We start from the raw sequence: 288,358 nt of genomic DNA, 5'->3' as shown, positions 1-288,358 counted from the left end.
ACTACAATGTGATAATTCAGAAAAACAATTGGAAAGAAATGTTGATAATAATTAGCTACCTTTGGGTAATGGAGTAAAGGGTTATTTTTATATTCTCCTTTTTAAAATATTTTTAAATGTCCAATATTAAACACGTATTATTTTTTAAATAAAATAATTTAAGAAAAGCTATTTTTTTTCAGCTAGAAATATCAGGCGAAAATTGACAAAAAATAAAAGTTCTGGGGAGTCTTTAAAGAGAGGATAGGTGAATAAATCCTATATTTGCCTGCATCAGAGGCCAAAAGAAATGACAAATCTCAGAGGGAAAAAGGACCCTGCACCGGGCTGCCTGGCATATCCTCAGGGAGCATTTAACAAGGCTGAAAATGAGGACCTTGACGTAACCCATCATCCCTCAGAGAACACCAGAGGAAAAAACTTAAAATCAACATCATTAAGAAAGACACCTTTAGCCTCATGTCCCTCAGTGTAGGTGAAACCTGAGAAATGCAGCCAGTTTTCAGATTTCTAGCAGCAGACACACCCATGCTTCTATACAATCCTGCCTTCTACTTGAGATGAAGGCCATCAGAAAGCAGAAACCATTCTCCAGGTGACAGTTCATCTGGGGGCAGTCTCAGCATCAACAGTGATAGCATGACTTCACTGAGTAAGCATCTGAGTAAAGTCAGAATGCTGCCTTGGACCAATCACCCTGCTCCCTGAGATTCCCTAAGACAGATCCTGACATATGAGTCAAAGCAAAAGACTGCAGAGACCTTTTCATTACTGGTGGCTTTCTCCAAAATCCCCAGGTGAAGTTCTCTGATAAACTGAACTTGACCTTGTGGCTGAGGCCTCATAAGCCTAAACATAATCTGGGGGATGTTAACACTCTATAACCAATCAGGTATAATAAAATCGAACACCTAAAAGAACTGCTAAAAACATACAAAAGCAAAGACGACTGGTCAGGTCCCAAGAGAGCTGGACCTCAGTCAGCTCCACGCTTTAAGAATACTATTCAGGAAAAAGAAGAAAGACCTACCACCATCTCTGACCTTTAAGCAAGGGTGCTGTTTCACTAGTAAAGCGCTCCTATCTCTGCGTCAGAATCCGACCCCTTTGACATATTCCGCTCTCTTACAGGGGCTGGGAGAGCAACTTTAGCCCCCACTGGGAGGTGTGACCTCTTGAGGGAAACCAGCCTAAGAGAAACAAAAATGGTCTAAGCCTGTAATAAGAATGTGTCATCATTCTTCATGTGCCTTAGTCCTTGCTGTGATGCTTTTTTACATCTAGCACATGGGTGACCATTTGGGGTTGAGCTAAATGCAAACATAGCTCTGTATAACAGTGATTCAAATGATCTTAACATTTTTAATGCCACTTGGGAAGATATTTCACAAGCTCTGGTAGGAAACTGAAAAGTCTCTCCATTTATGTATTATGCACATGTTTTCCTTCAATCCATTTATGAGGACTGTGAACTTGAATTTGATTTGCGATCAGACTAAATGCTGAACAATCTTCGAACACACATATTTTCTTTTATCATAGTTTATTCCATATTGCTAGATTACCTAATTGTTCAGTATACTGTATAAATCCCATACTAAGAGATTATATTTTGAAAATCTGAAAACATAACACTCTCTGTGTTTGTAGATAAGCTATCCTTTGCTAGGGATAGCTTAGCAGTTAAGACTTTGAACTTGGTAGCCTAGGCTTTGAATCTGTCTCTAAATCGGTAGCTGCCTAGCTCAGGGAAAGTTACTTAAATCTCATTGAGTCTCTGATAGTGCATATGTAGAGTGGGGATAATGATTGTATTCAATAAGGTCACTGGGAGGATTCAATGAGATAACCCATGAAAGGATTAACACTGCTCAACTAGTAGCACTGATAGAAACTTGACATTTATTACAAACATGCTGATTATTGCTTATTATCTGTAAAACCAAGGTGGCATAGTGAGTTAGGTTTTTACTTTTTTTTTGTTTTTCTTACAGGGACAAGAAACCAAACCAAAATACAAAGACCTCCTTTCCGAACTTGATGAGCATACAGAAAATAAGCTTGATTTTGAGGATTTCATGATCTTACTGTTAAGCATCACTGTAACATCAGATTTGCTCCAAAATATATGGAATGCAAAAAATATGAAATAAACAGCTTTAAAAATGCGGTAGGCAAAATAATGGCAAAAGGCAGTGTTAAATGATTAAAGATCTTTTTCCCATTTTATTCTCAGTTAGTTGAATATACTGACTATGCATCAAGGAAAGCCTGGGATGGTTCTGATTGCTAATATTCAGACCCAATATGACTATAAAACTCTACGCATACTCTTCAGGGATGTTTGAATAATATGCTCTCTAGGTGCTTTACAACATAATCGACTTGATACCACTGAATATCACATTGATTTTGCTGAGTCAATAGTGACTTAGAACACTTTCCTTAGAGTCAGTGAGTCCCTCATTCATTTGTTCATTAAGCAATATTTGTTGAGCATCTACCTGATGGAACTGCTGAGGATACAGTAATGAACCAGCCAATCACACATGCCTGCAGAAGTCTAGCAGAAGAGATGGACATGGAACCATGTATTAATAAATTGCATACACAATGTAATTATAGTTGTGATAGGGGCTACAGATACTAAAAGAATTGTTATCACCTAACGTGGGCTCAAAGGTCAAAAAAGCTTTCCTGACATTCTTCGAAAGACAAATTATATGATTAAAAACAACAACAACAACAACAACATATCAGTGGTTGCCAAGGCTGTGGATGGTAAGGACAGTTGTCCACAAATGGCTATGAGAGAATTTTCAAGGGGGGTGGTAATGTTCTGTATCCTGATTGTGATGGTGGTTTCATGACTGGCATGCATTTGTCAAACTCTTAAAACTGTACATTAAAAAAGCTAAATTTTACTGTATGTGCATTACTCTTAAATAAACATGACTTAAACAAAACCAATATCTTTGTAATCTCTGACCATGGTTTAACCAACAACTCCTTGAGAGTATGATCTAAAAATGGTCATGTCTCAAGGACCCACATCCCCTATGGTTAAACCTGTATTCTTGAGTTTAAGTTATATCGATATATAAATTTACACACGTGCACACACACATACAAGTCAATGCCTGAATATTTGAGACTGACTTTCACAAAGACTTTTATTTATTGTAAAATTAGTGTAACTTCCCAAATCTCCTCCCTCATCTCCCCTTTTCTTCCCAGCCCAACACTGTAAGCCTCACACACATAGGTTAAGAAAACTCTTTCGGGAGGGAGACCTTCACTCTAGGTCTGGTTAAGTGTTGTCTTATTCTGTAGTGCCCCAAATCCACCAAGAACTGACTCTTTGGCCCTCCCCACTTTCCAAGCCTCAAACATTCTAAGTCCAAGAGTTTATATACTATATAAGGGAAAGCCCTAACTTTAGCCTCTCTCACAATTTTAACAGGAGTTCATGTGTTCAACAGGGCTCATACTACATGCCAGGCACTATCTTAAGGGCTCTGCAAATATTGACTCATTGAATCCCCATTGTAATCATAGGTAGGTATTATTATTATCATCTTACAGATGGGGAAACTGAAGCACTGAGTGTTGATTTTCCTAAAGTCGTACAATTGGCAGGTTTGAGAGTTCTCTGCCTTCTCTGTAGGTGTTGTTAATTTTGTTTTAATATTAGATTTCATTGTGAGCAATAATGTTATAACTCAACAAAAATAGCTGTGCACATTTCAGGCACTGTGCAAGAGAGAGTGGTACCAGCTGGGTCTTGGAGAACCATTTGGCATTCCTCAAATAGAACTCTGTGGGTTGGTCTCCCTCAAAGTCAAAAGTAGCAGAATATGGCAACCTTAGTGATCGATACAAAGGTCAAATTCACATCTTTTGTAGAAGGAAAAAAGAGTCCCTGGCCAATGGTGTGATGAGGAATCTTGAAGCCATTCTAACCCTTTGGGATCCCAGTAAGAATTTTTTAAAATTTATCCCAGATGGAAAGTCACAGTCCCCTGAGGATATTAATTATAGAATCTATTTTTACCTCATGCAAAGAATGAAAACAGAGCCAATACATGTATATGTTAAAGCATCAGTGGCAGATAAAGCAATGAGCATGATGCTAAGACTCTAGATCACAGAAGCCTCACTCTTTGGTTCTAGCCCCAAGACCATGAACTCTACTCTTAAAACAGGTGCTGTCTTGAAATGTTACTGGTCATTATAGGTGAAATTAAGGATGTGAATCTATCTTTAGATCCTCTGGATGCAAGGAAAAAAAACCCACTCAAATCATACATACACATATATATACACAATGGAGAAGTGGAAGACTTGTGTTTATCGACAAGGTACAGGGACAGAAAATGCAATTAACATTCACAAAATACTGCAAACAATAATAGAAAGCAAAACCAAGGTTTCACTCTTAGTTTCTCTCAAATAAATTGGTTTCTTGTCTCTACTTCTGTCTGCATGCAATCATTATTCTACATTATCTCTCTCTCTCTCTCTCTCTCTCTCTCGCTCATTTCTATCTCTGACTCTAGATCTCTCTCTCACTCTCAACCATTTCTTTTTGTTTCTTGGCACAAAAGCAAACACAATATCTCCATTGCTGACTTTATTTCTCTCGTTAAATGCTCGACAGACACTCAATAGTATCTCAGAGGCACAAATCTAATTTCCAACAAAGAGAATGTGATTGGCTGAATTTGAGTAGGGTCTACTCTGATCTAGTTGTCTGTGGTCAGGACCACAAATTACAAATCCATTCAACAGGAATTGTGGGAACTGACTCTGCAAAGTATATGAACCGGTTCTCAAAGAAAGAAAGGAGGAACTGGGGGAAGAAATGATTGACAAAGGAAATTATAAAATATTTCTAATACAAAACCATAATTTGGAGTAGAAGGGCAATGCTATTTGATTCTCAGATATGAGCTCAGCAAGTGTCTTGATGGAATAATCTCATTTGATTATTCCAGTTTCTTGCATTGTCACTACATAAAAAGAGCTAACCTGAGCCTTCCTGGAAAGTTTTCCTGTGATTAAATATAGTAAAAATATTCCTGTACAAGAGCTGTAAGCACCCTCGCAATTTGGTGAACATGACAGAAACATACCCAGTCCTAGAACCTCTAATTTTCTTTATTTTAGCATCTAAAAATGGGTCCGAGTAAGAGATCCGAATTTGTGCTTTAAATAGTCCTTTGTAATAAAAGGGGAAGGGGCTGGAAGAAAACCAACAGGAGCTCAGCTCGTCAGCTGACCTTCGGCATTGGCAGAACTAATGAGAGGTCACTGGGGCCAGCCCACTGAACCCCTCAAAGGCTGGCCCAGTCCACAGACAAGAGGAGAGAGTGACTCAAGGAACTCAGGCCTGAAAGGTGTATTACTCTCATCTCCTTTCCTCTAATTTCAGTCTAGGACATGTGGATTCAGATTCCTCTTCAATCCTTTGGGGGATATAATTTTAAAATTATCAAATTATGGAGGCAGCATGGAGTAAAGCAAGGTTCAGCATGTTTCCCACTTCAGCACACTTAAGGAACACCATGCATTCCTGTTACAAGCTTTCAATACTTTATCTACATTCTGAATCTAAGAACAACCAACATTGACTTTTTTTTTTCATACTCATTTGGTGACAAAACATAAACTATCACTAACTAGAGGCTATTTGTGGTTTTGATTTCTCCCACTCTATGTGGCCATTCAAATTGTGTAGTTGGGAGGTCTACACCCCTAAAGAAATCACTGACCTAGAGAAAGCAGAGGATCTGTATTCCGTCCAAACTCCCCCAGGGCCAGCTTTGTGGCTCTAAAAAAGTCCTCCACTTTCTCTAAGTGAACCTCATGTTTTTTCAAATATAAATTTGATATCAGAATGGGGCCTGTTTTCTTAGAGTAGTCGCTATGAGACTTCAAGGAACATATGCAGTCTGCCCTCTACCCACAAGTTCCACATCCACAGATACAACCAACCTCGGATGGAAAACAGTGTTTTGAATCCGCGGTTAGGAATCCTTGGATGTGGGGGTTCTGCTGTATGCATTGTTCTACACCATTTTATATAAGGAAATTGAGCATCCACTGTTTTAGTATTTGCAAAGAGTCCTAGAACCAATCCCTTGCAGATACTGAGGGGAAACTATATGCATTTCAGGAATATGAAGTGGGTCTATATACATGTCTTATATCCAGTCTCATTTGTTTAAATCTAGACAAACTATCATCATTATTTTTATGATGTAAGCTTCCACTTACACTCAAGTATTATCAGATAGCCTTTTACTTAATACTCTAAACAACTTTAAGATTGGTATTATTATCTATATTTCACAAAAGAGAATAAAATTTAGAAAGTTTGAATGACTTACTCAGGGTCACATGGAAATAAGTGGCAGATAAAACCCAAAAATCCATCCCACGCCTGTTTTGTGTCATAGTCTAGCATCTTTCTACGATGACATGAGTGGATATAAAACTACCCAAAAAACAGCTTCTCCATTGTTTAAGGCTTATACTTGATTACAATAAATTATTTTCTAAAATAAGGAGGAGGAAAAGAGGAAGCAGCAGCAGCAAGCAGCATTTCACATGTTCAGAACCCAAAGATAATCAAGAGGAAAAACAGTAACAATATAAAATGTTTTCCTTGCCTCTCTATGTTATTTAGGTTGAATTTTTCAGGGAATTCTTCCTTTGGGAAAGGCAATGGAATTTTAAAATCTGTGTAACTATGGTTTTTCTTGAAGGAAATGCAAATGGCAGAAAGGAGGCCAGGGAAGAAGGGAAGGGTGAGTGGCAGAGGTCCTGGGAAAGGGACTGTGGCATACACTGCATGGAGTGGTAGAAATGCTGATGTGAGTGTCAGAACCAGGAGTTTTCTTCATAACTTTGCTTTTGTCCCTCGCCTTGGAGTCTTAGATTCTTCCTTACTCAGTAAAAGGGGCCACTGTGACCAGATATTCTGCAAATCCCTCCCTATTCTGATATTCTTTAGTACAAACCAAAATTTTTTTTAAAGAAAATTATAACTAGGTGCCAGTGAGCATACAGACACATTTTAATCACTTAAAAACCTTTACTTGTCTTTGACCTTCTGTGGCATAAGCCTAATACACAGCTAAACATCCATAAGCAGAAGGTATAGAGAAAAGAGAGAGAGAGAGAGAAGAAAAAAAAGAAAAGCAGATAATTTCTCAGCTTTTTAGATTAAAAACATGTTGATATGCTTTATATATGTTTTGAAAGTGCCACATAAGTCACACAATTCCTATGATCATTTACTGGCCTATAAGTAACATCTTTAAGAGCAAGAGCTTAGCCTGTCTTATATAGTATCCTCAACAGCTAGAACAGCAACTAGAATACAGTAAGTGCTTGACTGATATTGAGTGAATGCATAAGTGAATAAATGAGTCCTTCTCAAATAGAAAATAAAGAAAGAGAAACTTTAAGATATTTGCTTAGATGCAGGTCAATGTGATATTGAAATAAGAAAACACAGTGTGCTCTAATGGTAGATGAGTGAGCTGGGTGAGAGTACAAAGAATGTGCTAGTTTCAAAATTTTGTGAGAAAAGAAATTCAGACTTAATTGAAGATTGCTTTCACTCCAGTTTAGCTCAGAACCAGCAAACAAGCAGTGCAGAGAATATTCTCAAGATTAAAGACACAAATATTAAAGCATCCCCTTTGTTTAGGGCCCGATGAAGCCCACACAGAGTGGACAATCCATTAGGACAGAGGAACCCAGAATGTGGAACCCCTTCCAGCTGTGATTATCTGGGACAGAGCCACATGAGCACTCCTTCTATGTCTTGCTGATTGTTGGACCTCAGCCAGCCTAGCCATTTTCTTCAAGGTGAATTTTTACTTATAAGATAAAGCCATTTCAAAATTCAATGATTCGTTTTTACATTCAAAGTAACTTCATTGGCTCATCTGCTTCTTATTCTAGTTTATTGTCCTTTCTTTACCTTAAAGATATACTTTGACTTCAAACAGATTTGCAGCCCATGGCAGAAAAGGTTAATCCTGGGAATCTTTGGACCTTTCACCACCTGCCCCCACCCTCACCCCATGCCTCCTCCACTCCCACAGAGAGGAGGCGTCAGGCTCAGAATGAGGATTTATTGGTCATAAGGCTGCCACATCTCTAATGGTCTGTAAATGCTTGGAACTGGCTGCTTTCTCAAAATTCCTTTCTTCGAAGGAAAGAAAACTGTAGGTACTGGGGGTGACTGAAGGGCTTAATGAAAATCAATAATGGAATTAAAAGTAGGAAAAAGAGAACCACAAAGAAGTTTCTAAAGTATCTTCGATTTCTCTGACACTTTGGTCTTCAAGAAAAGAGTTTTGATTCCCCCTAAAAAGCTTGTGTGAATAGTGAAGGCATTAAATTGCAAAGTAATGTGGCTCATCACTCATGAGTTGTCCATGCTAGATTTCCCTTTACCCAGCCCCTACTCTGAAATCAGGAATGGAGGAGAGGTAAAGAATGCAAATCACTTCTAATCTTTGCAGTGACCATGTGTGAAGGAACTAGGGCTTCTTGACTCTTGAAACTCTTTTGAAATTAAGTTAAAGGCAGGTGATTGGGCTAAGAGAGGTGGGAAGCTTTTGTTTGTGCCACTCACAAAACCAACTTGATTATGATATTGTTTCTGATCTTCATTTCAACTGTTCTGAGCTAACTTGGGGCTAATGCCAAAGCTCTGGGAGAGCATGTCATCACAGAAATCTCGTCAATTATTCCCGGAGCACCTCAGCCTGAGAAATGAGATGTAATTTAAGGAGTGCTGATGCATGCATTCATTGATATGTCCACACCAGATGTTCACACTCAGCATCTATTCTGATTGGTCTATGTTCATGCCATATAAGTTATAGAGTCACCCTGCAGCAGGTGATGCTGATGCCCAGTGCGTATCTTCTCAGCACATCTGAGTTCACCTGTAACCTCAGCAGACTATTTCCAGTACACTAACAACTTCCTACCTCATGTACACATATCTCTCTCCTCTGGAGCCCCAGGAGCTTGCTTTGTAGCAGGCAGGAGAAACCAAATCGTTAGGAGAGTTAAAACACCCAGGGACAACTCTCAACCAATGGGGAAAGGAAATTAATGACTAAAATTTCTAGCCTCCCCACCCTTACGACTATGAGACCTGTCTATCACAGCTTCTTAGAAGGTCCCCGGCAAGTCTGAGCCCCAGTTACTCACGGCGGTAATCTACCTATATAACTTTATTGCCTTTTCTCCTTTCCTCAATTCGCTTCCCAGTTTCCTCATTTTGCATCCTGGGATTGTCTTCCTTAAACTTGTTTTACCTAAGTCCTTGTTTCAGGATCTTCTTTGGGGAGGAATGCAAACTGAGAAAACTGCTCCCCTGATCCCTAGCACTGAAAAGAGTGTTTTGCACATCATAAGCATTCAAAAAGTGCTTGTGGATGTCTTGGGAAATCTGCCTAAGTGGTAATTCTAGATATTCCTTGAAATCCTTTAGGAGATTACTCCCAATTGGAGGTTATAGAACAGATAAGATGAAATAGTCCCTTTCTTCCAAGAAGAACGGCATATATGTGAAGGCAGGAACATATGTGGAAAATGCAGGGAAAGATCATAGTTCTGTGTGCCTGGGACTCAGGTACATAGAAGACGAAAGGTGGGGAATTCATCAATTCCCCCTCCCATTGACTCATTGTATTCAAGTTATGGCAGTAGAAGAGACTGAGATTTCAGAATAGAATTGAGCTCAACTCCAAGTTAAACAAGCAAAGAATACTTTGTTCGAGACTTATAATAAAAGACAGAGATTGAACTCAACTCTGAAAACAACAGGGACAAGTGAGGGTTTACAGTCAATGGGCAGAGTGAAGGATTGTCTACAAAATTACTAAGAGGAACTTGATTAGATATCAGGGGTGGGAAGATTCTCAATAAACTGTGGCTTAGCAAGATTCTTGATAAAACTGGGCTCAGCAGGCCAAGGGAAAGGTCTACTTGAGAAGAGGGCTCAAAGGAGCTGAACAAAAATTTGACCAAGAAACGGGCCCAAGACCTGTGAGTTACCTCTTCTCCAACCCAAAAGGTGTGTGAAGCATTCAACTTTCCATCCACACAGTCAACAGATATTTATTACAAACTGCTGTGTTCTGAGATACAATGAGGGAGCAAGACAGACATGGTCCTTATTCTTATGTAGCTACATGGTTTGAAGGGAAGGGAGACACAAACTGGAAATTATGCAGTTTGATGAGTGCCATGATAGGCAAGCACTAAAATACCCAACAGAAATACCTAACTCTGGTTTGGGGGTGTTTTGTGGGGGGCAGATGATTTCCCAGATGATATGACATTTTATCTAAGGCCTGACTATTAGATAAAATGACTGCAAACACAGACGAAGCTTCACTCACTCACCCACTGCTCACCTCCTGCTGTGTGGCCCGGTTCTAACAGGCCACACATGATACCAGTCTGTGGCCCGGGGGGTTGAGGACCCCTGGTATAGAAGATGTCTCAGAGTTGTCCCAAACAATAGTCAAAGAAGGTGCAGAATTTTCTCTCTATTACTGACCATCATTTCTTGAAGTCTGCTTTCAAGGGCATTGACGCAGATGCTTCCAGCTTGTCCTGCAAGCCATGATGTGTGCTCCCTGGGCCAGGAGGGAAAGAGAATAAATAAAAAAACAAGAACGTAGAGTGAGGGCCACAAGTGCTGACAATCAGCATAGTCTGCAGGATATATGGGCAAAGCATAGACAGGATCAGCTGCTAAAAGGAAATATGGTTTGTGAGGCTCCAAGAGGGAAGATAAGGTTTGTGCATTTTCCAAATATATTTGACCTTTTAGTATAGAGCATCCTGAAGGACTAGTTATGCCCAAACATCACACTTTCAGATTTCCTTGTCCAGGTCAGTGGTCAGCAAACTTTGTGTATTGAAGGCCAGATAATAAATACTTTTGGCTTTGCAGACCATATGGTCTGTGTCACAACAGCTCAACTCTGTTGCTCTATCATGAAAGCAGCCATAGACAATATGCAAATGAATGGCCATGGCTCTGTTCCAATAAACCTTGCTTTACAGAATCAAGTGGTAGGCCAGATTTGGCCCATGAGCTGTATGTAGTTTGCTGACCCCTGGTCTAGGTCATTCCTAGAACTCCATCTACTCTAAAATTCTAAGACATATTTGGAGTTGCCCTGCACAGCAGAGAAGTCTGATTGACTGATCTTAGCAAGCCTTTGTTCCCGCCTCTCCATGTGGATCCATGGTAAATATGTTTTAGATCAATGTGTCTAGTCTCTCTGGAACCCCTCCCACAGCCTCTCTGCTGGCAAAAAGCAACTGAACCTATATTTAATAATTCTGCTGGAGAAATAAAAATAGTGTTGCCCTGAGGCTGCCTGATGCCAAGAATTTTCCATGTCATCGGAAGAGGAAAATAAATAGCAGCTCGAAATAAACAAGTCTTATCCACACATAATCAGGGGCCTAGAAAGGTGTGAAGACTGAAGAAAGCAGAGGAGGGGGTCAGATGGCAAGATCGCACTCCAGCTTCTTTATTTTTGCACTTGAAGACATTAGGACAACAGTTTCTTCTGATATGTCTATTTAGCTTGCTTTAATTAACCATCTGATGAATGTCAAGCATTCATTACCTCATTCAAAAAGCACATATTAAATGATTACTTTGTGCCAGACACTGTGCTAGATAGAACTAGCTACATAATTCATGGGGCCCAGTGCAAATTAAAAATGCATGACTCCTTGTTCAACAATTATTAAGAATTTCAAAATGGTGACAGCAGAGCATTAGACCAAGCATTGGGACTTTTGAAGCTATGCAATTGCATTGGTCACATACTAATGAAGCCACCTTTGGTGCTTGATGATGCTATATAGATGGTATTACAAAGAGGACTCCGGTCCTCTCCCTAGAGGAGCTTACAATCCAAGAAGGGAGAAAAAAAATGTATATAATAAAAAAAAACCTATCAGTGCTTCACTACATACTTTTCAAGTCCTTTACCACTTTTGTCCATATCAGATCCCACTGAGTGCCCACATTCAATAGCCAGCATCTGTATCCCTTTGTTAGTGTCTGACCACAGGCTGCCAGAGACACCGCCTGAGAGTTCAGAGAACTGGAAGTCCTTCACCAATGACTGACTTGTGTGGGAGGCCATCTAGTTTGCTCCTTGCCCTTGATAGGGTCAGCGCTGAAGTCAGATATGCACTGATCCCACACCTCCCCTGCAGCACTGAATTACACTCTAGCTTGTCTCTTTTCCCTTTGTACTTCCCATTTCCCTACCAGTTCTTTCTGAGAACACTTCTTAATAGGTCACCTTGACACAAATTCTCATTTTAGGATCTGCTTTTGGGCAATCCAACCTAAAGAACATTCATATAAATTATGGAGGAGTAGGTTCAAAATGAGAAGTACCATGGTAGAAATACTAGGAAAGTACAAGACACATTGAGAAATGAGGAAACATGCACCTAGCTGGAGGGCAGTGGTGGCACAGGTGTAAGTAATCTTAGATGAGCTGATGTTCATGTTGGGTTTTGATTAATGGCTATTAATTCCAAAGGTTGAGATGAATGGTAGAAGTAGTAGGAGGTATTGTGCCTATTCTCTCTTTACCCCTTCAGGTCCTCTCTGCACTCTTTTTCTACCTTGCTCTGTGTCTAGGAAGACTGATCTGTACAGACTGCATTAACAGGCAACCTTGCCTTCTAGCTTCTTCCGGTTGGATTCGGCCCTGGAAGAGCATGAGCTGTATGGCCATTTTTATAGAGCTCTATCTCTAGCCCCTTCAGGTCTAGAGGTAGTAATAGATGGCCCTGGGTACTATACCTTCTCATGCTGGTTTCCTTAAAAAGGTTTAAGGAAGCCCACATCTTTGTAAATAGTTTCTCTTTTAATGCTTCTCAGCTACCTAGTTTGAGTGTACCATCTGGATTGCACTGGAACACTGACCAACACAAATATGAAGGGGATAAAAACAATGCAGGTGAGGAGAAGAGCTCAACCAAAGGCACAGAAGCCAAGCTCGAAGCTGTTACACGAACCGTCAGTAGAGAGTGCACAGAGAGCATAGAAGAATTTAAATCACAAAGGTAGATTACAAACAAAATATGAACAGCCTTGAATGGCTAAGCCTAAGGAGTTGGGACTTTGAGCCACAGTATTTCTGAACAGAGCTGTGATGTGATCAGAGATGTACTTGGGGAGAGCTGACTTGACAAAAGAGAAAAGGAAATGGACTGAAGATAAACTGTAAAAGAGCCCAAGGACTTGGAGGCTACTGCTGTGATCTAGTCAGAGCCAGATTAGCATGCAGACCAGCTGGACAAGGTACTATTGGAAATATAAGAAGAGATATTGAAGGCCATCTGTATCAGAACCCCATCTTGAAGCCTTTGTTCAAGCTGTTCCTATTGCCTGGTGCACCCTTCCTCCTTCACGTGGCTCATTCTTTCTTATCTCTAGGTTTAGCTCAAATACTATTTCTCCTAAGAAGCCTTTTCTGGCCCTCCCTTATGGATTGCCTGAGATCCTCTCATTAATGTGCTTATATAATGCCTGGTATCTACCTCTTTAGAACTGAGCATACTGCACTGTAACTATTTACTTAATTTTCCAACTGCCCCTTTGCACCATAAACTCTGTAAGATCAGAGATCATAACCATCTTGCTCACGATTGTATCTCTAGAGCCCAATCTTACTACCTAGCACCTAATGAATATTTAATGGATGAATGGACAAAAGGAAGGGTGGATGGATTGAATCAGGGGCCTCTGAATGTTGCTGTTAGAAAAGTGGCTTGACCTTGACTTTCTAGTATCTATTTCAGTGGAATCTTCATTCATCCTCTTGTGATATTTCTCAGGTTCTTATTTAGTTCTACAGCTGAGTTTCAGAAGTCCCATTTCAGAGAGTAATTAATAGAGTTATACTTCTATTGAGATAGTTGAAATTCTGAACAAACTAAGATAGAGGGAAGTTACCTCAACACAATAAAAGCCATATATGAAAAGCTCACAACTAACATCATACCCAACAGTGGAAAATGAAAGTTTTTCCTCTAAGATCAGGAACAAGGTGAGGATGTTCACTTTCACCACTTATAGTCAATGTGGTACTGGAAGCTCCACCACTTCAACTAAATGAAACTGTAATTAGGTTTTGTGCTCTGTTCTGATGAATTTCAGTGGGAGAGCGACTGAAAGCTCAGAATGGCTGAGAAGCTGCCCTCTTCATTTGTCACTACTGGAAAGATCACTTCTGTGCGCAACCCACAGCGAGAAGGCCCTCTACATCTCATGTCTGCTGTGAGGAGGAGAAAAAAACCTTTTTTATTTAACTTTTAGACCTCATGTCTTCATGTTTGCAGTGTGTTAACTTTCAATCTCCCTGCAAAGTTCCTGCTTGAGGTTTCCAAGATTAAAGGTCTGACGTGAGTCACAAGGACAGTCTATTTCTCCCTATCCTCCAAAGTGCAGTCAGTGGGAAAGGGAAGCTTCACCTCAGAGTGGTTTTTTCCTAATATCTTTTTGACTTTTGTGGAGGATAAAAGATATGTGCTCATTATTTTAAAATTTCAAGCAAAACAGGAAAGCACAAAAAGTACATTAATAAGTACCCCAAAGTTATACAGAAGTAACCGTTATTATCATTTAGAAATTGAGAGTCTAGAGAAACCAAAAAGAACGAGGACTCCTAGGAGAAATGGCTGATTTCAAGGCAGGTCCAGGGAAGGTACAAGATGAAATTGGAACATCTTCTGCCAGAAGGAAAGAAAATGTTCAAAAAAATACTGTGTGCATTTCACGAGGACACAGGAGCTAGCTAGATAGGGCTCTAGTAGCCAAATCTAAGACAATTTAGGCATCAAAATCATTAAGGTTAGTAATGAGTTATAAACAATTGAAAATAAGAATGCATGAGTCCATAATGAAAATAAAAAGTAATCAATGAGGAGAAGGGAGGGCTGTTGCTTACAGTAGGATTCCCAGTACCAAAGATAAATGACAAGGGAGTACCGCAGTTGAGAAATCCTCACAGATTGCTGATAAATTGCAAGGAATAAAAATAGTAAGTATATGGTAGAGAAACAAGACAACATCTTGACGTAGTGATCAAAAGTAATATCACTGATATAGACAGTAGACATCATGTGCCTCCTGATATGATGCTTGGAAAGATGCGACATTACTTCCATAGTATTCCAACTGGAAATACATAACCTGAACCAATCATGAGGAAACACCAAAATGACTCAAAATAATGAATATCCTATTTTAAAGGGGAGTGTGCTATATTCTTCAAAAATTTTAACGTCATAAAAAGCAAAAAGTTCTGGTGGGGGCTTATAAAAATGTTCTAAATTAAAGAAGAAAGAGACAGAATAACTAAATGTAATACCTACCAGATGCTAGACTGGATCTTATAATGGGGGGAACTAATACAAAGGGCATTAATGGATCAATTAACAAAAATAGAATATGGATGATAGGTTAAATAAAATTCGTTAATGTCGAATTTCTTGAAATTTTAACATTACTATGGTTTTTGGAAGAGAATATTCTTTTTAGGAAGTATTTAGGGCTAAAGGGGCATGATTAGACAACTATTTTCAAATGGTTCAGAAAAAAATCATAGAGCAAATAAAGCAATACAGTAAAATGTTAACAGTTGGCAGATCTAGACATAAAGTACATAAGAGTTCTTTGTGCTGTGCCTGAAAATTTTCTATAAGATTAAAATCGTTTCCAAATAAAAAGTTGAAACCAGTTTAAAGAGTCAATGAGATACATAACAAAAGACTTTAAGTGTGTGAGAGAAATGACAGTTCATTGACTGAAACATCACTCTTCTATTCATTCATTCCATGAACATTCACTGAATATATCCCAGTGCCTGGCACGAGTGCTCCAGATGTGAATTAGACAGTCTTGTCTTCAAGGAGCATATTTTAGTAACAAGGAAAGTTATCCAAAAATTGATTAGATCACGAAGAAAAGCATAACACCTTTTGCCTAATCTTGTATTTTCTGTATATTTTCTGTATATTACTTATTCAAATCATTGTTCTTGCCATTTCCTATGGTCAAAAAAAGTCATACTCATTGATTCAGAAACTTGAAGATTTTTACATTCCCATTATATTATGAGGAAAGAAATGGAGGGCCAGTGATTTAATATTTACCCAGCAAGACTGTGTTCACTAGGGCACCTGATGCATCTCTGGCCATCTCACTGGATATTTCCATGAGTTCCCAATACTTCTTCAGAGATACAGGTCAAGGGACCAGAGACTCAGATTTTACCAGCTTTTCTAAGTTCAAGGACCAGCCCTCTCTGTTTGGACTACTCCAGTGGTCTTAGTTGGAGACGATTCTTCACCCCACTCCCACCAAGGGACATTTGGCAATTCCAGGGACATTTTTGGTTATTCCATCTTGGAGAAGGGAGGCAGCTACTGGCATTTAGTGAGCCAGGAATACTGCTAAGCATCCTACAATGCATAGGATAGCCCCCACTACAAAGAATTATCTAGCTCAACATGTCAATAGTGCAGAAACTGTGAAACACTGAACTAGTCCCAAAACTTGAAACAGCTCTGTTAGAGGGGAAGAATGGAAGGGGAAAGGGCAGAAAGAAGGGTACATTAGCCTGGAATAGGTTCAACTGCAAGAGAGGAAAAAAAACCCTAAATGAAGATAGCTTAAACGAAATAGATTCTCTTTCTCTCTCTCCCCCTCTACCCCCTCGAGAAGTACACCATTGAGAAGTTCAGGACTGGCATTACAGCCCTCAGTCATCGGGGAGCCAGACTCTGTCTCATTGATCTGCCATCTGCCCCAGATGTTTTTTCCTCATGGTCCCAGTTGGTCACTTGAGCTTTACCCATCATCTGCTCATTCTTACCATGCTTCTCCTTTGAAAAACACATCTCAGAGGCCATACTCAGGACACTTCCTCATGTCCATTGGACCGAACTTTTACCACATGGCCACAGTGAATTACAAAGGAGGATGGAAAATGCAATCTTTATTCCAGGGAGCCATGAGCCCAAATAAAAATCAGTGGATTCTGTTACTAAAGTACAAGTGATAAATGGATGCTGGGAGACAGCTCACACAGTCTGCCACAGACGCACAACTAGATATGTGCTTTGGGGATTTTTATAATGTTTTTTGTCTTTTTACTCATCTATTTTTCTAATATTCTTCCATTGCACTTGGCATTTGTAACTATTGAAGCAACAAGTGCCATTTTATAAATCTGCAAATTACGTAATAACTAAAGGACAAATCTCTTTAGGGAAAGGTGACAGACAGGGAGGACTCAGTAAGAGTGTGAAAATTGTACAGAAATCTGGGGAAAAACAAGACCCCAAAATTCCTGAAGTGCCCACACAACTCCCCAAATTAGATAGTTAACTAAGGATGCCAATTTAAAACTAAAACTAAAACATAGGGGTGGATATATTCTATATATGTATTTATATATCCATATCTTATATATGTGTATACATATAATATGTGTATATATGTATATATATATTTCCCCAAATTTTCTTTTTCTAGATGTATATTTTCAACTAAATATTTGAGCTAATTATAGTATTCAACAAAATCTATCTCAGTTTGTTTACTCTTTTTTCTTATATATCTTGCCACACTAACATTCAACAAATTTTAGATTGTTCTCACATTACTCTGTTCTCAACAATGGCTCCCTTACTTCTTTAAATACTCTGTTAGGCTATCAACAGATTGGTGAAGTGTCTGTTGTTCAAACTGTGCATTTCTCCAAGGTAATTGTTAACCCTAAGACACTGTGCTTCACAGTTGCTGTAATAGTCACTCTCGAATTTCTTGGAAGTGCCAACTGCTTCATTAATCTCCCACATGTTGTTCCACACTTCCTGATTAAATGCTGCTGTCCAGCTTTACTTTTAGACCTAAACATGCTGAGCATATAGCTGAAGTTACGTGCAGATTTATCATCCTGGATGTGGAACAAATTAAAAATGTTTGTGTGTCAACAACTTCATATTGAATTGCAAACAACACCAGCTTCATTTCGGTGAGTGGGTTGGACTAAGTCTATCCTGGGGCTCTGGAATGGATTCATCCGCCATTTTTACTTAGCAAATATGCCAGCTTTTTTTCTTGGAGACTGGAGACCGGTTATAGGAGTCAGATTGTGCCCCTTCTAAATTTGTAGACTCATACTCTAAAACTCTCATTTATCATTCTATAATAAAGAAAAAAATAAGCCAAGAGGAAGAAAAGCAACATTCTCTTTTCTGAATTTAATTTGAAGCTGGCTTAACTCACTTCAAGCCACATGTAAAAGTAGAAGCAATTCCTCCTTAGATACCAATTAGAATAAGCCTCTCTTATCAAGATGGGGAGGAAGATGAGGGGATCTGGTTATTTAGACAGAACAGGTTATTAAGAGTCAATCTTTGGCAGGGTGAGGAAGTGGGGGCTGCTAATCTCCTGAAATTGTGGACAAAGTTTTTCTTTCCCTACGTACAATAACGATACCTAAGGTTTAATTGAAAGCATATTATATTAACAAGCACAGTGCTAAACCTTCATTTAATCTTTTAATAGCCCTCTGATTTAGAAACTGTATCATTTCCATTTTTACAGATTAAGAAGGAAGCAGAGGCTTAGAGAAGTTGAGTAACGTGCCTAGGTCACAGAGCTGGTAAATGAACTTTGATTCAAAGTGAGCCTGATTCACTTACATTGTGTTAATATATATTTTTTAGAACTTTTAAGTCTTCAGTTCACATGGAATTTATTTTGAAACATAATGTGAAATGAGACATCAATATTTTGTTTTCTACGAATGTAACCAATAAGCCTGTCACAACTTATAATGTTGTTTATTTTTTTAACAGTTTAATGACAAGGGTAAATGTTTACAACGTATGTTGAGTGGGGAAAAGGGAGAAACACTGAGCTATATATACAATGTTAGACACTACGTTAACATGATATATGTATAGCCACTGATATGATACCTATTGAACAGTTACATGGAAATATAACCCTGAAGGGTGTTGAAGAGTCTGAGATCTAGCATTAGACTCGTGTGGATCTAAATCCCACATCTAACTCTTATTCTCTCTGGGCAGCCCCCTGCAAATTATTTAACCTCTCTGCGCCCAGTCTCTCAAAATGTGGATAATAATATTATTTATCTCTTGAGGTGACTGAAAGAATTAAATAAATCGATTCATGCAAAATATTTAGCATCGTGTTCAGCACTTAAAAAACAGTGCTACACATATAAATATGACAAATATAAGTGTAATATGAATTTTTCAAATTGTCTACGCTTACTTATTTTATTTGTTTGGTTTTTTTCTCAAGGGGAAAAAAAGGCTAACTTTTTTTTAAAGTTTTGGTCTTAAGTGTTCCACTAATGCTGAAATACTCTGGAAGCAAAAAGTAAGCCCCTTACAAACTCCCTTCTGAGAAGCCTCTTCTCTGGGAAAACCCCACTCTCTCCCTCACAGAAAACAAGCTTCCTATTTCCATAAATTGATAACACGGGGAGCATGGGAGCAAAGATTCAGTAAAATATAGATTATTTAAATAACAAATTGAAGTATTTGGCATTATGAAAACAAGAAGCAACAAATGCAAATAAGTGTCAGGTAAATCATCTCTTTAAATCCTTGAGGTATTATGAGAATCGAGCATATGTTATATTGCATTATAATTTACAATTGGATCTTAAAGTCTCTTCAGTAACAGGTCTGGTAACAGGGGTGAGAAGCAATCCTCAATTCGTACCTCGTTTCATTGATGGAAATGTCACCAAACCAGACTCCACATGAGACAGACTTTCCTGTATATAAATAAAGGGGCCTGGATTAGAGTCCTAAAGGCCAGAAGAGCCTTTAGGACTCTAATCCAGGTACTTTCTTATACACAGAGAAGTTCTGAAGTACAGAGCTGATTATTCAAAATAATGCAATTCTCTTGCTAAATTTCCTCAGGCTTCAGATAAACCTAAGGAAGCAGAGATTTATCTATGTTTCTTCTGAGATGATTGATGAAAAAAATCAGTTGCAACTAGAAAAACAAGAGAAAGCTTACTATGTTTTCTACAGCCGAAAGTCTGTCACGGCCATGTAATTGTTAATGTTCAGAAATTCAACATGTAGAAGAAAAGGCTAGGAGACTAGTCCTGGCAACCTGTTAAGCATTTCCTTCCAGGACCTTAATCCCACTGGGACTCAGAAGTCTGGGAAAGATGAACGGTAACTGTGTGACTCTGAGCTCATTTCTTGACCTCACTGAACTTCATTTCACCATTTGTCCCGTAAGACTACCTCCCATGCAAGCAGTTCTGTGAGTATCCCAGACAATTCATTTAAAGTGCTTATCTTAGAACCTGACACCTAACGGGTGCACAGTAGGTACTAGCATCATTATAGGTGTTCTGGTTTCAAGAGCCTTGGAAAGTTTTCTGGGTCACCTGCTTCCCTAACTAGTTTGTTGATTTTTTAGTCCCTTTAAGGCGAGAATGGTCTTTCTTACCCCCACTATTATAGATAAGGCTTAATTGCTAATATCTAGGAGGGCTAGCGATTTACTTAAATGTACATTAAGTTGCAAATGATCCGTATCAGATTATAGCACCTTCTGAAGGGCTAGAAGAGAAAAAAGAAAACATTTGCCTCCTGACTCATTAACCATTTATTTAACACCAACTATGCTGCTGGACGGTGGCAGGGAGACAAGCCTATGGACTTCAAAAATGCTCCTCTCTTACCTGGCTTCTGCTTCTCATCCCTCAGGCTTCCTTGGCTTAGATGCACTTCTTGGGTTACATAGGCACGTCAATTCTGCAGTTCTCCAACATTGCAACTTCTACAATAGAATCCTCCAGAGATAGTACAATGATCAGTCTTAGCCCCATACTCAGACGTGTAAGCAATTGCTATATGTTTGTTTCCATTAAACTCCATTTAAATCAGTTTTCACGCCTCACTTCCTTCAGGCTGGGTAGAAATGCCTTCTTAGTCACCACCGAGCATTTACTCTCTGGGGCTCACTTTAGAATCCAGAGAAGCCCTGGTGTCTTCAGTCTGGCCACCCCTTGTATGTCTCACTACCCTGGGAGGTACTGCCTTTTCTCATTCTTCAAATCTGATCTCTTTTTGAATCCAGACAGCTCCTTCTATCTCAGGCCTCTGCAAACTTTTTCCGTAAAGGGCCAGATAGTAAATATTTTAGGCTTTGCAGGTCATGCCATCTCTGTCACAACTACTCAGCTTCATTGCAGAGCTAAAGCAGCCATAAACAATGTATAAATGAATGAGCATGGTTTCATCTCCATGACTCTTTACTTATGGACTTTAAAATTTTACCTTCACCAAATTGTCACATATAACAAAATTTATTTTTAAAAAGTTGTTTTAAAGAAACACGTAGGGTTTGGGACATTAAAAAAAAAAGCAGGTGGTAGATGGCCAGTAGTTGGCCGACCCCTGCTCTAGGTTCTAGTTATACTCAAAGAAATTTACCATAATCTCTTTAGTGAGTGTAGACTTTTAAAAAACAAGTCATTTATTCATTCATGCATTTGTTGAACAAAGCTCTGTAGAATAACCAATCATCCCAGATTGCCTAGAAATGAGGGGTTTCTCAGAATGTGCAATTTCAGTACTACAATTGGGAGAATCCCCAGGCAGCTGGAACAGTTGGTCACCTAACCTGTTAGGTGAAAGGCAATGAAAGATGAGGAGTGAAGAATACAGTTTCTGTCTTTATGAGGCCGGCATGCTCTTCGGAAAGACCAGCGCCATTGCCCATAACTTTTGTTCTCGGTTTGGAATATACCCTCCCACACATACCTCCACCCTATCCCAAGGCAGACTCATGGTGGGGGATCAAGAGAAAATGCTTGGAGAAAAAGCCCAAATTTTCATCTCAACGAGTTGTCCTACTACACGATGAAGTAGATAGTATTAGGAAATAAAATTCACTGTGTATATTTTAAATATATCATTGGCTTTATACATGAATTAGGCTTCATCCCACCCAACAGATAGAAAGAAGCTCCAAAGTATACAAAGCAAGCAATTTTATAGGTAAAAGGGAGCAGGAACTAGGAAGTTGTTCTGGGCAAAAAGCAGTTTTGTTATTGCAAGGTCACTTTCCTCATGGGAGATGGCAGGGATCTATCAGACAGATGACCTAACTAAAGCTGATCAGGCAATTTCTGATCGACTGGTACAAGCTTCCATTTCTGTGAGAGCCAAAGCTGTAATTAAGTTAAGTCTCATTTTGGTGACATGGACCTCAACATAAGTGACTGCATTTGGGGCCTCTTGTCTTGTCTTTAATGATAGTATTAGTTCTAAGGGATAAAGGAAGAGTAGAAAGAGTAAAGAGAGAAAAGTTCCCCGCCACTGGAGGTGAGTGAACAGACATCTAACTGGCTGAGGACAGAACCAGGGCTGGAACAGCTAGGCCTAAGGGCAGAGCAAGGGCTCCCAACTGGCTCAAGCCTCTTCCATATCTAGAGACTCCTATCATACCAGAAAGTTTAAACACACCAAAAACACTATAAAAACTGTGGGTTTTCTTACTTATTCAATCCTATTGTTCCAATTCTGTGTTATATTTAGATGCTCTATTGGACTACATGAGAAAAGTGCAGATTTGATGTCTAGGTAAAACATTTTCCTCTTCTCCTTCAACCCCAACCCCACTTCCGTTTTCCTTCATAATACAATTCTTCAAATAATACAGCCCTACTACAGCCTCTCTGAGCCTTTTAGAGCTTTATTTAGTTAAGAAAGTTTCCCAGTCTGAGATCACATGCTAGAGTGGTGAGTGGTTTACAGACTGGATCTCAGCCACGGTTGGGCCCCTCTGTCAGGTGGTTTTGTGCAGTGTACAACCTGCACCACTATATAAAGCCACCTTGAGACAACTATCTGGCCTTTCAGGAAAGAAATCAGTCTCTCAGTCTGAAGTTTAAGAAATAAGAAATAGACTGAATCTAATTGCATCAGACAGCCTAGGCCCCATTGTACTGTGTGTTCAGGATGATTGGGATCCAAACTACTTGTCTCTGAACCCGGGACAATAGCTTGTTCCTTAAGGAAGAGAATTCTGTCTCCCAGTCAGTGTTTTTAACAACTGGCTGTTTCTTGCCTATTGTGTCTTCCTGTAGTTCTACTTACAGAATGTGTCTGCAAAGGACGGGCTGAAGCACGGGTTGAGAAAGCTTTAGAAAGCCAGCCAAGCAGAAACTTGAAGACAAAAGGTTTTCAAGCAGATATTATTTGCAGCCCTGGGTTAAGCAGCTGCTGAGAGAGAGGGAGGGTAATAAAGAACACACCCTAAATCAAGCTTCAAAGAGGTACTTGTTTGGTTTGACGGAAGGGGGTGGTTGAAGGAGTCTCAGAAGTAATGCTTTTATACATCCACTACTCCCCTCCCCCAGCTGAGAACTGTTAATCAGATATGTGTGGTAAAGTCCCCTAACTGCCTGCCAAGTCTGCCTGACAGCTGGTAGGTTGCCGTGAAGAGACCCTATTGGGGCTCTGTTTACTTATCACCAAGTTCTTTGTCTGAGTAGATTTTAACTGTGGGAGAAGCTAAGAAACCTGCTCTGTGACTCCCAGACTGCTTCCCTGTGCAATGGAATTATTTTGACCCCAGTGGGAAAGACTGGGAGCCTGCAAAGGCACCCAGAGTATGAGGAGGAGGGATAGGAGAGTGAAGAGGGACGGAGCCTTCACATAAAGCATCTGTTTCATTGACAGGGGAATTAACATTTATGGCATGTCTATCATGTGTCTGAAATTCGGCTAGATGCTACACAGATTTTATTTTATTTTATTCTCACAGCTGTCCTATAGGATTGCTATTAGTATGCCCATTTTACAGATGAGCAAAGAGAAGCTAAAGAGCCAAACATCAGAGCAATGGTTAACTAAGTGAAGATATGTTCATAAGATAGATTATTATGTGGCCATTTAAAAATCATATCTAGTAATTTTTCAAAATCATTAGATATTTCATGACATATTGGCAAAACTACATAATACAGACTATTGAAATGATAAAATATATATGAGGAATAAATATCCATAGGAAAAAAGTATGGAGAATAATATCGTGGAAATAACCAAAGACCGCTCAAATGAGAATATGCAAAAACTATTCAGAGCTTGCTGTACAAGTGAGTCAACCAACATCATTTGCATTAAGCAAAGCCAGAACCCATGGGAAAAGCTTCGTAGTGGAAAAGGGAGCAGGCTTCACACATGCCCAGACAGGAGGCTGTTGGCATAGGGAAGCTAGAGATGGACTGACAAGGAATGGGAAATTTTGTGTGATTAGTTAAGAGAACATATTTGGCTTTCTCTGGTTGGTTCTAAGTTGAAAGCAGGGACCAAAAATTAGGGAAACCAGCAGTTATTATTGACCAAGTTCTGACAGTTTGGGGCTAATAGCTGCAGAGCTTATGGTTTGGCTTTCTGTACTGGTTGCTGCAGGTTAAAGATCAAAGTTCTATTTTTTATATATGGTCTAACCATTGTCTGTTTGTGTATCCAACCTCCCAATATACAGAATGATAACAATAGCTATCAGGAGGGTTTAGGACTGTAATTGATTTTTTGTTTATTTTCTTTTTAATTCCTCTCAACTTTTTCTAAATGTTCTACAATAAACAAATATTATTTCTAACGATGGATAAATAGTGTTTTTATAAGGAAAAAGAAAATGAGTTTCAGAAAGGTTAGGTAATCGTGCTGAAGTAACACAGCTAGTAAATAACTGACCTGGAATTGAATTCAGGTCTTTCAAATATTAAGACCTCAACATTATCCTGTCCTATGTCTTCCATAAATTTGCAGAACTTAGATACTGAAAGAAACAAGGATGCAGACTTTTATAGAGGAAATTATATAAAATAACTTTTTTACAGACGTTACTTTGAAAATACATGGTTAAGTCTCATTATTGAATAGTTGATGAAATTTGAAGGCATAATCTATCTTCCAGGAAATTTTAACTCAAACAAAAAGTAATGATAAACACCTGATTTATTTTAGGGGGAACATCTCAGATATCATTAAGGAACTGACAAGCACTATGGACCCAGAAAGAAATACACAAAACAAAATATCTTATTAAGGTGTGACATTGGTTGCAAGCCTAGATACAGGAAGACGTCTGAAGTCAGCAGAGAACTTTTGTGTAATACACAACAAAATTTCTGCTCATAATTAGGTGTGTCCGTTTCCAGTGCATCTCACTTCCGATTAATTTGTGGTTAAGAAAAAACAGTCAGAGCTGCTACAGACAGTCACCTAAATTGCTCATTGCTTAATGCTATATAAACTACAGTGTGGATGGTGTCTCTTAGAATTGTAAAGGATGTCCAGGCTGTCTGTGGAAAAGCAAAAATCACAGATAATACTTGAATTTTACTAAGGCAAATTGCTATCCCTTTTTCCACTAATATTTTCTCACCATTGACACCCAAAGCACTTAACACTCTTTCCTTTTCCCATGGAATAATCAAAAATAGGGAAAAACAAACCATCATATATCACTTGCTTGGATCAGCAACTTCTGAAATTAAGGATCATGAAGAGTTACTTGGAATTCTACTTCTGTTATGGCAGAGTAAGCTCTTAACAGACTGAACTCCCACAGATTCCATCTATAAACTTTGGACAACATACAAAATCAACTGCTGGAAAGCTCTAGAGAGTGAGAAAAATAGGCAGATTTTGGAAGGAAGTCAAAACTTGGAAAATTTCTGCAGAAAGAAATTTCCATTTTTATGGCTTTATCTTATTGCATGCTTTAGGTTAGACAAAAATCCAACAGAAAATTCATTACTTTGGTCTGAAGAACCAGAGGAGAGAACTTAGGAAAACCATAGCTACTGGAAAATAGGGGAGTAAGCTTGGTAACAAGAAATCCAAAGAAGAAACCCCAAATTCTGTATGCAAGCACTATTCAAGTTTCTGGTAAACCAATATATTATGCATCATGGTGTGAACACAAAACAGTTGTCAGGAAAAGCTAAAAGGACTAAAGTTAAATTTGAGTCACCACCACCAACAGGGTAGACAGAATATGTAGTTTGATTATAACCAAGTTAATTGCTTGCTGAAACAACAGCAACCCTATTCAGAAGAATATAATAGAATCCAGAATCCCCACAATACAATATTCACAATGTCTAGCATATAATCCAAAATTACTCAAATATGATAAATCAAAATAATGTGACCATTTTTAAGGAAATAATCAGTGAAGTTCAGCCTTGGGATTATTTAGGTGTTGAAATTATCAGACAGGAATTTTAAAGCAGCTATTATAACTACGCTCAATGATATAAAGGAAAATATGCTCATAATGAATCATAAAATTAAGATATGTCAGGAAAGATACAAATAATAAAAAATGAAAATTCTATGAAAAAAATGTAATAACTGAAAGAAAATCACTGAGAATAGGCTTAATATTTGCATAAAGATGACAGAGAAAATGATTAATGAATTCGAAGATAGATTAATAGAAGTTATTCGACCTGAGTAAAAGAGCAAAATACACAGAGCCTCAGGGGCATATGGAACAATATCGAAAGTTCTAACATGTAATTGGAGTCCCAAATAGAAAGAGGAGAGAGAATGAGCCAGAAAAATGATTTTAAAAAATATTGGCCAAAATGTTCCCGAAAATAGTGAATGACATAAATTTACAATGTCAAGGATCTCATCAAACTCCATATCTAAGACAAATACAAAAAAAAAAACTAAGCAAAGGCAAATCATTGTAAAATTACTATAAAAAAAATAAAGCGAAAGTGAAAATTGTAAAGCAGTAATTAAAAAATGACAATACGTACAGGAAAATAATTTAAATGCCAGAGAAAAACAACACTTACATACAGAAGAATCAAAATGCAAAACCAAGGACTTCCTACCCAGAACTATAAAGGTCAGAAAAAAAGTGAAAAGTCTTTAAAGGGCTGAAAGAAAAAAAAACTGTAAACCCGTAATTCTGGATACAGCAAAGATATCCTTCCAGAATTAAGGCAAAAGAAATATATATTTTCAGATAAAAAGTTATCTAAGAAAATTCATTGCTAACAGACTTTCACTATAAGAAATCCTAAAGGAATTTCTTCAGGCCGAAGAGAAATAATATCAATATAAAACAGCTTCAGGAAAAAATGAAGAACATTGAACATAAATAATGTTTAGGTAAATATAAAAGTAATTTTTTTCTCTTAATTTCTTTAAATTATTAATGACTGTTTAAAGAAAAAAACCAACACCTTGGGGTATTCGTAATGTACGAAGATGTAATAAATATGACAATATAGCTTACAGAGTAATGGAGAGAAGGTAAATGAATTAAAATGTTTTTACTTTTACATGGAATGATGTAATATTAACTCTACATAAACTGAAAAGTTAAGAATGTATGTTTTAATCCCTAGATTAACCATGTTTTAAAAATAATGCAGAGCTATAGCTAAAAAGCTAGTAGATAAAATGTAATTCTAACAAACTTTCATATAATTCAAAATAAGGGAGAAAAGAGAAAACAGAGATGAAAATAAGCAAAAATAGGAAATTAAAATTGAAATTTAGACCAAAACTCAATCATATTAAAAGTATATAAAAAAGTTAATGGCTACTTTTGTTCATCAAAAGATACTATCAACTGAGTTAAAAGGTACCTACAGAGTAGGAGAAAATATTTAAAAATCATATATCTGATAAGAAATTAATATTCAAAATATACACAGAATTTCTAAAATTCAACAACCAAAAATCGAACAACTCAGTCCAAAAATGGGCAAAGGACTTGAATAGACATTTTTCCAAAGAGGATATACAGATGGCTAATAAGCACATGAAAAGATGGTCAATATCACTATTCATTAGGGAAATGCAAATCAAAACCACAATAAGATACTAGTTCATATCCATTAGGATGGCTATTATAAAATAAGTAAATAAATAAGTAAATAAATAAATAAAAATAGAAAATCAGTATTGATGTGGAACACTTGTGCACTGCTGGTGGGAATGTAAAATGGTGCAGCTACTTTGGAAAACAGTATTGCGATTCCTCCAAAAATAAAACATAGAATCGCCATATGATCCAGCAATTCCACTTCTGAATATATACCCAAAATAATTGAAAGCAGGAACACCAATGTTTATAGTGGCAATTTTATACAATAGTGAAAAGCTAGAAGCAACCCAAGTGTCTAGAGACAGCTGAATAAATAAGCAAAATGTGGTAGATACATACAATGGAATATTAGTCAGCTTTAAAAAGGAAGGAAATTTTGACACATGCTACATCACGGATTGATCTTGAAGACATTGCGCTAAGTGGAACAAGTCAATCAGAAAGAAAAAATACTGTATGATTCTACTCATATGAGGTGTCTAGAATAGTCAAATTAATGGAGACAGAAAATAAAATTGTGGTTGCCAGGGCCTTAGGGAAGAAAGAATAGGGATTAGGATTTCAAGATAAAAAAAGATCTGGAGACAGATAACAGTGATGGTTGCACAAAAACGTGAATATACATAATGCCAATGAATTATATAAATGGTTAAAATGGTAAATTTTATGTTACGTATATTTTATAAAATTTAAAATAATATTTTTTTCAAAAAGACACTGAAACAAATAAATAAACAGATGTTAATAGTCTATATAGGCCTTTTTTACTTATCCTTTCTGAAAATTAAACACAGCTGCAGAAGCCCCTTCACTCTAAATGGGGTGATCAATGGCAATCCACGCATAAAACGCAATCACCCAACCTCTTGATAATATATTTATTTGGGTCACTTTGCAAGTTTCCGGTAACATATACCAAAAGGTCTGAATGCCATGGAACTTCCAATATTAATGGGAAGTTTTATTTATTGTGCTTATTTTGCAACAATAAAAATATAGCCTATTTATTACATTGCTACCACATGACAAGTGTGATATGACACACTGTATAGACTTTGCCTAAAAGAAATCCTATGAAGTTGATACCATAAGCTTTGCTTTAAAGGCCAGGAAACTGAGGTAACATGAAGACAGTCACAACCATGATTCAAACCAGGTCTGCCGACTGTCAAAGGCTAGACTAACCCAGTGGTTAAAAACAGGGAGTCAGAAGTCAGGCAGATAGCACTGGAAACTCCAGCTCCAGCCCTTAGCAGCCTGATGACCTCAGGTAAGTTACTTAACCTGAGCTTCATTTTCTTCACCTATAAATGGAAATAGGGACATCTTCCCTTCAGAAGCAAAAAGAAATTTAGACAAAAGAGACATAACAATGAATCATGGTGACACTTGAGCTAGAGTTTCACCTTAGTTTGTGTTCTCCAGGAACAGACCTTACGACAAAAATTTAAGTGTAAGTAGTTGATTTGGGAAGTAGTCCCACAAATGTGGGTAGGGGAGTGGGGAAGTGGGACAGGGAAATGGAAGGCGGCCAGTAAAGGGTGGGTTATCAGGCAGTTATCACTAGAGGTAACTGAAGCTCACTCCTGCTAGGGAAGCGTCAGAGACTGTGTAAAATGTGCCTCGGTTATCTCAGCTGCAGAGTGGGGAAGCTGGAGTGTTCATCCACGGCCCCCTCTCCAGCGTTGACCGAGATCTGCTTCTAATAGCATTACCTCCATGGCGTTGTCGCTTGCTGTGGGCCAAGCAGCTCCCACTGCTAGGAAATTACCCTCAGGCAGAGATTTGCAGACACTCCAAGAAGGTCTTTCTGTGTGTAGAGAGGAGTGCTGAGAAGTTAGAGGTGAGCTACCAACAACATCTGCTACAACTTTGAGGAAAGAAAAGAATTCTGATACATAGAAAGAAGCAAAGAAAAGAGAGGGTTTTTTTAAACTGCATTACTCCTCAGTGTTTTTCCTGCTGAAAGCAAGGGAGTTGGGCTTTCATAACTCTGCACTAGTCAGTCATTGGCTATGAGCAATCTTCCAGCCACTTCCAGCCCTCTGAACATACACTGACCATAAACAGTGCCTAGTACAGAAAAAGTGCTCTGTAAATATTTGTTGAATACATTGATTAATATTATGATTGTTGTCATTAGCTTTTCACTGTTGCCATTGAAACATTAAATAAGATATATAGAATGTAAAGCACTCAGTACTCTCCCTGGTACATCCAGGCCATCTGAGAATGTGCGCACCTTCCTTCACATGTGAATATAAACATGTGCTTTACATGTGTGCCTAAGGCATAATCTTAAGAAAATGGCTTGTTGTAATGCAAATATATGGAGCAGGTGCTGCCACATCAAAACCATCATCAATATTTTTAGTCATTATTCTGCAGCTACACACAGGTGTGACAATGAAAGGAAAGGATACAAAACTGGGCATCGTACACTGCAATTTGCCTTAAAAAGATGGGGATGACAAAAAGGAGGGAGGAAAAGGAGTTCCTGAAAATAAATGTGACCTACTTACACCTGAGAGTCAATTATTGTCTGTCAATTGTCTTAAAAATGGAGTCCGGCCCTAAAATTAGACAAACCTGAGTTCAAAAGATAGCTCCAGCATTTATTATCTCAGTGGCCTAGGGTGAGTGGCTTAATTCCTATAGGTCTCAGTTTTCTCATTCGTAAAATGGGGAGGATACTAACAGTACTCTCGTCCCAGGGTTATTCTAAGGAAGAAATAAATTAGTAAACGAAGAAATGCCTATGCCTCACAAAAAATATGCATTTGTTATTATTGTTGTTGTTTGGCTTTTAGTCTACTCAAGTTCTTCCTTCTGTTCAAATCATTTATGCACTCACTCAATTAATATTTATTCAATGCTAGAGTACACCCAGGAATTACAGTAGAACATTAGATAAGTATTTAATGGACTAACAATTAAGACTGGTAATAATAAAGCATTTGTTGAGCATTTGCTATAGACCAGCTTCTATTCTAAATGCCTTATATATTTTATCTCATTTAATAATTTTACAGCAACTCTATGAGATTGGTCCTTTTGTCATCTTTATTAGACAACCCAAATTAGAGGGACTATACTACTCACGCAAGGTCACACAGCCAAGTAGACCACAGGCAGGCTGGGTCTAGAGTTCCTCAGTTTCAACACAGGGGAATAGGATGTCCCAACCCCAGGGCTTCACCAGAGTGATAGAGTTATCTCCACTATGTGATATGAAGTTGTCAACCAGCCTCTAAGCCTAGAGTTCAGGAACACTCAGCACTTAGCAAATCCAGCAAATTATGAGGGCTTTCAGAGAATGACAGCTTCTTCTCTTACTAGACCAAAGTTGTAACAAGCCTAATTGAATGCTGGAAGCTGCATGATTGCTTATGATTTGCATACGATGAATGGCTTCGCTTGTCTTCATTTGAAAAAGCGTCACTTCCTGCCTGTGACACACAGCCTTGGAAAATACATATTCTTTCCCCAGAAAAACAGCAAAAATTAATTTCCAAAATATTTCCAACAATTCTTCAATTCACATGCTCAGGCAAATGAAATTAAATTCTGCCTTCCTGAAGGTGAGTCTTTTTTTAAGTATGAGCTATAGACTCATGTTTCATTTCAAATCCCTAAACATTGAGGCTATCGATCTTGATAAATGTAAAGATTAATATTTCTTAAAAAGATACATGAAGGGAAATATCCAGGCAATTACAAGTAACGTCCATATTAAAGGAACATAATAAAATATTTAATAAACTGAAGGAACTACCGATATATGAGAATATGAGAACTAGAAAATCAGAATGTGTGTGTGTGTGTGTGTGTGTGTGTGTGTGTGTGTGTGTGTGTGTGCGTGTGGCATATGGGGAGAGAGAGAGAGGAGAGAAAGAGAGAGAAATTACTACTTAGAAAAAACTACTCTATCAACTTATATTTTAATTAGGCCAGAAGACCAGTCTTGTCCTATGCCATGTTTGTACCTCTCTTCCCAGCACTTTCTGTTAAAACCTAAAAATGTCATGAAAAAGAGAGATGGAACACCTGAGTTTGCAATGAGAAACATGGCACTAGGAGCTGGCAACGTGTTATCAAGAAGGAAAAACTGCATTCTAGAATTCTAAAGTATAAGAAATGGTGAGAAAAAATTAGGTTAGACTTGATGTTTATACCCTCTGAGATGCATTACAGAAAATTTAAAATTCTGTTTTATATTGAGAGAAAATCTTTTCCTCTAGAGCTTCTGGTATAAGCCAACCCTGTGTTTTAAAAAAAAATGGTTACTGTATCATAGTGAGGTTTTAAGCATCAATCTATAAAGGAATATCTGGCTCCTGGTGAGTGCTATATATTAGGGATTACTTAAGGATTTTAAGAAGGAAAGCAGCATAAAAAAGATTTTCATTTTAATTAGATCATTTGGGCAGTGTGGCGGATGAAAGATGGATTGGAGAAATTAAACTGAAGACAGGAAGATCTATTGAGAAGTAGTTATAAGAATCCAAGAGGAAGATGATGGTGGCCTGGACTCACTGGGCTGTGCTAGGGACGGAGAGGAGAGAGAAATTCTAATGAATATAGGAGGCAGAACTGACGTGTCATGGCAATAGCTGGCTCTGAGTGTTGAAGCAAATGGAGAAGTCATGGGTAACACGCAGGATGCTTGGGCAAATGAAAGGATTGTAATGCCATTTACTAAGTTGGAGAACACAGAAAATCAGTGGGTTAGTTAGAAAATTGAGGCTTTATACCCCAGGTTTTTCAACAATATTCATGCCACATGATTTCCAAGTGGTTTCAGAGCATAAGTTTAGAGCATGGGCTTTGGAATTTGAGAGTCAGTTTTCAAATGATGACTCTGCCACGTATTATCTCTATGACCCTAGATAACGTTACTAAGCATCTCTGTGCCTCAGTTTTCTCATCTATAAATAGTAAAATTATAGTAATCTACCTCATAGAGTTATAAGATTTAATTAGATCCTTTATATAAGGCACTTTGCATGAAATCTAGCACATTGAAATGTTCTCTCTACATTTTAGTCCTTGGTATCTTTATGTTATTATTGATTACAAAGTCAATATGGATAATGAACACCTGAGTTACTCTTCTTTAAGGGAATTCCTTTGGTCTAAACCCCGTTTTATTATTGGGCCCCAATACTACAGGGCAAAGATAGGTATTTCAGGTGTTGCGATGAGCATACTATTCATGCCTCAAGGCCTTCTCTGTTGCCTCTTGCTGCAACATTCTTCTCTCCCTGCCCATCTTCCATATCACAGTTTAAAGGTTACTTTAAGATTTCAGGAAATCTCACCCTGAAACTCCAAACACTAAGTAAAGAATCTTTGCTATGATAATCTTATAGTCCCCTGGCCACTTTCTTTGTGTCCTCATCTCAAACATAATTGTGTATATATATTCATTTAATGTCCATCTCTTCAAACCACACTCTAAGCACCATGGAAGCTATAACCTTTTTATGATCATATCCCTAGTGCCTCATTTAGGCACACAACTAGAGCTTGGTAAATAATTGTGAAATAAAGAATTGCATGGTAGCATTTAAAGTATTGTTTCCAAACTTATTTTGAATGTTCCTCTCCCCGCCAAATACAAATACCTCCTGACTGTGTTGTCATTTCCTGGCTGTTCTATTAGTGAAGAAATAAGCCCTCAGGTCCACACATCTCTCATTTTTGGACTCTCAGATGTTTCTGCCATACAATCATTCAGATCTTGGATTAAAGTTCTAGCTCTGCCATTTACGAGCCATGTGACCTTAGGCAAGCAACATCACCTCTCTGAGCCTCAATTTCTTCATCTGTAAAATGGGGATAATAATGCTTTCTACTTCGTAGAGTTGTTGTGAAGATTAAGTGAAGACGAGTACATAAAATTCTTTGCACAAGGCCTGGACCAGCTAAGTTTTCAAGATGTGTTAACTATTATTAATATGATTATCTTTGTATTCAATTCCAGATATATTCTCAATGAGAACTCATTACTCATCCTCCTCAAAGATCAACTATATTTGCAGAAAATTATTCCTTTCTTTTTACTCATATTTTTTCCAGCTCTTTTGAACACCAAGTGCTAACAGTTCTCTAAAATTGTATTGCTAAAAAAAATTTTTCCCCCTGAGTCTCACATGATCTGACAGGTCAGGATAAAGCCAAAATGGGAAACAAGGGGTTTTTTCATTGCTATGGAGCAAATTGTGTATTTACTGATGAAATTAGACCACATTCTCCAACTTTGTTACAAAATTTCCATTAATGAAATCTTAAGTTTTTTATCACAGGAGTAAAAAGCTAAGAACATGGGTGAAGATGGCTATCTGACAAATAAAGATGAGATTGGGTCTCTCAGCTCACAAAAATAAACAATTTTTTTATTTCCAGATCATCTGCAATAGATGCTATTGATGTCCTACCCAGATTGTCTTGTACCTCCAGCTTCTGCAGTAACTGGCTATTGAAGCTCACACCTGTGCCTATCTCCAGAGATTTGCCCTTGGCCAATGACCAACCTAGTCTAAAGGCTGGGAGTTATGAGCCTCACTCCCAAGAACAAGCTGTAGTCAGTGACTGACTGATAAGGGAGTGCAAAAACCCTAGTCTCTGGCCTTTAGGCAAGACAACCTCTGAGGTATGATTCACCTTCCAGAGCTCCTCCAGGGGTCAGGTCAACTTCACCTGATAAATATATCTTGCTTATTTCTCTTCCTCATCCTTCCCTCCTTCCCTTACAAGTCTCTGCTGAGGTACCCCCTGAATGAATCATTTGCACAAGAATCCCCATTTAAGCTCTGCTTTTAAGGAACCCAGCCTAAGATATTGGCCCCTGACAAGATAAACTAGCTATGAATGGGGTTAATGGGGCCATTATAAAAGAAACTAATTCTATCACATGAGGAGGATAATGGACCAAAGAATAGAAGAAGGGGACATTTTAAGTGATCAATCAGTATCACTGTATAGTTTGCAAAAATCTTTCACATATATGTCTGAAAGGTGCTGCTGTCTTTCTCTTTTTTGAGATGGACAAACTGGGCCTCAAAGAAATTAGATTCAGTATATTCAGTTGTGTAGTAGGTATTTGGTTTGAGCTGTTACTTGAATTAATTGTTTAAACACCTGGCCAAATACTGTAGATTGACTCACTCAATACCCAACCCAATCATTTTCTCTTCCTATACTCTAGAAAGTAGAAAGTACAGTGCATACTTTCCCAGAATGCTTAGAACCTAGTGACCTCCATTTGACATCTCTCTGAATAACATGAAATGTCATAAAATGAAATGAAAACTTCTGGGAAGCTCTTTCCTCCCAAAATAAAAAGGCAAAATGAAATGCATATTTCAAAATGATATGCATATCTTCTTCTTGTCTGCCTGGAACAAAGATATGAGGCCAGAAGTAGAGTAGGTATTGAGAAATAAAAGGAGAATGAGATGTGGGAAATGATGAAGCAGAATAAGACAAAGAGCCTAGAACAAGACAAAGAGCTCTTTCATCACAGGGAAATAAAGCTGATTAGAGCAGGTTCCTACCTAAGGGACTTCTCCATGCTTTTGTTTTAAAATGTTCTCTTCCAGAAATGGCATTTTGAAGCCTCACTTGCAGTCCAGTTTAAGCACACCTAAATTCTACTTATTATAAAAATTCTGTTCAATTACCACCTAATCTATAGAACAATGCCTGAAATCACTCTAGATACTAGATGGTGGCTATAGGTCAGTGGCAGAGCATTTAGCCATAGCTCCAAAGATGCTTCCAGCCACATTAGGTACCCCATTTGGTTTTAAGACACAGATTGTGTACATGCTATATATATGGGGATTAGAGTGTGGACTCTGGAGTCGGAAGTCCTAGGCTTGAATCCCACACACAAAAAAATATTTTTACTTTCTAAGAACAGAACGTCTTTTTCTTCCCCTCTCCTCTACGTGTATGTGCGGGGAAAGGGGCGGAAACTAGGATCACTGAGAATATTAAGATATTATTTTACTTCACTTTACCTTGTTTATTTCCTTCCTTTTACCCATTCAGCTGAAATGGACCTTACCTATATTCTTATCCTTATATTTTACCCATTGCCTTTTCAGCGTCTTTGTTGGGCAGTAGCTAGAGAGAGCAACCAGCCAGGGTCTGTGAATGCATAGTGTCTCAACGATGCCAAGGACATTATGATAGTGATAAATGAATTTGAACTTGAAAGAAATCTGAGACCCTCCAAGCAGGACAAATGAAAAATAAAACCATATTTTCCAGTGTGATTTATCTAAAGTCATTTATGGTAAGACGTTTCAGGGCAAACAGGCCACATCAGAGGTGCATGTCTCTCAGGGAAATTCAACTGCCAAGGAAAGTAAGATCATTTTTGTACAGCAAGGCTTCTAAATACAAGCCAACTACTTCGTCTGATGCTAAACTAAGAAACATAGAACTCATACAACACTAGAGGGGGAAAATGACTCTGTAGTTTTTTAGACTTTCTGAGAGACTACAGAGTTCACATAAAGTCATGTGTTTTGGCACTATACTGATGATTCAAATGATTTTCAAGGGTAATTTTGACTCTACACAATTTTCATCTTATGTACTGACTTTAAACACTAACTCCCACATAAGATATGACTCTACTCTTAAGTCCTTTAGCACCTGAGGCCTCAGGATCATTCATATTATATGAGTTTCATGAAAGGCTCTCCGATTCTAATAGAAATTGGTCCCACTAAATCCTAGTATTCATGTTTGCTTTTAAACAACTCATATCATGGTTTAGTGTGTAGGAGTTTTTCCCAGTATCATTTCAGCTGCTTTCAGCCTTGTGGGCCCTGGCCCCAAAGAGCTTAGAGTCAGATAGGCTTTGATGCTTAATTATTAAAGCAGCAATTATACAACTGAGAATAGTGAAATTGGAAATGAATCCAGCAGCTAATGCTGGAGTAAGTTCGAGAGGAGTCATGGGGACTGTCAGAACTGAGAGCCACAGACACAACCAAACAATCCATCTAGGGGTTTACATAATCAAATGAGAAGTAACACAATGTACTTTAGAAAATAACAAAATGGATCTTTCTCTTCATTATTTTCATCTTTTTATCAAAAGAGCGAATGTAATTCTAAAACATCTCCTGAAGTTTGGGAGAGAGATGATGACTCTAGAAGGAAGGAATCTTCAGCTTCAGACTAATCTTTCGGTTCAGAAGCAGAAAGAACTTGGCAAATAACTTCAAGTTCCGATTTAAAAGAGAAAAGTGTTTTCTCACAGTGTTTCTCACAGTTGTGAAAAGTGTTCCATATGTGAAAAGGTCCTATAGTCAAATGAATCCAAATTCACAAGTTTCTCTTACTATAGTCCCTTCTTGGAAATTCACAATGTACATTAGCATATTCAAAGCCTGAGAAATCCTGTTGTAAAGTATTTAAAGTGTTAGCATTTCCTAAACATTCTTAATTATAGATACCATTTTCGATGAGACATTAATTAAAATGTGTTCCAAGAAACGCATTTTGAGAAAACCGAACAACTTCACTTAAGCCCTGTGAGGATCAAGGCCATGTCTTCATGTTCACACTGAGCTTGGTACAGAATAAAATAGAGGCTGGTGAACTATGGCCAGCATGCAAAATTTAGTCCATGAGCTTTGAGTGTGTTTTACATTTTAAGTAGTTGAAAAAAATTGAAAGAAGACTACTATTTCATGACACATGAACAGTATAAAAAATTCAAACTTCAGTGTCCATAAATATATTTTTTTGGAATAAAGCCACGCCCATTTGTTTACATATCTTCTATGACCATTTTCAAACTACAATGGCAGAGTTGACTAATTGTGACAAAGATCATAATGGCCCATAAAACCTAAAGTACTTACTTTCTGGTCCTTTACAGGAAGAGTTTGCAGAACTCTAGACAATTGTGCAGATGAATGAATGTCTACTCCCGCCACTCTCCATACCAAACTGCCTCATGTTCTGGGAAGAGAATTAGTTTATAACTGGTTCCAGAATGAGGTCTTCCTTTTTGAAATTGGTCCTAATTATCTTTTTCTTTTCTGGGCTCTGCAGTAGCTGAGCATTGACTTGAGCCAAGGAATTGCTCAGATTCTCGGTACCTCAAATTGTCCTTAATTTGCTATACAAGAGTCTTTCCCAGATAACAGTTGTACTCAGTGGCAATGTCAGGAAAAAAAGAATAAAGGGAACATGGGGAAGAAATTAAAGTTTGGATGGCTTTGGCTAAGATGTCAGGGTTTGCAAAAGCATCACCCACCATATTCTTTGGGAAGGTAAGGGTGAATAGGGGCAGAAGAGGAAAGATGGGAAGGGGCACCTTTAACTTATTTGTCAACATTCTGATGTAAAGCAGTGGCAGTCAGCCCACTGATAAAAGACTGGAACATAGATTCTCATTGCTCCAGCCCAAACTGAAGAAGCAACACAGGGCACTAGAGTCAGAAATAACCTAGTCTGAGTCCTGGCCCTGCCACTTAGATTCCATGTAACGTTAGGCAATAAACAACGCATCTGGAGAATGGACAAAATAGAATCATAGTGAGAATTAAATAAGATAATTTTTATTTTACAACCATTATGAGAATTAAGTCTCCTTTGTTAATTGTTGTTATTACTATTAGTGTGAGATGACAGTGGGATATCCTAGTGGATCTTTCCTAAATCACTGCCCATAGTTAATATCAAAACCTCTGTTCCATCTTTTGCTGTTACGTTAGGAGGTACTCTTCATAAATTCCCCTCTTCTTTCAACTGTTTAATTTAGAAAACCACCCCCCAAACAATGCTGGATTCTCACTGTCTTTATGCTACCCTATATTTAGAATAAATGAGTTTTGTGAAAATCACAAAAAGAAAAAAAGGATTAATTCTCTGAATCCTCACCACAACCTTGAGGGTGAAACTATTATTGTCATCTCTATACAGATGGGAAAACTGAGACCCAGAGAGGTCAAATGGCGGGGCCCGGATTGAACCCAGGAAGTCTGGTTCTAGCCTCTGTGCTCATAACCACCCACAGAGATGGCACATGTTAAATATTTGATAAATCTCAGTTCAGTTTAAAAATGTTTCTTAAAATTAAAACCAAAAACAAATCTCTTTACTGGACTATTTCCCAATATGTATTTGAAGAACAGGTCCTCTGAAATCAGACCACCTTACTAAAAGGATTCGATAAATATTTACATAAAGATCAGCCATGTTACTTAAGCCCCAAACTTCAATATCATCTATAAAATGAAAGATAATAGGGCCTAACTTAAAGTGTCACAGAGAGATTAGTTGAGATGATGCCTACGGAGCACCTACTGGGAATCTGGAATATGGTAACAGCACAATGTTTCATGATAGCTATTTTTTTATAACCTAGAACATCCTTCCCTAACTTCTCTCTTCGTAAAATCCTGTTTATTCTTTAGGACCCACAGAACTCCCTTCCTGAAATACTCTCGGACCGTTTGTTAGAATTTTACCTCCCTTGTATTATGGAGGGAGCTGTGTTGGGGTCTGTCTTCTCCACTCAGGTGAGCTCCTGAAGTCAGGGACGATGACTCCTTGGAAGGAACTTCAGCAGAGCCCACCTGAAAATACCACCGGACAGATGACCAGGTCTCTCTACTTCCCTAAGGAGTCTGCCCATTTCTTCAGCCAGAACAATTTGATTTTTTTTCTTAGTGCACAGATCATGTTATTCCTCAGGATAACATCCTGGATCTTTGACATGTCCCCACTGGGTTTCCCCCATCTGTCCTCACCACCTCCCCTTTCTCTCTGAACTCCAGCCATGCCAGCCCTCCTTCTCTTCCTCAAACTGGTCAACTCATATTTGTAGTTCTTTTAGCCCAGAAGGTTCTTCCTCTCCAGCATCCACCTCACTATTCACCTGGCCCATTCCTTATCATCCCTGAGGGAACCCCTCAGACAAGGTCACACGGCCCTCCTGGTTGTCCTCGGAGCTCCCTACACTTTTTCCTAAGCTCTTGGAACCATTGGAACCATATAACTACATGCTTACATTGCGTTTGTTGCCTGTCTCCTCTTTAGACCAGCGCTGCCCAATAGAACTATATTGTGAGTCATAGATGTCATTTTAAATGTTCTTGCAGCTGTTTAAAAAAAATTAAAACGGACAAAATTAATTTTACTGATGTATTTTATTTAACCCAATATCCAAAATGTTACATTTCAATATATCATTGATGTAAAAAAAATATTAAAGGTATATTTTACATTTTTTTCATGGTAAATCTTCACAATCCAGTGTGTATTTTATACCTACAACACGATTCAATTTGGGCCAGCCACATTTCAAGTGTTCATGTGGCTCATGGCTATTTTAGTGGATGGCTAAATTCTGGACAGTAAACCCCCTGAGGGCATAGAACAAGACAGTCTGTACTGCTGTATCCATAGCACCACACTATAATTGGCTCAAAGTAGAGCCAAATAAGTATTTGGTTTAAAAAAAAAGAAAGAAAGAAAGAAAGAAAAAAATATATTTATATAGAGGAAGAAGTAGATGCCCAGAAATAAGAAGTGATTGGCCCAAGGTCACAGGACTAATTAAAGATGAACTGCTGCTAGCTCCCAGTATAGCCCAGTGCCTCATGGAAACTATAGGCATCTCTCAGGTCAATCTGCCCTTCTAGGTGCAAATGTTCTCCCAAAGATCAGACCAAATCATCTTTATAAAAACTTTACCTTGGAAAACAGGAAAAGTTTGATTTTGTGAGAAAAGTTTTCTTTCTATTATCTCGTAAATCCTATAGACTAATAGGCATTATGTAAGTGGCATCAAGGTGCTATACACTGACTGCAGCAGATGTTATTTTGAAACTCTCTGCACAGCTATTGTATTATAAACTGAGATTTCCTCAGGATTTAGCCTTCAATTTTTCTGGGCAGAGCTACAAAGTGAGTCAGAGTTAGCACTCCCTCCCCAGGCCATAGGGTGGGAGGCAGTGGGTGGAGATCTGTGGGCGTTAGTGAGAAGGCAGGGAACATGGTCAGCATATCTCACATTCCTAGCCTTTATTTACTCTCTCTGAAAATCAGAGTTAAGGTAGTCCTAAGAAAAATTACCCTGTTTCATTGTAAATGAAGGGATAATAATCACAGAGAGAGAGAGAGAGAGACAGAGAGACAGAGAGACAGAGAGACAGAGAGAGAGAGAGAGAGAGGAGATACAAGAAATAGAGGCTCAGCCTGTATTTATAAGTAGAGCAAAGAGAGTTACACTATAATATCACAATACAATCCTATTTTCATTATAAAATTTATATTGTGTGTATATACATATATATATATATATGAGAGATCCATAAGATATTTTTCAAAATATTAATTAGAGTTATTATTAGGTAGTAAAATTACGAATGATTTCTATTTACTTTTACAGCTTTGAATTTTACTCAATAAATATGTATTACTTGTGTAAAAATGGAACAAGTGAACATTTAAAGTAAATAAGTCTATGCACACATATATACATTCACATATGATTCCAAACATTCCAACAATATTTTAGTGCTAAAATTTATTTTTAAAAGTTCCCAGGAAACTCATTCTTTCTTTAGCTTTTAAGTAAATGACTTTGCTTCTTTTGTGCTCAAATTAGCCTCAGGGACAGAAAAACAACTCTCAGTGCTACCAAGGGCATGGGGAATACAGCCTCCCACATTGTATAAACAGAAACCAGCAGCAGTTGCTGGCTGCCTGGGGGTGAGAGGATGGAGGAGTGGGATTCAGAGTCTGGTCCTTAGATCTGGTACCAGCCTTGTCAGGAATTCAGCCTTGTAAATAGGAAACAGGAGTCACTTTCTACTGTTTTGGTGATGATTAATTCAAAGAACCATTGCCCAGCTCCTGAGAGAAGAGCTCAGATTGGGAATCAAGGCCCAGAGAGGGGGAGTGTTTCAAAACACGCTAAGGGTTTCATTTCCCTTACCTGGAGGCTGCCTCTCCAGGCAAAACTCCTAGACCAGGGATTCTCAACCAGGTAGATTTTGCCCCCCAGGAGACATTTGCCAGTGTCTGGAATCATTTTCAGTTGTCACAACTGGAGAGAGGTAGGTAGGTACTACTGACATCTAGTGGATGAGGCCAAGGATGTTGCTAAACATCCTACACTGCACAAGTCAGTCCCCACAGAAAAGAATTAATTATCCAGTCCCAATATCAATGGTGCCAAGGTTGAGAAACTTTCTTACACAATGAAGGAAATTATTTGAATGCTTTGAAAGAAGGCATGCAGTTTTGCTGAAATGAACCAGAATCCTGAAAACTGGCTATATTCTCCTTGGCCTGCAGGAGGATTTGGGCTTTTCTATTTTTAGGAATTATTTAAATGTTCTTAGTATCTTGATTATACGCTTATCACTGGCCTTAAGAAGGACAGGCATAGAAGATGGGCTTAATTCCACATGCCAGTTTTAGTCTATTGATAGTGACTGCCAGGGTGGATTCTCTGGAAGTAGACCTTCAGACAAGGTCTATAGTATGAGATGTTTATTAGAGATCAGTGCCTGTGAAGAGAAGGGAGAAGAAGCACGATTGGGCAGAGCAAGAAGGCGAAAAAGTCTGACAAAGTCTCAGCCAACCTGGCACGGGGTGAGGGGAGGGCAGTTTAGAACCGATATTTCTTATCAGAGTTTTCCAACCGTGCACTGGACTGGTGGGGCCCTTCTGAAGCCCTCTCCCTTAGCCATTCACCAGGCTATTACTAGGTGAAGGCTACCCTTGGAAGGACATGACTTCCGGGCAGGGGTACTCTGCAGCTGAGGCTGACCTGGAAGATGCTGACAGCTGAGTGTCTGCTGACCACACTCCCTGCAGCTGGACAACAAGTCCTTCCTTGAAAGGAGATCTGAGTGGCACATTTCCATATCTACTACAGGGCATATCCACACTCAGCAAAAAGGTATGCTGCAATCCATCGGTCATGTCTGCCATGGTCCGTGTGCAGAGGGTCAATATCTGTGCCAGGTATTTGGCACCCCTGTGTTAGAAACAGACACAATGGTAAGGACTATAATTGAAATATCATTGTAAGACCTGAAAATAAACAGTATCTAGAAGAAAATCAAAAAACATATACGTCGAATGAAGAATAGAACCTGCTTGACATCATGGTAACTATCTATTGAGCTAGACTAAACATGAAAACATCCCTTTGGTTTCTCTCACCCTCCTTTTGTTTATTCCACATTCACTTACTAAGTACCCAAGTGTAGAACTTGATGTTGGAACATGACAAAGAAGAGTGAGACATAGCAGTAGGCGAGTTCAGTCCTGAATTCATAAGACTTGCATTTCTTGCCTCGTATATTTGGCTTTTACCCAATTAATTATGTTTGTGCCGTCAGCCCATGAGCTAGCTTCTTTAGTCTCTACAGTCACAGGTAGGAGATCCCAGTACTACAACAGCAGAGCCATTGGGATTGCACCTAAACTTCTCCACTGAGCTTCCACTAGTTTTAGCCTTGGAAGTCAAGTAAGAAGAGGATTTACTGTCATAGTTATGCTATTTCTTAAACTAGACCAAAACAACCCAATTGTGTCTGGGAAAGAAGGAAGGAATGTTTAGGTAGGGAAGAGTTTGAGGATCCAGCATATTGTGTGAGGAGTTGGAAATCTCATAGATCTAATAACAATAATAGTACTAGTGGAGAGTAATAGTACTACTATTAGTAATAATAATAGTTACTATAATAATAAATGTAATCGATGACTCTTCTCAAATGTTTATTAATATGCATTATATATTTTATTAATCACTTTATATAAATTGAATAGAGACTTCCATATTGGCTTTTAAAATTAAAGGATGAGAGAACTCAATTGGTAGTCTTTGTCCTTAAGCCTTACTTCAATTATGTAGGTTGGCATCTGTTAAGATACTACATAATGTTAAATAAAGAACTGTTTAAATCTAATGTTATCGTTCATGGCAATAAACACAAATTAAATTTGGTTTTGATCCAATGAAGTCTAGACTGGCCCTATAGCCATGTATACTATTAAGTCATGTTTGCAATACATCAAGAACACAATAAAACTGCCAAATTTTCTTATTTAAAGTTATCCTCAGAGAGTTTAGATGATGAGCTAACAAAATGAGATACCGTTAATTACATTCCTAGGTAATTTTGATCCAAAAGGGAGCATTTTGCTTTTTCCAACTGAGAGTAAATTATTACAGATAAAGAAGTATAATTTTGGAGCTGGATAAAATATAAGGTAACAGTACTGAATAGAATCTATTCTGCAGATGTTTTGGTCCACGGCAGCTTCCTTATCGGCTAGTGAAAATATGCTTGCTTTATCCAATGGGACTTCTTAAGGAGGAAAAACTCATGTTTTTGAATTGTTTAGCTCAAAGTTCACATTGTCAACTAGATCTCCTCTTTGCTTCAATAAAATAATCCTATAATTATTGTTCTTCCACAAAGAAAAGACTTGCCTGGTAGGTAGTGAGCTCCCAGAATGAAGATATTTAAGCAGACCCAAGATCAGCACTGGAAATGTTGTAAGGAAAATTATTTTCAATTAGTCTACAGATAAGGACTTAACTAGGAATACTTCAAAGGTAACTTATTTGATTAATGTTTCTTGGACCCCTCTCTTAGACCAGGCACTACGGAATGGAACTTTAGGTAAGTTATAGCTCCCATCTTCAAGCAAAATATAGTCCAATAATCCTTTTAACTCTGATTTTCTACAAATTAGTCTTAATAAAATTTATATCAGATCTCTCTTTTCCATCTTTTAAATTTTTTCTTGGGTCTCAATTTTTTAAGTGACACATTTGTGTGTGTTTTTAAATGTAGAGAGAAGTATAAGAAGATAGCATTCCATCTTCTTTCTGGTATCAGCTGTGGCTGTGTAACAAACCAGAAGCTTCAAACAACATTTATTGTTGGAGTTCACATGTCTGAGGGTTAGCTGAAGGTTAGCTGATCTAGGCCGGCCTCAGCTGAGCAGTTCTTCTCGTCTAAGCTAGACTCATACATCCGTAGGTTTGCTGGGGGCAGCTCTGTGTGGTACATAGATCAGGTATGGAGAAAGTGATTAAAAGTCTGCCAAGATTTTCTCCCCTCTGAACCAGAAGAAAAATGTAGAATCAGCATAGGAGAGCCCTATTGCGTGGATCTGAAAGGGAAGACCTCACTCTTGGAGATCAAGCTCATTGAACCCCTGCCAGAGAGAGTAAGATGTTAGCCAACAAAGAGATGTCTTGTCTCCTGATCCCAAAGACCTATCAAAGCACAGAAAATGTTTGAAGTAAGGCTTCTCTGTCCCTAGAACTGAGGGGGCAAGCAAAGCCCTGTAGTCATTAGACATCGTATGGCCTGCCTCTGCTGTACCATCAGCCCACACAGAAGAGACAGCAGTGCGTTTAACACTACCTCAGAAAGATTCATAGCAACTCAATTTCAGCCACAAAGCTGACAGAAAAAAATAACAAGAAGCCCAAGGGGCCCAAAAGCCTAGGGAAACCATGGTACCCTGAGGAAGAAAATATAAAATATTCAGAACAGACTTTTACTGAAATGGACAACTTGAACAAAAGTAAATAATAAGATGACTTAGATTCATGTGTAATGTGCATGTGTGCACACATTCTGTACACACACACACATACCCCTTCTTGGAACTAAAATATGATCTTAAAACTTAAAAAATCAAATGAACTGAAATTGAGGGTGGCACTGGTGAGACCCAAGTTAGTGATCCAGAAGATCAAGGGAAAGAAATTTCTAACAAGAGAGCAATAACTCAATGGGTTAGAAATCATGAGAGAAAAAGTTAAGAGATTTAGCTACTAAATCTTAGAGACCTAATCTGAGAATGATCAATTTCAAAGGGGAAAAAAAAAGATACAGATGGAAGAGCAACAATGATTATATAAATCAAGGAAGAAAATATTTCAAGCAATAGAAAGATCTCAACCTAGTTTCAAATTTATTTGAAAAGAAGAACCAAACCTCTTATAAAACTGCAGAATAAAGTATTTTTTAAAAATAAATGTCTTAAATTCTCATCACCACCTAATACCTACTTACATTATTAAAAAATAAAAATAACGTATTACAAGTTTGGAAAATTCAATGGTTCATAAACAGTAAAAGGAAAGTGAAAATTTGCCTTTATCCTCTGCATTTCCTTCCCCCAAACATTCTGTAAAAGGTAATAGCTAATAATTCCCTGTGATTCGTCACTGCCCCCTAAGTTTATGCATATGCCAACCTATATATCTATATAAATGCTTATTTTTTATTAAGTTTTATATTAATAAAAATTCTTCCACATCAATGTATGCCTAATTCTGTTTAATAGCCACATTATGCATTTTATAATGTTGGCATGATATGCTTTTCTAACAGATCCTTTATTAAATGAACACTTCGATTGTTTTCTACTTGTTTTTCGTACAAGAAATGCTACCATGAGCAGCCATCTTTTTGAAAATCTTATAGATCTTTTTAAACCTGTCTACAGGGAAATCCCAAGCAGTGAAATTGCCAGGTCAAAGGCACTGCATTTTTATTGAATTAAGGCCTTAAAACATTTCTGGCACATGGTGGGCACTCAAATATTTTTTAAACAAATAAAATGGTCATATTATTCACCAAAAAGATTGCATTGCTTTACACCCATATTAAAGATCTTTAAAATCATTATAGTTTGTAGATGATAACCCCAAAAAAGACATGTCTGTGTCCTAATTCCTAGAACCTATGAACATGATTTTATTGAGGGAAAAAGTCTTAGCAGGTATGATTAAGTTAAGGCCCTTGAGATGCAGAAGTCATTCTGGATTATCCAGGCTGCCCCTGTATCCAATGACAAGTGTTTTTATGAAAGTGAGGCAGAGGGAAGTGTGACAGACACAGAGAGGAGAAAATGATGGGAAGACAGAGGCAGAGATTAGAGGGAGGCAGCCAAAAGGCCAGGAGTGCCAGAGCAGCCACCAGAAACTGCAAGAGGCCGGGAATGGATTTGCCCCTAGAGGCTTCGAGGGAGTGTGGTCCTGCCAATTATTTGATTTTAGAATTCCAGCTTCCAGAACTGCAAGGGAATAAATTGCTTTTGTTTAAGCCACCAAGTTAGTGCTAGCTTGTTATGGCAGCCTCAGGAAATAAGTACGATCATTAAATTAGAGCTTGCTGGTAAAATAGAAAAAGATGCCTAGAGTTCAGAAGCAAATTGATTATGAACCAATAGAGAGGTCAAATTCCAGAGTCCTGGCCCTGAGAACAGCCTTCTTCAACTTCCTCCCAAATAGCTCCCCTTTTAATGCCAGTGCTTACATTCTCTCTTGGCCATATCTGAAACTGAGACCCAAAACAACTAGACAAAAGAAACCTAACCCAACTTACCAATTTTTCTTGGTTTTGGCACAGGCAGACGCAATAGTAATTGATCCAATTCAGACTTTGAGAAGGAAGTTTTATAAATGCTTTTTTGTTTTTTTGTTTTTTTCTTAAAAGCTCAGGTGGTGGCAGATGCTATGAGACTCACATACCCACATCCATCAAATCGTAATTGATCCAGTGAGAGTCTTGTTGGAGAGGACAGAGCTTTTTCCCAATCTTTAGTCTCTTCCCTGGTGAAGAATTATCATGCCATCTGGAACAAGGCAGTATATGCATTTCACAGAAGTTGTGAGGCTAATTACCACCAATTCCAACATAGATTGGCTTAAAACCATGGAATGGCCCTCTCTGTATTCAAAGCCACTGCTCTCTCACAGGTCAATTTTGACTTAATGAAACTAATCCTGTTGTACACTTAAATAATGCTTATAGTTTAAAAAGCACTGCCAACTGTGGAATTTCACTAATTTCATATTATTTCTCACAACAAAATTATGAGATAAAAATGGGGCAGCAATGATTGTATACATGTTATACATTTTCTAGAAGAAGACAACTGAACTTCAGAGAGGCTACACGACTTGTTCAAAGTCCAGACTTCATATCCACCAATGTCCTCCATAATGCCTCCCGAGGATCGACCCATCTCAACCAGACATAAATAAATAATGAGCCCGTTTATCTTCAGGCTCTCTCTCTTATTGAGGGGCCAGGGTAAAGTGTACACATGCAAAGGAGGATAAATATCAAGACACTTCTGATCATCCAAGCCCCCATTATCCTCCGACTCAAATTCATTGCTCATGGTGTGTTTTACTTTGAATATGATTCATTAAAAAAAATTATTCCAAGTCGAACTCTATTTTGGGTTAAATAGATTTAGCCTCTACCATCAACAACTCTCTGGTCTCCTGCTATTGTGTGTCTTCTGATACCCAAGGAAGGAGATCAACAGAGTGTTCTTGTGTATTTAAAATTTTACTTGTCTAAGTATATAGCTCTTAAAACACTGGATTCCAACATTTCTTTGGCCAGTCATCAATAATAATAGGTAAAGTTTCAGGTAGTCGTTTTATGACTACTGGAAACCGAAAAATTATTCTCTAAAGATAATTCCCATTTCTGTTCTGCGAGTCAAAGGAGTCATAAGCAATTCGAATTAAAGTTAAGAGATCTAAATTTATATGTTCAAATTCGTTTATTCACCAAATATGTGTGGAGTCCCCACTATGTGCCAAGCATGTGCTGGGGCTACAAGAGTGAGAAAAAGTCTCCAGTTGTAACAAGCACACCTTTCACTGGGCAAAGTCAGACAGTGAACGTATATCAATTTAGTTTTTGGTTTTCAGCAAAGCATATTTAGAGACTCAAGGTCGACCACTCCTGCTGCCCTCACCCAGACATCCTGAACTGGAAGATTACAGAAAACTAGAAACAAAGCAGCTGGCCTCCTATCGACAATTTAATTTTAGATAGCCAAACAAAAATTTACATGCCACTGACATACAAAAAAAGCAATCATTCAGAGACACAAGAATTCTTGCATGGGAGTATTTAAGGATGTGGACTCTGTAGAAGATTGAACCTTTGGGAGGGAGTACATGTTTGCCAAGGATTCCTCCTGGTGCCTGGGGGGCTTCTTCCATTTTCTTGCACCTGTTCTGCTGTTATATTCATACACATTCCCAGAGACTACGGGAAGAACATAAAACACAGATAAAGTAAATTATAGTGAACTCATAAAGCATTTTATTCATCCCACAAAGTGTTTTTTGAGCATTTGCCATATAGCTAGCATAGTGACGATGTGCTTGTCCTCTCAAGCTTTGCTCTGTTACCAAAGGAAAAACTAGAGCAACTTAAAGCATGATTTCACATGCATTAAAAATTGCCCCTTTAGCACTAGAGAACTCTTTCATGGTAAAGGAATGTTTTTTTATATTGGCCACAGTAATGATCATATGAATCTATATAGGGGATTAAATGTCATAGAACTATTAAAATAAATGTGCATGTGAAAACTGGTCAAATCTGAGTAAAGTCTGTAGTCCAGTTAACTGTATTTACCACTGTCAATTTCCTTGTTTTGGTGCTGTAGTTATAAAAGATGTTGCCTTTGGGGGAAGCTAGGCGATAGGTATAAAGTACCTCTATATATATTTTTTGCAATTTTGTGTGAATCTGCAATTATTTTTAAATCAAAAGTTTTTAAAAAGTACATGTCAGACTATTATTTTAATTGTCCCTCAAGTGATATGTCTAACATGGTGTCTGAGGTTTAATCCACAAACCCTTTATGGAAACAGTAATGAAATATAATAATATACAAGAGAAAAGAAACAGAGTAAATAGGTAAGGCCTGATACAGTAGGAAGTCAACCAGTTGTTTCTTAGGTGTCCAGGATGTAACTAATAAATAATAATAATAATAATAACAATAATTCATAATAATAGCTAACTTCTACAACATTTATTATGTGCTAGACTGTTTTCATATATTAATTTATTTAATCTACTCAACATCCTTGTGACATACATACAAATTATGAGCCATATTTTAGAGATGAGGGAACTGGGGCACAGAGACAGTAAGTAACTTGACAATGCCATGCCATTTTGTAAGTGCAAAGCTAGATTTGAACCCAAGGAGTCAAGCTACAGCGCTCTAAAAACTAACCACCTAGGGTAGAAAGCCAAGTCTTCTTTTACTTTGATTAGACTTAATGAGTAAAATGATGCCTATGCATCACATTCTGGGTTCCACAGATTAATTGATAAATGATGGTATGTCTCAATACATATAGCAAAACTTATTTTTATTTTAAAATATTTATCTTCTCTAAGTGTCATGTAACACTTCAATGTTCTGAGTCAGCTCCCAAAAATCTATTAATTGAAATGTTCTTCTTCTGCCAGGGCCTCTGTGCTAAGATAGACAGTGCACTTCCTTGACAAACACCTCCCTCCACCAAAAAAAATCTATACCATTGCTCAATAGTGCATGTTGGAACTTGAAAGCTAATTGCTGAGTCACACATTAAACATTCAGTTTCAAAATAAGCCAAATTCATCAGTCTAAACACACAGTAACTATGTTCTCAGTATTGAGAAGACCAAAGGTGATAAGTAACACTCAAATGCTGAATGGGCAAAAAGGGACCACAATAGTTTATCCTTATTAGATCACATACTCTTGTGTAGTGTTTCGTAGAATGGAGCAATGTAGAGCCCAGTGTCTGTTAATGTACTGGTTCTTACCAGGCCTTTGGCAGGAAAGGTCATGACTGGCCTTAGGGTGATGGCTCCTGTATCAGACTGACTAGCTTTTAACCCTGACTCTTTCCTCTCACTAAACTATGATTCTGGGGAGGTTATCTTTTCCCTCTGTGCCTCGGTTTTCTCATTTGTAACACTTAGGATAATAAAATCACTACCTCAGAAATAGTTATGAGAATAAAGAATTAATGTAAAAGCATTTCCACCATACTAAGAATTTAACAAAAATTTGCTATGATTTGATATTAGAAATGTCCTAATAACATCCTATAATAAATCCACAACAGCATAGTTAAATATAAAGTCCTTCATTGTGTAAGGAATAACGTTAAAATGAAAAAAGATGATATTGCAGCTCTAATAGCCAAAATGTGGAAGCAATCCATGTGTCCATGGCTGAATGAATGGATCAATAGAACATGGTAAATGCATACAATGGAATATTATTCAACCTTTAAAAGGAAGGAAATTCTGACACGTGCTGGTATATGCATAAACCTTGAAGATATTATGCTTAGTGAAATAAAGCAGTCACAAAAAGATGAATATTACATGGTTCCACTTATAGGAACTACCTAGAGTAGTCTAATTCATAGTAACAGAAAGTAGAATAGTGGTTTCCAGGGACACAGGGGAGGAGTGAATAAGGAATTAGTGTTTAATGAGTACGGACTTTCAGTTGGGGAAGATAAAAAAGTTCTGGAGATAAATGGAGGTGATGGTGGCACAGCAATAAGAAGATACTTGGTACCACAGAACGGCAAAACTAAAAATAGTTAAAATAATAAATTTTATGGTTATTTGACACGATACAAATTAAATAGATTAATAATTATAAAGTGCTCAGAATAAGTCTGGTATATTGTAAATACTAAACAGCTTACAAAATGGGGGAATGATCTGCTATACAATTTGAAGTTTTATAAAAGATAAATCTGTAGACCAGGAATTGCAAATCCATGACCCATATGGCCTATAGATATTGTGGTTGATTAAAGATGGCCACAAATTCTTTGATCTTCATCCTTTGAGAGGTGGAATATATGCTTCTCTCTTTAAATCTGAATGAACTGACTGGATTAACCAATAGAATGTGGTAGATGTGAAGCTGTGACAGTTTCTAGGCCCATGCCTCAAAAAAGTGGTAACTTTGCATTCCCATCTCTTGGAACTCCCTTTGGGATATCTAAACTGCTATGTAAGGTGTTCAACTGACTCTGCTGGAAAGACTACATGAAGACGTCCTGAAATTACATGAACAAGAAGTAGGACCCAGCTAAGCCCAACCTCGCAACTATACCCACCATGTTGTCAGGCATGTAATTATGCCACTTTGGACTTACCAGACCAAATTACTGAAAACCACTGAAGACCCTTTCAATACCATAAAGCAAATGAATTGCCCAGATGACACCTGGACAAATTCTTGAGCCACAAAATTGTGAGATATAATAAAATAGTTGTTCTAAGTCTTAAGATAGTTTACACAAAAAATATGTAACTAGGAGAGAAAATGTTTTGTTTGGCATGCACAATGGAGTTTATTTTAATTGAATTACTTACCTACATTTAAAAATGGGTAGATTTCATGTAACAATTTGGATTTCCAGCTTATTTTTGAGCATCAGAATTCTGGCAACTCCAGGCCTGTTTCCAATGTGGCCATTATTTGTTAGAGCCCAGTAATAGCCATATCCCCCAAGCATCGATTGCCACTGGTGATTGAACTTACTGTCTCACATGGCCCCTTTCAATCATGTATTTTCCCTGCCTGGCCCTTGAATTATTTGCTTTACGACAGTCTCATTAAGCATCACATAATGAATAAGTAATTTATTTACACAGTTTAGCATCCAAATAGGCAAAATGGACTTAACTCAAAAGATACTTAAGCACCATACCTGGATCAAGAGCTTCTCCATCAAACGTGGTCTCATACACAATTGTTTCCTTTTAAAAAGCACAAAATATTAGCAATAAAGTTAGCTTGATAAAATTAGTTTTGACATGTGTCATACCCTAAGCAGGTAACTTCTTATAAATTACCTCATCTTTTTGTGTAGATGGCTAGCAGCCTGGACTCAAAATTTTCCTACTGTTGTCTCCTTCCAGCACTATCTCCCACATCAGCCTGCTCGCCATGCCCTCCCTCAACTCAGCACTTTTTTATTGATGCAAAATCTCTTATCTTGGGTAAGAGGTGTTATTGGCTGGATTGTGTTCCTTCAAGCGTCATATGTTTAAGCTCTAATCCCCAGTGCCTCAGAATGTGACTATATTTAAAGATAGATCCTTTAAATAGGTTATTATGAGAAAATGAAGTCATATGGGTGGGCCTTAATCTAATATCACTGGTGTCATTATAAGAAAAAGAGATTAGGACATAGACAAAATAGATGAGGGATGACCATTGAGGACACAGGGATACGGCAGCCATCTGCAAGCCAAGAAAAATAACCTTGGAAGACACCAAACCTGCAAACATCTTCATCTGCGACTTCTAAACTCTAGAACTGGGAGAAAATAAATTTCTGTTATTTAAGCCACCCAGTCTGTGGTATTTTGTTTTGGCAGCCCAGGCAAATTAATACAAGAAATTGGCTGGCATTAGTTTTATAAATGAAGAGGCAGGAGAAGGGAGCACTAAAAGAGAACCAGCTCATGAAACAATGTCATGGTCAGCCAGGACTCAGATAGAAGTGTCTTTCGTAAATGGGACAGCAGGTGGAGAGAAAAAAAAGAAGATGAAGACGAAAAAGGCCCTTTCTTGTTCTGCGCCATATTTGTTTTTCCTGGAACCAGCTTTACCACTGTACAGTTGTTTATGTGGATCATTTAATGAGTGAGCTTCAGCCAATATCAGGATTTCAATACTTCAGTGTAGATTTTACCATCTGCTAAGAAACTTCAGGATTGAAAAATTTATTCGGCTCTATCACATATATAATCTATTTTCAAATCTAAGTCTTATTTTTAAGTAATGGTAAATAATGCTGAATTTCCATTTGTCTAGAGTCATTTTTGTTGAATGCACATACAATATTTTAAGGCAAATTTTGACCTAAACCAGATTATTAGACTGGATCTGAAACCCAGTTTCGTAATACACAGAAATTCAACAGAAGCAGATAAATTTTATTTCCTCTCTATGATGCCTGAGTAGATTTACCATATGTTCATATGGAAGAACTTTTCATTCAACAATAATTACAGAGAAAATGTAATCCTCTTTCTTCCAATGTAGAGGGATCACAAAAACGTACTTACTGTTAATACTTCTAGTTTTTTATTTCTGTTTCCAATGATGGTCTTTTCCTGTTGATTTCTTTCTCTTATTCAAAACATAAATAAATAAAAGGCAAGTGTCTGATGAATGGCTTTTAAAATCACACAATTCAGGATAATCGATAATTAGCAATCTGAATCTTACCTGCAATGTACTTTATTCCCCTGTATGAAAAAAAAATAGACAAAATATCAGCTTCATTATGCTAACACATGGCCAAAAAAAAAAAAGTCCAATTTTTTTGCAGCACATCTCTCACTCCTCATTTAAAAAAAAAAAAAATGCCTTATGGGGAATAACAAACTGATCTCATTAACCATCACCACCCCCCTCACTGAATTATAAATTATCTTTGCTTAGTTAATAAAAATTCACAATCAACTATTTTTGAGGCCATATTCTGTTCCACGAAGAACTATTTTTGGATGGCAATTAAAGCAGCTACATTTTCTATCCATTTCTTTGGCCTCTCTGCCCAGCTTCACATAGATTCAAAATAAGAATGGAGAGGGTACCTGGATTATCACCTGTCTCTAAGCTAGACCACGGTGGTGTCAAACACCCACCCATGAACTGATTGCATCGAAATAATATGGGGAGTTATTTGCCTTGTCTGCTCACAAACTGACTTGTTTAAAATCTGTTCTCACAGAAAATCTGTTTCAGATGTTCTCAAGGAGAACCCAAAGATATGTTGGTGCTATTTTTTTTAAGAAAGCTCTCCAACAGCTTCTGAGATAGAGCAAGTTTGGAGCCATCGAGTTTTATATCACAGGTGCTTTCCTCTGTGCCCCTCAAAAGCAAACTTAGGCAGAAGCCCTCAGTATAAGATCAGCAAACCCTAACAGATTTCAACTCTTTACATCAGAAGCTTAGAAAGAAAATCACATACTTGAGTTTGGGCTTGGTGACCTCCTCAGCCATTTTCCAATAGCATCCTATAGTGTTTCCATATCTCCAAAGCAGAAAACATATCCAGGAAACCAATGCAGCAAAGAAAACAGCCATCAGAGAGAGGATAAAAGGAATGTACCAGTCACTGGATGTGTACGTGTTGATAGCCGTATATACAATGGTCATGTAATGGCCTGCTGAAATGTGAAAGGGTTAAAGAATAATTAAAACCTGAAACTGGACAAAGGAAGTCCATAACTTAGGCCTAGTTTCTGGAACCCCTAACCACACTCTGTTAATCATGAAACTTGTAACAATGAGCTCATACGCTAACTGCCAATTTTAGCCTGTGTAACCCTGCTTGCTTGCGTGGCATGAAAAATAATCAATTGTATATAAGCTGAAAATTACTATTTGGCCATCGCCCATGGGAACATAGGCGGTCACCCATAGGAACATAACATTCTGACACAAGCTTTCTGCTTCTGTACTTCCCGCTTGCACACCTGACCAGTGGGTTGACAGGTAGTGAATAGGAGAAAGATGGACCTTTGTGTTTAAGACAGAATGAGGAATGGGATTTGGGGCTTAAAAACCTTGTATCTTGGCATTTCGAGGCTGCTCCTTTGCAAGGACAGCCGCCGGCTAATAAACTGTCTCCTGGTTAAGAGCACTCAAGTTGGGTCTGGTTATTCTGGACACAACAGTCAGACCTTTCTTTGCTGGGAAATATTATTTCAAAGCAAACGGAGTATTAGTTTATGTTTTCAGAGAGCATCTGTTTACACATAGTCGCCTCAGTATAGAGCCGTTGTCCTATGCAGACTGTGGGGTATTGACTTAGATACATGGATTTTTAAAATACCACAAGTGATACTGACAAACATCCAAGCCTACAGAAGGCACCAATTTAAGGATCTGAAGACATGAATTGTATGCAATGACTGCTCTGTGAACTCGAACAAAACTATTTTTCCTCTTAGACTTCAGTTTTCTCATCCGTAAAATCAAGGGGTTGAACTAGATGGTATCTGAGGTTCCTTTAGGCTTATATGCCTCTATTATCTACTCCACACAGAATAAACTCTTTTGTGCAGCTTGAGAGAAGAGTGTGTTCTTGAAAATCAAAAATTTCAGTAGATAGATTCATAATCCATGTTGTAAAGAAAATAACTCTTTCGAAGGAAAAAAGACAATAAAATTCACTAACCATACAATCTGCTGAACAGACTTTACACTTGAGTGACTCAGAAACCATTCTGGAGTCCTTCAGAGGCTTTGTCTATGTATTTTTGAAATAACAAAATACTAAAGAGTCTGCTAAACTTCACAGATTAGATCAAAAATTAAATGTAATGATGAATATAAGCCAAGTAGTACAGTGCCTGGCACATGGTAGGTGCTTATTACTATAAATAGCATGGCTACTAGAGAATAATATTTAAAAGTGCCCATTTGTAGAAATTTTTAATTGACAGATTTCATTGACTAGTGAGCCTTAGTGGTGGGCAGCACTTTCAGACCATTCAGACATAATTAGTTGTTTGGGGGTACTCTATGCTCCACCCATGATTATCACAAAATTTCTTTCACCCACAGTTTGTACTCACAGTTTATACTCATGATGCACACTCTAAAAGGTGGCCTGGTGGGTGGATGGGGTAGTGATTAAATGGAAAAGCATAGGGGTGAAAGTGATCCCTTAATTAGTCTTTTAGCATTTCTGATAAAACTTGAATTTACAGTAGAATATTTCCCACACAGAGACCCAAATTAAATTCTGTAACTCTTTATTTCAAAACTGGTGGTTGGAGGAGAAGGCATATTGGCCCTTGTCACATAAATATCTATCATAGCAGTGCCTATCCTGAGCTTGGTGGCTTTGCCGTATTTCAGGTTGTCATTGATTATGTGCCCTATGAGATGGTACTGCTGCTGCAGTTCAGCTCCAGATTCAAAGTTAAAAGGATTCTTCACAATTAATTTGGGAGTATTTGAACCTCGAGCTGGGTCAAATCCAAAATGATGGTTCTCATTTCCTTTAAAAGAGATAATTTAAAAATTATAATTATTTTAAAATACATTAAAAGCTTTTCTCAAGTTACCATACATTGCTTTTGAAACACAGTAAGTATAATTAAAATTACTATTTTTCTCTGAATTCCTATATCTATACAAGGCTTATAATAAATTTGAAATCAATTAAGTTATAAATTCAGTTAGTTAGAAAAAAATGTTTTCAAGGTTAAGGTCATAAATCTGATCTCCATATAAGGTTCCATCATAGCCTCCCTTCTTCCCTTCCCTACCTTTCCCTTCCCTTTCCTTCCTTTCCCTAGTCTTTATAATTAATTGCAAGCATCAGATTATTATCGAATTTTTCTACCTTAATCATTTTCCCCTTCCTTTATTTCCCACTCAGAGACATTTTATTTCCACCTTCAGCTTAGTCTACATCAATATCAGATGGGCCAGTCAGACCACAAATATCTATTGAGCCCCTACTAAGTTTCAAGTCAAGTCTCAATGGCCCTGGAGACGCTGTTGTAAACAACACGCACATAGTCCCCAACTTTGTGATGAGGTTAATAATAGGATCTACCTCAGGGCTATTATGAAGATTAAATGAGGTCATACATATAAAGGGCCTAGAATAGTGCTTGGCTAATAGTACTCAATAAATATTAAATAATATTATTAGTATTATTCTAGAATAATAAACTCTCTTGGTTTTTCTCCTACTTCTATGACAACTCTTCCTTATTTTCTTTCCTTGTTCATTGGACCTTTAAATCTTGAAAGGTTCTCAGGGTTCCATCATAGCCTCCCTTCTTTCCTTCCCTTCCTTTCTCTTCCCTTCCCTTCTCTTCCCTTCCTTTCCCTACCTTTCCCTTCCCTTTCCTTCCTTTCCCTAGTCTTTATAATTAATTGTCAGTGTATTTATTGATATTCATGTTCCCATTTTTTCAGATTCATGACAACAGGTCTAACCTCCAAACTTTTATCCTAGAGAATCTGTATTACCATCACATAGAAAGTTGGCTGCTGTTTTCAGCCAGCACCAAGGACAGCAAACTTAGTTTCTTGTAACTTAACCTTCAGTGTTTCTGATGTAGGTCCAAAATCTCTTCATTGTCAAGTATCACTGAAATCACTGATAGTCCCACCACAAGAGAAATTAGATTAAATGTGTGGAAGTGAAAATGGCTCCCTGAGGAAACTTAATGCCACAGATATAAAATAGCTTAATCTTTATAAATATAGCTATTTCTAAGGTTATATCATTAGATATAACTAATGTCAATTTAACACATGCTCATAATTAAAAGAAATAATAAAATTATCCACCAGAAACTATTTCAAAGCACATTTCAAAATCTTGTGAATCTCTGTCGTGGCAGTTTAATTCAAAGCCATTGACATTTGTCCCAGCAACAACATTGTCAAAAACGACTGCCTTATATAGAGAGAGAGTGCAAACTGGTGCTTCATCATTCTCATCTTCAATGTCAACTGTGACCTGTCAGCAATGAGGGAGAAAAAACATTATACTCATGTCAGGTGACTATATATAAAATCAGAAATAATTATCTGGGTAGAGATAGATAATGTACAATTATTAAATTAAATGTCTAGAATTTTGAGTTCGAATAAATGTTCCTGCAGTTTTAGGTTCTGGCTGTCAATCATCTAGTCAATTGGCTTATTATTCCCGGGTCAACTGTGACATTCCATGTGGCCATTAGGGAGAGCTTCAAGTTTATTAGAAGAACCTGTGGAAAGCTCACTAATTACATAAATAAGAAAAGGAAAACTAAAGAATGATTCTTCTAAAACTTATAATCCCTTGAACCTTTTAAATATCGATATTTAATGGCAAATATATCCTGAGTTTGTTTCCTCTTTCATAACTTAGGCAAATATATCCTGACTTTGCATCATTCTTTCAAACACAATATATATTTTTGGTAACAATATGATTACTTCAAAGTACGCGCTGACCTTAATCAGGAGCTGTTATCAACCTTTTCTTAATTAAAATACCACAAACTGAGAAACAGTGATCTACATGGAAAAAATATCAAAATATCAAGGATTTTAAATGTCAGTGATCGAATGCCAGTCAGCTTAGAAAGGTTATCTGCCCACCTCTTAGATGAGTAATAACATTCTCAACAGTATTTGCAGAAGAATCCCTGGTGTGCTCATATTTGCAAGTATTATTTTTTTTATAAATTGTTTCTGTAATGTTTTAACAAGGTAGCTAAATTCCTGAGGAATGACTCATTCTTTAATGCTACTTCTACTGGTTGAATATAGCTATCCATTCTATTTAATATGTGAGGTGTTTTCATATGATTTTAGAGCTATTGCTGTGAATAATGGAAATAGCACAGGACTAGGAATCAGAAATCTTTATTAAAACTTTGGGCCTTCCACTTGTCAGATCCTTTATTTGGTACAAGTGACTTAATCTTGCTTTCTCTGTCTATAAAAAGGAGATCTCAATCTCTCCCTTCTTAGAACTGTTGTGGGGATAAATTCATTCATTAGAATAATATTTATTTAAGTTACTATGTGGTGGGCACTGACTTAGACACAGACGATAATCTGGTAAACCAAAGTTACTGCTCTATTGCAATTTGTATTCTAAAGGAGGAGGCAAAGCAATAAACAAAATTTACAAATATATTTAGCAACATCATATGGAAATTGGTGCTCTGAAGATTAAAGAGCATTTAGAGAAAGCCTTTATTTTTTGACTCACTCTCATATATCTTTCCTCCTCCCCTGTATTTGATATATGCTCTCAAGCAAGTATGTATCCTCACAGGTTATGTAGTGTTTGGTCTTAATAGTCTATCATATGCCTCTACCATATTTTACTTTTTCATTCTCCTAATGATGAATACATGGATTGCTTCAAAATTCAACTACATACACACAATGGAAAAGATGTCTGTGAGCAGGTTTCCTTTGTGCAGAAATGTGATTAAGGTGAGAATGTGAGTCATATGACTATCTGGAGGACAAGCATTACAGCCTTGGGCAAAGGCTCTGAGGCACAAACATCCCTGGTTTGTTGAAGAAACGGCAAGAAGTTCATGTGGCTAGATTGAAGTAAGAAGAAGAGAGCTAGAAGTTGAAGAAAAAGAGGTAGCCAGGGTCCAGATCATATAGGGCACTGCAGACCTTAAAAATGACATTGGAGCTTATGCTAAGTATGATAGAAAGCCATTGGAAAGCTTTGAGGAAGAAGGTGACTTGACTTTTTAAATGTTCACTCTGGCTACTGTGTGAAGAGTAGATTGTAAAGGGCACAAGTGGAAGTGGAGATTCTAGTTAGGAGGCTGCTTCACTAGACCAGGTAAGGGATGATGGTGGCACAATCAGGGTGTTAGCTGTGGATGGGTAAGAAGTGGAAGGATTCAGGATAGATTTTGAAAGTAGAGCCAATGTTGTTTACATTTCCTGATGGATTAGAGAGATAATTTAGAGTATAAATAGTGATTAAGTACCCAGAGTTAATCCTTTTATTTCATTCTAGCTGAGTAAACTTGGATAAGTGACTTAATTTCTAAGTCTTAGAAATGAAATTCTCTTACCTGTAAAAAGGAATTTTAGTAACTACCTCATTGAATAAGATTAAAGAGTAATGGGATATATAGTACTTGGCCTTTATTGGGTTCTCAATAAAGTGTGGACAGTGATGATGGTGGTGGTGACAATGATTTCTAAATTTTGGAGTCTAAAGACATATCTCTCTTTTTTTAATTTGATGGGTCATATTTAGCTCTATCATCAATTTACTTGCTATACACTCTTTAACTTTTTCTGTTAAAAATTTTAAGCTCCCTAAAGGCATATATGGTGTCCTACAGTTCTTCATAACCCTGGATGTTGTGCACAGAGTAAACACTCAACAAATGTTAAAACAAAGAGAGAATTTTTATAACTATGTAAGACAACAGATGTCATCTAGATTTATTATGGTGATTATTTTGTCATTTATGTTGTGGCACAATCAATTCTAAGACCCACGGAACCAATTGAGATGAATTATGAGCCTTTATTAGCCGGCCGGCGACTGACTCTCTACCACGCAGGGTTCCAGAAGCTCGGCCTCGAGCTCCCAAAAGAGGCAGCTTATAAAGCCTAGACACACCCTAGTTAACATCAAACAAGCAAGCAGATTACAGAAGCAGAAGTTTCTTTGCCCAGAACCACACCCTTAACAATTTATACAAATATCAAATTAGGATCTTGTACAAATGAAATTAATATGTCAATTCTACTTTAATGTTTTAAATTTTTTAAATAAAAAAAGAAAGAGGGAATAAAAAATTTCTGCTTTGTTTTTAGCCAAAATATAAATTTTTTATAAAAATAATCACTTGAAGTTGTTTTTCTTTTTCATCTGCTCTCCCCTCTTCTCATTTGTAATAAGTGAATGATAATTGCAAGTAGTATCATCCTATGCTATTTCAGGGGGTTCATAAATGTCTACAGGAAAAACTACCACAGGTACATAGGTGTAAAGATCACTCTGAGACAACCAAGCCACATAATCCTGTTCACATGATTGTAGTTCAGTCCCTGAGAAAGTAATTCTAACTGTTGATGTGAATGGGCCTGACATTTTTCTTACAATGACATACTCAGGAAACCTAATCACCACATAAGCAGTGAGCCAGAGGGCTCTGTACAATAAGAGGAAATGCTCAGTGAATCATCAGGCCAGATAGGAACCTGAAAATTCTTCAATTCTATTTCTGTCTCTTCTCCAATGACGAAACCTTATAGTCATTAATAACACATACCAGATCATCAACACATCAGTATTCACTCTTGATATCTTTTAAGAGTCCTTTGATGTTACTAAAATAATTTAAAGGTCTATACTTTCCCCCACTGTGATGCCAAAAGAATGTACCTTGGTTAACTACCTTCATTGTAAGCATCACTTCTCAATGAGAGGCAGCTTGGGTTTGAGTCCAGTTCTATAAACCCTGAGTAACTTCAGGTAAGCTTCCTACACTCTGTGCCTAAGCTTCCTGATCTCTAGAGTGGAAATGATGATAATATCGCCTACCATGAAGACTTAATATGAAGATTAATTACATCAGCATAAAATATGCCAAGAGCAGGAGCTAAGTGCTAGATGTAGATGATAAGTGCTAGATGTAGATTTGCGATTACAATTTTTTTAATCTCAGGAGAATTGCTCTTGTTATTATTTGACCATTATTGTTGTTGTTTGACCATTTCAATTGCAATAAATTAGAACTTATGTCATCTATATTATATCAAAACCTGAGACTGTCTACTTACCATGGTCACTGCTATGCGTGGATGAAATCTGTCACAGTCCACACCTTTCACGGTGAGGTTATACTGCTTCACAGTCTCATAGTCTGGCTGTGTGGTGAGTTCAATCATTCCAGAGAGAGGATGAATCCAGAATCTATGTATAACTTGAATGTCTCCACTGGTTATTTTGTATGTCACACAATTTGGTAGTAGTCTTCATCAATAGCAGTCACTCTTCCAACTTTGTAAAAAGCTGCCAATAACATTTATTAAGATTTATTCTTGCCATGCAGATACACTGCATTAAAAAAAAAAGAAGAAAGCTTAACATATCTTTGGCTCCTAAACGAAATCATAGTTTCTTGAAGGGTTAACCTGAATCCTGTTGGACAATGAAACGTGTTTGAAAAGCCCAACTCTAAATGATGGAAGATGGATTTACAGACAGTCTTCTTCTACTTTAGACCACATGGCATTAGTCAAAAGATGTGTGTTAACAATAACTTTATCATAATAAAATTAGCTTACATGTATTGCATGCCTATTTTCTAGGAGGCATTATGCTAAGATTAGCATCAGATAATAGTTCACAGTACAGACTCTGGAACCAGAATGCCTAGGTTCCAAATCTCAGCTCTGCCACTTACTAACTGTAACTCATCGGAAAATTTCTTAACCTCTCTGAGTCTCATATTCTTTATCTGAAAATGAAGAATAATAACAGTAGCTATCATATGGAGTTATTGTGGGGATTGAGTTAAAATATATAAGGAATTTAGAATAGTGCCTGTTATATAGTAAATGTTATATAAGAATTAGCTATTCATACACGTTATCTCATTGGATCTTCTCAACAGCCATATGATATATGTATTATTACTGTCCTCATTTTAGAGATAAGGAAAATATAGTCCAGTGGTCTTAAATAACTTGCCCAAGGTCATTAAGCTAGTCATGGTAGAGTCAGAATTCAAATCTGTGTCTGCTAAATCCACATTTTTTTAAATCACTTCTCTATGATTTCAGTGTACAGTTCCCCCAAATAATCTTTTAGAGGAAAAATGGATGTGGTAGGTTGATTGCATTAATAGGCCCAAATTCTTTACCCTTTCTACGATCATGCTCTTTGCCTTCCTACATGATTTGTTTTGGCCAATGGGATATTAACAAAACTGCAAGCAAAGGCCTGAAAAGCCCTTGTGTGATTAGGCTCGCCTTACTCCTGCACCTTCTTCTATGCCCTGAGAACATGCTCAGATTAGCCTGTTAGAGTATAAGAGATGAACCAAATCATTCAATCACCCCAGCTGAAGCCAAGCCAGATCAGCAAAAAGCCAACCAGTTCCCACAATTTTAAGCAATCTCAGCCAAAACTGGAGAGACAATCCAGCCAATTCTGACTCATGGGCTAAATAAATGTTTATTGTTTATTATGCTAATTCTTTGTGGGTTTTATTATATAGCATACTTATAATAATAGATAACTGATACAACAGGCTTACCTTTTAATCGTTCTGTGCCTGGATTATAAACTCCATGGCAGATAGCATACCTCCTCCATTTAGTAAAATACCACTACACAATGATTAATCTCCCAATGTGTACATAGAACAGTTTGCTGCTAGTCATGAATGAAAAGTTACAATAAAGAAACCATTTCATGGTGACATTAACTTCAACCTTATAGGATTTCTTTCTCAATTTGCATCTTTCATTTACCAAGGTTTATCAGTCTCTGCTAATGATGTATTAAGCAGGCAATGAACACATTCATAATACTAAGAAGAGAAAAAACACATTTGTGGGAAAAAATAATATTTCATTGTGGCAAATCCAGAGCATTAAGAGTCCAACCTATTGCTTGTGTAAAAGCATCATTATTAAGAGAAAGCTGTCACACTATTGCATGACCATATAAAATAGCTTAGGGTAAAATTGCCATCTCTATCATACAATCTTGGACAAAGATGGTGTCACTTTTTACATTTAACATCTGGTTAAGTATAATGGGAAGTTTATTCTTCCATAGATCTAAAATTAACCTTCCAATAAAACTAAAAGCTAACCTGAGCATCTTTAGCTAAAGTTTAAAGTAGAGTAATTATGAAACTTGGCAACTCTGCCGGATGTCCTTCTTAAAATATAATGGAAGTGAAATGTTTTCCTTTGTGATTTTCAACCCAGTGTGATTTAATTTTCATGTTTTCTTCTAAATCAATCCTGATAAGAGATTTTTTTTGCCTATGCCTACCTCTTTCTAGAAGTTTTTGTCAATACAAGGTTTGATTACTCAACACATACCACTAGAAACTTTTTTTAATTTTAAAGATTATAGATTCCCATAATGAAAACTACAAGACTCTATTAAAAGAAATCTAAGCAGATACAAAGAAATGGAAAGATATTCCATGTTCTTGGATTGGAAGAATCAACATAGTTAAAATGACNGACTAGTGGTTACCAGAGGATAGGGGGTGGTGGAGGAGCGGGGAGGTAGATGGGGTAAAGGGGATCAAATATATGGTATCTGAAGGAAACTGGACTTTGGGTAGTAAACACACAATAGAACACATAGATGTTAAATTATAATGTACACCTGAAAATTATATAATTGTATTAACCAATGTTACCTCAATAAACTTAATTTAAAAAAAAGATTATAGATTCCCATAATCTGTTTAGGATAAAAAACCTCATGTAGTCCTCAATGCACACAGAAACTCTCTGTGCTAATCAACACAGTGTGAAAAGACTTCCACATTAATAGATTTTCTAATGTCCTCGAGGTTTATAGGCTAAATGTTTGATATTCTGAGGCAAGTTCTTTTTTTCAGAGCCTTTTGAACTTTCCAATTTTCTCTATTAAAGCAAATTGCCACTGAATTGTGAAGAATATTGTCTCCTCTGATGGATTTATCTTCAAAACATCAACTCTCCTTTAATTTCATTCAGCTTATATCTTCTGGTAGGGAAGATTAAGGGATGGTTAAAAAAAATGATGAGGAAAAAGTTGTGGCACACTGTAGGCACTCAGTAAATGTTAGTGGTTATTATTATTATCATTATTATTATTATTATTATTATTATTATTAGCAATACCATCATGACTCTTGTTAGTATGTATCACATAGTTTACATACAAACAATTATCAGTTAATTCTCATCTCAACTCTATGACATAGCTATTGTAATCTCTGTTCTACAGAACTCAAAAGCACATAGAGGTTATATGACCTGCCTAACGTCATTTGATTAACAGTGGCAGAGTCAGAAGTTGAATCCACCTTTATTCGACTCCAATACTCATGATTTTATTTCTGCTACATTATGTTGCTCCATTATGAAAACCTAGAAGTCTTCTCTCTGGCATAGCATTTGGAGAATAACACACGTATAAATGACCCCACTATCTCTTTGTATGAATTCTCAGAAGTTGTTTCAGACTTCTGGTGACTTAGTCATCAAAATCCATCCAAGAAAAGCAGCCAGGAATACTGAACTGAGAACTGGACTAGGTTTTTGGAAGTCTGCATTTAGTCTGCACCATTTGAAAATCTGCATTTAGTCTGCACCTTTTCTGCCATTCACTAGCTGTGTGACCCAATTCTCTCTCCAGCCCCAATTTTCTCATAGTAAAATAAAGGTTGAATCTTTCCAATCTTCCAAATCGACAGTGCTGTAATTGAAAATTCTAAATCCTCTTAAACCATCAAGAACATATTAAATGATGCTTAAGAAAACATGAAAATGTTCAATACGCTTAGAGAGTTCTACCTTCAAAGCATAAAATTACATTTCAAGACAACTTCAGATAGTTGGAAAAGACACTGACGTGAAACACTTGACTCCCATAAAATGCTATTTTTTAAAAAATGCCAGTCTCTATAGAGGGAATTACTTCATACATTATATAAATGTTTAACCACTATGCTATACACCTGAAAGTAGTAGAATATTGAATGTTGACTATAATTGAAAAATAAAGATAAAAAAAATTTTAAATAAATAAAAAATTTTAAATGCCAATCTCAAAAGTCAAAACTATAGAGGTGGTGAAAAGATTTGAAGCTTCTAGGGGTTGGGGAAGAGGAAAGGATGAATAGCCAAAGGTAGATTTTTCGGATAGTGAAACTATTTTGCATGACACCATAATGGTAGATAAATGTCATTACATATTTATCAAAACCCATAAAATGTACAATACCAAGAGTGAACCTTAAGTTCAACTATGAATTTTGAGTGATAATGATTTGTCATTGTAGGTTCACCAACTGCAATAAATGTATTACTCTGGTGGGGGATGCTGATAATGGAGAAGGCTATATATATATATTTATATATATGAGGGCATAGGGTATCTGGGAAATCTCTGTACCTTTCTCTCAATTTTGCTGTAAACCTAAAACTGCTCTAAAAATAAAGTATGTTAAAAAAAAATTCCAGTTTCTACTTTTAAATTTGGAATTGTTAATATATGGAATCCCTCTGATAATCTGATGAAGGCAATGGGTCTTTTCCCTCAGAGCCCCTTAAAGTCGATGTTCAAACCTTCTGCTCCATATTTACAATTTATAAGCTGGGAGATAATTAGAAAATTGTGAACTATTTAACTTCTGCATAAAGACTCATCATAAAGCTCCTTTAACTCTAGAACTCCCTAGAGTAGAACACCACCACAGAACTGGGAGAATACAAAGGGAGGAAAGAAGTTTTGGCAATGAGGCTATATTAACAAAAGATTTCTCAGAAATCAATATTGAGGACTTCTGAAATAATAACAAAAGTCCACTGAGGGGGAAGAGCAGCATTTTGTTTATAATAATGCAATTTATATGCAATTTTTCTGGAATTGTCTGGTCATATATTGTAAGATTCAACTGTGTTATGGTCCAGAATTAGAACCACAGGTGTGCATTTATTTTAGAGAAAATTTAAGAACTTGTCCAAAACTGCGTGGTGAGGCAAACAAAGAACTGAAATCTAAATACATGGATTTTTTTCTTCCTAGACTCTCCTCAGAACAATTGTCTAATTAATGTAGTTGTCTGCCAAGAAATAAGCTGGTTTAAAATAGTGGATTCCACCTGATGGTGTGCTGGCAAATGATTAACAACCAACTAACTGAAAAAAAAAAAAGAATGCGTGTGTGTGCAAGTGTGTGTGAATAAATACATAAATTCATTATAAATTTTACTGATATGAAATATGTATGGCATAAAATTTATAAATAATAATAAAATATATAATACTCTTTATTGAGAATTCCCATATAGACCATTGATTCTCCAAGAACGCTTTAATTGCTTTTTGCCTAACTCTTACCCATAGCCATACTATGATTGCAATTGACAATGAAGGTGATTCCAACATGAATGATAGCTAATGTTTTTCTTTAAGTTAAAGAGTAAGATGAAAATGAAACAATGTAAGGGCTTCACTAGTTCATTAATGATGAGAATGATTTCTTTGCTGAATTGGATAATAGTTTTTGGTTGCTAGAAGAACATTTCCTCAGTTTTGTGATAGTAATAAAAAAAATAATCAAGTAATCAAGCCTCGATATGCACCTTTTGCATATTTCCATGGTGTAAATACTCCCACCATTGCCAATTTGAGCTATCAACATAACAACACTAAGGTGGGAAGAGAGGTGAAGGAGCAAACCATTATATATACAGAATTTCACCATGCAGATCCAATAGATATGAATAACCTTAAGGGAATACATAATAGTAAAATGTAGTAACATAATTAAGAAATGCTGAGTTTTGAGTACTTATTAATTTTGTTTTTAAAATAATTTATGTAACTAAGTTTATATTATTTTATTTTTAATGTCAGTTATTAATAATCAGGTTATCAAATTCCTGAAAATTTAACAGTTGGCTCTTGTAAGTCAGTACAATTTAACTCCAGCACATAATTGGTTTTATTCATCCCTTAAAATATTCAAGCCAAGCCTAGAAGACCCACTCTCAAGAGATGCTGAGAAAGAGTTGTGTTCCTCTCTTGGATGACAGAAGATACAAGTATTACTTCTACTGTCCCTTTCAAATCTAATGTTCTTTGGTTTATGCTAGCAAATATGACCTAATTCATATCCAATTCATGGCTCAGATAGGACCCTGACCAAAATCTTGTCTCTGGACCTGAAATCTGACCTCAGATGTTCATGGGTTTTAAATTGCATGGGCGATGACCACATATTCTTTATCTTCTTTATACTTGGACCTAATTCTGAAGCAAGAAGGAAGAGAAACAGAATAAAATTATTATCTTATGTATTTGTCCATTACAAAAATCTGAGATATGACATCCAATTTCAAGGGAGCCTTTGGGGAACCATCAAGATGACACACTGAGGGCATTGCCGACGTCAATAAACTTCTGAAGGTCTGGATTCCCTCGTCTGCTTGTGTTGTGTGAGCTTACATGCTCTTTTCCATTGGCCCCGCATTTGAGATCTGGTAGATGTTTTTTTGTGCATACTTCAACACCATAGAAGTGGGAGATCACTTACCTTCTGATGTTTCTGGAATGGAGAATGAATTGTGTGTAGCTTTAAATACAGGCTGAAATCATTGGCTGGAGCGATCTCTACAATGATCGTCACAGTTACTGTAAAACTGAACAGCAAATAAACACTTTGTTGTGGTGGGGGTTTTATTCTACAAACAAATAAGCTAAATGTGGCCTCAGGAACAGGCTCAGTGGAGGATTTTGAAACTATGATGAGATTCTCTCTGGTTCCAAAAGATCCCTGTTCCCAGACTCTTTATTTTCAAGGAACACAAATGAATTATGGTGCAAGTCAAAGCACCAGATATAGTCAAAGATATGTAAAGTCTGTATGCCATATTTTATTTTATACAATAGTGATATATGTGTGTATATATCATATATAGGATATATAAATGTATAGTTATATATTTTATAAAAGAGAGTTTATTATATTGTTCATGAGTACAATCTCTTCTATTAGAGAGTTTCTTGGGGTGTCACTCTCAAACCAGCATATGTCATTCTACATTCCGCTTCTATTGCATATCCTAAAAGGTAGAATGGAAAGAGACTTAGGAAATGCATGTTCAGTGATTGGCTTTGATATATGCTCTATGGCCTTGAACTAGCTTAACTTCTCAGAGGCCCAGTTTCTTCATCAATAAAAAGGAATACAGTAGTTTCGATCTCCTACTTCACAGTGTGCATATGGGAACAAAATGAGATCGTGCCCAAGAAGGTTATCTCACACTATAAAAGGTAAGTAAAAGTAGTTATATTTTACTCATGTCAGACAGATATTTGTATATAGCGTGTCATAGAAAAGGAATTCTATATTTCAGACCAAAAAGCTTAAACTAGCATATCAGAAATTGTCAAAAAGAAGAAATTTGATGGTCAAACATAAAAGCAAACAAATTACAAGATGAGAACTTTTTATAATAAAAATAAAATAATTAACATTTACTATGCAAGGCATAGTTGCTGAGTGGGTATTGGACTTAGTTGTTTCTGCCAGCATCTCTCAAAATGTCTCCTCCGAAATGTTTAACATGTCAAATGCAAAATGTTAAGTTAAAAAAGATTAAAAGGTTTCTTTATGGGAAGACTTCTTAGGGGTTCTGATATGCCATTATGAAATTTGAATCTCCAAGTATGCATCGCTCTCCAAAGTTATTTGACCATGGAATACTTTTGTGGATTATCTTGAACAAACCATGTTCTGAAGAGCACTTGTATATTTAATCTCCTGAAAACCTATGTCACATGTGTCAAACGAGAAAATTTAACCTGAGATCTATAGAACTTTTACATCAGAGAATCTGTAGCATTCTTTATATGTTGCTATACATTAACTATTATGTGCATTTTTCTAGGAATGAGGTCTATAGCTTTCATCAGCATCTCAAATGTATCCATGATCCCCAAGAAAGGTTAGAAAGTGCTGTTTCACAGAGACAGGTGATTTATGTAAAAACCTCTATGTTTCTTTCAATAAATCCCATTTATGTGCTACAGGAGCAAGTGCCATTTACAGCTTTGTTATACTATGATTTTTAATGCATCCATAAAGACTCAAAATTGTGCTAATTATTTGGCCTATAAAAATAGATTGAACCGCGTGTGGAGTGTTACAAGCAACATTTATGAGTAGTTGTTGTGAATATGTTAGTGTGTGAGGACCAAAGAGGATATAAATTTATTACTGTGAGATTTTTATTTTTTCTCTCCATATTGGAGAAAGGCTCAAATCTGGTGAGAGGAGTAGATTCTTTATTTGATTAATTAGGCCAACAGGATAAGTGGCTACAAGAAAAAGCATTCTTCCTAAAAGGTCAGTTGAGCCATGTAATAAGCTTTTGCATGAAACAATAAAACCCAACCAATGGGGAGCAGAGAAACACAACAGGAACACTTCTGGGCATACTGTGATGCTTGTCATGATGTGTCCCTGTCCTCTGCACATCACTTCTCCACGTAATTAGATAACTTAAGTCTAAAAATCACATTTGCAAACTTAGCCCCATTAAAACTCATATCTGTGAGTCAAGAGGAATTTAAAGAGTTTTAGATCTGTTGCTTAAAGTTTGTCATTAAGTTCCCTTTGGTTGCAAACTTCTAGACACATACCATCATTCTTCCCTCCTATATCCGTGACAAAGTACTCTTTTGCCTCTACTTCCAGATACAACCTCAGAACCCTTCTCAACTCAATGATCCCGGCAAATACCACCAATGGATCAGAGTTGGCATAAGAGATGAAACCAAAACACCACTCTTATTCTAGGCTCTCCCTTACCAAGGATTGACACTCTAGTGCTAAGCCTGTGTTCACCACCCAAAAAGCCCCATCTTCTTGAATGTCTTTCATGCCAATTACCTGCTAAATCACTTAGTACCATACTTTCCAGATACAATAGACACCTGGCATTAATAATGGGTATATCCAGAAATTTTTGTGAATCTTTATTTTCACAAATACCTCTATAGTAACAAATTCAAATTAACAGTATAGTAATATATAATTGACCATGTAAATGACCCCTTGGGGCGCTCACTGTGAGTTCTCATTTGCTCAACAATAAGCAGAGAGAAGCAAGTATTAGGTGTTTGGCTAAACTTACTCACTAAGCCAGGCACTCTAGCTCCACAGCTCAGAATCACATAGGTGTCTCAGGGTGTTTTACAATTAGCAAAAACATGACAGTTAAATTCACAAATGCCAAAGGACTATGACCATGCAATCTGAGTAGATTTAATAGGAGTGTGCGAAAGGCCCATTCTAGCACAGGCTGACCCAAAATGGTATCATAGTTATGAGAAGACCAAATGGCAGAGAGGGATGACCACCCTTTGCACTTTGATGAAGGGAATGAATTGTGGAACTTGGCAAGTATCCCATGGTTTGCATTAATAATGGCTCTTTCTAAATTATGTAAAATAATTATAATAAAATACTTAAAAGAGCATCCAGTTACCCATGTGTATATACTACGTTATCCGATAAAAGGCTCTTTCCAAATAAGAGGTGTTGGGCATCACTTAATGTTATGGACCGAATAATTGTGTTCTTCCAAAATTCGTATGCTTAAACCTATTTCCCCAATATGATGGTATGCAGAGATGGGGTCTTTGGGAGGTAATTAGGTTATAAGGGTGGAACCCTCGTGAATGGGATTAGAGTCCTTATGAAAGAAATCCCAGAAAGCTCACTCACTCCTTCTGCCATGTGAAGTTATAGTGAGAAAATAGACATCTATGACCTAGGAAGTGTAATCTCACCAGACACCAGATCTGCTGGCACTTTGATTTTGGACTTGCTAGTCTCCAGAACTGCGAGAAATAAATTTCTGTTGTTTATAAGCCACTCAGTCTAGGGTATTCTGTCATAGCATCCTGAATGAATCAAGATACTAGACATAAAGTCATTTAAATGTTAAGCATAAGAGTTGGGCTCTACACATCCCCTGTCATTTCTGGCTCCAAGGATCTCTAGCCAGAGCTGTGTCTAAGAACTAAGTATTGCTGAAGGTGCTGCTAACAGGTGAAAAAGACTTCCCAGATCTAATGATAACTTCCAACATGAATCTATTTTAGTCTCCTTATCCTCCTTGCCTAACTTAACAAAAGTGTTCCAAAAATAATGAATTTTTATATTTTAAAATCTAAAGTGGGGGTTGGGGCAATGGCAAGCTTCTCTCTGCGTGACATCCCTACATTAGGAGCTGAATGCTCAGTAGATGGGATTGATATCTGCAACAACTAAATGTAATATGGAAATATCTATGATTACTATTGATGACAAAGTCATAAGGACTTTAATACCACTGTGTTTTGTTCTCTATACTCATAATTTTAGGAAATGCTAAATTTTAGTTAGAGGTCATTGAAAATAAAAAATGTTATTTTTTCCAGTCTGCAGAGTAAAAACAAAAAACAAAGTGAAGAGCTAAAGAAAAGGCACTTACTGCTCCCTGAAAAGTTTATCAAGCTTACCTATGGGAGGGACGTAGGTCATCATCGTTTCATAAATATATCCAGCTGCAACCATCTCTGGGTTTTCATAATCCAATTTGTTGGCAACCTTTTAGAAAAAAATTATTTCAAGAAAAGAACTGATTTTTTAAGTACATATTTTAAGTAATAAATTATTCTTGAAAAGGCAAGTGTATGGCTATTTCCGTTTCACAAAGATGGCTTCAGAATATGCCTGAGACTGGTCAAAGACTGGCAAACAGAAGTAAGCATTTTGGTGGAACAAAGGGACACCTTTGATCTTCCAGAGCAGCTTATTTATGGACAAAGTATCCTGGCATAATAGAAAAAAAGCATGGGTCATATCCTGTCTTCATTGCATGTTAACTGTGTGATCCTAGGCAAAATATTTAAAAAGAGAAAATACTTTGAAAGTACTTTGTAATTGATAAAGCACTATAATATATGTATATTACTCCTACTATGACAAGTTACCATTTTAAAAATATTTATTGAGTACTAATTACATGCCAGATATAGTTGGAGGCATTAGGGATATAGCGATAAATAATATGATCCTGTAACAGAGACTTGAAGACAAGCCTAATAAATAGTGTTGGCATGAATCTCGGTTGGCATTAACTGAATAGGTCAATATGACACGAAGTATTTAAATTGTTTTTAAATTGTTTCCGATTCATTCATTCATCCATTCATTCATTCATTTATTCATTCAAGTATATTGAGTAGCCATTCTGCAATGAATGCTAATGACCAAATTTAAACAGACTGTTATATATAACAGAGTCTAATAAATGTTTCAATAGTGGAAGTATAACTTATAATGTGAGCTCATAGTCAGGAGAACTAAACCTGTTATGGTGGTAAAAGAAAGCTTGTAGGAATAAGTGACATTTAAGACCTAAAGGATAATTGTGAAAATGTAGAAGTTAATTAGAAGTGGGTAATGGGTGTAGAGAGTTATTCATAAATAGAGCAAGCATATGTGAGGGCCCAAATGTTATTTAGCATTGTGTTTACAAACCTCTTATCTTTATCCAAAATCCATTTTTTAAAATGACAGTTTGGCATTGCATTTCGAAATGGATATCAACTCAGAAAACCTCTTGGCCCAGTGCCGAAGCTTCACAAACTTACAACATATGCAAAAGCTCAGCTTGTAGTTTGTGGAGTTTGTCAAGAATATTTAGGGTTAAGACCAAAGCAAAAGAGAGGCCATCAAAGGCTTTCTCAGTCATATCTTCTGGCTAAGGGAGAGTTTTGGTAATGTTTGGGTTAGGAGCAATTATGCCAATCTAACAGGGATTGGCACTTTGAAATAAAGACCTGTGGAAATTAAAAGTTGGAAGAAAGGATCTCTTCCAAGGCAGAATCCCATCGTGGGAAGGAGGGGCGGGGAGCTTATTGTGTTTATCCTCTGCCAATGGGAAGTCTAGAATGCCAAGAGAATGAGCCATCATAACACATGTAGTCACACAAATTTATCTCTGAGGAAATCAGCATGCTTTCTAGCCTCCGATTTAATTCCCCAGCTAAGTAGGAAGTAAGTTATTTTGTGCTCATTACAAGAAGAAAAATATGGCTGGCAGCAAAGTAATGAAGGACTTGCCCAAACGCCTTCCAGCAGGACGCAGAGGAGGCTAAATTCTCTCTGGCATATCCTCCTGATGAGTGTACAAGCACCCAACTGCGGCCATGAAATGACTCCATCTTCTTAGGAAAAATCCTGGGAGATACAGCAGCTGGTGCTCACTAGGATGAAATTTTCAGCATTTGGCACTTGCTCAAAGAGTTGTCCAGAACCAATTGGCCCTGAGCTTGGAGCATAATGTATCATATCAGGAGGCTCATCGAGGTCATGACACGAGAGTTTTTCAATTACTGTATTATTTGCAGTCACCTCTTTGCCTGTGTACCTGTTTCAGTTTAGATGGATAGTCTTTAAAAATGTAATATTTTCCCCTTAAACACCCACTAGTTTGAATAATGCATATGTGTGACTGCCCTATTTATCCCGGGACGAACAGTCTAGCCTTGGAGCATCATCTGGGAAGCCAAAAGGTGCTATGAGTTTGGTAAGACCTTCCTCATTGTCTGGGAGTATTTCTTTTCTGCACCCAGCTGGGTACTTATTTAGAAGTCTGTCAAGGGCATCACTTCAGTAGAGATGCCTGAGTGAGAATCAGATAAGTGGGATTGTTCCGATCTAGAGCATCTGTATGGCGTGGTCAAGAGAGAAAATTCTTACATTCTATAATCAAAGTGGACTTACTTCCATCTCCATATATTCACTCATTTCTTCACTGGGATCTCTCTTCCCCAAATGCTCACTTGTAAGCCTTCAACCTCTAAATTCTTCTCATTCTTCGAAGAGTAGCATAGATCTCACTCCTTTAGGAAGCTCCCCTGAATACTCTCGTCCCATATGTTCTTCCTCTTAACAATTAAAGCGCAATGCACAAAATTTAAAACCATCTTGTATTTTTTGCTATTTTTTAGAAGTGTTTATCTTATCACTCTGGCAAGATACAATCTCCTTATAGCAAGTGAACATAGCAAGTACTCCTTCTGTCACCTCCAGGGGCTACAGCACTGGGTGCAGCATGTGGTAGGTATTTAGTTAATTAACTAAGATCTTCTTAGGGGAGGAAGAAGGAAAAAGAGAAAGAAAGAAAAACATTTACTAAGTGTAATGCCAAACCCTACAACGAACAAAGTCCAAGCCTTGTATTTGATCCTTATAACAATGCTTTGAGGTAGGTGCAGTCTCCATTTGAACAGCAGAGTAGTGGCCCAAACAAGACCACATGGATAGTAATTATCAGGAGCTAGATAATCAGATACAAAGCTTAGGAAACACAGAGGCAACTATCCTATGTGTAGTTGAGAGACTAGGAGCAGGGGATATATAGAGGTGACAGAGATGTAGTTTTGGAGACTGAACTTCAAATAATAAAAATAGCTATGCTGACAGGAAAGCAGCCACATAATCTCTCTCCAAACTCCAAAATCCAAAAGCTCTGAAACTCAGAATTTTCTCATAACTTATTTGGCACCGAAATATGACCTGACCCTAAATTTTTGATGTTCACACATTACCTGAACCGTCATATTTTTCTTTGTCCCACTTGGTGCAAGTATTCATATATTTTACTACAAAGATATTCATAGATTTGGGACATTTGCATAATATACGGTATATATACCACATTACCTTTCTAAAATTCAACAAAATCTTTACTGAAACATATTTAGTGCCAAGGGTTTCAGAAAAAGGATTATGGAACCATGAAAAATGGCATCTATGAAACTGCTCAGCACATGCTCATCACTGTGCTCAGGATGTTTCATAAATTATCCCGTTTATTCTTCACAACCACCGTAAAGAGTAAGTACTATTGTTATCCCATTTTACAAAGAAAGACACTGAAGGTCAAAGAGCTTAAGTAAGTTACCTAAGATCACTAATTAAGTGATAGAACCAGGGTTCCAAGGCAGGTCTATGACTCCAAAACACGTTTTTAACAACTTCCTCTCATGTCCAGTTAATTCAGCTTTCAAAGATCATTTCTGAGGACCAACATATGAGACTGGACAAAAGTCATGTGATAATTAACCGTATGTTTAGTTGAGCCAATGATTATAGCAATACCTTTGCTTTCCACTCACTCTGAATTCTTAGCCCTGCACACTCATCTCAGCTCACCTAATCAGATACTGATCACAGAAAGGCGAGTTGTCATTAATGCTATGGATATAGACAGTCACTGGGACTGCTGCACACCACTGGTCATGGTCACAAGCCTTAATGGAGAAGGAATGAACACGTGCAAACCCAGCTCTCTCCACATTAAGGCGGGCAGCAGTAATCAGGGTCCCATGCTCTGTAACAAAACAGCACATCTTGCTGCAAACTGGCCTAAGCTGTCATTATCAAAATTAATTTATTACATAGCTATAAAAGAGATAAATGTGAATTATGCCTCATTCATTAGAATTAAGAATGATTTAAAATGTAGGCACTATGTGTTATTGTTTATCACCAAAATATCCTCATTAATCATATTACATTAGCTAGTACAAAAACAAAATTATTTTTGGCTTAGGGGACCAAGGGAGGCTTTCTAGAAGAAGAAGCCCTTAATTTAGGATCTATAAGATAAGGAAATGGTGGTGAGTGGGAGGAAATCATTCCCAGCAGAGAAAACATCATAAATGAAAACGCAGTAATGAGATCATGACTCACTGCCCTCCCTTCCACCCAATCCATCATTCATTCATTCAACAAACATTTATGGCATGACAGCTATGCGCCAAGAACTGTGCCAAATATTGTAGATACCACAATGAAGTCTCTGCCTTTATGGAATTTACAGTCTGGGGTGGGAGACAAACCACTAAACAAGTGTAAAAGATTGTTCTCAATAGACATGTTATTAAGGAAATGAAAACTATAATATGACAAAAAATAATGTCTAATGATCGGATCTTGAAAAATGCAAGGACCAAAATACCAAGGCAAGAAGCCTAGTGTTTTGGCTGCAGTGTAATAGACAAGGGGAGATAAGAAACATAAAGAGGTTGGAGAGAGAGACAAGGGCTAGAGAAGACAGGGTCTTGGGGATGAGGTGAGATGTCTGAATTACATTCTAAGAGCAAAGGAAAATTACAGGAGGATTTTTATATGGAGGAAGAAGAGTATAATTCAATTTGACATTTAAAAAACATTCATCCTACATGCTCCACCGAGACTACCGGAAGGGGAAGGTGTGAAAGCAGAAGCCCAGTTAAGAGGGGATGGTGGTTGTCTCAACTGGGGCTCCCCGAGAAGCAGAACTGAAAATAAAGATTTGAATGCAATAGTTTATTTGAGAGGTGATACAAGGCAACGAGGCATGGGGGGAGTGAGACAAAGGAAGTTTGCCTATAAAAATACATTATCCAGCAAGTTACCATCATGGGCAACTCGAGCTTAATAGCACTGGGGAACTCTGGAAGCCAGTGTAAAACACACACTCAAAGTTGTTCCATACCAGGAGCAGGGAGCTGGAGTACTTGTATGCCAATTCTCTTCAGAATTTGGTCGAGAGCTATCGGGGTAGGTAGTATTTTCCCAACACTTTGAACCTGCTGTTTGTGGGGAAGAAGCCGGACAGATATCAGACCTCAAATAAGATACTGGCAGTTGGCAGTCAAAAAACTGAAATGTTAAGGCCCGAGGAGATATGGGTGTGACACTGACAGCATCTACTACAATGGCTTAAACTTAGAAATGTGCTGAGGATGACATCCTTTCTTCTCTTCTCAGCCCCAGAATAAGCCTCATATGCCACATAATCTCACCGACCTATGCCTCAGCTACAGCTGATTGGCTAAAAAGTGAATAACTGACTCTAGAAAATTCAGTCATATTCTCTCTCACAAAAATTTGGATCTGAAGCAGAGAAGAACTACTTAAATCTGAGAAGATGAGCTGGAAGTTCATGTAGAGTAGAGAGCTAAGTAGAGAGCTGCTACTCATTTTGTAGCAGCCATGTGATAGCTCATCAGTGGACAAAGAACTGGTCTTGCAGAGATTTATTCCACAGATATTTATCAAGCATCTACTATGTCCTTCTTGTAGGAGTTCTGCAAATGAAGACAATCTGATATGTACCCTCAAAAAACTTACAGAGGAGACACAATTTAAACAAATGATAATAATATTATATGATATATAATTTGCTGAGAACAATTCCCAACCTACCTTTGTCAACTGCAAAGTAAACATTCCACGGATCTGGTTCAAAGATTAAATTTCCCAAATTATCTTCATCAGTTGCTTGGCATACTCCAATCATTCTCCCAATTGGAATTTCTTCATCCAGTGTGATGTTGACCTTATTGTGCAGAGTTGAGTTTATAGAAGTAACACTCAAGACAGCATTTTCAATATTGAGTAAACTTGTTTTAAAAGAAAAGACTATTGGAGTGGCACTTGCTTGGTGTGTATTCTTTTCTACCTTTTATGATGGCGGAGGGGTAGGGAGTTAGCAGTAGCAATGATGAAAGTGGAAACTGACAATGATGTTAACAGCTAATCCATTTATTTAGCTCTTGCCTGTTGCTCAGACGCTAAGAACTTTTCACATCTTTTCCCATTTATTCTTCAGAGATGCCCCAGGAAGTAGGTACCATTTTCCCCCACTTTATAGATACAGAAACTGAGATTTTAAGAAAGTAAGTAACTTTCAGAAGTAAATATTAAAGTGACTGAGAGACGATATGACCCCATGCCTATGACTCCAGAGACTGTGTGCTTAACCAGTTTGCTCTTATTCCTCTGTAGTAAGAACCAGTTTCTTAACATTGCTTACCACAATATGGTTTTATGAGAGGAGGAAAGGAGGGAAGGAGGGAAGGAAGGAAGAAAAAGGGAAGGAAAAAGGGAAAACCATTCCATTCTAGTGAAAAATTTTATTAATAAATTTCAGAGACTACATTTTCATATCTAATTTTCAAGATCAAGTTAAAAGAATGTTTTGTTTTCTTACCTGCAGGTAAGGACAGGGTCCTTATTGTTAACGTTGATGAGGAAAATTTTTATATTCCCAACAGCGAACAGTCCTCCAGGACCAAACACTTTAATAACTAGTGAGAAACTGAAAGCGCCATCACAGGAAAGATAGTGAAGATTTTATAGTAACTAACAGGCTTTCACAAAAATAAAATCTATGAGGCTTACCTGACCAATTAATTCATTTAGTTAAAATTGTCAGTCAAATAAGTTATTTTAACAGTTGGAAATTGCTGACACTTTGTTAGAAACCAAATTAGTCAAATCTGTTGAAAGGACAGGCAGAAACTTAGAAAAGTCTGTTAATTTCCATCAATAATAAAAAAGTGAAGGGAACTCCTTAGCTTGATAGAGCAAACAAATCTATGGCTATGGGCTCTTATCCTTACACACTGACTTTTCAATATTGAAAACAAATGGACAGATGTAAAGGAGAAAGGGGTAAGAACACTTCAAAACAACGTAATGACTATGGGAACAAATTAAGATGGTTAGATGACAAAAGGTTTTTATTTTGGCAGAGATGTGTATGGGTTTGAGGAATGAGAATGCTTCAAATGGAGAGATTGACTGTAGCCTAATGAAAGATGAACGTTTGTGTCCATAAACTGTGATCCAAATAACCGTCTCGATTTGCCCAGGACTTTCTTGTTTTAGCACTGAAAGTCCCACCTGTGGCATCTCAGGAAACCTCTCCATCCCAGGCAAACCAGGACAGTTGGTCCCCTTTCAGTAAAAGAAAATTCTGTTCTAACTTGAAATGTACTGATAATTGAGACCAAATTACTGTTTTCCTCCTATCTATGCTAAAAATTAAACCAGTTCCCAATTTTCCTCCTATTTCATATTTTTTTCTAGAAGAAGAAAACATAACTCGACAAAAATCATAAGCCAATTTAAAAAATAATTCTGGAAAGTCTCCACTACAGTGGAAGAAATAAAGTGTGGGCGGGATCCAGAAGCTTTAAAGACCTCAAATTATATTTGGTCTAGCAGAATACTATAGAGTTGACTGCAAGGGAATAGGGAAGAAATGAACCTCTCTAACTCTTTCATCAGCATTTCATGGCCCCTATATCACCTATGAAAGGAGGGAATTGATAATAATCAATGAGACATTCTTCAAAATGTCATTCATTCTTACTTAAAGTTCTGCTCAGTGACCCTAGAAACTCTAGAATTAAGAAGAAACTTAAGGAATGGTGTGCTCTCTGGAGCACTTTAGTGAGAATCTATTCCAAAACTTTAGTCAAATAATTATTTATTCAAGTTCTATGAACAGAGCTTTAATTTTTCAGTGTCAGCTCCTCTGATTTCAAAGATACAGAGAACAGGGAAAGCTTTAGTTTTCACTTATCAAGAAAAAAGTTAATTTCTTAAACACTCATTAATGACTTTTACTCCCATTTATTAAGAAATCTTAAGAATTATAAATATCTTGGAATGAGTATAATTATTTTCCCATGAGGTATACCAGGCCAAAATAAAAGGAAACTGTGATAGACATTATCCATTATTCCCAGAGCTATTAATGAGACCAGATAAACATGAGGCAGAGAAATTCGAGAGTAAGGAAAAATAGATAAAAAGTTTGGGCAAATTTTCTATCCTCAAAAATATATAAAGATAATACAAATTTAGGATTGCTCTTCTCCAGCTGACTTTATGAAGTCAGCAGGAGAAAGAACATCCCATTTTTGAACTCTCAATCTGTTTAACCGAAGATGCTAACACTTAGAATATATATATCATCCTCAATTTTCATAATCGGGAAGAATCTCCTTATGGGATTCAGAAGCAAGCTGATTGGAATGGTTTAACAGTCCATTTGCTCTTCCTGTAAAGCTCTTCGATGCAGAACATATGATTGAAAAGGATGGTAATAATAACCATAATAAAAATAGAAATAATAACTACGAACCAATGGCTACCCATTTGGAAGATATAGAGGAAATAAAGAGGAAATGTCAGTCCACTAAATTTTCAAAGTTGCTGGGTTACATTGTGAATGAATTCTATGTCCCAACTATCCAGGGAGAAGCCCTACCAACTTCCACCCTAGGTTGCAAACACCACCACTGAAATCATCCTGATGTTTTGCTCTGGGAAAGATGATGATGCAGAGAAGGGCCAAAATAGCCAGATCTAGTACCTAACGCAGCAATTGTGCAGTCATAGTTTGGGTAATGATTTCACATCTAAGGCAATGCCAACAGTGTCTTAATTTGAGAGCACATTAAGGCTAGATGTGGGGAAACATTCTTGAAGAGAGAAATATGAACCAAAAGGCAGACATTTCGAGTGAATGAAGAGCCAGTAGCAGTATTTACCTTCTAGCTTCACTCTCTAAATCAAAAACTGCTGCTGTAGAAATTGTTCCGATGCTGTCGATTGTGAAGTCAGAGCCCTCCGGGGAGAGGAAGTACTGCTTATTGGACAGTAAAAAGAAGACAAAATATTACACAGACACCAACAGGTTCCCTGGCCAAATTATGCGCTCCAAGAACCAGGCCTGAAATCTCTTTGTACTCTGGGCCACCCGCCTGCTGCCCACCCCCACACATGATAGGTGCTCATTAAATGTTTACCAATAAAGATGATGATGAAATTATACTCCATTCTGTTGACTTCAGGCCAGACAACCTGCTCTTAAATATTACAAATAAATTTTCCTAATCTCTTACATTCAGTATGTTACCTGAACATTTTTTAGTTACAACACTCCACCCAAAGCTAAAATTAAATTAAATTAAAAGCAGTTACATTTAGAGAAACAAGGTGACTGTATGAGAAATCAGAGATTATTTCGTTTGGTATTGCTGAAGATATACTTTTTTTTTTTTGATGGGGGGATGGGGAGCTATAAAAGGGAAAAACTAAAACACTGGGACATCTATTCATCTCATTTTATGTGCAATAGGTACTGGCAATATTTTATCAAGTATTTCTTAGTGTCTCATTAACTTTCATTCATACTGTCTTCCATTTATTCTGTTAAATGCTTCAAATATATTGTCTTTTAATTGTCACAACTCTGTCATAGGTACTGATGTCATCCCTATTTCACAGATAGAAACACTGAGGCTTAGAAAATTTAATTGGTTTGTCAGCAGTCTGAGAACTGAGCTTTTAGTAACTTTACATAATGCCTCTCTGCTCATCATGTTACAAACCTAAGACAAATTCTTGCCAAAGAGGGAAGATGAGGTCAAGGTTTCCAGACTAGGTGAGAGTCAAATGATTAGAAAAAGCTGAGGCAAAATTCATTAGAGAATTAATATGAGGAGTTAATAACACTGAGTTCTACTAACTTAATAATTGTGTAGACCCAGAGATAATTTAATAGAGAAGATTAAACCCAGAAGGATTGCAAAGCAACCTAAAAATTATTTGGAGAAATTAGTGACCTTTTAATTTACCGATTTTCTGATGAATCATCGTGTCCTGATTAATTTAAATTTGTACCATCCATTTCTATACATAAATAAGATGGAATTGATTTCTGTTTCTTTCGCAGAACAACGTTGTAGAACATTAGCACTCAGAAACTGCAGGAAAATCCATCATGTATTTACTTTTAGGGCAAACAGGAATAATGATGCCCGTTTCATGGCTCACAAGTACTAGTCTGGTAATATGTAAGTGTATATAATTTTTTTAAAAGATACATTTATGTTTGTAGCCACTCAAAAATTTGCAGTTCCCAATTCCACTTCAGTATTACACAGTTGTCAACAATTGTTTGGGAGAAAAAAACATATATTGAGAAGCTATATTTTTATGTTTAATTTTTCATAAAATGAGATAATCCTTTTTTAAAAAATGATGGCACTGATATGAAGAACTGCTGCCATTGTTCCAGGGAAGGTTGGAGCTGGCGGTTGCTAGGCAGCCAGGGCCATCTTTGGGAAAGCCACATAAATGAATGATCCTCTGAATAGGAAGGCAGTCTGAGGGACAAGAAATTAACTCTCTAGGGGTCAGGCAACTTAAATTCATTTCCCCCCTCCTCTCCCATTTTATCTGCATTAACACCATCAACTAGTAAAGAAATATCTCAGCCATAAGAATAAGAATGGCAGCCCAACTCCCAGGTTCCAGGGTATGACAACAGCTTATAGGGAAAAATCTTGGCGAGAGGAGACTTCCATCCTTCTGGATGGACTTATCTTCAAAATCAAGTTTATTCCCTTCTCTGAAAGGCTTGTTCATCACTATTTGTTCTCTGAGAAGTTTGGGAATTGGAAATGTCAGAGCTCGTCAAACTGCAAGCCAAACACAGTTGAGTTAGGGCCTCAGTGCTTCAAGAGCAGCTAGCTACACAGGAACCGCGGCTGGGTTCTCTGTGTTCTTAGCATCAGTGATAATAAAAACAACTGTGATATCTACCAGTTATTCTGACCTGGATTCTGCATCCAGCGTTTTTCCTGAATTAACTCATTTAACCTTTAAAATGATGCTAAGAGATTGTACTTTCCTCAGCCCCATCTTAGAGGTAGATAAGCTAAGGCTTACAGATGTTAAGAAAATAGTCCAAGAACACATAACCCAGGTCTTTCTGACTCCAGAGCCATTGTGATATTCCACTTGTCTCATGGGAGACTGTCTTCTTGGGAGAAAGGCAGTATATATTTTTATTCTTAAAAAAGTTATATTTAAATTCATTTTTAAATGTTTTGTGTGGGGATTAAAGAATCTAGGTGGCTGAAGACATAGCAACAGAACAACTCAGTGTTACTGTTTTCAGAGGAAAAGAAGGAAGGGAAGAAGGGAAAGAAAAGGAAGGGAAAGAGAGGAACAGGGCCTTGGGCGATAGGAGAAGGAAGGGAAGGGGGAAGGGAAGGGAGGCTATGATGGAGCCCTGAGAACCTTTCAAGATTTAAAGGTCCAATAGAGGATGAACAAGGAAAGAAAATAAAGAAGAGTTGTCATAGGAGCAAAACCAAGAGAGTTTATTATCCTAGAATAATACTAATAAATTATTTAATATTAATTGAGTACTATTAGCCAAGCACTATTCTAGGCCCTTTATGTGTATGACCTCATTTAATCTTCATAATAGCCCTGAGGTAGATCCTATTATTAACCCCATCACAAATAAAAACAAAAAATAAACAAACAAAAAAACCCCCGAGGCACAGAGAGGTTAAGAGAGTTGGCCAAGGTCACAAAGCCAGAAAGCAGTAAAGCCTAAATTTTAACCTAGACTATCTATCTGACTTTAGAATCTAAGATCTTATGCTGATATATTTGTCTGATTTGTTAGTTTGATCCAAGGTAATATTTTCTTGAAGAAAATTAGTACACAAATATGATCTGGCCTAAATTTTTTTCTGTATAACAAAATATTTTCTGATTTTTCTACAGCACAAATACTGGCTAATTATTGATCACCTACAAAACCTTTTTATAAAAGAGATATATTTTCAAAAAAATATTTTTAAACTATAAACACAGATATGATTCTAGACTAAACATTGATTATGCTAGCGTAACCTTGCATTTTAAGGCTATGAAGAAAGTAATAGAACTTCTCCCTGAGTATTTTCTTCAACGGAAGCATGATGGGATTTATGTTTGCCCTTGAAAGCCTTGGAGTTTCACAAGAGAACCCTGTTACTTTCCTCCAGAGTATCAGGGCACTCTCTTACATTCATTTTATAAACAAAAAGAAGAATTTGCTACCTGTACAAATTACACTGGACTCTTCCTAGAACAAAGCCTTATTAACCGTATCTAATACACTGTCCCAATGGTTAGCTAAAATTAGAGACCTTTAGGCAAACATTCATCCTGCTGTCCTTACTGGCTGAATCTAGACTCAGTTTCAGAATCCTTCTCAACACTTTTGAGAGCCTCTAATCATCTATCACAGGGGTATGCAGGTTGAAACTTAATTGCCATTCCTGGCTGAGCCAGATACTCTCAGTGGACTTACCCAGGTGTTTATTATACACCCAGTAGCAGTTATGGCATCTACAAAGCTAATTTCATAAACCTTTGTGCAATGTTTTTCAGCATGTGGCTCATAGACCACCTACACATTAAAAAACTTTCACCCATGAGTTAATTGTTGAAGCTGTATAACTTTGGAATTCATTATATTGTTCTCTCTACTTTTATATGTGTGAAATTTTTATATTGTTAGATATACAAACATAATGGATTCAGAAAACCTGAGGTAGGGAGGCCTGAGAATGTGAATTTATAACGATAGCCTGACCAAAGTGGTTTTTGGATATTCTAAAGCTTTTGTTTTTGTTTTTGTTTTTTTTAAAAGTGATTCTCAGCAGATTCACCTGACAAGCTTTAAACATGCTAATGTCCAAACCACACCCGAGACTAACTAAATAAGAATCTCTGGGGGTGTAACCCGAGCATTTGTGTTTTTTTAAATTATATAGATGCTCCTGCAGCCCAGTGGCCTTAGGTTTTGGTATCTGTCTTAAGGGTTCTCTAGAAACAAATCTGGAAGAGCATATTCATGTGTAAGTGATTTATTAATTAAGTTCTCCAGGAAAACTGGGGTCAAAGTTGGGAAATCAAGACTGAGAATGGGAAGAAGCCAAGCCGGAGTGCTACCTCAAAGTCCACATAGGCAGTTTCAGCCTGATCCCAGCAGGGAGCTGTGGAGTGGACCTTATGCCTCAGAGTTGTCCCCACCCAAGGAAAAGGAGATGGGGCTTTCCCTACTCCTGCAACCCTCATTCAGTGGTTAAGGGCTACCCCAGAGAGATGTAAATTGCCAGGTACTTCCTGCCCTTTGAAGTGCAAGAAGGAAGCAAAAGCACAATGAAGTTAGCTGGAGAGGGAGCACCACATAAAAATGGTACCTTTGATCTGGGAAGGGTATGGATATCACCCACTATAGTCTCTAATATGGCCTTTGTTACAGCAGGGAAAGAAAAAAAAAAAAACAATTGTATGGCTGAATTATGCTAGAAAGCAGAGTTAGTTATCCCATTAAGAAAACAGTCACCATGTATGCGAGTAACATTTAATTCTGTCCCATATTTTTCCATAACTGATAGCAAGTTGGCTTCATTTCAACTCTGAATTGATTGGTAAGGACTACATGATTCTTTACAGTGAGATAAACTGTGCTCAGGTTGGAAAAGTGCCACATTTGATTAGTGAGGCCTGCCACAAGCAAATGAGAAGGCACTCACAATACTGTCAGAGAACTTTTATGTATAAGAGACCATTAGGATGCCTGGGGAGATTTTTCAAAATACTGACACCTGGTTTCCCCCTCCTGAAATTCTGATTTAATTAGTCTGAGGAGGACCCTAGCAGCTGTATTTTGTTAAAAGCATCCAGGTGATCTATTATTGAAACAAAGAAGAACCACAGTAATATTCAATATGAATTGCCATGTTATTTGCTAATTTCCCAGAAAATGTTTTCAGGCATGTTTTAAAATAATAAAACAAAACTTCCAGAAAACAAATATTGTATTTATAATTTCTTTCTTAATCTCATAACAATATCTTTTCAAACATGAATAACAGAGTATTTTTGTTTTGTCTTGTCTCGTTGGACTTTCAAAACAGTGTCCTTCGAAAGGGTTAGTCATTGCCAAATCTTCATTTGCCTTGTGTAAATACACTTAAATTATTGATTTCTTTTCACATATTCTTTAAATAATTATACTTTGATGTGCATATATTTGTAAGATAACAGCCTTTACCTATGAAAAACATTGCTGGAATGCAATTTGTAAGTCAAGAAAATAACAATTCATCGTGTAATGGTTCAGCATTATTGCTTGTTACAAGGTGATTTAGCACTAGCATGACTACTGGCTAAAAAGAATGTTACAAACTTGCATGCCATCTTGTGGAAGATGATGCAAGTTGTTCAATTATGAAGTAAATACTCCCCAAAAAATATTTATTAAAAATGTGACTGGTTTTTTCTAAACATCTGCCTTTCATGTGGAGAACTAAAGATTATTTTCTAGGTAATTAAAATTTTTCTTAAAATCAGTTTTTCTCCAATTACATACTATTTCAAAGAAAACTGTTCTTTAGCTTGAATAACTGGCGTAATTGCCTCAATTCTCAAATTCATTTGGCAAGTATATGCCTAAACTAAATTCTATTTCTCCACATATGAGAATTTTCAAGAATGCAATAATGTACGATTCAAATTTTCCTTTCTTTTTCTTGGTGTCACGACAAGGTGAAATTTTAAGATGATGTTAGGGTTGAAGACCAAGTGATTGAGGGCAACTCAGAAATAAGTCTTTTGGATAAAGACTCAGAAGAGATTGATGGATCATGTGGTAGTTCTATTTTTAATTTTTTAAAGAGTCTTCATACCATTTTCCATGACAGCTACACCATTGTGCATTCTCGTCAACATCGTACAAGAATTCCAAATTCTCCACATTCTTGTCAGCACTTGCTGTCTTTCACTTTTGGGGTTGTTCGTTTGTTTGTTTGTTTGTTTTTATAATAGCCATCCTGACAAGTGTGAGGCGATATCTGTTGTAGTTTTAATTTGTATTTCCCTGATAGTAGTTATTTTGAGCATTTTTTTTCATATACCGTTTGGCCATTGACATGTCTTCTTTGGAGAAATGTCTATTCAAGTCTTTAGCCCACTTTTTAATTGGTTTATTAGTTATTTTGCTACCAAGTTTCTCATATATTTTGGAAAGTAACCTCTTATTAGATATATGGTTTACAAATATTTTCTACCACTCTTTTTCACTCTGTTGATTGTTTCCTTTGCTGTGCAGAAGATACTTAGTTTGATGTAATCTTATTTGCCTATTTTTGCTTTTGTGTCATACCTATACTTTTGGTGTCATATCCATGAAATCAAAGACCAGTGTCATGCAGCTTCTCCCCTATGTTTTATTCTAGGAGTTTTACAGGTTTAGGTCTTATATTTAGGTTTTTAATCCATTATTAATTGATTTTTATGTATGGTATAAGGGTCCAATTTCATTCTTTTGTGTATCCAGTTTTCTAGCATCATTCGTTTAACAAATTATTCCTTCCCCATTATGTATTCTTGGTACCCTTGTTGAAGATATGTTCTGTTGGTCTATATGTCTGTCTTTATGCCAGTACCATATTGTTTTGATTTTCTTTGTAATGACTTTTGAAATCAGGAAGTGTAATGCTTCCAGCTTTGTTTCTCTTTCTAAAGGTTGTTTTGCTATTCATGATCTTTTTTGGTTCCATATAAATTTTAGAATTATTTTTTCTATTTCTGTAAAAAAATACATTGGGATTTTGATAGGGATAGCATTGAATCTGTGGAATTAAAATCAGGATCTTGAAAAGATATTAGCCCTCCCAAACTGCAGCATTATTCACAATAGCCAAGATGGTAGAAACAACCTAAATATCCATTGACAGATGAATAGATAAAGAAAATGTGTTATATACATACAATGAAATATTAGCTTTAAAAAGAAGGAAATCCTGCAGTATGCAACAAAGTGGATGAACCTTGCGAACATTATACTAAGTAAGCTAGTTACAGAAGTACAAATACTGCATGATTCCACTTACACAGGTATCTGTAATAGTCAAACTCATAGATGCAGAGAGCAGAATGGTGGTTGCCAGGGACAGGCAGGAGACGGAAATGGAGAGTTGCTATTCAAAGGATTTTAAGCTTCAGTAATGCAAAATGAGTAAGTTCTGGAGATCTGCTGTACAACCTTGAGCCTATAGCTAATGATATTATATTGCACACTTTAAAAATCTGTTAAGAGAATGGATTTCATATTAAGTGTTCTTGCCACAATAAAATTTAAATTTAAAAAATGAAATAAATTTTTCAAGTTATCCTGTAAGCATTTCCTGACAGTCTTCTATGAATCAAGAAGAATAAGACCACTGTCTATTTATGTGAAGGAAAGACACATACACAGATAATGCAATTTTATAAGAGCACTGATATGTCTACACTGCCACAAACCAATTAAGTAGAAGTAAATAGTTCCCTTGCTATGTTAGCTGACTTTGAGCAGCCCAAAAAAGTTTTTCTACTAGGTACAAAAGGTTTTCCTTTTAATAAATGTGGGCAAAGATTTCTGTAGGTAGGCACTGTCAAAGTGATGTTAATTTCTGATTAACTTTTCAAATATGAACAGTAGGACATTTTTGTTTGTTTTGTCTTGTTGGATGTTCAATACAGTTGTTGACTTTGAACAGCAAATTTATGCTTTTCTCCTCTTTCCCCAAATCTCCAGCACTCCCCAGGCCTCTTCCCTCTCCTCATTCACTGTTGTTTGCCCTGTTTTCTATTCCTCTGAGAAAAGTAGAGGCAGTCAAAAGAAAACATCCACTGGTCACTCTATTTAAAATTATTGACTACCATTTTAAAAATTACAAACTACTTCCTTATAGAACTCTTTATTCTCTTCCCTGCTTCATTTTGATCCATAATACTTGGCAGCATCTGATATATTGAAAAACATAGTCTATTTCCTTCCACTACAATATAAGCTCCATGAAGACAGCAAATTTTGTTTTCTTCACTACTGAAGACCCACTTCTTAGCACACTGCTTGGCAGTAGGACAGTAGTCCCCGCTTAGGTGTGGTTATGTTTTCTGTGGTTTCAGTTACCCGTGGTCAACCGTGGTCAAAAATATTAAATGGAAAATTCCAGAAATAAACAATTCAGAAGTTTTAAGTTGCATGCCATTCTAAGTAGCATGAAGAAATCTCGCACTATCTCTTGTGAATTATCCCTTTGTCCAGCATCTCCATGCCGTAGACTTCCCCTGCTCATCAGTCATATAACAGACATCTTGGATATCAGATGTATTTCACTGTTTGTGTTTAAGTAACCCTTATTTTATTTAATAACGACCCTAAAACGCAAGATAGTGATATTGGCAATTCAGATATGCCAAAGAGAAGTCTTAAAGTGCTTCTTTTATGTGAAAAGGTGAGGACAGTACAATAAGATATTTTGAGAGAGACAAAGATGAAATTCACATAATTTTTATAGCAGTTTATTGTAATAATTCTATTTTATTATTATTGTTGTTCATCACTTACTGTACCTTATTTATGAATTAAACTTTATCATAGAAACGTATGTATAGGGAAAAACATAGTATATATAGGATTCAGTACTATCGTGGTTTCAGGAATCCACTGGGTCTTGGAATGTATACCCAGCTGATAAGTGGTGACTACTGTAAATGCTCAGTAAATAATTGTTGGATGGGCAAGAGAATGAACCTGCAACTATTATTCCTACTAAACTTTTTGCATATGTTCCCTTACACCCTGTATTCTTTCCCGTTTCTATAGACAAATTGTGCTTCTAACATCATGCTCTCCACCCATGCACTGGATGCCATCCCCCATTGCCTACTCGAGGCCATCTCTCCAGCAATTGTTGCCACCATCTCCTGCATTATCAATTTTCTCCTCTCTACTGGAGAAAATTACCACCAACATAAAATATGCTCTAATATTTCTCCTCATAGAAAAATGAAAAATTCCTTTGATTCTACATCTTCCTCAAGATACTATCTAGTTTCTCTGCTCTGCTTTTTGAGAAAACTCCATGGAAATTGTCTCTGCTTACTGTTCCTATCTTTCTCACATCCAATTCTCTTGAAACTTCTTCAATAAGACTTTCATTCTCGCTTCTCCGCAGAACTACTCCTCTTACCAAGGTCACCAAAGATTTCTATTAAATCACTCATTGAACATCTGCTATGTGCCAGACACTTATCTGAGTTCTAGCGATTAACATATTGCCACCTTCAGTGATCAGTAATCTCAGTTCTCATTACCTCAACAACTCAGCAGCACTCAATTAATCCCTTCTTGAAATGTATCTTCCTGTGCTTCTGGGATACACTCTAATCTCCTGATTTTCCTTTTTCCTTACTGGTCCTACTCATTTTTTCAGTCCTCTTCCTCTTTCTAACTTCCAAAGTTCCTTGAACTTGTCCTCTCTTTTTTATATCCACATTTACTCCTTAGGTAATTTTATTTCATGCCGAGCTATAAATACTAAGTATCAATTGCTAACTCCGAATCGATGTTCCATCCTCATGTCTTTGCTGAGCTCCAAAAATTTTAAGCAAGCTGCCTACTCTTCCTGGATGTCTAACTGGCTTCTCAATCTCAACTTTGTCTAAAACAAAGCACTTGATTTTCCTCCTCAACCTCACTTCTCTTTAAGAGTTGCTCCAGCCAAAAACCTAGAAGCCATCTTGATTCCTCTCTTTCCTTTATACCCTACTTTCAATTTGTCTACAAGTCTGTCAACATTACATTTAAAATATACACAGATTGCTTTGTTTGAGAGTGAAGAGTACTATATAGTTTAAAATATATAAATAAAATAGGAGTGATTGATGGATAAATACAAGGGTGGATAGCCATGTGGTAATAAAGACATGGTAAAATATTATCTACAGAACCTAGTCATGGGCATATGAGTGTTTACTCTTTCAATTTTTCAGCTCTATCAATTTTTCTATGTATTTGAAATTTTTCATAATAAAATGTTGGAGAAAAAAATTATAAATTCCAATGACTTCTCACCACTCCAACTGCCACCATCCTAGACCAAGCCATTATCATCTCTCACTTAAACTATTGCAATCACCTATAAATTGTCTTTCTGCTTCCAGTCTTATCTCCTTGCAGTTAGTTTTTCACACAAAAGCCAGCATGATCCTTTAAAAATGTAAATAATATCATCACTCTTCTACCCAAAAATTTCCAAGGAAATCTCACATTAATCAAAATAAAAGTCAGTCTTTACCAAAGTTTAAAAAGACCTTTATAATCAGATTGCTGGCTATACTTCCACCCTCATCTTTCTAACTCTTCCTCTCACTCTTTGCTTTTTAGTCACATCGGATTCTTTGTAGTTTCTTAAATATGTTCAGCCTGTTTCTGCCTCAGAGCTTTTGTACTTACTGTAGTCTTTGTCTGCAATATTTTTTCTCAAGATATATGCATAGTTCGTCCTTCACTTCATCCTGGTCTTTGATTAAATGTCATCTCTTCAGAGAGAAACTTCTTATTTTATCCAAAATAATACATACCTTCGCCCCTTCTCCTCATCACTCTTTTTCCCTTTGCTCCACTTTATTATTTTTTTCCACACTACTTTCTCTCTGCCATTATATTATTTATTTATATTTTTGGTTGTCAGTTTTCTTCACTAGACTATATACTCCATGAGTTCACATGCCGTATTTAATGTTTATTCAGTGTTTTATTCTCAGCACCTAAATCAGTATGCACTCAAGAGCTATTAATGCAATAAATAAATTGAAGTTTCGAAACAGTTCTAACTGCTTTGCAGTTAACATATTTTTTAAATATTTGAAAGTTTTATTAAATTCCAAAACATTTAAGCTATTTTCTTGAAAAATATTTTATTTTACTTCTCATTGATTTAAGTTTATTTTATTTATTAAGCACTTCATAGTCACCACATTACTGTTGTGAATAAGACAGACCCAATCCATGCTTTTATGGGACTTAGTCTCATAAGAAAGCATTTTTTAAATGATGACAAAGTGCTATTAGCATTATAAAAAGGCAAGAAGAAATATTTCTTTGCCAAACAATAACCCACACTAAAAGCTAATTTTTTTGACCCATTTCTATTTATATAAATGTTTTCAGGTGAATGTAGTTTTAACATTGGTCAACATAGACAAAATGAGAAAGGATCTTAAAATTTTCAAATTATAAACAGGCTATATATACAACAAATAAAGTTAAGGAAGATTTGGCAAGTTTTGATAGGCTGATTCAATACAGACAGCCTCGCTACAATGAGCAGCATTTGGTTTTGGACTGTAGAGCATCTATTCAGTTACTTATAATAGCAGCTCTTTGCTGAGTCAACCTCCTCCACTCTCAGTCCCTGTGCTTTTGCAGTCTAAATCTCTCCCACCTAAAATTTCTGGTAGGGCATGTGACCTCAGCCTAAGCCAGTCAGTGCATTATATTCTACCTCGTCACAGGAATCGGTTAAGGGTTAACAAATGAACCATTTAGAGCCATAGAGATGCCCTGAACTCAGGAAAGGAGCTTCAGATGAGTCTGAAACTGTTAGGCTACAGGGATTTGAATTCCTGCCTTCTAGTTTGTTGCCAAATGCAAAGCAGAAAAAACTGAAGTTCATGGGTCCTATAATTAACCTGTTCGCATCATGTCCTACTTACATCATGTGAACTCAGTATTCAGCTATGCTGGAAGCCCAGCCTTTTAAATTATTGTAGCCAAAACTCTAATTTGGGTCAAGTTTTCTCTTAGTTGCAATCACAAGAATCCTAATATACTTTCTGAGTGATTAGGCTCAAAAAAGGAAGGAACAGATTCCCATTTATTAATTCTTTCTACAAAATATGTACAGAAATTATAATACTTCCAAATAGTCATATACATTTAACCTTTTTGACGTGTTTTCCCCACACAAACACATAGGAAACTTGAGAATATTGAAAATGTAGATTCTATCGAAGGAAAACATGGGGCTTTTCCCTAAAATGATTATACTTAAAAATAATCCATTAAAACCAGAAATGACACCCCAAATTATAAAGCAAAATTCACATATTTTAACTTAATGTTCATCTTTTCTCTTGTTTAATGTTTATTTTACAGCTGAATTGTAAAACAGAAGTATATAATTAAAATTTTCAGATCCATAATTATAAGCTCTACTGCAGCATAATTGTTGAGTCATTTGATGATTCCACCACTAATTAAGCCTCTTAGAATTTCCAAATATCACTTTACTATTAAATCTGATCATTGTCAGCCTTCAAACAATATACTTCACTGAATTAAAAATATTGTTTATTTCCATATATAATCTGTGGCCTACTTTGAGTCATTACACTTATTTTATCAAAGAAGATGAAACCATATCAAAAACAGTGAAACCATAGAAATAGATTTCTGTGTATAATTAAATGGTATACCTTTTTATCTTTCAAGATCTACCATAAAACTTTTAAAAATTATTCTTTATTAGAATTTTTAAAAATCTTTCCAAGAAGTTATTAAAATGCTAATTTAGCTGATTATTTCCTTAACCTGTGATATAATTCTTAAAAGAAAATAAAAGTTTTTTAATGAAATGACAATATATATCTAAGAACTATATGCTAAGATTTGTCATTAACTTTAGAGTAACTTGAATAAGATATTTTACCTCGAAATGGAAATATTAAACCTTATTTCATTAAAATATGCTCATTCCATTCCAATTTTATCCTTCCTACCCTCAACCCTACTCTCATCCCTCTCCACTTCCCACTACGCTATTTGTCTTCAAAGTCTGGGCTTATTTTCTCAGGGTGCTAATTAACTGTTTTGCTAGACACAATAACATACTACTCCGAAAGATAACTTTTAAGGAATATATTTATTTCACCATTAAGAAAGGAAAAGACAATACATGTTGAGCAAGATAACTCTCTGCTACTTCTTGCCTGTAACAGTCAGAGTCATCTACACTGCCTCAAGAAGTAGGATTCTTGAATTGAGATAGTTTATTTGGGTTCCCAAATTGAATTGAGATAGTTTATTTGGACTCCCAAAACTGACTTCCAGTGTACTAAACAATAGAGAAAACCACATGCTACTCCCTCACCACCACTGAACAAGTAAGGTTAAGAAGGTCACCCTGGCGGCAGTGAGTGGGGTTTTTATTATGGATAGAGTGTGACATAGAGCATTGGGCTAGAGCTGAGACCCAGCGAAGCATCAGGAAGACCTCTGTGAGGAAAAGTAGGGTCAGTCTCAGTCGTCCAGGGATCTCATTACTACAGTGTGGGAAAGGAGGTGGATCTTTAAGTAGCCATTTTTTAATCATCTCATTGCTGATTTGCTCTTTTTGGACATTACCTAGTTGCCAACTCTCCATGTTTGTTTGAAATTAATATAGCTACAACAACTTTTCTCGGGTTGGTGTTAACAGGCTATATCTTTCTTTATCCCTTTGCTTTGAACTTGTTTGAGTTTTTATATTTAAGGTAGGTTTTTTGCAGGCAAGATATAGTTTGGACTTTTTTTTAAAAACAGTCTGAGAATCTTTGTTTTTGAATTGGTCCATTTAGACTACTTAATGTCTATCGTGTTTGTAACTGTTTTCTATCCATTGTATTTGTTAGTTTTTTTCCTTCTTTGTTTTAATTGATCAATTTATATGATTGCATTTTATCTCCTCTCTTAGCATATTAATTTTATTTATTTTTATGTTTTTTAGTTATTGCTTTAGAGTTTCCAATATACATTTTAACTAATCTAAATATAGTTTCAAATAACACTACATCACTTTATAGATAGTATAGGTATCTTATAACAGAGTATTTCTGACTTCTCCCTTCTGTCACGTATGATATTGCTATTATTCATTTCACTTATCAATATGCTATACTCTTCTAACACATTGTTACTATAAAGTTATCTTTTAGATGAATTAAAAATAAAAAATATTATTTTACCTTCATTTGTTTCTTCTCTCATGCTCTTCTTTTCTTTATGTAGATTCAAGTTTCTGGCCTATATGATTTTCCTTCTTGCTGATGAACTACCTTTAACATTTCTTGCAGGTCCAGTACATTAGTAATAAATTTTTCAATTTTTGCTTGTCTGAGAAATTCTTTCTTTCTATTTTGCTTTTGAAAGATAATTTCAATGGACATAGACTTTGGTTGATTTTTTTTTTCTTTCAACACTTTTAATATTTCATTCCACCCTCTTCTTGCTTGCATGGCTTCTATTGAGAAGTCTGCTCTATTTCTTATTCTTGCTCCTCTCTAGGCAGGTATTTTTTTTCCTATGACATCTGTCAAGATTTTCTGTTTGTCTTCGGTTTTCTGAACCTTGAATATAATTTGCCTAGAATGCTCTCTCCCTCTCTCTCGCGCGCGCGCGCGTTCTCTCTCTCTTTCTCTCTCTCTCTCTCTCTCTCTCTCTCTCTCTCTCTCTCTCTCTCTCTCTCTTTCTCTGTGTGTGTGTGTGTGTGTGTGTGTATTGTGTGTTAGGTGAGATAAAGCTCAGGAAAATTCTTTTCCCCTGAAGAGTAGGCCTTTGTTATGGAGAAGGCTCTGGGTTTATTTCACATTCTGTTCTCCTCTCTCTTCCAGAGACATAAGGTAATCTTTCTTGGCCCTCCACTGTGAGAATCTAATGAAATTCTTGGTGGTAAAACCTATGAAAGTGTAGGGACCCCTAAAACTATGGCACCCATAAGTTTCTCACTCTCATACTAGTTTATACTCAGCCTCCAGCAAGTCATCGAAATTAACATGAAAGTCTTTATACCGGTTTATGGCTCTAGCAATTTCTGCTGCCCATAAGCAGAACTTCCTGTGACTCTAGATTCAACTGTTTCTCCGGATTTTGGAGTGTTGGTTTGCCTTGATGTGTCCAAGAAAAGTAATTGACTTTCAGTTCGTTCATGATGAGAGGTCTCACTTTTTCTTTATCTCAGAATACTTCCTGGACTGCAGTGTCAGAGAACTTAAAACATGTGCAGTAGCAATGGCAATGCATCATGAAAAGCCTTAGGCCTAGAACTTAGGTGGATCTAGATATGGATGAAATCCACTCTCCTTACGTGAATTATTCTGTGCCAGGTCTTCACCTGGAATTTCATCTTCATCATTATAACAATCCCAGAGATATGCCACATTAGATCGATTTTCCACTGGGATCTAGTATAATCTTTCTACTCTATGGGATGCTATTTCATCATTATATAAAATATTAACAGGTGTTACTTTTTATTTAAAAAGTACTATGGAAAAATAAATAAAACAAATACGATTAAATAAATATCTGTCTATTAGAGAACTCCTCAGGGCATTTAATATGCTATATATTTTGAATTTAGAGACGATATGGTAGACATCATTTCCCAAAATCACATCAAAATTTAATCACAGGATCTTTTATTTTTCTCATAGAGCACCTGGTAGAGTTTATGTTTTCTGAAAGCACTTGGGGAATCATTGGTATGGTAGGAAACATATAAGCTTTAGAGCAAAACGAACATGCATTTGAATCAAAACTCCAGTACTTATTCTTTAGGCAAATTGCTTTATCTCTATTAGCCTAATGTTCCCTGTCTACGAATTAAAGACATAATAGTCTAGTTTCTTGATTTGTTTGTTAATATCATAGTAGAAAATAGCACCTACTCCAGGAATTAAGTGGAGATTCAATTATAAATGGGGATTTATGATAAACACTTAACAGTTATTAATCTCATTATTATTTTCATCATACATCAAGCTCCAAAACAGTGGTCAGCTCTTCCCTAGATTAGAACAAGTTTTCTCTGAATCAATAAGAAGACTCAAACAAATGAAAGTTGTTGCCTAGTCATGAGTACTTGAATAAACACATCTGGTCTGATCTACTGTGTCAGAAGGATGTGCGTAGGAGTGCATCTGAATGTAAGTTTCCACAGCCTCTGTCAACACTGAAATGTCATTCCATGTTTGGTGAAATTCGCAAAAAACCATTGCATTAGTCTTCTAGATATGGGCCAGGAACCAGTTCTCTTCTGAGAAAAGTATAGAGCCAGGGCCAGAAGCATTTAATCTGTATGAACAAGAATTTGGTAGTCCTTTATTTAAAATGAGTTACTTGCATTAATTGGCCAGTAAGTCATTGTAATTGCATGTTAGAGGCATAACTAAACCCTATTAGACTGTGATGTGCTTTCCACCCCAAAATGTCAACATGGTGAGTGAGCAGCCATGGACACCAAGGAAGCAACTGCAATATTATACTTAATTCTCTTATGGCTAAAATTGCTCAATGCTGGATTCAATACTATAATCTTGAACATGTTGATTTGGAGAATATGCGTGATTAGGTGACTTAATTGTATGTTGTGAAGGAAGCTGTGACCTTTCCAGTCCCATCTTGGATGTGGTATTGTTCTATCGGTGAGAAGATGAGACAAAGCAGGGGAGGGGGGTGCGGAGGGGTGGAGTGGAAGGAAGCTTGAGAACAGCAGTGTTTTTTCGTATGTAATTACTTGAGTGTATTCAATGCTTTTAAAAACCATGTAGACAATGTCTCAAATATTAGTAGCCATCTATTTGTTTAAAAAAAACTTTGTAAAATTCAAGTTGCCTTGAATAAGGACCCAGTAGAATTACCAGTAAATTGTAAATGTTAAGAGTATAGCATTGATATGTAGAATTCTCTAATTTTTAGCCAATTTGAGAAAGTGATACAACATTAAAAATTAAAAACATGATATTCTTGTTTATCATTATTTCATTAGCTAAAAATGTTATAGCTTAATAATGCCATACCATTCCATATGACAAAAATTAAGACAGATACAAATTTTGTCATTTGTAAGATATTTTACAGTTTAAAAACTACTTTCAAATTTATTATAATATGAGAAAAAGCAATAGGAGAGAAGACAAAGCAGATGTCCTCTTTCCACTTTTACAGTTGAACAAAGGCAGAAATATTAAATGACTTACAGCAGTAAATTTAGGATTTAAATCCAAGCTTCTTGGCATCAACTTTATAGTTTCTCCTTTAACTGGAAGATACCTATTCTGAAAACAGGGGCATTCCTGGGGTATTAAAAAGCCTGAGGATGAGACCTAGAATTTTGGGATACAAATTAACTCTACCAGAAAGCTATATTGTTTCTCGACAGTGTGTGTATAGCCAAGAACCCAAGAACAAGATGAATTGGCTTGGCATCTTCTGTCAAGTTACCTAAGGATTTGCTAGGCCTGCCTGCACAGAGTAGATAATACACTAGAAGGGAAGCAATTACCCAGACAACCCAGCCCTCAACCATTTTCACCTGAAATGTCCTGATATTTGAGGCAAAAAAAAAATATATGTTTAGAACATGAATTGTGGTATAATGGACTTGATTATCTCTGTGGCTTTACATGTGAATGAAGCCATGCATAAAACTACCAGACACTGAAATCCTCTGCCCCAAACCATAAATTACCTCCAAAACAGCATCTTCTGGATCCTTGGCCACTGCCCTGTAAATGACTATGCCCAGGGCAGTGTCTTCTAGGATATAAATCTCTGTAACTGCCAGAAAACATGAAATAGATATTATAAGCTCCCAAACCCCTCAGCCACTCCTGGATTTTAGATAAAACTTAAGGCAGTGTGCTTGCTCAGCACAGATGTTTTTATAGGGTGATTCCCATTAATCATAGCAATCATAGCCATAATAATAATAATAGACAAAATTTATCAAGTGTCTTATCATATGTCAGGTATAGAGGAAAGAGATTTATAAATTTAAACAATTAACAATATTGAACATTTTTCAATTGCTAAACACTTGACATCATTGGTAACATTATTATCTCCATTTTACTGAGGTTTAGAAAGATTGAGTAACTGACTCAAGGTCACACAAGTAATACATTAATATTGTCTGATGCTTTTCTTAGTGTCTGTCTTTTCCTCAAGTTTACCCTCTTTCTATCCATTTTTAAAACAGTGGGGACCACAAACGTACAAATCTTCTGGTCAAACCACTCTTCCAGGATCAGGAACACTGGGGCAGTGGGGAAACCCTCAGTGCCTGAGGGGAAGACCCATCCTGGAGAAGCTGTTGTACTGTTTTGCCAAGGGGACAAGATTTGTGGATAGCAAAGGAGTCCACAGGCCTATTTGGACTAGAGCCAAGAGGCTGGACTGGCCATCCCATAAGGAAATGTTCATGGAGTATTAAGCAACTTGGTAACAGGCTCACTGTTTTAAAAGTCAAAGGCACATAATTTGACCTTGTCTCTGCTCTTGAGGAATTTATCATTTGCTTAGAGAAGGGAATGGAAGAAGACTAACATTTTTCAGCACCTACTGCATGCCCAGCACTATGGTTGGCACATTAACACATTACCTCAGGTGAGCTTCATCAAGAAGAGATTAATATCTCAGTTTATGGTGATTGCCAATTGGAAGGGGGGTTGGAGGGCTGGATGAAAAAAGGTGAAAGGGATTAAGTAGCACAAATTGCTAGTTACAAAATAGTCACAGGGATGTGAAGTATAGCATAGGAAATATAGTCAGTAATATTGTAATAATTATGTATAGTGCCAGGTGGGTACTAGACTAATTGGGGGGAAGGGGGTGACCTCATAAATTATATGAATATCTAACCATTGCGCTGTACACCTGAAACTAATACAAAATAATATCGAATGTCAACTCTATTTGAAAAAGAAAAAAAATCTCAGTTTAACCAATGAGGAGACTGAGGCTCAGATAGGATGAGTAACTCTTTCTAGTTAGTGGCCACTCCAACATCTAAACCTCGAATGTTTATGCTTTTAATAGAGCACATAACTCATCCACATGCAGATATTAACTATATCTGAAATGTCCTGATGTTTGAGGCAAAAAATATTTAACTATATAGAAAGAGACAGAAATGAGAAAAACGTAGGCAAGAGTTAAATATTCATATGTGGTAAAAATCAAAGAGAGCAAGAAAGCATGCAAAAGAGATATGATCTTTGCCCTCACAAAGCTTCTAAGTTGATATCATAAATATATTGTTAATTAAATAATTACACAAATAAAAAAATAGTTTCAGTACACAATAATCAAACAGATAAATAAATTTTTTAATAGTGAGCAAGTTACTTCACCTGTCTGTTAACTTATCTATACAATATGAGTACAAACAGCATCTCCCTCCAGAGCTATGAGCATTTCGTAAACAAATCTATCTGACGCTCTTAGGACAGTGCCTGCTATGTACATAGTTAGTGCTCAGTAGTGCCAGGCCTCAATCATTACTGCTGTTATCATTATTCTCCTTATCACTCAGATAGCCATGACACAATGAGAGCACATAGGGTATAGAACACAGAGTCGACACATTTGTATCCACTGGATCCTTCTTTTCCCAAAAGAAGAGCTATGTACCTTGGTCTCTCTGAGCAAGGGATTCTCTGAAGGTGGGCGGTTCATTGACATCTGCAATCTGGATTAAAATGGTCTTTGATGCTGTTGCCCTTTGGTTGTCCTTGGCATAGATTGTCAAGGAGTGGAGAGTCACCATCTTGAAGTCCAGCTTGGGTACTCCAGTGGTGAATAACTAAATTAAACAAAGAAGTTCAGAAAAACGGATGAATGACTAGCTTCATAAGGATGTAGACAGAATATTTTAGGTCTATAATCCCCAAGATGAATCAGAATTTTTTTAAAAGAGAGATAAAAATCTTGTATTTAAAATGAAGAGGCAAGATGACCTGATTTATTAAAAACTTCTATGAACAGAGAATTCACACGTTATATTCCTTTCACCCTTCCTTTCTTTGCATGTTATTCTTCCTAATAAAGTTCATTGAGTTTCTTTCCCAACTCTAATTCATCAGGGATTATCCTAAGTACTTAACAAACATGTCATTCCATCCTTTTTATTGCAAATGGGGACTATTATTAGATGCATTTTACAGGTGCAGAAATTGAGGCTGAAGAGGTTAAGTAGGTCAGCCAAGTTTTTGCAGAGAAATACAACAGCTCTGATTCCATCCGACTTCATGCTCATGCCCTTAATCATAAGCCTAAACTATCTGGCACATATCAATAACGCAAAGAGAACATAAGAGTCCCTCTTGTCCCTTTCCCAGTAAGTCACCTCACCTCTCCTGTTCTAGGCTTCTTTTGTGATTTCACACTGGTTTTTGAACTGCTCCCTTCAGGGATCATATGAGGTTGAACATCAAGAGAACTGGGTTCAATGCCAACTCTATTATGAAATTTCTCTGAGACTTTGGCCATGACCCTTCAAATCTCTAACTTGGATATTTTTGCCCTCACATGAAAGCCTTGAATGTTCTGTCACTAATTTCTTTTCCATGTCTGGCATGAGGCAGATAGGTTAGAAAATGCTTGTTTTCAAAGCTTTCTCATTGGTAAACTAACAGAAAACAAAGATTTTACTGAGTAGCAAAATCCACTGGAAGGAGTTTTCCACTTGAGTTTGGATGTTCTGTGTCAAACCACGAAACCTTTGTCTATAATGATAATGGCAATACTAATAGCTTACACGTATTGAGCACTATGTATCAACTGTGAGTATTTAATAGGAATTACATCATTTAACTCTGAAAAAAAAACCAGTACGATTGATATTATTAGTATGCCCATTTTAAAAATTAAGTAACAGAGGCTTAGAAAGATGAACAGAGGCAAAACATGAAGCCAGGCTTTCACACAAAAGTCCATGCTTTTAACCACATTACTGATGCACCTGCCTTCCCAGTAATAGAATCACTGACTCTCAGAAGTAAGGGTCATCATGCCACACTGTCAACCTATACTAACAAGAACTAACATTTTTAAGGCACTTTCGATGTGTCAGGCATTGCTCTCAGTTCTTTACCTCATTTAAACATTTAAAAAGAAAAAAAACTGTGAGAGAGATACTATTATTACTCCCATTTCACAGGTGAGGCACCTGAAGTTTAGATTATATAATACCTCTAGGAAAGTCACGCTGCAAGAAGAGACAGAACCTGGACTTATCCCCTGACAGTTTGCCCCAGGGCCCTCCCACTGACAAACACTATGTCTGGCAGTAACACCTAAATCTATCTTCCCACTGCCATAAAAAGTCAGTAATACATTCATACTTGACAGCTCTCCTCTACTGAGCCTTAACATAGAATGGACGCTTTATCTCTTTGATTCATAAAGCAAATGCTATTATCATCCTCATGCTACCGATGAAGAAATAGGCTCAGAAGTTGGAAGCCCAAGTAATACAGCTAGTAAGTGACAAAGCTGAGAACCACAGCCAAGTCTTTCTAACTTTAAAATCTTTTTTTTCATCAAACCGTGAAGCTTCTGATAAGTTAATTTAATACTATAGCCTGATTGATTTGCAGATATATGGGATTTTCAAACTGTAGTTAGGCACATTCTGTTCTCAAGGACTTTCTCACCTAATTATCACAGGGCCAGGCTCAGGCTGGCCCTAACAGGCTGTAGTTCCCTTTGCCCTGGGAGCCCCACGGGCAGGCAGCAACTGTGTCATTTTTGCTCCCTAGCACCTTATACAATATCAAGCTTTTCAAAAAATACTTACCAAATTTTAAAAATGCAAATGCTTATTCTTTATACTTTACAATGATAAAAGACAGGAAGATGGTTGAAGTCTGCCTCTGGTTGATCACTCCCATCGAGGAACAAAAAGTACATGCACAAAGGGTAACACGAGTTCCTTTTCCGTCCTGCCTGTGCAACCCATTTATGTTGCTCATTGACAGGTAGCAATTTAAAGATTATATAACCAGAGTATATCTAGACTCATTTCCATGAGATTTCGATTCATCTATATAATCAGTTCACTTTGAACTCTGCTATTGTTTCTCCAGAACACTAGCTTTGTTTGGCTTTTTTATTTTTTATTTTTTTGACTGCCTGCCCAGTCACCTCTCATAAGCTCAGTCTTTTGCAAACTGAACAAACCAAATCCTGCAAGGAGGTAAGTTCAACAAAGGATAATGATATGCTAAACCTCAAATAGAACAGTATATGCCCTTTTATATTGTAATGTCATAGAGACAGATATCAACATATTTAGTCTTGCCTTTATCTGCGGATTTATTTCCATGGCATGAAATTATTTCATAATTGAACTGTTTCTAAAGCTATCTACAACCGGTCAATGATACAGTTATGATTATGTACCTATCTTTCTTATAGTTTATATTATGTGTAGTTTGACTACAACAGTAAAGAATATTGAAGTATAAATATACTTATTATAGTAACATCCACTATGTGTTAATTGCTTATTATAGGCCAAGCACTAAGATGGCACGTTGAATATATTATCTCATAGGATGTTCTTACCAAACCCTGAGGCAGGTAGTAATATTATTATTAATCTCTTTGTATAGAAAAGAAAACCAAAGTGTAGAAAAGTCAACTAATTTACCCAAGGTCACATTGCTACTAAGTAGAGGAGCTGTGGTTCAAACCTAAGTTTGTCAGACCCCAGAACTTGTGCTTAGAACAGCTATGATATACTACCTCATTAAAAAAAAAAAAACCTAAACTAAAAAATAAATAAGCCAATAAGCATAACTATTAAACACTCTTTGCAGTCATTTTGCTGTTTAGACTTATGTTAAAAATCTAATAAATAGATGCATGAGATAGCATTTTGCACCTAACTGAAGTTAGAAGCAAATTTAAAATCTGACAATATCATAGTTTGGCAAGAATATTCAATAGCCTCCTAACAGAAATGTTTTTCCCCACTATAGTCTGTTTTCCTCATAGCACCTGAAGTGGTCCCTTTAAAGTATAAGCAAATATCTCCTTTCTGCAAAACTCCCCAAAATTTCTTAGATATGGGAGGTAAACTGACTATCCCCAATTCTTTAGCCTTTCCTATAATCATGTCATTTGCCATATGACTTTGCAGTTTCTTCACAATAAGCAGTATGTATATGTCCACCCCAGGCATGGACCTGTGACTGGCTAACCCACAAATACATGTGCAAGAAACAAATGCTTATTGTTGTGTGTCGCTGAGTTTTGAGGTGGTTTATTATACAGTATTGTTGCAGCTATAAGTAAATAATGCCTCAATGTACTCAGAATACATCTAAAATCCTAGCCATTCCTCATAACGTTTTATAAAGCCTGCTTCTGTGCTCATGTACCCCTTGCTCACTCCCCTCAGCCACAGCAACCTCTTGCTGTTTTTCAAATCATCTTAATGTGCTTTGTAAGGTATTTTATATCACTTGATCTTCCCAATAACCTGATGAAATTATTAGGGAACATGATACCATTATCCCATTTTGCTTATGGGAAAACTGTAAACCCATACCCTGCAAAAGGAGCTACAACTATTTAGTGATAACTTTGGAGGTAGCAATCTGTCCACTAATCTTTGTATTATGTCATAGGATTTTATTTATTTTCCTATGAGGATATTTTAATAGTATGAGAACAACTATAATCTAAAAGATGGATTTTAAAAATTAAGGTGGAATGCTCTATGTCTCCATGTACAAATAGATCCAACCATTTAACTAATTGTGCACAGCTTTTGGGTCATCAGTTTGATCATCAGTGTCTCCCTTAACACTGTCTGACAATGTATTTCCTCTCATCCTTACAACACTAAGCATTATCAAACTTTATTAACTTTGCCAATCTGTTAGGCAAAATGCTCTTTATTAAACTCAAAACTGTTTATATTCCTTCTTTATTTATTTAAAACTTTCAGTGGTTTTTCAATTTCTAAAGAAGGTCTAATCCACTTAGCAAAGCATTCATTCACTCACTGAACTTTTATTGAGCGCCTACTGTAATAGGCACTGGGTACACAAAGATCAATAAGACCAGGCACTTGACCTCAAGAAATTCACATTCTAGCTGTGAGACAAATATCTGCACAGTGAATGGTAATACAATGTAATAAGAGATGTGACAGAGCGTATGATATCTGTCTCTGCCTCTCTCTTTCTCTCTCTCTCTCTCTCTAACTTGTTTAGAAATATATAACCAATGCTTAGTGTCCATTCCTTGTTTCATCTATACTCACCTCTATAGGCAGAAAGCTACTTCCTGAGAGCACATTCACCTCTGCCTAGGTGGCAGCTTGGCCTGCACACAGAGTAAGCCAGAGTGCCAGAGCGTTCATATCACAGGAAGCAGCCCTCAACTGATGACCAAAAGAGACCTGGTGGTTAAACACCTCAACCTCTTCACCCACCTTTCAGTGTGGGGAACTCAAGAATTTGGGGTGTGTGTCTACATTGGTACCTGAGGCCCTGGTGGAATTAGCTCCAGTTGCCCTCAGTGCTCACATGCCTGGTAATACACTCTTTATTGGCTGCCATCCCTTCATTGTCTCATTTTCTCATACCCCTACAGGTGTTTCTTGGGATCAGCTCCCAAATAAATTGCTTGTACTTGAACCCCTTCTCTTGGATTCTACTTCTAGGAGACTATAAACTAAGATGATACAATATAACCATTTTTTTTCAAAGTACAACAAAACATAAAGAATATATATAAAGAAGCAGCGGCTATTCACAGCAATGAGAATCAGGCAGCTATCTTTGGTTAACACCGAAGTTTCGAAAGGACTCTGGCCCTGCTCACTTCTCTGGTCTCATCTCTACATTCTCCCCTCTTCCTACTCTCTGTTTCAATTATCCTAACCTTTTTTCCACATTCCTAGTCTGTCTCTGGACAATTATATAAATTGTTTCTAAAATACTTTTTGGATACCAAAATTCTATCCGTCTTTCAGCTTCCTCTTAGATATCACTTGCCCCGACATACCCAGGCTGTGTTAGATACTCCATCTCAGTGTTTCCATGTCACCCCATCATGACATTTTACATCGTATTATATAATTGCCTTTCATTTGTGTGACTCCCCAGGGAACCACAAACTCTAACTGCAAGTAATGTGTTATTTTGAACACTAAATATCAGCATCTATTACATATTTATTGAATAAATAACAAATAACATAAATAACCACTTATAGACACTTTCACATGAAATTTTTATTAAATCCTCTCAACAGCTCTGCAGCAAGGAGTATTATTATTAACACTTCCATGTTGCGCATAAGAAAAATAAGGTACGGAAAGGCCAAATGAACTTAAATTATACAGCTAATCAATGGCAGAGCCAGGATTTGAACCTTGGACTTGCCAAATCCAAATTGCATATTCTTAAATGATAGAGATGAGTTCATGATTCAGAGTGAAGTCCTTTGGGGTAAAAATTGAGAAAAGCAAAAGTCCTCAGAATTTCAAATTTTGAGAAGGTTCTTACTAAACTATTAGCAATAGCTCTGGGGAGGAAAGAAAGGGACCACATCAGGAATGGACTTTTGAATCAAGCAGACCTTGACTTAAATCTTAGCTCTGCCTCTTACTGGCCACATGACCATTTAAGCAAGCAATTCCTCTTCTCTGAAGCTAGAAGTCAGCTGTTGCTTGATGAGAAGCCTCTTTGGCTGAACTATGTTGGGGAGCAGATCACTGTATTTAAGAGATGCGAGATTTAGATTATTGGCCATTATCTTAATAAAGATTTGCCATTCACTCTCATGTAGGATTTCTTTTTACTTCAATTTATTCTAAGTTTTAGTAGACACAATTCATAAAATGGAGGTAAAAATAGTTTCCTAAATGACATTATTCCATGCAACTTCTGTCTAACCTTGCAGTGTAAGGAAATTATTCAATGCCTTAAATCACAGTGCATTCGGAGACAAAAGTCATTATACCCCTACTAGGTTGGCCTACTTTGATTCTTTTTTTTTTTCCCCCTTCTTTCCCTCTCTTTTATTTGTTCTCTGTTCCCCCCTTGAATTTCATCTGGGCCTTTATGGTGAAGATTTCAGCTAGGGTGGACTAAATCTAGACTCTCAAAACTTCTTTGGAAAAAAGCAAAGATTAAAACAGTGCTCTGAATTCAGGTCCTGTTCCTCTCTATTCTCAAGTGAAAACTTTGTTCCGAAGTTAGTTGGTAAAGCCATTACTGAGTGCTAAGGTAGGCCTGGTATTTTTATACAATCATTTTTTTTGCAATGAACAAAACATAATATGACAATGGCCATTCACTGTAAGAATGTGTGTGTATATATGTGTATGTATCTGTGTGTGTGTATGCTTTTATACAATGATAAGTAAGGGCTTCGTGCCTGTTTGTTCTCTGCCACCCCAGACTCCCAGCTTAATAGGAAGTGTGATGTATCCAGGAAGAGGAATGAAGCAGATACCGTCAGTACCCTACCCATACCCCTTCAGATTTTACTATTTCAGTGCACATAGACCCAACTTCCGTTTGCCAACACCTATACCTTTTTGCTGGATGACATCCCCTAGCACTGAAATGCTAGAGAATTAATGCCATTTTCTTTTTTCTTCCCCTCAGTCAAAGGATCTTTCTTGACACTGAGTTATTTCAAAGAATCTCTTTCTAAAGATGGTTGCTAACCTCTCTCTAGTTATAAATATTTTCATCATCCTCTTTTCTGAATCAACAAATGTGTGCTCTAGGACGTAATACAACCTTTCTGTTTAGGAAATGATCTGAAAATTTCTGAACCACGTAATTTGTAAACGAAAAATTTTAATTTCTGTTTATCGATTCCTCTCTGGAACAGCATTTCGAAGTCTTAGGATTTTTTCTCCATAGTTGAAATTTGCATTCTATTAGGGATATAGGTATATGTTGGGGTAGGGAGTTGTGGTCATTTAGCAAAGTATGATGCATGGGGGTTGTATAAAATAATGGCTCCACTCCAAAAATGTCCACTTTCTAATCTCCAGAACCTCTAAATATGTTACATTATATGGCAAAAAGAACCTTGCAAGTGTAATTAAGTTAGGGATCTTGAGATAGGGAGATTATCCTGAATTATCTGGATGAATCCAGTGTAATTGCAGAGGTCTTTAAAAGTAGAAGAGGGAAGCAGAAGAAGACAGTCAGAAGGAAAAATAAAGAATGATCAGAAAGATACAAATATTTTGGCTTTTAACATGAAAGAAGTGACTAGCCAAGGAATGTAGGTGGCCGAAGGTCATAAACCAAGTTTGTAGGCATTCGTTACAGCAACAAAAGAAAACTAACACAAAGATTATTTAGATTATGTAAGAAAATATCAATAAGTATCTTTTATATGACTGAGCTACCCATGTGCTAAAATTGAAATCAGGTACCATCACTGTTTTTCAAAATCCTTTAGTAGCTTTCCATCTCACACAGAGTAAAAGCCAATTTCATATGCTGTCCTCCAGGCCCCACATGATAAAGTCCTACTTTATCTACCTGGCCTCATATCCTACCACTCTTATCCTTACTTTCTCTGCTCCAGCCACACAAGCCCTTCTGTTTTTAAACCACATCAAGACTTCCCTGCCTTAAGGTCCTTACCCTTACCATTCTCCCTGTCCAAAATCCATCTTCCTTAGATATCCACATATCTCATTTATTCACTTCCTTTAGGACTGACGTAATATCACTGTTTCAGAGAATTCTTTCCAGACTATCATTGTATAAATTAGCAACATCTCTCACTCTGCAGGTAAAAATTATGAAACATCATATTCTACTTGTTTATTTTTATTATTTACTTATATGTTTACTTTCTGCCTCCTCCCTCCCATTTCTAACACAAGCTTAATAAAATTGGGGACTTTCATCTATTAGGTCCCTGCTGTATTCCCAGGACTAAGAATGGTGTCTGGCCATAGTAGGCATTTAATAGATATTTGTCAAATGAATAAGTGAATAAATAAATGAATGAAATTATTCTTTTTTGCTAACTGAAGTAGATCAATTACATACTGACTTATTCATCAAGACCTTATAATTTTGCGACACTGTATGCATTTTAAAACTTGCAACTACATGTCATTTTTTGGTTCAGATTTTTTATTTAGTTCTATAGATTGAGCCATGTTAAGAGTGGCTTCTGCATTTGATGAGTGCCTCATTGCCATTGCATTAAAGAATGAGTTAATTTTAGGTTATCTTTGGTATGTTTTTATGAGCTGAGAAATTTGGGAATACTTAGTTTTCCACTAAAGATGTATTCTGAAAAAGAGCTTAATATCCGAACATGTAATAATCTCTAGGAAAGAACAATAAATTTCAGAGCATATCAACCTATCCACCAATCTGTTATTTAAATAAGTAGAGTTGACATTTTATAATGTATTTCCTGTCAGGATAGTTCCATAATAAACTCTTCTTTCTGAAATTAAATCAACAAGTCAAAATAGAAAGGATCCAATTATGGTAGGCACATAGTATAATGAAGATTGGGACTCAAGGACAAGAGAAGATTCGAAACATCTAGTTGAACTCCTTTAATGGAGATAGTAAAATAATGCCCAATAACTGTGTACAGGATACCAAGGAGTAATGAGGACTGTGGTGAAACTGAAAGCTTGTTCTTATCTAATGGGGACAGCTCTTTTGAGAATGTGGGCTGAGTAGTCAGATCTTCTTATTTTTTGTGAGGATCCTAAAATAGAAATGTTTTTGTGCAATATTCAAAATATCTTGTACACTGAATACATCTGAGAGTCTCTAGTTTGTGACTCCGGGTTTAAGATAAAAATCTGCACCCAAATGCACAAAAAAGAAAAATAGAACAAATTAAAATGAAATAAAATCTTTCTTAGATTTCTTTATGTTTTTACTTTACTAAATGTCCCACGCACTGAGTCGATGTGATCAATTCACCTGTTATTTCAATTTCAAGGAAACAAATACATATACGAAATTGGAGCAGTGGATTCAAGTAGAGTATTCCATACCTTAAGAAAAATTGTGTCTGCACCATTTCTGGGACTGTAGAATGGCCTTATCCAATATGTAATTTGAAACTTTCTACTAACCAAATTTTTTAAAGTTTTTTAAAAAGATACAATTAATTTTAGTATTATACTTTATTTAACCCAACATATTCAAAATATTATCACTCCAACATGTAATCAACATTTTTAAATGTTAATAAGATAGATTATGTTGTTTTATTCATATGAAATCTTCAAAATCCAGTATATATTTTACACTTAAAATAGATCCCAATACAGACTAGCCACATTCAAGTGGTTAATGATCATAAGTGGTTACCATATTGGGCAGCACAGCTATAGAAGCTCAGTACTGTTTTTGCAAATATTATTATTTTGGGAAATCTCAAATTTAATTATGCCTAAATTAGAAAGCTTTTTCTGTTTTAAGATACTCATTCATCATTTATTCTTAGGATATTGAACATACTTTACAACTTTACATGACTTTTTGTTGACAATTATTACTGTTTGGCTTTCATCCAACTCCAAAAGTGACTAATTCTAAAGCAAATGGCTAAATTCATCAATCGAGTTGTTTTATGAAGCCAATCAATGCAACGGTAAGGAAAAAAATCACTTAAACCAATATTTTGGTATTATGCATTCAAAATTTTGGTAATTCTTTTTTTTAATTCTTGGGTTTGATTTTTTTATTTTAATGTAATACATGCTCATCTTTTAAAAATCAAACAATATAAAATACATAAAGTAAAATGTTTTAATATCCTACTTATTCCTCCCCACCTCTGCTGCTTTACTAACATTCCACTTCCAATCTCCCAAAATAACCAGTGTTAAATATTTGGCATCTTCTCTTCCAGAACTTTCTATGCCTGTTTGCATGTGAATATAGATAGATTGTTTTTTTAAGGACTCTTCTTGTGTTCATAGTTTTAGGACATCCTGTCTCTATTCCACAGTACACCATGGATTACCTTTTTCCTGCACATCAGAACATACAGCTCTGCCTCCTTATAAGAGCTCTAATGTCCATAGTATGTCTGTAGGACCATTCATTTAATCCTGTGTTGATACACATGTAAATTGCCTCCAATTTTTGCTATTACAAATAGATCTACATCTACGCTTATGTCATTATGTGAGTATTTCCATAGACTAGCTTCCCAAAGGTGGAACACTGGCTCTGAGACTGTGAAAATTTCAAATGCTGGTAGATATTGACAAACTCCCCTTCAAAGAATTTGCACCAGATAACACTCAGATTAAGTGCATCTGAAAGGACACTTTGATTGAAATGTAGATTTTCCAATGTAGCATAGCCCAGTGCACTTGAAAACTTCTAAGACCAACAGTGATAACTTACTAAAGAAAGTGAAAGCAAATCAAGTAGTTATTCCAAGGCTACATGATATGAGTCCAAAGTTAAAGATAACAACCTGGGGCAGCAATCAACACAAAAAGCAAATGAAAAAAAAAGCATCATTTACTTGGAAGCCTCTTGCCTCTTCAGAGACACTCGCTCCAGTCCTTGAGTTTTGCTGACTTCTAGGGAGTGGCACCCTCATGTTCAGACATCTTCTTCACAGAAATATCCTGTTTCTAGGTGCCCTGTATTTACTTCCTCATGACACAATATTTGCTAAGTGATTTGTAAAGTGACACCTTCTTCTCTCAAAGGACAAAAGCTCCGGGAAGGAGATTTGCTTGAGCAAGGAGAAAAGTCTCCAATTCATATTCCTCTACATACAAAGGCCTCTCAAATCCTGATAAATCTGGGGTGGCCAGAATTTGTGAGGAATCATCAGGAAATGGTCAGCTCGCTAGACTCATTCGTTTTCAAAAGGATTCCATCTTTAAATGATTCCAGGTCACTAAGGCACATCGTAATGCCCTGTTCTGTGTGTTTGTCGCTTCAAAACTTGGAATAAGACCCAGAATCCCTGCTTCTCCATTTTGCAGAGAGGGCTTACAAGTTGCTAGGTAAGGTTAGGATGCAACCAGATAGAGATAAGATGCAAAATCAATTTAATAATTGGTCAAAAGCCAATAGCATGCAAATTAACACATTTAAGTTAAAATTTCTGGGGGAAATCAGCTTTAGGACCACTGATGGGAAAGATTTCACTTGCCAAACGCTGAATGCTAAGTATATATAAAAAGATCTCTGGGGGCAGCAAACTGGTGATTCACAGGCTAAATATGATCTGCAGACCACAATCTTAAGTGCATAAGGCTTCTTAAAAATATGAAGTTCAATAAAATTTGATTGGTCCAGCACCCTACAGTTTACCACTATTCCCACCCCTTCCTAATATACCCCACAGCTTCTCACATTTACCTGCCTGGCTCTTGCAGGCATTTATGTATGCAATCTCTGACTTAGAAGTTTCAATCAATTGCTATCTCAAAAGGAGTCAACTGTTGTTATGGTTACCTAAATAGGATGATGCCATCTCAGAAGTGTTCAGTAGAAGGATAACGCTGAGAACAAGGGAGATTGTGTTTTGACCAGAGTTTGCCCTGTTCTGGCTTTTTGGCTTTTCAGACAGACATTTACAAATGTCCAGGGAATGATCGTATGAGTGTGACTCCAACACATCCCATGAAGAATGGTTAAAAAGAAAAAGAGACCGATGGGGGACTCTTGAATTGGTGCCTTTCTCTCTAGGTCCCTTACCTCCTACTTAGTTAAAGCTCTACAAAGTCACACTTGAAAGACTGCAACAACCTAACTTCTCAGTCTAGTATCTCCCTCACCCTATTCACCACGCTCATACCCAGTTCATTTCAGTATTATACCTTCTAAATATTTCCTGAATCTGTATGCTTCTATCTCACTCTGCTCCTAACCACCATCATTTAGAGCCTGACCAATGGCCCACTTAATGAGTTTTCAACAACCTATATTTTTTCCTCTCCATTGCATTTGCCAAGCTGCACACAGCAATCATTTTAAAACACAAGCATAATGTTGCTTTTCCCTTGTCACCTATGTTCCCATGATATTTCTGCCCTCAAACATGGCCCTAGTTCCCACCCACCTCAGAAAATTTGCTCTGGTAGTTTTCCATCTTTAAAATACTTCTTCTCCTAGATCTTAACCATGGTTTGCCAACTTTTCGACATGAAATGTCTCAACTCAATTGTCATTTCTTGGTCACTCTGACAGAAGCACTCACTTCCACTCGCTTTATACTATGTTTTCCTGGTTTTCTCATAGCATTCTTTATCAGTACCTGAAACACTTTATTTATTTGTTACCATGTTTGGCGTCTGTCTCCTCCACTACAGTATAATTCCTGGGCAGGGATTCTAGTTGTTTTGTTCAAGGTTGAATCCCCGTTGCACAGAACAAATACGTATTGACTAGCTCTGTAAAAATCCTTATCAAATTCACAGAGACAGAAATGCAGGTTGGTGGGTTCCAGAGGCTGGGGGTGGGTTGCAGCTGGGGTGGAGAAAAATGAGGAGTTATTGTTTAAGGAGTACAGAGGTTTAGTTATGCAACATGAAAGAAATTCAGAAGATGAATGATGATAGTGGCACAACTGTGAGAATATACTTAATGACACTGACCTATATATTTACAATGGTTAAGATGGTAAATTTTATATTATATAGATATATTATCACAATTAAAAAATTTTAATGATTTTCAAAGACCCTAATAACTTTCTATTGCTCTGAAGATTGAGACCAAGATTAATTTGTTCTGTAGGATCCAGCATGTCTGCCCAGCCTATCTGTCAATCCAGCTCATCGCATTCCTCCAGCTCTTTGCTACAGCCACCCTGCCTCTGTAATACACTTAATGAGTTTTCAACAACCTATATCTAAGGTATCAGACTCCTTCTACCACAGGACTTTGATAGCTGCTAATTCATATTCCTGGGATGGACAGATCTTCACAAGACTGACTCTTTTTCCTTGTTCAGATCTCAAGCCCAGTGACTCACCAGGCAGAACTGTCTGCCCTGACCCCTCATCTAAAGTTGTCCTTCACTTTCCTATCATCTTTTCTTTCATTTTCGTCACAGCAGTTACAATAGCCAAATTTAAATTGTTTTCTTATTCATTATCAATCTCTCCCACAGCATTTTAAGTTATCTTAGTTCAGAGATACTGTGTGTGTTGTTTCTTACAGTATCCCAAATGTCCAGAGTAACACGAGCATCCACTAGGGATTCAAATAGTTGACAGGTAACTGAATGAATAAGGAATCTCTGGAAGGTAGCAGTTACTATTTCTGTTTCACAAATGTGAAAATGGAGTCTACAGCCTTGCTACCCTGAAGAAGCCTGATCCCGTCTGATCTTGGAAGCTAAGCAGGGTCAGTACTTGGTTAGTACTTGGATGAGAGATCACCTAGGAAGACCAGGTACTGTAGGTGTAAAAAATAAAAAAATAATGGATTGTAAGCTGACAAAGTCCTTGCAATCTGTGAGGTCAACCAAGGGTTACCTTGCCTTAAAAGAAAAGAAAATGGAGGTTTTATTACCTGCCCAGGGACCCATAGCTTGTAAGGGAAGTTTTATTACCTGCCCAGGGACCCATAGCTTGTAAGGGGCAGAGCTAAAAATTTGAAATAGATTTGGCTCAAGCCAATGTCTGTTGGTGCCCTCGCTCTTCTTTCTGTCCTTCTCCTATGTGCCACTCTCATGAGCTCCATCATCTGCTTCGGGACTCCTTGAAGAACCTGTGCATGCTGGTCACAGAAGTTGAAGCAGCATGTGTTTCATCCTGTTACACACACACATACACTGAGGCATACACATACACAAATAAAAAACAGCTCTTTTCTTAATATAGAATTAACCTCATTCATTCAGATATTTGACAAAATACAACAGAATTAAGACAGCTATTCCAAATATCAAATGAAAACAAGTGGGCTGTGGTTAAAGAAAATGTTCACTCATTTATTAATTCATTCGAACATCTATTATTTATTGTGCTCTGGGGATTCCAACAGATGATTTAAAACAGACCAGGTAGAAAGACACATTCATTTGGCTAAAGTACATTGGGTATGCTGTATTTCAGTGCTCCCCAAAGGACCACCAGCACCCACTCTGCTATGGCTTGGGCACTATTAATATCCCTATTTTATAGATGAGAAAACAAGCACAGATAGGTTAAATGAATTGATGAAGGCCACAAAGCTGAGCTGGAACAAGAATACGGGTGTAATTCCCAAACCCACTCTCTTAACCTCTCAATGTTGTATATTTCATTCTTGACCATTTTAAAACTCTTTCCCCCCAGTACTGAAACGTACAAAACCCTTGCTACTCAAAGTGTGGTCTGTGGACCAGCATTATTAGCAACACCTGGGAGCTGGTTTAGAAATGCAAATTCTTGGATTTCACCCCAGACCTACTGTATTGAAGTCTCCATTTTAATGAGACCCCCAGGTAATTCTTGTGCATATGAAAGTTTAAGAAGCAGTCTCCAGATTAATGAGAAGTACAAACACTTAAAGGAGAGTAATTACTGTATCTCCCAACAATTTTCTAGTTTTCCTTAGCATCCAGTTATTTCACCCTGAAAAACTCAAAGCACCAGAGAGTGATGGGAATAAATCCTAGTGTCTGCTGCCACCTTGTGGTGGGAAGTTTCAATCTAACCAGAATTTGCTCTTTTCCATGAAATAAATGGGGAAATGTTAGAAGGGAGGACTGATCAAGTACTCAACTACTACACTGTTTTCAGCCCTATACTTTGAGACACCACTACAAAATTGCAAGATATGATAAAACAGCCCTTGAGCTAAATAACAACTGTTTTTTTTCATGTGTGTATCCAGGACAGAGAGTATCATCAGCTCTAGTTGAAAGATCTAACAAAAGCTAGAATCACTGGTATTGCTATAGGTTCTTTCCTCTTTGGAATTCAGCATGCATATCTGAATGTGATAATCAATTGGTATGTGAATATTTTATTACCAACCCAAATGGCGGTGGTTAGATAATCAAGTCACCTTTTCTACATTTGCCTTGCCCAGGAATCTACAACACATATTCCACAAAGTGAAAGGGAATTTCCCACCACTCTGCCAAATGCATCATGGGTGACCTGTGTGAAGTGGTAAACAGGGTCAGTGCCACAAATAATGCCTCTAACACCTGGAAGGGAATAAAAAAGAGATTCCAAAAATTTCCTACATACTCTATCCCAAAGGGCCCAGAAGTTAAAAGTGCCTCAGTCACTGGATAATTGTGTTTCAAAGTTTGCGAGCTCAAGAACTAAAGAAATCCAAATAGCTACTACAGGTGAAGGTGACAGCAATGGATCATCCTCAACTATATCTACCAGAGGCCTCTAAGGTTGCTTATGGAAGAGTTGGCCAGTACCGAAGGTTTCAGCAACGCAGAAGGAAAAATAGCTCGTTCAAAAGGAAAGGGATTGAAAGGTAGGTAATTGCGACATATTTTCTTGTCCATTGAGTGGGATTCTTTGGATTTTGGATTAAACAATATTCACTGTGATATTAGAAAATGTAGCATCTCTTTTTAAACATCGCATTTAGAAATGAAGGCTACATATGGGTTAGAGGGAGAGGGCACCGCATTTATATATTGGATCGAGAAGCCTAGTGCTATAACAGAAGCCTCATTTCATGATCAGAAAAATCTTAAATATAGTAAAGAAAACCTTTCCCTTCCACCTGAATTTGAGTTTTAATGTGGCATACAACACCAAAATAAAAAGCTGATACTAATTTCAGTATCTCAGAATTTTAAACATTGCACATCCCATGCAGATACTATATTGGAAATTCAGTAGTACATCCTTCCAGATGAGTCCATGATCGATGCTTTTGTTCCTTTTCCCAGTAATTTTGGCTGCCGAAATAGGTATTGATTGTATTTCACCTATTTGCATACTCTTTAATGTAACTTTAAAACTGTATTATATCTGATATTTCTTGCTAGTGGGAAAACCATAAACACAGGTATGAAATATTTCGAACATAATACATTGTAATTTGTAAAGTCAGTGAGATGATTTATTTTCTAATTTCTTTTGACTTCTTTCTTACCAGGTTCATTAGCAATAGCTTAGTCACATAGAACTGAGATATTTTCATGAGGCCTGAAGCACCAAAGACCAAACTTTTGAACTTTAATGGACAAGATAAAAATTTGCAGATATTTCCACTTTCAATAAGAAATAGAGGTTAAAAGGTAAAGCAATATAACCAAATAAATTCACTACCAACCAAGAAATTTAAAAACTCAAGAAGAGTTCTTTCCATAACAGAAATTGCTGCGTTTCTGTTCCTAGGCCCTGAAGTAAAATTACCTGTTAATTGTTGCAGATTGGAGATGGGGTGTGGGAATGAGAATAGGAAACATTCTAGATTCAGAGACTGCTTAGAGCTGGCTTTTTACCTGAAGGATTGCCTTTGGGGTTCTCGAACCTCCTAAATTATATGTGTGCGTGGATGTGCGTGTGTGTATTTATGGTAGTAGAAACTGATGGCTTTATTAAAAGATTCTCAGAAATGTCTATGGGATATTAATTCTAGCCCATAAATGACCTTTGTGCAAATTAGAAAATGAAATTCTGGATACTTTACTGGCATTTTATTATGGTAACTATGTACAACTAAAATGGCTAATTATGAATAGTACCGTAGAAGTTGTGTGTGTTCAACCAGCAGAACTCTATGTCTTGGGTCCCAAAGGGGAGGCTGCTAGCCCAAAAGGTCTCCCTTCTTTTGACTTCTGGCTTGTGCTCCCTCCTTGCATCTTCCATTTTTCCCACACAGATCTAATCCACATGGTAATAAAAGCTATCATTTATTGAATGTTTTATTAGGTTCCAAGCTCATAAGTTATTTTTTCTTTGTACATTTTTGAGAATGGAATACTTATTAGCAAATATGAAAACTGAAGTTTATAGATGTTAAATAACGTGCCCAAGATTACATAGCTAGGAAGTGTGGTGCTGGGTTGAACCAAGACCATTTAATTCCAGTGCCTGGAATCTTACTGAACTATTCCCCATGCGTAATTATAGAGAAGATGAATAATTTATGCCCAGTTTAGAACAATGAGTTTCCTGGAGGATAGTATAGGTGCTAATGGTGGTACTTGAGATATTTTACATAGTATATGCAGAACTTTTTTTAATGGTTATGAATTTATTTACATCTATTTTAGAAATACATATTACATGTATAATACATGTAATATAAAACCTGGAATTTCATCCAAAGAAATGAAGATTTATGTTTACACAAAAACCTATACACAAATGTTTATAGCAGATTTATAATAGCCCCAAATCTCTTCCAATGAGTGAATGGTTAGACAAAATGTGGTACATCTACATCATGGAATATTACTCAGAAATAAAAGAGAACAAACTATTGACACACACAACATCGTGGATGAATCTCTAGGGAATTATGCTGAGTGAAAAAAGTAAATCCCCAAATGTTATACATTGTATGATTCCATTTATATAACATTCTTGAAAGGACATGTTATACAGATGGAGGACAGCTTGGACAGGCATTAAGGAAAATGTGAGGTAAGTAGGAAGTAGGTGTGGCTATAAATCACAAAGGTTCATTGTTGTGATGAACATGTTCTGTATCTTGACAGTATTAATGTCAATATCCTGGTTGTGATAACATATTATGGTTTTGCAGGAGGTTACATCAGGGAAAACCAGATAAAGAGTACACAGAGAATCTCTCTGTATTATTTCTTACAACTGTATATGAAACTACAATTATCTTGAAATAAAAAGTTTAATTTTTTAAAACCCCTGGATTTTATGGATATTATTGCTTTGGATGAGACTAACAAAAAAATTAATTTAGGAAGAATATTAGGTAAACAATGTTATTATGGAATGAGTGATGTTTACTCTAGCACAGAGAATAACAACACAGACTTGGAGATCAGACTGTCTGGGCGTAAGTTATTTAATCTTTCCAAGTTTTAATTTCCTCATTTTTAAAATAGAGAAGACAGTATGAAAGTTAAATTATATAATACACATTAAAAGCAGAATATTTAGCACATGCAAAGCTATTAAAAATTTTATCTATTTTTATTACTAAAATATATCCAAATAATGAAGATGGTATATGACTATTTGGAATTTTGGAACTAGGAGCTTAGAATTATTCTCTCTAAAAGAGTGTTCTATGCATATGCAGCATTTATGGGACCTTGGAGACTATATTCTTTCTTGACTACGCTAGTAGACTCATTTCTCATTGTGATAGCCTTAGAACCATCAAATGCAGCAAGAAGTATCTCAAACTACCTTTGAAACAAAATGACCAATTTGCCAATATGAGGTAATATATTCTAATAGTCACAAACTGGGATTAAAATCTGCATTCTATGTTTGGTCAACTAATTTAACCTCTCTATGTCTCAATTTACTCATTAATAATATGAAGATAATATAATCTGCCTGCTATAAGAATTAAATGAGATAATGACCAGAATGCACTTAGTACAGTTTGGGACAAAACACCAAGTAGTTACTTTGGCTTTATTTTTCTGTGATTTGATTCTCTGTCTTTAATTTCATTTTTTGGAATTGTATAATTTGTTCACTTTTGCCTTTTGGATTTTAATTATTTCAATTATTATTAACTTTTCAGTTTCTTTAACACAAATTATTTTTATTTTGTTTAGATGGCATAGAGCTGTGTCTACCAACTTAGTAAAACAAAATGTATTGGTCCCCAAAGAGGAATCCTCCAGTGATAGTGACTTGGAATTTTGTGAAAGCCAGCAAAATCAGAAAAAAAATGTGATGAAGAAAGTGAAGACTGTTTTGGGGATGATGTTGCCATACAAGTACAGAAGCAAACCAGCAAGTGTCAGTGGAGAGGGCTTCCCTAACCATAAGGAAACCTGCCTTTCAGACACACAGAGACTTCTTCCTAGAGTCGTCAAGAAGTTTCCATCACGCAAGCTGTTTACCAAACCAAGAATGGGAACGCTCTTGCAGCATGGTAATCAAAGGCAATGTATTGTTAAGCAGCAGGGCCAATAGGACTAATGAAATTAGAATGGATTTTCTTTCTACCCAAAGTATGGCATCTCCTGGGAGCTTGTCTGAAATGTAGATTCTCAGGCCCCACCCGGGTCTACTGAGCCAGAATCTGTATTTTAGGAAGATCCTTAAGGAAACCAGTATGTACATACATTTTGAAAAGTTCTGAATGAGATTGCTGGTAAGGTAACTCCTAGTCCAACTGATCAGTGGTTTAATCAATTTAAAGCTCTTTTTATTTAAATATATGCATACATAGGCATATAATTGTATATATATATATATATATATATTAGAAAATCAAATTAAAGTGGGATTTTTTTGTTTCATTTTGTTTCTGGAGAAAGTAGTGATGTAGCCTTTCAAATGGTTACTTCCAACTGTACAGGGTGTGGTAAGAATTCTATGAATAAAATTTATGATTAGTAAGTCATAAAGGACGTTCTATTTTATTATATCTACTTCCCATGTATTTTGTGGAAGAAACAACATTTGAAACTGTTAACTTTAAGTCTTTTTTGCAATGTAGTTATACTGTTCTGGGGGGTCCTATGAGTGATGACTAATAATGCCACTAATATTTGCATTCTCTTCTGCAGCTTTCTAAAATTAATAGACCTTATTTTTTAGAGCAGTTTTAGGTTTACTGGGAAAATTAAGCAGGAAATACAGACTTAGTTTCCATACACCCCCTCTCCTTACCCCAGCCTCACAACTGATGAGCCAATATTGATACATTATTGTTAACTAACGTCCACAGTTTACATCAGGGTTCGCTTTTTGCCCTGCAGTATGGATTTGAAAAATCCATCATGTCTTGTCATGTACTCACCATTACAATATCATACAGAATAGCTTCACTGTCTTAAGTGGCCTCTGTAGCTTTTGAACATTCTTTACAGTACAGCATTGGCATGTAGAGATTCCTTATGTATATGTAGAGAATCTACACATAAACTCACATTTCACACAGTGGTAAGGCTGCAAATCTGGTGGGTATTTTTTTCCAGAAAAACAAAAACAAAAACAAAAAACTGATGGCTTCCAACTGAGTGAATGCCCTTTCAAACAAACTCCCTCTTCTTGAAAAAGCAGTCACTAATTCAAGATCCAAGCATCTAGCATTCCTGGTATGGATTGACCTGCCTATTTCTATACTGATGGGGCTGGAGTTGGAGAGTCCAACAGGAAAAAGAGGACCAAATTCCTTACCCTCATCTCTGTACATTGGTTTATTTTCTTCTTAGTTGAAATAACAAATCTCTAGATTAAGATTTCTCCAGAAAACATGCCCATGCTTCAGGCTGCAACTCAAGTATTATGACTCTGTCTCAGCTATGGCCCACAGTTGCTCTTCCTTGCTGACCCTCATAACGCTTTTCAGCAAATATTTGCTAAATACTTATTATATGTCAGCCACACTATTAGCGATAGAGTAGCAGATAGAACAGGCATGGTCCCTGCTCCCACAGAGTTCCAGTATAGAGAGACATTCCAACATTATACAGTTGATTACATCTGATGCAAAGTAGAAGTACAGGGAGCTATTAGGGATACACATCATACATGCTAACTTTAGCGGAGGGGTCTCCAGAAAGGCCTTCCTGAGGAAGGGACGACTCAGTTGAGATCTGAAGAATAGCTAGAGTCAAATAAGAAAAGAATAGGGGAAGGACAGTTTCCCAGGAAAAGGGTATAGCATATTCAAGTCTCAGTATCAAGAGAGCACCAGGCATAATTAAGAAATGAAAGTAGTCTAGCCAGGATTGAGGTAGCAAGGGTGTTGAAAGCCGTGTTAAGAATTTTTAACTTTTCCTAAGGGTGATGAGAACCATCGAATACTTGCAAGCTGGGAACTTATATAAATTCTGATTTGCATTTTTAAAAGGTATCTCAGGCTGCAGAGTGGGGACTGGATTGGAGGAGGGCAGGAGGAGATGCATGAGGAACAATAAACGGGTTCTTTCATTCAGGCAAAGGATGATATTAGCTTGAGCTGCTCATGATAGTAGAAATGAGGAGGTAAAGGGAGAAGTATTCCTAGGTAGAAGTTACAAGATTTGGGGAAGAGCTGGACAGTAGAGGGTCGGGGAGAAGGAAGAATACCTAGGTTGAGTACCTGCTTTGAACGTGAATACCCCATTCACTGAGATTAGGAGCCATCCCTCCCAGAGAAGTCCTTATCAACAGACTTCAAGCAAGACAAGATGTTTTTCGGTGCTGCTCACCATTTGAAAACACTGAAACACAGCAAACTGCAAACACTTTTTTCTCAATGCCCTTGTTGATCCCTTTGACTACATCAATGAAAAATCTCATTTCCTGCCTTTTCTCAAAAAAATAAAAATAAAAAGCAGAGTAACCTCAAGTTTAGTGCTTTCTGAAGGCAATAATATGGTTTTGTTCTTACCATGTTATTTTAATGTCTATTTATGATACTGGTTTTTGACTTATGATAGCATTTTAAAGTTTTCTTTATAAGTATGTTTATTGTGTTAGGAATTGAATGATATAAAGAAAAATATTAAAGAGTCCAGAATTCACATGGCTCCTGGAATATGGGAAAAACTATTAAGTTTGTATATGAATTCCTGAGCCATGAGCCACATTGCTGAAGAGTAGATTTAAACTTTGCTTCAACCAATGGCAAATATTCAAGGGATCATCTTACACATTAGAGGGTTACTTTTTATTTATTTATTTTTTTAATTACACAGTAGTTAAAGAGAAAAGCAACAGAGGGCAAAATTGAAGTCTCAAAGACAAGGAGGTAACCATCTTGCCAATACTGGTTGGTGACCCCCAAGATCACAACCCCAAGAAGAGGCAAATGTGTGCAAGAGAAAGTATAATATACAGAAAAGTAAATCTTTTTTTTTTTCCAATCCCAAGGAGAAAAGCTACTGAGGCAGAATAGGATGCTGTCTTTTCAGAACAATTTCTATTACGAAGGATATGTTTATAACTGTGATCATTACAGGTTCCTTCCTTCCCTTCCCCCCCCCCGCCGTACCGCCCTCACTTTAAGCGTCTATACAACTTGATGTTGTAGAAGCAGAAACAGAGGAGATAACCCAAGGAAATACACTCCTTGGGAGAACCACCAAGCGTTTATCTGTGACATCCCTTCCTTTAGGACTGCAAAAGGTAAAATGCTAAAACATACTCACCTCTAATGACTTATATATATATAGTCAATGTTTAGGGATGTTGTAAAAGCCATGTTCTCTCCGACCGCAAGTACCCCACAAGAAAGCCTTTAAAATATGCTGCTGCTTGTGTCTCTTCTCCAAGAATTTAGGGCACAGAAAGCAGGCTTACCAGGTCTGATTCCTCCAGTCTGAACTCAAACTGTTCAGTTTCCAATATAATCTGAGCTACAATGGAGGCCTGAACTATCATTATTTTAAATATAACAAGCATTTACTTAAAGCCAATTATGTTCCAGGCCCTGTTCTAAGTGCTTTAAAAATATTAACTTATCATACACCTGAAACTAATATAATTTCGAATGTCGTGTAACTGAAAAAAATGTTCAATTATAATTATTAAAAACATCAGTTTATCAGATAATCCTTATAACTGCCCTATAAGGTAGGTAGCGATGCTGTTCTTATTCTAGAGATGGCACTGAGAAGTTAACTAATTTGCTCAAAAGTGGCAGAGCCAGGCTTCAAACCCAGGAAGACCTGGCTCTAGAGTCTGTACTCTTAATTACTATGCTAAGTACTAATTGTACCATCGAATATGGTAGCCAACAGCTACAAGGGACTATTTAATTAAAATTAAATAAAATTAAAAGTTCAGTTTTTTTCATTGCACTAGCTACCACATGTGGCTAGTGATTGTTGTACTGGACAGCACAGAAAAAGAATATTTCCTTTTTCACAGAAAGTTCTATTAAACAGCAATGCCTAAAGCATCACTGTCAGAGTACAGTTTTAAATTTTAAATTTTGCTCCTGTGTTAGATTCTTGTTTATTGTATTCCTATTATCTTCTGGGCAATTCCTAGGTCTGGGGCTATGAAGGTGATCCAATGGACATGGTCCTGTTTCGTGGAATTTATAGTTTAATAGAGGTAACAGAAATTAAACCATGGCACTGCAGAATAGTGGGGGAAGGATAACCTTTTGAATAAGTAGCACTAGGACAAGTGGACATCCATATGGGGAAAAGATAAAATATGATTCCTATCTCACACCATATATAAAACTTAACTCCTGTTGGGTTATAGATCTATATTGGAAAAGTAAACTTAAGGACAATAAGAATATCTTCATGACTTCACCATAAAGAAAGACTTCCTAGAACACAGACAGTATTGACCATACAGGAAAAGATGGATACATTAAAATTAAGAATTTCTGTTTGTCAAAAACATTAAATCAAATGTTGTCAACCGGCTATAGAAGGATTTTGTTTATGTCTCAGAATGTTCTCGAAAATATGTTTGAATTACATTCCCACATTTAAAAATTAGAATTATTTCAAATAAAAATCTGTATCTTCGGCTTTCTTTTAAAAAATAGGAAGATTTGGAAATGCTAAGCCCCCAATTCCTCATGGCAACAGCAAGACCTACAAAGAGGCTGCCTTTGTAGGTCTTGCTGTTGCCATGAGGCTTTGAAACTTTGCTTGAGGCACGTTCTCTCCAGTTCACACCAACACCTGCTGGTTCTGTGTTACAAAATCTGCCTGGCTCCTCTAGGCATTTAATTTTATATTAGTGGTATTCAACAAACTGAAAAATAACTTAGTAATTACCAAGTATGGTAGGTGCTTAGTAGGAAAAATTACTGAGTTTTATGAGAGAGAAAAGAGAGAAGTCCAACTATAAATGAATTAGAGACGGTTCTGCAAGTGACGTTTGAGCCTGGGCAAGCTGGCAGGGCAGAGTGGTGGTTCAACAGACTCATTTGTCAACTCTCTCCTCAGGCAAAGGGTAGGACCCAGATGGTGTCTCATATCCTACTTTAAGTAGGTCTTGCAATAGTCTTAATGCTACTTAAGAAGGGGAAGAAAGAATGAATGAACCTAGTAACAAAAAGGACACATTGGCCAGGAGCTATGACCTAGGAATGATTTCCAAAAGCAATGCTTTTAGGACAGATACCTGTAACAGCACACTGAGGATGAGAGGAAAAGTATCAGGCATGTGGCAAAAAGAACCCAGAGCTTTCTTTTTATTTTTAGAGACATGTCTGCCATGAAAACAAGGAAACACACGCACACACAAAAAAAGACCATATTAACAACTGGATCCAGTGATAATGAGTTTTCTGGGGCACTGGTCCACAACAGCCCCACACTCACTGTGCTCAGCAGTTGCAGAGACAATTTCTTCTCCTTCCCCTTACGAATGACCTGCTTTTTTTCTGTCACTGTATATTCTTTCAGAGCCAGACAATCTCATTTCTCTGCACCCTATAGATCTCTTGAAAGAGAGCTCTGGGCACAAAGGAGATACATAGGGCGTGGAGAATAATATGAATACGGTCACCAATGCAACATTGTTACGTGGCAAATGTTCAGTTTATAAGAGACTACCCCAAGGGTGAGAATTCTTATTTAAGCAATGTCACAGAATTAATGTGGGTACTTCTGAATCTGGTGTGTTTTTTGCATTTTTATGATAGGTTCCGTATTCCTCAAAAAAGAGACCACGCTTCCTAGCACTTAAAAAAAAGAAACATGGCATGGAAAATATCCTCTAAAAATCAGATTTGACAGTAGGAAAACTTCAAATGCAGGTAGTGGACAAAGGCTTTTAACTTTTGTATTTCAGAAGCAGCAGGCCAGGTTTAACTGAATGCAGTCCTGCAAGACAGCACAGCTGTGGGATGAAATTAATGATTCCCATTAGGAAATAAGGTTAGTGGGGGGCATTTTGAGAGTAGCTAAAGGATTGCTAAGGGCCTGAGGATGATGTTGTATGCCTAATAAATATTAAGTGAATTCAATTAAAATGAAGGCATACACAGAGGCTTCTTTTAAGAAATGAGATCATCTTTAACACTGGGTGGTAAATATGTTTTCAAGCTCTGTTGCTATGCCTTGAATTAGAATAATACTTTGGGACTTGCAAAATGTCCACCAATTCCTGAACTCATCTCTCAGGAAAGACAACCATCCCTTTGGTTCTGACAAGGCTTTCCAAAACATGGCTTCATTTCTTTGTATCCATCTGTCATAGGTAGATGACCTCATGGAAACAGTGACTGATAAGTCCATGAAGTTACTGGCCCAAAGACATGCTGAGCTTCAATAGTGTGAGTTTCTAGGGGAGGAAATTCTTCAGTCTTCTAAGCAGTTCCAGAGGATTTCCAAGAGAACCATGAGAAAGTATAAATTGAGAATGTATGTTTGCCATGTACCTGCTGCTGCTTCTGATTTTGTTCCTGACTGCATAAAAGTTATCTTCATAAGGATTCTTATCTTTTGCTACATAATATCCTGACTAAATCTCTCTAGTGAATTAACTAATGGGGGAGAGGGGACATTTTTTAGAATATTTTGCCCAGTATTCCTTTAAAAAATGCTTTTCAACAGTTGATTTTTGATTCTGAGTCAATATAAGCAAAATTTTACATCATAATTCTTACTAATAATGAAACATTTATTAAGGCATAGCAATTCTGCAAAGAAATTTCTCCCATGATTTGCCAGATGATATTAGAGGAAGCATTTAAAATATTATGACATTTTTAATATGACTACTACTGGGCTAATTTTAAACTCATTTTTAAAGATAAGAATTCTTACTAAAAGTATAAAAATGTAACATTACTAAGGTATGATTGATGCAAAGTGTCATGTTTTTGAACTGAAATAAATAAATAAGGATGGAATCTAACAAGCATTTAAAATGTTATTCAATACTTAAACAATTACAAATGATTCAGCCTTAGCTTAATTTTTAAAAAGATCATGAAATCCTTTATATCGTCACGGAAAATTCATCGCAAACTACTCTTCACTTTATCAATACATTTCTTTTTCCATTGAAAATGATTCTTAAAGAACAAAGCAGTAGAGAGAAAATATATGAACTTAACATTTAACAACCACATTGCTCAAGTATTAAGGAGAGAGATCTATAAAGTAATATATATGGACTTACTTTGCATCTTGTTATTACCTCTTACACTAGTGATTCTTAGTATCATGGAACCTGGCTCGCATAACAAGCATACACCACAAACATTTTGCACATAATTTTATAAGTTCACAACTCTCCTGAAGCCTCTACTTTCAAAAGTGGTAACAATTTCCAGAAATTGGCTCATTTTCTCGTGTACATCCTAGAAATAGCATCGACTCATAATCTTCGACTTATTTTGTAAGCAAATCAATGTGAACAGTTTAAATCTACCTGGAATTCTTATGAGCACAAACATATCTGATTTGAAACCATTTTATTAAACAATTTTGGATGTTGCTTCCTATCTTTTAAGTTTAAGAATAAGAAAGTTATTTCAATAAAAACAAATCTATACTGAAGTCATTTTCCTTTGTGCAAAGAAAATGAATGAATTGTACATTAATATTTAAAAGCAAGGTAGTTCACTGTCAAAACTTTAAATATCTCAAAAGCACAACAAATTCTCAACACACTAAGACCATGTTGCTACTTCAACAATCTTGGGAATGGAGAGCGATTGTCTATGGCTTAGGATCTGCTTCCATGCTTGTTTCCTGAGCTTCTTCTACCTCTGAGAGCTTTTCATCATCTATAATTGATAAAGAAACAAATTTACTTAAATTATATGTTTAACAAATACACAAAAACATTTTTATCCTTTATTAGCTAGTATATTTTTAAAAAGATGGCAAAATGACAATCTATGACTATAATTTGGCCCACACAAGTTTTTGGTTTTAAAAGTTCCATTTTGGTTGTTGTGCAGTAGTTGAATCAAAATGTAAAATCTATGTGATAGATTTTTATTAAAAAAAAATCTAGGTCCTAGGCTTTTCTTGAAAACGATCAGATCAGATCACACAGAAATTTCCGATTGGCTGTAGTCAATATGAAGAGCAAGTCTCCAGTTCCCCCAAAGCACCCATCATTCACTGAATATGCACATGTTCTTATGCACTAATTGGTTTACTCACTTATCATTGCTTGTCTGAGTCCTAAATTGTCACTTTATAGCAATAAACTATAATAAAAGAAAAATTCCAAATCTATCATCCTTGAGTTTCTCTTAATATAAACTATTGGATATGTGTTTAAATCATGTATTAGTATAAATTCAGACTTTTCTGCATATGTTCAGAATGCTGAACAATATGAGTACCTTCTAATGTCATCCAGCTGTACTGCTGTCCTGAACCTGAAGGAGTACTTTCTCTTTACAATGTATATTTTAGAAGGCATGCCCCTGAATTATTTAAAAATCTTCATAAATGTTGGTTATGAAACTATTTTCACTTACTTTCCAGTGTTTGTTGAAGTTCATGGATGGTACTAAGAAGAACGTGAAACTGTTTTCGTCTCAATTCCAGCTATGTTAACAAGAAAAAAATTAATATGTGTCGATCTGTAAACACATACATATCATGAAGACTAATACATATATGCAAATACCTTATCTTCGACACTTTCTTTAATATGTGAAAGATGCTCTAATTCTTTTCCCAAAGCCTCTAGTTCCCTGAAAAAATAAATAAAACAGTCTTATATTTTGCTATTTGGGGGAACAGAATTCACAATTAATACCCAACTTTTTCATTACTAAGTAGTATTTTAAAAATAAAAAAAGGATAAGGAGTGATAACACTCTATTATGATGAGACTTTTAAAGCTAAGGATGATTTCTTCTTAACCTCTAAATATATGCTTATCTTCAAAATTTTTAGCTAATTTTTAAAGTATAGAAAAACATAGATAATAGAATATCAAACTCCAAGAAATGAAAAGTTTTAAAATTTCATCATACTTATTTCAAGTTTATATATATGTAAAATGTAAAAGAAATAAAATATTGCAGATTATCTTGAAATACATTTTGAACCTTACCTCCAATCCTCTATCCTAGGTCTTTTTCTTTACCTCCCACTCAGCTAGTCACTATATAGTTCCAATCCTTTTTTAATGTATATATTTGTATCTCTAAATAATATACAGTGTTAGTATATAAGGTTTTAGGAGGCTCTAACTTTTATAAATGGTTATTATTCTTCATGTATTTTAGAAATTTAGGAATAATTTAACATTCATTATGTCTTGTTTTTCTTTTCTCTGATTATGTTTTTGAGATTTGTGTTTAAAAAGTGTATACTTTATCCTTTTTAACTGCTACTTAGTATTCTACTATATGAGTAGACCAAATTCTATTCATTTTCACATTGATTTATATTATATGCACTTATTTTAGAACTATAGGCAGTAAGGTGTGAGGAACAGAAAATCTAATTGACAGTATTAGAATATGTAATATAGATGATCTGATCTCTCCTTTGGGAACATATTATGTATTCTTGTAAAAATGAAATGCATAGACCAGTATGTAACATTTATGTATAAAGATTAGTTACTTTCAAGTAAAGCTCTAAACTTACTTTAATGTCTCATGCCTGTCTGGATGATGCTGGATCACTTTTGCCAAAGCATCATATTCTGAAACATATAAAAATATTTACCAAATTAAGGTGTTTTGAACCTGGATATCAAAACAGAATGTATCATATCACAAATTTCTCCTAATCACTTTCCTAGTACATAAATAAATAAAAACATTGAAGGATGGAAAGAGTATTATCAGTTTCACTTGATTTAACTATAATGATACATGACTTCAAAAATGTTCCAAACAAGGACTTTAGCTCTCCCACTGTTTTCCATTTACCTATTCATGGGCTGACTATAAGAGACCAGCATAAGCATAAGTGATCTTAAGTCATTATTGATCATCAAGTGGACTGATTCTGAAGAGGATAAATAAAAGATCAAATAAAAGATCAGCAAGGTAAATATATCATACTATTAATTTCAGATCTTAGACAATAGCAAATTACATTTCTCACTCATTCTAAAGGTAAAATTTCAGAAACTTAGAAATGATTTAAAATTCAGGAACCTTGTTTCTGCTCCACTGAGACCTCCAAGATAAGTCATGTATCTCCTGTTAACCTCTTATGAAATGATAAATGGCAGCATTCATTTAAAAGCTTCCTTAGTCAACAAAACCACTACGAAACATTTAAAATGATTTTAGAATTAATATTGATAATTAAATAAGTTAGTATATCTTATAAATTGGCCACTGAAACTTGACTACATGTATTCTAGACTGAATTAAAAATACAACTTTTAAAAATAAGGAATTAAAAGCGATCTTAATTAGTTCATTAAAAAGTAAAATTCATTGTTTTGAAAATCAACATATTAACTCAATAAAAGTGTGAGTTTTAATAAATTTTTTTATTACAAAATAATACATGTTCAGTATAAAAAGAAAGCAAAAAGTCATAAAAACTCACAATCCCAAAATAACCATTAACATTTTTTATTTTCTTCTAGTTTTTTCATCTATGTCACAATTATGATTATACATTATATTTTTATCTTTCTTTCCATTTACATCATAGGAGAAGCAATGCCTCTGCCATTAAAAATCATTTTGAAATAGTTTTTGTGGACTGCAATAAGGACATACCCTAATTTAAAAACAAAAGAGATCAAAACAAAACTAAACTTTAACCTTCTTCTTATTATTTAGGAAGCTTTATAAATGTTTGTTTGCTTTGTACCTAATAAAAAGCCAATGGGCTTAAATTCTTTTCTTTTTCTTTGTTCTGAAAGTAGCTCCATTAAACAAACAAATACCAACAAACAAAACCCTAAATCTAGTGTACTTGTATAAACTGCTTTTGCTGATTAATCATAACATTATTTTGGCAAAGGAGATTGAAGACAGTAAAAAACCAAATACTTAAGAAATACTTGGATAATCAAAACAACCCAGTGGTGGGGGGGACTTTTTTCAGCATAGTCTTCCTTCTTCGCTATTTTAAAAAATAATAGTTTTAAAGAATTTAGTTTGGCTTCTAATTCTTTTTTGTATTTCAGGTTGATTCTAGCCGGAGATTTTACCTCACATTAAAAACTGCATGAAAATATTAGTCAGTAATAAAGTATTTGCACACTAAATCCCACAAAACCCTTACCTTGGCGATTTTTTCGTATTCGTTTTGCTTGAAGAATTTGCTTTTTGCACTCAGCAATTTTTTCATGTGCTCCAGCAATGCTACATTCTATATAAAAAGGTTCTTTTTAAGACAGTTATAACAACATGAAATAATCTTCATTCATTTTCAACTTTAAAATGTGTTTTTAAATTAAGTTCCATTGCTAATAGATGCTGGCATTTTAAAAAATAGTTGTAAATTAAAGTACTGTATCATATTAGAACACATTTTTATAACTAACATTTACTGTATTCTTTCTATTAATGTTAATATTGTTATTATTTTACACTAACCAAAGAAAAATATTAGCAGGTATTGTTTCCTTTAGACCATAAAAATTAAAATTAGAGATAGAGAAACATTAATTACTTTAAGTTTCTTTACCTATGTCTTTGTAAATTTTCTCATAATTTTCCATTTCTCTGAGATTCATATCATATACCAACAAGGTTTTGCCCATTGAAAATTCACACTGAGACAGTGTGCTCAGCATACGTTGGTACTGGCTGTATCTAATGAAAAAGAGAAACAGAATAAAGATTTTTATGGCTTGCCAAAGCTGAACTATTTATAGTACAGGCAAAGATGTGCTAATTAAATTATACCAAGTTCTTGGAGAATCTTTTGCTTTATTTAAAATAGTTTATGATATCTATCCATTATGTTTTTTTCCCAAATGTACTATACTTGAATTTATAATTTGCTTCAGTTACAAATGCAATGATGAGACTGTTGTTCTTATCAATATAAGCTTAATTCAAACAGCTATTTGTTTGAATTTTGTTTAAATACTTTTTTAAATGTTTTGATCAAGATGTCTTTTTATCTTTACAATTCTGTTCCACAATTTTTTCATTCTACACAATTATTTATCCATGTGAAAAGCTAATTCAGATGAGAAAATTTTTTCTAAGTTTGAAAATTATTAAATATATATAAAACTTTGCAGCAACTTATTTTAAAAAGAACATTTCACTTAGATATTTTGTCTTTCTAAACACTTATTTGCTAAAACTGACCAAATTAATGAGCCTGAATTTAATCTTCATTTCTTCTTACCACTATGCCTTCTTCACGTTTTAATAAACATAAAGCAGGCCTCTCAAGAGAAGTCAAGGACAGAAAAATCTATTCCTGATTAACCAAGAGTTGACTTCATTGGACATTTAAGGTGAGTGAAAATCTGCAATATTAACATGACTATGTGTATGATCTAAAAATCACATCAGGACATTGGTATAGGAACAATAAAATGAACAATAAAATGAACTACCCCTCTTCCTGGGATCCAGAGTTGCACCATTTAATGAAACTTTTCACTAGCAGATTAATTCTCCGATCATCTCCAGCACCATCTCCATCAATTAGGAGACGTTTCCTTATGACTTCGTCTGGAGAAAAGAAGAAAAGCAGAACAATGTAAATTAAAAAAACTGGCTCTTGTTAACTTTCAGGAACAAATATCCAATATCACTACTTATCAAAAAAAAAAAAACTGAAATGAAAACATACTTGATGCCACTGAACTGTACACTTAAAAATTGTTAAAATGGTCAATTTTTGTTATGTATATTTTACTACTATATATAACATATATAATTAACATATATATAAAGCAATTGAGTGTCTATTTGTGTCAAGCACTATTCTAGGGGTTGGGGTTATAATAGTGAAAAGCTCTACCCTAACAGAGCTGGGATTCTACTGCTGGGTTGTTGAGTAGAAATAATTTTCAGGTACCACCAAGAAAATAAACCAATACTTCTTGGAGAATTTTTTCTGAAAAAACCTGTTCAGACAGAAGGAAGACTGAAGTGTTAGTATCTCTTAGTGTGTGACAAACTGGAAAAAGGAATAGAGAAAAAAGATTTAAAAGATGTAATGGCAGACTTGAAAAAGAGAATGAGTGGGTCAGAGAAAAAGGAATGTATTTGTTTTTTAAAAATTTGTAATTTAGCTATTATATCTGCGATATTCTTTCCCCATGAGGACTTTTTCTTTTTTTTTTTTAAACAAGTCTGTCTGTCTTTTGCTCCAAGGAAAAGAAAATGAATAGAAAAGCTGTGTGGATGATTATTATAAGTGGGACACCAAACTGCTGGCCTGCAGCCCTGAGCTGGTGATCTTCCTGGATCATAATAAGACAAAAGCAATTTGAAACCACAATAAAATATCATTTTCATCTATCAGATTGGCAAAGGTCAAAAGACCTGATAATAAAAGTGATGAGAAACTGCAGTTACATACACTGGTGGAATGTAAACTGGTACACTATTTGTTGGACAACAGGGCAATAACGAATAATATTTAAAATGCACATACCCCATAATTCCAATTCTAGGAATTCATACTATAGATACATGTGCACTCATGCACAAAAATACATGTAAAGGGATGTTCTTAACAGTGTTGTTTGTAGTAGAAAGACTGTAAACCTAAACATTCACCAGGAAAAGACTGATTAAATTACAAAACATATATTATGCAGCCAAAATAGTGCAGGTGTATATGCTGATGCCACAAAATCCCCTTAGATATGTTAAGTAAAATGAAAACAAAACAGGTGCAGAGAAGCACAGTTTGCTGCCATCTGTGTAGAAAAGGGAAGACTTTGTTTATGCGTATGTGTGTACATATCACGTGTTGTTCGTGTAGTCAAAGAATGCCTTGGAAGCATACAAGGGAAACTGGTAATAGTGGTTATTTCCAGGGAGAGGGATGACAGAAGATAAGAAGAGATTTAATTTTCTAAATGGTTTTATAGAATTGTATTTGTTTGGTTTTTACCATGTGCATGCATTTTTTTTTTTATAATAAATTTTAAAGTGTAAATAATTCCTGGAGATCTTGCATGATGAATCAACAGCAAAATCTTTAAACAATAGTTCCTGTGTGTAGGCAGAAGTATTTCTGAGCGCAGGTGCAGCGGAGATAAACTTTGGAAAGCAGATGGCTCCAGTTTTAAAACTTATTCTGTGACAACATCAGATAAACATTTTAGAACTGAGTTTTGTTCTCAGAGTCCGGCTGCTCAAACTACAGATTCATCAGGTGTTTCAATTTACACTTTAAAATACAAACTAATGCTTTTAGTTATTTGAGGAGACTGAGACAAAACAGTCCCAGCGGAGGTTAAAATGCAGAAAATGAATTTTTTAAAATTACAAACATGTTTTAACTCGTTAAAGTAATCATCCAATGGGTGAGAAGTCTGGTGTTCAATTGACACTGTTCAATTCTTTTGCTGGTCTTCTTATTTCTGCTCTTTCAAGCCCCAAAGAAATCCCTTCTTCCTCCCAGGTACCTGGGCACCTTACTTTATTGAGGACCAGGGATTTCCAATATAAGTGCATTCAGGGACTAGGGAATAAGGAATAGAAAATTTGGGGGAGTGAATACCGTAAGGAGGAAGCTATTAGCAGAACTGGTTTAGAAATCAAGTTTTTTTTCTAAAGTTTGCTAACTAAACAAAAAATGTTTCAAACAGATTTTTTAATCATTCCAGCTATATACCTAATATCTGTGCACTTTTATATGTGTATGTAATATCCCAATTACCAAAGTTTTTGGAAAATGTTTAAAACACTGTACAGGCAAATAAAATTGAGAAAGGGTTCGTGAGGGCCAGTCCTATGTTGCTCATTCTGTTCCCCGCAGCCTCTCACACTGTCTTTACATTTCTGATGCTCCATATATATTTTAAAATTGGATTTGTGGTGCCCGCCTGGGACCATCTGCCCTCCAAAGAGAGTTTGTCTCAATAAAACACTAACAAGAACTAGCAGGCAACTATATTATTTTCAGGTCCACAACAGAGATTCCTCTTCTTGAATAAAGACATGAATATTTGGTCAATGAGCAGATGTATCCATAGGTACCAGAGTAGGTTCTGAGGCTATTTATATAAAGACCTGAGCTCTTTCACTCTAGTTGGAGTAATAACACACATATGAATACACACACACACACACACACACACACACACACATCATCATCACACACACACAAAGGTGGCTGTGGTTGTTAAATAAGTGACACAAATACACAGTAATGGGATTAGGAGGAGAGCTTCCTTTGGCTTGGGGGGATTAAGGGAAGTGGAATAGAGCTGCTCTTTTCAGACTTAAAAATCATCAGTCAAAAAAGCTAAAAGGTAACTATCAAAATTTCAAATAATATATACCCTTTGAACCAAAAATCTTAGATATACTTGTACATATGCAATAAGACTTGTCCATCAACAGGAGACTAGTTAAGTAAGTTTTGGTACAGAAACATGATGAAATACTGTGAAGCTATAAAAAAGCAATCGGGAGGAAACAAATGTCTATGTACTGATATAGAGAGATCACTTACTATAACTCATTAAAAAAGCAAGGTGAAGAACAATATGTTTGGCATGTTTCCTTATAAAAAATGAGGGGGAATAAGAACATATATGCATTCAAAACAACATGGTACTGGCATAAAAACAGATACATAGATCAATAGAACAGAAGAGCGCATAAATAAATTTATGCCATCTGACAAAAGAGGTAAAAATATACAATGGGGTAAATATGGTCTCTTCAACAAATGGTGATGGGAAAACTGGATGGATACATGCAAAAAAAATGAAACTGGATCACCTTCTTACACCATGTACAAGAATAAACTCAAAATGGATTAAAGACTTAAATGTAAGACCCAAACCATAAAACTTCTAGAAGAAAACATAGGCAGTAAACTCTCTGACATTGCTATTAACTTTTTTTTCCTGATATATCTCCTTGGGCAAGGGAAACAAAGGAAAAAATAAACAAATGGGACTGTATCAAACTAAAAAGTTTTTGCACAGCAAAGGAAATCATCAACAAAATGAAAAGAAAACCTACTGAATGGGAAAAGGTATTCGCCTATGATATGTCTGATAAGGGATTAATAGCCAACACTTATAAAAGAACTCGTACAACTCAACAACAAAAAAACAAACAATCTAATTAAAAAATGGGCTGAAGACCTGAGCAAGTATTTCCCCAAAGAGGAAATACAAACAGCCAATAGACATATGAAAAGATGCTCAAGATCATTAATCATTAGAGAAATGAAAATTAAAACCACAATGACTACGGCAGTGCTACTCTGAACGTGCCCAATCTCGTCTGATCTAAGAAGCTAAGCAGGGTTGGGGCCTGGTTAGTACTTGGATGGGAGACCACCTAGGAATACCGAGTGCTGTAGGCGTAAAAATAAAATAATAAATAAATAAAATAAAATAAAACCACAATGAGATCTCGCCTCGTACCTATGAGAATGGCTATTATCAGTAAATCAAAAAACAACAAGTACTGGCAAGGATGTAGAGAAAAGGCAACCCTTGCACACTGCCAGTGGGATTGCAAAATGGTACAGCAACTATGGAAAACAGTTTGGAGGTTCTTCAAAAAATTAAAAATAGAACTACCTTTTGATCCAGCAATTGCACTTCTGGGTATTTATCTAAAGAAAACCGAAACAATAATTCATAAAGATCTCTGCACCCCTATCTATGTTCATAGCAATGCTATACACAATAGCCAAGATATGGAACCTAAATATCCATCAACCTAATATCCATCAACAGACAATTGGATAAAGAAGTTCTGGTCCATATATAAAATGGAATATTACTCAGCTATTAAAAAAATGAAACCCTACCATTTGCAATGACACTTCTAGACGTTATTACACTGAGTGAAATGAGTCAGACAGAGAAAGATAAATACCATATGGTTTCACTTATATGTGGAATCTAAGGCATAAAAGGAACAAACTAAATGAAAACAGACTTACAGATACAGAGGATTTCACTTATATGTGGAATCTAAGGCATAAAAGGAACAAACTAAATGAAAATAGACTCACAGATACAGTTGCGACTGCCAGAGGGGAAGGGGATTGGAGGACCTGGGAGAAAAAGGTGAAGGGATAAAGGACAAATAGTAGTTACAAAATAGTCACGGGACATAGAGTACAGCATAGAGAATATAGTCAATAGTGTTGTAATGGCTATGTGTAGAACTAGATGGGTGATAGAGTAATTGGGGGGATCACTTCATAAACTACATAAATGTCTAACCAATGTACTATATACCTGAAACTAATATAAAATTTTTTAAAAAGGGAAAAAATAATATATATGTACATGTGCTTATATTCACAATGATACCTTGGAATGATGATATGCCAAGAAACAATGATATACAAGAAACTACTCAGAGAGGGGTAGTATAAGGGAGATAGTTAGGGAACAGGCTGGAAGATGGGGAAATAGTCTTTTATATTATTTGACTTTTCAACCATATGAGTAATCAAAATCTGTTAGCTGTTGTTTGAAAAAGAAAGCTATGATGTGGGGATGGTATTATAGGTATTTGCATATGCCCCAACACAACAAATTATACAAATTAAATATCATACATGCAGGTCTTTGTACATCAATTATGGCTCAATAAAAAAAAAAGAAAGCAAGCTAATGCCCTTTTCCTGTCCCCCACTGCAGGCAAGGAGAAAGCTATGAGCTATAGCAGGGTGGGGAATGAAAGGCTGGATCTAGGACATAAAAACACTAGAACACTAGGGAGACTGGATGAGTGAAGACAAATATCGGGACCCAAGTACGTAAAGGCACTTTGTGGTCAGTTTGTGGGAGTTCACACTAGTAAATGCCATATTAGTAGATTTGGACCTTGCTAGTAAGCAACTAGGAATTTCTAAAGATTTACAGGCCATATTTTCTGCAGGATTAAGCTGAGGGCAGTATACGAAATGGACTGCAACTGTAAAAAAAGGCCAGAGGGAGGAGGCTAGTTAGGAGGCTACCAAAGCATATGCAGTTAAGAACTAAAATGGCATGAATTAAAGTCGCGAAGATTAGAATCACAGGTCTTAGAAGGTAAGTTAGGTTTGAGTGGAGACTTGGTTAGGAAAAGGCAGGGGCCAAAGTGAACATTGGGAGGCATGAGTAGGAGTGTGGTGTGACCAGTTCTGGTAGCACAGGGGATTCCCTGCCAAGGCACTCAAGGCCTTTTACTGGCTTCGGCCTTATCCCTCTTTCTTCTAAGAGCATTTCTTCACAGCTTCTGGGCCCAAGGTCAAAAACCGAAGCCAATGTCCAGATTTGTCCACACACAGTTTACTTTCTGTATTTATATGTATGTGACCAATATTTAACTTCATCTGTAAAACAGGAACAAAACTTTACACTTTGTAGAACTGCTGTGGAAGTTATCCTTATCTTTACATTAAATTTAATCCACAACTTGTATCATCCTAAAAATGTTAAAAGGTAAATACTGAAGTCTAGATATAACTTCAATATATAGACATATAGATATATATTACATATTTACGCATACGAAATTTGCCCAGCTATAATTTCTCACAAATTTGCTTCTGTCTCAAGCTTCATATTGCAAGGTCACAATATTTCTAACTTAAACTTCATAGACAATTGCTGCCTAAAAAATTCTCTGGGGATGAGAATTGCTGAAATACCATATATAAAGTACAGAGCACAGCTCCAACAGCAAAAATAAAACAAAGGGGTAAGTTACCAGTTTGAAAAAAACCCTTTTTTTTTTTTTAAAATTTAAAGATAGCCTGCTGCTGATGGTTCCTAACACATATGACATGAGCACTATTATTTTTAATGACACCTCATCAATTAGCTCTAGATTGAACACACCTAAAACATGTTTTGTTTACTATGTACATTGACTTCATAAATTATTATCATGCTTGAAGCTCTTTATAAATAATTTGAATGCTAATATTAATAATTCTGGCAGGCGTTGGTCCACCCTGTAAAAACAGTAAAGATGGTTTAGAAATGATTTTATTGATGTTATCAACATGATTCCTTAGCTGTCATAATTACTTTCTTGACTAACTATGAGGATTAATGCCATCTGGAAAGAGCTTTTAAACCAAAATACTTAACATTTGCCCTAAGAATGGTTTTCCACTTGACTTTAGGCTTATAGAAAGATGTCCTACTGTATTCAGTTATAAGTTGTAGCAATAATTATACCTACAAAATGTCTGCCATTCAAAATCACTTTAAAATCAGTTACGATACCTGCAAACTAATAAGCAAATATTTACTAGCAAAATTGGGAGGCATTTTAGATTCCCTTCTTGTCTTATCCGCCAACCTATACCTAGAAGAAATACAAAATTAAGATACTAAATAAGCCTCAAAAAGTCCTTTCAAGGGGTTTTTAATACCCCATTTTCTATAAACAGAGGGGCAAGAAGAAATAACTCCTTTACAATCACTAGACCAACTCTCCATTTTCAAGCCTCTAGTCATATGACACAGCTATTTTAACTGTGTTCTCATTTTAGCATTGAAAAGACAATGTCTCATTAACCCAGATTAACATTCCTTTCAAAACCCATAATTGTTATTCCCCACAACTATTTTAATTTAGCTATTAAAACCTCGATTACAAAACAACTTTTCAGAACATCTAGGAGCAATATTCAAAAAAGAAAAGAGGAAAACAATCTGGAAGATAATGGTAGGCCAACTTCCAAAACACTTCTTTAGGGACTGGTCAGGGCCTGACAACCAGTGGCAAGATTATCTCCTCTAAAGTCCCAGCTACCGTCAAAAGTCACTCTCCACACTAGAAGCCCTAATAGCACTGCAACCTCACCTGCTCCTAAGAATCCTGGGATCTACCAATGAGGATTAGCATTTCCTTTCCAAAGGCAGTTTAGAAAGGAATTCTGCAGGCATGCAAAGCCACCACTGGCTTTTTCCTGGTGTTCCTAAACCCTCTGGATCAAAACTGAAAACCACAGGAAGGGATAAGAGTTTGAGACAGGATTACAGGAAAAATAGCTGGCACTAGGGCAATGTAGTAATATGTACCAAAATTAAAAACACATATGCCCTTTGACCTTTCTTCTAGAAATTATTCCCACAAGTGTGCAGACATCTATACAAATATCTCCATTGTAACACTATTTGTAAAAGCAAAAAACTGAAAATAGCTAACTGTTTAATAGGAGGTTGGTTTAAAAAAATAATAGAATACAACATTGATATAAAGAATGAGGTAGGAAGAGCTCCAAGCTATATTATTAATTATAGAACTATAATATAGAAATGTGTAAAGATTTGTGTAAAATTAAATATGTATATGCTCACTTATTAACAGATACATAATGCTTTCAATATGCTAAGTACAATTCTAAGCGCTTTTCACATATAAACACATTTAAACTGCACGATAGCCCTATAAAGTAGATATTTTTACCTCTATATTACCAATGAAGGTAAAAAAAAAATATTTTTACTTGTCTAAAATGAAATGTCACAGGAAGTAAGGAATAGAGCTGGGGCTCAAACTCAGGAGTCTGGCACCAGAGAAGGTGCTTTTTACCTTTTATGGACATTTAAAAATCATTCTGGAAGGGCACACAAAAAACATTTAATGTGATTATCTTTGGGGAGCGGGATTAGTAACCGGAGGTGATCACACGAGAAGGTGTTCACTTGTCACTCTGTGCATTTCTTCTTGAATGTTCTGACATATATTACTTAAAAAAATATCAACAGTGGTTATCTGGGTAGTGAACTGGGTAGTCATTCTGAGCTATTTTTCTTCATTTCTTTCCTGTATTAAAAATTCTAACCACTACTCTTTAATAAATCTATGATGTGTTAACAAGAAAACTGGCTTGACCTGAGCTATTAAAGAGAGAGTAAAGCCATGTGAAAACAATGTGTAGATTCCTGTTAGATTTATCATCAGGTCACCACTGCTCAAGTGTTTTTAAGTTAAATTAATGTATATTCCATCGTGTGATTCCTTATGGTAAAATAACACCTAGCCTCTCCTTTCAAGAAGCTTAAAATCATTAAAACAATTTATAAGGCCAAAACTATTAAAAAGACACAAAAAAGGTAGGTGGAAAGAACAATAAATACGATAATTTGATTCCTTCATGTAAATATTGACCTCTTGTGACACACTTTGGACCAGTCTAAATAAATTGCTAATGCCAAAGTAAATTACTTAAACCAAAATTAAATTTAAAAAGAAAAGCAAACATTGTTTTGAGGTCCTTTGTTTTTCTCTAGATTTATTTAAATATTTAGAGTACGGTGCTAGGTGCTAATAAAGTCAAGTTTGAAACTCCAATCTTGTTTTGAGAAACCATTCATTTTGGCTACAGAAACATTACATAATAGTTGAAACGCAGCAGTAACCCCTGTGCTGGGGCCACAGACGAGGGAACAAAGTGGTAAATTCATTGGCACAAGTGAAAAACAAAAAACAAAAACCCCTGTGCCCACAGTGTCTAATTAACACTGTATCAGCAATTGAAATAGCAGTAACAGCAGCACCAGACACTTATACAGTATTTTATACTCCTATTTGATGACTATACATCTTGCTTGTTTCCTTTCACTCTGAAAAGTATCCTGGGTTGGACAATAAAATAAATGGTCACTCAAATTCAAAGTGCTTTATATATAGTATCACACTTCATCCTTGAAACAACCCTATAGAGTGTATATTATTATCTTCCTTTACAGATGAGTGGTGTTACCTCTGCAGTCATAGGAGAATATACACAATTACATTACTAGAAAGTCATAGTATAGTTCCATTATTTTGTTACATTGTTCACAGGCATATTTAAAACCGTTGTTTAAAGTTTCTAATTAAACAACATTTCTAATTAAACAACAACAACAACAACTAAACACTGTCAAAACCAACAAGCTCTATTAAATGAAATGTACGGCCACCCGCTTGTCACCATCCCTTTCTCATCTCCCATCTGTTGCTCTGGCATATCAATATATCTACCTAATGTTCTCTGTACTGCAGAAAGGACTTCTGAAATGATTTCTACCAGGGTACTAACACCGTTTAACACCTTTTAAATTAATACATACAAAATACAAACTGTGAACATAGTTTAAATTTATGTGACATTTAAACTGCTTTTCAGCTAGCCAAAATGCTGGGGTGGCAACAAGGAAGGAGAGAGAATGGCTTTGCCAATAATTGGCTAAGTAACAGTAAGTCATTTACTTCTCAAGGCCTACATTTTCTATCTATAAAATGATTGTGTTGGTAATAATATCTATAGTTGTTCAGTATCAGTAGATAACTTCTACCTGTGGCAGGGCAGTTCCTCAAACTAACCAATGTCTTTGTGCCAGGTGCAGGAAATAGCAAGCTTCTCTATCAAAAGCTCCCAGTTCAATCAGATATGCAGACCCCCATATAAGGTATACATGAGGGCACAAAACTTAACCATTCACCTCAGAGTCAGATTTGTAAGATATCGGCCCTCGTCTATGCTCCAGAGACAGGTACTGATACTCCTCCAAGAACTTTTCAGGATGACTGAAATATCAAAGCCACCCACTTCTCACAATCTTCTCCACTGCCAATCACTTTAATCCAAGCCCACCTTATTTCTCACTTGGAATACTTCTTGTTGACCTCTCTGCTTGCATTCTTGCCTTCCTAGCATCCTTTCTCTACAAAGCAACCCAGAAAGTTTTAAAAGATATACCAAATCACTAACTCTTCTGCTTAAACTCTTCCAGTCATTTTCAAGTACTCACAGAAGACAATTCAAAGTCCTTTCCACGGCCTGTGAAGGCCTTCCTGAGTTCCTGTTTATTTTTCTGACCTCCTTTTGTATCACATTCCTCCTGGCCCACCTGGATCCAGCCTCATTGGCCCTTATCCTCCCTAAAGAGTGAAGAACTTATTTCCACCTTAGGCCTTTGCACTAGTTGTTGCCTCTATCTGGAGTATTTTCCTAGGATCTTCACATAGCTGACCCTTGCAGGTGTCATTTTAAATGTCTGTTTTCAGAGCAGTCATGCCTGATCACCCTATTTTAAAACCTAGTTGTCAGCAGCCCTTCCCTATTACTCTCTCATATTCTATCTAGTTCATTCTCAGAACTCAATTAACTTCAGAAATTATGTCCTTTCTCAGAACTTATCTTATTTACTGATTGATCGTACACAATTGCTTCTCTCTCCCAAGTAGAAGTCAGGCCTTCCTCTGTAGTTTTCTGCTGTAACCAGCATCTGGCATTGTGCCTAGAAGGTATGCAACAGATGTTTGTTGACCTATCACATGTATTACTCACTTTTGCTTGAGTTTTACCGAAAGCTCAGTTGAGGAAAACCACATTTATAGAGAATTACCTGACAAAGTTGTAGTTCGTCCTTTCCTCTATGGTCTAGGTATTCTTAAAGCAAACGAGCAAAAAAATCTTGCTCTAAATTTAAGGCAGACCACCACAGCCATTCACTTAAACCACACAGTCTATTGGTTGGCTTTAGAATGCTTTCTAAATTGATTTAGCTTTTTTTTGACCTCGTCAGTGATGTGCTAAGAAACAGCCCAATGATCCTCAGTGCTGAAAAGAAGTTAAGGCTATGACACTGGCTTTTCTGTATAAGGACCCCCCAAATAAGCTTTTTTCCCCCAATGTTTAAATCAGGAAAAAAAAAACAAAAAACTGTTTATCCTGGCTATCTAATGCTGCCTTCTCTCATAATCACTAGCTCACAGAATGGACCAGCTCCTGCCTCTTGGTATGGACTGCTAGAACAAGAGCCACTTGCAGCTTTCTTAATAAATGCGCCAGACTTTACCCCTGGAAGTCTAAGGATCACCCGCCCTTCCAACTTTTGTTTTTTCTTAGTCTCAGTGTTCTTTTTGCTGTTACCTCATTCATTTATTTTGTTTACTCATTATGGTGAGATGCCTTAAAATATTTTCTAGAATAAGCCAGGTAAGTAAATTAAGTATTAAGGGCTATAGCAGCAATTTGCATAAAATAAATGATTAATAGATAAAAGGTCAACTGGTTCTAGGAAAGAGAAAAGGGGAGTAGATGAGGTAGGTCTCAAAGAATAAATAGGCTTTAACCAGGCAGAGAAGAGCAATCTGTGCAGATTCGAGAGAGGAAGAAGGAATGGGGTAAAGACAGTCTATGATGTTGAGAAAACTGGACACACACATACAAAACAAAAAAAAAAAAAAAAAAAATCAAACTAGGCAACATTCTAATACCATATAAAAGAATAAACTCAAAATAGATTAAAGACTTCAATGTAAGAAGAAAACATAGGCAGTAAACTCTGTGACATTGCTCTTAGTGATATTTTTCTCAAATATCTCCTCGGAAGAGGAAAACAAAAGAAAAAATAAATGGGACTACACCAAACTAAAGTTTTTGCACAGCAAAGAAAACTATCAACAAAACAAATAGACAACCTATATTTAAAATTATCCAGTGTGTATTTACCACCAGATTGTAACCTCAGATGGGCAAAAGATCTCTCCTGTTAGTTCAGGATTGTAATTCTAAAGCCTAGCCCAGGTAGGATAAATACCTACTGAATAAATGAAACTTGGATGAAGCAAAGTTAAAATTTCCCATAAGTTCCTGGACCTTTAAGAGCCCCCACTTCACTATTCTTTAACGTATCCACGAATTTGGGCCTATTACTCTTCTTCCCCTTAATGCGGAAATCCTGTCTACCCCCAACTTTTCAGAAGTGGCCTCTGCACAGGCATCTATGGTTACTCGTCACTCCCTCTTCAACTAGACTCGGCACGCCTAGATCTCCCCTTCCCAGATGTCAAAGGACTTCCTTCCTCCCTAACTGGATACCTTTTTAAGTTCTCCCTCCAGTTGCCCATCATTCCTGTCCACTTTCCCAAGAAATCACCCTATGTTATTTCTGCTCTCAGTCTACAGACCACCCTCTGGACCACGCCTCACATAGGTCCACCTTCCTAAAACCGCCCCCGTGCCCCCGCCCCAATTCCAGCTGACAAAGCACCTTCCTCAAGCCATACAGACACTCAAATGTTTTATGTCCTGATCTGCCCTAAGTGACCCCATCCCTATTCTGACTCATTAGCTCATAAATCTCCCATGCACACTCCCTGACAGTCCTTCAGGCACCCGGTCCACAATTACTTTTAAATATTGTCCTGAGTTCCCTCTCCTCAGCCCCAATTCAGGGCTAGTTCCGGGCCTCACTGTGATCCACTCTGCTGTGTGGGGCCCTTCCCAATCTGTCCAGAGGACTCCTCCAGGTGTCACCCTCTGTACGCTGACACCGACACCTCTAGTGCACTTGTCCCGGAATGTCTGTCCTCCTTCCTGGATTGGTCCGAAACCCTCGCCCCATCCCTGCAGTTCCCACTCCCTTCCAGCCCTCCACAGGCCCTCCAGCTCCCCAGATCCAGGGCCTCCATCACTTTCTCCCCTTCGCGGCCCCTCAGAGCCCACCACCCCCATCGAGTGCTCCCTCTCACCACATCCTCCGACAGCCCGGACCCCTTCCGGGTACCACCCGCCAGCACAGCGCTTCCAGCCTTCCCAGGCCCCCACGTGTGCTCTCAGCCCCCCCGACGATCCTCCCAGCACAGCCTCCCCAGGCCTGGCGCGGCCTCCGGGGAGTAAGAGGGGATCCAAGGGGGACGAAAGGCTCCAGAGAGAGGCCGAAGGGCTCGTGGGAAGCGGCCGGGAAACCCCGGGGCTCCGAGGGGGATCTGATCAGGGAAGCCCAAGGGCTCCCGGAAGCGACCGTGGAGTCTGGGGGTCTTGGAGGAGGCCGGGGGGGGTTCCGAGGAGCGGGCCGGGGTGGCGGCGATCGGCCTCACCGTCAGTCACGGCTCCCATGGCGTGCGCGGCGGCGGCGGCGGCGCAAGCTGAGGCGGCGGTTGGCGGCGGCGGAGGTCAAACTCCCACAATGCAGCCGGGTAAACAGCCATGGAGGAGGAGGCGGCGGCGCCCGCGGCCGCCCGCTCCGACGCCTGAGCAGCGCCGCGCCGCGCCGCGCCGCCGCCGCCGCCGCCGCCGCCGCGGGACCCGCGCTCCCCGCACTCCCCCGGGACGGCCGCGGCCGGCGCGTGTGGGAGCCAGGCCAGGCGGGCGGCGGCGGCCCCGGCTGCTGCCCCGGCCCCCGTCGCCCCCCTATCGCCCCCGCCCGGCCCACGCCCAGAGGCCGCCCCGGAGGCCGCGGCCAGCCAGGTGAGCTCGCTTGGGCGCCGCCAGTGCGGCGGGGGCTGCTGGCCGTCTGGGGTCTGGGCCCCGGGCCCCCGCGCCTTCCCGGAGAAGGGGACCGCGGCTCACGCTCCCCCGTCCCGACTGCTGCTACTGAGGGTGGGCTCGCCCCCCTGGGGGTGGGGAGAGCGGCAGAGGGCGCTTGGACTCTGCCGAGCCCGAGGACGTGGGACTAGGGGCACCCATGGGACGTAGCGCGAGGGTCCCCACGAAGTTAGCACCCACGCGCGCCCGGGAGGGTCTCCAACTCGGGTACTTGCGCCGGGCGCGGCCGGCAATCAAAAAAGGCCCCAGGTTCCAGGTCGCTTGGTGCTGGCCTCGGCGGCCGTCCCTTCCCTCATTGGTACTGGCGAGTGCTGGGAAATGGAGAAAGAAACTTGGCGACCTCTGAAAAGAGTTCGCGGAGCGACGAAGTGCGCTGTGCCCGATATCCTAACAGGGCTACGGAATCCCGTCGTTGATAGGGGAGGGGTGTTTTATTTATTTTTCTGATTTTCAAAAATTGTCTATGTGACTATCTTTATCTTAAGGGGAAGTTGCAAGCGAAGGGGGAGGAGGATGCTAAATGAGAAACGTCTACGTGTAGAATTAGACATTTCCGGAGCACATTACAGATTATATTGGCGTCTCTTCCCAAAAGTCACTTTGATTCAACTTGGATCAGTTTCTCACTAATGGCAACCTTTAGGTGGTGAAAAGTGAGAAGCAAGCACCAGTACAGCTGATTTGATCTCCAGTGGGATAAATTCAGTTAGCCACAAGCAACGTGTCTGAGTTTTGAACCCAGGTTTGATATTTTATTGAGCATAGAGTTATTTTCCAATGTTTCTGTCCCCCAAATATCCTGCCTTTTCATATTCAGGAGGAAGCAATTATGTAGGATGGATCTAATTGTTTCAGTTTCCTTACTGAAGTTGGGTTCATTTTCCCTGTTTCATTTCTTTCAAAGAGGAAGAGTTGTAAATGCAAATGTATGACAGTGAGTATGTTTCATTTAACCTCTAGCTAGAAACCAGTGTATGTAAAATTTTATTCATATATATGAGGTCAAAACTTCAATAATGCTCTTCAACAGTGCTCTGAAGATTTAGCACCTTTGACTTGACACAAAGGCAAAAAAAAAAAATTACTTTGAGTGAAGATTCTGAGGTATAATTTTCCCTCCCCCAGGGTGTGAAACCCCCCTGGCTTGAAATAATACTGGCCTAAACATTGGCTACCTATCTGCATCAGTCCCTACCCATTTTCTTGGTTTTAGAAAGAAAGAAGATACTCTAACCAAAATAAGAATTACTTTTAAGTACTACTACAAATCGTAAACTGAAAGTATCAGTTGATTATCTGTGTATCCCAAGTGGCATTTTGGTGGAAATCATTATTGTTAAAAGGTAATTGTCAAGTGGTGAAATGATGTTCTTAAGTTACTTGTTACTTGGGTCTTATCATCGTGATACTGATTTTGAAACAGTATCTAGTGATTTAAAATAATCTTTAATGATGTTTATAGAAAAGTTTCACTCCCTTGTAACTGTTAAATTTTCATGAGATAGTCTATCTGTTATTCATAGCTGGAGTCCTGCCTGATTTTATAAGTTCATTTTTAACTTAGAACTTTGTTGGACAGTGCTAGAAATGTTCTAAAGTAATAAGACCAAGAGAGATTGGAAGGACTTTAAAGTTCGGGATGTAGCTGAAAATAAACTTTTCTGAAAGTTCTTAACTCAAGTAGTGGGGAACACATCAAAATTTGAGCCTTTATGAACTTTTAAAGATCTGCTTTGTCAGCCACATAATTTAACTCACAGTTGCATTGACACAGATCTATGTGTTGAACATTTAAGAATTATTTTAATGGACTTCCATTTGTATCATATATAGTGAAAGAACATCTTTTAGTAAATTTTAGAAGTGGTCTCTTTTTCATGTAATCAATTATATATGTAAACATGTTCATGAATGCTAAAGTAGGAAGGACTCCAGCTCTGACAGGCCATACTAATGTTTCTTTCTTTTTTAGGGAAATCTCTGTGGGCAGAAAGAAGTAGCAGATTTTAAGCCATAACAAACTGATTGGGACTTTGAACTTATATGACCTTATGTTTGTGATTTACTCAAATCATTAGATTCGTGGTTTCTTTGAGACTATCGAAGTCTAGTTAAGGAAGTTTGTTTATTTAATTTTAGCTTTCTGAAGCTATAACAGATGATGAGAGAACTAGCTATATGGTCTTTACCTTGGTCTTGTAAAATGATATAGGCATTTCTGTAGTGTCCTTTTAGAGAAAGGGTCATCTTGGGGTCTGTGGACCTCTAAGGGTCCATGAATGGGCTTCAGGAAATTCCTAAACCTGTATAGTTGTGACCAAAACTTTTTGTGTATGTGTATTTTTCTGGGGAGAGACCCTATAGTTTTGTTAGAGATAGTTAGAGATATATGTTTTTATTAAGTGAAATGGGAGTTAGAATAATTCTTAAGTGAAAAAAGTAGGAAAAATAGATCGTTGTGTTTATACTTGCTTTTTAAAGTTTTCCTTTGCCTAGTCATGTGGTCTTAGAGGTGCAAAAGCACTTCCATTTTGTTCCCACAGCAAAGTGTCACCTGTTAGGTGATAAACCATACACCCACATAAAGGGCTTGATATGCTATCCTGAGTGCCTTGTGGCCATTTTTAAATTATGTCTAAAAACTTAGAACAGATAGATTAATGGTCAATAAGCAGAGACTTGAGTCTGACAATTAGGCCCTTGGAGCAAATGGTTCATTCTGGTCATTATTACTCTCTAGAAAATTTACAATTTGACTGCGAGGTAATCATCCTAAGAAATGTCTTTGTGCCTTGGGTAGACGTAAGGCTGATGGGAAAAACACAGTTTCTGAGTTAAAAGGGGCTGAAGTTCAAATCTGGGTTCTTTCATTTACTGTAGCTGCCTAAGTTGCCTGACCCTCAGGTTCCTCAGGTGGATAAAGCTTACCTAGTAGAGATGTTGAAAGACTGGCATGAAGTTTCCTGTATAGAACTCTGAGCCCTTTATTTTTCCCACAGGAAGGAGTTAGAAGGTAGATGTGGGTAACTACTGATAAACATCTGAGTGAACATGTATGAACATGGTATATGATACCAATGTATATATTTTCAAATAAATATATTGAAAATATTAACAAATTGAAACTTTTTTTTGAAATCAGGTTTTTAAAATTAAATTTTAGTGGTCTTTTTATTGTAGACATTTGAGGGAAAGTTGAAGAAAATCGGTGGTACAGTTGGCAAAGCTGAGGACATGGATGCTGGGTAGAAAGAAACAGTAGCCACCCACCAGCATCATAGCTCTCTCTTTGGGTAAGATTCCATTTAACATTTGTTCTTCACTTATAATTTGAATGAAAAATTTAAATGAAAAACTGCACATGTACTTTCTAGTCTACCACCTCTAAACATGTTTGCTCACTCCTTTCTTTATGGGACCCTCACAGGTACCCCCAGGGATTTCATCAGTGGAAATTACACCTATAACTTTTGCAGTCTAATTTTGACATCTTTAAAAGGTCTCCACAAGTAGAGTGGTACCTGCATCAGTTTTTCTCAACAGAGAAAAGAGTATGTAAGAACTGAATTGTATTTTCCTTTCTTTAAACATTGAAAGAAGAGAGGGCATTATGAGTAAAAATAAAGAGATATAGGAATAAATTACTCATAAAGTTCATGGCCATAAAAATAATCTTGCTTCCACTTTTTTTCTGTGGTCTTTCTCTTTTCCTCTCATCTATTTATGGTGAGCATTCATGCCGCCTTCTTTCAGGTGAGGTAGTGGTTATGAGCACAAGCTTAGACTCTTGGGTATAGACAACCTGGGTTTGACTTCAATCCTTGAGCTTTCTGGTTGTGTTCGGCTTGAGTCAGTCAGCCTCTCTGAGCCTGGAAGAGAAGACCATTAAATGAGATAAAAGCAAAAGGCTTTACTCAGACCTAGGCTCCTAGTGAAGACTCAAAGGTGGTAACCATTTTGAGGATGGTTTCATTCTCATCTTTAGAAGGAGATAGCTAATACATTCTTTCCAAGAGAAACCTTTTACTTATACTCATTCTGGGACCATCCTACTTTCAACTCAGAAAAGTCTTTCATAGCTTTTCATCTGTAGGACCTATTAGACCTGTCCAGTGGTCTTAACAATTGAATTGCATTATCCATTAGGCTGGCAGATTATATCTAAATTCTGAATATATCAAGAGCCAAACCAACAAGAATGCACAGGTTTGGAGCTGTGATCCATTCAAAATGACATGATCTTAAGGCCTAGGACAGAGGTTAACAAACTTTCTATAAAGGGCAAGATAGTAAATATTCTCAGCTTTCCCAGCCACCCAGGTTACTGTCACATTTAACTCTGCCAGCGTATCTCAAAAGCAGCTATAAACATAAGGGAATGGGCACGGCCATGTTCCAGTAAAACTTTATGGACACTAATGTTTGAATTTTGTGTAATTTTTAATGTGTCAAGAAATATGTTTTAATTTTTTTTCAACCATTTAAAAATGTAAAAGCCATTCTAGGCTCATGGCATGTACAGGCAGCAGCTGAATTTGACCCATAGGCCATAGTTTGCTGACCTTTTGCACGGAAGAATGTTAAACCCATAAGGCCTATAGGTTTGTGGCATCACCAACTAACACCTTCCCCGCCTTCCACCACACACACTGCCATTTGCCACCTTAAGTGTTTCATGTATAATCTAATGCCTCACCTCCCCCATTAGGATGGAACTCCAGTAGGTTAGTTGTTATTAGTTACAGTATGTGGCCTTCCCTTCTTTGCATTTTGCTATATCACTAGTAAATTTTGTTTATTGATAAAAATGTTCTCAACTTGTCCAGTTTTCTGTAGAGCTTGATGATCAAACCCTGTCTTGTGTTATGGCTTGTGGAGAATCAGTGCCTTTGGTGCTGTCTTATGCTTCAAGTTCTTTTTATTCTCCCCTTGCTCTGGAGGGCAAGTAATTGATACTAGGCCCTCAGGTTGCTAACTAGACACTCTTACCTTAAGGAAATCTGTATCCGGCCTACTCCACCCCCTTTCTGTGTGTTGTTTGGTTAAATAAAACACACAAAGATTCCTCTTGTGCACTAACCCCTGGAGATTAGCTCCAGGATTAGTGTGTACAGAGCATGTAGATGTATATGTCTAAGTGTAATTTCATCCAGCTATCACTAAAACTCTGAGGGCTGCTGCTTTTAGTTTCACCTTTTCTCTCTCTTGACCCTTCTCTCTTGGCCATTGTATGGGATGCAGATTTGGTGACCTGGAAATTGCTATAACTGGTTGGTATATATTTTTTGCCTCCCTTGCTACCTTTTTAACATTCTCTATTAATTTGCTTGTTTTGCAGAAAGTACTTTTTGTATTTTAACTTTTCAAAACAACACATTATGGTGAAAATAAAACCACTAGAAGTTATTGGGTATTTTAGAATTTCCCCCTCCAAATGTAAAACTGATGTAATATTAGAAGAATGAATCAATATTTTAGATATTTTGGGATAAAGTACAGTTTTTAACTTTTTTGCCATTTTATCTAGCTATTAGAAATGTAAAATATGTTATTACTCTTAACATTTAAAGGTTTCCTTTTTTAAAAAAGTAAATTTGGTACATATTTTCTGGATGACACTTTGGGAAATACAAATCCAGAGTCATAAAATGGCAAGCCAACATCTAGGAATTTATCTTAAAGAAACACTTGGTCAAGTGTGCATAGATATGTGTACCAAACTGCTCACTGCCCCATTTTTTTATAATAGAAAAACAGAAAGTAACTTAAATGTCTGTTAATAAAAGATTAAGTTAATTAGGGCCTATCCACACAGTGAAATACTGTACAGTCTTTATAAAGGATGATGCAGGTCGATATTTATTGATATAGAATGATATTTATAAAAAACAGGATAGCATGTAAATATGTATAATGTATGATTTTTAAGGCAGACAAAAGCCCTGTATACAGAAACCTAAAAAAAGTATCTGGGAAGATATACTACACCAAGTAATAGGAACTTTTTATTTCTAGGTAATAAGATTGTGGGCGATCTTTTTTAAAAATGTTTTTCTCAAAATTTTTTTTTTCATTTAGCATGTGCTGCTTTTATAATCAGGAAAAATAATAAAGCTATTAAGAGTAAACATAGTGATTGAAAACATCCCCTATCTGTGGCTAATTGAGCCCTCATTCCTTGAGATGACTAATTCCCTTCACTGATGTGTTATATTGAATGAGTGAAATGTGCTTTCTCATATCTTTAAAAATTTCTATATTACTAATAATCAGATATTTTCCAGACTCTTCCAACAGGCAAGAAAATATTCCATACAGGACTAAGTAACAGTTTTCAAAAGAAACTCAGTGAAAACACACATATGCAGACATTTACATTGATAAAGATGGTATGTTGTATCTCATTTCTTACCGTGAAGGATTTCCCTCCCCCCCCGTGAAAATTCTGTAAAATCATAATAAATTCATATGTATGGAGGCACTATAGGGTAGTGTTTAAAAACACAAGCTCTACCACTTACTGTATGTGTAACTTTATCCAGTAAGGGCCTCGTTTCCTCATCTATAAAATGTGTGTACCACCTCGCTAAGTTTTTGTAAAGATTAAATGGGTGCAAGTGCTTAGCAGTAACAGATACTAAACAGTAACGAAGGAGGGAGAAATGAGAGGGGTAAGGGTATATAATAATAACAATAATGATAGTGATAATATCCGTGATGATCATTATAATATTAGCTGCTAATATTTTCCCTCTTCTAGTCATAGGTCTGCATAAGGGTGGAGCCTTGTTTGCCACATTCACCAACCTGAACCCTCTAACCAGTCCAGGTACCTTGACCAAGAGAGGTGTGTGGTCTATTTTCACTCAGTCATGCTCCCTTTACCCCTTGGTATCTCTATGTACACTATTTTAAAAAAAGTTTTCAGGGGCTAACAACTCACTGGCATAGAGGTGGTGCTCCACAAATATTTGTTGACTGGATGGTAACCTAGGCAGGCATTTCCTCTTGACAGTTGTGTGGTAAATTTACAAAAGAGGCTTTGGGTCATCTTTAAAGTATATGGAAGAAAATGTGAAACACAAAAACTGTTAAAGGGAGAGAATCTGTTTGATTCCTAGTTTTTGAATGAATCATAGCAATTTTGTTTCATTTTTCTTCTCTTAGCCAGTTACCTTCAATTTCAGCTCAGCTGTGTTTGCACCTGCATTCTTGTGGTGTAACTATGATAATTTTAGAAAAAATTCACTTTATTTTCACATAAGTTGTTTTGGCTTTAGTGTATTTCTACTGCCTGCCTGAAACTCCCCAGTTCTGACCGAGACAGAGCTCTGTGTTGTAATGGTTGGAAACATTGACCTGGTCATGAAGAATGAGAAGTATATGCACATCTGGCAATGACGTTATTTGGCGACATTGGAGCTTTGAGATTGTTCATAGAATATTTTAGGAGATGCATGAAATGAAAAAATGAAGAAATATTGCAATTCATGAAGCATATGTCTGTCCGTTATCAATTGTTGAGAAGCAACAACCCACTCCAAAACTTTGTGGCTTAAAGCAGTGACCATTTGTTCACAATTGAGGCAGGGCAGTTCTTTACCTGGTCTTGCCTGGCCTGAGGTCACTAATATGGCTGTTGTCACTTGAAAGCTCCAGTTGGAGCTAGTTGGTCTAGGGACTTTTACCTGGGACAGCTCATCTGAGCCCTATTTAATCACATCTTCCAGCAGCTAGACCAGCAGACTTTTTCACATGGAGGCACCTTATTCCATGAGAGTGAGAGCAGCAAGATGTCTTGAGGCTTGGGCTTAGAAGTCACACAGTGTCACTCTGTCACACTCTGTGGGCCAGGGCAAGCCACTGGACCAGTCCAGATTCAAGGGATTGTAAATAGACACCACCTTTTGCTGGCAGATGTTGTCATGTGTATCTCACAGGTCTTGCCTATAGGGATTGGGTGGGGTGAGGTTGCGGGGTGGTGCATGGTCGAGGCCATCTTTGCAAACAGTACGCCCCTTGCTTCTTTATATTAACCAAACTCTCTTTATTTGCCATGACTGATAAACTCTCCTGTGAGGGGTAGTGCTGAGTGCTTCTCTGTGTTATCTTTTAGGATAACAGTTATATGAAGTAGGAACTATTATCTTTCCCATTTTAGGAATGTGATGAGTGAGCCTTAGGAATGTTAAATAACTTGCTCTAGATCTTTTACTTAGTTAGGGATAGATTCTAAAACTTAGGGAAAGTTTATTCCTATACCAGTGCTTCTTAATCCCACTGCTAAAGAAACCTGCATGGGGGAGAGAGAGTGAGAAGTAGGAAGAAGCATATCTTTTTAAAAATTTTCAAAAGAAAAATCCAATATCTTAATATTTGACATGAATTTTTTGTTCCATTCTATGGTACATCCCTTCATTTTACTATCAAATGAACAAATTGCTTGCCAGTCAAATTAAATTTTAGCTCCCAAATCTTTGAGAAAATGGATTCTTCTAGACTCAAAATAATAGCTAATCAACTAAACGTCTTTGGTTGTGAGCAGTAGAAACTAAGTCTGGCTACTTGAAGCTAAAAAGGACGTTACTGGGAAAATGTGGTGTGGCTCCCAGAATTGACAATAGAGCTGAATAACCAAGCCTTGGAATGGATCAGATCAAGAACAGCTTCAGGGATCCAGGCAGCAGGCCTCAATGGATAGTCTTTTTAGGGTGCTGGACTTACTAACCTCTGCAACCAACTGCTTTTGTCCCCACTTTCTACTGAGAAAGTATCTCTCAGACCCAGGTTGGCTCCTAGCAGGTACCTTGGTTCCTACCTCACCCAGAAAGTATCTGCTAGGGGAGTTGCTCATCAAGGAGAGAGGATGTAGGGCTGGTAAAACCAACAGGTGTCCACTATCCGAACACTTGGGGGCCGCTACGTGCGAGTTGATTTATGCATTACCTGGTTGCAACATCCTGATGATCCCTAGTTCACCCTTCTCCCTCCCAACCCCACATGCCTCCAAGGGTTCTTACATCCCAGTTTGAGAAGAGCTCTTGTGATTCTATACCATCTATTTCCGTTTCAGCTGATCAGTGCTTACCATTGTAAGTACAATATAATTCATTTTTACATGGTAATCTTTTCTAATACATATACATTTGCCCAATTTTTAAAGAAAAACATACGGTCTATAATTTAACCCTGTTAAGAACATTTTTACCCAGTGCCTAGTGATCCCCTAGGATACAGTGAGATAAATATAGTTATTGGCCTCTGCTCTAAACTGCTCCAGACTGCCCTGTATTTGTTTTTCTTTCTTCTCCTGGTGTCTGGCTGCTTTCATTGCAGCTTTGCTGATACTTTAAATTAAACATTTTAGACCTTACAGTTCATAGGCTAAAGGACCAACCAACATTTATATAGCCTTTATAGTATAAGTTAAACCATGTTTCAAATAGTACTATGTTGGGCAAATCCAATGTGGTTTTATTCAGAGCATTTTCACATATATACTCCTGTTTTATACTCTAATCTTTTGAAGTCAGAGAAAAGCAGTTTTTGCCCTATTTTTCAGTTGAACATATGATTTAGAAAAGGCAAACAATTTCCCCTGCAACATAGGACTTTTCACAGGGGAACCCAAGTGTTCTAACTACCCATGCCTTTGCTGAGGGTGTTTCTAGAACAGTGGTTTATCAACTACAGAAGCCCCTTTTCTGTTTTCTAGAGGTTCCAGGCTGAATTGGAGATGGGTGAACCCACGTTTGGCTTTTGTGAGTGTGGGGATGTTGGTGCGTAAGGGAGGTATCTAGTAGTCACCTTGGTCATTATCAGCTGCTCTTGTTATTCTTGCTTTGGAGGCCCAGCATCTTCTCATTTCCCCACAGATACCCAGTTGAAGAGCAGACTTACCCTACCTCTTCTTGCAGTGATTAGCTGGTTTTGAAGTATTTCTTGGAGCCTTTCAGCCTGGCCTTTTTTACTTCCTCGTGGTGTAATTACCACCTTGCTATGTAGTCACTTGTCCTCCCAGCCCCTGGACTCTTCTTTTAAATGGTCTGCTCTGTTTTCTGCTGTTTAGGCCTACCACTACAAGAGATTTTGAAAGGCACACTTGACATTTTTGTTTAATTAGGGTCTTCAGGCACTTTTCTGTTAACAATAGAGCTGTATGTTAGGCTCTTTTCCCACACTTTTAAAGTTTCATTGTAGTCTGAACTATCAACATACTCATAGTGGTAATATAGTAGTTCTCATTTGGCCACACCTTTTTGTAAACAGAAACATCCCAAGCTTTTCTCTAGCTTTTAGGACCCTGTCCTAGCATTTAACACTAGTTTTTAAATTGTCTTTTTCACTTTGGTCCACTGATTTCTGTAGATTCTAACCATATTCTATTAACACTAGTCAAAAAACTCTTTTGTCTCTTACACTTCTGGTTTGTCTCACGGTCTCATTTTTACAGACATTTGAATGTTTAGAATCCTCGAACTTAATCCTGAAACGAATGCTAGGAAAATTTTACATTGCAAAATGTGTGCTTTTTGTTTCTTTATTTTTTTATTATTGGCGTCTTTAAATTTTAATGTACTGAACACAAAAGAATTTTGTGGTCTGGTACATAGCTCCTCTTAGAAGCTCTAAGAGGAAATATTTAAGACCCATTCTCTATTCCTGCCACTCCCCGACCTGTTTATTATCATTCTGATAGTTATAACTATAAATCACTGAGAAATCAAAGTTAGAAAACAGACCATTTACCATTACATTAGGACAGTTTAAAAGGAATCACTTGTTCAGATTTACTAGCTTCTTGAAGCTAATAAAGATGTTTATGATTTCCAGGATTCTCTGTTAATATATTTCAACACTGCAGGACAGTGAATAACACATGTTCAGCTATTATAAATTATGAGAAAGGTAGCTCCTAGAAAATATAGTATTACAGTTTTCTGTTTAAAAGTATAAGTAGTGCTAAACTGAAAATCAGTTGTCTTAGTAAACAGCAGTCACGAATTGGTAGTAGGCAGGTAGGTTTCTTAGTATATCTGTTGTTTTAGGTAACAGCCAGCAACAATTATCTTTCTTTTCCATAGATCTGGTGTCAAGTATTAATCAGCTGTAGATTGGAAAGTTTTTATTGGCTAGCATTTGTAGTGGAAGAAACACCAGTCTGTTTTTTTATCTGTAGTCTCTTAGCCATATAACTGCATATGATATCATCTGTATGGTGTTCTTACAAAGAGAAACAGTTCTGTTCCTTTTTATGTGTATTAGGAGTACTTCAAAGTATGAAAATAGTGAATTTTGGCCTTAAAGAGTCTAGATAGTCTCAGTTAAGGCCCTGATGTGTACCAGAAAAAAATTTAATCATTTAATCCAATTCAACATTTTTGTTTTTCACATTTTGAAAGGTTTCTTAATTTTTTTAAATGTTCATAAAATTATTAGACTAGTGAAAATCTTAAAATACACAAAAGCTAAGAAATGTAATGTGAATTTTGAGTTTCAAGCATTACATAAATTTGGTTCTTAAGGAAAATAAATTCCTGAATACTTACAGGGAATTTTTGTTTAATAATTTTTTCCCTGATTGCAAAAATCATAGATATTTGGAAAATTTCACAAATATACAGAAAGAAATAAAAGTTATTCATATTTCTACTACCCAGAGATACTACTTTTAACATTTGATGTATATCCACCCTGGTGCTTATAACAGTTCCCCAATAAAATATCCTGTGAAACAAATGCTTAGAATTAAGGGTAAAGAGTAGAAATAGATATATAGTGCGAACCAAATTTTGTTAATCCCACTATCTCTCTCAGGTGTTGCCTTCAGGTTGAAGAAAGAGGCTTCTCCAGCAGGATTGAAGAAGAAAGCTACCTTTCCCTTTAGCCAGCCATGGCTGAAGTGTAATAGAACATCTTTTCTGTAGACTGCTGCCTGTCTGCCTGTGTCTCTATCTTAGCAACTCTTTCTGTCAGCTCTGAAAGCCTGCTGGTTACAGACAGAGACATTTGGAGTTCTTATTGAAATAGCTTGTTTACATAAGCCACATCAGTTCTTACCAACTCCCTGGAAGAATTCTTTAAATCAGCTCTTATTCAGAAGAATGCCCCAATATTCAGAAACATAGTAACGTTCAGGTTACTTGTATCAAGTGAAAGAAAGGTGGAGTGTTTAGAGATTCCCAGGTGATTTCCAATTAACATCTAACCTCAAATCCAGTTGCCTTGGTGAAAGAAAAATCCGAAGAAGGAGCTCAGAGCAGATTATGATATAAGCATATGCCTGTCCTCTCCTGTGGAAAAGAAAAGTGCTAATCTGTTAAAGAGACAGGCAAGGCAGAGCGAAGCAGAATTTTCTCATTCTGCTCATCTTTTACCTTAGTACAGAAGAAAGATTTATTCTGGGATGAAAGAGAGAGAAGGAAAGCTCATGGGCAGGTGGCTAGTAATACAAGATGGTGTGCCTTGGCCAGTTGTGAGCAGATCCTTAGGTCTGAAAAACTAGCAAAGTGGTGACACACAAGGCAACTTCCTCAGGCCGTGATACAACTTATTGGTATTCAGGGTAAAAATACAATGCTGACTTTGAGCCTTCAGCAAGAGGAAACCCAGGGAGAAATAGGAGGAAGTGGCATCTCTTTGTAAATGTTTTATTCTTGACATGTAACTGACTCCTGCCTAGAGAATTTTTAAGTGTTGATTCTGCCAGCTGTCTTTCAGGAGCACCTCCCATGTTCTCTTGCACTGACCAGTTTAAAAGGTGTCATTTCTGCCTGAGAACTGTAAGAGCTTACATGCAGTGCTTGGTGTGAAGGAATTGCTTTGGAAGATGAATAACCATTGTAGTAACTGCTCATAAGCAAAGGAGAGAGATTGCTGATTTTATAAGTCTATGGTTTGAATTCTTAGATCTGGCAGGAAACAGAGCAGATGGTTTAGGAGTCTTTAATGAAGGGATTATTTTCAGAGGAATAGGCAGAGTTAAGGGTGAAATGGGGTTCCTGTCACCCAGAAACTAATAGCAATAGGAAGGTGTTATCACTGCTAGGTCCAAAGGAGCGAAGAGAAGAAATAGCATTCATTCCTGGAATCTAGGGAGAGAGCTGGAGTTACAAAGGAGGAGTCAAAAGACAGGAGCTACAGTCCTGAAGGAATTCAGCCACTGCCAGAAAATGTAGCCCAGAACAGGGAGAGAATAAGGAAGCACTACTCCCTTCCTCTACTTTCTTTCCTCCCTTTTAGATCTCCTTCCACTGCCTTCCACTGGCCAAACCCACCTGTCTACATGAATTCAGTGATGCTACCCACAGAGGTGAGCCTTTTGGGGCACAGAGCAGTGTGAAAAATTGGTCTGGGGATGGAAAGGGGGATCAAACAGAAAATTACTAGCATACTCCAGTAGCATATTCATATCATTTTATCTCATTCTCAACTCCTGAAATCCCAAAATAAAAAAGTATGTGAACTATTGATATGACTCAATTCCATCTTTTAATATAAGTAGTCTAAACAGTTACCTTACTCTTAGTAATTAAATATTCAATGAGAGAATCTGAACAATTCTCAGAAGTATTGGAAAATCACTGAAAGATCTTTGGGGGCATTTTGTTCATGGTTAAAATTAAACTAAGATTTAAAAAAAAATGGCATGTGAGCTACATAAGTGATTTATCATAAAATATAAAAATTTTACTTTTAATCACACATTGGTGAAATGAGTTTTTGTTAAAGTTAAGCTGCAAAAGAAAAGCGATGCTTTTTTAAAAAGTCTTTACGTATTATAGATCTTCAGATCTATTTAACTAAGGCGAGATGAATTGGCAAAAAGATTCTTACTCAGCCAATCTAAGAAGAGATTTTTAGTTATTAAAAGAGGGTCTGTTTCAATCCATAGCTTTATTGAGCTTTTGGCTTTGAGAGATGGAAAAATAAGTAAGATGCTTGCTCAACTTTTCAGAAACCTATGTCCGGTGAAAAGAGGTCCACACCCAACTATAATAATCAGCAGTAGGTACTTTAATAGAAGCATCAGCTGTGCGATTAAAAAGAAATGGTTTAGTCTGTCTTTACCAGAGATTCTTTCATATAGCCCACATATTTATCAAAAGTCTATACTTGCCATGTCCAGCTTTGGTAGAGTGACTTTGGTAGAGTGAGCCTTTTTTACTGTTTCAGCAAGGGCAGCCAATCTTCACGGGTGGATGACGTCTAAAACCTTTACCACATCTTCAGCGGTCCTCTGATCAGGCCCCAACTACATCTCCAGCCTCTTCTGGCTTTTTAGTTCCTCAGACTTGGCATGCTTCTCCAAAGTCTTTCTCTTGAGATTCCCTTTGACTGCTGACACCCTCATCTCCAAACACCTCTTTTGCCTCCTGGTCCTAGTTTAAATGCCACCCCTTCACTGAAGCCTTCCCCGACCTTCCTGACAAAATCCAGAGATCTTGTTACTTGCTTTAAAAGCCATTTGGATTTGGGCACCCTGCTCTTGTCCAGGCACCTTTCAATTTGTCTGTGTAGAGGTTTGGTGTCTATCTTCCCTACCAGAATATAAGCCTCATGAGAGCAGAGTACTTGACTGCCTTTTTCTCAGCTATGTCCTCAGCACCAAGCATGGTGCTTAATAATGGTACTCAGTAAAGAACTGTAGAAGGAAGGAAAAGTACTGGTTTCAAGCCCGACCTCTACCATTCACTCATTGGTTCTGTGACCTTTGGTATCTGGCCACTTGGAGTCTCAGTTTTTTATCTGTATAATGGAGATGATAGTAATAATGGCACTTAGTAAGTTTCAGGCATTGTGCTTTATTTGTGTCATTTCTTCATCCTCATGGAAGTGAAATGACTTGTTTGCTTTACACAGTTTGTAAATAGAAAATAGGATTTAAATCCTGTTCTATTTAATTTCAAAAAACAGTTGTTCTTCTCCAGGTCTTTATGTGATTTTTGTGAGGGTATAACCTTCAGAGGAGAAGGTCCTTCATACAGGATATGAACAACATTCATGCCCATGCTGAGAATGTTGACATTAAAGCAGGCTGGAGATCTCTTAAACCAATTTTAGGGAATCAGAGTGTGGGATTAACTCCACTTAGATGAAAAGTTAAGTGATTTCTAACCTAAATAATGAAAAAGTTAGCTAGGTCTAGAAGCAGTCTCTAGTGCAAATGTCCTGAAGTATGAACTGGGACCAGAGATTAAAGAGCCTTGCAGTTGAGGCCAGGGAGTCGCTACTTTCTATAAAATGCTGTAGTGAGACCTTGATGGATTTTATTATTGAAAATACTGTGAAAGCAGGAAGTCCCAGTTTGGAGTCCCTTTTGGGGACAGAAGTGTCCAAAGCCGTTCTCCCAGTTTGCGTGTCTTAAGGAAAGGAAGCATTTTAGCTGATTGTTTTATTCCACTGTAGTACCCAGCGCAACAGTGCTTAGGAATCAGGATGTTTACATTCAGTTGTTTGGTATAATTCTGTTGTTGTTTGTTCCTGTTTTTCTGTAATGGTAGATTGCCTATCCCAAATGGGTGGCAACCTTGCAGTTACTTTACCTCTTTGGCCTGTTTCTCATTTGGAAATTAGGGATAATTAAAATATCTATCTCAAGGCATGTTGTGCAACATCCACACAGTGCCAGGCACAAAATAAGCTTTCCAGCAATGTTAGCTGTATCGTTGTTAATATGTCCTATCCATTCTGGCCTGTGTGTCTTGAATGAATGTGCATTTTTATTTATCAAAGACAGGTTGACTGGGACATAGGAAATGACATATTTTTAATTATGATTTTAGGGTTTGCAAAAATAATAAAATTAGAGATGAAAAAAAAAGGCAATGAAACACCTTAGTGGGGGCAGTCGTGGTGTTTCCTAGATGTGTTTATGATGAAATTTAAAATGTAAACATGAGCTAATACTTATAGAACTACCGTGTGTGCTAGGACCAAATTCTCCATGCATTCTTCTTGAGAAGTAAGTTTGAGTATATCTGTTTTACAGATAAGGAAGTTGTGATCTGTTCTTTCTAATATGTTATTAGACAACTATAAAGGTAGACATTAAGCTATGTGCTTCTCCAAACCATTTTGTGTCCTCAGCATTTTAAAGGCTTGACTTATATTCCATCAACTTTAGCATCTCTGCCAAGAGGGAAAAATAGAAACAGCACTCTTAATTTTTTTCTAATTTATTAGATTAATTGGAAGCACCAGGCATAGTGTGCTGTCTTGTACATAGTAGAGGCTCAGGAAATGTTGGTTGAACGTAAGTATTAATCAGATTGAATGAAAAAAAAAAAGAAGACAGAAGAGCAGTATTAGGTGCTGGCCTTGGCCTACTTTCTATTAAAAAAAAAGTCTGAGGTTACTAAAGATTTTAAGCATATCCTGTGTGTGTTGCAGGGCATTAACTCCAACTTGTGTGATTCTGTTACCTGCAGAAATCTGTTTGCTTCCCACTAGGTACCCCTACTCCCAAGAAGCTCCTGGCTCTGTCCTTATGTTGGGCTAATTAGTTGAGTCTCAATGAGGAAAAATTGTGTAACATTGAGCTATACAAACCATAACTAGGAAGGTGTAGCTGCTACTATAAGTCATCACTTGTATTTCAAAGCCAGATCTAACTGATATTTTTTTCTTTAGTTCATGTAATTAAGAGCTGACATAAAAGAAATAACATTTAATGGTAATTGGGGAGAGACAGTAAGAAACGTTACTGTATAGAACAGCAAGCATACTGCATTTAATTTTAGATTTCTTCTCCTCTACCCTATTGACAGAAAAAAAATTTAATTTTTATTTTTTCTGGAGGAACTTCATTATGATAATTTATTGGCCAGTCAGATGATAGTTTGATTACTGAGCATTCTGTTCATGATTTATCATGCCATAGAATAAAGATACTTATAGAAATAATTGTGAAGTAAATATAAATAAAATATACAAGATACATATAACATGTAATAAAAATGCTAATATAAATATGAACATATATAATATGTATTGTAAATATAATAAAATAATAATGAAAAATATTCATGAGTCAATACTGATATAAATAAATGATTGAATAAGTAAGCCAATGAGAGAGAATACATAAACCTTCCATGTAGAAGAATTCCAAATAATTTATGTCGATAATTCCCTGAAAGGAGATGAAACATAACTGCTCATCCCTTAAATGTGGACTGTGCATAATGACTTCCTTTCAAAGAGTGCAGTATGGAAAGGGCAAAAAATAATAACTTTACAGTGGAGAATCCTTACAGTACCTCAGCCAGATGATCAAGTTAACATAAACAGTGATAGAATGTGCCCTTGATATGATGTAATGAGAATGGCTCTTTACCTCTGTGGTCTTCCTCCCCAAATCTCATAACCCGATTATAATCGTGAGAAAAACACTGGACAAAAAATTGGCGACTTTCTGTAAAATACCTAACTAGTACTCCTCAGAACTGTTGTCAAGGTCATTGAAAAAGGACAGTCTTAGAAACTGTCACAGTCTAGAGGAGGAATAAGGAGACATGACAACTAAATGTAATGCGATGTCCTGGATGGGATCCTGAAACAGAAAAAGGACATCAGGCAAAAACTAAGGGAATTTGAATGAAGTATGGATTTCAGTTAATAGTAATGTGTCATTACTGGTTCATTAGTTATGACAAATATTGCATACTAATGTAAGAAGTTAATGATAGGGAAAACCAAGTGTAGGGTATATAGGAACTCTGTATAATCTTCTCTGTAAATGTAAAACCATTCTAAAATTAAAAGTTTATTTAAAAAAAGACTACGGCAAAGACAAGTCTATAGTTTAAGTTTAATTTTCATCTTGTTGGGGGGCCTGAAGTAAATAAAGCAGCCTCGGTGTTCTGAACTGATTATAGTATAAAAGTGGGGCAACTCTTCCTTGCTGTTGTCTTGTAAAGCCATGACAGTTTCTTTGCAGAATCAGAGAATGCAATATTTCTAAATGTTCTCCTATGGAATTTTCTGCTGGCATGACTTTTTCCCCTCTTTGCTTCTACCCAGTAGCAGTCCCTTGAGTGGCATTTGCTGTCCTAGTTAATCAGAGGGTAGGATAAATGAAAAACTCTCCTCTTCCCCCTCCTATGAAGTTTCAATGGGCAGTGGAAATGTAGGTCAAATTGCATCACTGCAGAAAGGAGCGAACAGGAAGGTATTTATGAAGTGCTGCCAACCTCTCTTTAGATTCCGAGTCATTATGAACCAGTGTTGAGCCAGGGCGTGAGATACAGGGAATCAGGGAGTCATGTTTTTGATGTAGTCTCAGAATGTTTATGTATTAATCGGTGATAAAAATCTCTGTGTAAAGCCCTAGTGAAAATAACTTACACTGGCTTTGTTTAATTTGAATCCTCTAGCTTTTGGAATTCTTTTTGTCTCCTATTTATTGTTGACATAGTGCAGCAGTTTATAGTAATTTAGCCAGAGAGATATTTGAATAGTAGAAACTAATGCCATGTGTACATTAAAAACAAACAAACAAAAAACTCCTTTTTGGTAATCATATAAGTCTAATCATGTATTTTGTAAATTATATGTAATCATATGCTCGATGGGATCTTGATTAGCATATAGAAATCACAAAATGTTTATTTTTAAATTATGTTTAAAATACGCTGTGCCATGGTTCTCAATCTTTAAATGGCAAAATCTTACAGATTTTAGGATATAAGAAGTCTCTGAATTCATGTTTTTATTTTTACATATTGTATGCTACCTGCCCTTTATGAGACATCTAGATATCGGCTGCTAAAGTGGTCCATGTTGCTGACATTGTCATGAACAGAAAGCATCCTGACAGCAAAACCTACTGTGATCTACTCCATTTCCACTCTCTGCTTGCCTCTGGCAAGATAATTGGTAGTTAATCTGTATACAAAATGGGAAGTCATGTTAAATATATTTGCAAAGGTTTGGGTACTATTTAATCTTACAGATTGAATCCATTCTGTGAAATGTTTATAATCCAATATACATTTAGCTATTTTTAATTTTTATTTTGAAATAATTTTAGATTCACAGGAAGTTGCTGGTTACTCTTCAAGTTTTTCCCATTGGTTACATCTTACTTAACTATAATACATTATCAAAACCGGGAAGTTGACATTGGCATAAAGTATGTAGTTCTGTGTCATTTTATATCATGTGTAGATTTGTGTAACCACTACCATAGTCAAGATACAGAATTATTTCATCACTACAAAAATCTCCCCAGTGCTACCTCTTTATAGGCACAGTCATTCCTGTTATCCTCACAGTCCCTACCTTCTGGCAACTGCTAATCTGTTCTCCAATTCTATAATTTTGAAATTTTGGGGATGTTCTATAAATGTGATTTCTTAAGGTTGGCTCTTTTCACTCAGCATTTTAAAAAGAACGATATTTTTAAAAGAATATTTATGTTAAACATTGTAAAAGAACTTATTTTTAAAAGAAATTGTTGTCCAGAGTTTGATTCACTAATTTTCAAACCTGAATTTTTCTACCTCAGCTGTTCTATATATTTGAATAGTGGCTAAAGTCGTATGTGCCATTATGATATCTGATTATAGCATTAACCTTATTGCCTACTGTTAAGGACGATACCATGAAGTTAAAGGGAAAATTACTCTGGGAAAAACCCATCCCATCAACAAAGTAGGTATTATAATTGATTATTGAGACTGAGTAAGATATCTAAGTATATACTCTAAGTATACCCAGTAAAGTAACTGACCCATATTCATGTTCCTTTTCATCTCAAAAGAACTCGTCAAAGAAGAGAGACTTTTTGGAACATGATATTTAAATGAACAGTAGTTGAAATATTTACATTAATTAGTTAATGTAAAGATCATGGCACAGAATTGCTCTGCGTGGTTAGTGTGAAATGTCCCCATATGAAAGCCAGTATCTGCAATCGTGTTAATTGGATTTTTTTTTTTTTTTAATGTCTTGAGTAGGAAATGGAGCCCTGTGGGTAGATGAGGCCTGAGAACAAATAGCCTCAGTAGGAACAATTCTTCCTTAGATGCCAGTGAATTGTTTTCTAACAAAGTATAAAAAAACATTCTAGGAGCAGTAGGAGGGCATGTTATTGTTTGGCTACAAATAATGGCTCTAGAGAATCCCATGTGGCCAGACCTAGGGGAAGTGAAGGTGAGTCCCAAGGCACCACTCTGCAGCTCACTATCAGAGGATGTGAGCAGTGGCTTCTCTGCTTGCCCAGAATTCGTGTTCCTGAAGGTTGTGTCAGGTCAGATTTTTATGAATGGGATAATCTTATAACTGTGTAACTGGCAATCGATCTTCATTTGGCTCTGGCTTCTAACATTTTAGATGGCTTTCCTCCCAGATTGGAAAATATTCTTTGTAATTAAAATCAACCTCTACTCACAGGCTTAACATTTTTTTCCAATCATCTTTGTTTTCATCAAACAGCATAAGATTATACTTGAAGTAGCTATTGGGATGGAGAAGAAGGGAAATGATCATTTATCAATCACCGAATGTATGTCAGACACTGTACTAAGTGTTTATGTATATTCACACATGTAATTGCAGTATTGAAAAAATGCACTAATGATACTCGTTAAGTCATAAATCAGAGATAAACAGCATACTAAGTAACTCTTCATAGCAAATCAGCCAATTTTCTTGGCTAGGTTTATTTAACAGGTCTGTTGCCCAAAACACAAAAATGTGTGTGTGTGTGTATGTGTGTGTGTATGTGTGTGTCTATGTAATTTATATATGTAGATAATTTAAATAATACATATCTGTTAATTAATTTGTATATTCATGAAGCAGTGTGTAGTGTGGAATATAGAGATGTAAAACCTGCCCTTCTTAGCAGCTTTCTATCTAGATGAGGAAAACAAGTTATAAGTACAAGGAAAATCAACTAACTACAGAAGTGAAAATTGCTTAACCTGTCGACACAACATGTGTAATAAGGCAATCCATAACTAATTACCAACTAAATCTTTCATATTGTAAATGCTGTAAATGTTCAAAAGAGGAAAAGATTTTTCATCTCTGACCCTTGATTTTGTCACCTGTAAAATGCAGATAATAGCTACCTTGGTGAGATATGAGTAAAATATGTATCTAAAAGACTTAGTATAATGCCTATTAATTAGTACATCTTCAATAAATTATAGCTGTGCTGTTGATAAAGAAAATTCTGATGATAATGAGGACAACGATAGTACTGTATTGCAGTAGGCAGATTGCTATCACTACCCAATACCTCAGTAGCTTAACACAATCCATGTTTCTTACTCAAGTCACGGATCAGTATGGGTTGGCAAGGAGGCTCTTGCTTCACCCAATCATTCAGGGGTGAAATTTTGTGGCTCTACCCACCTGTATGTAGGTGCTTGAAGCCCTCCATTTGACCAGCAGAGAGACTGAGGATGAACACAAGGAGATTTGTATGGGCCAAGCCTAGAAGTAACACCCAACCTTTCTGTTCATATTTTAGGACTCAGTCATATAATTATACCTTACTGTTGTGAATACTAGAAATTTTAGTCTAATTGTGTGTTCTTGAAGATGACAATATGGCTCTAGGTGAGCATGGGCAATCTATCATAAATAATATTTAGGAAGGCTTAATCGAAGGGATTTTTATTGGATCTTTTGACGAAGAGGAACGTGTAATAGGTTGCTCAGCCTGCCTTTAAGTGGCATTATTTAAAGAGGAAGACAGAATTTAAAGAGAAAAACCTGCAAGCATTATTAATCAAATTACACATTTATCCTACTAGCCACTGCCTTTACTATTAGCCATTTGGTAGTGACCTTGGGCAAGCCATTTAATTACTGTAGGCCTTATTTAAATAAGACAGTGCATGTAAAGTACTTAACACATGATCTGGCCCAAAGTAAACACTCAGTAAAAGTTTTTATTAGTAGTAGTAGTATTTATAAGTATGGCCCCAGAGTTAAATGCTTACTAGTTCATTTATTTGACATCTTTCCTAAAGGACCTTTTTATGAATTTTAGAGTTCTATAACCTCAGACCAGTAATAGGAGATTAGTATTCCTCTCTCTGATCCCCCAGACTCCCCTCCCCTCAGTCAACTACATAGACCTGATTCCCCTAATAAGAGGACAACCAGACTACTGGACTTTAGTTTACCTCTCATCCCTCCTACCTTTCCTCAGTATTGCGTTCTATAGGTTAGTTAGGCCGGGAAGAGCAAGGGTAGAAGCCAGAATAGCTACTTATTGCTCAGGCCCAATTGCAACTCTTAGTGAGGCGGGAACATCCCACCCCAGGCACCCAACCTGAGTGGATGGGTGACTGTCAGAGCCTATGGTCCATTTAATCCAAATCTCTTAGGCAGGCATTTATTAACACTTATTAATGTCGGGCCCTGGATACAAGGATGACATTGTCGTGCATACATTGCCTATAAGAAGCCCTTTTAGGGAGGTAGGTGTGTTCACATGAGGAGGTTTCACGTGAGCTAGGTTTTCAAGGCTGGATGCAAGTTACTCAGAAGGTAGGAAAAAGATCAAGGTGGTGGAAACAGCAGGTGCGAAGGAATTGCTGTGGTGGGTGGCAAAAGAAGGAATGATTTTAAGCTCAGCTCTACTATTGACTGCCTCACTTCTACCCCTTATTGGCTTCATCTCACAAGTCTCAGTTTTCTCTCTGTTAAAGTAGTGAAAGTTCCTATATCATAGATCTGGGAGGGTTAAGTGAGATGACACGTGTTAATACTGGGTTTACTATTTGTTAATACCAGGCACATGATAAGTGCTTAGTAAATATTAGCTGCTACTACCACTATTATTGTTATGTGCTATTGTAAATCAACCTACACATCTACTGAATTGACCAAGGATTTTGCTCAGAGACAAACTGGAGAACTAGAATTTTATTATATTTTTGGTTCTCTCTTAGACTAACGGCGAAATAGTGTACTGTAGTCACAATTGTTGGGAAAATGGCTTGCTGACCTCTCAGCTAAACGGAGAGGGAGCCCAGTTAAACTCAGTGAAGCCTGGGAGAGAGGGGGCTTGACATGAGAGACCTGAAACTGCCAAGAGAACGCAGGATGGCTGTGTTGAACACTTTGGAGAGAGGAGAGGAGTGAATGTGTGTGGATATGTAGAAACTGTCAGAAAATGGAGGTTCCTTTAACAGTGTTAAGACACTATTTACATGAGGAGTTCACGAAGGGTTGAAAGAGCCGGAAGACTGACTGCAGAGACTAAAATGTATCCTTGAAACCTAGGCCAGAGGTGTTGGAGTCCTTCTAGTAAATGATTTTATCTCCCTCTTTACCAGATAGGTTTGCAAACTCTTTTTTGATGTTCAGTGGAGTGACCCTCAAAGCATTCCCTGTAGCTTAGGTGCAAAAACTCCAGCTGACTTTTGAAGAGGGGACGTGGGGGGATACCCAGTAGCACGATTGAAAAGACAGGTATGGAGTGTAGAGGTTCATTCTGAAATTTGCTTTGCCAAGGAGAAAACCTGTGAGGATAAAAGCAAGGTGAAACTTGGATAGGAGGGTAGTGAGTGAACTAGGGACCATGTTAATTCATATCTCTGTAGAATATGCGTACAGCTGACATGTAACCTGCTTTAAAATTTTTTGGTTTGTGGTTTTTCATTTGGGAGAAGAATCTTAGGAAAACAACGTAGACTTAGGGTCACAAGCTTGGCTGCCTACAGGAGACAGGCGTGGAAGAAAAATAAGTGGTGAAGATAGGTGGGTATTTTAGAAAGTGCATGCCCAGTGACAAGAGGCAGCCTAGGACACAAGGCTGTAAGAGAGCTGGCCTTAGTAGCCAGATTTTTGTACATTCCAAGAAAAAATGGGAATATGGAATTTTATGCAAATCTTTCTACCTTTTAAATATTAGCCCCAAATTCCTTACCTCTCCCTCCCCGCCCGTAAGATCATCGAACAGACAGACAAAAAAAGTTAACTATTTTAGGCCTCTGAACTTTCTGTTTGCTGTAAGGGTCAAAGAGTGGAAAGAAAAATGCATAACCTGGGAGTTAGGCAGCTCAGCTAAATACACTGCCAATTGTAGTGCCAGGCCCAGTACCTGGCTTGGAGCACATGCTTAACACATTTTTATTGAATAAATAAACCAGCTCAAGTAAAACCTTTCTTGGTTTTCAGTCTTTTCATGTATAGAATGGAGAGATAGGTGTTAGTCTTTCCTCAGCTCTAACTTACCAGATAGAATCAAGTCAAAACTTGTGTTGTCCTCCTTGTAGGGCCCACCTCTCTGGACCTCTCTTTTCTTTTTCATGCCTCTGTAAGCACACAAGGTGCCAGTCTCACATTAAAGCATCATGGTTTGCCTAGAATTTAAGAAGGCTTAAGAAATGAACAAGACTGACTCCGTTTAGCCTATTTTTTTTCTTTTCCTTATCATGGTAGGTAGGTTTTTGCTTAATTTTAACAGACTTATATAACGAGTGTCCCAGATTATGCCTTAAATTTCAACAAGGCTCTCAGAGTCTTAAAAGGACGTACAGATGTTATTCCTTGAAAATAAGTCATTTTCTCTATAAAAGTTGATATAATAATACCCATGTAACAGTATGGGCTTTTCTTTGTTTAAAGCTAATGAGAAGATTTTTCAGAACCCTTGGGCAGTTCTCAGGATCTCCTTTTATAACAAATTCTAGTGATATCTGCCCTTCTATTGTTTTTTAATACAAAAGTTTTAATTGTCTTGAGCAAGATCAGTTTTTGTTGCAGTTATCAGAAATTAATTCAAAAAGACTTAAGCTCAGAAGAAGGAAGCCATTTTCTCTACAGGTCCAGGGAATTCTTGATACCTTAGGGAAGAGAGTGCTTTGGGCTTCTGGGGGACTATACTTGGGTCAGGAAAGACCTAGAAACCCTGGGCAGAAACTGTTTCCCTTTCTTTCCTCTGGGGCTAGGTGGCCTCTTGGGTCCAATTCACTCTCAGCAGCATTTATTCTTTTCTCTCTTTGCTGACTGGCTTTTTCCTATAGACTGAGAGTACCTACCACAGGAGTAGCTTGCAGCCTAGACCAGAGTAGACCCTTTTCATTCAGATTTTTATTTCCAAGGAGAACAAATTGAATCTCAGTTTGGGTCATGTGTTCAGCTTTGGGAGGAGTTTGGTGTCGCACAGTACAAATAGGACTTGACATGGGCTCGAGAATTACATAGCGCTGAGGAAAAAAGGGTCACCATGGTCTAGGCAACAACTCTGAAAGAAAGACTTCTTGTACAATCTTGTCCCTCTCCTCCCCAAGAAAAAAGAGAGCAAATAAATTAAATATATTCTGTTCAGGACTTTGGAGAACACTCAAGTTATGTCTTTTCTTTCTTCTTGTTTCCTTCTCTCCCATCGCTGACTGTCATTTTAAAAAAATCTTTTAAAAAAATTATCCTTGTTGAATGCTTGTTATAGTAGGTGGTGAATGAATAAAAGCTATCAAGTTTTATGTTTCTATTCTTAGAAAATGTTCCCCAATCTACCTTTTAAACTATTTCTCTTTGCAAAACAAAATTAAGCAACTTAATTTCCAGTTTGGTGTACTGAAATGGAATTAAATAGCATCAAAGGCCTCCAGTCTAGTTCCAATTTCAAACTATTTATTTTCCTGGTAATCTTGAGCAAATTATGACCTCAGTCTGTTTCCTCACTAGTAGAATGGAGGTCATAATAACAGCTCTTTTAAGCAGTGTCATTGTGAAAATGAAATGAGAGAATATATACAAACACATGGTAGGTTTTTTTGTCCTTATGAAAGATTTGTAACTGTTCTAAGAAGTTAACTATTTTTAAATGCTTATTTTTAGTAACTGCACTACCATTTTCTTCTAAGAATAGGATTTCCCTTAACGCATTTTTAAGGTATGTGGGCTGGAAAATGGTGAATGCTTTTAATGACAAATACTACCTTGGGTACAATTTCATAGCATCCAAAATCTAACAACTTCCTTAGATACTTTGGAGATATAGCTGGAGCATCCTGATGGAAAATTGAAAAATAGCTTGACCTAGTGAAATAAGATCAAGCAGAGTTTAATCTGATGCCGGTTTTGTTCCACCTCCACTTCACGTGTATACTGAAGGAATCACCGTCAGCAAGGTGAATGGTTATCTCTAACATAACATCTTTATTGGCCTTCTCTATCCTGGTAATTTGTAGCTTCCTTTGAGTGATTTTGCAAAGCTGTTAAATATTAAGGTTGCAAAGAAATTAGTTTTGGCTCAGGACAGACATGTTAAGCAAGATAGTGACTTTTATTGGAAATAAGACAGAAAAGGAACACTAAAAGGGAAATCAGAAAAAATTTAAAAGATAAGAATTAGAAATCTAGGGAAGAGAAACATCTGGCTTATAAAGATTGTAGGAATGATTACTGAATGATTATGTTATTGAATAACATTTTGTGGATGAATAAAACAAGCTATCTAGAAAAGGGAGAGAGGAAGGATATGATCTAGGAATAACTTAAAGGCCAATAAAGATAACTACGAATAAATGTGCAAAATATGGCATAGAATTTCAGCTACTGACTTTCTGAGATGCTTTATTAGTATCTCAAACCATAGAAAAATTTGACTTACCATCTTCAAGTACATGAAAATAAATAAAAATTGATCAAAGCAATATTCCTGTCACCTGACCTTGGTGTATAGCCAGTGAAGATTATAGGAAGAGAAGTGTATTACTAGTGAATTTTTCATATGAAATCAGCTGCCTTGTGCTTTATACTTTAACAACATCTGCTCCAAAGCTGTGTCATTGCCCATATTTGCTGTTCTTTCTCTACTGCTACAGGTCACACTTGAAAACCAGTTAAATTTCTAACTCTGGTTTGTTAATCTCCAGTCCCTTGACTCCTTAACTCAAGTAGCCACATTCTACTTGAAAAATATATGTACACGTGTGCACAGAAATATGTAGATAATGGAACACAATTGCCTTGTGCTTTTTAGGAAGATAGTTTAATTGATTTTTTGTTTCCTGTTTATAGTATTATGAATTGCTTTTATAAACTGCTGGATGATAAAGGACAGGGTGAACTCTCCAAATAATAATCTTATTCAGTGTGTATTTATGTGTTTTTAAATCTGTGGTGCTAATAGGTTTCATAGGAACTGGCTTTCTGAATAGCCATTTAAAAAATTAAGTGAAAACTCATTAGTGGCATTATAGACAATGACTTTAAGCCCCAGGAGCCTGACTCTGTATAAATATTGAATAGTCATTTGTTCTTAGTTTATTGTAAATATAGCCGATTAAGTTCATTGTAAAAAAACAACAACAACAACAAAAAAAACATAAAAACACAAAAAACAACTGAATTGCATTTATTGTAAAGTTGGTAATGTCTCAGATTTTAACAGTTTGACATTTCAAAGTACATATAATTTTGAAACATGTTAACTAATGAGAGTGTAGATTTCCTATTAGCTTTACCCATTGTTTCATCCCTTTGCCCCTTTTCTGTCTTTGTAGATCTGAACAGAATTAAAAAGAAAGAGCTTCCACAGTCACGGCAGATGAAGATCCTCTGGTAAATCGATCAGGATTTTTGGCCTGCCCTCCAAAGTAAAGGTAACTGGCTGTTCCAACAGTTGAATAAATATGATGCTTCCGATTATAATAGAGTAAGTTATACCAAAGGGTGATAGTTTTTAAATTTAAGATATCTGAGTAAGGTTCCAGATTTTAAGCATAACCCTGAATGTGATCTTACTAATATGAAATGACAGTGAATTTAAGAGTTCAGTATTATTAGGTTTTATAAAAACAAAAACTGCTAAATACCCCTCGTGCAATTCATTACAATTACAGGAAGACTTTGGATATAGGACCCCTTCTCTCTCCCCAAAAAATTTGTATTAATTTTTTCTGAGGAAGTTGTCCAAAGATATGTCCTTGTGTTTCTCTCTAGCTCCACTTTCCTCGGCTCCTGTTTTCTTCTCTCCACAAGCAATGTAAACCGGGCTACTCAGGGCTGGGAAGATCCTAAGCAAATTGTAAAACAGGCAAGAATTCTGCAGGCACACTTTCTGTGCCCAGTGCCTTTGCTCAGCCACCAGATGGCTCTGTGCTCATGAGCAGTCCCAGATCATTATAAAACTAGCAGCCACCATTAATGGAGTTCCTCACTACATGTTTGCCATTGTGCGTTTACTATTTGGGGAGGAGGGATGGTAAGTTTCATATAATGTGAGAAAGAGGAAAAAGTCCTGAAGGAATTTTTATTAAAAAGATTCATCCTCCCATCTACTCCTAAAAGCAATGAGGGGGCTTATAAGTTAACACGCGGTTTAAGGTGAGTCATTGAAGGATAAAACTAAACAGAATCCAAACAAGAAAGACCAAAGGAGTTTCAGCCGCTGAAATTAATCAGTTTATGTATTTAGGCAACAAATGTAATGCCTCATTCAGGTTTTAGGCAACTGTAGCAAAGATGGAAGCATTTTGGAAAGATAATATTTTGGCCCTTACCAAAAAGAAACAGGAGCTCCAGAAAGGATATGGCAGTTCTTTTTAGGTGTTTAGAAGAACACAGAACTGTGAAGCTCTAAAGTCTTCACCCTCAAAATAGGCCCTTAAAATTTTGGCCTAAAGCCGATAGGGCAGCAATGTAGAGGTATCCTTCAGTGATCATCAAAGTCATCATGAAGGATGGCATTCATTGTGGAATGTCTTCTCTGTGCCAGAGAAGAGAAAAGCAGGGCTTTTCTAGATGGTGGTCAGCAATTGCCAGTGGTGAGAATTGAGGGGGAAGGTATGGAAGAAACATTAACAGAAATGCCAAAAGAGCAATTCAGTCTAAAACTGTTTATTGAGTTTCTACTCTGTGCAAAGAGATTGTCCTTGAGGAGGAAAAGAGAAGAATAATAGGTAATTTCCACAGACTACAATTAAGACATCCTCTGATGAAAAGGTTAGTGTGATACCAGGAAGTCAATGACAAGGAGCAGGGGAAAAAGAAGTGTCACAAACTCAAGTCTGTAGGGATCAGACAGGTAGAGGAATGAAATGGGCCTGGTAGAACTGAGAGGAACTGTCAAATTCATCTAAAGGGCAGCCCCTCTTCAGCGCCAGCTGATTGTAAACCCAGTATCCATTCAATAAATATTTATTGTGTGCCTACCAACATACTGTGCTCTTCTGGGCATTGGGCATTAAATCAAAGGGACAAAAGTCCCTGCCATTGTGGCACTTACCTTTGAATGGAAAGAGACAGATAATAGACAGCAAATACAATAAGTAAATAGATTATTTGTTATACTAGATGATGATAAATGGTTAGAAGTAGAAGGTCGGGATAAGGAAAATTGGGAGTGCTGATGAGGGCTTACAATTTTAAATAAGGGTGGTCAGGGTAGGATTTTTTGAGGTGAGATCTGAGCATTGAGGGTGAAGGAGTGAACCATTGAGCTATCTGGGGATCCAGTGAACATCCACTACAGAATTCTAAAGCAGAAGACTGCCTGAGTTGTCTAAGCAGTAGAAAGAAGGCCAGAGCTAAGTGAGCAGGCAGGAGTGTGATAGGAAAAAGTCACATGGGTACAAGGCCAGCGTATGCTACCTCATAGGCTTTTACTCTGGGAGAAATGAGAGGCCACTGGAATGTTCTGAGTAGAGTAGTGACTTTATCTGACTTCTGTTTTAATGAAACCACTGTGGACAGTGTATTGAGAAAGGCTGTAGGGGCAAGGTAAAGCAGTGAGACCAGTTAAACTGTGGTTACTGCAATAACCCAGGCAAGAGACCTTCCAGACTTTTAAGGGAACTGGAATCTTGACTTTAATGATTTTTCTTGAGTATTTCAATGTTAGCAACTAATTTAAGAAAAGAAAACTGTTTGAGTCAATTCAAATAGTCTATGGGATTCTGTCGTATGCTGACAATTTGCTCTCGAGTATAGAAGTAGTGAAGAATTTAGAGAAAGATGAGTACTTTGGACCAGGCTAAGCTGGGGAAGGTAAGAATTGATTTGAAACTCACATGAAAGCTTGACTTTGATTAGCACATGAAACTGAAGGAAGGGAAAGATAATGGCATACAGCTATTTACAATAGCCAAATGTCCATCAACGGATGAATGGATTAAAAAACTGTGGTATATCTTTCTACACAATGGAATATTATTCAGCCATAAAGATGAATAAATTGCAAATACATGCTCCAACATGGATGAGCCTTGAAAACATTATGCTAACTGGAAGAAGCCAGCCATGAAAAGCCACATATTATATGGTTTCAGTTATGAGAAATATCCAAAATAAGCAAATCTATTGAGACAGAAAACAGATGTGGCTTCTAGGGGCTGGGGAAGGGATGAGAGAGGGGGGATGCTTAATGGGTACTGGGTTTCCTTTTGGGGTGATGAATATGCTCTTGAACCAAGTAGTGATAATGGTTGTACCACATTGTGAATATACTAAATGTCACTAAGTTATACACTTTAAAATTGTTAAAATGATAAATTTTGAGTGGATTTTATCTCTCTTTTTTTTAATTACATGTGGAAAAACATTTGAGGGATGTGTTTTATGTCTTTAGCCAGAGTGGAGTTTTTGTAAGTGTGAGTGATAGGTGATAAAGCTATAAAAAGGATATTTGGCCAGATAGTGAAAGGTGTTGCCTGCCAGGCCAAGGAGTTTAGAATTTTTCTGTTGGCAGCAGTAAAATACAGCAGTGTATACATACTCCATAAGGAAGAAGAAAACTGAAGAGGGGTTTGTGCTTTAGGAATCACAGTCCCTGGGTTTCAAAGGAAAGCAAATGGTTCCTAGTTTTATCAGTCGGTGATGTTGCTACTCAGCTGGTAGAATTTTGTGACAATCTCACACAAGTATCAAACAAAATTATTTAGAGTTTCTTCTTTAAAAAAAATTCTTATTATAGTTCCTGGTTATAAAAGTTTATCATTTAAAAAAAATTAGGAAACCGTGTGAGCTGATGAATGTGTCAACTGATCTTATTGTAGTGATCATATTTTTATATATATATAAAATTATCACATCGTGTACTTTAAATTTACATAATGTTATATGTCAATTATATTTCAATAAAGCTAGAAAAGTTCATTATGTAAATATGTATGTTAATAAAAAGCCCCTTAATTACATTCTTTCATTCTTTCTCCTCCCCATAAGTTTAAAGTTATCTAGATTGTTTTCTATCCATAGACTTAACATTATCATCATTATTGCTTTTTCACAAAAATAGGCATGTACTATGCATACTATTTTACGTGTTGCTTTTTAAATTCTTATATCTTGACTGTCTTTCCACTTCTTTCTTTTGGACTTCTACATTTTATGCTATACTTTAATTTGTAAAAAAAGAAAAAAGAAAAGAAAAAGAAAAGAAAATGCCATTTATCTCGATTATAAAGAGGATGAGATATCATAAGATATAAAAGTAGCTAACATTTAATGAGCACTTATTATGTGCCAAGTGCTTTTCTAAGCATATTAATTCATTGACTCCTCATAACAACCTGATGAGGTTGATACTATTACGTCTCCTTTTACAGAGAAGCTCAGGCAGAGATGAAACATGTCTAGAGTTAGGCAGTGGCAGAGATGGGCTCCAGAACCAGCTTCAGTTCCAACTGATGGTTGTCATGAGAGACCATTTGGTCATTGAGATTTTTCAAGAGAAGTCAATCTGGAATTTTGTGTAAGATTTTCGAAGTTTTAATGTTGGCTTTTTACAAGATCACTTTATTGAAATATAATTCAAATACCATACATTCGCCCATTTAATAGTTCTTAGTATATTCATATTGCTCAACCATCACCTCTATCTGGGTCCAAAACATTTTCATCGCCCCCAAAGGAGACTTTGTTTCCATTAAGCAGTCATTCTCCATCCTCTCCTCTCTCTTGATCCTGAAAACCATTCATCTGCTTTCTGTCTCTGGATTTGCCTATTTTGGATATTTCACCTAAATGAAATAATACAGTATGTGGCCTTTTGTGCCTCTCCTTTTACTTGGCTTAGTTTTAGGTTCTACCATATTGTAGCATATATTAGTACTTCATTCTTTTTAATGACTGAATATGTTCCATTGTATAGATATACCACATTTTATTTATCCATTCATCAGTTGATAGACGCTAAGGTTGTTCCCACTTTGTGGCTATTTTGAATAATGCTATTATGAACATTGGTGTACAAGTATCTCTTTGAGTCTCTGCTTTCAATTCTTTTGAGTATACAGCTAGTAGAATTTTTGGATAATATTCTAATTCTGTGTTTAACTCTGAGGGACTGCCAAACTGTTTTCCACTGGGGCTACACTGTTTTACATTCCTGCCAGCAATGTACAAGAATTCTAATTCCTCCACATGTTTACCAGCACTTGTCATTTTCTGTTTTTGTTGATTTGTTTTTATTAATAGCCATCCTAGTGGGTATGTAGTTGTATCTTATTGTGATTTTGATTTGTATTTTTCTAATGATAAATACTGTTGAGAATTTTTTCATTTGCTTGTTGGTCATCTGTATTTTCTTGTTTGAAGAATTATCTATTGACATCTTTTGCTCATTTTGAAAATTATATTGTCTTTTTTTTTTGATGGGGGGGATGGGGTGGTAAGAGTTCTTTATACATTCCAGATCCAAGTCCCTTATCAGATATATGATTTGCATAAATTTTCTCCATCCTCTGGGTTGTCTTTCCACTTTCTTGAAGGTGTTTTTTGAAGCACAAAAGTTTAATCATTTTATGAAGTCCAGTTTATCTATTTGGCTCTTTTTAAAGAAATACCTGGTAAGTTGAATTCCAACCTACCAACCACCCATTTGTGATTGCTACACTGCTGCTACTGCCCCCAGAAATCATTTGGGAAAAAACCCTCTTTTGTGAAAATACCTGTTTTCTGAAGTGGAGATGGGGCAAGAAGCTCTGGAAAGTAGCAGAGGTAGATTTCTCATCAGTAGCAATTTTGTTTCAGTTCACCTTTTCTGCTCCTGAAGTTCCTTCACTTAAAGCACTTTAGTGGGGAGAGGAATGTGGTAGAAAGTGAAGATGATCAAGGTCTCTGGGTCCTGGAGATTTTATGTTGATCAAAAGAGAGATTAAAATAGATGTGATAGTTTAAAATAAAGGATCAGAAACTGCTCGCACTACAGATGGTGCCATTTAAAATCAAAATGGCCATGGGAGTATATTCATTGTGTGTTTTAATTTAGAGGTAGAAGGAGAATGCAAGCCTTTGTGGGAGGGTCTGTCCTTTGAGAAGCAGTATAAACCCAGATGGGCTACTGGATCAGGGTGTACATAAATAATGTGGAAAAGTCAGGGGGGTCTCATTTGCTGGATCTATAACTTTTCTTAGAGTTGGAACTTTGCTGAGGAAAGGGGGAAGAAAAATCAGTGTTCCTTTCCTCTTGAACTAGCACTCAAGCATTGTTAGTCGTAGAGTTCAGCCCTCAGGCAGTTTGCTGCTCAGCTTGGGGACCTCGCGCCCCACACATCTTACGGTTTGTGGGAAGGTGAGTTACAAGTTCCAAGTGACACCCTTATGTTGGGACTGCAAACCGTTGATCCCTGGGAGAGTAAGCATATATCGCGGTGCCACCTTGATTTAAGAGCATGTGCTCTTAATCTCATTCATGAAGTCCTATGATTTAGTGGTGGTGATGAGTTCCCATATGCTTAGTGCAAGGAAAGATTTTCTTAAGGAAATGGAATGGGAAGAAGGACTTGATTGAATGACAGAGTTTCAGCCAAGGGAAGGAAAGTATTATAGATGGCGTGACCCATGTGAACAAAGGCTTGGGAGTTGGGATCTGGAATAGGAAGTTTTAAAGCTATGAGTTGGTCATTTTGGCTGGACTGTAGAGTGCCTGCTAGAGGAGACACTGTAGATGTTGTAGAGCTGGGGCTGGGGCTAACTGTAGAAGGTCTTGAGTGGTAGGAGAAAAGTGTTTATTGAATTCAGTGGTCAGTGGGGAGCCCCTCAAGTGTTAGAGCAAGGACTGACATAACTAAAGCTATGCTTCATTCTGCTAGACTGATTCTGACAGTGTAGCACGGATAGATTAGAATTGGGGCTTACTATGTGACAGCATGGTGCTAATAATAGCTAACACTTATAGGGTGCTTTTGCACTATTAACTTCCTTAATGTTCCTCATAAAGTAGATGCTTCTCTTTTACTTTTATATAGACGAGGAAACAAGCACAGAGGCTCTAGAACCTATGCTTTTAACCGCTGGGCCCATGAGATGGTGATATTTACAGTCACTTCAGTGAAAGCTGTATCAGTACAAAGGTGACATAGGGAATTATTTTTAACTGCATGTTTAATTTTGCATTTTATTGCATCTGAGGCAGTGCACTAGAACTCTATACAGTCAGCCTCTTTTTATAGCTAAATGTTGGTCCAACTTTCCATTCTTTCTCTATAACTTAATCCTTTCTATTTTTTTAAAACTACTTTACCTGAAGGCTTTAAATGAAGATTTTAAATCATGTTTGTCAATAGTTTAAAATTATAGGTTAGTATTAAATTCCTAGAAACATTTGGGTATTATTCAGGTTAAAAATTATCATTTATTAACTTTTATGAGCGTATTTTTAAATTTTCTCTTTCAAAAAGTTTGCTGTTACTAGCAAATGTTTCCTTGGGAGAATTTGTATGCAGTTAACACACATATGATTAAGAAAACAAACTAAAAATTCAAAGTTTTGAACTTCTTGGCAAATGGTATAGTTTGTAGAATAAATACATGTACAAGTTGTCTTTTTAAAAGATAATTACCCTTTAAAAGTCTCCACTTTAGCAATTATTTATATTTCTAATTTTGCAAGTGATTTTCAGCAATTCCAGCGACTGAGCTGATAAATTCAATTTCCTCCTTCCACTGTTCTCCCCCTACAGGAATACTGACTGTAAGTTACCATATTTCACTAGAGGGAGCATAGTTTATGGAGGGGCCTTGCCTGTCATACCGCATATGCAGAAGAGAGCGTGGCTCCCTTTGGAGAAAGAGAGAGGTGTGGTCAGAGGAGAAAGAGGGGATATGAACACAGGCTCAGCCAATTTTAGGAGGACATAAAGAAACCAAAGCCAACACATTCCTAATTCAGTGGATCTGAGTTTTTTGTTACTCAAAGGAAATAACATTTGGGGTTGATAATGGATAATCTGTTACCAACCCTGTAATTTGCACGGATAAACATACTGTAGTTGCTGGTTTTCAAGTTTATTAAAGTGTTGTATTGGGACTAGTGGTTTTTTCTAAATAAAAAGGCTAGCTGTGTGGCATCTTGCATCTTAGAAATTTTTTGGAAAGTTTCAGCCATTTTACATTAAACCAGATTTAAAGACTGGAGTAATCAATTTTTTTTTTTTCCACTTAGTGATGCCTTTGGTATTTGAACAAAGCATTTTACAAGTGAATCTGTTGTGCAAAGAATCATTCTCTTAAAGAGAGACCTTGTTACCCTTGGCACCTGCTGGGAACATCCCTAAATTTGGATGGTGAAGTAAGGCCATATTTTAAATACATCCCTGTAAGGGATGAAATGCTCACAACTTGGCAGCATTTCTCTTCTGACGGCCTAGGTCTTAAGCCACAAACAATCTAATTGGTAGTGACAGCTTTTTCCATAAGAGTATTTTGATAAATTAAATGTTTTCCTCTTCTCCTTACTCTTCTCATGTCCTTGGCGAAATCACTTGTTGTGCTCACCCTGGTGCCTAGCAGAATGTCTGGTATGTGGTAGGCAATCAGGAACTTTGATAAATTGAGCCCTCATTACTCAGACCTTATAAAACATCACTTATCTGTGTAGACAGATCCTGAAGATCCTCGAGCTACAAGACATCATCAGAAGTACACTGACAGAACTGATTGATAGCATACAAGGCACATTTTATGCTATATTAAACTAATTATATTAAATGAATGTAAGTTGTATTTGGTCATTTCCTTTTTATATTTTGAGTGTAGAGGAGGGGTATTTAGGTAAGAAGTCAGCAGGTTCTTTGTACTCTTGTTTTTGAACAGTGCTCTTTTATATAAGGAGCACTTTTTAAATATTGCCCAAATGTGAGTATCAGAACACAGTACTTTCCTAACTAGCAGTTTTGACTTTTGTTGATGACTCACTTGAACTATTGGGAAATCCAGACCAACTAATGGATATCGGAAACTGCTTGATCAAGAAGGGGTTGTGAGTTATGGATGAAGAGAGTGTGGTAAAATGTATTGAGCTGTAGCAGAAGAGATGTCAGGAATTGCTTATCATTTTCTTGGTCCTCACATCTTTTTCAGTTTAGTAATAACTTTTTCAGATAATTGATCTGAATTGCTCAGTTTGATATACGACACTTATTTATAGTGTTTATTTTATGTTAAACTTTGTACTGAGTGCTTTCCACGGATCTTTTCATATAATCCTCAGAAGAAACCTGGCTTTATCTCCATTTTACACATTAAGAAACTATGGTGCAGATAAATTAGGTAACTTGCTCAGGTTACACATCTTGCAAGTAGAAGAGCCAGTATATGAACACAGACTGGCTTGAGCCCTCCCTCATTTTCCTTATCTGTAAATTTTAAGCAGTACAACTTCTATCTTACACAGTTGTGAATATTAATTGAGATACTTAATAATTGAGAAAGTACCTGTAGCAAGTCTTGGCACCTAATATGTGCTCGATAATTGCTAACTGCTATTAGTAATAATTTCTCTTAATAACTATCATAATGCTAAGAGAATACTTAGTATTTTTCATTTTAAGCTTTGTTGTGTTTTCTTTATTAAACCATTAAAAAGCTATAAAGAATAAAAAAGGTAGCAAGCAGGGTTAAGGACAAAAGTTGAAGCTTAAACATTGCCATAATGCTGCCCATTGACTAGAAGTCATTTTAGTGAATCTTAAACTATTTTCACAGGGGGATCAAGTATTGAAAAGGTATTTTCAAAGTGGGGAATCAAGCAATATCTTGAGGAAGTGGGACTGTACTTCATATTTGACATTCTTTCCCTTATTTTCCTTCTCACCTTGTACTCTCAGGGTGAAAAGGAAAATAAGGGCTGTACTCAATAAATAAGTTTCCTTTTATATTTATATAGCTGGGTGGCACTAAGCTTTTCTTTTTAATGGCAGCTCCGAATGCCATTTAAATTCTAATTTTTATTTATCTTAAATGTAGAATTACAAAATTCAAAGTAATTCATAAACTGTGTACTTAATCTAGGAAAACAGAGAAGGTGGATGTTTTTATGTAATTCTACAGTTTTTCAGTGATTTGGGATGAATGAAAAATTAAAAGTCTGCATTGGGGACATCCAAGATTGAGGTACTATGTCAGGAGTTAGGAACCCTGTTGTTACCCAGGGAATTATATGTTTTACCCATGCATTTTTCTCATCGATGCTCTACTACTCTTTATTATTTTGTTTTTACTACTTCTTAGATAAGGACAGGAAGCATCCATAGTTTCACTTTTTGAAACATGTTTGCATGCAATACAGAAAAAATTTATACACTTATTTCTAAATCTTTTTAAAATAAAAAAAAACCTCATTTTTTTGGGAAGCTTTTAAATTTTGAACCTGGTGCTGTAGGCATGAATAAATAAAATCAATAAACAAATAAAAAATAAAATAAAAAATAAAATAAAATAAATTTTGAACTTAAAACAAACCTTTTTAACAAGAGCCTTGTATTGAGTTCAGGTTGCAATAACATTCCCATATTAGTTTTTACTTATTTCAACGTTTTTATGTTTCTGCAAATTGGACTTTGTTTCTTTAGCAGAGAAGTTGGACAACTCTGTCACACCAGATGTCCTAGATTAAAAAAAAATAAATAAATAAACTTGCTTCCTCCCCACCTAGATAAAACACTTGTAAGCAAGCAACCAAGACACACGTGCCACAGGAGTGCTGATATTACTATGTGAAACATGATCATCAAAATCTTTCGTTTCAGATTTTCGCATGCTCTAGTTCATTAAGTAGCCTTTTATTTTGCTATCTTTATCTATCCCTTAAGCAAAATTTTGGGTGCAGTGTGTGTGGGGGGGGGTTGCTAAGTTTTGTGGGTTAGTGCTTAATATAGTGAACTCGATCTGACAGACAACAGTATTTTCTAAACACATTTTTCTTGGAATGCTGTACATTACCCTAAGCCCTGGATTCCCCGCCCTCCCCAATCTTTGCCATAAAGACTGAGAGACTAATAACTCGAATTAAAAATGAATCAGATTTTTAAATGGCAAGATTTTTTTTTCGGGGTGAATAAATTACTTTCAGGAGCAGTGGAAGGGGAAATAGAAAAATTTGGGATAGCGGCTTTACAACCTGTAAACGGATTCGCCTCGGTCTCTCCTCCACTCCATCTTACACTGATTCATGGTCTCCTCTTTGCTGGACAAGAAGTTCAAGAACCCCAGGCTCACGCTGTGACCTGCCAGTGGTGGGCATCAGGTGAACACTGGACCGGGCCTCGGGCAGACACCTGGGACGGCACCTGGGTCGCATTTCTTTGCCTGCCGGTGGTTTCCTATACGCCAGGCGTCCGCTCGGCGGCAACTTCCCATTCATGTTTTTGACAGCTGCGCGGCCGTCCGCGAGTGGAGAGCTCAGTGCTCCCTGCACTAGCGCCTGAGCCTCCAACCGCCCCGGTCTGGACCCCAGAAATGGAGGGTCCGACCGCGACCACACTAGTAGTGGTGCCCTGGGGCCGGCAGTCTGGCTTCTCCATAGGTGGCTGCGTTTCCGACTTCGCCCTGGCTCCACTCCGGGGGCTTGACGTGCAAACTTCGCCGGAGCGAGCTAAGAGGGAGGGACCGGCGAGGGGGAGGAGGCAGCGGGAGGCGCCTCAGCTTAAGGGAGCCGGCCGGGCGCCGCCGCTCGGACGGGCGCGCGGACGGAAGGAAGGAGCGGGGCCGCTGGGCCTGGCCCGGGGATGCGAGCGGCCTCAGGGTGGGCAGCCCAAGGGCTGGGGGTGCGTTTCGGCCCTCTCCGCCATGGGTAGCCATAGCAGGGCGGGAGCAGCTCCGGGCGCCGGCCTCCGGGCAGGTTCTCCAAGGCAGAGGCAGGCAGGCGACCCTGAGCTGCGGTGGCGGGCCGCTAGCGCCTCATCCCCTCCCCCGAGGGGCCGCCGGAGTCGAAAGCGAAAGCGAGCCCGCGCCGCGGACTTTGCGCCCAGGGAGGGGGGTGGCCGGGGAGGAGGCGGGCTACGGAGGCTGGGTGGCCGGGGGGCGCTGTCAGCGCGCCCCACCCGGCCCGCGGGCCGCGCACGCTGCCGGAACTCCCCGGCGCCTCCTTAAAAGCGTCCCCCGCGCGACTCTTTTCCCCCTTTTTTGTTATATTGTAGGATCGGAAAGAATGTCGGAGCGGGCCGCGGATGACGTCAGGGGGGAGCCGCGCCGAGCGGCGGCGGCAGCGGGCGGAGCAGCGGCCGCGGCCGCCCGGCAGCAGCAGCCGCCCCAGCCTCCGCAGCCCCAGCGGCAGCAGCCGCCGCTGCCGCCGCCGCCGCCGCCGCCGCCGCCGCCGCAGCGGCGCCTACGGCCGGAGGAAGGCGGCCCCGGCGCCGCCTCCACCTCGGCCGCCGCCTCAATGGCGACCGTCGGGGAGCGCAGGCCCCTGCCCAGTCCCGAAGCGATGCTGGGACAGTCGTGGAATCTGTGGGTCGAGGCTTCCAAACTTCCTGGGAAGGACGGTGAGTGTCCACGCCTTTCTCTCCCCGACGCCCCCGGCTTCCCAATCCTTCACCCATCTCCTCCCTCCCCCCACCTGCCCTCTCCTGTGACCAGCCCCCTCGGGGGTCAGAGATGCTATCGCTCGGTTGGGGAACGCAGAGGTGCCCGCACCTACTCCATGCGTGCGTGAGCGTGCGTCACACTCCCGGCCACTGACCTGCCTCTCCCCTCCTCCTGTGTGTGTGTATCTCCTAGGGACGGAGTTGGACGAAAGTTTCAAGGAGTTTGGGAAAAACCGTGAAGTCATGGGGCTCTGTCGTGAAGGTGAGTCTAGCTCCCTGAAGGAGTTTGTGCAAGCTCCGGGAAAGTTTCCTTGCCGGCTTCACCAGGGCGGGGTACTTTTGCCCACTCTACCCACTCCTCTCCGTGAGAGGATGCTGCCTGAGGAGAAAGAAACAGGAGGACAGAGAGAGCTTTTGGCAAATCTGGTTTCCGGGGACTTCCTGTGATGGAGAGCGTCCTGGAATCATTCAGTGGAGGCCTGGCCTGGTGCAGCATGAGCAGCATGGCTCAGTGATAAGCACTGGGCACCTGCACTGAGTTCAGGTTTGACCCCCTTTTGGAGAAACACCAGTGGAGGAAGGAATTCTCGACTTCAGAAAGCGTTTACACAAATGCTGTAGGGCCTGGGAAAGGAAACCTTGCCATCTGAAATTTTCCGCTGGTAATCAAAATTAATTTTGAACTTTAAAGATGATACTTTACCTGTGCAGCCTTATTTTTATGGAATTTAACTTACAAAAGTTCAACAGGATCATCACAACTGAAAAGCAGTTGGTCAGATTTTTTTGGGAGTTGCCAAGATGGGGGGAAGGGGAAGGCCAGAATTTTATATGGTGAAACAAGCCTTTAGTGCCCTAAAAGTGAAATCAGAGTCTAATTATTAGTCAGTTTTTAATAAAACTGGTAGAAGTTTTTTTAGGGAAATACCTGTAGTTACAGATGTGGCTCCAGACGAAAGTCAGGTCAGCTATCTAGAAACTGTCAGACTTTTCCTTGAGATTTTCTTTTTCCTTAGTCAGCTTTGCCATCTATCTAATGCTTGTGCCAGTCTCGGACACACTGGTCAAAAGGGACTTCTGGAGGCCAGTCAACTTTAGATTCAGTTCAAGTTATTTTTTTCAGCAGAACTACGGACAAGGTATTGAGTAAAGTTTGGAATCCAAAATATTGAGTTTATATTCCCTTGTGCAATTTTATTTCTCACGTGTAGCCATTTATTTTGGCACAGTTATTGTCCGAGGCCAAAGAATAAGTAGAATTTTGGCAAGTAAAACATATTAAAACCCAGAGTTGGCTCATTGTTACTGTCTTCACATGTATTTCTTGTTTTTAGTGCCTGTCTTTTCACATTCACTGTTTTGGTTTTTTTGAATTGGCCACTTGTTGGCCTCTTGGCACTAGGAGAAAGAGTGATTCCATTGGCAGCTCTCTGAGAGCTTCCAATTGGAACAGATTATAGAGCAAATTAGTTGATTTTGAAAAAGAGAATTGCTGTTTGAGAGCAAAGGAAAGAGAGGGAAAACACAGGACTTGCTGGCGATGTTGCAATAGGAAAAGTCAGTTGTTAGTCCGGTTTTATTGTTGAATTGGCAGCCTGCCTGGGCTTAAAAAATTAAAATCACTAGGTGGCAACTCTCATAGGAAGCAGTTGGAGTAGAGCTTTAGAGGACCTGACCTGCTCTTGTTCTTAGTTTTCATTCTCTGGGTGTGGATACATTTCCCACAAAGGGTTTCTAAATCTGTGTGAAAACAGTGTGCTAATTATTGGTAATTTCCCTATAGAGGATGAGTAAGTATATTAGTGTTTCACTGGGCAACTTGGTCTGGACTGAGACCCAATTAATTTAGTGGCCTGGACCCGTTTTTGCTGTATTTGTTGTTTTCTGCTGGGACACATCCATTAGCAGGTTTTACCATGAAGCTCTAAGACCTCCTAACTACCTTCTTGATGCACAAAGGGGTCATGGATTTGGTTGTGTGCTTCAGAGTTATCAAATAATTAGTGATTGTTAGGGGTACCATTTTTTTAAGCTGCGCTAACCATTCAGAGGATGCTGAAGTGTGTCCCAGTCATCTGAAAGTCTGCCTGCCTGTTTCAAGTATAGACTGAAGTTTTTAATTCGGTTCTTGGTTCATGTGTGAATTTGTGGATTTTCTGGGACAGTTTAAAAATCCAGTCTTGAGAATATTCACTCAAGCAGTGGGCCTTTATTTTTGTAACAAACAGCTTATATCAGGCTGCTTAAAAAATGAAAATACTTTTTAAAATTATCAAAAATTGTTAGACAATTATTCTTCGCCTTTGGTTACAATTGTCTCTTACTAAGAAAAGATGTTTTGAAATTTCTAAATTTTTCTTGTCAATGAGATTAAATTGACAAGATAAGTAGATAAGTTGATCATATGAGTAAAGTACTACAAGTCAAAAATTCTCCATCTTGGAATATATCTAGGAATATGGACTAGACTTCTTGAATACTCTTCTAGCTCATGATTGAGGACCTAGGGGTTAGAAACCTGGGTGTGAGAGAAGGTTGCTTGACCTTGAATTAATTCACCTATCAGAATCTCTTTGTAAAGGAAATGGTAATACCTATTTCCCAAGGTGGTTGTAGGGGTTGAAATTAAATTAGATAACATATTGAAAATGACTCTATGTATTAATAGCTTTCAGCCCTTTCAACTGATAATCTGAGACCTGATGTCCTAATTTGATATTTATCTAGGTCAAGAGTTTATAACCTGGGACTTGAATGGGCTTCAGGGGGGTCATAATTCCCTTAAAATTATATGCAAACTGATATGTGTGTCCCCTGAAATTGTATGCAAAATGGTATGTATGTGCAGAGCAGGTGTCCATAGCTTCTTTTGGATTCTCAAGGATGCTTCACATATCTCTACTCCCCAAATTCAAAACTGCTGAAATCTCTGTCATCTTTTCTCTCTTTTTCCTCTTGTAGCTTATTTGTCTAATTTCCTCATGGCAAGACTGCCCAAGGGTTAATGCTATGGGAATGGTTGGACTTCCTAATTTATATGGAAGTGAGATTATTTGTGGTTTAGCTGATATATCATTCCTTCTTCCTATTAGCATAGATAGGCAGATGTTAAGGTTAAAATTTCAGGTGTTTTTCGGAGGTCAGTCTATTTTTCATCTGCTTTTATTGCCTTGTTTGCTTTGTTCTATAATTTGTAATATTGATTGCACAGTTGATTTTAGTAGAAAAACATTGACAATATAGTTTGACTTCTTTCAAATGATTAACCTCAGAAGACAAATTACTCTTTTTCCAGGTGATTTGTGAAATTTTAGAGTTCACAAAATTATGTTTAGATGAAATTAATATGAATAACTGATTAAGATTTCTGTATTAGTACCTGAACATATTAAGAGGCTTTACAAAGGAAAACATTAAATACTTTAATTTCATAGCAAATTTTAAAAAATATATGGTGTTCCTGTGGGAGTTAAAAGTATAATTGGAAAATGACATTTTCTTTGGGATGCCATCCCTACCTTCTCTTAAGCCTGTTGTACAATATCAAAGTACCCTGTCCTTTTCCTTTCTCTAAACACTGTATTACCATGTGAAAGCATGTATTATGTGATGGCCTTTCATTAGAGTGTAAACTCCCAGAGGACAGGTGCATGGCTGATTGAGAGATATTTAGTTCGTTCACAGTTTGTGCTCAGTAAATATTTGCCAAAAAAATGAATGAATTGGGCTCTCAGTGAAATTGAACTGAGTCACTCAAAGATGAGGGTGTCAAGTGACCAATTTTCCACTGTGTTGTGACTCTTAAAAAAAAAAACAAAAAACAAAACACCTATTTTGTGTATTCTTAGGGAGGTGAGCTTTATGGCCCCAGGGGAGTCCAGCAGCTGTCTTTCAGCACTACCTATTGCGCTGTCCAGAGTTTAGCACTCCATTTACACCTTCCAGAAAGAGTGCAGACAGGACAGCACCTCTCTTATCTCTGATATTTAGGCAAGGGAGTAGGATGGCAACCCAGTAAGATATCCACACTCGATGACAAGTGATTTTTCTGTCATAGCAGGGACATAATCGAGCCTAGGGCAAGATGAAAAAGAGGCTAGTTGACACCTACCAGCAGCTAGATTTAAAAAAAAAAAAAAAAAAAAAGACAGACTAGGGTAGTGGGTAGCCTCATTCAAGACAGAGTCAACATAACAATACTACCTTTTTCTTTCCTAAGGAAGAAAGTAGTTTATAGTTAACTGAAAACTATTAAGTAGATGTTTGTGTTAAGTGCTGTTAAAGTTAGCTACATTATAGGCATAAAACCCTCTCCCTGAAGTAAAGAGCATTTTTATTTTTCTCTAGGGTTTCTCTGGTGTTCCCCACCGCGCCCTAGCTTTTCTTATGGCCAGTTTGAAATACACAAAAGTAGAGAAAATATTTTAATGAGCCAGCCCCCTTGTATTCATCATACAGTTTAAACAGCTGGGTCATGGCACAATTGTATCATCTCTGCCCCACTCTCCACACTGAATTAGCTTGAGGCGTGTCCCAGACATCATATCATTTCTTTTTTTCTTTTTTTATGTTTCCATAGACTTCAGCTCATCTCTTGCAAAATGGAGTATTAAAGTGCTCTGGTGCCTTCTTTCGAGGCAAGCCACGCTGCCATTTTTGATCTTCACCATGAGTGTATGTAAGGGTTCTGCAGGTGGCAGTGCTTGCAGTCTGCCTACATCTCAAGTGGTGATCAAAACTAAGCCTCAGACAGGAATAGTGAAATCCAAGTTCACTGCATCAGAATCACATTAACCCGTTTCACATTTGGCCCGAGAATACACACTGGAGGCGCTTGTGGCTGCAGCGTTTACCCTGAGATAACTCATGGATTACAGCCCAAACCCAAGTTTGCCACAAAATATCTCACTTTTATCATTTTCGCACCACTCTACATCAATAGTCTTTGGAAACAAATGACGTTATTCTATTTATAGCATTGTTTTAGTAGTATTTCCATTTACAAAATATAGTAAATCTCGATCACTAATGTCAAATCCTGGAAAACGTGGCATTCTTATGCATGGCGTTAACATGGTTCTGAAACAGTTGTTAGCTGAAGATTCATGATGAATCTGATTTATGTATACATTTCTGTTACATTAGGATTAGAAACAAGTATTTCTGTTTAGAAATAACTCCAAGAACATTTTTTATATTTTCACTTTGAAAACTAGTTAGATTTGCATCAGCCTCAAAGAGCGTGTTCATATAAAATTAATGCCGAGCTGCATTTTTTTTCTAAACAGGAAATGGGTTAATACACATTTAAGGAGGACTGAGGTGATTTGGTTGTAGGTGGCCCACACTTGAGCTTCCCTGAATGAGTGTAGGGCTGCAGTGATGGGGCAGCATCATTCCTGACAATTCCTGTGTATAATTCTCGACTTGTAAAGTCTGCGTTAACCCAGGAGTGAAAGAGCCCCTACAGACCTGAAGAGACACTCACTTTTACAGCAGGGAGTCTTTCTCCTGATTGTGGCATTTTAGCTATTTTAATGCAAAGTAAAGCCTGTGGGTCAAATCCTGCCTGCAGACTAGCTGAGAATGGTTTTTACATTATTAAATGGTTAAAATAAAAAGTCAAAAAAGACGATTACTTCATAACATATGAAAGATATAGGAAATTCAGATGTCAGTGTTCATAATTAACTTTTTAGTGGAACGTAGCCACTGTCATTCATTTACTTACTGTCTGTGGCTGCTATCTCCATACGGTGGATAGCAGAGTTGAGTAGGTGCAGCAGAGACCATATAGCCCCAAGTCCAAAACTTACTCTCTGGCTCTTTATAAAAAAAAAAAGTTTGCTATCTCTGTTGTAATGGATCCCTCGGTTAATAAAAGGAAAATCATTCTACAGATTATGATTCTAGTACTTCTTGAACTTTCTGTTTTGATAGGGTGAATCTTCACAGTAGTAAAATTCACTATTCTTAAAGCGAAAGTTTATTCAATATTGAAGAAATATGTTGAGCTAGAAAGAAATACATAGAGAGAGAAATGTTTTTGTGTAAGAAGGTACCTATCTTTGTTTGCTTTTGTCATTCACTACCACTTTTCTAGGGCATATACCTGTTTCAGGGCAATTCAAATACAGAGCATCAACAGAGCTGTTACTGTCCCAACTTGCAAGAGCCCTGGACTGTGAGGATGTTGCTTAGCTTCTGCTAAGCTCCTGGATGGTATGTAAATATTCCAGTGAAAGAATCTATAACTTTTATAGGATATTCAGAAGGTTACCTAAAATTCTACAGAATTTCTGCCCTTTAGCTGGCTTAGAGAAGTCGAAACCCTGTCGGAGGTCTTGAGAATTATGAAATGGATTCACCAGGAAACAAATCTGCATTTTGATTGATGAGGAGGGCATATAATGTCCTTAGATCCCATATCTTTACAATTTTGTTCTTGCTAAAAAGTATGATGCCTGGCACAATCCATGCTGAATTAATTGCTCAACCCTTAAGGCTTTGCAGTTACTGGAAACCATGCAAGTTACCTATAATAGAATAGGGTTTTGAAGCTGTATTCCATTTAGTTTTGATTGGTTCTGGTAAACTCTAATCTCAGGAGAGAGGCATAAAGAATTTATGCAACATTATTGAGTATGGCCCACATCTTATGTGGTCTTATTTCTTCCTTAGAAGGACATTCTGCTTTCTCATGTCCACATCTTACAATGTTCCTGAATGTACGTGGACATCTCAAGTTTGGTGAGAAATTTTACTCTTTGCCAGCACAAGTTTTACCTTATGTAATTTTCACAGCAATTCTTTGATTTAGGTATTACCATTATCTCCATTTTACCTAGGGGGAAACTGAGACTCAAAGAAGTAAGGTACTTCACTAAGATCACAAAGCATGGAAGAAGCCCTGTAACCCAAATCTGCCTAATCCACAGCCCACATATTTAACCCTCTGCTGTGCCAAGCCTATTTTAGAATATGCGTCTGCTTCTCATGAGCTGGAGCAGGTTGCTATGACCTTTGTTTTCTTTATCCTTGGCTGGAAATACTGATCTTTAACAAAAAATTTTTTAAATAAAAATATCAGAGCCTTTTCCTTGCTGTGTCCTACAGCAGTCTATATGTTGTATTTAGCAGTTACAAATAGAAAATCTGTTGAGGGGGAGGGGAAGCATGCAGTTTGCATTAGAAATAATTGGCTTTTTAAAAAAGATTAAATGAAAGCTAAGGTTATAGCAGATAGCAAACAATCATCTGGGATTTGTGCCATTAAAAAAAAAATCTTTTAAAAAAGGAGAAGTGAAATTTCGCTATTTAAATAGCATTTCAGCACAAGATTGCTTTTAATCACATTGATATTCAAAGTTTATGGCAGTGTGTCTAATAAATGTGCCCCTCTGATTATTAAAATATTTTTTTGATTGAAGTTCTAAGGAGAAAAAGAAGCTTATTAGTAGACTTAACAGTTGGAGTTACTGTACTTTTGAGAGAAAGGCAGAAGATTACATTTATATTCATCTTGTACAACAGGGATTATTATAAATGAGCAAGAGAAGGAGAAGAATGGTTTTTGCATTTCAGGCACTCATGACATAAAACTAAATTAAGTGTTCTTGTTCCTCATGTAATAAAGACCATGCTAACATCAAATGTTTTTCCTCTTATATATAAGCTTATGGCAAGAGAAAAGTAATAGTTCATTATTAACTAGATTCACAATCTTAAAACAGAAAATATTCCCCTCCCGGGCTATTCAGATGTTTTCCACAATCCTGAACTTTAGTAGGGGGGTGGGGGGGAGGGGAGGGACATGAATCAGAAAAAGAAGAAAAATACTTGTAGTCAGTGATCCTTAGGTTTTTATACTTTAAGCCAGAAACTTTCTGCAGTAAACTGGAGACCAAACATAGGGTTGCTAGCATTTTATAATATACAAAATTTGACACATATATAATTCCTACCACCATAAAAGTATGAAGACCATTGTTTTGGCATAAAGGACAGTCCTTTAAATTTGAAGAAAGTTTAGGTTTAGGAAGGACATTGCATTGCCTCGTTTAATCAGCTTTCCAAAGCATCTTCCATGTAACCCTGCTTCTTTGTGCTGTTAGTAGATGTTATACAGAAAAGGTGTTCCATGTGGTAAGGCTACAAAGGACAACTTAATGAGGAAGGCAGTACTGGGAACTCCAGTTCTGGAGTTAAACAAACTTAAGTTCATATCTCATCTCCAGTGGATAAATAACTTGAGAAAAATTCCATAGCTTTGCTATGCCTCAGTTAACTTACCTGTAAAATGGGAATAATGGTGGTACCACATAGTGGTTGGGAGGATTAAATGGTATAATGCAGGCTCAGCACTTTGTACAGTGAGTGTCTAGCAGAGTAACTGTTCAAGAAATGTTAGTTGCTAATTTTTTAAAAATTTTTATCAGAGAATACAGTGTCATGAGCATGCCTCTAATCAAGTGTCAGCCAGGATTCTCAGGGAAACAGCAGGAAGTGAAATGCCAGTTTCATGTAGCAGACAATATGTAGATAGAGAGAGGAAACCTCAGCGTGCTCAAGATAATAGAACCCTAGTTTCAAGCTTTCTTGGACTTAGTAAAAATGAGAAGTGGGTGTTGACATTTCTTATTTCCTCCTTTAGTCTTCACTTTTGACTTGCAGGGAGAAGCCCAATGTGGGTATTTACCTTCCCCTGCTTGTAACAGTTATTTGCGCTTTCTCCTGCTCTGGCAGCCTGTAGTTTGTTTCTTTAGATAGCTTCTTGTAATGTTTTACAAACTTTTTTTCTGAGCAAGAAAGGTAAATTATAGCCAACAGAATAAAGTTATTCTCACTAAGTTGGGAATTGGATCAGAGATAACTGAGGCTACTACTTATATGATTTTATGTATGTGTGGTGGTAGTTACAGGGGGTTTTCTGCCTGGTGAGAGAATTTAGAAAATTGCCTTTCAATTCTAGGAAATTTACATTTTAACTTGAAGCAGTTCTCAATTTAAGTTACTTTGTTCTCTTTGGAAACTATATAGACAGATATGTTTAATAAGAAAAAACATTAATATTATTATTATTAAAGTTAATACATATTCATTGTAAAGATTTTATTAATAATGGAAGTATGGAATATGAAAGCCATCATTCTCTATAATCCCACTCTGTACCAATTTTAAATCTTCAATTACAGGACTTGGACTTGGGGCATTCCATACTTAATCAAGGACACCCATGTAACACTTTGAGCATTTATTGACAGGCAGGACTCAAACCTGCCAGCTTCATCACTTCCGGACAAGATTCATACTCTGTCTGTCATTGGGCAGGACTCAGGATAATTTGTCTAGTGTGGTTCCTGCCATGAGAATCTTTTGGCTGTTTTGCATTAATTCATTTAGCTTTTATCCCACAAAACTTTGGCAGGCACACTCTCTGTGCCTCTTGCTGGGCTAGAGTCCAAGAGTACAACTGCAAACAAGGTAAAAAGGTAAAACACTGACCCCCAAGTCAGGCATTTCATTAGCAAATACTTATGGAGTTACTCGCTAAATGCCAGGTTCTCTGATGGGCATTGGGGATAGAGTGACACAAGTCAGAAAGAGCCCCTGCCCTTTAGTGAAGCGAGAGATGGTAAATACACAAACATTTTTCAAGGACTTTGAGTGCTGTTAAGTCAATAAAATAGGCTAATGAGTTAAGAGTTGGGGGAGGGTTCTAACAAACATGATCAGGAAGGCTTTTCTGAGAATTTAACATTTAAGCTGAGATATGAATGATGAGAGAAAAGTGACCACTGGATCATCTGGAAGGAGGGGAAAGTGGTCACTTTCCTGAGGCCATGTTCAGGAATTTGGCTTTATCCTAACTAATGGGAGCCAACTGGTAGGGAGGGGTAGCTTCAGCTGGGGAATGGTCTGATCTGTGGTGAATGGATTGGGGAGAGGGTATAAGGACCCAAAGACTAGGTGAGAGGTAATGGTGACTTAGATCCTGTTGATGGCAGTGGCAATGCAGAGAGGTTGTCCTGTTAAGAGAGTTTTGGAGGTAGAGGTGACATGATTTAGTAAAGAATTGGATGTAGATGAGAGAGAGAAGTAAAGATTGGGATCTGAGACTTAAGGGCCCAGTGGTACCATTTAATAAGCTGAGGAATGGCAGAGAATGTAGAGACTCGGGGTCAGGAGCTCTGTTTTGGGACACACTGTGTTTGATATTGGGCATTCATGTGCAGCTGTGGAGTCGGTAGTTGAGTGTACAGTCTGGAGTTTGGTGAAACAGCCTGGGCTGGAGACACCAGGTGAATTTTCTTCATCAACGTACAGAGAGCATGGAAAGCTGTGGAATGGGGTGAGTTCCTCTAAGGTGCAAGTGTCAGTAAAGAACAGAAAGCCAGGGGCTTAGCCCTCATTGAGGGAGTGGAGCGGTGTGGGGGAATCTGCAGAAGGGGTGAGGAATCTCCAGTGACACAGGGAAACCAGGTGAGTGTGGTGGTGCAGAATTTGAGAGAAAAAAAACACTTTAAGTGAGGAGTGATTGCCTGTGTCAGATGCTGCTGTGAAATAGAGTAAAGCCAGGCCAGGGAATTGCTCTCTGGCTTTAGCAGTGTAGAGGTCATAAATGACCTTAATCAGGAGAGTTGGAGAGACAGACGCCTGATTAGAAGAGGCTGTAAGAACTGGAGCTGAGGAAATAGAGTAGGGCAAGTGTAGGTAAATCTTCAAAGGGTTTAGCTTTGAAAGAGAATGGAGAAATGAGGCAGTAGCAGGATGGGGGCATGGATAAAAGGAATGAAGGGAAGGTTTATTTTATTTTGTTATGTTTATTTCATTTATTTTATATAGGGCATGTTTGTTTGCCACTGGAAATGATCTAGGAGTGAGGTATAATTGAGCACATGTGAGAAAATGGATAATCACAAGGATATCTTGATTTGGGGAAGGGGATAGGACTCAGAGCCCAAGTGAATGTGTCAGTTTTGGATAGAGTCAGAGACTTCCTTCTGTTGTAATGAGAGGAAAAGCATACGGGTCAGTTGCAGGTAGAGTTGGGATATTGTGGGAAGATAAGGTACGTAGTTCTTTCCCATCATTTTCCCCTTTGCCTACTGACAGTGAGAGAAGTTAGGAGGTCATTTCTTGAGAGAGGGTAGGAGGAAGAATTTTGTCTTTTTCTCCAAACAGATAGAGAGGGATAGCCAAGTAAACAGGCTGTCGTGTATCTTTTGGAGGTCTTCCAGTACAATTAGAAGAAAATTCAAATTTCCCAGTAAGGCCTGCTAGACCTCGAATGGTGATAGTGTGAGCCCAGAAAATCAGGAATCTCAACAACTTGAAGTAGAGTGCTCTCAGAGTACAGGGTGGGGACAGCTACTCACGGGAGGTGATGGGGAAAATTGGAGCTTTTGTTAGGCCTTGATGGATGAGTCAGCCGGTGTGATATGGGAGCAACTTCTGAGGTGGGGACATATCTGGGGATGTGGAGGTGAGGGAACCCTAGAACTTGGCTGTAACCTTGTGGGGCGGGGGTGAGTAGTGGAAGGGCAGGAGATGAAGCTCGATGCAGCAGAAGGCAAGTCATTCCGAAAAGAAGTTTGTGCTTTGTCCAGAGGGTGGGCTTTGGATGATCACCATGGTAGTAGTGTGGAAATTAAATTGGTGGTGGACAGAGTTGAAGTTGCAGGCCAGTGGGGCATGTAGCCTGCCTCCTTGATGTGAAATCCTCAGGTGTCTAGGTAATAACTGAGGAAGTGAGGATTGTTTCTTTCTGATAAAACTTGTTAATGGTGTTTGTTTGCATTCATTTATTTTGCATTCATTCTGCTTGTTTGCATTCATTTACTCTGTACAAATTGTTCTAATTTTAAGGAAAACGGCAAACATTCTAGAACTGCCTTCATAGAGCTTCTATTTCAGTCGGGGAAACAGGCAACAATTTTAAAAGAAAAGTGAAATATATGTTAGGTGGTGAGTGTTCTGGAGAAAAATAAAGGGTAGAAGAATATAATTTAAAATAGGGTGAGAAAGTTTTCTGAACCAAGACTTGTAGGATATGAAGGCATGAGCCATATGGATATCCTGAAGGAGCTTAAGGCAGAAGGGATAGCAAACCCACAGGCTCTGGTGAGAGAGGATCCAGGATTGTCTGAAGAACATCAAGGGGGCCAGGGTGGCTGGAGAAGTGTGAGTAGGGAGAAGGTAGTAGAAGTCAGACGCTGAGGGACTAAGGGTTTGGAAGTGAGCTGAGGAGGCAGATCAAATACGGCCTTATAGCCCATTGAAAATCCAGATCACTTTACTGCGTCTCACAGGCTCTACTCATTCTGGTCTCTGCCCAGTTCTTCATCCTTGTCACCATCCATTTTCCCCTTTGCCTACTGTGCCTCAAGCATGCTGGCCTCCTTCCAGTTCCTCTGGCACAATGGGCTCTTTCCCACTTCTAAACCTTTGCATACGCTGTTCTCTCTACCTGGACTCGAAGTATCACCTTCTTAAAGGAGTCCTCCATATCACCATATTTTGCTCTGTAGCCCTTATCAAAAGTTATTCATTAATATCTTGTGTCAATATAAAGCAAGCCATCACTCTTGCTAAAATGTGTCATTACTGTTAGATTTTTGGTTTAAATGCCAGATAGAAGGAATCATGAAAAGTTTTTATATATGTCTTGATTAAATTTGCAAAACTAACCTGGAGGAGAAAAACAGTATAGATTACTCACTAATGATATTCTTTGGCTTTTTTGAGGGGGAGGGTTGGTAGTGTTCACTGCAATGTCATTTCATTCCCTGTTGTATGTAAATTTTATAGGGCATGTTTCCCGTGTTCAAGCACCCACTTTTTGGATGAGTAACAATATGCTGTTAAAAGAGAAATGGTTTTGGTTTTGGAATAACAGATATGTACGAATAAATGACAGTGTGCCTCATGACCTCTGTTACATCATCGGGGTTTTCTTTCCCAAGATAAACTCTGCTTTCTTTCAGTCTCTGAATAGGAAATTTATTTTCTCTCTTCCCTTCATTCCTGTTTTAGGCCTTTTTCTGTCTACTCTGATGAACTACTATACTGGAAACAGGCTCAGAGTTTACGGTAGATTTTGTGTGCTATACTTTCTTTTCCTCTTATCTTACTTAGCTCCATATCTGATGAGCTTTTCATTGTAAACTGGCAGCTGCAGTGACTATTTCTTTCAAAGATCTTGTGTTTGGTAGATGATTTCTTAAAAGTTGGCTGTTGCTAAAAATAATCTGTGTTGTGTGAGTTTATAATCTATCTATGAATTATAGATTTCTCATTTAAGAGGTAGTTGTGCAAGGATAACAAATAAAACAGTTTTTTTAATCATTTAAAAACCAAACCATCCAGATAGAGTAATAAAGTTGGCAAGCACAAATATTCATCAAGTGCCAGGTAAGTAGAAATTTCACAAATATCTTCTTTTTTCCTCACTAGTAATTCTAAAATAAAAACATTGCTCCTTAAATACAGGATTTTGATAGATGGCATTTAAGAATTATGAAAACATGTCAAATCCGGATAGCTATGTGGTTTATATACCCATTTTGTTAATAATGGAAAAATGCTTTTAAAAAGTATTTGAGAACTTGAAAAATTAAGCATCTTCGCCAATACCTGGTAGTAAGTAATAGTAATAATAGTAGCTCTCATTATTTGAGCACTCCCTACATGTCAGGCACTGTACTAAGAGCTTTACATGGATTGCCTCACTTAATCCTTAATATAGTATTGCGAAGCAGATACTTAGGTTATCCCCATTTTAAAGACGAGAAAACTGAGTCTCAGGAAAGTTAACTTGCCCCAAATCACACAGCTTATAAGTGGCAAAGCTGGAATTTTTGTCTGGCAGACCCAAAGCCAGATAGTTCCATGATTTATCGAGTAAAGTGGCTAATTTCTGCTTGTTCAGCTATCATTTATGAGGGAATGCTTGGAATAGGCTTTAATTTATTGGTAAACAGGTAGAGTATCAACGTACATTCCAGAGAGCAGTTTAAAATTAAGGAAGTTGCTTGTTTGGTGTTTTAGGGAATAGCAGCAGCAGTGAAGTTCTGGTAAGGAGAGTGGGAGTATTATCTGAGAACTTTGGACTTAAAACCTTGGATGGAGGGATGTGCACACATGTGTGAGACTATGCAAAGATTCATTTAAAATCCATAGTGTATGTAATTTGTAGAATATGGGGTGGAGAAATGGTTAACTCTAAAAATGCAAATCCTAATAGTTTGTTAGCTGAAACAGATAGAGATAACTTAGAAAGGGCATGTATGCTTTAGGACAGTATCTTCAGCTGATACAGTCTTTTATAATAATGCACAGAGATACTTGTAATCCAAAGATTATCCAGGAGTCATTCTTTTTAAAAATCGAAGTCACTGTATTTTACTATCTCATTCAACAAACCATGTTCTGGTTGATATTTAGTAACTAAGTTGCTTGATATGACCTCTCATTCTTTTTTCCCCATCTTTGCTTGTCTTGGTGCTTCCCAAAAGGGAAATACGTTACAACAACAATAGAACTTTCTATCAGATATTTTTCTTTGCTTTGATTGTATTGCATTGCTGTGGTCTTGCCCACGTGTGACAGGACTGGCATAAGGCAAGTGGGAGTTTGCTTGAAGGCCAGGCCTGCCTGTTCTTCCTAGCTGCACAAACCCCTCCCAGCATCCTGTCTTTGCTCTGCACACAGTGAATTCACACTGCCTGTTGTTGGTGAATTGACTGATAAGTAATGGAAAGATGATTGAGAGGCTCCCCATCCATCCACAGGGACTGGGAATTACCTCAATAACTGTTCACAGGAATTTAGGGTTTTAAAATGGTTATGACTAAATTGGACATAATTGGTTTAAAAAAACAACAACAGGGAAAATAGGTCTTTATATATATTGTAATGGTTTTCAAATAGTGCTGAATACTTTGAGAGGTCAGACTTTAATGCTTGATTTCTGTAAAATTTAGCATCCCTTATTCAGAGACAGCTTTTCCTTCCATTTTAAAAGATAACACGTTTTTATTTTTATTTCCAAATCTCCAGTAAATTTTAAGTGCTGTCAGTTTTATAAAAAGGTAATTAGGGAATGAGTAGGAAATATGTCTTACAAGTGGTTGGTTTGGCATCATCGCTCAAGTTCCTATTTGCCTGATGAAAATATCTTGTAATAAGATCTCTTTGTGTGTAGCCCCTCCACAGCTTTCCCTGGAAAGCCTTGGCCATAATTATTGTCTATATCTGGGCACTGTCAAATGAAGAGAGGAGCCAGAGTGGAAGACAGCCACCTGATCTTTTTCACATCCCACAATTTACAATTTGGGGTAGGTTCTAACATACCCCTATTGCCTAAGGGTTTTTATACCAAGTTTTAAGACACTTGGCGGATGGCTGTTTCTGTGGAGACGAAAGAGCTTGCTCGTGTGTTGATTTTGTTAAATATAGTTATTGGGGGGTTAGGGAGCTGGGTGGAAAAGGTAAAGGAATGAAGTACAAATTAGTAGTTACAAAACAGTCAGGAATGTAGAGTACAGCATAGGGAATATAGTAAATATTGTAATGGCTATATGTAGTGCTAGATGGGTACTAGAGTAATCAGGAGGATCACTCCATAAATGACATAAATGTCTAACCATTGTACTATATACCTGAAATTAATATGAAATACACATATACATATATACATATACATACATATATATAATATATATGTATATATACTGAGTACCATATGGGGCATGAGAAAGTATGAGCAGTGCTGTTTCAGAGAACTGCTAAGGAATTAAATGCAACACAGAGGTCTAGAAGAGGTACCTTAAAGCTGGAATCAGTGGCATATATGGTAGTGGAAGGTCTAACTTCTTGTTTCCACTGATCTTCTTACTATTACTTATAAGTACTCTCTTGAAAATGTGGAAAGGGAAACATAAAGCAGTTATTACTGAAAATTGTAACAGCTTTGATAAAGATTTTGTGAGCAATAACTGTGGGATACCCATGTGTGGTATCTATGCTAATAGGGCAGCGGTCCCCAGCCTTTTTGGCACCGGAGACTAGAGCTTCTATGAAAATTGAATACCTGATGATCTGAGTTGGAGCTAAGGCCGTGATGCTAGTGCTGAGGAGTGGCTGCAAATACAGATGAAAGTTTTGCTCGCTTGCCTGCTCCTCACCTCCTGCTGTGCAGCCTGGTTCCTAACAAGTCACAGACCGGTACTGGTCCTTGGCCAGGGGTTTGGGGACCCCTGTTATTGGGTGTCTGTCCTTGACTAGGGTTCAAGGAAGGAAGAGCCCCTGAAGACCAGAGAGGGCGCTCATGGACTTTCTCTTGCTGCAGAAAGCAAGCCAAGTCCCTGGTCTGTGAGGCTATGAAGGGGGGCTGACCCAGTGTTCCCTATTCCTCAAGGCCTTTTTGCAGTCTCTTCAGAAAGAAGGTACATCATTGCCATTTTGTTTTGTTTTGTTTTTGGCTTTCTTTTCAATGCTCTTGCCTGTATTTCTTCTGGTTTACGTGATCTCCTTTGTATACCCATACCCTCTTTAAATTGCCCCCCTACCCCTCTAACTCTTAACTTCAGGAAAAGAGTTCACATTAAATTCTGCTCTCTCTATCTTTTTTTAAAATTTTATTACTAGTTTCAAGTATACAGTACATTGATTAGACATATATATAGTTTATGAAATGATCCCCCCGATTGCTTTCTCTCTACACTTAGCCGTTACATTACTGTTAACTGCCCAAGCCGTGTTCCCCATCCCTGTGACCATCTATCAACTACTAATTTGTACTTCTTTAACCCTTCACCCCATTCTCATAGCCCCGCAAACCCTCTCCCCTCTGGCCATCACCAGATTGTCCTCTATGTTCGTGAGTTTGTTTTTGATTAGTTTCTTCCTTTCGTTCCTTAAATTTTGCATATAAGTGAAATCATGTGGTATTTATCTTTCTCTGACTTATTTCACTCAGCATAACAGCCTCTAGGTCCATCTGTGTTGTTGCAAATGGTAGGATTTCATTTTTTTAATGGCTGAGTAATATTCCATTGTATATATGAACCATAATTTCTTTGTCCAGTCATCTGTTGATGGGCATTTAGGTTGCTTCCATATCTTGGCTAATTGTAAATAGTGCTGCCATGAACATAGGGGTGCATAGATCTTTATGAATTATTGTTTTGGTTTTCTTTGGATAAATACCCAAAAGTGCAACTGCTGGGTCAAAAGGTATAATCTTGCTCTCTTTTAATGTCCCCCACCTCATGTCACAACACGGATAATAGATGTAAATTGTGACTGTGATAAACCTACGTCAAAAGAAAGAAGAGCCTCAAGTGCAGAAGTGGGAGTAGATACATGAAGAGCTAAAGCACGGGTTTTGAAATCAGGGATTCTCAAACTAGGTTTATTTGAGTCGTAAGAGGTCCTTGAACCCTTTCATGAATACATACAAAATCGTATCTTATTTGCATAGTACAGTTTTCTAGGGGGAGAGAATATACTTTTCAACAGATATTCAAAGGCCTTTATGACCCAGTAGTGTTCAGCACCACCAGTGAAAATACCCAGTCTTTTTTTAGATAGTAGCAAGTCTCTGTTGTTATTTTATTTGTAATTAAAGCAGGTTTTTTCTTTTGTTCAAGTTCTCATATTCAAGATTTTTTTTTAAATTTTCTACTTGGTTTCTAAAGTTTCTGTTTTGCTTAATACTTTCACAGCAATATTATTTTTTATAATTTTCATTAGTAACATGTAGTATTCTGGCTGCATTAAAGGTTAAGAGTCATAAGTGGGCCAGCCTGAGAAAACAACCATTTTTTGTCATAGTGATACCTTGTGAACTTGCATCCTTTCAGATAGACGAAAAGTTCAATACTATCTGAAGTTTTGTAACTGGACCTGTTTATAAATTAAGGACAGATAAAGGACAGAGTTAGGACATGAGGTAGCAGCTGGGGTGATCTTTCTGAAACTCACATCTAATAGTATTAATTGCTTAAATGACTTGCCCATGTTTAACTGACTTCACTGATTCCCATTGCCATTAGGGTAAAGCTTAAACTACTTAATGTGGCTGATGGACAAGGTTCTATTTGCCCGAGGCACCAGAGCTCCTTAGCTCCTCCCTTCAAGTTATATGCTGTCCCTATGCAGGCAGGGACAATAGCCCTTTTCTCCAGACAACCTCCCCTGCTCTCTCTTTTCTCCCTAAATGCCCTTCCCCAACAGAGAGAAAATTAACCCTTGTCTCTTAAGTGCCAACTTCAACATTAGTTCTTTCAGGCAGCATTCCTGGGCCTCTGGTCAGGCTTTATTTCTGCATCATGCTTTTTCTGTTAAGCCTAGGAGGCTTTCACATGTCATTGCATGTAGCTCAACCTAAGTTTTTGTAAACTACTGCATAGTATTTTTATATTATGAATATTATGATGGTTGTTTAAACTCGACCTCTGTGGATGAATATTTAGGCTGTTGGCACTTTGCTGCTTTTAACTGTGCTACAGTTAACATACTTTTATAAGTTTCTTACCACTAGTGAAATTTTGTCTGCTGTTTATTTTGTAAATAAACAGACAAATGGAGGTTATATTTAATTAGATAATACCAAAGTTCCCTCCAGAAAGTCTTTTCAAATGTTAGAGGTCCATCTAGGTGACAGAAAAGTATTGCAATGGCTTGGGGCACAGTTCCTTTCTCTGTCTCTTCTTAATGTACTGGCAGGATCCAGCTTTTTTCCCTGTCTTCCTACTCCCTAAGTTTTGGGCTGTTTGAAATTGCATTCTTCTGTCCTGTAGAAACTTAGAGCCCTGTGATTTGAAAATGCAGTCTGACTTTCAAAGTGTTGTTGTTAAAAGAAGAATTAATTATATGCTTCTTTGTTACATTAATGTTCTTCATCTGAGAATCACAGAGTACCTAGAATATTCGCTCTTTAATCTACACAAAATCTGGGGTAAAATTTTTTGCCACCCTATTGTTGACTTTCCTTGTCTACTCTGCAAGCGCTGGCCTCCAGTCTCAAACAAAGGCAAAAGCTGTTTTCTACTTCCCTGGAAAAAGTCCACAATGAGTGAACTGTACATCTCATAACAGGATTTGGAGTTGAATAATGAACAGAATATCGACTATAGTCTCAGTTACCTTTCTTTTACAGAAAGAGAGGAAATTAATTTCCCTGTGACTGGTAAACTCCCTTGACCTCCCTCTTTATAAAATTATATTATTTATTAAGTCTTGAAATAAACTTGTGCAAAGTAGTTTTTATGTTAAATCACCTTTCTGGAGAGGGGGTAATGGCTCTTACTGAAGGAATAATAAACTTGATGCCTCATAAGTACCTACTGGAAGGAGTGGCTGAAGTTTAGTTACTTTTGGGAAGAGAATTCTCAGAGAAAAAATTCCCTGGTTCTTGGGGGGCTGTTTTTATTTTTGTTTATATTTATGAAAACCGTTCTTTGAACAATGGATAGAGAAATTAGAAATCAGTCATCCTATTTATACACCTCTTTCCAGAGGTCAAGATGGGATGCGGGAGCACTGCGAAAGAGATGGTCTATGTGAGAGGCAGAAAGGGAATGCTTTTGGATGGGAACTGAGGTAAGAGGGGGTGAAACGAAGAGTATTATGTCCTGGTGACTCAGTTTTTAAGTACTTCCTCTCTGGGTTCCTGTAATCACACCAAGAGGTTTTTTTGCAGGGTGTTAATTCTTGTGGCAGAGCAGCATTGCATTTCCTGGGTTATGATCCCTGCTTCTTCACTTCCCTGCTGACCTTGGGCATTTATTTAATACCTCCTAGCCTCAGTTTCCTCACTAGTTGGAGGGCATATGTTAGAGTAGTGTTTCTCCCATAGAGCCATTTTGAGAGTGCTTTAATTAATGCAGGGTTTCTCAAGCTCAATGTTACCAACATTTGGGACCAGATAATTTCTTTTTGTGGGGAAATGTCCTGTACATTGTAGGATATTTAGCAGCATCTCTGGCCTTTATCATTGGATGCCAGTAGCACCACCCCCTCCAGTTGTTATAATCAAAAATGTCTCCAAACATTGTCAGTGTCCCCTGGAGTTCGGTGCATAATTGCCCCCTGTTGAGAACCACCCCTTTAATGTATGTGAAGCCCTACACTCTGTGCTTGGCATATAGAAAGATTCTTCAGTATCTGCACAGGGAAGGTGCTTCATAAATGTTTGAATGAATGAATGAATGTTGCTATTTTGCTATTGAAAGAGTGCTAGCTCCTTCCTTAGAAATCATATTATGGAGGAGATCCCTTATTGAGATTCTTTATGGCACGACAGTAACTATTTTGGGTGGCTACCAGGAGGAGTACTCCCTCTCCATCAGAGTTTACTGATGTGCAGCAGCACCTATAAAGTGCCAGAGTAGTTATTACTGTCCAACTTTAATTCCAAGATGCTTTTTTTTCTCGTTTCAATATTTTTGAAATCAGAATGGATTATAAAGTTGAAGGGTACGTTATTTTATTCTCCAAATGCTGATATTGACACACACTTGATGGCAGCTTTGAAATTAAAGAATATGGTATTTCTGTGAATGTTTGGACTTTGCAAATGGAGCGGAAGCTGTTTTTGGGCAAAGACTGTCTTACCATGTTGTTTTTTCCCAGTACTCAGCACAGTACTTCAAAACATACTGTCTCAAACATTCGAACAACCTGCACTTTCCAGTGTTCTGTTATGATATCCTTAAACTGCCTTTTGTATGGTACATCCCTTTAATACAGCTTGGGATGAAAAACATTGCAGTCTTTCACATGATGTCAGTAACGACAGTGTATTTTTAGTAGTCCCTGTTTTGCTCTTTCCATAGTGTGTTTGAGTGGATTTGACTGTTTTACTGCATTTTGTTCACTATAAAGATGAGTGTACAGTACAAACTAGTTTTCTGATACTGGTGACAAAGAAATATATGTCTCAGACTTTTACAGGAGGGCTGTATCATAAGTGCTTGTAACTTATGCAAATTATACTGTATGATGGCACAAAAGAGAAAAATAGTATAGCTAATTTCACCAATTATTCAATGTATATTATTGCCCTGAAATTTGCTTGAAATGGGACGTATGAATCATCTAAGATTAAGTTCCATGAGGACAGGATATTGCTCACTGCCATTTCTTCAGCATCTTAAAAGATTGTTTTGAACATAGTATACACACAAATAATTATGAGATATTGATTCCTTTCCCTTTATTTGGTCTCAGTTCCCTCAAGTATCTCAGTTGTAAGCATCTCATTATCCTGTGATTCTGGTGTTTAATTAAATGGATTTTTTTTTATACAGTAAGGCCCCTAAACAAGCCAACTATTTTATCTGTTAGAAACAGCCATCTGTTATAACATCAGTGACACATCTGGTTGTGTAGGACTTACTGGTTGGGCTCCATGTGGTGTCTGAGAAATTTTCAAGAATGATTTCAGCTGACTTTAAAAACTAACCAACTGAATTCTCTCTTAAACTGGAATTCTGTCAAAATCTAGACAGATGAAAATCATTGGGCATGCAGAAAGCTATGGCGTCAATTGTATTTTAGGTGGGCTTAAGCTGATCACAAGACTATTGTGTTTGCCTTTGAAGTACTAGAAATATATCCCTGGAGACTGAGTGTCAAAGGTCTAATTAGAAATTTTGTGATTTGTGGTATTGATAACAGGACCCTAGTAATCTTTTTGACTTTCTCACATGTGGTTTTGTGTAGGAAAGTAAGGGACTGCCTGTTAGGTAGGTTCTAGGTAAATATTTGTTGATTGATTCATCTCAGATCTAACATAATAGAAGATATGAAAGTCTATCTTGATTTTTCTTCATCTGTGATTCTACTCAGTCTGTACTCCGTGCCTTTGACTGGTTGGTCACTTTTCCAGTCTGCTTTCCATCCTGATGGAATATTCATGCTATAATAAAGAATAGAAACATCATCACCTTCTGATGACCTTAATCTGATTTTCAAGTGTCCTCCAACTGAAACCCATTTAAAGAAAGGCAACAGGCCCCACGATAAGAAATCTTTAAAAGGAGAGTGGAAATGTTCCCGCTTTAGCCTAGTGTAATTATTTTTGCTGTTCAGTTGCATAGGCAGGCTGCCAGAAGATACGGGGTACAAATTAATTAACCAACTGTTTGCAGAGATATGGCCATGTCATTACTGATAAGCACAGATGTAAATAAGGCAGTGTGTCAGCTGTTTTCTGTAACAAGAGAGGACAGAAATCTGTTAACTAAAATAAAATAGACCAAAGGCTTAGTTGGGGGAAAAGTATAGTTTGTTAGTTTCCATTTATTAGCACATCAAATTCTTTTCTCTATTAAGTGATTTCTGATATGTTGAATGGGGAGAGAAAGTATGGTTTATCATGTTAGTCTTTTAAAAATATAGTTGAATGCTGTGTACCTCAATTGAGCATATTTAGATCCCACTCCCGCTCACTAAAATCATTTCCAATATAAATTTTTATACACCATAATTTATTAGGCCAAAGGTGAATTTTAAGTAGTAGTATGTATAGTATGTATAAAGTAATGTATGTGAATAGTTTTGTCCAGACAAGAGTCTTAAACAATTTTTATAACCTAAGAAGCTGTTTCAATTTTGCAAGGATCTTTGAATCTTTGTATTTTTGGTTTACTCTTCCCCAGAGATGACACTGTGAGGACTTAGTAAATACTTTTTAAAGAAAGGAATGAAGCTCTGTGACCAGTGACAGGTCATTGCATGCTGGTTAGGGACTAGTATCTGGAGTCAACTAGATTTAACCTTTAACCCCAGCCCTACCTTTTACCAGCTGTGTGATCTTGGGCCAGTTACTTAATCTTTCCACGCCTATTTCCTCATTTGTAAACTTGGGCTAATAATAGTACCTATACTACAGAGTTGTTGTAAGGATTACATAACATAAAGCAGATAAAGTACTTAGTACATTGGCCCAGTAAGTTCTCAATAAATGTTTGACATTGTGGCTGTTGTTGTTGTATTGTATTTTAGACATTTGCCTGACCTTTTACTTTAGAAGCACTCAAAAAAACTAAACAAACAAACAACTGGGGAGAAATGAATGTTTAACTTGAGGCATCACTCTCAACTGTGGCTGTGGAGGGTGTTGTCTGCCAACCACATCTGTTTGCATATGGTTGTGGTGAGTGAGCTTTGAGTACCTTGTTCAAGTATGTCCACCTGTTTCCCCCGGAAGGACAGGAGTGAAACTGCAGTGTCTGAAGTAAAACTGAGATAAGAGAATGCATAAAACTTTCTTGTGAAAGTATTACCCGTTAGGTCTTCTAGTTATTGAAACAGAAATGAGCAAACGAGCTAACAGTTGAAACAAACTTGAAATGCTCTACTATTTCCTCGTGGTAATAAACTGTACCTAAGATGTTTAAACAGAAAAGGCCTTTGTAACATTAAGAGAGATTAGGAGTAGAATTAATTAACCAGCAGTCAGCACTCCTCTTTTCCCCCACTTAGTATTTCCTTACAAATCTATTATCCCTCCCCAAACACAACCAGAAAAAGCAACTGTACAAGTGAATTTTGTGCATGAAGCAAGGCCTAACAGTAATGATTACAGAACTAAAAAGTACAATATTCAGAGAAGTCAGTGTCAAGACCAGAAAAATTAAAAAAAAAAACCCATTCCCAGCTGTTTCCAAGGTCTAACCAAGTGCTGTCAACTAGGAGGCACTCAAGTATTTATGGAATGGGTGGAGGCATGAACAAATCTGACTGATTTGAGTTGTTTTCTCAGGCATCAATGAGAACATTAAGTTGACATGTGTATGAGTGCAACAGAATCTTTTTAGGCACAGAGAAGATTTATCTTTATTTTTATTGTAACTTCTCTTTAAATAAAGCTGCCTTTAGAGAAAGCTTTAATTCACTTGAGTGTAAGCACTAAGTAGTTTCAGACATTTATTCATGGTTCTTGTCATTCTTAGAACCATATTTTTAATTCCTGGCTGACTTTGAATTATTGACACTTAGTACATATGCCTTGCCTATTTTTTGTTGTTTTGTTTTGTTTTCCATATGGAGGAAATAATGTTTTAGAACTTCATTTATAAAGCATTTCTCGAAAATTAGAGGAGAGTCTTCAAGATGATAGCTTCCTTGGTATCTTCTTGGAAATCTCAGAGGCACCTAGATTTCAAATGTCCCAGTGTACGTTCCTTATTCTCAGACTTGGCATTCTTCCAGGATTTCTTTTCAGAGATTGGTACCACCTATCTATCCTGTTCTGCAGGACAGAGAACTTAGCATCATTCTCTGTACCACCCTTGTATCCAGGCCTTTACCAAGTTATGTCAACATTTCCTTCTAAATAGCTGAATTTTTTCTCTGCCACCCTCAAGTCCAGCCTACCCTGTATCTCTCACCTGTACTATTACAAACACCAACTGGCCTTCTCACTTCTTCTTTTGAGCCACAAATCTTTCTTCTTCATACTGCAGTCTGAGTAATGTTGAAAATAACGACGACGACAACAACAATAATAATAATAATAAAAGTCTGATGATATTATTCTCCATTATAATACTTCAGTAAACATTTCCAAATGGCAGAGTAAGGACCTCCAAAAATCTTCTCTATAAAAGCAATGAGAACACTGGCAAGAGTTTCAAAATTAACATTTTCAGAATCCTGAAGATTAAAGGCTTGAAGGATCTGTTGAACATTTATACAAGAAAAATTACTGAATCTCCATAAATACAATAAACTCTGTGGTGTTTTAAGTCTTCCTTTTTTCAACCCCCACATCCCCCATCCCCAGCTCCGCAGTAACTTTTCACAGCTTACAACTTGTGGTAGCTGTGAAAAACAGCAGCCTAGAAGCTACCAGAGGGGACAGAATAGGTTTGGAGGTCCCACAAAGCCCTACCTCCAGAAAATTGTCACTTTGAACTGTATGGTAGCTCCCTAAAAATCTCCATTCTCAGGACTTCTCTATTTGCGCTGGCTCAAAGCTCACTCTGTGCTTCATCTCTAGGATGTTTATAAAAAAAAAAATTAGCAACAATTATTGAACATCAAAAATGTCTGAGGTAGTGATACCAGTTGAGGCTAACAGGAGGATAACCAAAAAAACTAAATAGGAAACACTGGGGGCTTGTGTCAACTGGGGGCTTGTGTCAACTAGGGGCTTGAAGGAATTCCAACATTCCTGGGAATCTAAAAAATCACATGCATATGTAGGGCTGTACACATGTCCAGGAATAACCTGAAAAAAGCCCTATTTCTCACCTTTGGTTGACCTTGAGGCTCTGTGCAAACAGAAAGTGAAGGCTAAAGCAGAGTTGTGAACTGCTTGCTAGTGCATTGACGGCATGCCCCAACATAAACACAGAGCCCCTCAGGAAAGGCTAGGAAACTTACTGGTTCAAGATATTTAAGGAAGTCCCTGTATAGTAATTAGCTAACCAAGCAGAGACCTGACTTAACCCAACGAAGAATACAGAGTTTACACAAGTACCGAGTAAATAACTAAACAAAAAGGACAAAAGACTTAATATGTATAGAAAAAAGGCAAAATCACAGACATAAATCCTAGCGTATAAGTAATTAACATTAAATGTAAATAGACTAAACACTAATCAGCAAGCAGAAATTAGCAGAATGGGTTAAATAAGATTATGATCCAACAATATGGTATCAACAAGAGACATACTTCAGATACAAAGTCAGAAACGTTAAAAGTTAATAGGAAAGATATACCATACAATAATTAAAAGAAAGCTAAAGTGGCTATACAGTTATAAAGGTACACACACCTAAGCTAACAACAAAACTTTAAAATACATGATGCAAAAAACTAACAGTGAAAGGAGAAATAGCCAATTCAACAATAATAGTAGGAGACTTCAATCTCTCACTGTCAAGAATAGATACAACATCGGGCAGAAGATTAAGAAGAATATAGAAGATTTGGAAATCATAAACCAACTAGACCTAACCAGCAACAGCAGAATACACATTCTTCTCAAGTGTACGTGAAATACTCTCTAGGATCATATGTTAGGCCGTAATAAAATAAGCCTCAATAAATATGAAAGAATGGAAATTACACAAGTACAAAGTACTTTCTCTAAGCATAATGGAGCAAAATTAGAAATTAACAGAAGGAAATTCTGGAAATTCACAAAAATGTGGAAACTAAACAACACACTCCTAATTAAGCAGTGGGTCAAAGAAGAAATCACAAGAGAAATTAGAATACTTTAAAATTAATGAAAATGAAACACAACATACCAAACTTATGCACTAAAGCAATATCTAAGGGAAAACTTACTGCTGTAAATAGCTATATTAAAAAGTAAGAATGATCTCAAATAACCTTCTACCTTAAGAAGCTAAAAAAAGTAAACACAAAGCAAGCAGAAGGAAAATAAACATTAACATGGAAATAGATGAACTAGAAAATAGAAAAACTTTAGAGAAAATCAGTGGAACCAAAAGTTGATACTTTGATAAGAACAGAGTACTTTGATAAAATTGACAAACCTTTAGCTAATTTTACCATAGTATTCATATTACTAAAATCAAATTAAATAGGTGACATTGTGAACCAATCTTACAGAAATACGGTTATAAGGGAATACTGTGAATAATTGTATGCCAACACATAATGTGTAACCTAGGTGAAATGGGCAAATTCTTAGACACTGCCAAACTAGCAAAACTGACTCAAGAATTAGAAAAATCTAAATAGACCTAATACAAGAATTTGAATTAGTAACTTTGTAACTTCCCACAAAGAGAAGCCCAGGTCCATATGGCTTCCCTGGTGAATTTTACTAAATGTATTAAGAATTAGCACTCAGGCTACACAAACTTTTCTAAAAAATAGGAAAGAAGAGCACACTTCTCAACTTATTCTATGAGGCTATTAACCTGATAGAAAAACCAGGGACATCACAATAATTGAAAACTACTGACCAATATACTCAGTCTATTTTATACAGTATACATTGATTCTGTAATGTACAGTATACTAACTATACATTTGAACAAGATACATTGAGCAAATACACTCAATATAAATTTGTTAGATGGGTTTGGAAAAGCCTGGATTACTATGATATGAATAATTTCTCAAATATTGGTAACATTATTCACGTTTCAGTCCACATTGTATGATGTATTATTTTAAGCACTTCTCAAACATAGAAAACATCTGAGAATCTTTATTAAAGAGAATCTGGTCGACGGCCATGCCACCCTGAACATGCCCAATCTCTTCTGACCTTGGAAGCTAAACAGGGTCAGGCCTGGTTAGTACTTGGATGGTAGACTACCTTGGAATACCAGGTGCTGTAGGCGTTTAAAAAAAAAAAAAAAGAAAGAAACGTAAAGAGATTCTGAAATGGTAGATGTGGTTCAGGGCTTGAAATTCAGTAATTCTAACCAGGTTCTTGGCGATAGAGAGGTTATTGATGCATGACCATGCTTCAAGCAGCAAGGCTTTGTTTTGAGGACGAACATAGAGTTGTGTACACCTTCCTTTTCACTGTGACCATTAAGATAGGAGACCTAAAGAGTACTTTTTTCTCTGGCTTGAGGAATCTGAGCCAAACTCAAGACACTTACTACACTTTCATTATCTGTTAAAAGTCCTGAACCTTGTGGGACGTTTTTAGTAAGACATTTAGAGATTTTACAAATATGAGAGAGCCTATTATGTATACTGCCATGTTGGTCACCTTCGTAGCCCAACCTGCCTTCCCTAACTTAGGTTCCCTAGGATTATGATATTTGCCTCCTCTGTTCTATCTCAGGTGCTGTATCTCAGTTTTACTATAAGCAGTGACAACAGTAGCACTTGCGACTTTACCTTTGGAGAGTCAATGTAAGGTTGGTCACTTGTAGTTAGTGATTAATAGATACTAGATAGGACTGTTTTCTTCTATTTAACTCTTTGGTCCTCTGGTGTTTGGTTGGTTGCTTTTTTACTTGAAACATCTCATTTTTCTAATCCAGTTTTTATTGACTAGTTTATACATGTCCCCAAACCACATACGTTTTAACAGGTTGTTGATTGACCTTTTTTTTTGTGACTGGTTGGTTTCATCATTTGATATCTTATAGTCAAAGGAATGTCCAGTTCCTTTGATTTATTGGAGCACAGGATATGAATTTGGTTGAAGTGTGTGTGGAGGGTGGAAACGAAATTCTATTTTATCCTTTCCCAGTCGAGATGTTAAAGCTCATTTAACAGCAGTTAAAAACTTTTTTATGTCATTGATATTACTTTTGATTACCCACAATTAAAATACATGTGAGACTGACTATAGTAAAAGCCCAAATTATATGCATCCAGCCTTCTAGGTCCATTAGATTACTTAGAAGTATTTCAGACACCAATAGGGCTGAGTGTCCTAGTATCTAAGTGAGTAGCAATGAGAGCAGACAGTCCAGCCTAAGAAATCTTCTTTTAGGTAGGACGCATTGGTTGACTGATTAAACAAGGCAGAGGAATAGAGATTTCTTAGAAGAAGCAGCGGGGCACTGAGTAGTGGAGAATCTCATGTAGTGAGGTGGTGAATAAGCATGTACTTTAAAGGGAGTAGCTTACCTTCAAATCTTAGCTTCCACACATTTGGGCTCTGTAACATAAAGGAGGTAATCTCTCCTTGTGTCCCACTTTATTTACAAAGTGGGGGAAATGGCCCTGAGAGACAGGTAGTATGTGAAGATCAAATAAGTTAATACCTAGCACTTTACTTGAAACATAGGAAGTATTCAGTAATTGCAAACTTTTATTATTTTTGTTATATGTATTAATGCTTCTCAGAATTGTCATTGTGATTTTTTGTTCACCATTACATACCCCGTACCTAGAATAGCATCTAGGTGGAGTAGGCATTCAATATATGAATGAGTGATATATGTAAAGTGCTGCCATGCTACCTGACACACAGTAAGTATTTAATACATAGTGTTATAGGAGGTGGTGGCTGTAGACCAGCAGAGATTAGAAGCAGTGGCCAGTGTAACCTACTGACAGTAAAAATAGAAATAATTATAATCATAGTAGGTAAGACAGACCTAGCACAGGTTGTGTGCCAGACATAGTTCTAAGAGCTTTATGTTAGTAACTCACTTCATTCTCATCAGTATCTATTAAGGTAGCTGCTGTTGTCCCCATTTTACAAATGAGGATATTGGCAGAGGAACTTGCCCAAGGACACATTCCTAGTGAGTAATGGCATTGGGATTTGAACTTGGGAAGTCTGATCCAGAGGCCTTTCTCCCATTCTTTTGTTGAGGGCCTACTGTGTGCCCAGCACTACGCTATTATGCAGACATGGCCCCTGCCCTCATGGAGTTTATATCTTAATGAGGGAGCTAGCAAAAACAAATAATAAATTAACTAATAAGTGAGAGAATTGTCTGAAACGATAGGGGCCTACTTTAAATTGGGTTATCAGGGAAGGTCTTTCGGATGGAAAGTAGACTGAGACCTGGAGCCAGCTAGGCAAAGCATTCTGTACAGAAGGGACAGAATTAGCAAAGGCCCAGAGATGAGAAAGTGACTGGCATGTCAGCATAATTGTAAAGGAGATTGGAATTCTAGAGTGGAAAGTATGAGGAAAAAGCTGTGTCTTGAGGTTGCAGAGGTCAGGCAGAGCCTTCTAATCATTCAATTTCATTCTGACTACATTGGAGAACCAGTGAAGGGTTTAATCACATCAGATGACATTTATGATTTAAAAACTTTACTGGTTACTGGAGGAAAGGAGTGTAGAATAGGCAGAGGGGAGCACAGCCACTGTTTAGATCAAAGACCAGAGTGGACGGTGATGGGGAAAATGATTTAAAAAAAAAAAAAACAACTCATATTTCTATTGTTCTAAGCATTTCACTTTTATTAGTCCTCCTAACAACCTCTGAGGGAGGTGCTATTACTTTACCCATTTATAGATGAGGAAACTGAGGTAAAGGCTAATAATTTGCAGGGCAGAGATTTGAACACAGTCTGGCTCCAGAGGCTGTGTGTTTAGGCTCTGTGCCCTAGCAAACTAAATTCTTCCATCTATGTCTTTCACCATCCACGTGTCCACATTCACTTCAGTGAGGAAGGAATAAAATGTAGACCCATCTTTGACTTCCTCCCTCTGCCTCAAAACCCATCCACAGTCTCCTGAGCTCTTTGCAAGGTCCTCCAGAACATGTCTTCAGTCTCGTTTCCCCCATCTTCATCACACAGGCACTTCTGTCTCATTCTGATTTTTGCATCAGCCCTTGGGGATCACCCTCCGCCCACTGCTTACCTAAGTGGATCCACATTCATGCCAGAGTGACCTATTGTATCATGTGGATTCCTTGCTTAAAATCTATGGCCATGCCACCCTGAACATGCTAGATTTCATCTGATCTTGGAAGCGAAGCAGGGTCAGGCCTGGTTAGTATTTGGATGGGAGACTGCCTAGGAATACCAGGTGCTATAGGCATTAAAAATAAATAAATAAATAAAAATAATTAATTAGTTAATTAATTAAATCTTGGGTTCTCTCTTGGGCTTGCCAGGTAGAGCTGAAATTCTGAAGCATGGGCCCTGGCCCTCTGCAGGGGGAGCACTAGGGACACTCTGCTCCGCTGTTCCCCAGCCTTCCATTGCTTACAGAGGGGAGTGTGTGGTCAGCAATAGGAGCAGGGGACTACTTGAGAGTTAAGCTCACATTGTAAAATAGTTGCTATTTGGTGTACAGCAGGTCCTCGAATAACATCAACATGGTTTCCTTTCCTTCAGTGGGTCATTTTGATATAATACTGATGAATACTCTAGGAACTTAGCTCTTGTTTATATCAATTAGCCTGTGGTAAAGCAGTTTCATTATACATCATTTTGCCACAGTTCCAGAAAACTATCAACAACGTTAAGTGAGGATTTATCAGTCTTCTACAAGTTTAATTAGTGAGAACTGAGGCCCTTGTAGTAGACATATTAATGAATGTATACTTGTGTTTTTGTTAACATTTATTGTTTACTATATATTCAGTGCCGAGTGCTCTTCACGGATCAGTTCATTCTCACAATAACACGATGAAACATAGATCCTGTTAACTGTATTTTATAGATGAGGAGACTGAAGTTCAAAGAGGTTAAGTAATTCACTCACATTCACATAGGTGGTAAGAAGAGCAGGGGAAGAATAGGCACTTGAATTCAAGTAATCTGACTCCAGATTTACTTAGTTTCTGCACTGCACACACTAGAAAAAAAGAATTTGCCAAGGTGCATATTTGAGAATCAGACCCACAAAATTTTACCAGAAACTTCCTTCTAGAATGGAATCATGTGTTCAAAGGAAACATTCTCATCCTTGAATTTTGTCTCACTATGGCATACCCAATTGTAATGAATGACTATGTCATTAAATGACATAAAGGCACAATTATAACCTTTACTGATAATGGTACCACAGGGACTTATTTGAATACTTCAGTTATTCTCCATCAAATAACATTTAACACAAATTCATTTGCTTCTTCCTGTCAGTCAAGTTAGGCATTGTTAGGCACTGTCACTAGAGCAGAAAACAGGGCAGATGTGGAACTTAGTCTAGTGGAAGGAGATCAAGGTTCACACAGCTAGATGGATACTTACAAAGGGGGATGGTGCTGTGTGGCAAGGCTAAGTTAGTGCTCTGACAGTGAGTAACAGAGCCCTGCCTAGCCAAGTCTCTAAGGAAGTGTCATTGAGCCTGAGACTGGATGAACTAAAAGCAGGTAAAGATCTGGAGGAAGTGAGTTCCAGGCAGAGGGAACAGCAAGCACCAGGGTGCTATGACAGGAAAGAGCATGGTGTGCTCCAGGACAATATGAAGGACAGAGGGCCCAAGCGCAAAGGTAGTTTTGGGCTGTTCAAGGCCTGCGGGCCAGGTCAAGAATTTTTATCCTAAGAGCACCTGGAAGTTATGAAAGAGTTCTAGGCATCAGTCGTTAATTCACAAACACACAGTGATAATTCACTTCATAGCAGCTGTGCTAGGTAAAACAAAGAATCTGCCGTCAAGACTACAGAGGTGTTCGCTTATGAATTACTATTCCTAAATCATGAATCACTGAGTGAAGGAATGTAATGGAGGTATGAATGGTATGAGTAGGAGTAAAACAGAGGGGGCAATGGAACTGGTTCTTGTTGAATGGTGGGAATTGCAGAAAGAAGAAGGAAGAGCTTTCTGTGCTACAGGAGCTATTCTGGCCAAAGGTAGGATTGTAGGATAACAAGGCAGGCTCTGAGAAGGCCACGATAGTCTTCAAACTAGAGTAGGTTGACTCAGACTGGAGAGATGGGAAGAGTCAGAGTACTGGGGGCTTTGCTTACAGAGAGATAGGTCAGTGGTCCAAGCCCCACTTTGGAGCAAGCAGAGGTCTTCAAGAAGAGGAATGGCATTTTTGCTTTGTAGGTTGGTGGCTTTGGTAGCAGAATGGAGGAAGCTGAAGAGGGAAGAAACTGGCTCTGTGAGATCTGTCCTGGATATGGAGTGTATGTGGAGGCCACCGGGCCCTTACCTCAGGACATTGGTACTGGGAATAGCATGGAAGAGACAGTGTTTTGGGAGAAATGTTGGGAATTACCTGGGCCTGTGAGCAGATCTAGGTTCAGATCTTGACTCTGCCACCAACGAACCTCATTATCTGCGTGCCTTAGTTTCCTGAGCAATACAATGAAAGTATATGACTCCTATCTCACAGGCTGTCGGGGGAAATTGAGCACTTATTAGAGCCTTCTAAGGAATTGCATGAATTAATTCTCTTAGTCTTTCCACTTGGTGAAGTGCCCATTGAATTAAGTACTGTGATCTTCACCATTTGACACATGAAGAGGTTATAGAACTTGCCCAAGATCACATTGTATTCATACTAATAGGAAGTGGCCCACATTGTTAGCCACTCTGCTTAAAATACCTGTGACAGATAGTAACTAATAAGGGAGAGGGGGCAGCCTTTTGAAGAGATGACAGCTGAGCAGAGAGATCTGATGTGTGAGAATGTACCAGGCATCTTGTGAAGAGCAAGGGCAGAGTCTAGCTGAGAAAGAGCTTTCGAGGTCTAAGAAGAGAATGGTGGTCAATGTGCCTATAGCAGCAGAGTGAGCCAAGGAGAGAAGAGAAGGGAGGAAGAAGACAGAGTGAGAAGGAGGTAGGTAGATATCTGGCAGGGCCCTGAGGACTGAGGTAAGGGCTGGGATTTTATTTTAAAGAAGTGGGAAGCCACTAGAGAAATTTTAATGGTAGTGACATTTGTTGGAGGACTTCAAAGAACCACTCTGGCAGCTTTGTGGAAGGGATTGTAAACTACGTGGGAGACTTCTTCCTTAGCCCATTGGAGGGTGCTGCTGACAGGCTGTACAGCGATAGCCTAGGTATGCCACCAGCAGAGGGAAAGAGGAATCATAGATGACATCTGGGTTTGTAGCTTGAGCAATTGGGGAGATGAATAATGTCATTTACCCAAAGTGGGGAGGGTTTTGGGGGTGGGGACAGGGCATGGTAGAAAGTGAAGTTCTCTTGGACATGCTTGTTTCATTTGAGATGCATAGAAGATGTCAGGATAGCAATGTTTAGTAGGCTGGTTACATGAGTCTGGACAGAGTTCGGGAGCCATCTGGAATGGAGATAGAATTGTGGGAGTCATTGACATATAGAAGTTTGGGAGCATGGGAGAAGGGAGAAAACCCGGGATACTGCAAAGGTGAAATGCTTTACTACTACACTCGAGTTTTGTTGATCGGTGCAGTCCTTGTTGATTGGTGCTGTTGGAATAGCAGCACCAAAGTAACTGTGATTAGATTTGCTCCTGTTCAGAGTCGGATTTCGGGGAGGGGGCATTCATTCTGCATTTGATTGTGGAGGTTCTACACACATATGCTCACATGTCCATGTGCTTAAATCCAGTCCTTCCTACTGTGCTGGCCAAGGGTCTCAAAAGTACATGATAGCCTAGAAGTGGGTGCTGGGCCACTCTCTAATTGGAAGATTAGGGCGATCAAATCTTGAGAAAGATTTAGGATTTACACACAATAAAATCTGTTCTTTCAAGTTAGTTCAGAGTCCATGGGTCAAATGCAGTTTTAAAACTTTTTATTATTTTCAAGTACATAATGGTTTAAATTGTATATTTAAAGTGTATTTTGTAAACTTTTTTTTTTTAACCCAGTAGGAACTCTTTTATCAACTCTATTTCGTTATTGTTGTAAACTTAAACTTTTCCTTCTTTGCATTTGGGCTAGTTCCATATGTTAATTTGTAGATGGGCTGATTGTAAATTTATGCTTTAAAAATACTCAGAAACATACATACTGTCCCTCACAAAAATTGTTTCATTTTCTCTGTTGCCACAACATTCCACACTCTGTTCCTGTTGCTAAGGCCTCTGGAATGTCCTAGTGCAGAAAAAAGATATAGAACTCTTTTTTTTTTTCCTGTAGAAGACATTTTATTTAAATTATTTTCTGTCCTCTAAGTTACTTCCAAATATGGATATCTAAAAGAATTTAGAAAGCTAAAATTAAAGTTGCTTTAGATTTTCATAACAGGAACTCAACTTCATAGGGTAGCATGGACAAGATATAAGTATACTATTTTTTTTCCACATGGATTCTATGTGTGCGCATATGTGCACACATGCAGGCTTTTTAGGGAGATGAGATGTGCTAATCAGAAATTAGGAACTACGCTCACAGATAGTGCAAACCTGAGTTTGAATCCTGGTTGTGCTTTATTGCTGGGTGATATTAGACAAGTTTACGTGTCCAACAGTAAAATAGGGGTTATCTATATGATAGGGTAAAACATAAAAAGTGCTCAGCACAGGGCCTGGCACATAGTAATCTCTCAGTAAATGCCACTGTTGTACCATTATGGTTATCATCATTGCAAAATGATCTTAAGTTTTTGAGGCAATTGAACTTTTTACGAAAGTATAGATTCCTGGTCCCTTATAGAATGATCCCTACCCTCTTAGCTTTATCATTGTTTCTGAGTGTAACAAAAGTATCAAAGGAATCAGAGCAACAAAGAACAACTTTCTATATAATCATCATTGTGGCCAATTGAATTCCTATTACTTGAAAGTATTGGTACAGTTTTTTATTTTTTAAAATTACCTTATTTATAAAGGGGTGGGGGTGGCTAGTCCCCAGAGGTATCTGGTATTTGGCAAAGTTGATATATTTTAAACAGTATTCTTTGACATTGAGTGCTGTGAGAAACCACACAAACCAGCACATCACAGAGGCCTATATCTAAACTGAGACCACATGATTTAATTCTGTTTTTACTACTATTTAATTAATAAAACTAATTGAGCCGATGTCATTAATAAAACTATTGATTCGATATTTATAGACATTTCAGACTTTTCAGCTGTAAATTATGAATATTATGCCATTTCTGTCATTTAGATTTTCCTTATTTGTCCTGTATAGGAGATGTTTAACATAAGGGTATATGGCACTTTAGGTAAACTACTTTGAATTTTTATTTTTAAAAATAATATGTCACAAAACTATAGCCATGGAAGATGGCTTATTACATGTTGATCATTGCATAGCTATAACCTTTCCCCTTCTCCCACATGTACTATTTTTAACTCAATGTGGGCATGCTTTCAAGGAAAATAGCACATTGTTTGGCTATTATTTTTCACTAAATTATTAAGCTTAGTCACAGAAGTCAGTAGTCTACTAGAAGCTGCTTATGTTACCTAATCAGTTTATGCAGTCAAAAAGTGTTCAGCCCTGACATTCCAAATTATTAGAATTGGAATCTGGAAGGAATTTCTAGAAATCGTGTTCCTTTAGGAACCAAAACCAAGCCATTGCAATGAATCAGAATCTAATCCCAGCTATTGATTTAGACAAAGTACTTTACCTCTTTGTGAATCAGTTTCCTTCTCTTTAGAGTGGGGTTAGAATGGTATCTACCTAGGCAGTTGTGAAGATAGAATGAGATAATAACATATAAACTGCTCAGCACTGCTACTGCATCCCAGAATCATGTTGGTACCTGGTATGTTTCAAATTTATAGCTAGCCATCTGTGCAATTCAGGGTAATAGAAACTGTTTAAGGAAATCTGAGCTGTAGCCATGTGTAGATATTAGATCAGCAATTGTAGAGATTATCATCACTTTTGCATCCCCTTAGAGCATTTTCTTTTTCCTTTAAAACCACCAAGATCACCGAAGCTGGAGAAAGTGTGAAATTAAATTTTACACCAAAGAAAGCAGATTCTACTCAGCTTTTTAGATCTTCTTTCTCTCTTTAAATTTAGTGTTTATTCTACTAAAGTATTTGCCTAATTGAAATGTGCTAATTATCCATTCATTGCAGATATTCTAAATAGTACATATAGTGAAAAATATTTGCTTAAAATAATGAATTTTGAAATACTTAAGATATTTAGATTCTGAATCTGAACTATTAACTCTGTTCCTTAGATTGTTGTTAATAATTAATTGTTCATGGTTATGACTTTTTAGTTAACCATATATTTATTATTAGTATCGTTACTTTCAGTTTTTATGTATTTGCAGATAATTTAGTTTCACATTTGTGTCTTGTTTAAACTTCTTACTGTAAAAAAAAATCCGTCTTGTATCTTGCCCTATTATAGTAACTGAACTGAGGTTAATGTATGAAATGCTGTGTTTGTGCTGAAGCTCCATCTGTCCAGTGGCATCAGTATGTAAGCAAAAGGACTAGAGGTTGTTGTGACCTGAAAAAGAGTATAAAAATAGTATTCTTTGTATTACATGCTGTTGAAACAAGCAGTTTTACTCTGCAGTGAAACCTTGCTTCTTTTCTTAAATGTTCCATAGAACTCAGAGACCAGATGGCTGAAATAGAATGCATAGTTAAACAAATAAAACCATTAGATGGTACAGTTTGGGGAATTGCTAAGCATTTTATGGATTTGCAGATTCTTCCTCATAACCCTTGGTAGAGTTCATCTAAAGTTGCTTTATGTGTGAATGTATTCATTGTTTACATTTCAATATATTTGTCAGTTTTATCTCATACTGGTGATTTTTGGTGTATTTTATTTTAACCCTTTGTAACAGCGTTTCTGTAAGCCTGATTTGATTTCTCTTAATAGTCATGATGTGTCATATAAGTTACTTTTAAACTGGAGTAATATTTGTCCTGGTGTACTTTATCGTAAAGCAGCTCCTGTAGAAAGTATCGCCATCCCAAATGGCTCTGTGTTAATCAGAACCAGATCGAGTGAGTGTTGCTCTCTTTCTTTGTTGCAGATATGCCAATATTTGGTCTCTGTCCAGCCCACGATGATTTCTACTTGGTGGTGTGTAACGACTGTAATCAGGTTGTCAAACCGCAGGCATTTCAATCACATTATGGTAAGTGCTTAATCATTTAAAAATCATTATTAGAGAGTAATAGGTAAAACAGGATTAAACTGAAGGCCAGCAACTGAAGCCCTGTCAGGAAGTAAGCTTTCTAATTCATTGAATGAGTTAATGCCTATCAGATGTTAGGTATTTTCTGAATTTTATTGAAAATTATCTGCATTTTCTTATTTTTATTTAAATTAGACAGGGAAAATGTATTTTATAGAATCTATTTTGAAATATTACATCAGTATAGTAAAAGATTTGTTTCCTTCTCTATCCTATGGTTGTGAATTTAGTGGCTATAAATATACATACAGTATGGAGATGTGGTTTTTCTTAAGAGAAATGTGATTTTGAAACTTCCAAGTTTAGTAGTTCTAAATCTATCTTGATTTCATGTTTTAAATTGTGAATGTTTTGAAGCTATGACATCTTTCCCATCAAAATTGCACATGTACTTAGGGTGAGGCATTGTGACTTCAGGGGTTTCATGAACCCCCTCCACCTCCCTGCAAGTCATCCCTGGGCTTCAGGCTCTAAGTCTGTTATCTGGGTGTTTAGTTGTGAAAGGATCCAAATATGGTTCTTTTTGCATTGTCATAATGCCATCTAAAATACATTAAAATAAAATTCTGATCATAAAACTTAGTTTTATACTCAGTTTGGTTCAATAACAACTCAGAAGTATTTGCATACCTACCTTATAGTATGATTCCTACCTCCATGGAGTTTAAAGTCTAGCTAGAAAGATAGGCAAAACTAACTAGAAACATTTTTTAAATAACTGCAGGTTGTTTCTTCGTTTTTCTCACTACTACAAATGCAAGCTTGAGAGAGAGAATAACAGTGGTGTCCTTCTGTAGATAGTCTTTCAGCAAAGCCTCTGAGGAGGTGCCCCTGGTGACCTGAGTCCTAAGTGATGAGAAGGGAGCCACCCATGCAACGATCTGAAATAAGAGCATTCAATATAGAGGGAAGAGCCAGTGCACAAACCTGGAGAAGGTTAGTGTGACTGGAGGGTAATTGTGAAAGAGACTAGAGAAGTCTGGCTTCTAGGCAGGGACCCTGATCATGCGTTGCCTTCTAGGCCAGAGTAAGAAGAAACTTGGGAGTATTGGAAGGTTTATATAAAAGAGTAACACAGGCCCACCTCACTGGTTGATTTGCCAAGAAGATATTGTGGGAGAAGACTAGAAGCAGGGAGAATAGTTCAGAGGCAGGAGATGATAATTGACTAAAACTAAGGTGGGGCAGTAGAGCTGGGAAGGCAGAATAGCTTGAAGATACATTTTAAAGCTAGAACCTACAGGGCTAGTTGTCAGGACAGCAGTTGTTTTGAGAGTAATGCCATCGTAACATCCCACAATTTTTCCCCAAGGAATAAATCTTTCATGTAATCATAAGAAGGTTCTTTGAGTTTCTGCTCGTAGGCAGGGCTCCAAGATAGGCACCAAAAGTGAGTACAAAAATGAATAAGATATTTTCTCCTTGCTTAAGACTCTCAAAGGCTAGTATTGACAAAGGTAGTCAGTCAGTTGCCAAGTATTTTGGAGTTAGGATTTTGAAGCCAGACTAGACTTGATTTAAATTTAAACTAGCAAGAAGGATAGATTAGTTCTTTGCCTCAAGCAAGTTTTACAACCTGGGCTTCCTTTGTTACCTTGTAAGGATGATAATAGCAAGTTGCAGGTTATCACTGAGGATGAAATGAAACAAGATGGGTAAAGCTCCCCATTCAGTGTGTGACACATGATAGTAGGTATGAGAGAGAAATAAAGGTATAGCTGTACATATAGGAAGGTATGTGTCTTAAGTCATAAAACAGTCCAGAGTCTTAAGAATAAGGAGGAGCACAGATTGCTTCTTGTTGAATAACTCAAAGAAGGCTTCTTAGAGAAAATAGCCTTCACGTTAGGCTATTCTGAAGAGAAGAACGGATTCTTTTCTCATGGGTGATTTTTTCCTCTCAATTTTTATATACATAATACATGTTCATTGTGGAAATGCAGAAAATACTTTTCAAAATCATTTATAATTCCCTAAAATGGGAAGTATTTCAATGCAGATAGACGGCTGCCACATACATCTACACAATTCGTGCACTGAACAGCCGTATTTGGTGGCCCCTGGTTGGCAACTGGGATGACATAAGCAAGTGTAGAGGCAGGAAATCCCAGGCAATCTGGAATGTACTGCGTGAGTCTCCATTGGCCAGAGCTGATGTACCCATGTGTGGAAGAGCTGTGTGCACAGGCAGGCTGGGACTAGCTCAGAGCCTCAGTGCCCATCAGACTCCTTTGGCCTTGATGTATCAGTGGGAACTTGTTGCAGATTTTTTAGCACCAGAGTGATGTGACTTAGTAATCTTCCAGGATTGATGAGCAGGGTTGGAATGGGAATGAGAGAGGAAAGAGGGGAGTGTGAAAACTCTGCAGTTTGGGTCAAGGCCCACTTAAAGGTGTTAACTTCCAGAAATTCCCTAGGCAGAAAGTTCCCTCTTCTAGAAGCACTTAACATAGTTGTTGCAGCACATTTTATGGAGATGATTTTCTTTATCTTCCTCTGTCTTTCTCTTAGGATGTCAGTGTATAGCGGGGAAGTGAGGAGTGTCTTAAAATCTTAATTCTACCCTTTTTCTCTACCAGTACCTAGTACACACAGTGTCCTCTAATAAAATACTTGACTGATAGAGTAATTGTGGTAACTTCAAAAGTGTAAATTAGATCATGTGAATTTGAGAGTCGGGCACTCCAATGCCTTCTGTGGCTTATCAAGCGATGTGACTGATAAAGCCACTGGTTGGGGTGCTTTGGTTCCTCTAGTGACAACGGAAATATTAAAGTTGTAAGAGAGAAATCTTCTGCAGGAAGGTGATGGTCAAGTGCAGTATTTATCTGGGAAATATGGAAGGAGTTCTGTCTTTGAGGCAGCAGCCAAGGAGAAGGCTGATGGAATAAACAGGAGCTTTAGAGATGGATAGATGTGCGGGGCTGGGGCAACTGCATGAAGTGGAGGGAGGCACCATGCGATGGCCCTGGAGTGGTTTGGAAGTGACACACTATTCAGCTAGAGGGAAGGAAACGTGGGCACGGTCCGCAGGATCAAGAATAGTTCCTGCTGCTGCCAGTGTCTCTTCTGTCTTGGGGGATGGGTTGTCACAGGAAAAGGTCTTTATGAAACCTGTTCTTTTTTTGTTGTAATTTCAGAAGGCCTATTCTTGTTTGTTTTTCAGCATTTACACTACAAAAGGGTTTTCAAAATCTTTCCTACTGGCCATAGCAAACTGTTTATTACCATATTAGGAAGAACCCATACCTGTCAAGGGAAGGAGTCTTCTTATCTTTTGATGAAATTGGTGAAAATTTGTGGGCAGTCTGTTACTTTTATGAACAAATGAGCGGTTGCTACAAAATTCAATAGTCCAGCAGTCCCCAACCTTTTTGGCACCAGACACCGGTGCTTCTATGAGAATCTAATGCCTGATGATCTGAGGTGGAGCTAAGGCAGTGATGCTAGCGCTGGGCAGCCAATACACATGAAGCTTTGCTTGCTCACCTGCCGCTCACCTCCTGCTTGGCCCAGTTCCTAACAGGCCAAGGACTTGTAGTGGTATGCAGCCCAGGGGTTGGGGGCCCCTGCAAGTCAGTTCTTTTAAAACCACTGCTGCCAGGACAGGAAAGGAAGCTACAATGGCGACAAGGCTTGTAAATCAGTTAATATTGGTGATAATATTATTCTGAATTGGTGAGCAGCTTATTATCCAGAGTAGTAAGAGACTTTTACTAGTCAATCTGCCTTTTGGGGAACTCTCAATTAACCAGTATTTCCATTTGAGCAATGATGGCGTGAGATAGTAGTGTCATTTTGGCATTTTCAGTTTCACGTTGTCTGATTGCTTTCATAGTTTAGATTGCCTTCTTTCTTGAAAACTGCATAATAATAGTGTGCTTTCTTGATGTTGTTTTAGTGTTTTGAAATAGACCAGCATGTCTCATATTTATCTTTCCTTATTCAGTATTTTTAAGAACAAGATGTTACGTACTGCTAATTTCAGATTTAAAAATGTAATCTGCATTAGTGGATCCCAAACCTGCTGTGCATCTGAATCAAAGGGGAGCTTTTTAAGTGGGCTGCTTCCTAAGGCCCTTCCTAATTTACCAACTGGCTGAGAATTTCCCAGGATAGGACTCAGGAGTCTGCATTCTAAACTGCCGCCAAGGCTGATTGTAACCCACAGGCTAGCCAGGATGCATTGCATTCACAGCAGATCCTCCACTATTGGATCTGCCGCTTTGTATTCCCGGAGCCTGGCATAGTGACTGATGCAGTTGGCACTCAGAACTTTGTTGAGTCTAGCAAGGATGTCACAAAAGGAGGCCCCTATTTTTTTTAACTGATTTTTAAGTGTTTGTATTATGTGCTGGAAATGTCATGTTAGTTGTCTCTAAAACTTTCAGTATAAAGGAAGCCTAAGATAGTGAAGTTTCTGAGGTCAAGAAGCACCTTTCTTTTGAGTTTATCAAGTTGGGAATCTTAGTTGATCAGTTAGTAATAAATGTGTTGGTCCTAAACTGGCTGCTAAATAGCCTCAAATGTGTAATCCTATTTACATACATTTACTACAGATCTGAGTAGGTAGAACTAGCTGATGACTACTCGGGTGCCTCTGTGGTTCTATAGTGAAAGGGTTTACCAGGTGATTCTAATAAACTACTTACTTGCACTGCTCAGTGTTCTGCTGCTTCTCTTTGAGTTTGCTTATGAAGAATGCCTTAATCTCTCTCAACCAATTTTTATCAGTCGGGTTCCGTCTTTGTGATTTGCTTACTTATTTAGTTCCACGTAATATATATATATATTTTTAAAATCAAACCACTTCTATTTAAATAAATCTTCTACAAAGAAAACCTTACTAGAATCGGTAACAAGAAAATTGATGTTGTTTGACATGGATAGTAAATGTAAAAATAAATACAGTGAGAAGATGATTAAATTCTTTGATGCTTTTTTGCCAGTGCCAGCCCTGAGCCCTAAGGTAGCACATTTTAGGCAAGTGTTATCCACATGGTAGTGTGATGTTATGAGAAGAAAGAGATTTGGAAAGAGTAAGTTTTTACTTGCAATTTAGTCTTTCTTATTCATGTTAAGGAGTAATAGCTATTCCACGTTTTGGGAAATTCCAGCTCAAGCTATTGGATTTGGTTTCCTCTAATGTTTAGGGAGCTATCTACTGAGGCCAACCCCTAGGAAATGCCACACCTAAGAAGCAGAATTCTTGAATCTCATGTCCACATGCAAAGGGATCACAGATTAACACCCCTTGCCATTTACCAGTTGATTTTATGTATGGCGCCCCTACCAGTTGCTGTCAGTGGCCTGCTGTGTGGCTCAGAATAAAACATCTGCCCTTCTCAGACCTCTGTTCACAGAGGGAGATGTCCTAAATGTGGCTTTTTCCAACTTTGTGTGCAAAGTTTGTGTGTTAAAGATGCTTTTACAGAAACACTGCTTCAATCTTCTAGCTTTCTCCACTTGCAGATATGAATCCTATAAAATTAGCAGCCATACACATTGCTTGGACTTAATGTTTCTTGAAGTGCACTGAGATGGCTTGGATTCTTTCAGATGCCAGCATAAATTATATTTTTCTAAAATGTCATTTTCATCAGAGGATGAGCAAATAATAAATTACTCATACTTTTTTAAACTAATTAATTGATTTCAAAGAACATTCGTGTAAGCAAAATGAGTCTTACTCTGTGAGATCCAGTGGGCAGGTTCTGGCAAAAATGCCGATTCCCATTGTTGACATTTCACTTAGTTGTGACCAGTTATTGCCATCCTGTAACTAAGTTAATCTGCATCACAAAGCAGAGGTTTGCTGTTTAATAAAGAACATTCTCCCCTTTTTGACATCTGATTGACTTAGACATGGAATAACACTTCAGGCATATTGAATAGGTTATTTTATTTGGCTATTAAGTAACTTTTGGGATAAAGGAAAATGTTTTGTGTTTTTTTCCTCTCCAGTGTGTTAGCTAAATTTAGCCACTAAATTTTTATAACCTAAGTCTTTTCTACTTTGAAATTTTCAATGATAGTTAATCTGTTCAGGATTGGCATTCATTTAAAAATTCATATACTAATGATAATTTTTAATAGCACTTAATTTTTCACAAAGCATTTTTGCATGTATTATCTTATTTACTGTTCTTAGAGACCCACTGAATGGATGGTTTTATTCCCAGTTTACAGATCAAACTCTAAAATTAAATTTCATTCACACATAAAACGTACCAGGCCAGGTTTACTGGCTACTCATATCTGCTTCTCTTGTGTATAATAAGGATGCGTAGAGTTAAAAGAAAATCTAGAGAAGATGTAATGAATTCTACCTGTCGCAAAACTATCATTAGTGGTAGATGTTCAAGCTCAGGTAGAATTTTAAGGTTGTTTAGAGTAGCTAGGTCGGCATTGTAAACACATTACCTCAGAGAGAACATTTAGTAATTTGTAGATGTTAATAGTAGGTAGATATTTGATTTAGCACAGCCCTTGGATTTCTCTTCAGACTGTTCTCCTACTCTGTTTAACCCTAAATCATAGTAGCTAGCCAAAGCCAATCTCCTCCTCTCTTTGTTCCAGACTCATAACATTTTGTAGCTTCTTTAAGAGAATTGGTTGGCATATTTATTTCTGTAAAACTTGTGCAGAGCCAAAAATACTCACTCTTTTGCTTTGGAGACACATGCTAGGCCTTTCTCCAGCAGTCAGGGGCAGAGCCAGAGAAGGAAGCTAACCAGAGCAGGCACATCAAAATGTGAATGATGTCAAGGCGCACATTCCCCATTGACCATTTGATCTAAGCTTCTTGTCACTGAATAGCATGATGTAATTTAAATGTAGTGAATTCAGTTTGTCTTTGCCATAAGCCAAATAGTGCTAATACAATGTTATCTTTTTCTATAGTTATATAATAAGCAGGTATCTTTAAAGGGGTGCTATTTATGCCATTTGTAGGAGCAACATTTTAATTTCTATTTATAAAATAGATTGATTTTTCCTCATACTGAAATTGTAATTAAGTGAAAACTCTAACCGCTCACCACACAACAGCTAGTAAGTCGAGTGACAAGGAACTGGGGCAAGGAAAGTGACTTTATTCATAAAGACAGCAAGCTGAGAAGATGGCGTACTGGCGTCCTAAATAACCATCTTGAGAAAGTACAGAATTCAGGCTTCTTTTATGTCTGGGGAAGGAGAAACAGGAGGGGTTTCAGGTCAGAAGGTGATTGATGACAGCAGACATCTGGACAGCAGCAAGGGTCCAGAGGGAATGGTGAAGTTTCTTTGTTTTGGGTCAACAAACTCTGGTTGTTGTGGTCCCAGTCATGAGGTTCCTATAAATCTTGATATACTATCATTGTTTTTGTATATATCTTCCTTATTCCCTTGGGGAGGTAATTTCAAGCAAGGAAGTTGTTTTAGTAACTCCTAGGCTACAGGTTAGATTCCTTTAGTGAGTAGCATATCTATGTGCGGGACTAAGCAGAAGTTGCTAACCAACATGTTATAGGAAAAAAGATGGATTCCAAGCAAGATGGAATCAGAAAGACTGGTTATTTTATTATGTTACAAAATCTGTGCCTTTTTAAATGCCTGTGTCTTTAGGGTTGCTTTAAAAAAATAAACTGGCAATGATATTATCCATGTATTAAACAAGTATTTATTGAGTCCCTGCTGTCTACTCTAGGCATTGCTCTCCACTGTAGCAATGTCTTTGATTTCATGCAGCTTATAGTCTGTGTACAGAGGGTAGAGGGAGAAGGACAAATCAAGTAAAATAAGATTGTTTCAGATAGTGATAAATGCTAGGAATAATGTGAGAAAGAATGACTGGGGCAAGACATTTTAGGTAAGGCTAGTCATAGAAAGCCGCTCTGAGAAATTGATATTTGAGCTCAGTGATGAAAAAGTGCCAGCCATTTGAAGATTTGGAGGACCAGTGTTCCACACAGAGAAAATAGAAAGTGCAAAGATCCTGAGGTGGAAATGGGTTTGGCAGAAAGGCCATTGAGGAGGGAGAAAAGTGGTGTGCGAGGAGGAGTGGAGTGCAGGTTAAGGTTGGAGAAAGAGGGACTTGGGCCAGAGGATTCTGGGTCCTGCAAGCCATGAAAGGAATCCAGATTGGATGGTTCCGGCCAGGTGAAGTCACTGGAGGATTTTGAGCAAGGAAGTTTTTTTGTTTGGTTTTTGTTTTTGTTTTTGTTTTGCAGTGGGAATAGTAATTTAGTCGTACAAGACAGAAAACAAAAGAGGATGTGTGTACTTTTCTGGGACTTCTCATGCTTTCAACTGGGTAAAAAAATTTATTGATTAATAAACAAAAACATGTATTTTGATCTTTTTCATTATTAACATAATAGTATACATTGTAAAAGAAAAAAATAACCAACAAGAGGATAAATCTGCAATCAGAATGAATAAAGCTTCTCTATCTTACTTTTCAGGAATGCAGGTTGGCATAGACCCTTGGAAGGTTTCTAGACCCTGGGCAAAACAGTATTTGGCTGCATACTTGTTCCCTCACACAGGAAAAATTAGATTTGTTATAAATCTATTTTTTAAACTTAATAATCTACCTTATTTTTTCATGTTAATGCATATTACTCTACTTCTTTTTAAAGACTGCCTATTTGTCCACTTTATTAATGTATTTAAATTAATTTAACCAATCCCCTATTGATGGGCATTTAGATTTTCAGTGTTACATTTTTCTATGTAGTGCTTTAAAGACCGTTCTTCTTCGAGAATCTCTGTCAGTATTTCAGCCTATTGATTCTCCACATGGAGGCTGGTCATAGCTGGCCTCCAGGTTATTACTACTATGATTTCATGAACTGCTTTAACTTCTGATTTGTGCCACCATAATGAGGCAGGGAAAATGTGAGTTTCTAGCACCATCAGTCAATAAATGGTTAATATTCACCATACAGAAATATTCTGCTACATACAGAAATTATTAGGATGGCTCTGCTTCAGATTTTAAAGGGGACATTTTAGGCTATGAATCCATATTTTAATTATATTTGCTAAAAGATGTTTTTCCTGACAATCATTTCACAAGACTAATTTATATGTTGAATGGTTAAGATACACACACCTACTGTTTCGACCCTGTTAAGCTGTGATCTTACATATGACCAGAAGAGGGAGTTTTTATTGCTTCCTTATGCTATAGCACCTATTACCTGGCTGGTATAATTCCTCCCATGCATGTTGTAGTCCAGGCCCATGAAACAAATTAGTTTGGGGCAAGAGGATAGTGGCTAAATTTAGCTATTTCCTTCCTGTTGCCACAATGTGTATAAAAATCCCAGTCTTAGGTTTACTTCTACATCTTGTTTTTGAGTTCTCAAATTTAACTTCAGAGACATTGTATACCTTTTCCTCTTGTATATTTGAAAGTTGAAAAGAGAGAAATAAGGAAGGTAATTATCTCACTGTAAAAGAAGTTAAAATACAAACAGTATACCCCTAATCACACATGATAGAGTTCATGATTTGTATTTTCCTAGGGTCAAAAATAAATTTTAAATGAAATTTGTTTCATTGCTTCTTATGTTTGATATTTTTAAAAGATTGTTAGACTTCTTAATACTAGATTTGTAGTGAGCTTTTGAAAGTTAAGATGTTTTGCCTGAGTGGCTAAAGCTTTTCTTACTGTGCTCAGTTGTGCTTCTTGAATCTCAGTCTGCTTGGCCAAACAAATGAAGTGGGTGTAATAACCAGGATAACTTGTTCGATATAATACCAGAATTTCATATGTTTAATTTTTTTTAAATTCCCTTCACAGTACATTTTTTATCACAAAAATCTGTTAAAATAGTTTTTCTATGGGTTTTTATTGATACATAAATATATGAAATATACACACAGCATATATTTTTATATAGATGCATAAATGTAATAATCTCAAACATGCGATTTTCACTTAAGCCTACTTTTTTTTTATTTCATCGGCCTTTTCTGACTTCTCACATTCTTCAACTTAATAGTCCTTTTTACTCTATAAGCCATCTATCTATTCCAGGGGTTCCCAACCTCTGGGCCACAGGCCTCATACTTGTTCGTGGCCTGTTAGAAACCGGGCCACACAGGAGGCAGTGAGCGCCAAGTGAGCAAGTGAAGCTTCAGCTGTATTTTCAGCCACTCCCCAGCACTAGCATCACTGCCTCAGCTCCACCTCAGATCATCAGGCATTAGATTCTCATAGGAGCACCAGTACCTGGTGCCAAAAATGTTGAGGACCGCCGATATATGCAACCTAGTACATTCTTAGTATGTAACTTAGTATATATACATCCTTCCATATATTTTTTTTATGCTCATAACTGTACGGGTACATATAATCCTGTGTTTATATGTAGGGCTCATAAGCAGGGGCTTTTAGTCATAGTTTTACAAAAAATGGATCATATTATGTATACTTCTGCTGCTTTTCCACTCAACTATATCACATGGAAATCCATTCACATCCCAGGATAACACTAATCCCCTCTTTTAAATGATTGCTTACTGTTCTAAGGTATAGCTATACAGTAGCTTCCTCAGCCAGGCCATCTGTCTGAGGACCTTAACTTTGTTTCGTGCTTTTGGCCTCTTTGAACAAAGCAGCAGGAACCACCCTGCTACATATGTCTGTCCTTAACTATTGGTGGTTTTGTTTTGTATGCAATAGAGTCTCAAGAAAGGATTCTTGGATCAGAAAGGGAATTTATTTGCATTGTTAATAGTTGCTCCTAGACTGTTTCCCAAAAAGGCTGTAATCCTTTATATCTCTACTACCATGTATAAGAGTATCTCCACCAGAAATAGGTGTTTTATTTATTTTTCTAAACTTTTTTTTTCTAAAGCCTCATATTATTTTACACAGAACATACACACACATATGATTAATTTTAATCTGACTTTGAAGTAAATTTCTCTAACAGGTGCAAATTTTTTTTTACTACCAGAGTGGCATGTACCTTCTGAGTTTACATAATATTAATGCTATGAGGCAAAGGGATCTTTCAAAATGAGTGATGATTTTTTAAAAATATTTGAACAATTACAGGCAATTTTTCCAGCATCTATAGGAAATTTCTGTTTATTCTTTATGGTCTTTACCTTAAGGGAAGAAATCTAGTTATTTTAGGCTGAATTGTTCTCTGAAACATGCGTAGTCTCCTAAAAGAGAACAATTTTTGTTGAGCTTAATTGCAGGGCCAGTAAATAACTATCGTCAGTTTTATTTCTGATCTCAATATCTTTCTTGCCTTTGGAGTGATTGCTCACCTTTAACAGTGTTCATTTTGCGTATCAAATGATGACTAGGCTGAGGTCAGACTGGTTTACACAAAGCCCATGTAAATCAGGCCATGTGGTTTTACTTTGCCTACCTTCAGACAATTGGAACAGCTGAAAAGGGACACTCACACATGAAGTGCGGCTGAGCCCTGAAGGAGCCATCCGCAGAAAGATCAGATGATGGCAGCCAGAGGAAAGCTGCTGCGTGGTATTAGCCCCCAAGGTGAATTATCCTCATTTAAACTTTATCTCCCACCTCTCCTAATCCAGTGTGAGTACCTAATGAGCACTGGATAATAACAGCAACATTTCTTGGTGAAGCTAATCTGATTCTGGATAGCAGGCTTCCAGGCCCACAGCTGAATGAATTGCTTGGTATTTCTAAGTTTGAAAATACTTTCTCTCCCTTTCAAGTGCTCCTTGGCATCAGGTAAGGAATGTTAAAGCTCCTGTAAGTGCCAATTAAGGCCAATTATAACTCGCTCGGCCTGCTGAGACAGTGAAGTGGAGTTAGTGGAGACTTGTTGTGCTTCTGTAAACTAGAGAACTGGCTACTGACAGGAACACAGTATTTCCCAACTGCCAACAGCTTGTTTGTTGCCCTGCAGTATGCCAAATGCCACCTCTGCTGGCTTCTTAGGGATTTGGTTTAGGAAATCCCATGATTTGTTGCGGACTTCACTAATTTCTATAATCGAAACCGCTGTCTTTCTCTTACTCTTCCTTTATTTAAATAATATTCACCGTTCAATTTCTCCTTGTTTCTAATCATAATAGCTAATATTTATTGAGCATTTAAGATGTGCTGGGCACTGATTACATGTGTTACCTCCTTTACTCCTTACCACAGCCCTGTAGAATATGGCGGAACTAGTGCTTCTCAGGGGAGGACACAGAACCTGAGAGACAGAAGTCTCTTGCCCAAGGCTGCACAGCTGAAAGTGCTGAGACTGCAGGCTGGCTGCCCCTGAACCCAAGCCCTCTCTGCCCCTCCTAGTTGCGGTTGGTTTGCTTGTTTGCTGCGAGCGGGCTAATTCACAGAAGAATTTGTGTCAGTTCAGGACTCCCTTTGTGCAACCAGAGTAAAATTGATGAGTGCACACCATCCACACCAAGCCAATACCTATAATTTTTGGTCTGTAGGCATGGTTGTTATTCTATTAAAATGGTATTTTAGTCTGTGGTCTTTTTTTAGTCTGTAGTCTGTTTATTTTTTCATAAGAAAAAAGAAGACCATGTCCCAGACCTAGATACTTAAATATGAGCCATCATTGGGGGATTTAATATCAGTATAAACTTTATTTGGATAGGATATTGGGAAATGGTTTGAAGAAAATAACACTTTCCAAGCCGAATAGAACTGTATTTGCTTAAACATTTTATCCAGGTCATTGAGAGGCGTATGCATGTGTTTAAAAGTTTAATTTGAGCTTTATGCCCAGTTTCTGTGTATTTGTGTCAATTGTACACAATTACATTTTCCTGGCTTATACTATCATTCTTTTTGATGTAGATGTTAAAAATAAATTTAAGTTGTTTCTCTCTTGTTTATATATGAAACTAAATGTAGACATATGTTTGTAGCATTTAAGAACATTTGCTGAAATTCACCCTGGTTTTGTCAAGGTCACAGAAAGACTTCATTCTCAGAACTGTCATAGATTGGCTGGTTCTAGTAATGATTGTTTTCTTGCACTGTCATCATCTACAAAAGGGAATATTAGAAAAGCAAGCATTTGTGCTAGGAGACTGGCAAGGAGGCTGGTGTCCACTCTGATAGGTGCAATGGTGTGGATCTGAGTCTTAGTCTGAGAAAGATCCTCTTATCTCAGTTCTGTTCTACAATTGATGACATCAAGGAGACTCTTCAGCTGCCCTTGGGGAGGGCAGGTGGGTACAGGTAACAATGCTAAGTAAGACCTACAATCAAGTAGTACTGCAATGGGTCTTTTTCCTATTAGCTTAAGAAAACCTTCAGTGAATTAACCTAAAATTCTTATTTTTGCTAATTAACTTTTGAAAGATTTGCTCATTCTGTCCTAAGACCCACTGATGGCTCTTTCCTCATGTTCTTCTGTTGTCTTTTAAGGACCACCATAGTTTTATTTGTTTGTGATTAAGAAATCTGGTGGGAGTTGAAAGAGTAAGTTTCAGAAAATTCTCTGGACCTTAATATTGTTACCATGGTTAGGATCCGAATGGTTACTATGAAAATAAAGCAACATGGCTACTATTCTTTTATTTTAGAATAAATTTAGAATTTGTATCTGGTCTAATAGAAGCCATTTCCTATGTATCACAACTCATTCTCACCCCTTCCAGGCCAAATCTTTCCGCACATGTAATTCATGACTTTTTGCCAGATGTTCTGCATGGGGAGATGGGATTCTGTAGAGGAATTTCCCCTCTTCCTTTTGACATTTAAAAGTGTTCAAGCTAAACTATCAAGCATCTGAGACTATTTATGCAGCCTTTAATATCATAAAACTCAGATCAGTTGGCTGTTTTTTACCATGTCTCTTTGACAGTAAGATTTGATGATTGACAAGAGGGGTAGTAGTGATGTAGGGAGTATAATAGGGCTAAGATAGGGAAACAGCTAAACCAGGAAGCCACTGTTTACAAAGAACCACTTAGAGCTAAGTTTTTGGATTATGACTATAAAAATTACCATACTTTTGTCAGTCATCCATTGATTGAACTCTGGACAATCAGATGTATATTCTTCTGAAATTAAGCATACTTTTACAACTATACACAGAAAAGGGGTTAAGATTTTTGTTACTAGATTTGGGGAGAAAAGTGCGCTTGGGTATAACAGACTTTTATTTTTTTAAAGTAGAGATCATGAGGAAATAAAATGTAGAGAAAGCCTTACTGCTATTTATATAAATGTATAACTTGAGGTCTATCGAAGCTTAAAATGTAGATTGTATAATGAAATTAATCATGTAAATTTTCTAATATACCTGGTAGTAGTAGTGTCAGTTTAAAAGTATTTAGAAAAATCATGGTATGAATAATTCACATTTTAGCAGGTTAAATTTATAAATTTCATCTTCTTCAGTTTTGGCAAGTTGCCTTTCAAATACAAGGATTAATTTACACCAGCCAGGACGCCTTATATGACCATATTAGATGAAATTAGACTCCACCCCTTGTTTTCTGTTGATCTGCCAGGACCTTTGTAATTCAAGTGCTTTTTACAGTAGTAGCAAATGTTACATAAGACCAAACATGGAGCATATTTGGAGTTGGTGGGCAGACCCAACTCATGATATAAGCCTGCAGTAGCAAGTGTGCAATGAAGCACATCCAAATTATGTGAATGGAAGGTAACAAGAAGCCTCTCCAGAACAGCCCTTCCTCCGCACAAGGGCTGAAAGCTCCACTGGGTAAGTTTTCCGAGACAGTTTTCAGAGGCTGGGCTTGGCTAGGGGCCCAGTTCTGGATGAGCTTACAGAAGGTGGGTTAGGTCTTTGCTAACATTACATAGAACTAAGCAGAGTGGGAAGAGTTCGTTCAGGCCTGTTTCTTCCTGTCATTTGTCCTGTCCTACCAGCAGGCCCAGAGCGGTATGCTGCTGAAGTGGTGGAGAGAGTAAGCTCTGCAGAGCTAGTGGATCAGAGTGGGTAATCGCAACAAGAGGGATTAGCTACTGCAAGCCGTCCACAGGAGCCATTCTGAAATGTCATTTGAGTAATCTGGCCAGAGTTCAAATGCAGACAGGAGTTGAGTTTGCTATTAACTCCAACGAAATGCTGAGGTTTGCACCAAACAGTTCCCGTATCTCAAAACAGGGAGAACATTGGTTACGTCGCTCTCTAAAAATGGAGGAACGCTGTAACATGCTTTAACTGTTTGCTTTTTATCTCACTTGTGGTAAGTGAGGTTTCATGACGGGCAGTTCATAGTGTTTCCTGTAAGAATGTGTTTGAAAGCTGTTTTGTCAGATACTTCAAATGCACAGCAAAGTTTCAAACAGAACACTGTGTCAAGAGGAAAAACAACTTCAAAAAACAAACAATAATCCTGGGAAATCATTCAGTAACTTCTTAAATTATTGAGTGTGTAAAAATGTAATTAATGACTGACTACCAGAAAAGACGGTTTTTGTTTTGTTTTGTTTTGTTTCCAGTTATTAAGGTAACCAGTACAGTTAAGCTGATTCTTCTGGGGTGGGTTAGGAGACTGTTCTCGAAGTTACCTTAACTATCTCATGCCTCCGTCTGCAAGCAGGAAGTGAAGTGACAGTTGAGTTCTTTACTTTTCACTGGATTCGAATTTCATGCCTTCTGCAATTACGAGCTTGACCGGATGGTTTTAATTGAGGTTGAAATGTAGCTACCGATTTGAACGACTTTAAATACAAACAGATCTTAAACCTTTAATCAAATTGTTGTTAATTCCCTAAAATTGATTTTTCTAAAAACTCTTACCTCTTGTGAGGCAGTTTTAGTTTTGCAGTTTCTGGTTTCATTTTTGAATATTGCTTTTGGTGTTTATTAGTTGACAGTCTCAGCCTATAGGTGGAGCAGATACTGTTTTTCTCTTTAGAAAAAGTAAACACGTGCTGCAAACTCATTGAAAACAGTGGCATTGTGCAGTGGTAATGAATCACCCATTCCTTATTAATAGAGTGCCTAAGGAAGAAGGAGGCTTTCTGGACTGTTCTGATTTTGAGGTTTTTATCATTCCCATGTTCACGGTCTTCTCTCCACCCTCACCCAGAATAAAGTAAAATAAAAAGGATGGAAAACTAGTGGGACATAGCAATAAGGATGTGACTTACAGTGCAGTACTTTGAAGCAGATGGTGCTGTCATTCCATTGCACTTTGGACATGCTGCTCCTTTTCGGCCTGGGAAGACATTTGCACTCTGTGAGAATTCCTGTACAGAAGTTTCCATTAAACTTAAGAAACGAACAAAAAAGAAAGAAAACTCCTCTAATTCGAGTTTTACCAAATTCTTTTAATTCTGTCTTCCCCTATCCTTGTGTGTGTGTGTAAAAATTGGATTAGAGTGGTAAAGACATATTGCTTTTCTTAATTCTCTTTTTGCATTTAGATGATAACCTTGTATCTTTCATATGAGAAAAACTGTGGCCTAGGCCCAAAATACGACTACTGAGATGCTTGCTTAAAAACTGATATTTGTTGATAGTTGAATTGTGCACGGTCTGACAAACTAGAAGGCTAAACTTACAATGATAAATCACAATTTATAGGTTGCATCTTTCCTAACAGATGATTAAATCAAAAAGTAGCTGGAAATTTGTGGATTTTTGGTTTGGGTTCTTTTTTGGTTTAGGTTCTTACATGTTGATTCCTGAGGAATACAGACATTTCAAGTCAATAATGGGTGGGAGGAAGACAGAGGAGCAAATTTTGGGGACACGCTGTGCATCACTCAGGCAGCAAGATCATGTTTGTTTCAGGTAGGATGATTTCTTGCTGTACTCTATGAGTATCATTTGGATAACACTGTGCTTCCTGAAGACAGCAGAAAGAAGTCCTTATGACTGTTAGCAAAGTAAAAGTGTCAGCCAGTGTGTCTTGCATTTCATGATATCCTGTAGTCAGAAATGGTGACAGTGAGATCACAAAAGTAGCATAGTTCTGTGGATCACAGAACTGCATATTGGTGGTTGTGTTTTGCTCAAGGCAGCTGCAGCCTTTTTCCCCAAAGGTACTTTCACTAAAAACATCTGTGGGTGTCTGAGATTCTCATGATAACCCTCAGTTAAGAGTCCACACCTGCCCAAGGTTCCAGGATCATAGGATGGAGCCCCCTTAGGGAAATGAACTGGTTACTCAAACCATTCAGTTTCTCTACAACTCTTACGACCATGATTATGAAGAAATGATGTTATACTCACAACTGAGGTGATTAACTGTTACACCATTGGGTAGCCCCTCTTTTTCTCTGTCATTTCATCTTAAACTATTTGGATTTTTTTAGTAATTTTAAATGTTTGCAAAGAGCTACAAGTTAAGATGGCAGGGAAGGAGTACCCCCAGATAGTCCATAAGTTTTTCATATGTCTCACAAATATGAAAAGTCCAGAAAGAACAGTCCCATGGGAAGAATTCCTGTAAGGAGGATTATTCGAGGTTGCCATATTTCTGCTCCTTTCTTAGCAACATTATTTACAATCCATTCACGCCTGTCCCTTCCCCCACTAGAGTCTCTCTCCCTTGTAATCTGCCCTTTGTGATCTGTTCTCTTTCATGCAGCCAGTGTGAATGGGGATACTGCAGTGTGCGCCCTGCCCAGAGATGTGGAAATGCCAAGAGACCTGGAATACTTTAGTGGGGCTTTTATTTCCGTCATAAAGCACTGAGTTGAAGAGCTTGATAATTTGATTATAGACCTTTGGTGAAAAGTTGTTTCAAGTGGCCCAAGTGCTGTAAATGATTCTCTTTTCCGCACTTTCCCCTTATGTTTTAATTTAAAAGCACCTCTGCATTAGAGGGAGGAGAAATGCATTTGGCAGAAGTCACAGTTGGAGACTAATTTGTTAGGGCAGCCAGTGTTGAAATCATCCTTTTCAGTTAAATCTCTCTAGTGGAAATGATGCCTAGTGCTTTGTGGTAAAGACTTTTTCTTCTTCACTGTTTTCCAGTGTTTATAACCCATCTAAGCGTGTTCTGAGGCTGCCCCCAGCTCCAATTTTCGCTAATTTTCCTGAGGTCCGTGTGTCAGAGAACAGCTCTGGATTCCTTAATAAGATTTTAATGTTCCAGGGACAGTCCCACCAATTTGCTTCCTTTTTAGCATTAGACTACTAATCAGGTGTCTGGGGACCCTAAAGAAATTGGATCAAAGGAAAAGCAGATTTAAGATTTAAAAAGTATGTGACAGCAAGGAGTAGAGTAGAATTGTGTTTGCTGGTCAGATACACGAAAGTGCTTTTAGAAAAGAATAAGAAAATTTACAGGGCAAAGTTGACAGTAAAAGTAGTGAGAAGACATCATTAAATATTTTATATCCATGTATAATCCATGGTTTGATTAAATGGTATACCAAGTATTTTTTTAACAATTACTTGGAAAAAAATAGGTAACTGTGATGTCAAACCCAATATCTGGTTTCACAGATATTGCTTATGTAATGCTAAATTAGTTATGCCTAGTCAGCTGCTGAAAAATGTATTAAGTAAATAATAGTCTAGATAAGGTGTAGATATGAAAGATCTGGAATGTGATCTCAGTTTTGAATCTCAAAAGTTTAGGGAAAACATTGATGTAGAGCAAAGTAGATGTGTAAAGAAGTTCTGAGATTTAAATATATATGTAATATATACATATGTAATATATATTACGTATAGATGCAGTCTTAATTCATAGCCTGCCTCAGGTCCCATCTGAGATGTTTCTTAGGGGGTGGAGGGAGGTCATAATCCTTATGAAAGACAAATGATGCCCATTGACACCTCATGAGTTGTGTTTGGTGTCCTAAAAGTGAAGTGTGACAGTTTGGGTTAACTGGGGCTGTGTAAAAGCAATTTTCAACTTGGATATCAAAATAAACAATTATGTGAGGGGGCTGCTTAATGATCACCCAAAATTTCTAAACTGAGGTTTTTCGGTGTTTGTAATTACTACTTGCTGTACCTGGCCAAAGGAGCCATACATGTTTACTTGTGTTTTACATTTTATAGCCATGTGTAAGCTTAATTATTTAAAATCCTTGCCTTAAATGGGAGCAGTTGTAGAGTATTAGTGGACTGGGGCTGTCAGAGATCCCATGAAATCATACATTTCTTGAAGCATGGATTGATATTTCTCATAAGGCTTTTCTGTACAGAGTATGTACTCTGTTTAACCTTACCTGATCAAATCCATCTAAAAGTGTGAATTTCATTTAGAGAAACATTTGTGAGCTTTAGGAATCTTTGCATTGATAAGCTGCCTAAAATTTCCACCGCTGAACCCATAAACTTAAACTTCACATTTGTCCATTTCACCTGCAGTTCTTCCTGAGTGACTCGGTTCTGTCAGGAAAATGAGCCAACCTTTTATTTATGAAATTATTTTAGCTTAAATGAGCATCCTTTTTGGTTGGTATGAATTTATTTATTTTAAAATGAATTCTAGAAGTTGCTCCTCTGAGCTTTTATCTAAGAAGAGCTTAGTGTATTACTGGACTGACATAAACTAAATAAACTAAATTTGTACCACACTGAAGAAGATAAAGTGGATTTGGTTTGTTTTTAAGTGATTTCTACGTGCTTTGATAATCAGCAGGCCTTTCTCACATAAGTCTATAACTGGCATCAGCTGAACTAACAGGGCATCTGTCTTACTCCCTGTTGAGTTCCCAGTACCTGGTCCATAGTTGGCCCTGGGATGCAGGCTTTACAACTCTATCATTTAATTCCCAACAGCACTGCAAGGTAGGCTTGACAGGTTAAAAGGCTCTTAGGGTAGATGGAATTAGGTCATTTGCCCATGATCACCCAATTAGTAAGTGGCAGAGCAAGAATTTGAACTCAAATGTCTCTGACTCCAAAGTTCTTTTGCCCTTTCAGGTGATCTCTGAAACAGTATTTTTATTTTACTATGGGTTCTATTCAAGCTGGTTAATTACTCAGTCCACCCACATCAAGACTATGTACACAGTCCTAAGCCTCTTCTGGGAAGGCAACCAGGACCAGAGAATGCCTGGAAGTGTGCATAACTGTGCTGGTCCCTGGGGGCCATCCTAATCCTATAGAACAAGTATTTGCTGCTCCTACTGATGGTTCTTTATAGAATATATTCATCTCGGAACTTTGTAAGGTGATTCTTAGCCAAATCAGACAGCCCTACTGGTTCTTTGTACCAAAATTCACTCGTCAAACAATCTTTAACGTTTAAAGAAACCCTGAGCGGCAATAATGCTGCTGCTGCTGCTGCTGCTGCTACTACACTGACCAAAAGCCATAGCTAATCTTTACGATAGCAACTTCCAAAATGAAAAGATGAAATCCACAACAACCTAGGTTTTCCTTAAACAGAGTCCAGATCCCAACTCCAAATTTACCAAAATTCCATCTTGACCCCATTGCATGTTAAACCTATGAAGCCTTTTTGCACTAATAGTTAACCTGCTTTTGTTAAGCAGTTGGGAAGATGGACTTCATATTGATATATGCCCCGACCCTCACCTTCACCTATTCTGCCTGCCTTTGGACCATGTATAATGACTTGCTATTATGCCACCTAAGGGCAGGTGGCTTGTACTGTGGTTTATCCTGGGTGCTGGGGTCAGCCTGCCTGGGATTGCATCACAACCCTGCCTCTTAACTAATTGGCTGACATTGGGTAACCAACCCCAACCTGAGTCCCTTAAAGCTTTGGCTTCCTCATCTGGCAAATGGGGATCATAACAGTATTTGCTTTGTAGAAAGATGGTCAGAACTAAATAAGATAATCCCTGTAAATGCGTGATGTGATAGCTGACACATGGTTTTTGCCCAGTAAAGAATAGCAGCTATTGTTGTTGAAGGTGAGACTTTTAATCAGTCAGGTTTGGATTATAAAAGATTAGTAATAGGTTTAATAAAAAAAGAAGAGAGCCTTGAGTAAAAATAGTTTTGTAGGGTTCTCTTAATAGCTGTTAACCACTTTTGCCTGCTCTCGCATGATGCCCATTGAGAATGGGACAAATTAATACTGTGCTCATTAATTATAATATGGCTTCCTTTATTTTGCCATGTGCAAAACTGAGGCCAGAACACTAAATAAAATTTCTTTTAAAATGTGTATTTGATACTAAGTAAACCATGTTTATTACAGAAAATTTTGTAAATATGCAAAAATTTTTTAAAAATAGACCTATAATTTCAGGGATAACCATTTTTAAAAGTTCGACATATATCCTTCTAGCTCTTTTTCAAGCATGAATGATTTGAAGTTAGTTTGTTTTTACTGCTTTTTTTAGGTTTGTGCTCATAACTTTGACACTTGTGCATTTGCTTTGAGCTCCTTTTTGGTTCGTACCTGGTTGTCCATACATACATACATACATTTAATCTCATCATGATTCCAAAATTACAAGCTCGGCATTCTTGGTTGTTTTTCACTCTGGAAAACTTTAAGAAAGCTGTCCTCTCCCCTACCTTCTCCGGTAACCTCTCTTTACTTTGAACATGGTGTCACATGTTCAAGCTACAAGGAGAAAGAAAGCCCAGTGCATCTATATTGCATGCGCCCACCTGCCCTCTCTTCCTCCGCCCCCCACCCCATCTCTATATCTGTGCATCTGCGTGGTTCCACCACCACCACACACACCCACACACATACACCCATGTCTGTCTTTCCATCTCTCCTCTCTCTTTCCCTGTATCTGTATTTATCTGCTGGTCTGCCTGACTGTCTCTCTGTCTTGCTGCAGCATTCAGACTGCCCTCCTGATTCAGGGACAGAGCGTGTTTTCTCTGGGCTGATGCCAGACCCTGGAGAGAGGAGTGTTTTGAAAATTCAACTTGGACTCCTCACCAAACCACATTGCAGTTATGCTTAGCATCTGGCCTCCAGTTTGTCCACTTAATATAAGGTCCCTAACCCTAAGCATAACTTGCCCATTTGACTTTTGATCTAAAAACTTACACTTTTTAAGCTGGAAGCTCAGTTTAGAATCTTATGAAAAGTAAAGGCCCACAGTGAAAAGATGAAGAGAATCCAACTCAGCTATAATTAAATATGGTTTCTTCTCTCTGCTTTCTTGTGAAGGGAAAGCCAGATGCCGCCCTTTCCAGAGAATAAGTTACCAGACCCTGATGTGAAGGAACAGCTTAATTCTGCAGCATAACAAGGATTTGAGCTGGCACTTTTCAGCCAGAATCTCAGAAACACACACACACACACACACGCACACACACACAGAGCCTATTTCAAGTTTTAGTGAATGAAAGAAGTTCACATGATAGATTGCCATTCTCACTTTTTAAATAGCTTTTATTGTTGAAGTAGAAAATAACAATTTTTTTTTGGAAATGTTATTAGTATGTTAGCTGACTTAATATTAGGAGGCTTTGAAACTTGATTTCGTAGTACAAAATCCTATTTGAAGAGTTAATAGACAAGAAAAGAAGCATTAACTAAAAAAATGAGGAGAACGGACTATGATGGAAATAGAAAATTGAAGGGACAAGCTTGAAGTTACAGTCTGTTCTGCTATAAGTAACACATTCCTAAAAAATTACTGCATTATGCAAAATTGCATAATAAAACCACATGAGACTCATTCAGAAATTGGGTTATGGGCACAACATTCAAACTTCATCAGTGACAAACAGAAAAGATAGAAACCTAACAAAAGTGGTAGCGTAGTTTTACATATATTAAATGGTTAAAAAATAAATACTAGAATAAATATGACAGTTTACCTTATAAAGGACCTGACATTTGCTTCTGGAAGTGTCAGGAGAATTGCAGCTTGTGAGCTATTGTGTAGGGGTGGAAGGAAGAAGGTTCTCTGAAATCAGTGGAAAGTTGTAGCACCAGATGTGAATGGGTGCGGCTCCTAACATCCATAGTGAACTCTGAAGTGAATGATGGATATTAGGAGGGAAGCATATTTTGTGTATTTCCACATGGTTCAGTTCAGCCAGGTGTAGTTTTCTGCATTCACCTAGTGCTTCTTGCAGATGAAACCTTGCAAAAGTAAATGCAAAATTTTTTTCATGATGCCCAAACTGTTTTTCAGTTTATCAGTAGCTTTGGAATAAGTTTACAGTCTCAAAATAAGCAGAACCGTATTTAATTAGATTGAGAATTTTATTCACATCATTAGGTTTCAAGAGAAAATATACCACATTTACTCTGAGACACTTGCTCAAAAATTTTGATACCCGGAGAATAGTAAACTGAATGTGCTTCTTAAAAGTCAGAGTTCCTGTTGAGGTTTTTTTCCCCTCTTCATATCACAGACATGGTGTTATTCCTTTAATACACTGCCCCTAGGGATACACAAGATGATTTTTGTGGATGAACATAATAGATAAATATGTTAATTTTAATATTTATTTTACTGTATATCAGAAAATGTATATAGCAAGCTTAACTATTGTTTCATAGATACTATTGTTTTGGGAAAATACATCTCAAGTGAGGTACCCTGCTTCACACTGGGTCATCTGAAAATGAGCTGGGGAGTAGTTTCAGGTTGCCCCTGGCAGAGGGGCACTACTGGTGATTAAGTGGTGATCAACCAGGAGTTCTGACTATCCTGAAATCCTGTAGAATTGTCCTGTCCAAAATACCAATGATGCCCCCTTGAGATGTTGGTTAATATTAGACTGAGCAGGAGTAGGGAATTAATAGAGTTGATCATTTTAAATGGTGAGTACAAAATAGTATTTTATGTAGCTTTGGTAAGAACAATGAAAATAGTTTGAAGTTGATGGAAATTTGCAAAACACTAGTTGAAGACTAGTTGAAGCAGCAGTGAGCTTTAACAAACTTTGATATACAGTGCCATGTGTCAAGCAGTGTTTTCAGTGCTAGACAAATGTTAGCCAAGGTTAATGGGTTTTGAGGCATTAGCCTAGTCTAAGGCAGGCTTTCTATCTTGGCTGTACAGCAGAATTACACGGGGGAGCTCGTGAGAGTCTAGATACCCAGGCTACACCATAGACCAGTTAAATCACTTTCTCTAAGGGTGGGACTCAGGCATTGGTATTTTGTAAGCTCATTAGGCTAGGCCAATGTGCAGCCAAGGTTGAGAACCACTGATCTGGGGCCATTTGAAAATCATTCCTCTTCACAAGAAAAGGTGTATCAATGGTGCAACTGTAAATTGAAGTCCTTCTCTGTGCCATACCTTACAGGGGGAATAGGACTAAGATACGGCTTAGGGAAGTTCTACCACCCAAGGCAGCCAGCAGACCTGGACATAGATTTTTATAGTCCTGGCAGACAAGTGCTAATGCTTTGAAGTATAGTCAGAGTATTTGTGAACACAGATGAGAGAGAAACTTTATTTAAAAAAAAAGTGCCAAATTTGAAAAATTATTAAACTTAAATTATTTTTGTTTCCTCTTATAACTTCATATCAGAAAAAGGTGAGAAAATTCAAGAAGCACTTATAAATCACCATCAACTTAGCCTTCCTAACCTGGTTGTGGCCTTTGTGTGGTCAAGTTGGAAAATTTGAATTTTGTCTGTAGATAACATAATAGTTTTGTCCTGGTTTAGAGCAGGTTCTTAAGTACCTCAGAAAGCATCTTTGAACTTAATGTCCTTCCTTGAATAAGTCATCGCAGCCTCAGAGAGAGGCTCAAGACAAGTATAAAAACACCTTTGGAAATAAACTATTTAGGTCATGCTTGTAGTCATTGGTTCTACTATGATTAATTTTTTAAATACTCATAGAGCTTCTATATTGTGATAAGTAAATGTTGGATCACATACATTTAAAACTTAGAGTTAAGCAGATGTGTCATATTAAATTACAAGTTTAATTGAAGACATCATAAGGTAGCTTAAGTAGATAAAGTTACTAATTAATTTGTTTCCAATGATAACATTCTTCAGCAGCTCTCAATTTGTTTAATATGGATTGCCTTACTCTGAGAAAACCCCATTCTCCATTGTATAGACTTATTTTCATTTATACAAGTGTAGTTTGTACTTAACCATGAATTACTTCCTGGTTTAAACACCAGGCATAGCTATTTGTGGTATTTTTTGTCTTGCACTTTTGGCATCTTAGTGGTATGAGCCGGAGCTATGCCATCTGTAGTTGAGTGAGATTATTTTTTCAAGGGCGGGGGAGGGGGAGTTGAAATGATTCGCTAGAAAATTTCAGAACAGATTCTTAAGGAATGATAAGATAACCCTAGAAACATTCTTATTTGATGTCATTTGCTAGTGAGTAGTACAGAAAAAAAATGAAGGTACAACTTGTTTCTTAACATTTTGCTAATTTGAAAATTGGAAAGGTACAATGCTAGAAAGGAAGAATGAATTCCATGCAGTGTCAATTAGCAGAATTCTGCAGATGAACGAATAATTTTCTTTTCTCTAACTGCAAGTTGGAGCCAGTGAGGTTCACACGCAAAACCCAGTATTCTCAGGTTTTGAACAGCTTTTTTCCTAATGGTTATCTGTGAATGATAAACTTCTTTATGCTGAGATGTTTCCTATGCAGAAGGACAAGTTCCGAGAATCCTAAATAAGTCTGTGGGCCCTAGATAAGCCATTTCTGAAAGCTGCAGAGTTTAATATATTTTCACTTAGTGAGGCATATTTGAACCTAAATGTGTCAATTTCAGGGAGACTCTTCCAGGGTTCCATTGGAGACTTGCCTGAAACAATGTCTTTTTTTCCTTTTTCTTTGTTTTCCTTTTCAGAAAGAAGACATAGCTCATCTAGCAAGCCTTCTTTGGCCGTTCCTCCTACTTCAGTATTTTCCTTCTTCCCTTCTCTGTCCAAAAGCAAAGGAGGCAGTGGAAGTGGAAGCAGCCGTTCTTCCAGTGGAGGTGTTCTAAGTGCATCCTCATTAAGTTCCAAGTTGTTGAAATCGCCCAAAGAGAAACTGCAGCTCAGGGGGAACACCAGGCCAATGCATCCCATTCAACAAACTAGAGTCCCCCATGGTAGAATGTGAGTATGGCCAAGAGGGTTATTAATGCTTTACTTGATGCAGGTGCACCTGTGTACACTGGATGCATCTGAGAGTATCTGAGAATCATGTGAAAGAGAGCCCACTTTAGGGGAAATTCAAATACGTGTTGTTTCTTTTTGTTTCCCCATTATATCTTTGGGCAACTTTACAGAATAGTAATGACATTAATTATAAGGTTAATAATACTTATTTATTGCTGCTATATTGTGTGCCACCTATTGAAACTTAATTCTACCCATGTATGTCATTTAAGTATCACAGCAACCCTATGAAATAGGTATTGTTGTTATCCCATTTTCTAGGTAAGGAGAAGGAGTGTGATAAGGTTGAGGAGCTTTAGCTGGGGAGCCCTCAAGTCCAACAGGCCTGGGTTCAAATCCCAACTCTGTCACTTCCTAGCTGTGGGGACTTGGACATGGCCCTCATTTTATTTATTTATTTATTTAATTTTTGGCCTCTAAGAATAACAGCCATTGTGTATTGTGCAGAGCTATTGAGAGTAGTACAATTAATATATCAGAGTCAAGCACCAGGCATGATATCTGGCCCGCAGGAGAGAGTAAATAAATGGATGCTGGTGCTGCTGCTGTTGGTAATAATAGGCATAAAAAGGTGAAGAGATTCCCAGATGCTGTTCTAGGATTTTCTGGGGCCTGCAAAACACATAGGGAAGCAGCACTTCCTCTTCCCAGCCCTGGGTTCACATCACGAGTGTGGTGATGAGGGAGGGCTGGAAGAAGTTTACACCCTCCAGGCAAGGGTTTGGCAAGCTTCTACAGTGGATCCTTAGGCTGGCAGGCTCCTGTGGTCACATGAGGGAGCAGCCGTGCATTCCCATAGAAACATATCTCGCCTCATCGTGGCATCCCTCAGCCTTAGTGACCAGTGGCTTTTCCCTGGCCTGCCTCCCTTTTGGAGGCTATGCCACACATCTCAGGCCCAAGGTCTGATAACCCGGTTAATCGCAGGGCCGCGTCCAGCACCTGCTGCTGCTCAAAGACCTTGCCAACTGGGAGTGGCCATGGCATCTTGCAGTGTCTCTGCTGCTTTCAGGCTGTTCCAGGTACAGCTGTTTGGAGCTGTTTATCCTGGTTGCTAAGTCTCCAGCCTCTGCTCGTCTGTCAGAAGCGCAAGTACAGCAAGCTTGGCTTTTGTTCCAGGAGCTGTCTTAAAGCCAAAGAAAATGTCAGTGCAGCATGTAAGTCACTTTGCCAGTTCAACAGCTGTTAGAGCATTGAGTCCACTAAACAAAGTTTAGAAAACCTCATCAGTTCAAATCTTCTGTATTTGGAGCTGGCCTTTAGAAGGGGACCGGGACAAGTGTTAGCTTCATACCAATATTTGCCAACCAAATGATTGACTCCAACAGAAATCAGTTCTTTTTAGTGGCACAGGTATTCAGGGCTCACCAATCGTGGACCAGACATTTGTATTTCAAGCTCCTGTTATGGAAACCTTTTTCAAGGACTGGAGAGTTATCACTTCGGTGGCACATCATTCACTAATTAAACATTGGTTTTGCTCATTAACAGAAGCAGAAAGCCTCTTCTTGGCTATCTGTTGTTAGGCTTATTTGAGTTCTTGTAAGTCCTTAGTGACATTTCTTGGAAACATTCTCTAATTCCAATATTCTTTTCTTTGTTCACTTGATAGATCCTTTCTTTAAAATTACATTTCTCAGAAACATTCTCTGCAGGTCCTGCAAAATAGTCTTTGGTCCTTTTAGACCGTTTTATATTTTATTTCTTTCAGGAATTGCATTGGGTATTAGCTCTAGATCTCTCATAGGCTCCTGTTTAAGATTGTTCTGGAATGATGAAAGACCAGGTAAATTTGGTGGTCACTAGAGTTTTTGCCTTGTCAGAAGGGCTTATAAACTGAATAAATGTGAACTTTACTGAGTTTTCTGGATAGTTCTAACAAATTTTCATAACATGCCTTTGGGAGCCTACCTCTCTACAGTGCATGGGTAGATCCAGGTTCTCCCTCTTCCCTCTGGCTCACCATTCACCTGGGGCCGCTGAGGCACTTAGGTACTGGTGTTCTCGCTTCCCCCACCACAGTATGACGCCCTCTGTTAAAGTGGAAAAGATTCATCCGAAGATGGATGGCACACTACTGAAATCTGCGGTGGGGCCAACCTGTCCTGCTACTGTGAGTTCCTCAGTCAAGCCTGGCCTTAACTGCCCCTCAATACCAAAGCCAACCTTGCCTTCACCTGGACAGATTTTGAATGGCAAAGGGCTTCCCGCACTGCCCACTCTGGAAAAGAAGTCTGAAGATAATTCCAATAACAGGAAATTTTTAAATAAGAGATTATCAGGTAACTTCATGTTTTCTCTTAATGTTTCTCTGTGTATTAATTGGCTATTCTTAGAGAAGCAAGTGAGCTGCTATCTATAAGTCCTTTTTTTAAAACTGGTCAACTTCAGCTTTAGGAGGAAGTTTCTTAAGTAATACGCTTGACCACTTTATTGTTGTCTTTAAAATGCAAGTGTGTGTGTAAGTAACATAAAAATAGCTTTCTAGTAGTGTATTTCTGAATGGAGTAAGGCAAAAATGCTGACTTAAACCATCTCTTTCCTGTCATCTGGTGGCAATAATCCCCACTCTGTAAGTGATGTCGCTGCTTTTTTGCAGTGCTCATATGTAGATTTTATTCAAGTTATAATTTGTCTGTTTTGAGATTTTTCCTCTTTTTCCAGGAAAAAGAGAGTATTTGGTGGGCCCATAGTAATGTCTGTATGCTTTTGACAGAAAGAGAGTTTGATCCTGACATACACTGTGGGGTTATTGATCTTGACACCAAGAAGCCCTGCACCCGGTCTTTGACATGCAAGGTAGGTGGCCTCCTGGACAGACCTGAATACTCTGGTAAGCTCGGGGAGCTGAGATAGATGGGCATTGCTCCCAAAGTCTCTCTAACCCAGAGGGGATCCGAGCTGTGGATTGTTCTGAATTTTGTAAATGAGGAAATAACTTGGTTTTGATGAAGAAAGCCTCAGGTTTAGAAAATGTGAAACCTCTTGTCGTAAACTACAATCTTAAGAGAGGGTTTATTTCCAGTGAGCAATGTTGTATCCAGAGGAATAGTATTCTTTTATAATCAATATGTTATTTCAAAGACTTTTAACATTTCTTCAGAGAAATTTAATATGAAAGGCTACCCTTTACTGTATTTTAGATTATACTGACTTAGAACAGTCCAGAAATTTCCTTCACATATATGTGAATATTCTTAAAATGTTTTTGTAATCGGTGGTCCTTAAATTTAAAGAGCCACTTTAAAATATTTGTGACTTTTAGGGAGTCTTATTTTTCTAGTTTTTTTTAAATACTAGATAACATGCAATCTATTTTATATATAAGATAGGAAAATGTAATGATCCTCTTTCTGTCCTGAGGTTTTCCTTTAAAATGCCAGTTTGCTAATAAGAAGATGGTATATTTGCTGTAAAATAAGGGTTGTGAATATAGGGGTGGCTCAGAGCATCAGTGGACCTGCTACATAGATTAGCTTCTATGTTTATTTGCATTTCTCTGGAGAGTATCCCCAACTACCCTTAACAAAGGTTCAAGAGGTATTAAGAATCACTGCTTTGAAACCTGTAATTTAAAAACCCTGTTTGGAGGAGGGGTTAAAAATTATAAAAATTGGTCTCGTCTTCTTAAAGTTAATGAAATTGTTGGGGTATTATTTTAAATTTTACCAAAGATTGTGTTTGAATAAAGGACTTCAGACCCCACTCTGCCTCATAAACGGAGGAATGTTACAATCTTCAGAATGGGAAATGTTATTTCTAAGGGGTTCTTTTTTTAATTTAAATTTCTTATTTAATTTTAGTATACGGATTTTATCTTACAACAATAGTTCTGATCTTTTGGGGTAAAAGAGTTGGTCAAGAGCACCTTTAAATATCTAATTTAAAAAAAAAAATCCCAGATCCTCTTCCCTGAGGAAAAAATATATGTACACATGTATATTATGAATTTCGCATTCTATTTCAGGAGTTGTTGGACATCCCCACTCCATGCCCCATCCCCCCGAATGTCTAGGTTAAAAACTTGTAATTCAGAACAAATTGCCTTTGTTTTATATAATATTAATTGAACACACATAGTGGTGTGTTGTTGTTCTCTGAAGATAGCCATTGTAGCTCTATGGGATTATGTCCATTTCACTGCCCCTAAGAGAACTTGTGAAAGGGTGCCTCGGCCCTGCTCCATATCATTACAACTGCTCATCCTCTCTCTGCTTTCTTCCCGCCTACCTGCCTCTTAGTAACAGATTTCTCAGTGTTATCATACTGGTCATGCTTTCTTTATCCAGCATGCTCTATTTAAATCATTTCTGAGGTATATTGGTGAACCAAAAGCTTTATCAACTCAGAATCTGCAAGGAGTTTGACCAACCTTCTTCATTTTCAAATCATGTATGCTCTCCTTGCATTCTGTTAAGGGCGTCATTATTGTGTGTGGCATGATGTTAATCCTGTCATCACATTAATAGGTATCTTCAGCCCTGACATGTCATGAGTTCAGCATAGAAAATGCAGCATCTTGGCAGGCCTGTCCTTTCCCTTACTTTCTTCCTGTGCTGTTTGTGAAGTGCTTCTCCCTTTCTCTGCCCTACTGTGGCCTGAATCTATTCAGCTATCATGGACTATACATGCTTGAATGCCTTCCTTGAATGTCCCCCACATGGTTGCCCAAGTCTCTCCTGTCTTAGACTTAGATCATTGTCCATTCCCTTCACTGTCAGGGGATCTCCTGCTTCTCGCTTTCTCATCTGTCTAATGTCCTGTTTAATGTCTTCTTTGCCTTCCATGCAAATAGATTTTGAGACCAGTAGTCTAGTCCATTTAGTCACTGTAGAAATTTTTATTGCACACATCTAGGAGCACAGGCCTCATTCAGGGTCCCAGAGGATTTCGGGCTTTAACAAAATCAAGGCATGTTCCCTACCCTCATGGGGCTTACAGTCTAATGAAAGAGATGGAGCTTAATCTGATGATCGCTCAAATAAGTGTAAAGTTACCATGATGAGTAAACAACGGAAAGAGGACTATGTTATAACAGCCTTCAGTGGAGCGATTAGGCCAGGGAAGCCTCCTTTGCCATAAGAACATGGGCCGGAATCCATGTGACTTAGCAGAGCAAAGACGGGTGAGAGAGATAGAGGAAACAACATGTGTGACAGCTCTGTGATGGGCAGAACAAACACCTTTGGGTCTGAAAGAAAGCCAGGAGGCTGAACAGAAGGAGGAGGAGGAGGCACTTGGAACCAAAAGAGCGAGTAGCAGGGACCATAGGTGTCAGAGTGTGCGGGGCCAAGAAGCCTAGTTATACAGTCATTCTTTATCCTGTGAGCCTTAGGTAGTCCCCAGAGAGTTCTGATGGGAGGTAGGTGCATCTGATTTGTGTTTGGAAGGTTCTTCAGCACTCAGTGGAAATCCAAACCAAGCCGGGAAAATATTGATTATCTCATCCTACCTTCCTCACCTGGTTTTTCTGTGCTAATCACCAGTGGACATTCAAAGACAAGGAGAGGCTTCTACATCTGTCTGGAGAGACAGGCAGGTGCACCAGTGACATTATCTATTCATTTGTTCATCCGACACATATTGGAGGGTCATTATTTTTATATACTTTTTATTCGAAGCATTTATTGAGTGCCAGGTGCTATACTAGGTGATGGTACAGCACGAAACAAAACAGTTCTTTGTCTTCATTTGGGGTACTTCCTTGTGGATTTATTTCATATTGAAGAAAATTAAGAATTTAAAAAGATGCTAAATACATTTATCTGTGCCAGATTAGATTTTGGGTGTACATAGTTTGCAGTGCATCTAAGAGAAAGGAGGTAGGTTATGTTATTAAATTTCAAAAGGACATTAGGAGCCTAATTCCCCTTAAACTCCTTAATTCGAAGCAGATATATAAACCTGTAGAGCAACATATTTGTGTAATATGTAGAGCCATGAACACACATAAAATATAATTTGCAGTATTTTGTAACATAAAAGAGAAAAGTAAAGTAAATATCTGGATGAATTCACTTACATTTGGGATATGTGTCTCTTTATAGGGATTCACTCTGTTTTACATCTCTTCTCTCAGTCTTATAGACTTTACTCGGCCTTAGCAATCCCTGTCTCCAATTGCTTTGAGCCACTTTCTTTACATGGCATTTTCATTGAACTAGAGAGAAACAGTTGTATTTAGTTTTTACTCTCTGGCAGTTACTAAAAGAAGACTTTTTGATAAAACAGATCTTTGGAATAATTGTTTCTTCCCTTGTAACATTCAAAACTCTAAATGGCCCAAAGAGGGATTTTTCTAATGAAGTTGATAAGAGCCCCAGTAAACGAATTATTACTATTGCACAAAACATGAGTACCTGTCACCTGCTTGTTTCTGTTTGCTGCTCACTTACATACCAGGTGGCACAGCTAACATTCCTTCTTTCTTCTGGTAGAAATAACATCTCCAAACTCTCATACATTGGGAGCCTAGAATATGTGCTTCTATTCTAGCTAAAGAAAAAAGATGATACTCATGATTTTTAGCTTATCAAATGATGAACAGCCTTTTACTTTGCTTATGGTCCAGATTGCTTTTTTATTAGGAATAATGTTTTTGGATATATGACAGAGAAGAAATTATTTCTGACATACTTTGGTTTCTGTATTTTTCTGGCCTACAGACACATTCCTTAACCCAACGGAGGGCTGTCCAGGGTAGAAGAAAACGATTTGATGTGTTATTAGCCGAGCACAAAAACAAAACCAGGGAAAAGGAATCGATTCGCCATCCGGACTCTCAGCAACCAACGCAGCCTCTCAGGGACCCGCATCCCACCCCTTCTAGAACTTCACAGGAGCCACACCAAAACTCTCATGGAGTGATTCCTTCTGAATCAAAGCCTTTTGTAGCTAGTAAACCTAAACCTCACACCCCTAGTCTTCCAAGGTAAGCCAAGTTTTCCAACCCTTTCTCCCTCCTTCAGAGAACAGACTTGGAGACACTGTAAAACCCCACTGTAGTCATGTCAAGGAACATACATTGGGCTCACTACGAGAAGATGAGATGTTTTTCCATTGGGTTTTACTTTAAGGGGAAAAAATCGTTGAGTTCATCATTGTGCTCTTCTCGGCCCAATGCAAGCAGCAGAATAAAGCTAGAATTACCACTCGACATTATAAGTCTCGTAAGCCCACTCACTGAGCAGGCTGAGTCCTGGGTCCTGCCTGCAGGTTAGCAATTGGAACATTTCACATGGCTTTGGCAGAATTTCCTATTCATTTGTCTCGCTTCTTGCAAAACGCAGCAGTGGGAATCCTTGCTGGGGACAGACATTCAGCCTGAGTTTTTTCAGCATCCATTTACGAACATTTTTTGGTCATTCATTCATTTGGGACTTTGGCCTAAGCATGAATTAGGCATTTTAGCCATGTAGTAGGCAGTGGATCAGGGTGTTTTACTGAGAACTTGTCATACACACACCTTGGAGACAGTGCTGGTGGACAGAATATATGTATGTCTGTGCTTGTATATTTAACCAAGTTGAGGTAAAGGACTTTGTACCCATTTCCAAAGAGAAGGAAAAGAGAAAGGCATTGAGAATGAGGGCCTTCAGTGTTGGGCATCGGAAACAAGGACTTCTGCTCAGGAACATGCCAACCCTTGTTGCCATTGCCTGACATTTCACACTCACATGTCTGATTCTTGAAATTGTCGCATGACGGGTGGAAGTGCCTCCCTCATGGAAACCCAAGTTTGTGCCTATCCCGACACAAGCCCTCTGGTTTCTGAGCAACACAGTGGAAGAGCAGTGGGGGAGGCTCTGTAGAGCGTAGCCAGGCCCCAGCCATGATTCCTTAGCAAGTCCTTTCTCTGGCCATCTTCTCATTGAAGTTTCCCCATCTATTAAAAAAGTAAGTTTGCTTCTAGAACCACTAGGACTGTATATATGTAGGAAAAATGCGTTGCTGTCCCTGAGTAGCAGACTCTAGGATCGGTTATCCACATACAGTATAGTGCTACCTAGTTCTTTTATCACCTCCTAGCCCTCTTGGGTTGTTTTAGAGCACTTTGCCAATTATCTCATATATTGCCTTAGTAACCCAAATCCATGTGAAATTTAAAAAGGAATCAAAGAAAGTATTCTCTTAAATCCCATAGATGTTTTCCCTTCTTTGAGGAGACTAGAAGGACTTGAGCAACCCAAGTGGCTATAGAAAGGAGAACTAGTATAAGTGATCTTGGACGAGATCTGGCAAGCAGATCTACTTGACATCGTGCAGTTTGGGAGAAAGGTTCCTTCACTCTGGGGCCACCTCAGGTTTTCTCAGTGTTAGAGGTGGACCCCAGACCCCCTAGGTGGTTTTGGATACGTTGCTGTATCTGAGTTAAGGCGGCTGATTCCCAGACATGTGATCTGATCAGTGCTGCACTTTCTACTCACCAAGGCCTCCAGGCTGCCCTGCTCAGCAAGGTGGGAGTGCCCCCATTGACCCTCCTCCAGTCCATGAATCTCCACACCCTCCCCTGCCTGCCACTGAGCCAGCGTCTCGGTTATCCAGTGAGGAGGGAGAAGGCGATGACAAAGAAGAGTCTGTTGAAAAACTGGACTGTCATTATTCAGGTCATCATCCTCAGCCAGCATCTGTAAGTTCCACATCCACCCTGCATTGACCCTCCCCACGCAGCAGGGACACGACACTGCAGGGGGGCGTGCCAGGGACTTTGGCATGCCCATACATGTGGGACGCGGTCAAGATGTGAGAGCAGCTCAGAACAGGGTGCCCCAGAGGTGGCATGCACTCTGTCCGGGGACGTCTCAGGCTTTTCCCTTTCTCTTCCATGAAACTCAGGGCCAGTCATTGTCACTGTCATGCTTCACAACCTGTGGTGCTCAGAGTAAGCTCTGTCTTTCATGGTAGCTCCATTCCTGAAGGAGAGAGACCCTCACCAGGTCGTGCTGCCGTCGGAGTTAGCAAGCATGTGTGGTTGTGCTCTCTTTTTCAGTTTTGCACATTTGGGAGCCGGCAGATTGGAAGAGGCTATTATGTATTTGACTCCCGGTGGAACCGGCTTCGCTGCGCCCTCAGCTTCATGGTGGACAAGCATCTGAATGCGCAGCTGTGGAAGTGAGTGCCTGTCGTACCAACTCTGGGATGGGGAGAGAGGACCAACTTTACTCAGCATTGCATACTCTTTATTTCTTATGGGACTAGTTTAATGAATATATACTTATCTAAAATGAAAACATGGCCTTTGACTAGCCCTGAGAAGAAGGCCCCTCATCATTCATTCATTCATTCATTCATTCATTCATTCTCAGCAAATAAGTCTCGTTCTGGGTTCTAGGGTTCCAAACAGGCACCGCCATAGGTATGGAGCTCAAGTTCTAGTTGGCGGAGAAACTCAAAAACCAATAAACAGAAAATAGAGATTATAACTTGTCATAAGGGAGACAATGGAAACACTAATAATCATTAACACCGAGAGCTTACTGTATGCCAGACAACTTTAAGATTAAATATATTTTCACATTTCACTTTGTCAGCTGACCTTGATTATCACCACTTTACAGATAATGAAACTGAGAAACAAGGTCACACAGCAAGTTAGTGGTAGGGCCAGGATTTGGGCCCAGAGGCAGTTTGGTTCCAAACGGAAAGCTGAGGTGATAAAAAATAGACCAGAGTGATTCAGGAAAGCCTACCTGAAGAGGCATCCCTTGAACTGAGATGATGGGTGAGAAAGAGCAGCCATAGGGATGGTGGGAGGAGTGGGTTCCAGACAGAACCATGTGTTTGAAGGTCTTGAGTCAGAAAAGAATGTGGTTTGTTTGCGAAAGAGCAAGAAAGTGAGCATGTATAAAATAAGATTCGAGAGGCCAGCAGGGACTACATGACACTGAAATGGATTCTGAGTACAGTGGGGAGCTGCTGAGAGTTTTAGAGGAGCGATGTGCTCCTCCAATTTAAAATTTGGAATAAGACGGTCATCTTGTGTGACATTTTGTATGTTAGTGTTTCCCAAACAGGATTTTAAGTGGAAGAAGAGTTCCGTGGCCAGAAAGGTTTAGCTCAGTCATTCCTGATGTACCATAGTTTTTCTTCTTGCTGCAGGACTTCTCGGACCCTTTGATGGGCACTCTCCATTGTAACTCTTAAAGCAAGGGATATCATGTTATAGTGTGGAATGTCTCCCAGGCTCTTTTGACTTGGGAACCTCTTTTAGAAGAGCATCTTGGGGAACCAGCATTTAGTGGTACCTATTTGGGGAAACATTGAGCTTTGCTAAAGGGGGCTGTCCAGTAATCCATAGGCCATCCCACATCCTCCATTTGGGCATCATTCACTAGTGCCTCCCTGAATGGACTCTGCCAGGACATTCACTTGTCTCCTTTCCTTAGTTTCCCAATAAAGTCAGAGGAAGCTGTTCAGAGGCTTTGGATAAGCCCACCATGCAAAGACCAGTCTCCATGATCATTAATATGACTTGTATTAGTCACCTAGAAAACCAGAGCCAGAGCAGTGTTACTGTGCTTTTCTGTTCCATGTTTCTTCTTGGTTCCTCTTCCTTTGTGAAGGAACATTATTGTCTCTTCCTAGAGGCAGACTCAGGGCATCAGTTTGTAGGATTCTTGGAGTGGGGGGAGGGTCTCACTATTTCAGAAAACCCCCAAATACATGAAATCTCAGCTTCCTTCTTCAGACTACCCAGGAGGACTTGGAGAGCTTATTGAACTTTTACTAAACTGTGAGTTTAGGGTACTCCTAAGAGTTTAGAAGGGTCCTCAGAATGTTTTGTCTTCATTATATTGATAAGAGGTTTATGGTCAACACTTTGGGTGACGATGGTTTCAGTTTGTAGTGACCTATGTGGAGAGGTTTTCCTCTTTGTGCTGTGAACTTTTGAAGAAGGATAACAACATTGAGTCCACTGTCTGTCTCTCTCTCTCTCTTCTGACAAAGGCTGACTGCCTTATCCTTATCAGTCACTTGCTTCCAGCTCGGAAGAAACCATTCCTTTTTGTTAACATGACCTTTGGTTTAAAAAAAAAAAAAAGTCAATACAGCAGATTTAGACTGGTTGCTCAAGCGATGAGCTGGCTCACAGGCCCCAGTCAGACAGGAACTTAGAGGTGCCAGGCCAGGTGCTTGAGGAAGTGCTCCTCGACTCAGGCAGCCTTTTCGGGCAGCTGCCAAGACTTGCTGGGAGTCACTTAGCAGTTCTCAGCCAGAGGAGAACTGTTCGCAGGTGGCACTGAAGGAAACACTGAAAGTGGTCGTCCTGTCCTACTGGCTCAGGCAAAGTCCTCCCTTCTAGGAGGAGTCCCAGTTTGTGTGGCACTCCTCAGCCCCTTACCCTTTAGTTACTTATTGAGGTTAATTTGGGGGTAAGAGGAGGTGAGATTTGAGTATGACAGTGAAATAAGTCATCTTCAGTGTGTGGAGTCTCTGGACAGCTGTGAAATTAGACCAGCAGTTCCTCTGGAGCATGACTGTGACCCCAAAGGTCATTTCCAAGCACCTCTGATTTATGTAAACTGATTGCCTGCTGTTGATTTGGAACCGCTATGCCATATCCTCTAAGGAGCTGGAATGGTAATCAAGATGTTTTTAAGGTTTTTTTTTTTTCTTAATTTAATTCTTTAGATTGGTAATAAATTCACTTAGGTGAAAAAAGAGAATGAAGAGGTATACAAGAAAAATTTTAGTCACCCGTCCCCCACACCTACCCCGCCCCTCCAGAGGAAAGCATTTTTCTTAGTTGCTTGTATATCTTTACAGAGTTCATTTATGCAAACGTAGATCAGTATGACTACATATTCTTTCCTTGTCCTTCTTTATACAAAAGTTAATAAATGACTTAGAAGAGCTTTTTAAAAAGGAACTAGTAATATCATCCAGAGAGAGCCACATCCCCAACCTGTAGACTCCCAATGCTTTTTTCTTTCTCCAGGACTCAGGTCCAGCAGCCTGGTCTTTAGGCTCTGTCTTCATTAGCCACCTGGTGGCCATGAGAAGCCACTGCACCCAGTGAGCAGGGCTTCTCCAAGGTGTCAGTGCCCACGACTTACCTGGGGGTCTTGTTGAGATACAGATTCTGTTGAAGTAAGTCTGGAGTGAGGCCTAGGGACTCTGCATTTCTAATTAGTCTCTCAGGTAATGTCATGAGCAGTACAGGGATAGATAGAATTCAGCTTCTCAATCTTAGGTTCATGTTAGACTCCCCTGGAGAGATTTAGAAATTATTATTGTCAGTCCCCTTCTCCCCCCAGGGATTCTGGTATAGTTAGTCTAGGAGCAGCCAGAACTCCACAGGTGATTGTAATGTGCAGCCAAAGTTGAGAAGCACTGACTTAGGGCCAGAGCTATACTCTTGAATGAAATTCTTAAGCTGCTACAAACCTTGTAATTAATTCTCTTTATTAGTAACTATAGTTCTTCTTAAAACGCGTCTGGAAAGCACTTTGGCAGCAGTCTCGCTTGAGATGAGGAACTAGAGTCCCAGCTGGCATGGTGACTAGATCCACTGGAGCTGCCCCATAAAGTTAGGAGCGGAGCATTCTTGACTCTTGCCTTCCAGTCAGGCCATTTTCTGTTTTGCTATGTCAGTGTTAATTCTGTCCATAGGGGTTTTTGAGATTTGGGTGCTGTCACATTTTAAAATCGGAGCTAAAATAAAAAGGGGACCTCCCTGATTTGACTAATGACTCCCCTATCTCCAAATAAATGCCTTGCCTAGACATTATTAACAGAATACATTGTTTCAGCACTATGGAAATCCCCTGAGATGTGGGGGCTTCATTCCCTTGTACAGTCATTCAGGCCAATAGTTAGGATTTAACATTTGTTATTAGTTATCTGTGCCCTTCCTTCTTCCTTACTGATGTTTTCTCTCAGCATTTGAGTGCCTTCTCTTCCAGGCACTGTGCTAGGCACTGGTGCTACGATGGTAAATAAACTGTGGATTGTTCCATTTGCAAAGAAGTTAGACATTAATCACACATTAAAACCATGCTGAGTCCTCCAAAGTCCAGGGACAAAGCGGTGTGAGTCTATGGGGAACTAAGTCAGTGAGGATGGTCAGGACAGATTTCCTAAGAAATGATAATGGACTGAAACTAAAGGAGGAGCAGAAGTTAGGGTGACAGTGTTCTAGGCAGAAGATATCTTATGTCGTGGCCTATTCTCAGAACTTAAGGGAAGTTCGTGAACAGCTGGAACCAGGGCGCTGGGGGTGGTGCTTGGGAGGTCGCGGTGTGAAGCTGGGGCAGTAGCAGCTGGCAAGGCACATGGAGCCTTACAGACCATTATTCTGAGAACCCCAGGAAAGGCATTAAAGAGTTTGAAGGAGAGAAGTAACAGAATTGCTTCTGCATTTCGGAGTGATCCCTCTGGCAGGGGTGTACTTCTCAGTGCCAGAGGAGACGGGGTGTCCATCCGGAAGTGTCCATGAATGGCTGTGGTGAATGTTACTCACTCCCTTCTCCTTTTATGCAGGAAAATCCCACCAGTGCCCAGTACCACATCACCTGCCTCCACACGTGTTCCTCACCGGACAAACTCAGTGCCGACATCACAATGTGGGGTCAGCTATCTGGCAGCGGCCACCGTGTCTACATCCCCAATCCTCTCGTCCACCTGCATCTCCCCAAATAGCAAATCGGTACCAGCTCATGGAACCACACTAAATGCACAGCCTGCCTCATCTGGGGCGATGGATCCTGTGTGCAGTATGCAATCCAGACAAGTGTCCTCTTCATCCTCATCCCCTTCCACGCCCTCTGGCCTTTCCTCAGTGCCCGCCTCCCCCATGTCCAGGAAACCTCAGAAGTTGAAATCCAGCAAGTCTTTAAGGCCCAAGGAGTCTTCTGGTAACAGCACTAACTGTCACAACACCAGTATCAGTACCAGCGGCACCTCAGGAAAGAAACGCAAAACCAGTTCTCCACTGTTAGTCCACTCTTCCTCCTCCTCCTCTTCCTCCTGTTCTTCTTCTCATTCCATGGAGTCTTTTAGGAAAAACTGTGTGGCTCACTCTGGGCCTACCTACCCCTCAGCAGTAACATCTTCCCATGGCATTAGCCTCAACTGTGTGGTGAATAAAGCGAACTCAGTGAGTGTCCGGCACGACCAGTCAGGGAGAGGGCCCCCCGGAGGGAGCCCTGCTGAATCCATCAAGAGGATGAGTGTGATGGTGAACAGTGGCGATTCCACGCTTTCTCTTGGCCCGTTCATTCACCAGTCCAGCGAACTGCCTGTCAACTCCTATGGCAGTTATTCACACTCACACACACCTCTAGACAAACTCATAGGCAAGAAAAGAAAGTGCTCGCCCAGCTCCAGCAGCATCAACAACAGCAGCAGTAAACCCACAAAGGTTGCCAAATTGCCAGCCATGAACAACGTCCATGTGAAATACACGGGCACCAGCCCCGGGGCACAAGGACTGACGAACAGTTCCCTCCTTCATCAGGTAGGAAATGGACTGTGAGCCCTGTGGGGATGCCCATTTCCTCTCCTTCAGATCTTTCACAGCTTGGACATCTGTATGGCTGGCTTTGTTGGTTTGCCTTTAAACAGATGTCCAGCTTTCTGGTATCTTTTAAGAAAAGCAAGATTTCATGGCTGTATGAGGGTAAAACAGGCTCCTCTCTGCCAGAATTTCTGATGATTTGGAAGATGCTCCTGGGTAAGGAAATCACGGAAGTGCATTTAGCAGATAGGGCTGTGGAGACCATCCTGCGTGACCGCAAAACCCTCTCCATAGCCAACGAGTGTAGTCTTGGGTGGACAGTGTGTGTCCTGTGATGCTGTTCAGGAAGGAAGCAGGCCATTTCCTGGAGAACAGTTCCCTAGTATGTTCCTCTGAAGAAAGCTAGGGCTAAAATCAAACTGATGTAGAAAGAGATGATTTAAATTTTTAAAAGAGCTTTTAATATGTTTTCATCAAAGAATTTTAGATTTTCTGGTTGACTCTCACCTTATGTTTTCTCCTCCCTGTTTTCCAGAAAGGTGGAGAAACAGCATTAAGTATAGGCATGGCAGATGACTGAAATCTCTCTTTAAAAAATCTGAACGTGGGCGCATTGGTAGAGATGTGACTGAGTGTCAGACTGCTAATTGACCGTGATTTTCTCTTTCATGCTGTATCTGTCTTATCCCCAGCCTTCTGCCCGTTACTGTTTTCTCCTGATCTTCTATCTTTTAGCCATTTCTTCCAGCTTCCTTTGCTCTGACTTCCAGCTCATCTCTCATCTTGTTATTTCATTCATCAGGATGTCTCCTCACCTTGCTTACGAACAGGAATTTCAGCAGCATCACCCAAAAGCCCTGATTTGAAATGTGAGGCTCTTTTTTGTTTGTTTATTGTTTGTTTGTTTGTTGTTTCCTTCTTCGTCTACAGAACCTAACTCAAAGGCCAGGTTAGGACTTTTTCAGAAAATACCAAGAAGTTTCTTACTGTGATGTAATTTCCCTCCAATATCTGTGTGAATTAATACCCAGTACCAAAGGTATGAGGGAAATAATTAGCCATTTAAATAGCAGCTACTTAAATTCTTAGCCTCAAATACATGGATTATTTGTATATTGTGTGGCTCTTTGAGCAGGGGCTTCTGGGCAAGTGAAAATGCGCTTTTACTCTCAGTTTGTAGTTAACTCATATAGTTTATAACCATAAAAATGTAGGGCAGACACCTCAAGAAATGGTATACCCATCCTTCAAAAAGCCCTTCTGAGTGTATTTTCCTGATTCTGCATGAACCCTGCTGGAAGGACGGTCCATTGTGTTGTGGTGCCCACATTTGTATTACTGTGCGCACTCTGTCTTCACGTAGACATGGCTGCAGACCTCACTGCCTGCAGGTAACAGAAAGGAGAGGAAGAGGATGGGCAGGCGCAGCAGACAGTAAAGTGCCTGTGGAAAACTGGCAAGTGGAAGCCCCATCTACATGGAGCAGCTGCTCCCAGAAACTTGTTACCATTTTCAGAGGGAAACTGCAGATCTGGACTTGCATGAGGAATTTGGCCACTTTTAAAGCTATGCAGTTTTTTGTTGTGTCTTAAGTGTTTAATCTAATATTGCCCACACTGGCTAAGTTTGTTCTGGCTCATGAGCCACCAGTTTGCCACCTCTAATTTCAACCATCTGGGGTAGGGGGACTATGTCCCATTAGGATAATCAGCCTAAGTTTGTCTTCTTTTCCTTCAAATTACTTTCAACTTCAGTTTATATTTGAGAATGATTTCCTCTGTTCAGCAGAATACTTTTTATTATGCTGCACAAATCCTAGGGGATCCCATGCCTGGAGATTAGAGGATCGGTGAACCCCCTGAGAATGTCGTATGTCTTTATTTCTATGCTAATTTACTGTAAGGGGGATCATATAGCTTTCAAACAAATCTCAAAGGGACCCATGACTCCAAAATGCTTTAAAAAATGTTGCTTTTAGAAAAGTAGGGACCTCAACACGCTGTTTCTCGTGGAGCTGACTTTAAAATAGATAACTGAGCTGGTTGAAGCCTCATAAACAAGGAACTGCAATGGGACAAGTAGGGAAGCCTAGGAGATGGGGCTGGATAACCCACCCTAGTCTTTGAAGGTGGAGTTCCCTCTCCCCCAGCATGGGCACTGCCTTGGGTGTGAGTTGTCACACCTGTGTGTGCTAGCCCATTTGACCTTGTTCAGTGTTCATTTGACAACCCGGAATACCTTCAAGGAAAAAAATCAGTAAATAAAACCAACAGGCAAATGTGAGCCTTTTCTCTAAGCTAGAAACCCAGCCTGTATCTCCTCTAGACAATTTTTCTAAAAGTCAGGCTTTTCGAATGATTGTGCCCCAGAGCAGTGAAGGCTTTTGAAAGCTAAGGCTAACTTCTATAGCTGACCGCTTCTGGCATCTCCCAGTCGATGAAGACTGGAGTGGCATGTGGCTTTTGAAATATTCTTGTTTAGCATCAGGGGTAGTGCAGTATACAACCACTTACTTACTCTTTCATTGTTTCCCCACCCCCCTCTTTTTTGAAAGCCAAAAGCACGTCCCTGACAGCTGAAAATAGCACGGGGAGGAATAATCTGGACACTTTTGACGACAAGTTACACCTCCACTCAGCACTCTGGACTCCAAGATGCCTTTGAGTCTGTTTTCCCAACCTCCTGTGGGCCTCAAGGGTATAAATCTGCCGGGCTGTTGTTGTTTTAACGAGGATTTCCCTGAAGCTATGTCTGTAGCAGTGAGTACTCGTAAAGGACACTGGATCAAGTTCGGCCACCGAATTGCTTCTATCAGTGTTAAAGTGGCCTGGACTGCTTGCTACCAATCTGTGAGAAGTTTTTGTTTTGTTTTGTTTTGTTTTGTTTTTAACTTGCAGTATATCACAGAGCCACTCTTCGAGTAGATTGGCTGGGTGAAAGAATGTTTTGACGAGAACATTACTGTAGACTTTTCCTCCCTCCCCCCTCTCCCTGCCCCAGTTCTTTTTTACACTGTCTTCTGCAGGTCACTCTCTAGCAGTTAGGCACCTTAACTGGAGACCCTTTCCAGAGGAGAGACAGAGCTATACCTTGAACAACCCTCTGGAGAAGGGGATCTGTCATTAGGTTTTTATAGCAACATTCCAAGAATGGAATATAGACATTAGCTCAAGGCACCATGACAAGATTGCCTGTATTTTGCCCAGCATTTTACAAGTAATTTGGAATAAGAAGCTGTCAGAAGATTCTAACTTACAAACTGGTTTAAAGCCATCGATGCCCAGAGAGCAAGTATATGCCATTTTAGAGGTTTACTTTTTCGTGGTACAAAAGCAGTTCTTTGTGATTTTTTTTTTTTTAAGAAAATGCAAATGCAAACTAGTTTTGATAATGAAAAACCAAATTTTGGTGAGTGGGGAGTGGTGGATAAAATCACTGGGGAAATTTTTTTCCAAGATTTCCAAAGAGAAAGAATTTTTTTATCCTTTAAGTCTTCATGTTAAACTGTGGCAGATTGGGTTGGTTGTCCTGCCCAGTCGTCTCTTTTCAAAAAATTGCCTTTGTAAAGTGAAATTATCAGGATGCAGCCGAAACTGTCATTCGCAAAGTCATTGATATATTTAAATGTTTCCAAGGCACCCTCTGCATTGCCCTCAGTTTCCTCTTTGTATACTGTCGTGGGACTAAGTATGAAATTTCCACTTCGAGCACTCCCCATACTATGTGTGTGCACTTTCCCTCCTGCCATTACAGATGTTTCTTTGAATGCCACTGGGATATAGGGAGCAGGCATCCAGGGAGCAGACATGGTGAAAGTGTACACGTACCCATGCAGAGATGACGGGACCCATGTATAGTATTCCCCCAGCACACCGTCTTCTCTTGGGATTAATGCCATCCATCTTCCTGAGAGAGTTTTGGAAACCCTCCAGGATATTTTTTCTGGTACCCTAACCGAAAAGAAAGAGCTTAATCTTTTAAAACATCATTGCTTGAGAAGGTGCCATGGAATTTGAGGGATAAGTTAAAGTTTTTTAACAGGCGATTCCACCACCACAGCTCCTGAAACAAGAACCAGGCACATATGCTTAGAAGAACACAAAAAGTTGCTGAACACAGGGTAAATTTCCCACTGATCACTGCCCTGGGCAGGGCCAGGCAGAGCCAGTCAGCGCATCCTTTCTTCTCTGCCATTCTTGGGTTACTTCCGTTTCAGGGAATTTTAAGTCAACAACAGGTAGAATGAATAAATTCTTGGTTACCAGCCTAATAATGTGAATTGCTACACAATGATTATGTAAGGAAACAAAAACTTTATGCAGATACTTTAGCTGTAAACGTGTAAAATGTTGATCTTTTTAAAAAGCAAGGGGAGAACAGTATCTGGTTCACCTCTTATGCAATCAATCAGTAAATGTTTTTTAAATGATACTATAGGAGAGCGTAGTAAAGAGAGAGCATGGATGGGCCAGTTTGATGTAGTTAGGAGAAATCAGTCTGGTTGTTCCAGCCCAGTGGAGGGAGGGACAGGAGGTGAGAGAGAATCAGAACGTACTAAGTTGATTCCTTGGTGACAAGTGCAATGGGGTATGGGTAGAATTTATTTTCAAAGCCAAGGGGACTTGATGGTTATAAATAAAGTCGCTTTTAGCGATGGAATTTATAGACAGATCATGTTGTTCCAAAAGATGTGAATAGGATCCTTGATAGTAAGTTGATTCAGAATAATGTAGATATACCTAGATTAGCAAGTGTTGATCATTTGACTTCTTAGACTGAGATTTTAATTGGATTTCATTATGTCTCCCGGTAGTACAAAGAGCATCGGGATTAGGAAATTAGCCATTTTGGATTCTGCCTGCCACAAACAAATATTCTAAACAGTGCTATTAAATTTTAGACTGTTGTTCAAATATTTCATTTTCTCCTACAACTGCTTTTTATTATGATGAACAATTAAGACCATTTAAAACGGGAGTACAAGTATTTTTTTGAACTAAATTAGCTTGAAAAACCAAATTTGCAGTGGTTAGGTTGTTTGTAGACAGACTTTGGTATCAATTTAAAACCAAGATAATTTTTATATTCTTTCCAATAGAATTTCATGTCAACTCCTGCAGTTTTCTTAACCTAAAAGAAAAAAAGTGCTGCAATGATGAACAAAGAATTATACGAAACCTACTTTTGTACCTTTATTTTGGAATTTCTTGTTCTATTATAAATATGGAAGTATCCCTATTTCAGAAGACATATTTTGTTAAAAATGAATTGTACATATTTAAATATGTATTTTTGCACAGGTCTTTTTTTCTGATATCCTGTTTTGGTACAATTGAGATCATCTAGTATTTATTTATTAATTAATAAAAGTAAATACCTTTTTATAATTTGAAGTGGTTCACTGCCAAGCCAATAGTTCTAGAACCTGCCTCCTTTACAGTTTAAGGGATGCCTCTGTCCTGTGAAAGTCGTTTTGTCCCTTTTAATGTCTCGGGAGTGGATTCGTGCAGACGAAGTGGGCATTGCTTCTCCCTAGTTGCCTGGTTTCCCGATAGACTATGTGTAACTAAGTGACACACTGCTTTTCTTTTGTTATGTTTTATGTATGAGAGTGTGTGCGTGTGCACGTGTGCACGCATGCGCCTGTGTGTTTGTATGTGTACTCTCTGAGCACATGTGTGTTGTTATGTGATGTGGTTTAAAACTAATGGGAAAAAAAACTGAAAGTGCCTGAACCTAGTTTTAAGCTTAGACTGATTCTCTTTAAAAAGACTTGAATGTTCAGTTGAACTTTTGGAGTTTGCTTTTTCCACCTAAATACTGTTTCTAAAATTTTAGGGGAGGAGTTGAAAACCACCAATTGCTGGTAATTTTATAAAGTATTTTAAAATTAAGACTTTTTGCTTCACAGTAATTCAACTGGTGATGGGTTGTCTAGCGGCACCAAGGGTTACACATCTTTTTGTCAGCCAGCAACTTACATGATGTGTCCATTTTGTTATTCACTCATCAAATACAGAGTTTAAAATAGAATATTTAAAATATTTTATATTCCAAAAATATACAAAGTACCTCTGAGAAGATTGAAAAATGTATAATTTGAAAAAATGTAATTTATAAAGGCAGCTGTCTTCCTGCAAGAGTTCTGTTGCCAAGGAATTTATTAATATCTCTCGTTCTGTCCTGGGGGGGAAATGTTGGGCTTTGGAAAATGATTGTTAAAAGTCTCAGTTGTTTAGAAGAAAATAACCATTTTTATATTTTGTGCAAAACATTTTACATTTTCAGATCATTTAAATGAGCACTACATACTGTCAGTGTGAATGTAGGGGCTTGAAAGCATTTTGCTGTTTTTTTTGAGCTTGGTTATGAAAGCAATCTCCTGTGTTAAAATGTGTGAATAGTTTGATAATTTGTACACATAATCAAGAGCATCTCAGCTGGACTTTGTGTTGGCTGCTGTATAGAACATGAACAAATGTCAAGGGATAGAAAATTACTTTGGATATTTAAAAGAGAAGAAATATATAGTCTATTTGTTTTGTAACAAGTTTCTGTAAATAAAATAATTTATACTATTTATAAGAAAAAGTTGTGCTTCGCTTTATGAAAAATTAGTTTGTTGAACAAACATGTTACTAAACAGGCAATAAAATTAGGACTTCTCAATAAATAAGGTTGGCTGCATGAACTATTTTACATGTTTCTGCCTCATTCTGATACTAAGCCCCTTTCAATCTAGTCTGACTTTTATTCATTTTTGGTATCAGACACCCTTTGTGAAGCACCTTCCTTTAGTGTCCCTTCTGTGCGAGCTAAATACTTCTAAGGGCTTAGGATGTTTCCATTCTCAGGCGCAAAGCTTTGCCATGGATAAATTAATAATTGTGTTAACAGTGAACACTACCGCATTCCTGCCCTACAGGTTTGTCAACAAAGGACAGCTTTTGGATTGAGAAACATTCTACTTTAATTGCTTAATATGTTACTTTGATAGCACACTGTCAGTTTTGGTTAGAGATAAGTGTTTTATCCCGAGCTGATCTGATCTCGTCCTTGCTTTTATATACCTCTTTTATTGGCAATACAAATATGTTTTAGTATTATTCAGAAGAGAACAATTTTTTATCTCTAGACATGTGGCCAGTTTTATCATTTGCAAAGAAATCGTTCTAAAAAATTATAAATTTTTTTTGTTGCTTAAAATAAGGGAAGCAACTGATTTATGTTTTAGAGAAAATGTCTGTGTCTGACATGAGAGTCAGGCTGGCTTCTACCCCCAGTGCCCCATGGACTTCCCATTCCCTCATAGACCAAGCAGCTACTCAAGTTTGTTCCTAGAGCTACTCAAGTTCGTTCCTAAGAAGCTTTCTGTGGATAACTCCTTTCACCTTGGGTGTCCCCCTTAAACTTCCCAGGAAAAGGTTCAACTGCTCAATCTCTTGCCTTCTTAAAAACTTCCCTTTCCTTGCAGGTGACCTGGCTGTGGATAGTGAGAGACTCCCAATTCAAGGAAGGGGGTTTGGCAGTTTGGCATCTTGATATACTGGGAATTCACCTGGAGAAAGGCAGGCTAAGGTCATTCTAGGCAAAGGGAACAGCAAACCCAGCAAGGTGTGAAGAAATGTCATGGGGCCTTCATCTTCAGGAACATATGACCTAACCAAGTATATCAGAGCCCAGAGATTTTCATGATCCAGCCTTGGCATGGTAACAGCTGCCAAAACTAAAAGCCATTCAGATCCTTAATGGAGACTCAGGAAAATCAAAGCTCTTAAATCTCTTTCCCTTTTTCTTGCATGTTCACTCTTCTTTGCTTCGAACTTGTCTTTACCCTTTTCTCAAGTCCTAATCAAAAAGCTCCCCCGCTCAAACAAACCTAAGTTCTTCCCCCTTCTTACCCCACTTTCTACTCTTTATCAGTCACCTCTTTCAAGTAAGAAACTCTTGCCCCTGTTGCTAATGGGAGTTCATTAGTTTTTCAGCTTGTAAGGCCATAATTCCTAGTATCTGTTATCCTCATTTTCACAACCAAAGCCAATGGACCAAAGACACACTAACAGAATATCTCTAACAGGGTAGGGTGAGACTGTCAACAAAAAGATTTCAGAGAAAAGGAGAGCATCAAACACATAATTTAATACTTTTTAAAATCCCCATCACATTGGGCCCTCCAATCACTTATGGAGGGCAGAATGGACAGGTGAGAACCTTGGGACAAAAAAAAGTTACAAAACTGTTGTAATAATCCAGGTAAAAAGTTACTAAATTTCCAAATTAAGGTGGTGACCATGGGGACAAAGAGGGGACTGATTGCAGAGATCTTTTAAAAGTAGACTCAATAGACCTTAAGGTCTAATCAAGTTGAACATTAAAGGGAAGAGCGAGTCTCAAAAATAACTTACAGATTTTTACCCTGGCCAGACTGGTTGATGAGCTTAAAGTGACATATGATATGGTGTCAAAGAAGGAAAAACAATGTAAATAACATAAAAAAACACACACACACAAAAAACCCCACCTGAACTTGAGCTACTGGTGGGTAATTGAAATTTAGTAACCAGTGTCTGTATGTTCAGTCTGGATGGAGCTTTAGAGAGAGGTTTGAAGTGTGGAGGGTTGTCTTTCACTTTTAGATGGGAGTGGTTAAGTTCACATAGGTAGCTATCAGATTTGGCTTATTATTGTTAAAATATTACTTATCTAGTTGAGTGCCTAACATGCCAGATACTATAACAAGCATCTTAGATGCATTCTCTCACAAAGCCCCTAGAAAGAAGATAGTTTGATCCTAGTCATACTGATCTTCTAAGGAAGTTAGGTATATTGCCTAGAGTCCCACGAATAGTAGGTGGCATTGCCAGGCTGTGAATTCTGGGCTGTCATATCAGTGGTTCCCAACCTTTTTTATTCTGTCACAGACCCTGAGAATCACATGAAAAAGTTACAGATTCTCTGACAAAAAGCATGTAACAGAATGAAGTGCTTGGTCTGACTCCATCTTGTTCAAGCCTGCTTTGTTCCCATGGTCCTCAGGTTTATAGCTTCTGCTTAGTCTTGCATAGAGACATACTAATCATCAGAGGAAATCCGCTTGCAGCTTGAGTTTTACCAAAATCAGCCCCTTACCAGAAAGTGTCTATCCCAAGGAGATAAGGGAAGTATGTAAAAAATAACGATTGTTTATCAAAGATTTGCAGGAACCTCGTGACCAGGTTCACATCAACTAGAGTCAACAGACAACAAAGAAGTTACACGATCTTGCTTGGACCCCTGCTGGTGCCCAGATATCTGTGGTCATCAATCACCTCTCGCCCCTCCCACTTCCCCCCCATTCCTTTGACATAAAAAATGTGTGAATTCTGTACTTTGTTAAGATGGTTCTTTAGGACACTAGTTTGCCATCTAATCAGCTTGCTGGCTTTCTGAATAATGTCGTTTTCCTTGCCCCAACACCTTGTCACTCTTATTGGCTGTTGTGTAGTGAGTGGTACAACCTTGGACTTCGTTACAGGCACAGGCACACCATGTTTTATATTCCATTTCCAGGATTTCATAAACTTGAAGAAGCCTATCCTCCATGGCCCAGAGAGAAGAAAGCCCAAGACGAAAACCTGAAGGAGAGAGTATTTTGGTGAAGACAGCTGGAGAATCGGTATTTTAGAGTGAAAAATTAGATCAGGGAAGGCAGAGAAGGAAGTTGAGATGGTTTAGTTAGAAGTTTAGACAGTTGACTACATCATAATTATCAACACACTTAGGTAACATTTTTTTTTTTCTCCTTTTCTGCAGGATTGGTTGAGTAGAAAAGTTAGAACTCGCGTACGAAGATTGTCAAAGAATTAAGGAGTTTATGTGAGGGTGTAGCTGAGTGATTGATGATTGCCTAGATTGGGTATTCAAGGAAGAGAACTGGAAGCTTCCAAGTACCACCTATGCAGGCACTCTCAAGACATTTTATTTGTAATTACCTTCTTGTTAAGTCTTATGATCCTTCTTCCAGGTAATTTGTCTATGATTAGACAAATTGACTTGTTCAAGGTTACAGAGAAAAGTCCACCATGTTCAATTCAAAATGGCCAGTAGTGAAGAGGGGCTCACATACAAGGCAGGTCCAGGAACCAGAATTATGACAGTGGCATAAGCACTTTTAGGAATAAGTCAGAACAGAGAAATCAGATAATAGAGTTGAAGTGGAATTCCAGGTTTCATTTTCAAAAGCAAAGCTGTTCAGAGGTGCTTGTGATTCCTGGGTCCTGGGTGAGACCACGGCAGTGGATGGAAGTGGTGTGAAGTAAAAGAGCCCCAGAGTTAACGCTCAGGAACCGTGAAGCTAGGGTTTTATTGTATAAGGTTATCCAGTTCAAATCGGGGTTGAGAGGAAGATGGAGCCAGCTGCTCAGGTCCAGAGTAAATGGCACGGGATGTTGTAACTTGAAGGTCTGAAGGCAGTGGACACAGTGAGTTGGTGGTATTGCTGGGTGGTAAGCAGCTTCAAAGACATTTTGAATGAGGGTAAAAACACAATGACCAGGACAGCAAGCGACTAGGAAATGACTTCTTCCTGGCACCAACTTCCTGAGGTATGTATGAACAAACAACCTCTAATCCAGAGGGTTTCAAGAAAAGCAGAGTCCTCAAAAACCAAGAGTAGGTTTATCAATATTGATATTCTACTAATTGCACAGATGTTTGGGAAAAGGTCTCTGGTAACCTCTAAAAGAGAGGGTTGGCAAAGTTGTCAGGACACCACCTACTGGCAGTTTTGGTCACTTTCCCAAGGCAGTCTCAAGCAAGATGTATGAATCAAAGGCCGATCATGGCAAATTGTTCCTTTTATTTCTAACATCCAGTCTGCACAGGGAAAATTATGGATTTCTGAATGATAAGCAGTAAAGTCCTCCCTGCTTTACCATGTACTTCGAGGTTACAATAGCTTGGACAAACTGCTACACATTCTTGATATCCTTTGTAGGTCTCGAGAAACACAATAATAAAAACTTGTGATTCTATAGCTTTGAAACGAAAACCAGTAATTATTAGATCATTTCATCTTTTCCAGATAAGGATTCAACTTCACTCCTCCATTGTCATTATGGAGATTTGAAGTTTTGTTATTAACAACTTCAAGCTTGATAGCAATTAGTGAGGAATTACCACAGTCCCCCCACCCCCACCCTTATCCCATAATCATGGGGGAAAATAATATTTCAAGTATTGGCTATTAATCCTCTATAAAAAAAATAAAGATTAAAAACAGCATCAAGGATTAACTCAGAATTATGCAACTGATTTGCTAATGATGAGTAACCTATTACTCAATTACTATTAATGCCTTGTCAGGCTGCTAAGGACTAACTGTGTTCAGTCATAAAATCATAAGTGCATTGCAGTGCTTGTGCTCAGGGAACAAATGAGATAAGTATCCTTTTAGTCATTTGGGTCAGGTAAAGTTTGGTGCAGATAATAACAAAAATTGGTTTTTAGAGACAGTATTTCCATTCCTAAAAGATTGCTAGTTAGTACATTAAAAACTGACCTAACGCTAATATTTCTAATATAGGAAATAATTACTATAATTTGACATAGCCTTTATATATTTATCTTATTAAATAGATAAAATTTATATGCAATCAAATTTTACCGATAAGAGAAATTGGCATTAAGGTTTAAAAAATAATCACAAAAGATAGTTCATTCTGGTGATTCCATAATAGAGACTAGCGTTGATAAAAGTGACAAGACTAAGTTTCTAACCTTGATTTTAAAAAAATTCACCAATATTGAAAAGCAACTAAACACAATGAAGTGTTTTAGCTCTGTCACTTAGCAAATAAAATTATCATTTGATAATCTTATTTTTATATTGTGGGCCTTCACAACTAAAAACAGAAAATTAAATCAAGACTAAAAAAAAAAAAAAAGCTACATAAATGGAAGCTACCAAAACTAGAATGATTTTTAAGAATTCTTTAGATAGATTCTCCTAGATGATTAATGCAGAGGCCGACCATCAGCAGTGTACACGGGGAGAAGTGCAGGGACAAAAAACTCAAATACCAGTGGGGCCAGGCAGGTGGCATAAGTTAACAGGCCCGGCAGAGTGATTTGGGCCATGCTGGAGAATATATGCCAGCCATTTAGCTTAACTGGGAATGTGAGCCCAGTTAGCTTCATCTGTCCATTTTTCTAGATAAGTGATTTTTGAATTCTTTAAACGTTTATATGGTGAGCATAAATTATATTCTTGACAATACATCTTGGGGGTGGGGCAGTTACAGCCTATAGGTGACCCATCTGCTATTTTGTAGCATCAAGAAGCCTCCTTTGCCGTCCTGACTTGCTTAATTTTCCGTGTCTTTTTTCTATCTCCAACTGTGAGAAGAGAGGGTCTGGACCTAAAATTTCCTTGACGAGCCTTTTACCAGATTTAAAATACTCTAACTGGCCAAAAAGCTGAGAATCAAGGTTTGAAATTAGTATTCTATCTAGTCTTACTACACAATAAACATGTTTGTTTTAAAAAATCAATTTAATGAATAAAATACAAAAATATTCTAAAATTCTTGGTTTATCCTAGTTAGTGAAGGTGGCCCAATTTAGTCATCTTTATATGAGAGGAGCTTTCTACTAACTCATTAACGTACTAAAAAATGTTTTAGTATATTGCTGCTTTAGTTTGTGGTATTTTCAACTAAACCTCCTAAGCTTGGTTTTCTACTCTACAGACAAGGAAACAGGCTCAGAGGGAGTAATTTCTCCCAAAATCAGATGGCTGGTGTGAGGGGTGCTGGGAACAGAACTTGGTTTTTCTAGCTTCAGTGTCCAGTGCTATTTCTCCTATACCATATGGCCTCATTTAAAAAGATATGTTGGATTCCAATTTTATTTTCACCTCCAAACTGATACTTCGAGACTTAAGTGTTCCACTGGGATCTGTCATAAAAACTCCTAAACAGTATATAATACTCAAATTCTGTATTAAAAATAACATGTGCATGGGATGAAACATGGATAATATTCATCAAAATGTTAACAGTAGCTATCTGCAGTGTAGAATTTCAAGGCAATTCCACTTTAGCTGCTTAAATTTCTTTTGCAATGAGTAGATATTACTTTTCAGAAAAAGAAGAAAAAATAGACTCCCTCTCTTCAAAATTATATTTTTTACTTCCTAAAGTAAGTTATTCTACTTGGCTTTTATCAGTAGTCTGGGGTTTTTCAGTTTCCCCGTCTTACACTGGGAATGGATGGTATTTGTTTCTTTAGCATCACTTGTCATCCTCACCTAATTTTAGGTAGTTGGGCCAAAATGGTGAAAGAAAATCAAGTACATTTTAAGAAGTGTTTTGAGGTCTCCCTCTTCTCTAGCCCAAAGAGTAAACCTAAGCCTTGATTGAGAAGCCATAGTTGCTCTGTGATCATTTAAACCCAAGTGGTTTTATAGGTGGAAGTTGAGGGAAAGGGTTTTATCAGGTGACTGACATTTTAATCCTACGTTTTTTCCCCTCTAGCATGAATTGCAGTGAGTCAATTTGCTAAAAGCAGAATTCTACTAATTTTTAAATGGACACAAGGAACAGAGTAAATTTGCAATGACTGTATGTTGATTGCACTGGATTCTCAGGATCCTGGGTTTTAAGGGTATGTAGAGTCGCGATTTCTTCAAGAAATTATAGTGATCATTGTTAATAGGTTTCATAAATAAGCGCTTTTAGAAATCTGTAAGTGGATATTCTCAAATGCTTTAGGCCTATCCAGCGTTTTAATAGCCTCTCATCCACCATACACTGCCTGCAGGAAACTCCTTTCAAAGCACAGCTCTGGTCACACTGCCTTCCTTGGAAAGTAGTCAATGGCCCCTTTCAGTTCTCTACTCGATGACAAGCACTGTCTTGACTTTTAAGGTAACGCTAATTCTTGGCCATTAAGTGCCTTATTTGCGACAGGGCAGGATTTCCTAACCTATTATTATTCCTAGTTTACTCAAATTTTTATCACAAATAAATGCTGAATTTTATCAAATTATTTTCAGTCAATTGAGATCATGTTTTCTCCTGTTAATCACTCCCATCAACATATAAACATGTTGTTACACACACAAAGCCTCATACTTCTCCTTCCTTTTACAATAAAATGTCATTTCCCATTCTTTTTTTAACACACCTCTACCAGAACCGCTCTTGCCAAGGTCACCGTTCAGAAGCCCGAGTCCATCCTTGACTCATTTTCTCATCTTCTCTCTCATTCTAATCTTTTAGCAAATCTGGCTGCCTCTGTAGTCCATGCCACCATTATCTGGCATCTCATCCAGCTGAGTGCCACAGTGACACTTAAAAAGTCAAATCAGGCCATTAAAACCTCCAGGGACTTTTCATCTCTTCCCCTAGATATTTGCATGGTCTCTCCCTCTTTTTTTATTTAAATATCACCTTACTAGAGAGGCCTTCTATGGAATCCCATAGAAGATAGCCCTTCATGCCCTATTTCACGCTCTCCTTTATCAGGTTTTATATTTGTTTCTTCATACACTCATCCCCATCTGAATGAGTTTATGTAACAATCAGGAGAAAAACAAGAAACAACTTTGGTTCTGTTTGTTAAGGGGAAAAAAAAAGATTCCCTTTGCCAATACCCATACACCCATGTTTACACCCATGTTTACTAATATTAGCCTTGGTAGATTTCGTAATCCAGGATTATGGCAGTCTCCTAAAGAGAGTAACTTTCTGTCTTCTATAGTTTCTAAGGGAAACTGTTTCTAAGGGAAAGCTTATGATACATGTATCATCTGTCTTTTGGTACTAAATGGGAGACACCATGTTTAATTTTGACCTACTATATGTAGCATGTACTACTCTTCTAAAATTTGGAAGGCCTAAAGGAAAGAAATGATGGGCTTGTATTATTAATCCCTATTTTACTGATGAGGCAGTCAGGATTTGAACTCAGGTACTATGGTCTCTAATTATAACCATTACACCATAAACCACAAATGTTCAATGACATAAAAGTGATATTATTTTAACATTAATGGACCCCATCCAGAATGTAGATATGTTTAAGAAAAAAGTAAATTGAAAGAAACGATGCAGTATTTATTTTATACAAGTGAACTGGGCACATAGTGAGTAAGCTATAAAAATTCGAAATAATTATCTCTAAAGGAAATCCTTTGTTTACATAGTTTTACATATTAATTACTCTGGAAAGTTTCTGAACTCTGTTTAGCAGCAGATCTCCTTTCTTGATAGTTTCTTGGTACTGCCAGTTCTTGCTATCAGGTCTATAAATAAATTCAAGGAAAAAAAAAAAAGAATTATTTACCAGTCACATTACTCCATTACAATAGCTGACCTACTTTTAAAAAAAGGCACTTAAGAATATCCCTTATTCTGAGCAGTATTACAAATGATACACAAACTTAAGAGTACCTGTTGGTTTCCACTATTTCATTCACTTTATCTATTTTGCAGTGTAGTCTCCCAGCAGCAATAAATCTGGAGAGTTCCCTAATTGAGAGAAAAAAAAAGCCATTAGCATTAGCCTTATACAGGAACTTTACAAAAGTATAAACTGCACTAAATACATGATTTAATTGTCTTTGAAGGTAACATTTAGTTTCCCTGGATCCTCAGCTATTGAATATGCAGTAGTTGAGAAGATCTTCCCTGGTGTATTATAGGATTATCCCCAAAGATTAAGCCGTCTACCAGAATAAACATGACCCTAGAAGTTCACTCAGATGGGGCGTAGATGTCAAAGAATAAAACCATTCATAGCCAAGTCTTTAGAGCTATAGAAGTGATCAGAGAAAAACAATGAGTTAGAAAAATAATAGACATAAGGAAAATAAGATTTATCAGCTGCGGAGGAGGCAGGGGTGGGGGAAGAGGAAGCGGGGAGAATGACTTGACTAATCCCCAGTTTCCTTCCATTTAACTTTTAAGGAGCAGGTGACTCTCAGGATTTTCAAAATCCCTCAAAGCATGAAAGGAAAAAAAAATAATATGGCATAATAAATTAGAACCAGGAATGCAAAGATGATGTGTTATTCTGTTATTAATGTGAAAAAGGCATTTCTGAGTTTCTATATCCAGTCATGACCCAAACCTCCTAACTGAGATATAGCCATTTAAACACGGTTGCACATATACCTCAAAAACCAGCCTCATAAACCAGTAGAGAAACTCTCCAAAGATAGTCTACCACCATGTGACATGGAGGGGAAAAAAAAGTAAATGCTTAATAATGTACAAAAGCTATATGAAGATAGTTTTATAATGCTACTAAAGAGAATAAATAAAAAAAGACTCTTTTAAAAAAATCTATTTGTATTACAATTGTCTTAAGTTGAGAGATTCACATGGCAAGTACTCCTAATCAAGAAAAATCAAATTTCAAATAAAAATTATGTTAACAGATTACTCTCCAAGATACTAAAACATCTTGATCTAAGCACATAATTGCCAACAGAAAATGGCCTCCAAATCTGAAGAAACAAACTTCTAACAAAAGTACCATTGCAAATCAATGGGGAAAGTTGCTTTAATCAATAAATGGTGTTGAGGGAGCCTTAGAAACCACATAAGAAAAACAGATGAACTTGATTAAAAGAGAATTTCTACGTAAAAAAATACCACCAAAACCAGGTCAAAAACTAAAAGACAATGTAAATAAAAGATGTTTGCAGTATAAATTAGAAAACACTACAAATCAAATGACTCATTAAAACATGGGCATAAAAAAGATCAACTTTATTCATTAAAACTGCAAATTAATCCTGAAATGCCACCATATTAGAAAGGACGAAGTCTAATGCATTAGGGAGGAAGGTCAGAGGCAAACAATATTTCTCATACATATTGAAGAGCAAGTGCTATAATTAGAAGAAAAAGTATAGAGTATGCTACTTTGATTTGAGCTTGAAAAGAAAAGATCAAGTATCATAACTAGTTGCCACTGGTTAGTCCATGGTGAAAGGTCCACTATGCCTCGAATTAAGTGATGCTATTGAGGATTTTAAGCTAGAGGTTATCTTAAACTAGCAAGAACTGTAACATGTTTATATAGCATGCTTTATTTCTATACTCAATCAAAACATATCTGACCCACTTGCTATAATATCCATTCCTTCTTTCAACTGTTAGTTTCTGAGTTATGTAACTGAGTGGCTTTAGGTAAAATCTAAAATTAAAAAAGATCAGCACTGTTTCTAAACTCGCTTATATTCATTTTCCAGGTAAATACTTGTACCTCCAGACCACAGCTGCTAAACCCATTTGTAACTCTTATTCTGGGACTGAAGTACACAGATAAAGTTAAACAATCAGGTTTAATCATCATCAGCCTTCTTAGTCCTACTCAAATCTATACAACAGGGAGGAAAACCTCTAAAGAAAAAGCTTGATGTTCTGATTTAGGCACAAGATACCAAGCATGAAAGATAAAGAGAAATACACTGGTCTTAAAAACTCTACTGTTCAATTCTAGAGCCTGACTATTCAGGCCCAAGCTGACAATTCAGCTGCTTCTCTTCTTATGTTAATTCCCATTAACACCAGTCTAATTTAACCAAGGGTAAATGAAGACCTAGCAGAGACTACAAACAAGTTTCAAACTTCTTAGTCTGGCATTCAAGACACTGCTTTAGATCCAACCTGGTATCCTTGTAGGCTTATCTCAGTGGACATCCCTGTACATACTACCACACACTCTATCCAGTAAAACTAGGCTACTGGTTTCTCAAACATGTTTCTAAGTTTATGTGTGCTAAACCTTTTACCTGGAAAGCCCTTGTTCCTATCACTTCCTAAAAAATCCTAAATATGTAATAACACCAGTCTAAATGCCCACAAGAAGCCATGGATGTGTCCATTTCTCGGACACTTCAATCAAACACTGACCCCCAGTTATGCTCGTTCTGAATTATGTGTGCCGAGTAATCTGGGCACAGCTTCCTTTCTGATTACAACAACAAACTTTAACTCTTAACGTCCTAAGTTGGCATTCAAGTCCCATTCCCTGCTTTAATCTAAACTACCTTTCCGTCATCTCTCTGTGTTGATCAAACATCCCAAGATTACTGTCCTCCTTAGCTTCTGGTATTGCTCCAAGCCCTCAGCATGCTGCCTCCTAGACAGTAGGTGTCCAGTAATGATGAACTGAGTATTTACTGAATAAACAGAACCATAAAACCAGATTTGCATCCCACATTTCAAACAAAAGACCTAACAACAAAATTGTGAAACACTGCCCATGGGTATGATTTCTAAAAAGTAGTGTTTACTCAACTAATGGCCCCTTCCCTTTCTCCCAACAGTCTAAGGAAGTAGAAGTGGAAGAACGATGTAGAATTATTGTTCAAACTTACTAAATTGGCCCATTTTAAGAAAAGAATTGCACCTAAAATAAGTCTTTAGGGAGGAGGGGGTAAAAAGAACACATGAAAACCCAGACTTGAATCAGATATCATAGAAATTCAAAACAAAGCCTTTCTAGGTAACGACAAATAGAGCTGAGTGGTATAGCCTTTGCCTCTAGAGCTGGTCTTAGAAAATTCAAATACCACCTGCAATTCAAATACCACCTACCTTGAAATGTACCACCTGCTTTGAATTCAAATTTCATTGTAATGATTTAATGGCTACCCCCCAATCCTTATAACCAAATCTCTTGGGTCATGGTTAACAGACTTGAAGCTCACATGCTACTTAATTCAGAAATGAAACAAAAAATGAAACAAAACCAACCTAAAGATAACAGCCTTCACTTTGGTAAGGATAATTTTTAAAATACAGAAAAATTAGTACCACTACTTTTTTTTCTTTCAAAGGAAGGGAATGATGGAATTGCTGGTGACGGCTCCACACACGTGTAGATTATACTTAAGATCTGTGCATCTCACTGAATGTAAATGTTACCTCACAACAAACCCATAAACAAATATTGATATGCATGCTAAAGTGATTAGGGATAAAATGAACTGGCGATTGAAACTATGAAGTAGTTAAAAAATAAGATCAACACATGTATGATAAAGCAAATATAACAAAATGTTAATTATAGAATCAAAAATATGGTAATTCACTGTACAATTCTTTAGAATTTTCTGCATGTCTGAAACTTTTTGTACTAAAATATGAGAAAAAACACAACTAAAAGGAAGGAATGGTCTTACTTAAATGAAATGCAGCTTCACTATTACCCAATAAACCACCACTTTTTCTCACTGTGGGCCAATGAAAACTACATCATGAATGTTTAAAGGACCTATGTTTGGGAACCACTGATCTTGATACCAAATGGACAGCACATGTTCTGAATGTCTACTTCTCAACTCTACTCCCACTACTCCAGTCCAAGCCACCATAACACCTCCTCCATGAGCTACAGAACAGCCCGACTGGTCTCCATATTCTCTGGTCTGCATCAGACACAGCATGAAATCACATCACTTCCATGCTTACAATCCTCTAGTGGCTTCCCACAGCACCTAGATTGAAACCCAAGCTCCAATCATGGCCTACCAGGCCCTACACAAACATATGCCTATCTGACTCAGCAAGAGCCAAACCTCTCACCCCACCACCACCATGATGCCACTATGTTGAAGCCACACAAATCTTTCTATTCATTTTTTTAATCTCTGTAGACTCGTCTATCTGAAATCATCTCATATATTTATTTGCTTACTTGCCGTCTCCCCTCTACAACTAGAATGACAGTTCATGAAGACAGGGATCTAAAACAATGCCAACTATAGTGTAATGGCTTAGTAATATTTGATGAACCATTCATTCAAGAGCTACGAGCCCAATATTTGACAACGAATTTGACCAGAAACTCAGCAGCAACCCCAAAATTGGAAGGCGTTATCAGAGGAAATATGACCTAATGTGAAATATAAAATAGAGATCTAAGAGTCATTACTGTAGTAGCAGTGTGGTCCAGAAAGGAGCAGAAGACCACTCTGATAACAATTGCTCTAATAACCTTTCACAAAATCACTTAACCCCTCTACAACTGAGTTTCCTCACCTGCTAACAGAAGGGGTACATCACGAAAGCACAGATAATAGCTATAACTGTTTTTGATAATATTCAGAAAATAATTCTTAATTTTTTTATAGGTGAAAGAAGCAATGTAAACAGGAGAAAATGTACAAATTCACACATTTAAAGGTAACTTAAAAAAATAAATTAACATGATGTTATTTAAACTTACTGATCAATGAATTCCACACCAACACCAAAGGCTTCTGCCATATAGCCCAGGGTTAATGACCTATATGATTCCAGCAGCTGGCTGTATGCATGAATTCTCATTTCTCTCACATAGTACCGATAATGAGGAGCAAAAAGCCAGTCCTTTTTCATTTCCTGTTCCACAACAGCTGCAATGAATAAGATAACAAATTATAAGACTCTTCCTTTCAGATAAAGCAATAAACTGGAGGACATATTTATAACATAATAAGAATTAATAGCCTTTATCTATAAAGAGTTCTTTTAAGTCAATAGATAAATCGAACAGTAAAATGTACACAGAATATTAATGAGTAATCCACACACAAGTTTAAATTATTTTACTGAATAACTACCATATAACACTGCCCAAAATAGTGACGATATGGCAGTTAAGCAAAAGACAAGATCGCTGGTGCCACAGAAACTAGATTTTCAAAGAGCAGAGAGAGATGAACAAATAAACGAGATATTCTCAGAGACTAGCAAGTTCTGTGGGGAAAAAACAGACTACGACTAGGAGGCCTTTCCCTGGATTGAGGTAGACAGGGTAGACCTTTCTGAAGAGCTGGCCAGGCAGAGAGCAGGAGGCGCACAGCAGTGCAAATGATGCAAAGGTTCCAAAGAAAGACGACCCAGGCTAAGCCAAAGAATAGAAAGGAGGACAGATTCAGAATGTAGGGAGACAGTTACAGGAATGTGGAAGAAGAGTGAGAGAAAACAATCAAGGATATACTCATGTTCCTGGCTTGAACAAGATTGAAATCCCAAGCAGAATTTTTGTTTTGCTTTTGGAGGTGTTTTTTGCAGGGAAGGGATGGGGCTGAAATTCAAGCATTACACTTTGGCAGTGTTAAAGTGGATTCACCTATTAGATATCCGAGTGAAGATATCAAGGAGATGTTTAGGCACAGGTTGGCACTGAATGCAAAGTTTGAGGCTAGAGACATGAATCTGGGAATCACTACCATCCAGATGTTATATGATGACAGAATGAAGGTAAAGAAAAGGGCAGTCAGTACTGAGAGGTCTAACAAAGGATGAGGCCGTAAAGTTGTGGCAACAAGCAGACGGTCAGTATCAAAGCAGATAAGGAAACACAATTTAGCAACATAGACAGCAAGGGGCCTAAACATGAGATGCTGCTCATTCTAATAATAAAAGAAATGCATAAGTATCAAATCACTATGTTATACACCTTAAACTTATACAGCTGTATGTCAATTATATATCAAAAAACTGGAAAAAATATGGCAAAGAAAACCTATGGAACTGGACGGGAAGAAAAATGTTCACTGGTCAGATGGGTCATATCCCTAAAGCCAACATTAAACATCTTCTTCCTTCTTTTATGTGCCAATTTAAAGGACTAAAAAAATGAATAAAAAACTATCCTTGGCAAAAACAAATGCATAAAACAGTAATAAAATTACTTTTCTCCTCTCAAACTAGCTAAGAGTATGGGGGGAAGGGGACAGGCTCTTTCAAATGATGTTAAGAGAAGCAGAAACTGTGTAAATGTAAATTGGAACAATATTTCTGGAGGGCAACAGTGATAAAGATATAATGTATTTACCCTTTCCAAAAAAAATTTTTTTTTGGACTTTTCCCAATGAAATAACAAATGGAAGTGGAAAAGATGTATTGTAAAAAAAAAAAAAAGTGTTCAAAACAAGGTTGCTTTTAATAGGGAAAAATTGGAAACATAATTTTTTAGCAGTAGAGAATAAAGTTGAGAATGAAATACTAGGAGGTCTTTAAAAAAGGATAAGCTCCAAGGAGCACTACCTGTTCAATTTGTCACTCCATATATACTCAGTGCCTGATACATGACAGCCACTTAAAAATACTTATGGACTCAATGACCAGCTATTTGTATAGTGACATGAAAAGATATACACACTATATTGTAGAAAGAAAAAAAGGCTATTTAGAAAACAGCATGTAAAACACACCCACATGCTTAAAGGTGTTATGTGCCTACATCTCTAGATACAAATGCCCCTGAAGGATGCACTTGAAACTTGCTAAGAGCAGCTGCCTCTAGAGAAAGGACTCCTGGCAATCGTAGGTTATGGAAGCCTTTTTCTTTTGCAAATGATACTGTTTGAAAATTTTCCATGTGCACATATAACCTTGGTTTTTTGTGTGTTGGATTTTGTTTTTTAAAGTACATAAAAATGAATAAAAGGTCTGAAAAGCTAGATGACAAAAACTTAAAATGTATTATCTCTAGATGAATTTTGTGTGCAAGTCAATGTGTATATGGATTTGAGGATAGGATGTGATACAATATCTTTTACTTTCTTGGTTTATTTTTAATTTTTAAAAACAATCAGGTATTGCAAAGGAAATGATGCTATTTCCTTTTACATATGAACTATTTTAAAGCACTTAGTCTATGAATATTTGGAGAAGCAAATAGTCTTACAAAACCAAATAAACCCTATCTGTTTCACTACACTAAAGTAGAGAATAAATGATATGAATCATGATGACTCTGTCATAAAAAGAAAATGTAACTATCATGTCTTTATTTAAAATATCTGGGAAATGTATAAAATTGGTAAAGATAAAAAGTTTCATCCAAAAATGTTGAAATAAAAGGTTCCTAGTAGGGATGGATAGGGTGGATGTTGATACCTTAACCATTCATGTTTCCAAAAGCCATCAATTTCATTATATTAGGATGGCATTACCTCCCCCTTTTCTCTCAAATTATTGCTTTAATTAATGCAATACATATTTTACACAGAGCACTCAATAAAGAACCAAGCTCTGTGCTGGTAACAGGGTCACTACGAAGATTAAAAAAGCATAAAGCATGCTCCCAATAGTTCTAGTTAACAGGAGACAAACTCTAAGGAAAAAAATCACAAAACAATGTGCTAAGTTTTAAAAATGGCACATATGGCCAATAAACACATGAAAAGAGGCACTACGTCAATAGTCATCAGAGAAATGCAAATCAAAACCCAAGATATCACTTTGCACCCACTAAGATACCTATAATTAAAAAAAGACAGACAATAAGTATTAGACGTGGGGAAATAACTCTCACACATTGCTGGTGGGAATGTAAAATGGTGTAGCTGCTTTGGAAAAGTTTGGCAGTTCTTCAAAAAGTTAATCAAAGGGTGACCTAATACCCAAGAGAAATGAAAACATACGTTCACACAAAAACCTGTATGCTTATGTCCATTATGGCATTATTTCTAAAAGCCAAAAATCAGAAAAAACCTAAATGTCCACCAACTAATGAATGGATAAAGAAAATGTGGTACATCCATAGAATGGAGTATCATTCAGCTACAAAACTAAATGAAGTACTAATATGATACATGCTACAACATGGATGACTCATGAATGCATTAAGCTAGGAGAAAAAAAGCCAGGCACAAAAGGCCATATATTATATGATTCCACTTATATAAAATGTTGACAGAGGTAAAAAAGATTAGTGGTTGCCAGGGGCTGGGGGTAAGAATGGAAAGTCACTACTAATGGGTGCAGATTTCCTTTTGGGGTGATGAAGATATCTGAAATTAGTGGTGATGGTTGCATAACCTTGTCGAC

The 288,358-nt window shown here is 37.7% G+C and overlaps 5 protein-coding genes, 1 long non-coding RNA gene and 4 pseudogenes across 15 annotated transcripts in view; 7 read left to right on the top strand and 3 right to left on the bottom strand.

The window, feature by feature from the left end:
- The window catches only part of SNTN (sentan, cilia apical structure protein), a 19,164-nt gene extending 17,011 nt beyond the window's left edge, over positions 1–2,153 (top strand). The window contains exon 4 of the mRNA XM_039880556.1: positions 1,995–2,153. Coding sequence (XP_039736490.1) covers positions 1,995–2,153 — 159 coding nt within the window. The remainder of the gene's footprint in view (positions 1–1,994) is intronic.
- Positions 2,154–114,857: 112,704 nt separating this feature from the next.
- Positions 114,858–114,977, top strand: LOC120617005 (uncharacterized; annotated as a pseudogene).
- A 1,897-nt stretch (positions 114,978–116,874) lies between these two features.
- Positions 116,875–127,100, top strand: CUNH3orf49 (chromosome unknown C3orf49 homolog). The gene is given in 5 exon segments (XM_039880529.1): positions 116,875–116,999; positions 120,256–120,578; positions 123,648–123,766; positions 126,258–126,371; positions 126,815–127,100. Coding segments are annotated over 5 exon segments (945 nt in total). The 3' UTR covers positions 127,079–127,100.
- A 371-nt stretch (positions 127,101–127,471) lies between these two features.
- Positions 127,472–147,280, bottom strand: THOC7 (THO complex subunit 7). Of its 3 annotated transcripts, none has more exons than XM_039880526.1 (8): positions 146,511–146,669; positions 133,088–133,205; positions 132,199–132,326; positions 131,794–131,880; positions 130,186–130,243; positions 129,212–129,278; positions 129,060–129,129; positions 127,472–128,351 (listed from the first exon to the last, which is right to left on the bottom strand). In XM_039880526.1, exons 1-8 carry the CDS (start codon positions 146,527–146,529, stop codon positions 128,284–128,286), a joined length of 615 nt encoding a protein of 204 aa, XP_039736460.1. In that variant the 5' UTR covers positions 146,530–146,669; the 3' UTR covers positions 127,472–128,283. The 3 variants fall into 3 exon arrangements, with proteins under 3 accessions (XP_039736460.1, XP_039736461.1, XP_039736462.1); XM_039880527.1 differs by lacking the exon at positions 146,511–146,669 and adding an exon at positions 147,139–147,280 and having other exon boundaries at positions 128,213–128,351; XM_039880528.1 differs by lacking the exon at positions 146,511–146,669 and adding an exon at positions 146,163–146,301 and having other exon boundaries at positions 128,213–128,351.
- On the top strand, positions 136,918–137,037 carry LOC120617008 (uncharacterized; annotated as a pseudogene).
- On the top strand, positions 146,844–271,227 carry ATXN7 (ataxin 7). Of its 8 annotated transcripts, none has more exons than XM_039880522.1 (14): positions 146,844–146,880; positions 174,441–174,539; positions 186,297–186,641; positions 186,877–186,945; positions 223,970–224,074; positions 249,763–250,015; positions 252,101–252,360; positions 252,795–252,877; positions 256,744–257,009; positions 258,509–258,707; positions 259,068–259,189; positions 263,561–264,536; positions 265,339–265,405; positions 267,091–271,227. In XM_039880522.1, exons 3-14 carry the CDS (start codon positions 186,308–186,310, stop codon positions 267,198–267,200), a joined length of 2,844 nt encoding a protein of 947 aa, XP_039736456.1. In that variant the 5' UTR covers positions 146,844–146,880; positions 174,441–174,539; positions 186,297–186,307; the 3' UTR covers positions 267,201–271,227. The 8 variants fall into 8 exon arrangements, with proteins under 8 accessions (XP_039736456.1, XP_039736454.1, XP_039736457.1 ...); XM_039880520.1 differs by lacking the exon at positions 146,844–146,880 and adding an exon at positions 150,139–150,251; XM_039880521.1 differs by lacking the exon at positions 146,844–146,880 and adding an exon at positions 172,929–173,063.
- LOC120616988 (uncharacterized) lies at positions 174,277–185,416 on the bottom strand. The gene is made up of 3 exons (XR_005656739.1): positions 185,279–185,416; positions 184,621–184,765; positions 174,277–180,004 (listed from the first exon to the last, which is right to left on the bottom strand). It is a non-coding gene; the product is annotated as an uncharacterized LOC120616988 (long non-coding RNA).
- On the top strand, positions 213,910–214,028 carry LOC120617011 (uncharacterized; annotated as a pseudogene).
- On the top strand, positions 217,041–217,159 carry LOC120617003 (uncharacterized; annotated as a pseudogene).
- An 8,382-nt stretch (positions 271,228–279,609) lies between the features above and the next one.
- On the bottom strand, positions 279,610–285,013 carry PSMD6 (proteasome 26S subunit, non-ATPase 6). The gene is made up of 3 exons (XM_039880517.1): positions 284,763–285,013; positions 279,971–280,048; positions 279,610–279,822 (listed from the first exon to the last, which is right to left on the bottom strand). Exons 1-3 carry the CDS (start codon positions 284,912–284,914, stop codon positions 279,726–279,728), a joined length of 327 nt encoding a protein of 108 aa, XP_039736451.1. The 5' UTR covers positions 284,915–285,013; the 3' UTR covers positions 279,610–279,725.
- Positions 285,014–288,358: the final 3,345 nt, after the last annotated feature.

The sequence above is a fragment of the Pteropus medius genome, unplaced genomic scaffold (genome assembly GCF_902729225.1).
Source record: "Pteropus medius unplaced genomic scaffold, Ma_sr-lr_union100, whole genome shotgun sequence".
Taxonomy (NCBI): Eukaryota; Metazoa; Chordata; class Mammalia; order Chiroptera; family Pteropodidae; genus Pteropus; species Pteropus medius.
The sequence above is the reverse complement of the archived record's forward strand: the minus strand, read 5'-3'. Positions and strand labels throughout refer to the sequence as shown.

Excerpts from the sequence above, each read along its gene's own strand:
- ATXN7 (XM_039880518.1), top strand. The coding sequence starts at position 185,617 with ATGGAGGGTCCGACCGCGACCACACTAGTAGTGGTGCCCTGGGGCCGG. Across the intron at positions 186,946-223,969 it reads CATGGGGCTCTGTCGTGAAG|ATATGCCAATATTTGGTCTC; the intron begins GTGAGTCTAGCT and ends TCTTTGTTGCAG. Across the intron at positions 259,190-263,560 it reads CTGAATGCGCAGCTGTGGAA|GAAAATCCCACCAGTGCCCA; the intron begins GTGAGTGCCTGT and ends CCTTTTATGCAG.
- THOC7 (XM_039880526.1), bottom strand. Across the intron at positions 132,327-133,087 it reads TCTGGATCCCAGGAAGAGGG|ATACAGCCAGTACCAACGTA; the intron begins GTAGTTCATTTT and ends CTTTTTCATTAG. Across the intron at positions 130,244-131,793 it reads AATACGAAAAAATCGCCAAG|AATATGATGCTTTGGCAAAA; the intron begins GTAAGGGTTTTG and ends TATATGTTTCAG.
- PSMD6 (XM_039880517.1), bottom strand. The coding sequence starts at position 284,914 with ATGAAAAAGGACTGGCTTTTTGCTCCTCATTATCGGTACTATGTGAGA. Across the intron at positions 280,049-284,762 it reads GGTGTGGAATTCATTGATCA|GGAACTCTCCAGATTTATTG; the intron begins GTAAGTTTAAAT and ends TCTCTCAATTAG. Across the intron at positions 279,823-279,970 it reads GAAATAGTGGAAACCAACAG|ACCTGATAGCAAGAACTGGC; the intron begins GTACTCTTAAGT and ends ATTTATTTATAG.